This window comes from Aphelocoma coerulescens, chromosome 18 (genome assembly GCF_041296385.1).
Source record: "Aphelocoma coerulescens isolate FSJ_1873_10779 chromosome 18, UR_Acoe_1.0, whole genome shotgun sequence".
NCBI classification, from domain to species: domain Eukaryota; kingdom Metazoa; phylum Chordata; class Aves; order Passeriformes; family Corvidae; genus Aphelocoma; species Aphelocoma coerulescens.
This window is the reverse complement of record NC_091031.1, coordinates 832,166-1,035,318: the sequence shown is the minus strand read 5'-3', so window position 1 is coordinate 1,035,318 and position 203,153 is coordinate 832,166. Positions and strand designations below refer to the sequence as shown.

General features: G+C 56.0%; 5 protein-coding genes across 18 annotated transcripts; 2 read left to right on the top strand and 3 right to left on the bottom strand.

Moving 5' to 3' along the window:
- The first annotated feature begins 13,401 nt into the window (after positions 1–13,401).
- AATK (apoptosis associated tyrosine kinase) lies at positions 13,402–22,695 on the top strand. The gene is made up of 13 exons (XM_069032692.1): positions 13,402–13,507; positions 14,442–14,583; positions 15,410–15,489; positions 15,604–15,722; positions 16,227–16,314; positions 16,419–16,552; positions 17,209–17,292; positions 17,945–18,085; positions 18,211–18,360; positions 18,441–21,525; positions 21,647–21,815; positions 22,014–22,250; positions 22,431–22,695. Exons 1-13 carry the CDS (start codon positions 13,463–13,465, stop codon positions 22,457–22,459), a joined length of 4,503 nt encoding a protein of 1,500 aa, XP_068888793.1. The 5' UTR covers positions 13,402–13,462; the 3' UTR covers positions 22,460–22,695.
- Positions 22,696–24,399: 1,704 nt separating this feature from the next.
- Positions 24,400–64,163, bottom strand: BAIAP2 (BAR/IMD domain containing adaptor protein 2). Of its 7 annotated transcripts, none has more exons than XM_069032699.1 (15): positions 64,044–64,163; positions 56,745–56,820; positions 54,772–54,858; positions 46,411–46,472; positions 46,057–46,128; positions 45,640–45,777; positions 35,944–36,096; positions 34,299–34,526; positions 33,473–33,674; positions 32,845–33,046; positions 32,685–32,753; positions 32,335–32,497; positions 32,053–32,151; positions 30,685–30,719; positions 24,400–26,411 (listed from the first exon to the last, which is right to left on the bottom strand). In XM_069032699.1, the coding sequence occupies exons 1-15, from the start codon at positions 64,113–64,115 to the stop codon at positions 26,342–26,344; spliced, it is 1,728 nt and encodes a 575-aa protein (XP_068888800.1). In that variant the 5' UTR covers positions 64,116–64,163; the 3' UTR covers positions 24,400–26,341. The 7 variants fall into 7 exon arrangements, with proteins under 7 accessions (XP_068888800.1, XP_068888796.1, XP_068888794.1 ...); XM_069032695.1 differs by lacking the exon at positions 32,053–32,151 and adding an exon at positions 28,332–28,379; XM_069032693.1 differs by lacking the exon at positions 32,053–32,151.
- A 10,935-nt stretch (positions 64,164–75,098) lies between these two features.
- CHMP6 (charged multivesicular body protein 6) lies at positions 75,099–79,139 on the bottom strand. Its single transcript, XM_069032658.1, has 8 exons — positions 79,051–79,139; positions 78,585–78,694; positions 78,014–78,101; positions 77,224–77,310; positions 77,067–77,132; positions 76,880–76,960; positions 76,640–76,694; positions 75,099–75,420 (listed from the first exon to the last, which is right to left on the bottom strand). Exons 1-8 carry the CDS (start codon positions 79,111–79,113, stop codon positions 75,368–75,370), a joined length of 603 nt encoding a protein of 200 aa, XP_068888759.1. The 5' UTR covers positions 79,114–79,139; the 3' UTR covers positions 75,099–75,367.
- Positions 79,140–80,918: 1,779 nt separating this feature from the next.
- RPTOR (regulatory associated protein of MTOR complex 1) lies at positions 80,919–182,359 on the bottom strand. Of its 8 annotated transcripts, XM_069032375.1 has the most exons (37): positions 172,720–172,956; positions 172,469–172,590; positions 171,421–171,523; positions 169,287–169,369; positions 155,060–155,218; positions 152,341–152,487; positions 149,947–150,122; positions 145,831–145,890; positions 140,052–140,152; positions 138,999–139,143; positions 132,630–132,705; positions 130,275–130,376; positions 127,221–127,304; positions 126,100–126,210; positions 124,107–124,181; positions 123,501–123,566; positions 122,733–122,924; positions 121,571–121,711; positions 120,414–120,531; positions 118,992–119,132; positions 118,410–118,568; positions 112,362–112,480; positions 111,956–112,024; positions 108,458–108,561; positions 107,434–107,614; positions 106,474–106,584; positions 101,778–101,883; positions 99,919–100,033; positions 99,380–99,504; positions 98,060–98,164; positions 94,498–94,545; positions 89,215–89,321; positions 87,251–87,378; positions 87,092–87,178; positions 85,618–85,734; positions 84,670–84,799; positions 80,919–83,203 (listed from the first exon to the last, which is right to left on the bottom strand). In XM_069032375.1, exons 3-37 carry the CDS (start codon positions 171,521–171,523, stop codon positions 83,135–83,137), a joined length of 3,960 nt encoding a protein of 1,319 aa, XP_068888476.1. In that variant the 5' UTR covers positions 172,469–172,590; positions 172,720–172,956; the 3' UTR covers positions 80,919–83,134. The 8 variants fall into 8 exon arrangements, with proteins under 8 accessions (XP_068888476.1, XP_068888472.1, XP_068888478.1 ...); XM_069032371.1 differs by lacking the exons at positions 172,469–172,590; positions 172,720–172,956 and adding an exon at positions 181,768–182,359; XM_069032377.1 differs by lacking the exon at positions 172,469–172,590 and having other exon boundaries at positions 172,682–172,956.
- A 12,369-nt stretch (positions 182,360–194,728) lies between these two features.
- NPTX1 (neuronal pentraxin 1) lies at positions 194,729–197,180 on the top strand. The gene is made up of 5 exons (XM_069032522.1): positions 194,729–195,175; positions 195,457–195,664; positions 196,108–196,352; positions 196,452–196,631; positions 196,734–197,180. Exons 1-5 carry the CDS (start codon positions 194,729–194,731, stop codon positions 196,953–196,955), a joined length of 1,302 nt encoding a protein of 433 aa, XP_068888623.1. The 3' UTR covers positions 196,956–197,180.
- The last annotated feature ends 5,973 nt before the right edge of the window (positions 197,181–203,153 follow it).

The following is a 203,153-nucleotide window of genomic DNA, read 5'->3' as shown; positions in this document are numbered from 1 at the left end:
TCCCAAGGCAGCCCATGGATGGCCCATATCCCTGCCCGTGCTTTGACACTTGATTTGGGTGTTGTGGGGCACGAGCAGTTCCTCCAGCTCCGGGGCAGGGACACAGAGGGTGGCTGGGGTCCTGCACAGCGGAGCCGTGCCCGTGCGGTCTCTGTTCCCAGGCTGGAGCGCTCATCCCGCTGTGCCGGGACAGGCCGGGCACGGCGCTTGTTCCGCTGCTGTTGCTTTTCCAAGGGGGGTCCTGAGCGCCGCTTCCGCCCCCGCCCTGCACAGCCCCGCACGGGCCACCCCGAGCCTGTGCCAGCGGCTGCGGCCCCTGGAGCTCTGGCGTGGCAGAAGGGGGCTCAGCCTGTGCCCTGTGGATCCGGGGTAGGAGCCAGAGCCCCGTCCGGCACCGCCGCTGCGGGGTGAGCACCCACCCCCGGTGCCCGGGGTGTGCCCGGCCCTGCTCCTGCCGCTCCCCGGGGCTCCGTCTGCTCCCGCATCTTCCCGGCCCCTCCCCGGCATCGCCCGGGCTAATTTCTAGGCCAGTGCCCGGCTCAGGCATGAATAAATCAGCGCCGTTGCATAACGAGCATGCCGATTTTCACCGGATGGCTGCGCCCGCGCCCACCGCCCGCACCCCGGGGGTCCCGCGTGCCACGAGCCGTGTCCCCGTCCCCGTCCCGGTCCCGGTCCCGTCCCTGCCGAGCCGCGGCACGGCGGGCGCTCAGCCAGGCTGGCGGCGACTGTGCGGCCGCTGCGGGCTCTGCCAGAGATCCCCAATTAAGGAGCCCCTCTCCCCCCGGCTCCCCCGGGATTAGCGGGACGAGCGGGGCCCGTTAGCCGCCCCGTGGCCGCGGGGCCGGGAAGGAGGGAATCGCGGCTCAATCTGCTGTCTGCCCGGAAGGGGATTAGCTGCAGCCCCAGACAAATCAGTCGGGAAGCCGGCGCAAGTGGCAGGATCCGAGCAGGGTAATCTCCCTTTGGGAAGGATCTGTAATCTCCCCTGCTAATTGGGGCGGCGGCAGCGGCACTGCCCGGACCGGGAGGGGATGTCAGGGGACCGGTGCCACCCTGTGCCTCTGCCTGGGGTTGGACCAGCCCTGCCACCCGCCCCGACCTCAGGGCTGGACCTGAAGGGCTCCCGGGGGCTTTGGGCCTCGATTCTCCTTTGGGATTTTCTCTTTTACAGCCACATTGGAAATCTGGTGGGAAGCAGGACAAGCGGCAGGGGGCACAGGGCGGGCGGTGGGTTTGAGTGACCGTGACAGAGCTCAACCCTCCTCCTGGATGTGTCAGGTGGGGCTACTGGGGGTGTCGCCTGGGCAAGGAGGGTGCTGGGGCATGAGGCTGCAGCACTCGGTGTCCCAGCTGAACTGGGGATTTCAGGTCTTCTCAAGGAGGGCAGGGTGGCACAGCAGGGCTAGGCAGGCACACGCTCCATCCTCATCCCCCCATCCCATCCCATCCCATCCCATCCCATCCCATCCCATCCCATCCCATCCCGTCCCATCCCATCCCATCCCATCCCATCCCTATCCCATCCCTATCCCATCCCTATCCCATCCCTATCCCATCCCTATCCCATCCCATCCCATCCCATCCCATCCCATCCCATCCCATCCCATCCCATCCCATCCCATCCCATCCCATCCCATCCCTATCCCACTGCCATTCCCAGGCCATCTCTGTCCTTTCCCATCTCATTCTCACTTCCATCCCCCCCAGTCCTCATTCTCATTCCCATTCCGTCCCATCCTCATCTTCCTCTCCATCCCACCCTCTCCCAGACACAGGAGGGAAGGAACACTGGGCACTGGAGCTGCCACCCCCAACACAACATCCGGGTGATTTCACCCCCTCCCACTCACCGAAGCCCCCCTGCCCCTTGCCAGTGCCAGGAAGGCCTCAGCTCATCCTTGTCCCACCCACATTGGGACCAGCTGAGCGTGCTTGGGATGCTGGGGATGGCTGGGCCCAGTGGGTGCCCGGTGCAGGCGGGTGGGTGCCCGGTGTGGGCTCAGCACAGCTACCCACCCCCGTCCTGCCTGGCCGTGACTCAGCCGGTGCCAGCTCAGCCACACGGGGAGCGAGGCTGGCCCTGCAAACCACCCCGGCGGCACGTGGCCACCCACTCGCACAGGACCACGGCCAGAGGGCAACAATGGCACCAAAGCTCCAAGAGACCCCAAATGCTCCTGACACACACAGACACAGTACCAGGTCAGTGCCACCTTTGCTTGGCTACTCTGATGCCCAGGAAGGCTCATGGAGGAGCTCAGGGTGTCCCACATGTGGGGTCATGGCCTTTGGGCATCCAGAAGGGACCACGGGCCCAGTGGGGAGGGGAGCACTGGGGTGCACCCCAGCCGGGGGTCTCTAAAACGAGTGATGGGGCATCAGCAGCCCCCTGCTACCCCTGGCAGAGGCACTGGGGAATTGTGTGGGACAGAGCTGCTCTGGAGCAGAGAAATGCGGAGGCAAGGGAGAAGGGAGAAGCTGGCTCCAGCGTGTTTATTCTCCCAGCAGCCGGTAATTTTTCCAGGCCTGTATCTATTTGTGGCGACGTGACATGTGCAGCGTGGTGCTGTTCTGTGCAGGCTTGAAGGCTTGTAAAAAATTAATCGTGTACGCAAAATTTGGCTTTAAATATTCAAACTGGTGGTGGGGATGTGCGGGCCCCGTGCTCAGAGCTGAGCCCAGCACGGGGTGGGACAAGGGCCTGGATGGGGGTTCCCAGGAACGGGACAGGACAGGATGGGACAGGACCGCCCTGCCATGACCCTGGAGGAAAGTCCAGCCTGGGTCCCAGGTGGACTCTGTGACCAGTGGCACCCACAGCTTCGCCAGGCTCTGGCTGGGAGCCGCCAGGGGTTGTGGGCGAAGCTGTGGGATGTTCCCTGCCAAGGAATTGGGACTCCCATGTGTCGGAGCATCCTGTGTTTGCAGGGCACACTCCCATGTGCCAGGGCTGTGGCGTCAAGCAGACGAGGCCGAGCCATGGCCCCACAAGGGGCAGCCCCCAGCCCAAAGGGGACCCCACACCACGGGCCTGGCTGGGGAGCTCTGCTACCCCTCGGGATGGGACTGGGGGGCTGCAGGCTGAGGCCGTGTTGGGGCATGGGGGCAGAGCTGGGGTGCAGGGTGTGTGGGAGGGGGGCTGGCGGGGGGTTGAGGGGAGTTGAGGGGCTGGCTGGGGGCAGAGGTGCTCATCCCGCCCCTGTTTCCCATCCCTGTCCCCATCCCTGGTCCCGGGAAGCTGGCGGTGCCCGGGATGGGTCAGCACCGGAGCAGTTCCTTACTTGGGGGGTCCCAGCCCCGCTCCCGGGGGATCCCGTCCCCACTCTGGGGGGTGGCTGCCCTTGAGTGGTCTCGGCCCTGCTCGGGGGGTCCCGGCCCCGCTCCAGGGTGGCGGCTGCCCCTCGGGGGTCCCGTCCCCGTCCTGGGTGTCCCTACGGACCCTATCCATCCCGGCGGGACCGCGCGGGGGCGGCGGCGGCGCATCCCTGGTGGGGGGGGAACGTGGGTCCCGGTGCGGTCCCGGGGCTGCGGCTCCGCCACCTGCCGCCCCCGCCCGCCCGGTCCCGCTGCTCGGCGGCGGCGCGGCCCCTCCCCGGGGCACGGGGCGCGGGGCCGCGGGGCCGCCATGGAGGAGGAGCCGCCGCCGCCGCCGCCGCCGCCGCCGCCGCCGTGCCCAGCGCGGGGCCAGCGGCAGCCGGCGGCCGTGGGGCTCCCGCCGCCGCCGCGCCATGGGCCGCTTCCCCGCCGCCGCCGCTGCCATGGCGGCCGCCTTCCTCAGTCCCAGCCTCGCCTTCAGCTCCCACTTCGACCCCGGTAAGTGCCGCAGCCCCGGGGCTGACGGACTCGCACCCCCTCCCGCGCGCCGAGCCTCCCCCGGTGCTCCGCCGTGTGCCCGGCTCGGCTCGGCTCAGCCCCGCACCGGCTGCCCGCGCTGCCCTCCCGGTGCACCGGGAACGAGCATCCCCGCATCGCGCTGCAGCGCGGACAGAGCATCCCCTCGCCCTCATCACCGGGAATGTCACTGTACGGGCTCCCGGCTCTGACAGCCGGACCCGACCCGGTGTGGCACCCCTGTGTGCTGCTGGGACATCCCGGCGTGGCGGTGGCACATCCCGGCGTGGCGGTGGGACACCTCGGTGTGGCCGTGGGACACCCCGGTGTGGCCGTGGGACATCCCGGTGTGGCCGTGGGACACCCCGGTGTGGCGGTGGCACGTCCCGGTGTGGCCGTGGGACATCCCGGTGTGGCGGTGGCACGTCCCGGTGTGGCCGTGGGACATCCCGGTGTGGCGGTGCGGTGGGATCGCTGCCGCAGCCGGGCGGCATTTTGTTCCGCGGGCTGGAGCGCGGAGGAATCCCGGGGCTGCGCTGCCTCTGAAGGCATCTCCGGGATTGAAACGGAATAATAACAACAGGGAGGATGGTGATGGTGAGAGGGAGGAAGACGGAGCCGGGGCTGAGCCCCCGCCGCCTGAGACACGCGCCGGTCGGGGAGCCGGGGGCTGAGGGTCCCCGGTCGGGCTGGGGGAGCCGGCGGGGCTCGGTGGGGTGCCGGGGCAAGGCAGCGGCGTTTTGGGGCGCAGGCGTTATGTAAGCGCCGTGTTCCGGCCGCGGCGCAGCTGCAGGAAGATGCTGCAGCCGCGGAGCAGCGCGGGGCTGGCGACTGCGGTGCGTGTTTGGGGCTGCGGCCGCCGCAGCCGCCCCTCACCGCCGCCCCTCGCAGCCTCCTCGGGTCCCTCCCGGTGCGGGGCTGGCACCGCGCGGGCACCGGGACCCCTCGTGGGAGCGTCCGGCGGGCCCGGCGGGCGCTCGGCTCCGGCCCTTTGTTTACCAGCTCGGGATAACGCGTGTCGGGTCTGGCAGCCGAGCGGCGGTGCCGCGGCTCCCGCCGCTGCCGGCGCCTCGTCCGGCACCGCGAAGGCGGCGAAACGGTGCCCGTGCCGGGGGCGGTGGTGCCGGAGGCTCCGGCTGTCGGTGCCGGGCTCCCGCATCCCTCCCCGCTGCCTTCCCGGTCCCTCCTTCCTCCGCTGCTCCCGCTCCCCCGGCTGCGCACGGTCGGAATCCGTGGGGGGATTTGGAAATGAGCCGCACCAGGACTCACCGAACGGGGACTTTGTCCCCAGCCGCTCGTTATTTGCTTCTAAAATCTCGTTATTTGCATCCAAAATGCGGCAGTGCCGGGACGGAGCCGTTTGCCCGGCTCAGCCCTTGAGGGGATTTTGCTTTGGTTTTTGGTGTGGCTCCCGCTCCACGCGAATCCTGCCAGCCTGGGGGTTCTCAATGCGGGTTTGGTTTAAAAACCCTTCAGCCCTGTTCCCAGCCCTGCCTGTCGCTGTGCTGCCAGGCCCAGGGCTCGGCGCTGCCGTGCAGCTGCCACCCACCAGCTCCGGGAGAGGAATTAGAGGGGGGAACAAACCAGATTCCGGATTTCACGGCTTCGTGGATTTAGTCCATGTGGCAGCAGCTCCTGCCTGTGTGGCATCGTGGCTGCCTGTGCCAGCCTGGCTCCCTTGTTGGGGTTGGCTTGTGCCGGTGAGGAAGAGAGGGAAGCAGTTTGTAGGGCACGACGGCACCTCAGCTGGGACAGGACAGGAGAGGCCCAGGGGCTCTGTTCTGCTGCGGGGAGCATCTCCTCCTGGGCCCACATTCCCTGGAAATGCACGGTTGGAAGGAACTGCTGTTGAAGCTGGGCCATAGGTGGCCCGGTGGCATGGAACAGTGACAGCGGTGTCACCTGGGGTGGAGGTGGCACAGGAATATGCCAGTGCAGCTGCCCGTGTTCCAGCCTCACCTTCTGCTTTTGCCTTGTCCCAACACCTGTGAGAGGCTGTGCCAGCTCTGCCAGGGATTCATTCCCTTCCAGGTGCTGGGGGCTCTGGGGGAGGGGCCCAGCCCCGCAGCCTCGTGGTTCCCATCTTGCTTTCCCCATGCCCGAGCCAGGCCTGGAGCTGGTCCCACACGGAGCACTGGAGCCACCAGCAGAGCACGACCAGCGAGAGGCACAGCCACGCTGCCTGCCCCAATGCATATCCCACATCTCCTGGGCTTCCCATGGGAATTGGGTGCCCACTCTCCACCCTGGGGAGTCGAGGAAAAGGGAGGGCAGGGGGTCCCCCCAGCCCTGTGGTTTTGGGCCCACCTGGCACCCACTGCCCCAGGCCTCCCAGTGACAACAGCGTGGTGAGTGCTGGTGCTCCGTGTGCAGCACCACCGACTGCTCCTGGCACAAGGATGGGAAAGGACTTGGGGGACTGCAGTGGCAAAGGGGCCACAGCAGCCAGAAGGGCCCTGGCAACCCAAATTGGGGCCAGGCACCCCCTGGCACCAACCAGGCCATGCAGGGGGAAAGGTGCCTTTAGGACTGGACACGCAAAGGGGGTTTGGGGCAGGGCAGTGGGAGCTCCTCAGGTGGGAGGTGACAGTGGTGGCAGCACCTCGCCCATCTGGCCCCGTGTTTCCCACTGGGGGATGGCGCTCCGGGCTGGAGGGCAGCAGAAGCTGGGCACACAGGCAGGGGATGTGTGGCACTCCCGGTGCCCACAGGGATGCCCGGATCAGGCAGCAGTGGGGTGGCATGTGGCAAACCCCCTGTCCTGGCACAGGAAATGACGCTGGCCCAGCAGAACAGGGCAGCCAGGCCCCACCTTGCTCAGTGAGGGGACAGAGCCAGGATCCTCTTCCCTGAGGGTGCCACTTTGCTCCCTCCTCCTTGCTCTCCCTCCTGCCCCACGCACATGGGCGGGTGTGTTCTGGAACGTTGACACCGATCCCTGTCAAAGGCAATTAGGAGAAATTAATAAGCCAGGGTTGAAAGGGCCCCGTGCTGCCGGGGGGAGCGGGGCTGTGACTCACGGGCTCCCTGCCCGCACTCCTGGCCCTGCCTGGGACACCCTGTGCCAGGGCAGCCCGTGGCTCTGCCCTCCCTGGCGCCGCGTCCTCCCAGCCAGAGCAGGGCTCCGGTGCCCCCCTTGCCGTGCGCCTTCAGCCCAGCCTTGGCACCCCGGTGACAGAGGGGATGTGGGCAGGAAGGGCACTTCCAGCGTGGGGCCAGGTGTGGGTTAAGCCAAGGGGTCCACATCCAGCAGGGGTCTGTGTTTAGTGGGGTCTTGCCTGGTACTTGCTATCTGTAGTCAGGCAGCATCCCAGGTTTTGCCTTGTTGGTGTGACGTCATCTCCATCCCACTGCTGGGCTGGAAAATCCCAGGATTTGGGTCAAAGGGGCAGCTGGGCTGCTCTGGTGCCATGGCTGAGCCTGTTCCCACCCTGTGCTGCACCGATCTGGCAAGTGAAGAGGTGCTGGGGGCCACTGCCTGGGATGGTGGGATGAAGGGATGGTGGGCTGCAGGGATGGTGGGGTGGTGGGCTGCAGGGATGGTGGGATGCAGGGATGGTGGGGTGGTGGGCTGCAGGGATGGTGGGATGCAGGGATGGTGGTCCTGGCCATGCGCTGATGCTGCTCCAGGGCTGGGCTTGGCTCCAGATGCTCTCCTGCCCCAGCAAGTGCCCCCTCACATCCCTAGTGGGAATTTGCTCCCGGGGCTGGGCTGAACCAGAGGGACCCCACGGGGCTGTGTCGTGGGGCTGGAGAGTGACAGGGCTGGCCTGGAGAGGAGCTGCTCTGTGCTGACTCAGCATGCCCACTGGCAGGAAAATAAATCTCCTGTGGGCATTAATCCCCCTGACAGCCCGGGAAGCACCATTGGAGCGTGGCGCAGCCGTCTCGGGGCGGCCACTGCCATCGTTGCTGTCGGCCAAGCTCTGAGAGCTGCTCCAGGCCCTGATGGCCGGAGATGCTGGGGGGACACGGAGCATCCTGGGATGCCCCAGGGCTGGTGCCAAGCTCATGGTGGATCTCAGAACTGGCCAAGGGACAGTGAGGATGTGGGGATGGCGGGTTTGGGAGGGCTGAGCACTGAAGGAATGGGAACAGGTCCAGGATTTCCCACAGAGCCACTGTCCCGCAGCCCAGACTGTTGGGGGGATCCCGATTCCCATCCCTTCCCCTCTGCCAGGAATGTCCACGTCCTCCCTGCAGCCTGGTGCCAGCAGCGGGGTTGATGCCGTTTGTTTTAATTACTGGAGCGAGGGAAAATTCCAGTGTGGGCAAACACAGTAAGTGGAACAGCACTGCCCGCCCGGCTGGGCAGGGGGTCCATGAGCTCCCAGGCTCCCGTCCCAGCTGTACCAGGGTGTCCTGCTGTCGGGCCACCACAGCCCTTCACCTTTCCAAAATACCCGTGGGCTTGTGTGCTGCTCACCCGTGCCCTGTGCCCGCCCTCAGCCGTCCTTGTTGCCATCTCTATGGCAAAGGAGGGATTTTCCAGTCACCCTGGTCTGTGCGTTCCGTGCCTGAGGGTGACAGGTGATTTGGGCACCACGGACTGACCTGAGGGTCGACATGGGGCAGGGAGGTGCCAGGCATCCCCTAACTCAGTGCCCTCAGCATCCTTGATGTCGAGCCCCGCTCCCTGCGGCCCCAGGGGCTGGGGCAGTGGGATCTGGGCTGTGCCAGCTTTTCGGGGCTGTGCTGCTGGGCAGAGCCAGACCCTGAGCCTGGCTTCCTGCCTGTCCCATGGGGCACCCCCCGCCCGTTCGCCCCGAGGCCGTCTCCTGCTCGGGCCCTGCTCCTCCCCGGCCCCGCTCCTGAGCCAGAGCTCCTCGTTTCATAACGCGCTGAGCATTTTGGATATAAATAGGCCGCCCCGCTCGCGCTGCCGCTCCCGCTGTTACGTAAACGCTGCTGGGCTCTGCGAGAGCCTCGGCGTGGCCAGTGCCATGTGCCCGGCACTGCCCCTGGCATGGCACTGCCCCTGGCATGGCACTGCCCCCGGCACGGCGTTCCCGGGGTCCGGGGAGGGATCCCTGTCACGGCAGGGCTGGATGCTCCCCCCGGACACCGAAATCCCTCCCTGTCCCTCAGGACAGTGGGTTTGCCTGGACAGTGTGGGATGGGCCTCACAGCCCCCACTCAGTGCTCAGTTAAAATACCAAGCATGAGAATTCAGTTTAAATAATCGATTTGAGCTTGATTTGCATGTCTTTCATATTATTCCTTTTTAAATTACAATGTATTATTATAATTCTAATCATTCTATAATCTGGATAGACTATATAATTACATATAAAAATACAATATATGCAATTCCATGTATAATTCTATATATCATTCCATACAGAATACTAATATGCTATATGTAATAATAGTATATTATTACTATATATTATTATAATATAGAGTATTATTAGAATTGCATAATAATAATTCTATTATCCTAATAACATTAGTATTATTTTTCGTGGAAACAGAGGGAATTGTTGGCTCTTGGCTCTGCATCAGGGCAGGCTTTGATGGAGGAACTTGATTTTTTGTCCCTAATCAGGCTGACACGCATGGTGTGTGCGCAGCAACGCCGGAGCCCGGCCTGTCCCTAGCACAATCCTTGTTTTTATTTCGTTGCTTTAGAAAATGATGGATGATTTTCTGTTATTTTCCACCTATTTATTTTTTGCTGCTGTTTCAGCCCAAGATGGTAAAACCAGAATTGAAGGCCAGAATCCATCCTTTTGGTGAAATACGCCACGTTAAAAGATACAGAAGGAGAAGGGATTAGCCAGGCGTGCCTGGCATTCACAATTAACTGATCTATTAATCACCAAAGAGGCTGCCCGGACGGCTCCGGCCCTTCCTGGGGGGAAAAGGTCTCCAGCGATGGGGATAAAGGGTGCTGCTCCCTGCTCCTGCTTTTGGTGAGGGGATGCCTGGATCCTACTGCAGCCTGGTGGAGGAGGCTCTGGGTACCACTGCGAGGGGCGCCAGGATCCTGTGACATCCCAGGGGAGGATGCTGTGGGTACCGGCTCTGTGCCAGCTCCTGGCTGGCACCAGTGGGTACTGCCGGCCCCCAGCCTGCTCCGTGGCTGCTTTCATGGCAGGGGGATCCGGGCTCAGGGGCGCAGCTCAGCGGGGCCGTCCTGGTTCTTGCTGGTGCCTCAGTTTCCCCGGAGCTGCGCAGTCCCCAGGCCCAGCCTGCGCTCACACTGCAAATGGCAGCGGGGGTTTTGTGCCGCCTGGGCGCGTGTGGGTGAGCAGAGCGCGTCCTGTGGGCTGTGAAATTGCTTCCCTGGAAGCTGCCCATAGACACAGGGATTAACATGATGCCAGGGCCGTGCCTGCACCGGGAGAGCGGATGGGGCTGGGAGTGAGCAGCCTGTGGCCAGAGGGGCCGAGGGACGTGAATGGTTGATGCTGTCCAAATCCCATCCCAATCCTGCCCCAATCTTGCCCTGCTCCCTGTCCAAATCCTGCCCATTCCCTGCCCCAATCCTGCCTGAATCCTGCCCATTCCCTGCCCCAATCTTGCGTTGTTCCCTGCCCATATCCTGCCCTTCTCCCTGCCCAAATCCAACCTCTCCCAGCAGGATCTGGCATGTTTCCAGCCTGGAATCTGCGGTGGGCGGCGAGAGGGCAGGGGGGATGTATGGACCATGCTCCCAAGGCGCCAGATCATCCCTCTCCTCCTGGATGACCCTGCGAGCCCTCCCAGGGCAGCTGGGAATCACCTGTGGGGAAACTGAGGCACGGGCTGTCTTGCGGCAGGTCCTGCGGCGAGGGCCGCGGTGGGAGCGGGCTCCGGGTGCGCCGTGCCCTGTGCCCCGGAGCTGGGGCAGTGCCTGTGCCCGTGGCCTCGCCCGGGCAGGGAGCCCCGAGCTGCCGCCGGCTCTGCGGGAGCCCCGGCTCGGCCCTTCCGCACACGTCAGCCGCCGCCGGCCGGGCGGGCTCCGCCGGGATCGCCGGGATCGCCGGGCGGCCGCAGCATCGCCCCGCCGGCGGCCGGAGGCAGCGGGGCCATGGCCGGCCCGGCGGCCGCGGCCGCCCCGGGGACGTGAGTCAGCACAGGCGGGGAGGGACGGGCACGCTCCGGGCGGAGCAGGACCGGCACCGCACCGGGACACTCCGGCCTTTCCCCGTCCCTGCTCGGAGCCGGCGGTGGGGCCGCGACCTGCGCTGGGTGGGCGAGCAACAGGCGGGGGGGGGCAGCGCGGGCGGGGCCGCGCCGGCTGCGGGTGCGCGGCGGCTGTCGTGGGGTGGGAGGGCGACCGCTGCACCCCATTGCACCCCGCTGCACCCCACTGCACCCCGCTGCACCCCACTGCACCCCACTGCACCCCACTGCACCCCGCTGCATCCCATTACACCCCACTGCACCCCACTGCATCCCACTGCACCCCGCTGCATCCGGCGTCCCCCCTCTTCCTCCGTTGCCCTTCTGCTCCCGTCTGCCAGGGCTGGGTGTGAGGCTGGTGCGGGTGCCCCTGGAGCTGCGGCCTGTCTGCTGCCCCCAGCCCCATCGCCACCACCCCCCAGCAGTCCCCTCCCGCTGGGCTGGCCGGGGGAGGGCGGGTGGTCCCTGACTCGACAGGCGACCACAGCCGGGGTCGCTGGGTGCTGGGTGGCGCTGGGTGGCGGGGGCTGCGAGTGATGCAGCAGTGCTGGGGGATGCACCGAGCTGGCCGTTCTCAGCCTGACCCCTGTGGTGAGGAAGGCCAGGGGAGGGAATGGCTTCGGTGCCAGGGGACCTTGCTCCTGCTGGGAGAGTGGGAGGCAGAGCCTGGGAATGGAGGGCAGGATGTGCTGGGGGCCCTGGTTTCTCTTGAGAGTCCTGGGGTACTTCAGGCTGCACTCAGCCAGCCCTGTGCCCTGGTGCCCCTTGTGTCCTGGTGCTCCCTGCACTCCAGTGCTCCAGCAGCTGCTGCTGCGGGTGCATCTGACCTGGTTTTGGGATAATTTGGCATCTGAGATGATGCTACACTTCCCATCACTGCACCCAACGCTGTTGTTTTGGGTACAGAGAGGGAAGGTGCCAGTGGGTCATGGCAGTGGTGGTGCTGGTCACAGCTCCCGGGTCACTGGTTGTGCAGGTGGGGAAACAGAGGCAGGAGCAGCCGAGTCTCACTGGCCCGTTGTCTTCTTTGGGAACCTCCAGTTCCCGAGCTGAGGGGCAGCTCAGCTGACGGTCCCGTCGGACAGGCTCCTGTCCCCGTGCTCTGCTCCCCGTTGCCGTTCAAAGGCTCTTTTCAGTGAGTCATTTTCTCTTTTGCTGTCCCACTATCCAGGGAAAATGGTGACGTTGGCGGTACAAAGTGTGTTCACCATGGAAACCAGCTGGAAGGGGGGGCACGCCGCCCCCCGCTCCTCCCAGGTTCGGCTTTGCATCCTGAGCCTCAGAAGATGGCTCTGGAGCTCCTTCCCTGCTCCCTGGCACGGCTGGGCTGTGGGGCCGTGGGCCGCTCCCCGCTGTGCCAGAAGATGGGGTGCTCTGTGCCCACTCCGTGTGGTACCGGGCAGTGCCTGGGAGCAGCGGGTGCTGCCAGTGCCCCCCGGGGCAGCAGAACCTTCCCCAGCCCCCGGTGCCCTTCAGGTGCTGGTCTCAAGGACACACGGGAGCCCGTGGTGGAGCTCTGCAGCAGGGCAGCATGGCCAGGGCACAGGGACAGGGATGCTCCGTGGTCCACGTGCTGGAGCCATGTGTGTGCCACGAGCATCCCCGAGGGGCTCGGCACGGGCTTGGTGACCCAGGGAGGGACCACAGCCCCTGTGGGGCTCTGTGCCTGGGTCACGGTTGAGCACAGGGCACCTGTCCCAGCCGGGCACCGCGGGGCTGTGGGGGTCTCCGGTGACCGGCTCTGCTGGCAGAGCCACGACCTTCTGGCTGCTCCCACCACAACGGCGCTGGTTGTTTGGGCAGGCTCCGGGCGGAATAGTAATGTGGCAGCTGCAGCTGGCAGCGGGGCCTGCTGGGGATGGGCAGCTGCGACGCGGCCACCACCACTGCCACCATGGCCACCGTGTGCCCTGCCGCCCCACGGGACACCGCACAGCTGGAGTGGGGTGGCGGGTGCTGGGATTTGGGGTGTGCTGGTGCCCAGAGGATGCGGTGCCCAGCCAGAGCAGCCATGTCCCTTCCCCATGCCCAGTGGCCCAGTGTGGGGCTCATGGGACTAAATTCCCGTCTTTCCAGCTCCCACAGGTGCAGTGTCCCGCCAGCCTTGGGATGCCACCACGCCGTGGCCAAACCCACTGAGGGGCAAACGCAAGGGCTGGCGCTCAGCTGGGTGGGGGTGCCTGGGACCCTTGAGCTGGTACAGCCCCTCTCCACGGGGTGTCATTGCCCCCCTGCATCCATGGAGACCATGGGGGGGGCACGCAGACACTGGGACCTCCGCCCGCACCGAGTGCTCCCTGCCAAAGCCTCTGTGAGCCCTGGTGTGCCCCCACATCCCAGGACCCCCACCGAGGCAGGACCCCCTGGCACAGCCTGACCCCTCCCTGGTGCCCCCAGCCCCCTGCCCTGACCACCTCGTGTCCCCACAGACGGCACCCCCCTTAGTGAGCTCTCCTGGTCCTCCTCGCTGGCCGTTGTGGCAGTTTCCTTCTCGGGGCTCTTCACCTTCATCTTCCTCATGTTGGCCTGTCTGTGCTGCAAGAAGGGGGACATTGGCTTCAAGGTGAGCTGAGGGGCTGGGGGTGGGTTCTCCAGACCAGGGCGGGGGGTTCTTCCCAGGGACCTGTCAAGGGATGGAGGTGTCCGGAGGTTCCCGGGGCAGAATGTCCCGGCTCAGGACAGCAGTGCTTGGAGGGAGTGGTTCAGCCCCTCACTGCCGGCCAGGGGCTGCGGGGCTCAGCACACTGGGGGTTGTATCCTGGATGCCAGCTCCTCAGAGCAGGGATCTGTGGGGTTCAGGATCACTGGGGGTCGTATCCTGACCCATCCATGCTCCCGGCTCCGTGCCGGGCCAGGCCACGCCATGGTTAAGGGCCCGGTCCCACCCGCACACCCCCGAGGGTGGGAGGCACCCTGACCTCACAGGCACAGAATGTGCCGAGAAAACGCTTTTTCCCTAATTGCTGAGATTTTTGTGGAGGCTTGTGGCGCCCGCGGCGGGAGGGGGTCAGGCTGGGGGGACACGCCGGGTGTTGTGCAACGTCCCACACCGCTGGAGCACCTCGCCGTGCCGGGGGGGACAGTGACCCCCTGGTGCCCCCGCACTGGGTATTTAGGGGCGCGCGGCCCGGCCGGTGTCCGGCAGGACGCGGCGCATGGCACGCGGTGGCACATGGCACACGGTGCGGTGCTGGGGGTGGCGGCAGCGCCATGAGGCACAGCTTGCCAGGGCGAGATGTTCACCGTCGCCTACCTGCTCGCCCGGGCAGCTTTTGGGAGCCGGGGGCTGCCGGGGTGGTACAGACAGGTAACGGGATGGGTGGTGGGGAGCGGGTGCCTTCCCCTGTGGGGGAAGGGTGCTTTGTAGGGCGGGTGGGATTTCGGGGCCCCCATGAGCCCATGGGGGCAGAGGGGTGTGTGGGGCACTGCCAGCAGCGGGGAACCCACGGGGTCAGCTGTCTCCGCTCGGTGTGTCACCCCCTGCACCCCTGAACCAGGAGTTTGAGAACGCTGAGGGGGACGACTACGTGACAGAGCTGTCGGCCCAGGGCTCGCCGGCCCCCCAGCATGGCCCCGAGGTCTATGTCCTGCCTCTCACCAAGGTGTCCCTGCCCATGGCCAAGCAGCCGGGGCGCTCAGGTAAGCCAGGGTGAGGGCAGGTCCCCTGTGTGCCGCCATTGGGGGTCTCTCGTCACAGGGCACGGGGTGAGGTGGGGATGCTGGGTCTCCCCTGCTGTGGAGGGACAGCTCCAGCAGAGCCCTGGCAAAGGACAGGCAGCCGAGGTCCCTGGGAAGTGCTGCAGGGTCCCCCTGTGCAAGGGTCCCTTGTCCCTGTCCCCAGGCACGTGTGTGTCCCAGTCCCAGCCCAGGGGAGCAGCGCTGGGGTGGGACAGGACACAGGCACCCTCAACGGTGACATCCACCAGTCCTGGTCCCGTGTAAACAAGCCCGTGAGTGGGAGAGGAATGTGGGGGGTGCCTGGTTGTGCCCCCTCCGTCCCCTTGTCACTCCCTGCCCAAAGAATGACCACAGTGGGGAGGGCAGAGAGGACCAACAATGGCCCCATTGCTGCCTGCCCTTGGCACGGGCTCCAGAGGGGCCGGACTGTGCCGGGGGGGGGGCTGGGAAGGGGCTAAATGCCAGCACTGTGCCGGGCTCGGCTCTGCACATCCTGCGGAGGAGAAGGGGCAGGGAGCCAGCTCTGCTGCCATCCCATTTGGGGACACTGATACCCCACGTCCCCTGCTTGTGGGAGGATGCATGGAGAAGAGGATGCCTGGGATGCAGGATTCCTGGGGATGGATGCTCTGGAGCATCCTGGGGCAGCAGAGGGCCTGGCACCAGGTGGCACGGTGAGGACAGCTGGGCTCGGCTGGGACTGGTGGGGAACATAGGCAGGTGGGCAGGGGGATGTGTGGCAGGGGGGCAGGGGGACATGCGGGCAGCTGGATGGGCTCTGTTACAGTGCAGCTCCTCAAGTCGGCGGACCTGGGGCGGCAGAGCCTGCTCTACCTGAAGGAGATCGGGCATGGCTGGTTTGGCAAGGTGAGCCCAGGGCCAGAGACCCCCGGACACCCCACCCCGGTGGGATGCGGGGCCCCGGCTGTGCCAGGGGGGCTCGGGGTGTGGATGGAGGGACGAGCCTGTCCCTCGCCCCAGGTGTTCCTGGGGGAGGTGAACTCGGGCATCAGCAGCACCCAGGTGGTGGTGAAGGAGCTGAAGGCGAGTGCCAGCGTGCAGGACCAGATGCAGTTCCTGGAGGAAGCGCAGCCCTACAGGTACCTCTGGGGTCACTCCACAGTGCTGGGAGCGGGGATGCTGTGGGGTGGGGGCACATCCACTCTGTGCCACCTTCAGCTGCTGAGCAGAGCTGTGGCTGCCCCTTGGAGGTGCCACCTGAGCTCTGGGGCAGCACAGCTCTGTCCCTACATCGTGGCAGGACCGGGGCCGTGTGGAGCCGCTGGCTGTGGCATGGGGCAGCAGTGAGGTCATGGGCAGAGCTGGGCCAAGGGTGAGGCACGGGGCTGCTCCTGCCCCAGCACAGCTGAACAAATGTCCCTTTGTGACACATCCCGGGCGCTGGGACGTGCTGGTACCCGCTCCCGGCAGCCCCTGTGTCAGCCCCGGTGCAGGCAGAACGATGGTTCCTGGGGGACTGGTGCCATGCCCCTGGCACAGGAAGGGCGATGGTTCCCGGGGTGCTGCCACCAACCCTCCCACCCCAGTCCCAGCACAGGCAGGGCGATGGTGCCCACACGCCCCCGTTGCTGTGCCCCACACAGAGCCCTCCAGCACACCAACCTGCTGCAGTGCCTGGCCCAGTGCGCCGAGGTCACCCCGTACCTGCTGGTGATGGAGTTCTGCCCGCTGGTGAGTGCCTGTGCCCCCGTTCCCCCAGTGCCCCCGGGGGTGCTGGGCACGGCCGAGCCCCCGCAGCCCAGTGCCGCGGAGGGTGACAGTGGCACTGCCCGCAGGGTGACCTGAAGGGGTACCTGCGGAGCTGCCGGGGGGCCGAGGCCATGACCCCGGACCTGCTGACCCTGCAGAGGATGGCGTGCGAGGTGGCCTGCGGTGTCCTGCACCTGCACAGGAACAACTACATCCACAGGTAGGCTGGCCTGGCGCTCCGGGGAGAGCTGGGGAGGAATGCGGGGTCTGGATGGGAGGGTTCCCAAGGTGCCGATGTTCCTGCCCCACCACTGCTCCTCCTGCCCAACAATATCCTGGTGCTGAGTGAGTTGCAGACAGAGACTCCAGCATCAGTGATTTTGTTGAGGAGGGGGTGCGCTGCCATGGGGGGCCACCGGAGTGTCCCCACCCGAGCCTGGCTCTGCAGGTGAGTCCCCACGAGGGTGCCCGAGTTGTGGGAGTGGGACATGGGGCCCCCAGCTGTGCTGGAGAGGGACTCCCTTAGGGCAGCCCGGCCTCGGTGGTCCCTGCAGCAGCGGGGGTCTCGCCCGTGCCCCGGCTGCATGACCCGCCCAGTGCCGGAGCAGCCGCCCGGGAGCCCGGCCCCGTCCCAGGGCTCGCGTTGCCCGGGAACAGCCGCCTTCTGCTTGGCTCGGCGTGTGACGGATGGACGGACGGACAGCGGCGCAGCTGGGGCCGCGCAGGCATTCCTGCTGTGCACTGGCAGCCGCGTTATCGGCACGCCCGGAGCCGGGCAGGGAACGGCCCCACCGCCGCACGGTCGCCCCAGCCGGGTCCCCGGCGGGTGCCCCCCGAGCTCTCGGTGCCCGTGACAGCTCCGGGTTTGCTTGGCAGCGACCTGGCCCTGCGGAACTGCCTCCTGACCGCCGACCTCACCGTGAAGATCGGGGACTACGGGCTCTCACACTGCAAGTACAAAGTAAGGCTGGTCGGAGGGAGGAGGGGGCTGGGGGCCGCGTGTCGGGACCCCGCAGTATCCCCACGTACGCCCACCCTGGCACAGACTGTAATGAGCCTTACCCCCAGCCCACATCCTTCCTCCCCAGCCGTGTCGGGGCACCCCTGCGTTTGCTGGTGTGCAGGGGGGTTCAGACCACCCTGTGAGGGACCCTTGGTGCCACCCGGTGCCCCCCTCTAGGACGAAAGAGGGTTTTTTCCCCCTTGAGTGCCCCAGCCCCCACCCAATGGGGTGACACTGCCTGGGCTGGTCTGGACGTGCCCCTCTGCCAGCGACAGCTCCCTGCAGGCAGCTGCCAGCACAGCCTGGGGTTCCCCACCCGTCCATTTGTGTCTCTGCCCTGCTCCAGTTTGCCCACAGCTCCTGGCAGAGCTGGGATTGCCAAACTGGAGGTCTGGAGGGGCTCGGATGGGGCAGCAGAGGGGCAGAGGTGGGAAGGAGGGGAGGAAACAAGGGACAGTGGGTGCCAGGAGAAGAGCAGGACAGGCTGGGGACAGACCTGGGGAACTAAGGGGCATGGGGGGCAGCGATGGAGAGTGGGGATGCAGGGGGGGGTGGTGCCGCGGCATGGCCGGTCCCTGACGCCATGGATTGACGTTCTCTTCTCGTACTGACCCTGCACACTTGGCAGGACGACTACTTCGTGACGGCCGACCAGCTGTGGGTGCCGCTGCGCTGGATCGCGCCCGAGCTCATCGATGAGGTGCACGGCAACCTGCTTGTGGTGGACCAGACCAAGGCCAGCAACGTCTGGTGAGCAACTCTGGGGGGCACAGGGGCCTGCAGCCTCATGGGATACATCAGGGTGGTTTTGGGGCCAATGGTTGGGGGCGGGGTGGGGGTCTCCCTGCACCCCCAGCATGGCGCCGTGCCCGCAGGTCGCTGGGCGTCACCATCTGGGAGCTGTTTGAGCTGGGCAGCCAGCCCTACGACCACTACTCCGACCGCCAAGTGCTGGCCTACGCCATCAAGGAGCAGCAGCTGAAGCTGCCCAAGCCCCAGCTGAAGCTGTCGCTGTCGGAGCGCTGGTGAGGAGCCCGAGCCACCCCTCCCCTGCCCCGCGGCGCGGGCGGGGGGCCGGGCTGACGCTGGCCGCTCCCCACGGCAGGTACGAGGTGATGCAGTTCTGCTGGCTGCAGCCTGAGCAGCGCCCCACAGCCGAGGAGGTGCACCTGCTGCTGTCCTACCTGTGCGCCAAGGGGGCCACAGAGGCGGAGGAGGACTTCGAGAAGCGCTGGAATTCCATGAAGCCCAACGGCAGCGCCAGCGGCAGCCACCACGGCCCCGAGCTCTCGTCCTTCCCGCTGCTGGAGCAGTTCTCAGCCGACGGGTTCCCCTCAGACGGGGACGACATCCTCACTGTCATGGAGACCAGCCATGGCCTCAACTTCGAGTACAAGTGGGAGCACACCAAGACCGAGCACTTCCAGGCCCCCCTGGGGTCCCTGAGCCCCAGCAGTGCCGCCCGCTACCACGACCTCTATTACCCGGCCACGACGGCAGGGCTCAGCCTGGGGGTGTCCCCGTCCTGCTACGAGTGCAAGGCGTCCGGCTGCCCCGGGGTGCCGGTGCCCGGCGTGGTGCCCATACTGGGCGCCCACAGCCCCTCGCTGGGCAGCGAGTACTACATCCGCATCGAGGGCCCCGGCGAGGGCAGCGCCGAGCTGGACTACGCCATGTGCACCTACAGCCCGGCGGGCGAGCGCGGGGCCCTGCGCGCCCCGGCCTGCTGGAGAGCCCAGGGCGGCCGCAGCGGCGGCACCTACGACTCCGACGGCAGCCCCACCGTGTCCCTGAGCATGGAGCCGCTGCTGGGCCACGCGCCCGCGGGCGAGGGCTCCTGGGAGTGCGCCGAGTACTACCCCTACCCCTGCCCCGGGCAGGAGCCGCGGGGCTACGAGCCGACCCCCAGCCACGGGGCCGAGGGCTATCTGCTGGCGGAGGAGCCCCCCCAGCCGGGCAGCCAGGACTGGCCCGTCCCCGCCTTCCAGCCCGGTGTCTTTGCCGACCCGCTGGGCGTCTCGCCGTCGGGGAACTGCGCCTACAGCCCCCCGGGGTACGGGGGGACTCCGGGCCCGAGCGGGGTCCCGCCGGACTGCGTGGCGCTGGAGCTGGGCGAGGACAGCCCCCCCAGCGCCCCCCACCCGCCCGGTGCCAGCCCCCCGCCTCAGCGCCATCCCTGGGCCTCCAACAGCTCCTCCAACAACAACATCGGCAGCGGCAGCCCCCGCGAGCCCCCGGCCGGCGACAGCTGGTGCTACCGCCGCATGATCACCTTCCGCGGGCTCATGGCCAAGCCGCTGGGCACAGTGCCCCGCGGGCAGCCCCAGCTCGGGGGGTCCCCGCCGGGACACGACTTCCTCCGCCCGCGGCAGGATCAGCCCCCCGCCATGGCCGGCGGCTCCTCCTCTCCGTGCCGCTCGCCCTCCCCGCGGCGGCAGGCCTGGCACGGCCGTGACTCATCACCGCCCTGCGGCCCCGCGCAGCCCGGCACGCTGGCGGGCAGCCCCGCCGCGCCCTGGGGCCCCGCCGCGGCCCCGCCACCTGCGCCGGGGGCCCCGCGCGATGCCCAGCCTGAGGGGAGCTCGGCGGCGGGAAGCCCTGCCCGCAGCCCGCTGGCCCCCGCCGCGCCGGGGCCGGGGGAGGCCGCCCCCACCATGGCTGGCACGGCCGCCCCGAACCCCGGCCCCCCCGGCGAGCCCGGCGCAGATGGCGCCCAGCCCACACCGGAGCCCGCCGAGGCGCCCGCGCCGGTGCCCGCGGAGGCCGTGGCCGAGAGCGGCGCCTGTGCCGCCGGCGACGCCGACCGGACGCCGGACAAGACGTTCTCCAGCAGCAGCTTCCCCAGCGTGGACGAGGGCAGCGACGAGGACACGGCCGAGCTGACCTCCGGCGTCTTCACCGACTTCTCCGGGGAATACACGGAGCGGGCGGAGGCGGCCCCGGCGCTCAGGTCCCTGCAGAAGCAGGTGGGGACGCCGGACTCGCTGGAGTCGCTGGACATCCCCTCCACGGCCAGCTCCTGCGAGGTGCTCAGCCCCGGCGCCTTCGCGCCCGCCGGCCAAGCCCGCGCCCTCGACAGCGGCTACGACACCGAGAACAACGAGTCCCCCGAGTTCGTCCTTAAGGAGCCCCACGAGCCCCGAGAGCCCGAAGCCTTCAGCCAGCTGGGGAAGCCGCCCCCGGGGCTGCCGGGGGGCGAGGGCGAGGCTCCGGGCCCTGAAACGCGGCTGCCCAGTGCCCCGGGGGCCGAGCTGCCCGGCCTGGCCGAGAAGAGCCCCTACCGCGACTCTGCCTATTTCTCCGACTGCGACGCCGAGGCCGAGCGCGGCCACAAGGACGAGGGGGACAGCGATGGGTCCCGCACGCCGGAGGCAGAGGAGGGTCCTCGCTCCCCTACGCAGGACATAGGACGAGGAGATGACCCGCTGCACCCGCCGGGGGCACCCGGCAGCCCCCCGGCAGCGCCTGGCGTCGCGGTGGCAGTGCCCACACCAGCGGCGGTGGCTTTGGAGGGGGACTGGGTGGGGACAGAGGCCGGGAGCGCACCGGAGCAGGCACCTGGCACCGAGCAGAGCCCCGCTGGCACGGGGCTGGTGCCGGGCAGCCCCCCGCGCCCTGACACAGACACCTGTCCCCCGGGCTCTGTGACCCCCAAGACTTTCCTCTTGACCCCGGTGCCAGTGAGCCCTGGGGAGCCATCGGCTGTCGGAGGGACCTGCATGCCCGAGGGCGTCCCTGGACTTGGGGGAGCCACAGTGGGGGACAAACAGACTGCGACCCCCACGCTGGGGCTTGGGGACCTGGGCCTGCCCCTGGAGGGGACTGGGGCGGGTGATGCACCAGGGGGTCCCAGCACGCTGCTGCCTGGGGGCAAATCCCCCCCGGGTCTCTCCCCGCCCCCGGCTGCCCCCGAGCGCCGTGAGGAGCCAGAGGAGGAGGAGGAGGACACAGAAGACAGCGACGAGTCGGACGAGGAGCTGCGCTGCTACAACATCCAGGAGCAGAGCGAGGAGAGCGAGGAGGAGCCTGCAGCTGTGCCCATCGTGGTGGCCGAGAGCCAGAGTGGCCGGAACCTGCGCAGCCTCCTCAAGATGCCCAGCCTGCTGTCCGAGGCCTTCTGTGAGGACCTGGAGCGCAAGAAAAAGGCTGTCTCCTTCTATGACGACGTGACCATCTACCTCTTCGACCAGGTGGGTGCCCTGTGGGGGACAGAGCCGGGTGCTGGGTACGGTCCCACGGCATTTTGGTGGTGAGAGCCATCTCTAGCTGTGCCCCCAGTGAGGTTCCTTCCTGCTGTTTCCCCATCCTCAGGAAAGCCCCACGAGGGAGCTGGCTGAGCAGAGCTTCCCGGAGCCCACCCTGCCTTCAGGGCAGCCCCCCTCACCTTCGGGGCAGCCCCCTGCCAGTGGCAGCCCCCCCAGCCCCACGGACAGGCTTGGAGCCTCTGACGACTCCTCAGATGGCAACGCCTCGGAAGAGAGTAAGAAACCAGGAGCTCATGGGGCTCCCACAACTGTGGGGTGGTGGGAGAATAGCGGTTATGGGATGATGGGGAGGCAGTTATCGGGTCATGGGGACAGTGGTTATGGGATGATGGGGGGCCAGTTATGGGGTGATAGGGTCAGAGGTTATGGTGGAACCCTCGCAGTGGGCTCAGCCCCCTCACTCTGTATCCCAGGTGGTGGCTTTGAGTGGGATGACGACTTCCCGCTGATGCCAGTGAAGCCGTCCTTGGTGGCCTCGCTGCCGGGGACGCCGGCGGAGCCCCCCGCGGCCGTGCCCGCCCTGCCCGCCCTGGTGCCGGCGCAGAAACAGGTGCTGCCCATCCAGTTCTCCCGGTTCACGGTCTCACCCGCCCCGGTGTCCCGGTTCTCCATCACCCACGTCTCCGACTCGGACATGGACTCCATAGGAGGTGAGTCCCCCTCGGGATGCTGCCCTGTGGGTGCCCAGGACTGTCCCTGCTGGGAGCTGCCATGTCCCAGAGCCATGGGACACCCTGTCCTTGTGCCCCGTGGGGACAGTGACCCCTGCGAAGGGCCGGGTGTCCCGAGGGGGGCCGGGACCCTCTCATGGCTCTCTCTGCTCGTTGCAGGCAGCAGCGAAGACGGCGACCGGGAGTGAGCCCGCCGGGACACAGCCGGCATTGCCCCGGCACCAGGGCGGCGCAGGACGGCGGGGCTGGCGCGGGGGCCGCCCGTGGGCTCCCAGACCCCGCTGGGCAGTTTTTAGGCAGATTTTATCGGAAGGAACTCGTTTGCTGCTTCGAGTGGGAGCGGGGCCGGCACGGCCCCCGCGGGGCCAGGCGGTGGGTGACGGTGGCGGCCGTGCGCGTGTGCGGGTGGCTGTGAGCGTGCGTGTAAAATAGACACTTATATATATATATATATACATATATATATATAAATTATAGCGTTTCAAGGGTAGTGCCCTGACCTTGCTAACATTTGCCGAGTGTCCCCCCCAGTGAAGTTCCCCCTTGGCTTCTTGCCCACATGTGCTCCCCGAGGCGGTTTGTCCCCACACCCCTTCTCCCCCGGGCTGTCCCCTCCCTGTGCCATGTGCTCAGTCTTGCACCTTGTGGCGGCTTGGCTGTCCCACAGCTGTCCCACAGCTGCCCCACAGCTGCCCCACGGCTGCCCCAGAGGCACTCCATGACATTCCTGACCGAGGGGCCACTGGCTGCTGCCACTCTGGATGTCACTCCCCGTGCCAGGGGTGCCACTGGCTCGCCAGAGTGGTCCCCATGGCTTTGGAGCTCCCCTCCCTTGGTTTGCAGGGATCAGTCCCAGCTGGGGACCCTGGGGACTGGCGGAACCCTTGTCCATTGTAGCGGGGATCCACATGTGGAGGGCTGGTTGTGGGGGGAATATCCCCCACCAGGACCCGCCATCCTGACTATTTTTGTATTTAAACAAAATGATTAAAAGACCCCAACCCCAACCCCACCCCAAAACCAAAACTTGCTGTTGACTGAACTCACATTGACGCGATTTTAAGTTATTGCTGCCAAAGAGACATATGGGGGAGGGGGGGGGAGGGGGGCGCGCTCATGGTTCTTTGTTCCTTTTTTTTTTGTTTGTTTGTTTTTTTATTTTTTTAATTCATTCGAGGCTTAGGATAATTGTGCAATTCCAGCTTCCGGAAGGAAATAGAAGTAAGCGGAGCTGAGCGAAACCTTGAATTCAGGGCTGATTCCTTTTGGGGTCTATAGACCAAACCCTGAGGTGAGAAATGTCCCCCCTGAGCCCCCACCCCTGTCCTGGCTCCTGTGTAGGGGGATGAGGGCACACGGGTGTCCCCGTGCAGGGACACGTGCACAGACAGCGCCCATGTAGGATGGGGCTGGTGCCAGGGGTTCTGCTCCATGCCAGAGGATGATCCCACCCTGGGCTGGACACAGCTCTGGCACCAGGACCCACGGGATGAGTGTGTCCCCACCCCAGCCTGGCACTGCGATGGCCCCCAGCCTGGTGCTGGTAGACTTGTCCCCACACTTGCCCACCCTTCTCCCACCCACTCCCACGGCCAGCCCAGCCCAGCCTGGAGCTGTATCCCAGCTGGAGCGCCCTCGGTGCTCAGGAGGCTGCTGTGGGGGGCCAGGGGCTGTTCCTCCATCCAGGGCACAGCCATGGCCCAAGGAGACCCCAACTCCAGCCCCAGGGTGGCCATGCCACCCCATACCCCCCACTGCTGGTTCCTCCCCCTACTAAGCAATTAGGGCTTTATTTAAGTGTTTTATTTAAGCCCCCACCCCAATTCTCCGAAGCTCTTTTCTTACCCTTAACAACAGGGGGGCCACCCCTGCACTGACCTGGGGTGCAGCACCCAGGGGTGCTGCCCATGCAGGACTGGGATGCTCCCGGGATTCCATTCCCGCAGCACCCACCCTCCTACCCCGATCCCCCCTTCCCTGCACCCCCCAACACCACGGGGGGGTTTGCTCACCCCCCGCTCCCCCTCGCACCCAGGGGTGCTGGCCCAGCCCCCACCCCACACCCCGGGTTTGGTCTATGGCGCCGCAGGTCCCGGCTCCGGAGGGTGGATGAGGACAGAGCTGTGGCTTGGGTAACTTTTTTAATAGAAAGGCTCTTCTTACATGGTCTATTTTCTCAATACGGGTCATAATTGCTGTATTTTTTATCAGTGCTGATTTCCATACAGCTCCCAGCATGTGTGTCAAATCTCATCGGGCCAATAATAAAGTTTTTAAAATATCTTAAGCCGTTTCCTGCCCCGATCATTGCCCAGCACCCAGGATGGAGCCAGCTCGGGAGGGCCCCGGCCACGCTCCGGGGCCAGGCGGGAGCCTCTGGCCAGGGAAAACGCTGCAGGAGGGAGGGCTGGGGGAGGCTGAATCGCTCATAAATTACGTTTTCTCATAAAAAATTATTTCAGGTTACGTCTTGCAGGTGCCACCGAGCCAGGAGGTGCAGCGAAGCCCCCGGGGGCTGGCTGGAGCCAGGGTGGCAGCTTGGGGGGCCCAGGGGGACAGCCCCTGGCACGGGGGTGGAAGAGGACACCGCAGTGGCCAAGGGGACCCCAGGCCTGTCCCCACCCTGGGCTGTGACCACCAGCCCTCTCCCACCCACTGCCCCACACCCCAGCAGAGCTCTTTCCCTCGCCCCTGCCCTGTGTGGCCCCCACCCATCTGCTCCAGCCGTGGGAGAGGAAGAGGAGGCACGGGAGAGGAAAAGGAAGCACATCGTGGAGCAGGGAACCCTCGTGCAGAGCTGGAGCCTGGGCGGTCACAGGAGAAGCTGTTCCTGCAGTGGAGCTGGAAAATCCATTGGAGGGGACACGGGAGAGATGAGCCACCACATCCAGCTGGGACCAAGCCCCCTGGGCTGGGGACACTCTGTGCCTGGCCAGGTGCCCAGCCAAGCACCACTGCCCGGGCTGTGGGGACCAGGACGTGCTGCACCAGTGATCAGAAAGTGCAAAATCAGAAATACAACGGAAAAAGCAAAAACTCTGGGTTCAACCCCTCACCCATGGGAGACACAGTTCCTGCCTGGAAACCCTCTTCTCCCAGTTTTTGGAGCAAGGATGTGACCCTGGTCACTCAGGAGCTGCGGGAAGCGCTGCGGGAGCCACTTTGCTCGTGGGCACCCCCAGCACTAAGCTTAGCAAGTGTGTATATATATATTTTTATATATTTATCTCTATCTATCTCTCTCTCTCATGCAGCCCTAGGAATGGAGGAAGAGCAAACAGCCAAGCAAGAGGTCCGGATGGGAGCTCCCATCTGCAGGGAGCAGGGGCACCCCGGCCCCAGGCACCCCAAGGCTCGCTCACACACTGCCCTCACCTCCACAAGTGGTTTTTTCCTAGCTTATATTTTACAGCAGTACCGTACTTCCCTACCATATCCCGAGCCCTGGCGCAGCAGGAGCTCTGGGACCCGAGCTGACCCCGTCCCAGCGGGGGCTGCAGTGCTGGCACCCACTGCCCTGTCCCAGCCCGGAGCACAGGCTGGGCAGCTGGGGTCTGGTGGGAGCCTGGGAGCTGCCTACAGCTCCCACCATCCCCTGGCTTGCACAGGGTATCCTGGTGTCCTGCCTGGCCTCGGGGTCCCTCCCGTCTGGGCAGGGAGAGCAGGGGGACCGTGTCCCCTCTGCCATTGCTGCCCCACTGGAGCACTGTGAGCCCACGGAGAGTTGTTCTCCAGCTGAGCCCGTTTCTCCACCCACAGCAAGCTGCTGCTCAGCCTGGGAGCCACCCCAGCTCTGGGACATGCTGCTCTGACTCCGGGAAGTGCTGCCCCTGCGCTTGTTAGCACAGGCAAAGGACAGGTGACATGGCAGCGCTGTGACCCTCTGCCACCGAGGGAGTCTAGAGAAGAGAGAACTAGGGCACTAGCTTGAGCCTTTGGCTTTCAAAGCAGCAGGATTAATAAATTCCGCCTAAAAATTGAGTCCTGGGAAGCTGGACATGCAGTGGCGAGGATGAGGATGAGGAGGATGAGGAGGTGGCGAGTACCACATGGGCGCCAGCGCTCCCGGATCAGCTGATGAGCGGAGCTGAGCGGTCGTTCGTCACCGTTGGCTTCAGCTGGACGTTGGCAAAGGGGTTCCTGTGGAGGGAGAGGAAGAGGAAGGAAGAGTTAACGGGGGGTGGAGGCCTGGAGAGGACAGGGCACCGGCACAGCGAGCGGCGACTGGCGAGACCCTGGGACCAGCAGCGTTTGGGAAGGGGTTAAACTGGAAATGCTCTGCCTTGTGGAGTCCCCCAGCCGAGCTGCCCCCACTCCCTGAGCTGCCCCCACTCCTCGGCTCCTCTCCCAGCTAAGCCGTGGTGGGTCAGAGATGGGCCGAGCTGCAGTGGGATGTTCTCCTACCTCGCTCTCCTTCAGCCTAAAGCTGGGCATGCCACTGGGGGCCAGGGCTGCTGAGGCTGCTCCAGCCTCCTCCAAGGCTGGACTCAAACAGTTCCCATGGATGGGAGCACTGCGGGATCACCCAGCTCTGCACCGCGCTGCTCTGGGGAGCAGGGGGTTATGGCTTCACCTCCTGGCCACGGGCAGAGCTGGCGGCTCCCTGCAGAGCCCTGTGCTGCCTCTGGAGAAGTTAATATCCAAGAGGAAGAGTGTGGGACACTAAGGACACCTGGATGAGCTCGTCAGAGCCCAGAGAGGCTGACCTTGGGTTTCACCTACCTGGGGTGTCCCCAGCACCCTCCCGCTGCCATTGTCTCTTGGCCAGGATGGGGTACAAGGACTGCCTTGGCACGGGGAGCGGTCACAGGAGAAGGAGCCTTACCCCTCTCCAGGTCATCCTCTCTGTCCTCTCCCAGCAGGAGTTAATTCCAGGAGGGTGTGGGCAGCTCTGGGGGTCCCTCTGGCTGCCTGGGGCCATTGGGTCTGAACATGCACCAGGCAAGGAGCCACCAAGGAGCCCCCTGTCCTCCCTGCAGCCCCTTGGTCTTGTCTGCTCCCTCCCCAGGGAGCCACAGAATCCTTCTCCTGTCCCCAGTGGAAGCAATGGCCACAGCCCCCCACATCAGGCCCCCACAGCTTGGCTGCTGGCCGGTCACCCACCATTGGGGGCACAGCCCTGCTCCCCCTGACGTGGGTTCAGGTAAAGTGCTATGGTTACCATGTGCACCTGGACCGAGCAGCTTTGGGATGTCCCCAGAAGCTTTGGAATGTCCTCCCAGAGGAGAAGGAAGATGCTGGGACCTCCACCCCTCTGGGACAGGCACTCACTGTCAGCCCCTGGCCCTCTCTCTGCCACCCCTCACCTCTCCACGTTCACTTTTTCTTTCCTTAAAAGATAAATGACTTTTGCTTAAAAATAGGGTAATTAATTTCACACCTAATTAATGCAGATGCTTAGATCACTTTCCCTCCCAGGAAGCCAAAATAGATTTTCAGGACTGGAGGGAGAGGAAAAGTTGCTTTGATGAGTCACCCGGGGCTCATTTAACTATTTCTGTACTGGCAGAGAAGAGCCACTGGGATGGAGCCTGCAGCTCCAGGGAAACCAGCTCATGGATCAAAGAGAAACGGGGAAGGGGCTCTCCAGGCTCTGCAGTGCCAGCGAGGAGGGTCTCGACTCCTGGGGAGGCTCCTGCATCCCGTCCCTGGGGCCAGGACGAGGAGGCTCCTGGGACGAGTCTACAACAAAAAAAGCTGCTCAAAAAACCTGCGGTTAGTGCGGACGTGCTCCGCCCCGCTGGAGCGGGCTGGGGACAGCGACGGACACCGGACACCTACAACCAAAGAGCTGGTTACGGAGAGCGGGGGAAGCGCAGGAGCAGCTCAGCATCCCGGGAAGCGCAGCCGCGGCAGCGGGGCGAGCAGCCGAGCAGCAGAGGCAGCCGGGGAGCCCCGGAGCTCCCGCCAGCGGGACGGGGACAAGCGGTGACTGAGGGAGGGGACGCGCTCGGCCGGGTGCAGCGGGAAGCAGAGCGGTGGCACCGTCCCCGCGCAGCCCCGCGGCGGCACCCGCTGCCCAGCGCACCCAGGGCTCGGCCCCGCGACACCGTCACTTACTAACTACGGGCAGGGGCACCTCAAAACCTGGCCACTTCAACATCGGGGCTGCAAGGGAAACAGAAGGCAGGTTGGAGGACACCGGGACGCTTGCTGGGAACAGAAGGTCGTGGTTAAGGAGAGACTTAAGGCCACGAGCCGGTGGCCACCCGGCTCGAGAGCCCGCTGGCCACCCCGCACGCAGCGCCGGCGGGCAGAGGAAACAGGAGGAAAAAGAAGAAAAAGGAGGAAAAGTCGTGTTTATTGAGTCGCTGGTGCTGTGAGGAAGGGAAGGAAGGGCACGGCCAGCCGGGAGCTGTGGGAGTGCAGTGGCCGGGCACGGCGGGGGCTACGGAAGGGAGGGGGCGGCTTCCTTCCCCCCGTGCCGGCCATCGCCGCTTTCCCACCGCCGGGAAAGCGCAGCCGGAGCCTTGGCATGCGGGAGCAGTAGCAGCATCACCCCCTCAGATGCTCAGGGACAGGGGACCCGGCCCTAAACCAGCTGTCGCTGCTCCCGTTCAGCGAAGCTGTTTAGAGCCGGCGGGGCTGGGCGCGCACAGGCAGCACCCGGCGTCCCCAGGGATGGAGCAGGGAACAAAAACATGGCCTGGGAATGCGCGGTGGGCGATGCAGGCGGTGAAGGCAGCACGCAGGCACGGCAGCCGAAAAAGACACCGAGGCCCAGCTCAATGCAATAAATAAAACTTTTATTCAAACAATAACTCAGTACAGGGCACAATTCTCTCTGGCTTTTAAAAAAAGGTTTTTCAGCACTTTACAATCTCCACACAGGCTTTGCTAGGCTGGGTTTGTGGTTTTTTTCCCCCTCTACATTCAGTCATTCATCGTGAAATATCCTGGGTTAAAAATCCTTAGCAAAATTCGGACATCGATGCAGGAGGGGCTCAGAACAGTGTGCCCGTAGGCGAGGAGATAACCCAAAAACTGGTCCGGGGGGGGTCTATTGCCAGCAATGTCCCAGTAAACAGGCAATGTCAGAGGTCTTAAAAATCACATCAGAAAAAAGCGTGAACAGCTTTGCAGTGGAGACGGCCACGGGCACTGGGAGGGCTACGGCCGGGCTAGTGCGGGAGCGGGACCCCCAGTGCGGGGTGGGAGCCCCCCGGGCACTGCCGAGCCCCCCACGGGGGCACAACACTCGCTCAAGCCCGGTTTGGGGATGCGAGCACGTCCTCGGAGCCCCAGCCCTAACGTGAGGTAACAATACCTTGCTACAAAAAATATATATATATATTTATAAAACAACCAGGAGTAACCCTTCCGGGGGGGTTCCCACGGCCGGCGGGACCCCAGCCCAGAAGCAGCCCTTTCCCCGGGGCGGGAGCTCTGTGCCATCCGCTTCTCCCAAAGCCACCGCGGTGGGATGGAAGCGGATCGGGCCGAGGGGGAGGCGCGGGGACGCTGCCCCCTCTCCGGGAACGGCATCCCGGGCGCGGGCATCCCGGATGCTCAGTAACAGTACGGACACCAGAGGCCATGCATATGTGATCCAGTCTGGGAGTTTGGTCCAGGCTCGTGCGGGGCGGCCGGCGCGGCCCCGGGGGGGACAGTGCATCGCTAACATCACACGGGAGGACAAACACCGGGTCCCACTAAGTGACAACTGCACCTGGGCTGTGAGCACAGACCTGGCAGCAGTTTCTGCTCCAAAAAGGCTTCAGAAACAAGGGCACTGTGAACACCAGGGAGGGGTGAGAAGCACCATGGTTTCCTTGAAGATCACAAGAGTTTCAAATCCAAAAGAAGTAGAGAAAGAGAAACGAAAAGGAAGGAAAAAAAAGGGGGGAAAGAAGCAGAAAGCTCTTCCAAGCAGCAAGGGGCCGCCGCGAGCCCAGGTGTCCTCACACCGTTGATACCAAACTGCCACTGCCGCTGCGGAACAAAGCACAGAGATGCCAGAGTGGCCGCGGGCAGCACCGAGCCGGGAGCCCAGCTCCCCTCACGGCACTGCGGGACCCACCACGGACAGGCGGCGAGCTCCGCCCAGCCACACGCCTGAGCTTAGCCCCAAGAGCGAGACGGGGCAGCTCCGAGGCAGAGGGGATGGAGAAGGTGCCAGGGACAGACCCTGGAGTGTGGGCTCTCCATGGCTTCACTATCCAGGCGTGAGCCCGGAGGAGGTCGGGAGACGCAACTCTCTGGAGGAGCACGAGGTTGGGGACACCAGGGCTGGCCCTGGGACCTGCCCTCCCTGGCTCCCCCCACTCTCACAGGTGAGACCTGGCCCCAACCCAGTCACTGCCAGTCCCCGGGGAGCCTGTGCAGGGACCCCTGTGGGGACACAGCCCCACGGCTTCGCCCACAGCCAACACCAACAGTTCGCAGGGAATGTGACAGGAAGGTGACATCTTACCTGCTGACGGACCTCGTCCCATAGTCATCGAGACCCTGTGGAGAGGAGGGAGGAAGCAGAGTGAGGGATGTGTGGGCTGTGCCTGCTCAGGTGCCACCGGAGGGTCACATGAACAAACCAAAGTGCATCAGGACCCAGGGCCAAGAGCTGATGCATTTGGAGAGGAAAGGGAGATATGGAGATGGTTGGAGTGGGATTCAGACAGCAGGGAGTGAAGGTCACCACTCTCTGTGGAATTTATCTGGTCAGACATGGAAAAGCGACAGCTGGGAGAGCCCTGCTCTGCCCTGCCCCTCCATGGAACAGAGCTCTGGCTGCTGCTGAGATGCTGAGACTGTTGGAAAGGGACTGCACAACTGAGAGACACCAGTGAAATGTTCTGTGGAAAGAGGGGTTGTCTGTATTCACTCCCACCAGAAACCCACAGGGTTTTGGACCATTTTCTCCGTTAGCCGGTGCTGAGCAGGCTTTGCAGGGAGGGACCGAGGGGCAGATGGGACCAGGCCTAGAGAACACCCCTCAAGGACATCCCTCCTTGAGCAAGGGCCTGCCCTGGGATATGACTGGAGCAGCTCTGCTCTCCATAACAAACATGGGACCACTCCAGGAAAGAGGGGCAGTCTCTGGCCTTGGAGCTGGCCATGCACCAGGGATCAGAGACCCACATTCCCACCTGCCCAGGAATGCTCCCAGTCACAAAATACCAACCCCAGCAGCAAATCCTGCTGGAAAATCCCAGCAAAACAGCAAGAAGTGGGGCTGTGCTTCCACCCCGCTCCCTGCATAGAGGACAGATCCCAGCTGACAAGCCCTGTCAAAGGGTCGGTGCTGACTGGCCGTTTCTCTCCTTCCTCATCCTCTTCCCGTCTGCCAGCACGTGATGCCAACGCAGCTCACCCCACTGAGCTCATTCTGGTGGGGAGAGCTCCACTACACCAGCAGCTCCTGGCTTACACTGATCCCATCTCCTTGTACATCCTCCCTGGCTTGTTATCCAAGAAGCCCTGGGCTTGCTTTGGACACTCTGGAATCCTGTCCAGGATCTGCCCCAGTGTCCCCACGGGACCGTCACCGGCTTGAATTGGCATGTGCCAGAGAAAACACTTCCAGCTGCCTGTGAGCAGCCTGTTTCTGGTGGGAGACTCCCATGGAGTCGGCAAGTGTTGTCCTTTGGGGGTTTACGGGGCCATTTTGTGCCACTGGCCCCGCGCCTTGCCTGTTCCTCCCCATCCATCGGCTCCCTGCATCCCTTCACCCCAGGACAGGTGCTCGGCAGGAGCAGGGCCCAGGCAAGGCACGTGGTCACCAGGCACAAAACAGCCAAATTTCCGTAAATCCCAAGGGAAACATTGCGAGCGTCGGACTTACAGCTGTCGACCTAGTGTAAGGCTTGTAGTGAGCGGAGGGTGCTTGGCAGAGGCCACTGGAATAGTCTTTAATTGCACACCCATAGGGCATTAGGTAGTCCTAAAACAACGAACAGAGGTTGGAGAGCCGCCCTCGGCACCCCCACGCATCCGCAGCATGGGAGCGCTCCCACTCATCCCATCCCAGCCACCGCAGCAGGCACTGTGCCCAGGGATTTGCTCCGGCATCCCCCATTCCTGAATCGTCCCCCCGGAGTGGGAGAAGCCGGCGGGAGACGCTCACCTGGGAGAAGGCGGGCACGGCCACGCTGTACGGCCGCTGCTTGAAGGTGTTGCCGCCCTGTGCCGGGAAGGCCTGGGAGGCCATGCCATAGTCCGGCGGCGGGATGGAGATGTCGTCCTTGTCCAGGAGGTTGCCGGTGCTGCTGCTCTTCCCCTGCTGCAGGCTGGGGGTCCCAGAGCAGAGGCGTCAGCTCCATGCAGAGACCCCCAGGCCACCCATCCACTCATTGCAAAAGCCACCCAGAGCCAGCAACCTGTCCACCCCCCCGTGCTGTGAGTTATTCCTCACAAGAATTCCTAATTCTCATCCCAAGCACACAGACTCCCCATCACCCAGCACGATGCTCCTACCTGGTGTGGACCCGCTCGCTGCCATCGTTGTCAAGGACCCGTGTGTAGGAGAAAGGAAACCAGCCCCTCCTGAAAGGCAAAGGTGGCGATGAAGCCAAACCCAGGTTTGTCCAGGGAGGATCCAGACGAGGCTGCTCCCGAGGACACCCAGCACACTCACATTTTGGTTTTCTCGCTCTCTCCGTAGTGCCAGCCGTCCCGGGCCTCGGGCACCAGCAGCGTGATGAGGTCGCCCTCCTTGAAGCTCAGGAGGGTGCTGTTATCCCCAGCAGCGTGCGAGAAAATCGCCTGCACCCTCGTCCGGCCGTTCCTCTCGAGCCCGGCAGCCATGGAGCTGGAGCGTGGCAGTGTCTTGTTTTCAGCTGGGGGAACAGAGACCAGTGGGTGCCCCAAGTTCTTGACCCCAGGGCCATCCCCAGGCACAGGACAGGCCCCCACTCCTCCTTATTTCAGCCCAGGTCGCATTAAAACCTTCAGTGTGACTCACACCTTCCCCCTGAACAAGCAGGATCAGACTTTGGCATCACCCACCAGCCACAGCAAAGGGAGCAGGTTCCCTGTGCCAGATTCCACATGATTTTCCTCCTGGAAATCCTGTGAAACCCCAGGGCAGAGCCCAGCTCCAGCATTTCCTAATGCCCAGGTCAAGAGGCACGAGCAGCGCTTGGCACTGAAGGGATGCTGTCGGTCACGGTCCCCTTCCCACCAGCACCCCCAATGACCATCCCCACACGGTCCCCTGGAGCAGAGCCAGCTCCGGGACCCCGGCAGCGAGGCCGGGGCCTCACCTGAGGCGTAGCTGTTTTTCGCTGGCACGTTTTTGCGAACTGGGAGTGTATTGGAGTAAGAGTCACTCAGCTGCTTCTGAGGCTGGGGAGGAGATAAAGATTTGGGCTGTGCTGGCTTCATCTCAGACCAGTGGTTGTACCCGTCGCTGTCAGGGCCTGAGACTCCGTTCATCACTGGCATGGCCTCCTGAGCCGACATGCGCTACGGAGAGAGGAGGGGAGGGGGACACGGGAGCGGCGTCATTAGGGCATCCCACTGCAGCTCCCCAGTGGGACACAGCCCCAGGGAGAGAGGCAGATCGGAGCTTCATCCTGTTGGGTTTAGTTCCCACCCAAACCAAACTGCTCTGGGAGGAGCAGTGGGGTCACCTCTATGGCATTTTACTGCTCTGAGCTCCCCTGCTGAGCTCCCCTGCTCAGCTCGTGCCCCCACATCAGGGGGACACTCTCTTCTGAAGGGTCCTTCATCCCATGGGTCACTCCAGGCCTTTCTCCCGCAGTTACTGGGGTACCTGGGTTCAGTCCCACAGTTCAGGGGCCAGCCTGGACAGGTGAGTCCAGCTTGTGGGTTCCCCAAACAGCCCCTGGGAGCCCCTGCTCTGCCAGAGCTCAGTGACTCCGGTGGGATGAGGCGGGACAGGCTGCCCGTCCCCACGTCAGGCTCCTTCCCACATCCCAGGATGGCACAGCACGGAGCTGCCCATCCCTGCATCAGTGACAGTCCATCCAAGGGCAACCTGCCGAGGACAGCGGTGACACCGGCCCGGGCTCGTCCCTCCGGCTTTGCTCAGAAGGGCAGGACAGCTTCCACCACAGAGATACTTACTCCTACAAAAGGTGCCAGCTCCGGGGGGACAGGGAGAGGTTTGGCACCAGGGATGGGGTCAGAGATGATGAGGTTGGACTTGGATGTGGACAGAGGGCTGGGCATAATGGTGCCATTGCTGCTGGCAGCCATCTGCTGCATCAGCTGTATGGCGCGGTCCGGGATCTTGTTGGGATCCGAGCAGGATTGCTGCCACAGCGGCAGCTTCTGCGTCAGCATCTCCTTCCCCTGCAAGAGGAAAATGAGGCATGAGGGCACAGGGTGCTCTACCCCCCTCCCTGGGCAGCACCACGTGGATCCAGGGCTGAACTGATCTGGGGTTGATCAATGACTCTGCATGGCACGGGCAAGATAACACACAGGGACATCCTGCTTCAGGATCTGATGGCAGCAGAGCCAGGAAGGTGTCATGAAGAATGGGAAGGAGGGAAGGAAAAGGTAATCCATCTCCCTGTCTTATTGCAAGATTTCCTGTGTGCAGCATCTCCAGGCTGCTGGGAGCTGGGCAGGGAGCCGGGCTCCACGTGGAGCAGGGAAATAAAACCTGCCCAAAAGGTTGGCAGGGCACAGCTGTGCTCCAGGCTGTCCCCACATCCCCAGGGGTCAGCTGCTTCTTTTGAGTGCTCAGCCCCAACAGCCTCCAGGCCCCTGTGCTGCATCCCAGCTCCACTGCTCCCTGCCTGCAGGACTGGCAGCCACCTGCTGCCATGCTCCAAGGGGGAAACAGATGGAGACAAACTTGTCTTTGTTCACTCAGAATGTACAAGCATCCCGCTGTGTGACTCAGAGGGGGAAGATGTCCCAACCTCCCCGAGGTCACTCCCCAGTGCAGCAAAGGGTGACCCCATGTCTCTGCTCTGCCTCACCTGGAGACAAAACGTGGTCCCGCCTACCAAAACCCCTCCAAATCCCATTTCAAAGTCCCTGCACGTTTCCCCAACATCAGCCATTGGGTCCAGCCTCATGATCCTGCGGAGCATCCTGCAGGCACCACGGGCAGCAGCAGGCTGGATACCCACCACGTTCTGGACAAGCCATCTCCAAAGTCTCTCCTGCAAAATCCCCCTCCGTGTGCTGCTGCAGCAAGTTTTTGGTTCGTTCTGCTGACCACCAGCCCTGGGGGGTATTTCCCCCTCCTGCACTACGCTCGCCAAGCCAAGCGTGGATCCAGCCTGTGGATGCGCCAGGACAGAGCTGACTAATCCCAACTCCCTCTGCTGCTCCAGTGCCAAGCACGGCGGTGACAGATGGCTGCTGTGAGCCACGGAGGGCGGTGGCGGGGAACAACCAGAACGGAGCACGAGGCTGCGGGAGCAGCACCGGCGCTCCCAGCCCTCGTCTGGATGGATTCTGCTCCAGACCGATGCGGGTGCTGCCGCTTCCCAGGCGGGCAGGGGGCAGCTCCAGCCCTGGTCCAGGAGATGTGGGCAGCCATGGGCAGGAGGGATTTGGAGCAGCTGCTCCTGCTGGGGCATCTTCCCCGGGGTCACCTGCTGGTCCATCACCCCCTCGGTCCCTCGGGCTGCAGGGGCTGCTCCAGCCGTGGCTTTTGGGATATCAGTCTGTTCTATGGGATGCAGCTTGAGCCGGGAGCATCCACCCAGCGATGGGGCAGCCAGGACCGGCTCCGGCGGGTCCGACTCACCTTGGCGTGGTAGGTGATGGCGCTCTTGGCCACCGCGCACTGTTTCTCCACCAGGAAGCAGAACCGTCTCCTCTCTTCCGTCAGGGCTGTCTTGTAGCCATCGGAGACGTAGTTTTCCAGCTCCCCTTGCTTGTTGCTGATGGCTTCGATGTACTGGAACAGGGAGAGGAGCAGGGAGGGGGCTGCCAGCACCGCTGCCCACCGAGCGCGGGGCAGGGCGCAGGCGGGGACCCCGGCACGGGACACACACGTGTGCCTGCTCAGCCCCCCCAGCCCGCCCTTACTCATCGGAGCCCCCCACGCAGAGGCGCTGACTCAGCCCGTGGGCTGCACGGGACGAGCTGTACCCAGCGGCCGCCCGCTCACCACCCGGGCTCGGAGGCGCTGGCGGGGGCCGGGGGCTGCCCCGATGGCCCGGGACTGGCAGCGGCCCCCGCAGCCCCCGGCTCGTCCCTGCCAGCGCATGAACCAGTGGCTCCCGGCCCAGGCTGAACGCCTCCGGCACCTCCCCTGCTGCCCGGGCTGTGCCGATCCCTGCCTGCTGCCGGGAAGGGGGGGCTGCAGCGGGGTGGCAAGCGGACCCCTCCAACACAGCCACCAGCGCCTCGAAAACTACCGGCAGTGCCTTCAGTCTGTATTTACCACAGGGGACACAGAGATGGTGCCAGGGCAGTGCCACACACTGGCACAGGACCCCCTGGCTGTTCCCTGGTGCCACACCCTGGACTGGCAGACACTGTGGCCCTGCCAGTGCCAGCAGCCGGAGGCTCCTCCACTGGCTCCTGCTCTCCCGACGTGATGGGTGCCAGCACGGCTGTGCCACGCTGGGCTCTGCCAGCACCACACCTGGCCCAGCAGCAGCACCCGGGCTGGGCTGGGGGAACCCGGCTGCTTCGCCCTGTGTGATGGAAAGGTGGCACAGGGGACTCCAGGGACCACAGGGCAGCACCAGCATCCCTGAACACAGAACACACAAGGGGCCCCCAGCTCCCTGACCGGGCCACTTCCTCCTCCCTTCATCCCTTTGGACACTCTCAGCTTCCACCTGCAATGTGGCACCAGGAGAGCAGCTCTGAGAGCAGCATCTCTCACCCCTCGCTGTCCTGCACTGTGACACCTCCTTGCCACCATCTCTTCCCTAGGACAGCGGCACCACAATGCTGGAAAGCCACAACACCCCCAGCCCAGGCAGGGCTGGACCTGCTTCAGGCAGCCCAAACTTCTCTGAGATGGGAATTAAACTGGAAATTCAGGGCCCAAAGCAGCTTTGCTGCTTCTTCACAGTTATCAGTTATTTTTAGCATGCTACAATATTTATTAGCAGACACATAAAATGGAGCAAACCAACAAAAGCAGCAAGATTCAGTGACATCCCAGACTTCAAAGGGGGATTATTTTGGGGCTCCCACCCTGCTCTGAGCACCCCCTGAGAGCAAACCCTGTGCAGGGCTCGTGCCGGAGCCAGAAGGTTTTGAGTCTCCCCACATGCACCAACCTGGGTGAGGGAAAGGGGGTCAGTGAGAAACAGATTAAAAACCCAGTTTGCAACCAACAACCCTGTCTCAAGGAGAATTCTTCCCTCCAGAATGAGAAAATCCAGTGCAAATGCCTGTGGTCAGGAAGAGAAATAAGCGGAGGCAACTGAGCTGATGCCACTGGGCACAGAAATGGAAGTGATGGAGGTTTTGGCATCACCCTGAAGCAAAGAGACAGGGCGCAGCACTTGGAAAGCCGGGCAGCAGCCGGGCTGGGGCCAGCACGGCGCAGGAAGAGGCACAGCAGCGCGGGCACACAAAGCCCCCGGAGGAGTGATGCAGGCGGCCGGAGGAGGATGCGCTCGGGAAGGCACCGCTCCCGCAGCGGGCTCGGGACGGCAGCACGCCGCCTCCTCCCGGGTATTATTAGCCTGGGAACAGCACAGGGACAGAGCCCAGAGGCACCAGCCCGGCAGCAGTGGTGGGAGCTGGGGGATGGATGCCCCAGTGCCAGCCTGGAGAGCCCCCGGCCCCTCCAGCACAGCCCTGCTACGCCCGGGATGGACCAAGCCCCGCTGCCCACACAGCTCCACAAGTTCCTATCCCAGGGGAAGGGGCAGGACAACGCTCCCCCTCCTGCAGAGCCCCATTTCTGGAAGGAAAGCGCAACCCTGACAGCACCTGAAATAGCAGGAGCACAGGAGCACACACAGACCCCGATGCCCAGAACTCATCCTGCTTAATTTACTAACTGGGCCATCAAGAACGAGAAGGTGAGGAGTGAAAAGAGCTCAGCTCCAGCTAATTTGGTTCAGCAGCACGAGGCCCATCCCGCCGCGGTTCCCTGCAGGATCAGCATGCCTGGGTCAGGCAGTGCCGTGCCCCGGCACGGCGGGCGGGCACGGCTCCAGCCCAGACACACCACAACACAGGGAGAAACCCTGATCTTAGCAACGTGAGAGCTCCGGCTTTCACCAGGATTTAAATACGCAGGTACAAGCCTTATTTACATCCCTGCTCTCAGGCTGGTTTTGCAAGGCTCCTGCTAATTCCTGTGCTCAGGAAAGGCTTGTCTCAGCCAGTCGGAACACGCCGCTCCGCGAGCGCAGAGCCCACGCTCCAAACTTAGTACTCAGAGCTTTATATACTTTATGTAAATATGCTCCGTGTGCCATTGATTTACCCAGAGCCTTGATTTTACACGTTGTTCCATCACAAAATGGCGAGCGACACTCCTTGTTCACGAGGTGGTTTTCAGTTTGGGTTTGCTCAGAATGACAGCGGGCTTTCAGATAACGCCCAGAAAGGCAAATTTAAATAAAAAAGCCTGTTAAATACGCCAGATGCACGGGGGGAAAGTAACACACAAAGCACAGTGTAAGATCTCGGGACTGCACTCCAAGGAGAAGGAAGCTCTGTCTTACCCAGGTGTGAGGCTTCACCTGCAGCCAGGTGCCCACCAGGACCTCAGGGCTGCTGCTCAGGTCCCCCTTCCCCAGGAATGGGGGAAATCGCAGCCACCCCACACTCTGAACCACTGCCAAACACCCTTCTCAGCTTGGCATGACCTGATGCCCTGAAAGGGCTGGGGGAAGGGGCCTCCCTGCCAGGCTCCATGTGCTTGGGCTCAGCAGCCTCCCCAAGACCCCACTGACAAGCACGAACCATTCAAGCATGGCAGTGTAATTTGAGACCTTGATTGAGGCTGTCAGTTTCAAATTCACATTTTAAGAATCGTCTAAATAGAATTCCCAGTTTGAAGGAGGTAAAAAACAAACCCATTTGTGACCCGAGCAGGCAGGGAGGCAGCCAGCGCGGTGGTCGCGCCCAGAGCCAGAGCACACACCAGAGCCACCCAACAGCTCCAGAAAATCTTTTCTGGGTTTCTAGGTTGGAGAGGCCTCAAATAACTCCCCCGTGCCGCCCCCCCCCGCCTCCCGCAGCCACTTCCAATTCACCGGGAGCCGCTGACCTAATTAGCAGTGTCAGCACACAGCGGCGGCTTTGGCACAGGATGCTGCCGCGGGCCGGGCCGGCGGAGCCGCGGCTCCTGCCCGCTCCTGGGGCACCCCGGACCCCCAGAGCCGGGCACACGAGCGCTGCTGCAGGCACGCCGGGCAGTCCCCGCTGCCAAGCCGAACCGAGTGACCCCCGCGGGTCAGACGGAGAGGCAGGAACGCGAGCAGATGAAAAGGGAGCGGGGCTGCTGCCAAGCCCCAGCTCGAGCGGCCGCTGCCGTCCCGCACAGAAAGCCAGGGCACACAGCCCTGCCGCCTCCCCAGCGCCGCAGCGACAGCTCGGGGGGTGGAGATCAAAGAGCAGCTGAGAGGTGCCAAGCCCCGAGTTGTGTGGAGCACACGCTGCTGTCAGCGCAGGTGGAGCCGCACCGAGCTCCAGCCGCGCCTTTGATAAGCACAGCCTCGCTGGGAAATCAGTTCAGACCTTCCCTCCCAGCCAGGGACGTGCAAACACAGGGAACACGAGCCAAGGGCAACGCTGAGCTCTGCCATAGACATCATCACTACAGATCCTTCTTGGTGTGCTTGGCACTGACCAGCCCGAGCAAAGGACCAGCGCCAGGGACAAGAGGAGCTGCCTTGGGGTCACCAGCACACCACAGCCGTGAGTTTTGGGACCAGAAAGCCAAGGGGAGCACGTGGCAGGCACCTTCTATCCAGCAGCGGGAGGGATGCAGAGCAGGCAGGGGCTGTGCCACCACGCCAGCTCCAGCTCTCATCCCAAGGACGGATTGGCCAGGACCAGCAGCACAGAGCAGGGGGAAAAGACAAAGGAAAGGTCAGGGAAGAGAGAGGACTGTGCTGGATCGATGCAGCAGGCTGAAATACCTGGAAGGGGTAAACATGGAGAGAAGGGAGGATTTGTTTAGGGAACCACGAGGGAGAAAAGCTAGAAAGTAATGGGATAAAATAAAAAAAGAAGTTAGGCTGATCAGCAGGGGAAAGAGCATCTGAGCTGGGGAACAGACTCAAGGCAAAGCTGCTGAAACCCCACCACAGCACAGAGGCAAAATGAGCGGAACAAGCAGCCAGGGATCCTCAGCCCTGACAGCTTTTCCTCATTCCCAGAAATTGCTCCTTGCGAGGCAGCTGGCAGGCCCTGGAGCAGCCTCGGGGGAGGCTCTGTCCCCTCCTGGCTCCTGCAGCCCCCACACACGACCCAAGTGTGTCACAGAGGGAGGGAGGTTGGTGTGTCCAGCCAGGCACAGCAATGCTGGATCTGAGCCCGGGGATATCAGAGGCTCTTCCACAGCCGGGAAGGAGAGCAGAGCTCGGGATGAGCCCTCACCCAACCTCTCCTGTAATATGGCAAATAAAGCACTAGCCCCACAGCAAGGAATGGCCACCGCTGGTCACCACGGGAGCCCAAACACATTTCCCTGCCTTCTGCAGGGACACGCACCCTGCAAAACCACAGGAGCCCCCCAGGACCACACAGGCACAGCAGAGCCCTGCACCTTTCCCAGGGAGGGGACAACCCCCCCTGCCCGGGACAGCACCAGCATCCCCAGCCAGGAGAAGGGACGGCCCCGGCCCCTGATGGGCTGCCCACCAGCCTCCCCCGCTTGGCTGCAGCCAGAGCTCCGTGGGGATGCTGGGACACAGCTGCTGATGGTTATCCAAGGTGATGGCAAACGCAGAGCAGATCCTGGGGAGCCAACCCCAAGAGCCAGGGTACTCCAGGGATGCTGGGCTGCCTTCCTCCCCCGGGAAGGGCTGTCTCCCCTCGTTATGGTCACATCTGCAGCAGCCACAGCCCTGCCCTGCTCCTGCCCGGCCCCAGCCACACTCACATGTGATGTTACATAAAATTCAGAGAGCAAAGCAGCAGGGACTGGCTCCAGCCAGCTCTGCAGGCGCTTCACCTTCTCCTGCCTAAGTACGGGAACAGCCCGGATCAGCAGCTCAGTGCACAGGTTTGGTACCCAAACGCTCATGACACAGCCCTGAGCTGCACAGGCACTTCCAGGGAACACTTCCAGGGATGGGGCAGCCACAGCATCTCTGGGCACCCTGTGCCAGGGCCTCACCCTCCTCACAGGGAATAACTTCTCCCCAGTATCCCATCTAACCCTGCCCTCTGGCAGTGGAAGCCATTCCACCCTGTCCTGTCACTCCAGGCCTTGTCCAAAGTCCCTCTCCAGCTCTCTTGGAGCCCCTTTAGATACTGGAAGGGGCTTTTCTTCTATTGCTGGGTTGAGCACATGTCCCCCTTCAGCCTAAATCCCAGCCAAACCTGGAGAGAGTCACCTGGAGCTGCTGAGTCCTTCCCTGTTTGACTTTCACATAAACCTCGTAACCCGGTTTGTGCAAACTCCGTGTCATTTGGAGCTTCCTGACCTACACCTAAAATTATTTCTCCTGATGGGAATATCCCAATGAGGTTTCAATGACAAAAGTTTATAAAACCCCCCAGGTTATTTGGCACAGTGGTACTTAATGCTTAAAACGTTCCCATGGGAGCAGGGGTAGGTGTGGGCAGAGGCTGAGCTTGGCCCCCACTGCCCACCCAGGGTCACCCACTGTCACCTGGGCCAGGCACAGCCTCTCAGGGCAAACACCCAGCCCCAGCACTGCTGAATTACAGCCAGTTTCGTCTCAGCACGATGCAGAAATCCAATTGCTCACAGTGCTAATATGATTTGATAAATACTTTGAACCAACATAACTTCATTGCCGAGCTGCTGATTCAATCCAGGTCCCAAACCCATCATGACCTTGATTTCATGGCCTGATCACAACCAGCCTTTAATGAAATTACAGCACTTGAGCTTCCTTGGTGATTGTTTAATCTTAATATTGTTTTCATTCTTCTTCATCAGAGATGTGAAGTGAATGGAATTGGTTTGTTCTCCTGGTTTTCAAAACAGGTCAAGCCCCATCTCAGTCACTCCACGAGGAGGATGAGCCACGTGAGGCAGGCGGCTCTCAGCCCTCACTCCTCGTGTGGAACAGCAGCTCGGGACTGATCCATAAGGAATAAAAGCCTGGCTTATTGTGACATTCAGCAGCAACAACCCCCAACCACAGCATCACTCCTGACCAGGACAGACAGGGCTTGGGAGCTGCAAAATCACTGATGGCACTTGGAGCTGATGGTTTAGAGCTACGTGAGTTGTCTGGGCTGCAAACCACGAGGTGTTTTAACTCCTCAGCCACTTAATGCTGCAACACTCGTCCTCATCTGGGAAACTCCATAAAACCAGCACGAGACAGTGGCCAGGTGATGTGGGACTTGCAGACACGCCTGGACCAGCTCTCTCCATGCAACGAGGGGCTGATGGAGCTCAGAAGAAGCCTCCTGCAAGAGTCTGTGAGCATCACCTCCTCAACCCCTTGCTGCAGAGCTGCTGCTCCCCAGCCACTGCTGTGTGCAGCCCCTGCTGAACTCCAGTATTTATTTCTGCTCTATAAAGGGGGAACATCTGAATGGAACAGGTGAGATGTGTGGGCTGCTGCCCCGGGCTCTCTGATTGATTTAGCAGAGTGTGGAGACACAGCCACGCTGGTGCCCTTGCCCAGACAAGGGCTGTCCTCTGCCAAAACCAGAGCCTGGATGGCCCCAAACCCGCTCTCACTTTGACAAATGTTACATAAACCTGGAGGTCCCTGCAGGACAGTCCTGCTGCTTCTACCAGGCATCTCACCCACCCATCTCACTGGCAGGTGATGACAAGATGTGGTCACTCCACAAGTGGTGAAGAGGCAGAAAGGAGCAGCTCTGCTTCCTGGAGCATTAAATATGAAGGAAGATGATGACAGAGCATCAGACTCCTGGCTGGCGGCTGCTCCAGCAGCTTCACAGGGATGAGCCTTCAGAAGAGCAAGATGTTATTGCTGCCTTGGAGGAGGTGACACTTCCACCAACAGCAGCTTCTCCCACAGGGAGAGAAGGAACCAGCCACAGCCCATTAGGAGACTCCAGCCAGCCCTGGCTGATGGGTCTGTGGTCCCCAGGCACCAGCCTGGTGCAGCCGTCAGCATCCCAAAGCCATCCCCAGGTGCTGGAGCAGCTCTGAGGAGACCACCAGGGGTTTGGCAAGTGGCCACAGGGGTGGCTTTGGGCCAGCTCAGCAAACCAGGCTGCTCTGCTTTAACCGGGCTGAGAAAAGCAAAGCCCCACAAAGCTCTGTAGATGCGCCCGATCCACTCAAACCTGGTTTCAGTTCCTCAAAGCCCCAAACAAGGCTCTCTCCTCACGCCAGCACCAACACCCACACACTTCCAGGCTGGGCCCCACTTGCTGCAATTCCCCCCCTCTCCAATGCCCAGGCAGAAGTAACAGCAGCGTCGGGGGTGGCCCCAAACACTCTTTTTCTGCTGAGGAAACACCAGCTCTGCAGTCAGCGGAGAAGAGAGGGGAACTGCCCTCCCAGCCGCATTCAGCAATTTTAACTTTGTATTTAGATCTAAGGCACAGCAAACCCCCGCCGAGCGCAGCAGAGCAGCCACGGAGTCACGGCATATTCTGACTTGGAAGGGGCTCATAGCTCTGTAAGCTCAAAAGCCATCATAAGGCTTTTTCGGAGATAAGCACTTCCTAAATACTTACTGCTGAAAGATTAAAGGGAATGAGCGTCTGATCCCGTTTCCCTGCCCGGAGAGCTGTGCTAACAGGGCTGCCCCACGGATTCCCTCCTCCTCCCGCTCGGGGTGTGGGATGGGGATCCCTGCCCCAGGGTTTGGCAGGACAGGGCTGGCTCTGGCAGCAATTCCCTTCTGTTGTCCCTGTCAGCAGCTCTCACAGGTGGGGGGAAGAGAGGTTTGATCCCCGTGTCCCCCCACACCGAGCTCGGGGCCTGACAGGGCTTTTCTTGCTCAGCAGGAATTTCAAAGCTGGGACTTGTGGAGATGCCATGCTCAGAAGTGGTTTCAGCTGCCCAGCCCTGGAGAACACAGCAGAGCCCCCGCCACAGCAGGCTGGACACAGAGGAGTGTGTGCTGGCACCTTCCAGCCCTGCTCCGGCACCTCCCAGCCCCGCTCCGGCTGTGCCACCCTGGCACCTCCCAGAGCTCTGGCTCCACGCAGAACCCACAGGCCAAGCCACAGCAGATGACAGCGGCTGCATTCTTCTCCTTCAGTGCTTGTTCTGATCCTCAGCACCATTTCCCAAATTTCAACGCAATTAAGGATGTCACTTCCCCAGCACAAACCTCACTGTAACTCTCTGCTGGAGACTAAATGCCACTAAATGCCATTAAATTCACCCCCACGAGCAAAGTGCCACCAGTGTGCAGATCTCCTTCAGCAGACACAGATCTCTGACGTGTGAAGAAACAACACACACCCCCTGCCCTGGAGACAAGACGAATTCCTGGCTTCACGAATTCATCTTCCCCTTTCCAAGCACCACTTGTGCCTCCATTGTTCCGTGGCAGCAGCACTCGACTGTCAGCCAGGGCATGTTGGTGCATCAATTACCCCTGCAAGTCTGCCTGGATCAGCCATGCTCGGGGCAAAGCTCAAAGTGAAGTCTGCAGAGTGCAGAGGACACAAACTCCTGCTGCGGATCCATCGGGGACCCGAGTGGGATCCGCCAGGGACCCGAGTGGGATCCGCCGGGGACCCGAGTGGGATCCATCAGGGACCCGAGTGCCACAGCCCCTCGGCACTGCCAGGACGTGCCCTGCATGCTCCTCAGTGAGACCCCACCCTGCCTCTCCCTTTGTGGGGAGCTCTGACTCCCCGCCGTGCCCACCCCTCAGCGCAGCCCCCGGAGGGACCCCGGCCCCCGAGCGCGGTGCCCACACGCATCACACCGCGCTGATTCACCGCAGCCGCCCCCAGCGCCGCCCCCGCGGGCGGGGGAAGGGGCACAGGCACGGAAAACACACAAGAAAACAGCCTCCCGGGGACGGTAGATGAGGCACGGCAGGAATTAATGATCCGCTGGGGTCATTCGTGAAGGCAAAGGGGAAAAGCAGCGGGAGCGGTGGATGGAGCAGGGTCAGAGAGGGCAGCTCCAGCCCCACTCTGCAGCGTGGCCACGGGAACAGCCCGTTCCCACCGCTGGCTGCCACCCCCTGCCACCCACACCTCCCCAGCCCAGCGGCACCCCCAAAGCTGCCGCGCCCCTTCCTCTAAAGAGAGCAGCAAATCCTTCCCCAGGTGTTTGCCACAGCCCAGCCACCCCCACGGGCAGCACCGAACACCCACCCGTGTCCCCCCACCCGCTGCTCGTGCCCCCAGCCCGGGCTCCTACCTGCAGCTCCTTGTCCGAGTACTTCTGCGGGTTCTTGCTGCCCTGGCTCTTCTTGCGAAGTTTCTTCAGCTCTGCCTGGCACTTGTCAAGGGAGTCCCCCTTGCTCCTCTGCTCCGTCTGGTATTTCTTCAGCGCAGCCTGGATGTGACAGGAGAAAGTTCTGAGCTTTGGCCACAGCTCCTGCTGCCAAGGGGTTACAGAAACAAGCAGAGCCCCTGGAAAAGGGGGATCCCCAAGGCCCAGAGAGCAAACAGGGAACAATGCTGTCCTGTGCGTGGTGACATGTGTGACAGTCTGTAACCAGGGGCAGGAGCCGTGGCAGGACATAACGTCCCCGAGCAGGGAGCAGGTGAGGGGGGACACCCAGGGACACCCGAGCCCAGGGTTGTGCCAGACTCACACACACACATAACTCACACTCAGGTACCGGGAGTCCAGCTCCACCTTCTGCTCCAGCTGCGTCAGGAGCTCGTTGTGGAAGGACTTGAGCTGCAGGGAGAAAGAAAACACACGGTGCTTGTGGAGGGCTGGCAGAGCCTGCCTGGGGAGCAGCAGATGGCACCAGGGATGGCACTGGAGCGGGGCTGCACAGGCTGAGAGCAGCAAGGGACAGACTCAGAGAGGGCCCAGCAGGGCAGAAGAGGATGCCCAAGCAATGCAGACCCTTCGGAGCTCAGCAAATCCATGTCAGAGGGGCTGGTGTCATCTGGACACGGCATGGAAAAGCACTTGCACCGACAGAGACCCCGGCACGCCAGGCTGGGCACTCACCATCTCCTCCAGCTGGTTCTGGATCTGCCTGTGCACCTCTGCCATCTGGAAGAGCACGTCCCCTGCAGAGGCAAGACACAGGAGGGGTTTGAGGCACTGAGCTCAGGGGACATCCCGGGGCTGGGGCAGGCAGCACTCTGCTGGCAAGGAGGGGTCCCCAGCCAGACCCAGGGGGCTCCTGGAGTGCCCCCCGTGCCCACCTTTGGGGAGCTGCAGTGAGACAATGCTCACCTGAGACACTTGGACAAACAGGGAAACCCTGTGCAGCAGGAAGGGGAGCAAGGACGAGCAGCAGCAGGACCCCAGCACCAGGGGCAGCCCTTGTTCCCCAGGCGCAGCACAGGGACAGGGACAGCCCTGGCACTCGGTGCAGGTCACAGGACACAGGGCTAAGCCCTGGGGTGCTGCTTGCCTCAAAACCACCAGACCTGTTTGGCCCCAGGGGCTGAGCCAGGGCTGCCACTGCCGCCAGTGCCGTGGGCCAAGGGATCCCCACTGCAGCCAAGGAATCCCAGCTCTGTTCTGCCACTTCCTTCAATTTTTCTTTTCCAGTGCAGGACTCCAGCCCCACACCCAGTGCTGTTCTGGAGGAAGGACCGTGTCCTGGCTCAGCAGAAGCCCCAGCGTGGCTGGAGCCAGACACACACACGGGAGCATCTTTTAGGAATGCAGCCAGCACTAAGAGCCCTGTCCTGGATCAGAGTGCGCCTTGGGGACAGCTCAGCTGTGTCAGCTCTTTTCAGGGCTGAGTTTGGAAGCTTTTCCTTCTAGCATGGCAGGTTGCAGCTTCCCAAGAGGCTCCCAACCTCTGTGGAGCTATTTGCAAATGAAAGCCGGCATCTCACTGGGGCAAGGGAACAAGTGGGACCCTCACCCAGCACAGCTGGCGCCAGCCCCAGCTCCAGCCTGGCCCCCCATGTCCCCCCACACCCCTGGGCACATGGGCCAAGAGCCAGCCGAGGGTCAACACCCCCAGCTGACCAGGAACAACCTGCCTCAACATTTCTTTGGTCTCCTGGCTGGAGCAATTCGTACTTTGCACCATACCCCGTGTCTCAAGCCCTTCTGCAAACATTAAAATCCGATCCCTTGGCAGGCACCGGCCCCTCTGCCGCAGTGACAGAACCGGCTGTGGCACCGGCTGCTGGCAGGGCCACTGTCCCTCTGTGCCCCCTGAGAGAGCAGCGATGCCCAGGGCACCCCCACAAAGAGAGAGGTGACCAGATGGCAGAGCCAACAGCTCTGCTCCTTCCCCACAAGGAAACCGCGTGCTGAGATTTCCACCGAGCTGGCCGTGACTTTTCCAGCCGGTTCTCCAGGTGCTGAGCCAAGGGGAACACTCACACCCAGCCACCACACACGTCTGCAGCGTCACACGAGAGCAGAGAGGTCCAGGCAAGGGGTCACCACCACAGGAGTGCCAGGAAATCGCTCTGGCTTGGGCTGTGACAGCTCAATGGTGGGAAGTGCCTGAATTCCCACTGTAAGGAGGCCCTGACGTCACACCGAGCTGGCTTTTTCAGGGCTATCAATGCAAGAGTGGCTCTCTCATTATTCCCAAAGCTTGCACCACCCCCCTGTCCCTCTCCCTTCCCGTTTGGCTGGAGTGGGAATCCCTGGAGTGCCAGCATGGGGCTGGCCGGGAGCTCTGGTCACTGTCCCTGAGCTCCTGACCCACCCGAGAGTGGGGACTGGGGCACCCAGAAATAACATCCATATCCCCAAACCCAGCCCTGGGTACCCCTGCCCTGGGACAAGAGGCCTCTGCCCTCCTCCCACATTCCTCTCCCAGGGAACTGGCCCATTCCCAGCAGCCGGGGTGGCTCGTGGTGCGTCTCTCAGCACCGATATCCATCTTTGGGTTCGATTTCTCCTCCACCACCACCCCCTCGGCTCCTATCGGGGCGTTCCAGCCCCACATCAAAGCCAGCAGCGCACCGAGCCTTTCCCGCAGCACAGCCTCGCTGTGTGCCAGCCTGGAGAGGGGACACTGCTGTCCCCCCGTGCTCAGCCCAGCACCACGAGCCCAAGTCGAGCCCCCAGAGCAGCAGGGATGGTGCAGGAAGGCAGCTGGACGGCCGCCCAGAGCCTCATGAGCTTCCTCTGGAGCCTCTCCCCAGCCTCTGCCAGCACTGGAAGCCCAGCTGGGTGGCAGGATTTGAACTAAATCCCCTAAAACCAGCAGCAGCACGGTGTGAATTCCCACAGAGCCCCTCTGACACCCCGACACCCGCACGCCGTGAGCTGCTTCACAAAAACCTACACACCATGTGAGACTTCGACAGACACCTCGCCCCAAAGCCAACCCAGAGCTGCAGGGATGAAGTTAAACTGTGACTAAGGGATACCACGGCAGCTGGAAAGGCTCGATATCCCAAAACCTGGCTCGGAAAAGAATCCGTGGCACTGTGCCAGGGGTACCACCGTGAAATGCTGGGGGGAGCAGCGCACGGAGCTCAGCGGCAGGGCTGGCACCGCGGCGCGGGGCACACGCCCTGGCAGCAGCACGGCCGCCCACGCCACGGGCGTTCCGCATCGGCTGCCAGAGGGATTTGCGAGTTGAACACCTCAACTCCCACTGCGCAGCGGGACAGGAGCTCAGGTCACCCCGTGAGCTGCACCGAGCTGCCAAAACACACATCCTGCAGGTGAAGAACCCCCGGGTGAAGCATCTCACCCACACCCAGAGGTACTAAGAGAGCCGGGGAAGGGCAGGAGGCAGAGCCGGGGTTTCTCCCCTCCCCGCAGGCTGCCGAGCACGCGGGGAGGAGGAGCTGCTGTTTGCGGCTGACTCACAGTATCGTTCTGGGAGCAGAACTATAGGAGCTATTGTGGGCCCTTCCCTTCCACACCCAGCCCACAACAGGCAAACAGGTTGTTCCACATCCCTCCCATCCCTGCTGGCACCACGGGAGCCAGCTGCCCCTCCAGAAGGTGTAGCAGTGGGAACCCAGCTCTCAGGGGTTTGCTCTGGAGTTGCCTGAGACTCAAGGCTGGTTTTTGACCCTCCTCTAAAACAGCATACAGGCCATTTTAAATTAAAATACCAACTATGCATTAATCAAGGAGCCAGATTGCTCAGAGACAGAACATGCTGATGCTGGTGCAGGGCTGGAGCAACCCAGGCTGTCCTGCAAGGGCAGCAGGAGATGGTGGCCAGTGGCCAGGGGACCATCTCCCACCAACCACACCATCACCCACCAACAGCACCGTGGCTGCCCCAGCTCCCAGGGTCAGGGCTTGGGCACGTCCCCTAAAAAACAGCCAGCAATAACCTTGCTCACACAACACCTCGGTGCTGAAGATCTGATGCAGCCAGATTTAAGGCAAAACCAAGTGTAGGGAGAGGTGGCACTCAGGGACACGGTTAATGGTGGACTCGGTCAGCAGCTGGGCTCAGTGATCTCGAGGGCTTTTCCAACCTAAACAATTCCACTGAAAGCTTCTGCAGTGTTTTTGGCTCTTCCCCTCACACCAGCACATCGTGACCCGGGCTCACAGACCCAGCCCAAGCAGCTCCCAGGTGCCAGGGAGAAGCAATTCCAGCCCCGCGCCTCACCCGGCCGAGGCTCTGATCCGCGAGTGCCGACGTTCCGTGTGACAGCTGGGAAGATCCCTGTGCTGGGAAGATCCGCGTGCAGGGGAAGGAGACGAGTGTGGGGAAACAATCAGCTTCTCCACGCTGACTCATCTCTTTCCTCTCCACAACGGTTTCACTCCTGCCAGCCCCAGAGCACCGGGCGATGTGCTGATAATTCATCAGCGACTCGTCAGCGCTTCGAGCTCAGCGCCGCTCCAGCCCCGCCTGGCACAGCTTAAGGCGTCTTTCATTTGTTTATTAAGAGACCAGGTAAAGGGAAAAGCAGAAGCTTCCCAAGGCACCCCGGCTTGGGTTCCCAGTTCCCAGTAACTGGCTCCCTCAGGCTGGGCAGTTGCCACTGACACTTTCACCAGGGGTACATCAGAGACCGGGATGTTCCGTGCCCCCCACGCTCCCCCTGGCTGAGGGCCAGTCCTGGATCTGTACCAGGATGCACAGACCAGTGAGTGCCCAGTGCCCAGCTGCTCTGGCAGGAGCTATACTGGTGGCACTGGGTTAATTAGCAGAGAACACACCCTCACACAGCCCACCTGGCCCCACGTGATCCGATCCCTCCGGCACGCCGGCGGCTCCAGAGGGGAAGCAAACACCTCCAGGACCTGGAGCTGGCCATACACCCCGCCAAAACCGCTCCTCAAACCTGCCAAACTCCCCCCATTGCTGATGGATGGCAGAAACCAGCCCATGGACACACACAGGACACCTCCATTCCCCCAGAAGGAGGGAGCATCCCTGCAGGATCCTTCCCAGGCACAGTGCCGGGGCACACGGCAGGTGGGAATCCTGGAAGTTGTCACCATCACCAGGGAAGGTGAAACCCAGACGTTACACACATCTGCCACACGTTGGGAGCCCTAGCCAGGCCACATGGTCCTCACAGATGCTCATTTACAACCCTCCACCACCACGTACCAAACACAGGTTGGTGAGAACGAGCCTTGGCCGTCTGCTCCTCATGGGAGGGATGGAGGCAGTGGAAAAGCCCCATCCCAAAGCAGCAGAAGGCTGTGAGAGGACTGTCTTCTATTTCTGCACCCTTAGCAAGCCCATTCCTGCAGCTTCCTTTCTTCCACTGGCACAAAGCTGTTACCCACAAGGTGTTAAGTGCATTGTTAAACCCAAATTTAAAGGATCGAGCAAAAAGATCTCGGCTCCCAGCCAGGAGCTCACCTGCACAGCAGAGGGGCCTCACTGCAGGGACACTCCGCCACAAATCACAGGACAATATTTTCTGGAGTTCTGTGTCATCCTGGGCACTGCTCTGACTGGTTCCCAGTGGACACCAGCAGCTCCGCTGGTCCCAAACCACACTCAGCCACCACCAGCTCCAGCAGTCCCCGATCCCCCTTGGAGCTCCACACTGACCTTTGGCACCTGTGGGATCTATATCTGCACCTCTGCTGCTGCAGGAAGCATCGACCCAAAACAACCACAAATCCAATTAACAGATTAATCCCTGTTCCCAGAGGAGCCGGCGCAGCACAAAGCTCCGGGACAGACCCGGAGCTGCAGGGCAGAGCCTGAGCTCAGGGATGCCCCTGGATCCCTGGAAGTGTCCAAGGCCAGGCTGGACAGGGCTTGGAGCACCCTGGGATAGTGGAAGGTGTCCCTGCCCATGGCAGGTGGTGGCACTGGATGAGCTGTAAAGTCCCTTCCCATCCAAGCCATGACGGTGCCACCTCTGATTTTATTGTGGAAATAAAAAGCCATTATGTGCCAGGGGCTCCTTTCAGCTCAACAATGGCTGAGTAATTGCTGCCTGTGCTGCCCTTTCACAGCCTGTGTGTCACCCAGAGCAGCTTCACCCATCCAAGGGGCATTCCAGAAACAACTGCTGAGCACAATCCACCTCCAGCCCTGGAGGTGTTTCCTGCAGGTGCTGCTCAGCCCCAGCATCCCGGGAGAAACGTCTCCAGCTCTGCTCACCAGGAGAAGAAAACCCCTTTCCCTGACTTTGTCATGGCCTAGTTTTCAAGGACAAAAGAAACTACATTTTGAGCAGCATCCAAGGGACCTAAGCAGGAGCTGGACAAGGGCCAAAGTCACCTGAGGACTCGTGCATGAGGCTGGAGCTTCTTGGAAGGGGCTACAAACCACTCCAGGACTGAGCTGGGAACAAGCCTTCCCTGGTCAGACACACACTCCTCACACCAGCTCATCTGCCCTAGAGTCACTGCCACAACCATCAAGGGGGTGAAGAACAGCCCAAGGAGCCTCTGTCAAGGACCTGTGGGCACAGACCTAATCCCAACCACCAGGGACTGGCCAGCAGGGAACTGCACAGAGCAAAGCGACTCCTCTGCTGCTCCCGGACAACAACAGCTCCACCCTGGACCTGCTCAGAGCAGCACTGGGGTTAAGAACACCCCAAAGCCCCGACTCTGCACACCCCAAACCTCAGCAGTGGGGTTCAGACAGCCCCACCAGACACTTGCACCCAAAACCTCAGCCCCCAGAGCCGATTACCGCTCAAGCGCGTGGTTATCGCCACTTCTCCGTTCCCACACGGGATTATCCCGTCTACGCACGGTTCCTAAAATCTGATGGGGAATTCAGGAAAAATGCACAGTGCTAAGCAGCCCCGTGGGCAGCCAGCAGCTGAGCCCAGAGCAGTGCTCCAGAGGGCTCCGTGTTCCATGGGACAAATGGGCAGCACCATCAGAGGGCTGGGACACCTCCTGCCCCAGAAAGGCACCAGGAAAGCACCCAGGTTAGGAAAGAGAGGGTTTTGGAGGAAAAACAAGGATCTCCGGTTTTTGTCCATGGAGGCTGGAAACACAAGCTGCAATCCTGACCAGAGCATCCCATGGTCCTGGCTGACATCTTGAAGCAGTTTTCCCTATAAACTCATGGAAGGAAATCCCACTCAGGGAGGGAGCTGGGGGGCACAACATTAATGGAAGCAGCAATTAAGAGAATTCCTATTTACTGTTCTAAAACGAATTCCCCATCCCTGGCAGTGTCCAAGGCCAGGCTGGATGGGGCTTGGAGCACCCTGGGACAGTGGAATGTGTCCCTGTCCATGGCAGGGGTGGGACTGGAGGGGCTTTAAGGTCCCTTCCAGCCCAAACCGTTTCGGGATCCTATGAAATAACCCAGAGCTCCTTTCCGGCACTATTGGCATTCCCAGCCCAGGGAGCGATAAGGCAAAGGTGTTCCCAGGAAAAGCTGCACCTCTGGCGAGCACAGCCCCCACACAGAACATTTCTCAGCCCCTGTTTACACATCTGCTGGGAGGGGGCTGTGTCCCAGCTGTTATCAGCTCCACCGAGCTGCAGCCAGAAATTTTATCTCAACTTTCTCCTGCTCAGAGCAGCTGCCACAGCAAATATCAGCAGGATCAACAGAGCACGGGGCTGAGGAGCAGCTGGAGCCGCCAGGAGCCTGCCTGAGGTGTGTCCACACCAAGAGGGGAAGGAGCAGTGATCTGGAAACATTTTAAACCCCAAAATACTCGAGCCACACATGGGGAGACGGCACTAAGGACATCAAACCCTTGTCCTTTGGTGAGGAGCCAGGGCCAGAAGTCCCCAAATCCAGGTTTGAAGTGCGAGCAAACCTGGAGCTGCTCTGGAGAGCCAGCCCCCTGATAAGGCTGCCCCAAAGTTCCCTTCCTGGAGGGCAGAGCTGGGTGTCCCTCAGCCCAGAGAGGCAGCAGCAGCTCCCTGCAGGCTCTGCACAGCCCTCGCGGCGCACACAGGGCTCTTTGTTTTATTTATTAAACAGGAGCAGATTGCTCCAGGCAGCTTTAATCCACGACTCGGTTTCCATAGACACTTACTGCTTTCCCAGCACAACTCCGAGGCAGCAGCAGGGCTGGGGGGAGCGAGGTCTGACACCAAATCCAGAGCCCAGGGGCTGCTCCCCGACTCCTTCAGCCTTTAGAGTCGTTCCAGCTCAACCTCCCTGCTAATTGCCTGCCCCAGAGAGACGCTTTAATGAGCACTTTGCCATCGCCGCTGAGCCAGAGCTGCGGGAGGGAGAAGGAGGAGGAGGAGGGGGGGGGTAGGAAGGGTTCACCTGGGACTGCACAGACACGAGAGCAAAGCCCATCTCACTCTGTGAGAGCCTTAACAAAGTGCAGCATCCCAAGGGGAGCGGGAGAATCACCTCGAACCATGGGGGGAGCCGGGAGGGTCACCTCGAACCCTGTGGCTGGAGGTGGGAGAACACAGGAGTCATGTCCGGGCAATAGGGAGACTGGGAAAGCAGCTCCCAAAGGATTTACTGGAGAAATAAGTGTGAGAAAGGGGAGGGAGGCACCGAGCGTCACAGCTCGTGACGTTTGCTGTCGATTGAGCAAACACAAGTCCCTGGCAGTGGCACAGGGAGGCTCCAGCTGCACGCAGGGTACAGTCCCAGCCCCACCCACACGGGCTGACCTCCACCAGCACAGCCCCTGCCCAGTGCAGCCAACCTGCCCCCTCCAGATTCCTCCCTCTCCCTTTCCCCTCCAGAGGCTCCTGATGGGCAGCACAGCCCCAGCTCCCGGGTCGAAATCTGCTGCTTCTCCTTTGCAAAGGAAGACAAAACCACCCCAAAAGCTGCTCTCCAAAAACGCCACAAGCCAAACCCCTGACACCGAGAGTACCAGGGGGTTTTCCAAACTGCATTTACAGTAAATACAGAGACACTTCCACCACTGAGACGAGGCAGGAGCAGCTCCACACTGAGCTTGTTCTCCCCGGCAGCACCAAAGATCCATTTCATTGCTGGGCTGGGAATCTGCAACTCCGTTTAGCAGCAAACTGGGGACTTACCCAATTCTTTTGATCCTTGGCTTTCACTGGCCAACTCTCCCATCTTCACCAGAGCATCAAAGTACCCTTTTGCTGCATATGTCATGCCTAAAAAGCACCAAGAAATGGAGGTTACGTTCTCCTTAATGGCTGTTAGAACTTCTGGGGCACTCAGGAGATGCTAGACACTAGAATAGGTATTACCTCAAGGGCCTTAACCCCACAGGGAAGGATCACACAACAAACAGAGGAAAAGTGAGCAAAGAAAGCTGGAGCAGTGAGATTACAGGGTAATTTAGGATTAAAAAAAGGTACGTGCAGGACTGTGGTGGTTTTCACTGCAGTGCAAGCATCAGGCTGCTACTGCTGCTCAGAGAAATCACTGCGGAGTAATTGAATATCACAGACTTTCATTATAGTTCAGCCTTGTTTGTTGACATTCCAGCTACACACTTGACTCTAATCAGATAAGCAGGGGGTTTCCTCTAATCACAGAACACGCTGTACAGCCCCAGCTCCAGCCTTCCAACGCTGCCTCTGCTCTGGCTCCTGGGTTCAGCACTTCCTCCAGCTGCCCCCCAGCTCAGGGATCCGAGGGGAAAGGATGACCCAAGCCAAGTTAAAAATTACAGGAAGATCCTTGGCTCCAAAGCGTTTTCACAGCAGGGATGTGAGAAAAACACAAACCCAGTGATCACACTGGGAATCCTAAATGCCATGGCTGGGGGGAGAGGGCAGCACGGGGTAAACAGATCCACCTCCCAGGTAATTAAGGCTGAGTTATCAGTAGAGTATTTCAGAAGAATAAATAAAAAACATAGTCCCAAGGGTAACCCATTCCCCCATCAGACCCTGCCTCTGCTCCCTTCCCTGCAGGAACCAGCAGGGAAAGCACCCCCAAATCATGAACCCCACTCGGCTGGCACCCCTGGGAGTTGCTGGGAAAGGCTGCTGCTTGTGGGGGTGCCCTGTGCCCCTTCCCCGGGGAGCAGAGTGCAGCGGGCCGGGGTGGACGGGCACTTCCCCGTCACAGCTGGGTGATCCATTAAATCCCAGTTCAAACCAGTGCCCAGCGCTGGCAGGACACAGCGCCCGGGGCAGCGCCGGCACCCGGGAACAGGGGGAGGGCTGAAAGAATCCTCACGGAAACAGCCGGGAGCCTCACCTGGCTCGTGGGAAAGAAAACGCGCTGCAGGCAGGGAGCAGGAGCAGCGATCCTTTCCCAAAGGTTGGATCCCAAACCCTGGATCCCAAACCCTGGCTCGTAAGAGCATGAGACACCAAAGTGGTTTTCCCCCCGCTGGGTGAAGATGATGAGAGACTCTCCCCCACAGGCATTTTCACTGGATTATTAAAAAATAAAATCCAAGAGGCACGTGCAACTCTGAAGGGAGCAGAGCCCTCCCTGGAAAAACACAGCTCTGGGTCGAGCAAAGCTTAAACCTCCTCAAAACCCAGCTGAGGAGGGCCCAGGCAGTGCACAAAGCCAGTTTAAGTCAAAATAGTCCATTTTGGGGTTTAATCAATTCCTAGCTTCCTTTTGATCACTTAAATCTACACCTCCCTAATGGCTCCCAATAGGATCCTGCATTCCCAGTCAAGAGCTGCCATCAAGATTTTTAGGCTTTTTCCTTCGTTCTTCTGGGCAACTTAAACATTTCAATAACACCTCTTTAAACAGAGCTTAAAATCTCAATTCTCAGTATTTTAAACAAACATTTAAAGACGAACTGTTTGGAGACGTGTTTCGTTACCCTGCTGCCTCCCAACGTTTTCTCCCTGGAATCCCTCCCATATCCACAGCCTTGCACATCCCACCGTAGTCCAAGAACCATCCTCCCCGTTCCCTCCCCACAGGAACAAAGAACTTTTCAACAAAAACCTGAAAATTTTCAACAAAAAACAAAGGTTTCCCAGATTTCCCCCCTCTGCAGCCTGGCAGCCCCCGTCACTCACTCCAGCACCAACCATGCCAACAGTGCAGTGTCACTTACTTGCTAAGGCTTTTTCATAGGTCTTCCCCATAGAAATGAAATTCCTGAGGCTGGGATTGAACTGCTCCATGATCGTCTAAAGGGAAGAGAACATGGCTGGGATTAGCAGGGATGATGGGAAGTGGAGTGAACAGCTCCATGCTCAGCTCTGTGCTGATAGGCATAAAGAGAGAGCAAAAAATCCTCCCAGCTCCCCAGAAGATGCCCCAGAACCCTCCCTCATCCTGCAGCTTCACTGAGGAGGACCAAGCTGGGTTTGAGCACCACGAGGGACAAGAATGAGGGGGCTCTGCAGTGCCTCAGCACAAGATGCTTCCCCAGGAGAGGAAAGTGAATGCCCCAACCAGAAAAGTATCAGATATGGCAAAAATAACCATAACAACGACTATAAGTGGCTGTTTGGGGCAGACCCAGCCCTCAGACCAACCAGGGAGGTGACCCAAGCTCTGGGGGATGGTGGCAGGTGATGTCCCACTCCCGGGATGGCCACGGAGAGCAGCACCAGCCCAGCCCATCATGGACGAGCAGGAAGGGCTGAAGAGCAGAATTCCAAATGTGCAGCCAGGAGTGAGCCAGAGGGAAGCCACCAGCACCCCTTGAGCTGTGCCAGCCCCGCTGAGGCCACACGCCAGGAGTTACACCTGGGTCCCTCAGCCCTCGGGGGCTCTGCCCACCTGCCCAGAGGGTGGGGTGAACACGGGCAGCGCTGTCTGAGCTTTTCCTGCCTCGCTCCGAGGCCCTCAGTTAAGATGGGGGAAGGAATAATCGGATCAGGGAGAAGAAGAAGGGCTCTTTGTGTGCTTGGCCCCGCAGCCACAGCCCTCCCTGCCCAGGCCCTCACCCCGACACCAATCCCAGCCAGCCTGGAAGAGGCACAACCTCCACTCTCTCCTGGGAATCCCCCGGATCAAGTCCAGTTCCAGCCCCAGAGCTGGTCCCAATTCCCTGCCCCACCTTGGCGACACCCTCCCACCAAGGTGCCACCCGAAAATGGGAGTTCAGAGCCTGAATGCCCCAGAGCAGGGATGCACCATGGGCATTCCTGCTGGGAACGGGGGCTCTGCACCCACAGGCTGCTGGCAGAGTCCCACCCCGGGCAGGGGAGGGAAGACAGGCAGACACTTACGGGGAATAAGCTGATTAAGCATCTGTCACCTCATCTGAGGCTGGCCGAACACTATAAAGCTCATTTTCTGCCTGAGGCATTTTTATCCCAGTTCCTGCTGCCCGGCCCTTGAGTCTGACAGCTGAATTCTCTCCACACGTGTGCAGGGCTCAGCCAGAGCCTCCTTGGCTCCAAACAGCCCTTCCTGGGTCTCTGGGCAGGACCCTGTGTGGGGCACCCGTCAGAGGAGTGGCATCAGCCCAGTGCTGGTATTTCAGGAGAAATCCTGTTTATCCTGCCAGGAGCACGAGGCTGGTGGGAGCAGCAGGCTGAGGATGGCTGCAATGTCCCCAGAGCCTGTCCCCAGCAGCTCCCAGGTCCTCACAGCACCAGCCACAATTGCAAAGGGCAGAATATGATTGACGAGGCTAATGAGGAGCTGCCCCCCTAATTAAGGCTGCAGGCCAACAACTCAGGGCCCTTGGAAGCTGTTTTGGGGCAGCTCAGAGCAGTTTGGTGGATGTGCTCAGCGTGAAAGGAGAAAATGAATCTGTAGCAACAAGCCAGGAGTTCTCCAGCGTGTAGGAGCCAATTGCACAGGAGTTAATTACCACCGGCGAGGATTGCTCCATCCTGCCCACATCACATTTAACTCCAGTTGAAAATCTACCTGGGTTATCCCACAGAGCGGCTGGAGGTGTGGGATCACTGCCCACGGCAGGGACAGGGACACGGACACATCCCCGCTTCTGGCAGATCCCCAGCTGCAGCCTCGACCACACTCCAGCTCAGCCTGAGCTCTCTGAGGCTGAACAATACCTAAGCAGCAGAAATGTTGGCAGAATTTCTGCAGGGAGGAGATTTTTCGGTGGTTTGCAGGTTCAGAGCAGTGTTTGTGTACGTGGATGTGCACAGGGATATGTAAATAGTGTGATTTTCTCAGCAGTGCCCGTGTAAACACATCGTCCTGAGCATGAAAACGAGGGAATTAATGATGGAACAGGATCCCCAGACAAAGCATCATCCAGAATTCAGCACATCTTTCCCAAACCAGAGGGAATCAAAGCACAACCCAGCCCTGGCACTGCTCAGGGCAGGTCCTGCTCCCCACCGAGCCACAAGAGGCGTTTTAAAGCAACAAATAGATAAAAGCCCCCAAAGGGTCTCATGGACTGGCTGAAGGAGCGGGAAGGTGACTCTGGGTTGGCCAAATAAAATTCACCAACCCCCAGGAGGAAGTTTGCTGAAAGTGAATGTTTTTAAAACACTGTCTGGAGCCTCCAACAAAAACAGCCAGGCAGGATGAGAGCAGTGAAAAGGGCTCCTCACTCCAGAGACAAAAATAGCCTTTTCCAAGCCTTCCTCTCACTCCCAGGGTGGGAAGGGAAGGTGACTCCAGAGCCTTCACACCCCCCTCCAGGTGAGAGCCCGAGACCTGCCAAGGAGAAACAGTGGAAAACCAACAGATTTGTGCCATGGAATGGCTCCACAGCATCACCCCTCACACCCTGGGATGTGCTGGAGCTGCTGCCCTGGCAACACGGGGTTCATCCCCCTCCATGGGGGGACGGGGGGCTCTGGCAGGGCTGTCCCGCAGAGGAGAGGTGAATCCAAGTTTGCAGGACACCACCAGCAAAGCAAATATTCAGCAACATTGTGGCAATGAAAGCAAATCTCATTCTCCCCAGATTTTGCCCCCTCAGCAGCACCCACAAGTTGTTTGCCTTCCACGGGCTGCCTGGGCAGAGTTCAGAAAAACACAGACACAAAACCTGGCAGCCAAGGGTTGAAAGGGCTTTGCTTTGTTCCACTGTGCTGAATTCCCTGGGTAATACCACTCAGCTCTCCGGGATTGGCACGGCTTTATTCAGCTGCCAGAAATGAAACTAATGCAAAGCACAAGGTCTCCAGGACACGGCCCTGCTCCGCTCGGTGGGGGAAGAGGCATCAGAAACAAGGTCCCTTTGCTCCCCTCTGAGCACACTCCAGCTGCAGCCAGGATGCTCCAGTCCCACTGGCTAGCTCGTAAGGGAAAGTTTAGAATCATGGAAAAGAATAAAAAATCCCAAGTTGGAAGGAGCCCGCAAGGATCACGGAAGTCCAGCTCCTAAATCCTAAGTTTAAGTCCTACTCAAGCTGGGAGTGGACGTGGCTCAGGCTTCTCCTGCAAAACAGCTGAAGGGCGGCTTTCCGAACACATCCCTGGAAGTGCTCAAAAACCACATGGATGTGGCACCTGGGGGATGTGGCTCAGTGGTGGCCTTGGCAGTGCTGAGGGAATGGTTGGATCTCATGGTCTCAGAGGGCTTTTCCAACCTTCTTAAGGATTTTATGGCTCCCTGCAGGACTGACACTGCACAGGGATCTGGGCCCACCCACGGCTTCCCTGGGTGACCGTGAGGAGCAGGACGGAGGGGCAGCACCTGGGGACTCTCCACTGCCACACTGCAGAAGCAGCTCAGCTCTAAGGAAGTTTTGTGCCTAAATGGGTCAGCCCTGCTCCAGGAGCACCTTCATCATTTCAGTATCAATATTTAATGCCCAGCAAAGCCCAGCACTGCCTGCTCCATCACAGCTTGTCCTGCCCAGCGCCATCAGGAGCAGCCCTGAGGGTTTCAAGAGCCAAGTTTCTGTCAAGAAGGAGCCCATCTGGACAGGCAAAACCAGGGAAAGAAACAGTCCCCATCTAAAGGCATTTAGATTCTCCTGGCTGTCATGCCAGAGGATGAGGGGACCCAAGTTTCAGGGCAAGAGCTCCAAACATCTTTATTTTGGGGTCTGGGTTTGAAGAGAACTGGGATGAGGATCCACACAGGGCACAGAGCACCCCAGCACTCCAGGAACACCTGTCAGTACCCTCCAGTGGCCACCCCTGCTAGGCAGGGCCATCCTCAAGTCCTCAGCATTGGGATCTCCACTGAGGAGCCAGAAGGGTCCCCCAGTCCCCTCCCCACAGATGTGGCACCGAGGGGCTCGGCTCGGCCCCGGGCTGCGGCCGAAGGAGCTGGAGCAGGAGCTGTTTGCCCTGTGCCCTCCCTTGCAACACAAGCAGCAGCACTGAAACCTTAACCACGAGCAGGCTCAGCACAACAAAGCACTGAGGGCAAAGCCCCATCCCAGGGAGCAGCATCCAGCTGCGGCAGCGCAGGGAGCGGTTTGGGACACCTCCGGCAAGACAGGAGCTGCTGCTTTCTAACACCTTGTAATCCACGTGTCTGCAGGTGTCCCATCTCCAGGGAGGCCGGGAATGCTCTCCCAGTCTGCAGGCAAAGGGAATGGAGCAGCATTCCCACCTCAGAGCCCCTGGCAGTGCTGGAGCCGAGCCCACCATGGAGCCCTGGTACCACGGATGGGAGCGGGGCCACCGATCCCTGGAATGCTCAGAGCCCCCGGGGTCAAGGCAGGGAGCAGAGACAGCAAGGAGCAGAGGGCATGGAACTCGGGGTGGCACAGGCTGGCTCCTGCCTCCTCTGCCGCACACATCATCCCTCCACTGCCAACGCACCAAACCAGCCACACTTTACCTCCTGAACCACTTGAGGAAGAATTGCTCCCATCCCTCTGGACCTGGAGATAAGGAGCCTGTGATACCACAGTAACATTGATTACAGCCGATGGGGAGCAAAGGACCCTCAGGAATGCGGCCCATGTTTCTGCACGACAATTCAGCTTTGAGTTCGGGGTGTTGTTGAGCAAACACCTCTTCAAATGCAGAGCTACTCGCACACCACTGCCAACCCATCTTCTGCATGAAAAAATGGCTTTAAAATGAAATGGAGGTTGTGCTGTAAATGGCAATAATCTCATCTGGCAGGAGGAGACAGCTCTGTCTTCGGGGGAAGGAAGAATTGCCAGTCCCTGCTTTCTGCAAAAAGACAATCCGGAGCAAGGGATGAGCGGGGAACAGGGAGGGAGCAGAGGGAGCTGCCCGTCCTCGCACCCCAGCCGGCACCCCAAGCCCCGGGGCTCGCAGCAGAGCCCAGCCCGGCAGCTGTGCCGCTACGCCGGGGTCCTGGGAGTGAATCAGCACCAGGGAAGGTGGGATTACGTTGGCGGAAGGTGCCAGCAGCCTCCGTCTCCCTCTGTAATTACTCCCCGTGTGTAGGCAGCTGCCTGTAGTGGCAGCATCGGCTCGGGGGCGGCTGACAGCTCCTCCACCAGCTCATTAGCACAGTCACTCCGAGGGTGAGCGCTGCTTCTGGAGAACGATGACAATGGGCTTCCCGAGCAGAACGCCTCGGGAAAGCCTGCGCGGGAGCGGGTGCCTGGCATGGGGAGCTGCTGCTCCCGCTCCAGCCCCGGCCCTGCTGCTGCCAAACCCCGGGGAGACGGCGGCCGCAGAAGGAGGCAAAGCAAGGGTCAGTCACCCGTCCTGGGTCCCCACGGACTGGGGATCAGCGGCATCGTGCCCTTCCTGGGGGTTGTCTCCTCCTGCCCATGGCAGTGTTCAGGCTCCTGCACGGGCCAGGAAAGCACAGGGCAAAAAAATACCTGGGTAACGGGGATTGAAGCACTGGGACTGGTTTTGGATTCAGAGACTCCAAAGCTTAAGGAGATCCAGAAGACCCCACTACGTGAGCCCCCAGCTGTCACGCTGGGCTCAGGGGTGCCTGAAGTCCTCAGTGGAACAGGGACACACCGGGTTCTTGCAGGCACCACATGCCACACATCTCCAGAGGCCAAGAAAAGCATCGCGGGCTTCAGAGGAGACTTTGTTCTCACAAAGGAACACAGAGTCAGGACCATCCTCCTCCAGCTCCCAGCACCAAGACACCGACTTTGGGTGAATCCATGAGATCTTCACCAGTTCCATCTTCTCATTCTCTGCATCTGGCTGCTCGCACTGACATCCCAAGGAACTGAAGCGTTCATTAACTGCTGGGGACCTGTGGACTCTTCCCAAGCCCATCTCTGGCTGTTGGGGCCAAGGCACCCCGTGCACCTCCGCCCTTGGGTCAGCCAGGCGCCGACGGAGCCGGCGCTGCCGCTCGCTCCGGGCCGAGGGCTCCGCTCCGGCTCCAGCAAGGGAAGAGCCCAGCCAGCACTCGCCCCTCAGCCCTCGTTTCTTGGGGGGATGGGCTTCACCCAAGCGCAGGTGCTGGGACGGCACAAACTGCCCCATGCGCTCCTGAAGGGCCGTGCCCGGGAGACGGTGACCTGCTCCCCAAACCCGTCATTAGCCCCGTGCTTCGAGGACAACACACCTCAAACAACAACTGAGTCACTGCTGAGGCTGTTCCCAGCCCCTGGCCCCGGCCCCTCTCGCCCTGTTTGCCCAGGTGGCTCCGGGCCCAGCGGTGCTGATGCACAAACACTGGGAGCACCCTCGGTGCCAGCCCGAAATCAAGGACAGCCTGCATGGTGGCAAGTCCGGGTACATGAGCTGCCTGGGATGCCACCAAGATTCCGAGTAGCCAAGATTCTGGGTGCCATGGCACTGCCTGAACAGCTGTTACACCCTAGAATCTCCAAAAACAAGACTTCAGAACTTCACTGCCTTGGTACTTTTTGTACTACATTCTTCTGACTTTTTTTTTTCCTGCTCTGTGCTCCCAGGTAACTCAATCCAAGCCCTTAAATCACAGGAAATCGTGCAAGCTTCCCAGTTTAACAAACGACATCCTGCGTTACACGTTAGGCTACAGCAGTTTTATTAGTCTTGGTCTCAAGACCCAGCAGAGCAGAAACCGCTTCCTTCGGAGGGAAATTAAACCACATAAATTACTGTATTTTCTCAGGACACCGGGAGCAGAGCAGAAAGGAAAAACTGAGAGATCCGCGAACTCCGAGAGAGATGGGGAAGGCTCTGACGGCTCTGGCTTGTGGCAGAGCAGCGAGCGACGGCGGCGCGGGGCTGCCCCGCTCCGGGGTGATGCGGGGACAGCGCTGCCCACCCCGCCATCGGACACCCCCACGCGGGCCCCGGTGCCCGGGGAAGGCTGGGGGTGCCCGGGGAAGGCTCGGGGGTGCCCCCCGCCCCGTGCCCCGGGCTGGCGGGGCCCCTGCGGCCGCTGCCGCCCCGGCCGGCTCCGGGCACACCCCAGGGGCGGCCCCGACGGCGCCGCCGCCCGCGCCCGCTCTGCCCCCGCGCGTCCCGGGGAGCGGAGCGAGGGAAGGGGAAATTCGACAATTAAAATAACTCAGATAACAGGAAAACGCCGAGACGCGGCGCCGGGCACCTGTTGCGGACCCACCTTGTAGACATTCTCGGTGAGGCGGTGCACCTCCTCGGAGCGGGCCATGCCGGGCGGGCCGGGCAGCACCATGGGCGGCGGCGCGGGGTGCGGGGCGAGCGGGGCGGGCGGGCGGAGCCGGGCGCGGGCGCGGGGAAAGCGCGGAGCGGCGGCCGCGCTGCCTTTTATCAGCTCCCGGCGGCCGTGCCCGCCCCGCACCGCCCCGGTCCGCCCCGCACCGCCCCGCACCGCCCCGCACCGCCCCGCACCGCCCCGCGGGGAGGAGCCGCCCCGGGCCGGGCTGTGCCGCGCTCCGCGCCCCGGCCCGCCAGGGACGGGAGGGCTGCGAACCCTGCGGGGGCAGGGGGGCTGCATCCCCCGTGCCCCATCCCATACCCCGTTCCCCATCCCTGTTTCCCGCGCCGTACCCCATCCCACAGCCCATTCACATCCCATGCCCCTCCTCCACCCCATTCCCCATCCCACACCCCACAACCTACCCCTACGCTCCTGCCGTGCCTCACCCCACAGCCCACGGCCCCACACTATCCTCATACTTTACCCCACCCCGTGTCTCTCGCTGTGCCCCACATCCCTGAGTTGTCCCACACTCCAGCCCCTGCTGTACCCCCACCCTTGTTGTACCCCCCACTCCTGGGGCTGTGCTCCATCCCCAGCTGTGCAGTGGGGAGTGGATGGGTGAGGAGCAGTCGGAAAGGGAAGAGCAGCTGGCGGTTTATGGGGTGTTGGGAAAGAGGGTGCACATTGTCCAGGGAGGCTGAGAGAGCAGGGTTGGGATGAGCCGTCACCACAAGGTACAACTTGGGATTCTCGGGCCAAGGGAGACCAGCCCAGGCAGGAGAAGAGGCAGCCCCTGCCTGCCACTTCGCTGTCCCCAGGCTGTCCAACCACCACCCGGTCAGCCAGGAGAACCAGGATTCCCATGGGAGGCTCTTGCCAGAGCTCCCGGCTGTCAGCAAAGCCATGGATCCCTGTCCTTCGCATCCCTTGGGTCAATGGCAGCGACTTTTGCCCAGGTCCTGAGGGACATGAGGAGCAGGACCATGCCCTAGAGCCTGTGCCCCCATCCCTGTCCCTCACAGCCCTCCGTGCCGGGACAGCCGCTCTCCACACGGCGATCCGTGGTTAAACGGAGCCTCACGGCTGGCCCGTTCCCATGGGCCAAGCCTTCCTCTCCCTCCTCTCTGCTGTGAGAAGCAGTGAAACAGTTAAGCAGCTGAGCATGTTATTTTCCATCCTCCCGATCAATTCCGAGAACAAGGAGCCCAGGTCGATACCTTGGTCTCAAGCCTCTCGCTGCTGTTCCCCTTCCCGCTCTCCCTCCCAGCCCCGGTGACGACCAGGAGGGAACCGAGAGCAGCTGCTCCCTCTGGCTGCATTTGGGTCCCATTTTGGCTTCTCCCTCAGAGGTTCCGCACTCCAAAGCACAGCAAAGAATTTACAGCCCCTGAGAAGGATTTTTCTTGTGTTTCTGGAGTGACCAGTTAACCCTTTCCCACTGGGGCTAAGGAAAGGGAGCAGCTGTGGGAGCAGGACTGCCTGGGAGATGTTCCCAGGGGAATGCCTGGCTGCCTGCATCACTGCTGGGACATCACGGTGCCACTTTCCCTGTCCATCCCTCTCCATCCCACGTGGCCAGACCGTGGTCGGCTCTGTCGGGATGCCGCTCCCCCAGCCAGACACCAGCACCTCGCTGGCTTTCCAGTGTCGGTGAAAGATTCAGGATCAAGCATCCAGGAGTAGAGTGCCTCTCCCTGCATCTCGATCACCTTATTTTTAGTTACGTTATGTAAGTTCTTCGCTACGTCATGGATGTGGGGGGTTCTTGCATCTAATTCCAGTGTGACAGCCCAGCAATTCAAACTAGCTGTTCCTCTGGCGAGGAAGATAAAAGGATTTGTAATTTCTGATAATAAAAGAGGCCTTCTGGGACGACCCTCAGAGAATCTCTTGCATCTAGGCCTGCTCTCAGACAGCCGCTCCACTTTCTTCCCATGCTCTGCTTCTCCTTATCCCCTGGAATCTGAGTGCCGAAAACCTTTCTCCCTCATACCTCCCTGCTCCCAGAGAGGCTCCATGCCTGGAAGCAGCCAGGGAGTTCATTTCCCCACAGTCAGAGCCACATGGAGCAAATCATCCTTGTCCCTGGCTCTTGCCGTGTCACCACCCCTTGGCTGGCAGCGCCGCCGGGCTGCCCGTGCTGCCCACGGCCCGGAGCTGTGCCCGAGCCCCAGGCAGCGCAGCCGCCCGCAGCTCCCTGGGAATTCTCAGCAGGAAAAACCTGCCGCTGCCTCGTGCCGTAGCATTTGCTATGATTGCCTTTTTTTTTTTTTTTCCTGGTTGCTGCTCGCTGCCTTTTTGCCAGGGTGATTCACTCCCCGGGGCTCGGCGGCAGCTGGAGCGTGCCCAGGGTAACCATGGTGCCAGAGTCCCCGTGGGTTACCTGAATCCCCGCGGCGCCTTCTCCATGTGTCCTTTTGAAGGCGGGACCATCCAGCACGGGGGCAAAACCCCGTGGGTGCCGTGTGGGGAACCACCACGCCAGACTGGGAACAGCGGTGGGATGAGCAGGCAGCAGCCCCGGGGCTGGCAGCGGCCCCATCCCCGGAGCGATCCCTCCCCGGGGTGACGGCACAGCGGCACACGCGGCACCGGCCACCTCCAGCCCCGGGTGGAGTGAAGTTGCTGTGGCAACAATAACTTATGTAATCCACCCCGCTCGGCTGCAGGTGTGGGGAGGAAATTGTGCTATTTTCGAAGTTTCATTAGGTTCCTTCTTAATTACCAGCGTGGCATCACGCCAGCGCTCCCGGCCGGGCACAGGACCGAGGGTGGGGACGGGGCAGCGATGGCCGGGACGGTGACAACCGAGGGCAGTGACAACCGAGGGCAGTGACAACCGAGGGCAGTGATGGCCAGGGCAGCAATGGCTGGAGCAGTGGTGTCCGAGGGCAGTGACAACAGCTGTACCGAGGGACAGTTCGGGCCACCAGCCCCTCCGTGTTCCCAGCCTGTGGACACTCTCCCTGCTCCCGAAATGCCTCCCCAGTGGGTGCTGTGGCTGCCAGGGAGGGACACGGGAGGGAGGTGCTGCAGGGCAGCATAACTGCCCAGGGAGGGGAACGTGGCTCTGCAGGGTCACCGAGAGCTGCCACATCCTCAGCGACTCAGGAAGCCTCTGGTGACACGGAGAGAGGAGAAACAAAGGTGGCTTAGAAGCCCTGGTGCATTTGAGTGGGCTGTGTCACTGGCCAGCACAGAGAGGAGGAAGCAGAGGGACCATCATGGTACCAGTGCTGGCTTTTGTCACAGTCCCTGGGAATATGCCTGGAGTTTCCTAAGGAAGATCCAGCTCCAGCTGCTCCAGGTGGTCACTGGGTTCTCCTGGCACTGCCAGAGCAGGAGAGACCAGGCAGGGAGCAGGACCAGGCTGAAGAAGCCGTCTCCATCTCCATCTCACCTGTTTGTCCACTCAGTCCCACTGGCTCCCCGGCAGCCCTTGGCTCTCTGTTCCTCCTCTTTGGTATGTGCTGAAGGGGAAGGCTGAGCCCACCCACCCCTCGGTGCCCTGCACAGCCCGAGTGGGGCAGGTGTGTACCTGAGTGTCACCGTGTTAATGAGATTCCCAGGAACTGCCTGTCCTGTGGTCCCAGGCAGATGGCTTCTCCATCGGAGCCCTGACATCACTGAGAGCACTCCCTGTGCTGTGTCAGGAAGTTTTTATTTCTAAAATAATCTAAATTTTCCTAACATCTGGGGGTCACTGGGGAATCAGCCAGGTGGGTTTGAGCCAAACTAAGCCCCTGCGAGCACAGGACGTGTTTTCCCTGAACACCTCACTCAGTTCCGTCTCCTGCCCTCCTCGGGGGGCCCTCCTCAACCCAAGGCTGTCTCCCCACTTCCTTTTGAGCACCTCATTAAGGAGCTGGGCCAGCAAACCCCACACGAGTACCCAGGTCCTGGAGCATCCTCCCAAACTCAGCCTCAGCCTCCCCTTTGCAGCGTGGCTGTCGCTCACCAGGATTCCAGCAGGTGCCTCGAACTGACAGTGAGTAGGTTTAGGTTAAATATTGGGAATAAATTCCTCCCCGTGAGGGTGGTGAGACTCTGGCACAGGTTTCCCAGAGAAGCTGTGGCTGCCGCATCCCTGGAAGTGTTCCAGGCCAGGTTGGATGGGGCTTGGAGCAACCTGGGCTAGCAGAATGTGTCCCATGAGCTTTAAGGTCCCTTCTAACCCAGCCCACTCCACAATTCTGTCGCTGTTGGCGCTGGTGGAAGCTGGTCCCTGAATCTTCAGAGGGTCAGGACTTAGAAGCTGTCCTTGGGCTGGAGACGTCCCACGTGTGCCAGCAGCTCCCAGCAGTGAAATCCCCCCGAGCGCCACCGGCAAACCGAGCAAAGCCATCTCTTGGGGATTAGTCAAGGATGAACAATTCGGGCCCTGATTCTGCAGGGTGGAAGCTGCAGTGCTGGATCCAGCAATTCCCAGCTCCCACCTCACGCCTGGGTGAGTGGGACTCACAAAGTGGGATGGGATGATTCCACTGAGGGGGAAACTGAGGCATGACAAAGTACCTGGCCTCTCATCATCTCAGGGTTTCCCTGATCCCATTGGAAGCAGCATCTGAGCAAGACTCCCAGCAGTACAAGCTGCTGTTCCCAGGGATTTGCCGACAGTTCTGCTCCCTGATGTGACACCTGGGCTACTCTGCCTCGGAGCACCCGGCCCTGCCCACGCTGAGGGCCGCAGAGCCTGGGGACGGGGTCTCATCCCTGGGGGCACTGATGGCAATCCCTAGAGGGACCCCAGGACCTCTCTGCTCCCACTCCCGCATCCGCCGTGGCCGTGGGATGCAGGCGGCAGGGAGGGGCTGTTGGTCGGTGTCCGGGACACTCCTGCTGCCAGCAGCGCTCCTGGAGCTCGGCCCTGGCAACCTCTGGCTCCGTCCCGGCTGGGGGGACAGGCCCTGCCACATGTCCCCTGCGTGTCCCCCGTGCCCTGCCCTGCCCTGCCGGACGCCAAGGGCCGGGCTCGGCCGGCACGGCGGCCGCGCCCGGAGGAGCCTCGGCTCTCCCGGGAGGCTCCCGGGGAGCGCAGGCACAGGGAGGAGCCGGAATGACGGAGGAAACAAGGAGTGGGTGGGAGAACAAAGCGCTGCGGATGCAGAGCTGTGGTGGGGCCTGGGAAGATGGAGGCACCGAGTGGGAATGAGGGATGCAGGGAGGCTGTGGCTGCTGGACGAGGGCAAGGGGCGGCGGGGCTGGCACCGGCCGTGGGACAGTCGGACACATCCGTGCTGCCATCCCTGGGGACTGGGGAGGCTTGGGAGGGCTCCACAGCAAACCCAACCTCTGCCATGCCCCGCTGGGGGCTGGGGGAGCAGAGCTGGGGGAGCCCCAAAACGCGGCGGGTCCCCCTCGCTGCCGGCCCGAGCCCCTGTCCCTCCTCACCTGCCCCGGCGCCTGTTCCACGAGTGAGTAATGCTGAATTACGGCGCTAAGGAGCTCTCTGGGGATCCTTCGGAATAACAGGAATAGTTTATGCGATTTGCATAATTGGCATGATGGGATTTTGCATCACGTTGCTGAGCTCGGGGAAGCGTCCGGGGCAGAGCCGAGGTGCTGCTGGGGGCTCTGGGCACCTTAGGGGGCTCTGGGCACCTCCCCTTCGTGGGGCTGCCTCCCCCCTGCCCAGCCCTGCCTGGGAAGGACCGGCCAGTCAGAGAGGGGTGGCAGAAGGGACAGGATCAGGTCCCACTGCCATCCCCAGCCCGTGTCCCCCTTCTTTCCCTCAAGGTGACCCTGGGCTGGTCGCAGCCCCACAGCCCCCTCGGGCACGTTTGCCTGTCCCATGGCCACCTCTGATGGCTGTGGCTACCCAGGCCAGCTCCCAGGAAGCAGCGAAACGCTGGATCTCGGGCCTGAAGGACGCGGTGCCAAATTCCTACTGCTCCTGTTCCAGCCCCAAGACCTCCCAGCTCCCTGCACGGCATCTCCAGCCTTCCCACAGGGACGTGGCTCCTCCTGATTCCAAGCGCAGCACAGCCCTGGGACTGGTCTCCACTCGTTTCCTCTCTCTGATTAATCACGGAGCGTTGGGCTGTGGCTCCCGCAGCCCCGGAGCAGCCTGGCATCGCTCTGCTGTGCGGGCTGAGTGGCAGCACAGGCAGGGACACAGGCTGGGGACACCCATCACGCAGCAGCGCTGGCCCTCGGGGACACCCGGCGTGGCCACGGCTTCACCCACAACTTGGGGAGCCACATTCCAGCGCAGGGCAGGGCAGCCAGGGCCGTTTGGGGCTGCAAAAGTGGCGACACAGGGACAACTGCCACCTCCCAGTGCTGCTTGCACCCATCTGCCATGGGTCCCATGGCCCCCAGGAGGGGGAATTTTGGCCCCTACGTCAGAGCAGGCCCTGCTGAGGCATTTCAGCCCCTGCCAAGCACCACCGTTCACCGGCAGCTCCCGTCTGGCACCACGAGCCAGCAAAGGTCACATTCCCGGCTGCGGCCGCGCTGCGCTCGGACAGACCCGCTTTGTTCCCAGAGCTGCTCTAATTAGGAAATTGCACTGATTTTTTTTTCCCACAGTTGAACTATCAAAACTTGGGCTTGTTCCCTGCCAAAGCCTCTCCTATTGCTCTGCTGGTGACTCAGCGTGACACCAGGGCACTGAAAATATGGAAGAGGGAAAGGGAGGGAGCCAGTGGTTGGTTCCCAGTGTGTCTGAGTGGGCAGTTGGGATGGGGGGGTTGGCACAGCGAGGTTTGGGTGCAGAATGCAGCACCCCAGTGGTGCCCCCAAGTGTGGGCAGCACCCAGACCCCTGGGACGCCCATGTGGGGCAGGGCAAGCTCAGGGTGTGGATGATGAAGAGGAGGAAGAGGAGGAAGAGGAGGAAGAGGAGGAAGAGGAGGAAGAGGAAAGATCCTGACCAAACTGTGCCTGGTCCTGAGCCAGGGTTTGCCAGGGAGGGTGCGGGACAAGGGACACGGTGAGTTCATTCCCCAGGGGTGGGAGCTGAGGGGGGACAGGGAGAGCCCCCAGGGCCTCCGAGCCCCTCGTGCCAAGAAGCAGCAGGGCCCAGAGGAAAGGCCCACAGATCCAACACCTCCGGGGTTCTCAGCTCCTTGTTTTGCTTTTCCATGGGTGTTCCAGGAAACATCGGAGGCAGCGGAGCATGACAACGCGTCAGGGGGTGCAGCCGTGTCAGGGGGTGCAGCTGTGTTAGAATGTGCAGCTGTTTGGGGCTGTGCAGCTGTTTGGGGATGTGCTGGCATCCCCCCTCCCCCAGCACTGCCATCCAGCTGTGTTGGCATAGAAACTGCCAGGGCTCTGCCACCGCCTCCCGTTACACAATTCCCTCAAAGCCCAGGGAAGAGGCTGCTGAGGAGGGGAGGCAGCTCCCGGCCTTTGCCCTGAACCAGCTTCGTGTCAGCTCCCGGCACACGGACGGAGCGTGGGGGGCCAGGGAGGATCCAGCACAGCCCCAGGGAACGGTGCTGGAGCCCAGCGGCTCCGCTGCCTCCTGGACACCAGGGAGTAAGGGTCTATTTAAAGGCATTGCTGCTTGCATGAAGCTGGCTGGAATTCCCAGTCTCATCCCTCGGTCCCAGGGGTGTGGGATGTTGGACAAAGGCTCTGTGCGGGGCAGCGGTCCTGGCTGGGCAGATCCCATGGGATGGGGCAGTGGCCCCATGGAACAGGGACCATCCCTGTGGGGGCAGTAGGGAATGGGCAGCAACATCTCCCAGCAGAGCTCCTCGTTTCCCCCTTCCCCTGCACCGGGCCGGGATCCCACATTGCCACACAAACCACGTTAAGGGCCACAGAGCTGGATCCGGCACTGAGCAGCGTGTTGGGAATAGCAGAGATCCAGGAGGAGTGAGGGCTCCGGGAACGCTGAGATTCCCTGTCACTGTCACACGTGCTGTGCCTGCACAGGCAGGTTTGCCCTGGGCATTGTCCGGTGGCCAGAACCTCTCCAGAACCTCTGGAGAGGGGCCCGGGGCTCCAGGGAGGGCTCCGGGCGCTGCGGGGGCAGCCGAGGCAGGAGCACGAGGTTTGTTCCTGTTCTCCAGGGTTTCATTAACAACGAGCAGCGCTGCCTCCACACTCCTCTAACTCAACATCTGGCCAACTCAAACACAGCTGGAAGAGCTCCGTGTGCAGCCCTCCCGGTGGGAGCTGGCTCCCACCCCGCTGCCACAGCTGAGGGGCACGGGGAGTGCTAATTACACACTGCAAACTCGGCACAGCTGCTTTCCCAGGGCCCCGGCAGGGCGGCCCGGAGGGGCTGAGCTGCTGTCGAGGGCCCGCCTGGCACAGGCAGGGGGGAGCCTGGGGCATCCCGCTGCTCCCAGCAGCAGGAGAGACGTAAATCCAGAGTAACAAGGGAGCGGCTGGTGTCCCAGCACGGCCGGAGGCTCAGGAACACCGCAGGTGGGGCCTCCCCCTGCACCGGGGCTGAGCGTGGGGCTGGTGCTGTGCTGCTCCTGCCAACCGCGTCCCCTGTCCCGGTGCCCATTCCAGTGGGTCGGTCACGCACCGGGGCTCGGTGGTTGGGGATGGAAGCACCAAGTCCTATAGAGGGAGGCAAAATAGGACGGGCCAGTGTGGTCCCTCAGGAGGGAGCCACACGTCCATGTGAGCCCTGAGTCTGGGCACGGACTGGTTGTGGATCAGTTTGACAGTTCCAGAGTAATTCTTACAAAAACCCCTCACGTGGCCTCGCTGTAAACCCAAGGAGGGGAGGGCACAGGCTCTCAGAAATCTCAGCCACAGCTGGTTCGGGGCTGTGCCAGGACTGTCCCAGCGCTGTCGGCTCCATCTGAGCCTCCCGGGGCCATCCAGGCACACAGGACTGAACCCGAACGGGATTGTTTGTGCCACACACGGAGCCTGCTCTGAAATTTCCTGCCCACATCTCTCCCAGGGGCAGGAGCAGGGAGGGGAGGGAGGAGGAAGGCAACTCCTGCTCATCCAAAACACTCCCTGTGAAAACACGAGGCTGAAGAGGAGTCGGTGGAACCACTGGAACCAGTTTATTGTCACAGCACAGAGGGCACGGCCCACTCCCGGCTCTTCCTCCCAAGGAGACCCGGCCCAAGCTGCTGGGGCAGGGATTGGCAGAGGAAGCTATGGCCGATCTGCTCCAAACTTTCCTGCTGGATCAGTAAATGGCCTCTCCACTGTGGCAACGAATGGAAGGGGCTGCATTAACCCCTTCAGCACCAAACCCCCCTCCCTCTCCCACCCACTTCCACCGGGAGCGCAGGCTTGTCTCTCCCGCTGCCAGGGCATTCAGCAGAAAAGAAAACCGGAGCAGAGAGACTGTGGCACACCCTCCTCATCCCTCTGCCCCCTCCCGCGGCGATGCCCATCCCAGGGAACAGGGTTTTCCCAAAGCACCAGCAGCAGAAGCTGCGTTCCCAGGACAGATCCCTTCCAGACCCTCCTGGGAGCGCCCAGTGCTGCTTCCCGTGGATCCACGTTAGTCAGGGGCACGTTAAACAACCCGGCACCCGGCTGGCAACGGGCTGAAGGAGCCTTGAAGGAAAAACGCTGCCCAGAAATGCTCCTGCCAGCGCGGCACTGGTGAATCCAAGGCTCTCTCTGGTGGGAATGGGCTGCGTTGCAGCACAGCCAGGACTGAGCAGAAAGAACAAACCACTGGGAGCAGAGCACGATCCTGTCCCTGGGAGGGCTGGGAGCAGGAGCTGGCTGTCCCAGCAGCGGCGGGGCTGACCAGACACAGCCTTGGGACCATCCACTGCCCCGGCCAGCTCCAGAGGCAGCAGCTGCTTTGCCAGCACTGTGCCTGGGTTTGCTGCTGTGGGCCTGGGTTTGTTACAGAACATCACTTAGGAGAAGCAGCAGGATTGCAAATGGGGCGGCTCCAGGGCACTCACTGCCTTGGGGACACACGAGGAGGACGAGGGTGCCCTGGCCAGTCTTTGGAACACAACGGAGAGGACACGGAGAGCGTGACTCCACCCAGAGCTGCCGCTGGCCCAGCACCACGGGGGAGCATCCCAGTCCCTGGGATCACTTCTTGTCTAGCACCAGATCCCACAGCCCCAGCAACAGCCTCCCAAAGTCTCCAAGGACCCTCTGGTCCTTCTGCTGTCACAGAAATGCAGATTAAGGGTTGTGGCTTCAAGAATGTAATAAATAAAGATCTGCAGTGTCCTGAAGAGCATCTGCAAGCTGGCAGGTGAGCTCCTTCCAAGAGCAGCCAAATCTGCCACCACCTGGCTGCCCAGGCAGCGTTCCAGACCTCCAGCATCCGAGAGAGCTGGCACTGCTCCGACTGTCCTCAGAGGGGATGGGGCTCCCTCGAGCTGCTCCCGGAGCACTTTGGAGTGGTGATTTCTGGAGCTTCGGGCCCCGTGTCTGGCAGAGCACAAGCCCGAGGAAACGTGTCCGAGTCCCCGAGGAAACGTCCGGCAGGAGCAGCTGGAGCTGAGTCCATGTGATCCATCAGTCCATCCCGGCCAAAGGTGAACTCTGACGCTGGAGCAGAGCCAACGAGGGAGGGATCCTGGCTGCTGACACAGGCAGAAGCTCCTTGCTGGCATTGCAGGTGATTTCTGCCGGCCCAGGGCTGCTCAGCCCCGCAGGGTTCCAGAGCTGGGGCTGAACCGTGGCCGGGGCCAACTCCTCAGCTCACAGCAGATCAGGCTTTGCCCACCAGAGCCGCTGCAGCAGGAGCAGAGCCGAGCACTCAGGCTGAGCTTGGCCCAAATCAAAGCCCCTTGGGCTGGTTCTGTGTGAGCCAGAGCCGAGCCCAGCCCAGAGCTCGTGTGGGAGCTCCGCACTCCCGGCTCCGGCGCTGCCCAACGTGCAGCAGGACAGGGACACGGCAGCCCCTCCACAGATGGAACCAGGAGAGAGGAGGGACAGAGGGACACAGACACCAGAGTGCTCCACAGGGCTCGTGCTCGCCCAGCCCATGCCCAGCACAAACACTGTCGCTCCGAGCGTGGCATTTCCTGGGATTTGGCCAAAGGCACACTGACCTCACCAGAATCAAACCTACAGAGAAAAATTTGGCTTTGGATGTTTTAGAGTTGCTGTTTAATCCCGAGACAGCGCAGCTGAGTGAGTTTGGAATTTAAGTTACAAAAAAAGAAAGCACTAGAAAATAATCTTGATACAAGAGCGATAATCAGCTGAGGTTCCCCACCCTGCGCAGGGAATCCTGCTCCACAATCCACCCAGCACAGCTGGGATGCTGCCAAGGCATTCCCTGTTCCCAGCACACGCTGGGAGGGCAAACTGTCCAGGGTGAAAGTTTCGTGGGGGAATCCCCAGCACTGGGAGTTAAGATGCTGCCACCAGCTCTGGCTTTGGCCTGTTCTTGATGGGCGACACCTCTGTGGAAGGAAAAGAAACTTGTTATAAAATCAGGGAACGCAAATATCCCGCAGCCATCTCCTGAGGAGGATCCAGGGCTCAGAGTCCACTCTGCAGAGCAGCAAACGCTTGCACAGCACCTGAACTAAGAGAAGTTTGTTATAATCCCACATTCCCACGTGGAAATGCCCCTTTTGCAGAGCACTGAAGAATTACAGACTTTCAGAACATGCCCAGCCCAGCAAAGCCACCAGCCCAGGGACAGATCCTGGGCAGGAGCAGGGCCAGCCCTGCCCTCACCCCTGTGACCCCACAGCCCTGGGCCGTGTTTTGTTTGGCCTCTGTGCTGACATCTGAGCCCTGTTTAGGAGTAAACAAGCTCCAAGGAAACCAACCCCATTCCCCACATCCCAGATTGCTCCTGGGCAAATTCCACACAGCGAAATGGCTTCTTCCAGCTCCTCTCTGCACAAGCACTGAGGTCCAGCTCCTGTGAGCGACCGCTCAGGGCTCTGCTGTCCCAGAAGAGTCTTCACCAGTCTGAGTTTTCAGGTCCTCAGCACCTGATAAACCCCAGTGAGCTCCCTCCCTGCTGGGCAGGGCCACCAGGGCCTGTTGGGTCACCTTCTTGGTGAGCTCTCCCACTTCCCAACTGGATTCTCACACAAGTCCATCCACTGAGGTTCTGGATTGCTCAGGAACACTCAGGGACCATCAGCTGTGTGGAGCTCGTGGTCTGACATTCCTGGAGCTGTGGGACCCCAGTGATCCTCATCCAGCTGGTTCCAAATCGCTGTGAAGTGAGGTGGGAAGAGCTCCAAGTCATCCCAAGCCTCAGGGAGATCCAGTGCTGTGCAAGGTGAATCCAACATCCACAAAATCCCCGCTGCGATGGCAGGACCAGACCAGGGCTGTGGGAGGAAGCCTTGCCTGGCTCAAGCAAGGAAAGAATTCCTTCTGGAGCCTCCTGATGGAACGAGGTGTCTCAGGGCAGGTACAGGATGTGACAAGAACAGCAGATGTCACACAGGGAGCTCCCCAAGGGAATGACCAGATGCCGACGGAACGGAGAGCGGAGCCTCAGGTGCTTCTGGAGCAGGGGCTCGGCTGGGCCTGTCCCCACGCCAGGAGCTGCTATTCCTTCCCATTTTCCAGGACAACACTTACACTGGGAGAGGGTCCCAGAGCATTGCACGGGACAGCAGCATGAGAAGCCAAAGCTGAGCAAGGAGAACATACCTGGGATCTTCTCCGGGAGTGGCTCTGAAGGAACTTCTGGAAGCTCCAACTGTTCCTGCAAGGACATTTAAGACAACGTGTCACACGTGCCACAGACCACGGCTGTGGGCAAAGACTGGGGTGGCAATGTCCCAGATTTCCCCCCAGACTGAGCTCTGAGAGCACAAAAAGGTACTTTATCTGCTGTTACAAACAGCTTCCTGAAAACGTGGATTTCAATCACAACACCACCAACCTCACCTGAGTAATAGCATTTAATTCTTCTAGAATGGCATCCTCATCCTCCTCCGTCAGGCTGCCAGCCAGGAGCTCGTCTATTTGCTGTGGAAGAGAGGGAAGGACATGGCATGCCCGGCCTTTGGCACGCTGCACGTGCAAGCAGCTCTGTGCAGAGGCAGAGGCTGCTCCCAGCTCCCCCTGCACGCACCCTCTGGTACTCCACAGCATCCTGGGTTTCTCCTATTATCCTTTCCACTTCTTCTATGGACATAACCTGAAGGGAAGAGCCAAAATCCAGGTGTGGGAGGGGCCTGCAGGGAGGCAGCTCCAGCCAGGCCCCTCTGACCTGCCCCAGCCACACGCACCTGGTGCATTTTGTTCAGACACTCATTGCCTATTTTCAGGCCCTCGATGACCTTCATTTCAATCTGGGTGAATTCAATGTCCTGGACCTGGAACAGGAAGGAGAAAGGGAAGAGCCTGTCAGACTTTGGTCAGGCACTGGCACAGGCTGCCCAGGGAATCTCGAAGGGATTTAACAGATGTGTGGATGTGGCAGCTGGGGACAGTGGTGGCCCTGGCAGTGCTTGAGAGCACGGGCTCCATGGGCTCAGAGGGCTCTTCCCACCAAAATAAGTCCCTGATTGCTATTCTTAGGCAGACACAGGCTGCCAGGACCACCAGAGAAGCTGCAAGGAAGAATCAGTTGAGCCCTTTCTGTCCTGTCAATGGCACCAGCAGCAGGAAACATCCACACAAAAAGCTCAGCACAGGCGGCTGCACCAGCAGGTCCAACAGCCCTCAAAGTGATTTCACCAGATTTTCCAGCTGTCAGTCCCAGCTGAGACCTCCCCAAACCCAAACACATCCAATTCTGAGATGACAGTGCCAAGACAAGCCCAGGAAGTCCCCAGTGCAGCCATCCCCACTGTGAGTAACGTTTCAGCAATTTCCAAAACACACATTTAACACGGAGCCTGCAGATTCCAAACACACCACCCCGTGTCTCCAGGGAAAAGTCGTGGCACACGTACAATTTTGGACATTTGCCCTTGGACAGAGGGCTAAACACCTGCCAGGACCTGCCAGTTGGAATGGAATTCCTCGGGATCCAAGGGGAGCCCCACCCCGGAACACCCCAAGGCCCTCGCTCACCATCCGCTCCAGGTTGCTGATCTGGTTCTCTGTTTTGTCCAGAAGCTGCTCCTGGTACCGTTTCTTCTTCAGCAGCAGCATGGCTTTCCTGAGGGACACACAGCGAGGGAAACTCAGCTTGGATGAAGCAAATAAAGCCTAAAAGAACCCCATCAGAGCCACGCTTGTTCTGTGCTTCTGCTAAGAGGGGACAACTTGTGTGCAGCTGAACTGGCAACCCTGAGCTGCTCCTGGGAAGAGCAAGGATGAGCAAATCGGATATTGGGAATAAATCTTTCCCTGTGAGGGTGGGCAGGCCCTGGCACAGGGTGCCCAGAGCAGCTGGGGCTGCCCCTGGATCCCTGGCAGTGCCCAAGGCCAGGCTGGACATTGGGGCTGGAGCAGCCTGGGACAGTGGAAGGTGTCCCTGCCATGGCAGGGGGTGGCATGAGATGAACTTTAAGGCCCCTCTCAACCCAAACCATTCCGAGACTCTGATTCCTCCGACCCAGCGGTGTTTCCTTCCCAGGGACACCCCGGCGGTGCCACTGGCGCTCCCCCCCTCGCCCCCCGGGGACCCCTTTCCCCTCACTCTTTCTTGCCGTCCCGGAGCAGCTGCCGGGCCAGCGCCCGCTCCCGCTCCAGGCCCAGGCTCAGCCGCTTCTGGTACTGCCGGAGCTTGTCCCGCTGCTGCTTCAGTTGCTGCGGGAGAGAGGGACACAGAGGGAGCGCGGGAGGGACGGACAGAGGGACGGACAGAGGGACGGACAGAGGGACGGACAGAGGGACGGACAGAGGGACGGACAGAGGGACGGACAGAGGCCACCGCTCAGCCCTGGCAGCTCCAGCGCCCGCTCCAGCCGCGCCGCTCCCCCGCCCGGTCTCTCCCCGCCGCCTCACCGACGGCACCGGGGGCCGCTCAGCCCCAGCCGGGCGCCTCCACCGCCGCGGGGACCCGGCAAACCGCAGGGGCGCGCCCGGAGCCAGGCCAGGCCGGCGCGGTCCATCCCTCCCGCTCAGCAGCACGGCCCGGCCCGGCCCGGCGCCCCCCCGCTCACCAGCACGGCCCGGTCCTGCTCCGTGACGCGGCTCCGCCGTTTCCGCCCGAACAGGTTCCCCATGGCCGCTCCTGCCCGGCCCGGCCCGGCCCGCCCCCGACGGCGGCCGCGAGGGGCCCGGCCCCGCACAACGCGCAGCGAGCGCCGCAGAGGCGGGAGCGCGCCGCTGGGGGGCGCTGTGGGGGCGCGCTGGGGCCGGGAATATCGGGAATTATACAGGGAATGGGATATAGGGAATGGGATACAGGGAATGGGATATAGGGAATGGGGATAGGGAATGGGATAGGGAATGGGATATAGGGAATGGGATACAGGGAATGGGATATAGGGAATGGGATATAGGAAATGGGATATAGGGAATGGGATAGGGAATGGGATACAGGGAATGGGGATAGGGAATGGGGATAGGGAATGGGATATAGGGAATGGGATAGGGAATGGGATACAGGGAATGGGATACAGGGAATGGGGATAATCACATAGGGAATGGAATACGGGGAATGGGATATTGGGAATGGGGATATCGGGAATGGGGATAATAACATAGGGAATGGGATATAGGGAATGGGATACAGGGAATGGGATACAGGGAATGGGGATAGGGAATGGGATATAGGGAATGGGATACAGGGAATGGGATACAGGGAATGGGATAGGGAATGGCATATAGGGAATGGGATATAGGGAATGGGATATAGGGAATGGGATACAGGGAATGGCATATAGGGAATGGGATAGGGAATGGGATATAGGGAATGGGATAGGGAATGGGGTACAGGGAATGGGACAGGGAATGGCATATAGGGAATGGGACATAGGGAATGGGATATAGGGAATGGCATATAGGGAATGGGGATAGGGAATGGGATAGGGAGTGGGGATAGGGAATGGGATACAGGGAATGGGGATAATCACATAGGGAATGGGATATAGGGAATGGGATACAGGGAATGGGGATAATCACATAGGGAATGGGATACAGGGAATGGGATACAGGGAATGGGATATAAGGAATGGGATAGGGAATGGGATATATACAGAATGGGATATAGGGAATGGGATAGGGAATGGGATACAGGGAATGGGGATAACATAGGATATGGGATACAGGGAATGGGATACAGGGAATGGGATAGGGAATGGGATATAGGGAATGGGATAGGGAATGGGATACAGGGAATGGGGATAATCACATAGGGAATGGAATATGGGGAATGGGATATTGGGAATGGGGATATCGGGAATGGGGATAATAACATAGGGAATGGGGATAGGGAATGGGATATAGGGAATGGGGATAATAATCTTGGGAATGGGGATAATAACATAGGGAATGGGGATAATAATCTTGGGAATGGGATACAGGGAATGGGATATAGGGAATGGGGATAATAATATCAGGAATGGGGATAATAATATCGGGAATAGGATACAGGGAATGGGGATAATAACATAGGGAATGGGAGGTATGGGATGGAGGCTGTAGGGGTTGGGGGATACAGGGACAACACCGGTTCTTTCAGAGTCATGGAATTGTTCAGGTTGGCAAAGCCCTCTGAGCCCACCGAGCCCAACCATTCCCCGGCCCTGCCAGGACATCCATTTATCCAACCCAGCTCATTCCTCGGAGCGAGCCGCGCTGCAGCCAGCGCTCCAGAGCTGGATTTGCACCCTGGGATCGCGGCCTTCCCGCTGCTCCTCGGAGCAGCCACCGGGGCTGGGGCACGCATCTGTCCCCAACACCTCCCCCTGTGACCGGCCTCTTCCCTGGGACACCGACCACACCCAGAGCCCGGCATCCCAAATCCCACCTGGCTCCTTCCAGGGCCACAGCTGCCCTGGCCCCACAAAAGGATCCTCACACCAGGAAGTGTTTCTGCATTTATTTTTTATTAACCATTTATTTGTCTGTAATCATTTTACTCTCACATTACAATCGTGTAGGGGTTTTTATATATTTTTTAAACTTTATTTTTGTAAAATAAATAGAGATAAGTGAACTTTTAAGGTAGGACGCTCTCCAGATCCTTGGTTAAACTCTGTGATTCCATGATTGAATCTCTGCATCAGACCTGTGGAAGCACAGCCCACACATGCTCAGGTAAAAGCCCAACAGCCCCAATTCCTTAAAATCCCACGTCCTGGACGCAGGGCTGCACCAGAGCCTGGCGGGAGCAGCCGGGCAGGAGCAGCGGCTCCCACCATGCCCCTTCCCCTCTCGCCAGGTATGTCCTGTTCCTTTCACAAATGCACTGATACGAGTTAAAATTCTATTGTTTTTGAAGCTGTGAATGTTAACAGGTTACGTGAGATCCCAAATGCTGGCCCCACCCTCGCAGACAGCCCAGGAGTGGATCGGGAAGAGGCACAGCTCTGTTAGACCATAATTAACTTTGGGTAACGTAGAAGTGGATTTTTAGGTAGTTTTTAGGTTTAAAGCCTTTGATTCATTATCCTGTGACGTGGCCCTCGGCCTCCCTGACAGGGACGGTGCTTGGGGGGACCCGACATCGGCTCCACCGCCGTGGTTTGGGGACCCTCTCCCAAGCCAGAGTCCCGACGTGCCTGTGGCACCTTGGGGTGGCCACGGGGCCCCTGCCCGGCGTGGCTCGGGTGCCTCAGCACGCACGGACACGGCGACGAGGGGCAGCAGCAGCAGCAGCGACGGGCCGGACGCTCCGTGGGCAGAGGTGCGGCCGCCGTCAGCACAGGGCCAGAAGGGTTCTGACCCCTTCCCTCACCATATTCCCTTCAGCACGGCTGGCAGTTTGCTGGGAGCCCGCAGATCCTGTGGGACTGGCTGGAAGAATCAGCAGGAATTCCGGGCCCTCGCAGTGAGCTCTGCACAGAGCGAGTTCTGCCCCTGGCTGCACCTCTGGGAGGGGACCTGTCCTTCAGCTGTGCTCTCCCTTCCCACACCCGTCTCCAGACCCAGCACGGATCCCAAGGGACAAAACATTCATTATTCCGACGTGGAGGGTGCGGAAGATGGAGCAGGCTTTGCCTGGACAGTGACCTGCTGCCTTCCTCCTCCTGGGTGATTCTCTGTGCCCGGGTGCTTCCGTGCCTGGTTCCAAAGGGGCAGATGAGCCACAGCCGTGGCACACGGCGTCTGCAGCTCCGAGCGCCCGAATTCCGGCCTCACCTCGTGCACAGCAGCTGTGGGGAGCACACGGAGCCCAGGGTGGGCCCTGGAGCCCCCCTGGCTGGGCAGAGCTCCCAGGGCCCAGGCGTGGGTGGGGAGTTCCGTGTGGCACAGGGACATTGGCAGCAGGAGGGGCAGTGCTTGAGGTGCCCCGGCTCCCCAGCAGCGCCATGGGCTTGGCTGGAACGTGGTGACACCAGTGACTTGCTCCAGGCTCGTTGGGACGTTGGAGATCTTCGTTCTCTTCCTTCCCTCGTCTTCCTCACATGCAGCTTTACGGAGTGGGACATCTTGCCCTGCTCTTGTCATCTCCCTGAGCCCCTTCCTGCAGGATCTCTGCCTGCCCAGGCCACCAGGTCCCCGTCTGTCCTTGCTTCCAGCAGAGAGGACACTGCAGGGAGGGAGGAGGAGGAGGTTCATGCAGAGGAGACACTTCCCTGCTTCCCCGGCCCTGCTCAGCAGAGCAGGAGCAGGTACATCCCATGCTCGGGTCGCACTGCCCTGTCCCAGGAATTGGGTTTGGCACAGGGTTGGCAGCAGCTGGAGGGTCCCGTGGAGCTGTAGGTGAGTCCTGATAGTCCTTGAAGAACCCACACTCCAGCAAAACAAGGAACAAAGACTAAAACAAGACCCTTTTCAAGGGCGTTGCCTCATCCAAGTCCTTTCAAGCTCAGGAGCCGTGTTTCTGACAGAGAAGCCAACCACTGGAAACAAAAATAAATGTTCCTTTTCTGTAGCTTTTAGAGGATATAGCTGGAAAACAAAACAAAACCAGGAGACTGTCTCTTCCCCTTGTCAAATCCATCAGTAGCTAAGTCAGAAGAACAAATGTTCAAGTTATGGGGTGCAGCAGCAGCCAACACGAAACATTCAAGTCGATGATTTCTCTATGTACAGGGAGGCCCTGCCCTGGAGCCGCTCTGGCCGCGCCGGGCGCCGTCATCTGATCCTCTTCTCCACCGAGTACACCGAGATGTAGAAGTCATTGCTGCCGACGGCCAGGTGGGGCTGCGGGAGAGGACAGGGACAAACAGGAACAGTCACAGCGTCACCCGCCTGGGAAAGCCCCCTGAGGCCACCGAGGCCACCCTGTGACCGATCCCCACCCTGTCAGGCCCCGGTTGCTCCTCAGACACCTCCAGGGATGGGCACTCCAAGCCTCCCTGGACAGTTCCAAGGCCTGAGCACCATTTTCCTTGACAAATTCCTGCTGCTGTCTACCCTGAGCCTCCCCTGGCCCAGCCTGAGGCCGCTCCCTCTCCTCCTGTCCCTGTTCCCTGGGAGCAGAGCCCGACCCCCCCGGCTGCCCCCTCCTGTCAGGGACTTGTGCAGAGCCACAAGGTCCCCCCTGAGCCTCCTTTGCTCCAGGCTCAGCTCCTTTCCCAGCTCCCTCAGCCGCTCCTGGGGCTCCAGCCCCTTCCCAGCTCCCTCAGCCGCTGCTCCAGGTCCAGGTGTGGAGCAGTGACAGGCACAGATAGCAGTGACATTCCAGCAGGGACACCCAGCTGCTCCACAGCTCTGCAGGAGTTATGGGCCCATTTCAGCCACAGGGAAAAATTATGGGCATTATTAGTTGCCAACTGCCAACATAATTTCTCTAAATGACTGCAAATCTGCTCGTTAGGAGCTGATGCCTGGGCTGAAAATGAGCATTTCCTGCAGTGAGGGGACCTGGCCCGGCCGGACACGGCTTTGCTTTGCATGTTTAAAGAGCAAACTGCTCTTCCTATTACATATTAAATATTTGTGAGCTGATCTGCAGGTTTCCAAAATAACTCTTGCAACTCCCTCCTGTTTTCCCATCCATTCATTCTTTTCTCAGGTTTTCCAGCTCCTCCATTTATTCTCCTCCCTGGGTGAGCAAAGTCCACCAGGCAGATGGGACCTCCCTCCTCCCTGAGCAGAGACCAGATTCTCTCTATAACTACTGCAGAGCCCCTCAGCTCTGAATACTCAAAAATCTCCTTTTGTTCTGCCTCATTCCAGCCTTTATCAGCTCAATCCTTTAATTTCTGCAGCTCTCCTGTTTTCCTGACGTGCAGTTTTCCCCTGCACAGCACCAGCCTTACGTAAGGTGGTGTGAGAGCAGCCCCAGTGAGACACGGCTGCAGAGCCCAGGCAGGGAGTAAACGAGCACATGGAATTTGGGAGTGTGATCCTGCATTTCTCCTGTCACCTCGGACAATTCCTGTGGCCAAGGAGTCCGAGCTGAGCCAGGCTGCAGAGCCGGGATGGGAACTGCACCTCAGCTGGAAGGGCTCAGGTGTCGGAGCCCTGTGCAGCTGCAGGTGTCCCCCACAGACCAGCAGCACCAGTGGCACCACCGGTGTGCTTGTCTGGAGCTGGGCTGGGGGTCGGCTCCGAGCACCAGACTGGGGCAGCTCCCCTTCCCACTGGGGGGGTCTCTGTGCCATCCCCTCCTCCCACAGGGACACTGGGACATGCCAACCCCAAATGCCAGCAGGGATACAGACCCAGTGAGGATGGAAGGCCAGGCAGCTGATGGCTCCCACTCTCTGTCCCATGAACCCATCGTAGTACTTGATGTTGTTGATCAGCTCCCCGTTCCCGTTGTAGATCGCAGTGAACTGGTTCATGGAGCCACTGGAAGGGAAGGGACAGAACACGGAGTCACTGGCAGTGCTGGGAGGGGACAACACTGCTGCTGCAGCCCCCGGCTGAGCTGTGTGCCAGACCTGAGTGTGGCCACTTCTCTAAGCAGGAGACCATTAAGTGGTGGCCAGAACCACAGTGACCCATGGTCACCTGGGACAGGAAAACACGGAGAGCTGATGCCAAAACACACCCAGGGCATCCCCAACAGGCTCCAGGCCATGGGGCTGTGGAGCAGCTTCTGGTTTTCACTCAGAGCCCAGAAATACAGACACTGAACAGGGGCGTCCAGGGTTTCAGTGATGGGTAAAGGGATAAAGTTCCTGAGCAGCAAGCATGGGAAAGAAGCTGCACTGTTGTGGTGAGGTTAAAAACAGTAAAGTCAACACCACCCCATGAATGATGCCTTTGGAGAGAAACCATCCTCTCCAGGGATCATGGAATCATGGAATGGTTGGGGTTGAGAGAGACCTTAAAGCCCACCTTGTTCCACCCCCTGCCATGGGCAGGGACACCTTCCCCTATCCCAGGTGGCTCCAAGCCCTGCCCAACCAGGCCTTGGATACTGCCACGGATCCAGGGGCAGTCACAGCTCCTCTGGGCACTCTGTGCCAGGGCTTCCCCACCCTCTCAGGGAAGAATTTCTCCCCAGTACCCCATCTAACCCTGCCCTCTGGCACTGGGAAGCCATTCCCCCTTGTCCTGGCACTCCAGGCCCTGCTCTGTCCCTCTGATCAGCCTGGTGCCTCCTCTGGACTCCCTCCAGCAGCTCCCCATGCTGGGGGTGCAGGAATGGCAGCAGCACTTACCATGCAAAGAGGTTGGCCTGGGGGTGGATGTCGAGGGCCGTGAGCCCCTTGACGATCTGCAGCACCTTCATGGACTCGGGCATGCGCGGGTCGAAGAACCGCACGTCGCCGTTGACGCTGCCAACACAGTGCCACAGGGTCAGGCTGTGCCCAGCCCGATCCCAAACCCAGGAACTGGAGCCACAGGGCTGCCCATGAGCCAACCACCTCCACGGGGCACTGGGACAGGGAACGCACACGGCCGAGTTCCCACCGGTGCCATGGTTTGATCCCATCCGCAGCACGTTCTGTGCTGAAATAGCAGCTCAGGATGGATCCCACACTGCTGATCCCTCACCGCCTCTGTCGCTCCCAGCCCATCGCTGAGTGTGTCCTCCCTGTCCTGTCACACCCAATACACCCAGCTCCGTGCCAGCCCCGAATTCCTGTGCTTTGCACAGCAGGAAACTGCCTCAGAAACCTCCAGGCAGAGGGGATGTGCTGGTGCCATCCTTTACTCCAAGCGTCTGGACACCAGGACCTCACTCTGCCCTAACATTTGCTTCCCTTGGATTTTGCTGTCAGCTGAAGCAGAGGGAACTGGGAGGAACTGGAAGTGAGGTGGCTCAGCTCCACAACCTGAGCTCCTCTGGGAAGAGCCCAGACGTGCCTTTTGAAGCCCGACATTCCCTCACAGCTCTGAAGCCCCGGGAGCAGCTCCCAGGCTGGAAGGGCTCTGAGGAGAGGGGACCTCAGCCCTGGGCACAGGGACCTGACCCCAGAGCTGCTGGAGGAGCTTATGGAGAGGAAGATTAAAAACTCCAATATGGGAGCTTGACAAATCTGGCGGCTGCATCACATAATCCCCTTTCTGAAAATCTTAATACATTTTTGCTGGCCCATCCCCCGCCTCAGGAATGTTCTGAATCCCAGAAAATTATGTTTTGTTTCCATTTTCTCATCAAGAAAAAGAGGCTCTTTGTGTGCAAATGGTGGCTTTGTAACAATAAATTCTGGTCTGCTGTTCCTTAATGGCCAAATCAGTACCTGCTGCTCTGGCCGCAGTATTTACCAGGCAGCAGGAATGGATTTAGGGAATTGCACAGGAATCCTGCCCAGGAACGTGCCTGACAGAGGCACCATCCACCTTCCTCCTCTTGTTCTCTCCCAAACGACCCCACAGAGATGTTGGCAGTAAAGGCCCCCCACCACAACATATTCTACACCCAGCTCCTGCTTCCCTCTCCTCCTCCCCACACACCTTGTGATTCCAGCACCTTGTTTACTCCCAAACCACACCAACAGCCTCCCAAGGAAAGCTCCACATCCCTTTTTGCCTCCTCTCCACCGGGTTTGGAGCAGGAGTTAATTACTGAAGCAAACGTCAAACTCAGGAGCTTTGCCCTCTCAGCTACTGGAATACCAGGGACAGGATTTAAAGGGAAAACCAAACTGTGTGTAAGGGAGAACAGCTCAGGAGTGCAATCCCGTGTACCTGACGCTCATGATGTTGCCCTCGGGGTGCTTCTGCAGGTAGGCCTTCACCACCCAGGCCGTGTGCTCTCGGTAGGTCATCACCCGGCTGGGGACAGAGGGACACGTGTCAGGTGAGGAGGACACAGGAGGCCCCGAGCGCGGGGAGGACGGGCGTTACCATTCACTGAGGGCCATCCTCCTGTCGAACACGCGGATGGAGCCGTCCCCCAGCCCCGCCACGATCAGGGAGCGGTGGGAGTCACAGGACAGGCTGGTGACACAGCTGTCAGCCCCTGTGGGAATGTCCTGCCGAGAGAGCACACAGACACCACGGCGTGGCTGCGGGGCGCTTCGCTCGGGGCCCTAAACCAAGGTCCTCGTCCCCGTCCTCACACCCAGCAGCGTGAGGCAGCTCTGGTGCCCCCGAGCCCCACCAGTGACCCTTTGGCTCCTGGCAGCTCTGGAGCCCCGGCGCAGCCCCAGAGAAGCCAGGCAGTGCTGTGCCCCCTCCCGTCCCTGCTGTGGCACGGGTGACAGGGACATCCAGCATATCTCATTAGAGACGCCAGACACGGTCTGTGTTGGGAAAGTGACACGGAAAAAGGCAGCTGGAGCTGCAGGGACAGCTGTGCTGGGAACACGCCGGGCACCCATGCTGCCACTTCCCCTTTTTTGCTTCTGGAGGCAAAAGAATTGCTCCAAATAATCCCTGTGCCTGCTGGGAGAAAAAGCACTTTCAATTAAAACTAGTAAAAAAAGCTGAGCAGCTCTGCAAAAGCAGAAATGACAATCCTGGAATCATGGAAGCGGTTTGGGTCGGGAGGGACCTTAAAGCTCCTCTCATTCCACCCCCTGCCATGGGAACACCTTCCACAGCCCAGGCCCGTGTGCAGGAGCCCCGCCGGAGCTGCAGGAGCTCATTCCACACTTCAGTGCTGTTTGTGCCTCTGTGCAGATTCACCTCTGGAGCTGCTGCAGCCTGGGCTGAGTGGGGAGAGGCAGCAGGCCTGGGGCTGCTCCAGCCTCTGCCCACCCCCAGCTCCTCCTTTGAAGCAGCAACACTCAGCAGAAGTGCAAATGAAGCACTTGTTCCTCCAGCTCCAGCCCGAGTGCTTCCAGAGGTGTGGGATTTTGTAGTTCAAGGAGGGAAGCACCTTTATCCGCCTCGATTATTCCTGCTCTGTGTGCTGATTCTCACTTTCCCAGTTACTGAGTCAGGAAGTTCCAATCACTTGAATTTCAACACCCAATCTTTGCAATTAAAAAAAGAAACAACATGTTTTTAGATACTTTCGGTGCAATCATTAATCATCATCATTTAAAAGATTTTCACCTCCTCAATTTTGCTGCTCCCTAATTTGCATAGAAAAAATAATATGTGAAAGTAATTAAGATGAACAGAGGCTTAATTATCCTGCATCGCAGGGTCAAAGTGTCGCAATTAATGTTCATCCAAGGGTAATTAATTTCAAGAAGCTTTGAAAACTCTACTTCCTTTTAATTCCAGCATGGTGCCTCCAGCTGCTTCTCCTTGGAATTTCTGAGAAACTTCCGTGTGACTGTGGCTGACACGAACTGTGGCAGGGCCTTTTCCCCGTTACACGGCACAGAAAGCTGTGTGTGCTTCCACAGGCTTTTACACTATTTCAGTTCCATGTTAATGTGAAATCCAGCCTGCATCCCAGTGCCCGCCTCTGCATCCCAGTGCCCATCTCTGCATCCCAGTGCCCGCCTCTGGATTCCAGTGCCCATCTCTGCATTCCAGTGCCCGCCTCTGCATCCCAGTGCCCGCCTCTGCATTCCAGTGCCCGCCTCTGCATTCCAGTGCCCACCTCTGCATCCCAGTGCCTGCCTCTGGACTGCACAGCCTCACCTTCCCGAGCATTGCTGCCCACCCAGAACAGCACAGCAGCTTCCAGGAGAGCCCTGACATACTCCCTGAGTATCTGTGTGGTTTTACTGATCTTGGAATGTGGCCCTGGGGGAAGGGGGCAGGGAGGACGGGGGGGGGGGGGGGCAGGGCAGCAGGAGCTCCAGGACCTGGCAGCTCCTCACAGAGCAGGCTCAGGCGCTCTGGGGCACTGGGCCCATGGGAGGTGCTCCGGGAGGGAGAAGGTGCTGGGACAAGCACGCAGGTGTTACCTGTACTTTCATTTCCCGATCCGTGTCCCAGATCCGGATTATCCTCACGTCTCCCGAGGTCATCAGGAGCCCGGTTTCTTGTTCCCAGTCCACCACCATCCCTGCTCCTGAGACACAACAAGGCAGGGATGCAAATCAGCGCCAGCACGGGCAGAGCTGCCCTCCTTGGAGCATCAGCTCTCCTGACCTCGTGTTCCAGACACCGTCATGTCAGAGGAAATGTAAATTACACACACAGACACCCCACACATCCTCCAGACGGGACTGAATCAGCTGCTCCCAGACTGGAGTCCAAACTGCCTCTGCCCCCCGGTCTGAGCGAGCGCTGAGAGAAGCGGAGCACGGCCGGTCCCTGTGGGAGGGGAGCACAACTTCCAGGAACTGCTGGGGCTGCCAGGGGTCAGCGCAGTGCCCAGCACTCCAGGAGAACATTAAATGCTGATCGAAGAGACTCAGCTGGTGCCACCTCACACAGCACGACCTGAGAGCTCCTGGACTGACTCCTTGTTCTGTCAGAAAAGATGTGGGAGACGTTCCTGAAAAAGGAACAGCCAAATCAGGGCTGCAGTAGAGTGAATTTAACAGCTGGTGGGAGCACAAACCAGTTTGCTGCACAGACTGGTAAGGAGGGGGACACCCTGCAGTGACAACAGCTCAAACACCCTCACAAGGAGCTTTTGCTCCTCATCCCTGAGGGGACAGATCAATCTCCAGGGGAAGTCCAGGACAGCATCCCATCCACGCTGCATTAAAAACACAAACAAAAAACTCCGGGAGCACCACAGGAGGGAATCAGAGAAGAACTCCAGGCTTGGTGTCTGTTTCCAGCCCCTCGAGCAGGGCAGAGGCAGCAGCAGCATCCCTGCCTTTCCTTGCAGCATTCCTGCTTCTCAGAGCAGAATTCCTGTCTCAACAGCAGCATCCCTGCCTCCCAGAGCAGTTGTCCACCCTCTCCTCTGTGCCAAAGAGAGTCTCTGGTGCTGAGCAGTGTTTCATAACCACACAACTGGAGTCAGAACCCTCTGCAATGCATCAGGACTGCAGCTCCTGCCCCGAGCATTCAGTGCCTTCAGCACCATCCCTGTGTCTCCGCTCCACAATGTGCTTGTCCACAAGGTAAAAACGTGCATTTGTCTGGATTTACTGCCAAGAATTATCCCCAGCAGGAAATTTAAGCCTGCCCCAACATGCTCTTTTGTCACCAAAGTGCCACAAGTACCTTGTACCAGAACATCCATGGTTACAAAGCACAAAGGAAGCAGCAGACATGTCTATGAACACCGAGTTCTCCTCCAGCACGACAGAATGACCTTGTTTTGCACAGCTTCAGAGAAAACATCCTGCCCCTCTCCCCTTCCTAAGCATCACATCTGAGCTGACTCCTGATCTTGCCACATCCATGGAGGAAGTCGCTGATGTTCATTGACAGTCCCTCATCTCACCGCAGGAAATTCGGGACTCTGGGCTGATCTGGGAGCTTGGATCTTTGTCTTTAGGCAAATGGATTGTTCCTTCAGATTGCCTGGCAGCTCGCAGGGCTGGAGAGCCCAGGCAAGCAAGCAGGCAGTGATGGAGATGACAAACACCACTCAAGTGTTTGCATTTGTCATCTGTTTATGGCCCATGTGACAGGAGAAACCCGGCAGAGCTCAGATGGATCTGGCCATTACCACCCCGATGGAGCTCAACAGGCAAAGAGATCCGAGGCAGATCCAAAGCTCCCAATTTCCCAGGAACATTCCCCAGTTTGAAGACAAGGTTTCTGTCTGATCAGCACCAAATCCCACCCAGCTGCGGTTCCAGGGGCTGCTCTGTGCAGGGGGACAGAGGTGGCAGGGAAGTGAAATTTGGGGACAGAGGTGGCATTTTTGGTGCCTCTCTTGGTGTGCCAAGTCTGTCACTGAGGATATTCAGCAATGCCATCTAGAAGGGCAGGGAAAGTCTCATTGAGGGGAGAGGTGCCAGAGGGATTGCAGAGATTCCCATGAGAGACAAGCAGATGGAAAGGACAAGGGTTCACCCCCAACCAGGCTGGAGAGAAAGGAGGGAGATGGTCATGGAATCCTGGAATGGTTTGAGTTGGGAGGGACCTTAAAGCTCATCTCATTCCACCCCTGCCATGGGCAGGGACACCTTCCACTACCCCAACCTGGCCCTGGACACTTCCAGGGATGATGCTGGGTATGATGCGGCTCGAGATCCTGCACTTCCTGCCTTTCTTATTAAAACCTAAATAGTCCAGCTCACTGATAACTGCTGCTCCCTGGAAGAGAGAAGAGCAGGATCATCCCAAAGCAAGGATCTGCCTGGAGGTGGTGGGTCCTGGCTGCAGAGGTGCCCATGCTGAGCCCTGGGCTGGGGCTCTGCCCCCACTGCACCCCAGTCATGCCCTGACCAAAAAGGGAACACAACTGGGAACGCTGAACCAGAACTCCAACCTGTCTGAAGAGAAGAAAAGCCCTTGTACATAAATGTCAGTCACTTGGAAGTGTGTGAGGGGAAGGAAAGCTTCCTCCGACTGTGAAATGTTCCATCCAGAGCTGGCACTCACAGTATGGAACGAGACAGAAATAGCTGAACTATTTCTATGTATAAGCAAAGGTTTGCATGGCAGAGATGATACAGGACTGGCTCATGTTTCCATGCTCAATTCATAGTATTTTGGGATGAGGAGCGAACGTGGGATTGAATACTAATGATCATTTCCTTTTTAATTAACAGAGGTCCTACTCCAGGATGTTACAACTGAGCTTGCAGCCCACCCACCGGGCCTTGGCTCCTGGGCTTGGCACCTGAGCTGCTCCTCAGCCTCTCCTGCCCACAGGTGCTGCTCTGAGCACCTGCACAGCCCCGGAGCTGGCTCTGAGCTGTCACCCTCACACCTCCTTACAGGACCAAACAGGGCCAGTGCTGTCGCAGCCCCTGACACAGGCCACTGGTGGAATCCTGGTGCTCCCAGAACCCACGAGCTGCAGAAACCAGCCCTGCACTGCTGCAATGCATCAGGAGCTACGAGCACAATCTTCCCCATAGGAATATTATGTTCTTAGATAATGAGCAACAAATCTTCCACAGCTCAGGGAAAGGAATTTTTTAAATGTCTGTGGTGAAGATGTTGTTGTTTCTTGGTTTGGGGTTTTTTGTTTGCTTCTGAGTCTTTTAAAGCCAGCACTGGCAGTTGTGTATGGCTGAGTTTACACACACCAACAGCTGTTCCTGAAGGTGGAACTTCCCATGGCTGTTCCCCCAGGACTGCCCCTGAGCCAGAGATATTTGCCTGGATGGGACAGTTCCATGGATAAATTCCAGAACTAATGTGGTGAAAGCAGCTGCGCTCCCCTGTAACGTCACGGGAACGTGGCCGCTCTGTCCTTGGCAATTCAGTGGAATCAGGAATACCTACATGGAACAAAGTATAAAAGCATCCTGGGTTCTGACTGATCATTTTTTAATCAGGGGCCCCCCTGGTTGAGCAGTGAAGCACATCCCTGCTTTAATTTCCAGGAAGCAGTGGGAGGGTTGGATGACCTCACTCATCATTAATTTCTACAACATCCTCTCAAAAAGTGTCACCCTCCTCCTGCCAAGGACTCTGCAGTGAGGGACAGCAGGAGCTGGGATGCTGGGAATTCAATTAAAAGAACACAAACCCCTGGAGCTGCGAATTCTCCGATGATTTTATTGCCATAAAATAATCTGCCCAGAACTGCGTCGCTCCCCCCGAAATCCCCACTCCTGAAAGGCACAATGTGGACTCCTGGGAGATGTGGGAAGCTTCCCTGCCATTCCCTCTGCCCCTTGGTCTCCAGGATGAGCCTGAGTCTGATCCCTTGACCAGCTCCTGGTGCAGATTGGAGCTGTCCCCCTGCTCCAGGCCCCCTCCAACCTGGCCTGGGACACTTCCAGGGGCAGGGCAATATCTAAACATTGCTGAGGTACTTTGGTGTCAGGAGAGCACTAATTACATACATTTTTACAGTTCCTCAGAGGGAAGGGGGAATGCTTGTGCTGCCTGTGCCACCAGAAGCAGCTGGAGAAGGCTTTTATCGACCTGCCCTGCCCGTGAGCCGGGGCTGCCATGGCCTGGCAGCAGCGGCATGGATCTGGCTCCGGCATTCCCTCAAACTGCTCCCTGCCCGGCTCACTGAGCGGGAGATTCCCTGCAGCCAAGTCCTGCTAATTTTAGCCTTTGCTGGGGGATTTCGGAGCCAGCCACACATCAGCTCTGCTCAGTCCTGCCCCAGCCCCCACAGCTGCAGAGATTTGCTGAACTCCACTAACGAGCTCTGAATCAGCCCCCGCCAAGAGCCGGGGTGATTAATCAATACAGACACAGCCAGCTCTGATCAGTCAGCAAATATCAATAATTGAGGAACATCCTGAGCTGATGACGTCACCACGAGCAGCCCCAGATGGACCCCCGGGATGCCCTGACACATCAACCACCTGCTCCCTTGGGAAAGGGGGTCAGGATCCAGAGCCACGCAGACCTTGCACAGCCTCTGTGGGTGAAGGCTGGGGACTTCCTTCACCTTCCCTCCACGTGACAGAGTGGAATTTGTGACATTATTAGAGTCCCAGAATCCCAGAGGGGTTTGGGTTGGGCACAGCTCATCCCATTCTACCCCTGCCATGGGCAGGGACACCTTCCACTGTCCCAGGCTGCTCCAAGCCCATGTCCAGCCTGGCCTTGGACACTGCCAGGGATCCAGGGGCAGCCACAGCTGCTCTGGGCACCCTGTGCCAGGGCCTGCCCACCCTCATAGGGAAGGATTTCTTCCACAGATCCAACCTAAATTTCCCCTCTTTCCTTTTTGGCTGATCTCTGCCAAGTGTCCACAGTTCTGAGGCTCCTGAGAAAGACTCCTCAGCACCTCCTTTCCACAGGACCTTTACAGCCCAGGTGTGTTCCAAATAAACCCCAGCCAAACCCACAACAGCTTTATGGTGGTTCCCATCTCAAACACTTCTGTCCAGGGATGCTTTGAAACCTCCATGGAAAAGAGAGACTCCCAAATCCCCCCACACCTCCTGTGGCTGAGGGAGCTCAGAGAGGCTGACATGAAGATTCCCTTATCCCAGAAGGGCCTGTGCCTGCCCAGAGAGCACAGATTCCTCCCTGCCTCCCCTAAGGGCTATCCCGGACACAGACACAAGGCATGGCAGAGGTGGAAGCGAAGCTTCCTGGGAACCATCCAGCCATGCCAAAACTCCAAGCAACCCCCCGAGGCGGCCGAGGAGCTCCTGCCCACCCCCCCAGCAGGGAACAGGAACAGCACTCACCTCCCTGCTTGCTTCTGTCCAGATAGATGGACACCCTTCGGGCCAGACCTGTGAGGAGACAGGGAGCAGGGGTTGGTGCTCGGGGTGAGTGGTCAGCCAGAGCAAAAACCAGCTTAAAACAAGGACTAGAAAATTGAAGAAAATTGTTCTCAGACTGAAGAACATGAACGAGAAGCAGCAGCACCCAGAGCAGCACAGGCCTCCCTCACCCACTCCAGCACAGCATTCCCGGGAAGCCAGCAGCCTGTGTGTGGAGCCAGGCTCTGGCTGGCTGACAGCAGCACAGAGCTGACAGCTCGGCAGGAACAAGGAGCCATCCTCTGCCTCAGCTGGGCCCTGCTCTCCAGCACATCGAGGAGAGACAGATGGAAATGCGAGTAGCTCCTGGGATCTGCACAAACCCCTGGGAGCAGGGGGCTCCTGCCATGGGAGGTCAGGGTTTCTGGGAGGGCAGACAGGGAACCAGCACCCCCAGAGTGCAGACAGTTCATGGAGGCTCCCTTTGCAGAGCTCCTGAACGTGGAGTTCCCCTCAGACATGGATTGGCTTTGCCATGAAACCCCCAGACAATGGGAGCAGAGCAGCAAAGGGGTAAGAGGCACCACAGGTCACCCTGGAGAATCACACAATCATGAAATGCAATCCCAGAGAGGTTTGGGTTGGAAGGGACCCTAAAGCCCCTCCAGTGCCACCCCTGCCATGGGCAGGGACACATTCCACTGTCCCAGGCTGCTCCAAGCCCCAATGTCCAGCCTGGCCTGGGACACTGCCAGGGATCCAGGGGCAGCCCCAGCTGCTCTGGGCACCCTGTGCCAGGGCCTGCCCACCCTCTCCTGCACAGAGAGCTCCAGGTGCTCAAGAAGGGACCCAGGCAAGCCCTTCAGAAATCATCTCCTGGGTCCCTTCACTGGCTGGAGAAGGAAAACCCTGCAGGAATCTGCTGGGAGCACTCCAGGAGCTGGGGGGGAACAGCTGGCACTTGGTCATCCTGAGCCAGCTGGGCACACTTGGGCATTTTCCCAAATTCCAGAACCGTGCTGCTTTCAAGGACAAAGCCACTCTGCCCGTGGAGCTGTGGCTGTTCCCTTGTCCCAGAGACACCACACTGCTGTGGCGCATCTGCTCGTGCTGCTGTGCGAGAGCTCGCACCAGGCCACGGTCCCTGTGCTGCTCCACAGCCTGCAAACACCCTTTTCTATGGAAATTGCCTGAATTCCCAAAGTCTCCTGCTGCGAAAGCACAGCTCCAGAGCACGTCAGGACAATGTTCTTCCTACGCTGCTCAAGAGAAAATGCTGCGTTTCCCCCTCCTGGAAACCCCAGGAGGCTCAGGAGCTGTGCCTTTCCCTTGGCTCCCTCCACCTCTCACGCTGGAGGTTCCCAGCCCCCACCTCACACAGGGACCAATCCTGCTTTCAACACACTGATTCTCATTGCAAGGGAATTTCTTCTTGGTGCGACAGTTCTAAACAAGATCAGAAGCAAAACACCTCACACAGAACAAAGAGGGGGCCCAGTGCTGAAATCCAGACCCACCTACCCCGAGTCAGCTCCTCAGAGCAACGAGCTGGGGCCAAGCTGAGCCCCAACCCGGCTGTGCCAGCCCAGCTCTGACCTCCCAGTGGAAATGCATCAAAGTTCTGTGCCTGCCCTGGGCTGCTCGGCCTCTCAGGCAGCCCCTGGGTGCGTCACTGTCCATCTGCCATCGCTCGGACAACCCAGGGCTGCTTTTCAAGCTTCCAAAGGATGTATTTAGGTGTTACATCTTCCCCTCCCCTTTTCCAAGTGGGAAAATGTCCCAGGAAAGTCATGTTCTGGCTGCTCTCGAGAGCAATTCAGAGGTGAGTGTGACATTGTGACACAGGGGAAAAGCTGGGAGAGGAGGGAAGGAAATCAATAGTGGGAGCAAACAAACTCCAGTAAAACTCCTGAGCTCTGCAGCTTCAAAGATGCATCCTCAGTTTCCTGAGCCAGTGCTGGACCACAGCTGTGGTCTTGGCAGCAGATGACTCTGAAGACTCTCATCTCCATGGGGACTTGCTCCACTTAGCTCTTTTGAAGTGGCTACATTTATTTCTCTCTCCACAAACAGATCTGTCCTTCTCTTCTGCCCAATCTGCTGGGAAGGTGGACACCAAAGAAAACGGGCCCCAGACTGCTTCAGTCCATAAGGGAAAGAAAAAGCCAAGGAAAAAAAACAATCCTAAAGAGAACAGATTTAAAAGTTTCCCCAGTCCTGTTTTGGCAGGTGCAACCATGCAGCTCTCAGAGCTCTCTCATCTGAGCCTGTTCTGCAGTATCAGACCCTGACAATCCTTTCTGGGTGTTAAATCCTGTCCAGAGCAAGGCACAACCAGCACAGGCTCTGCCCTGGCACAGTGCACATGGAAGGGAAGGCAGGACAATGGGACTGGGCTGAGGGAGTTCCAGGGTCAACATCCTCCCTGCCCAGGATCAGAGGCACAGCCAGGGCAGCCCGGGGGCATTCCCAGCATCAAAAAACAAGACCCTGAATCCAAGGATGGGAAGCATCAGCCAGCAGCCAGGACAGCTGGTGTTTGTCGGCACAGAACTACAGAATGACACCACAAAGGGCAACTTGTCACGACTCCTGGGCATGTTGTGCCCGAGCAGAGCTGCTCACAGCAGCCCCTCCTGCTCCTGCTGCCACCGTGAAAGGGCAGGTTCTGCCATTTGCACAGCAGGCTCTGAACTTGCAGCAGCTCCTCATCAGCTCTGGGCACTGCCCTCAGCGAGGCAGAGCCTTGAGTGCCTCAAACACAGCTCCTCTTCCCTGAGAGAAAACGGGGAGGTGTTAAGGGAAAAACAACACACGCAAGGCAGCCCCAGGAAAATCCAATGAATAGCTGAAAGAGCTGTGTCAGGCTCCTGGGATGAACCACATCAGCTCAGAAATGAGAACTGTCAGCTTTTAAGGTCAGGATGAATGATGATGGTCATCTCATCTGACCTCCTGCACAGCACAGGCCAGGCAGCCTCATCCAGCACTTCCTCCATCAATCCCACAAAGTGCTGATTGAACCACAGCACACACAGAAAAACCTGGAGCCTTGATTAAAAATATTCAAGTGATGGAGAATTGCCGTTAGAGCATTAGTACCTGATGGGGTCTGGGAAGTATGGAACATCCACCTCCTGGAACATTGTAAAATCTCCTTTAATATCCTAAAACCTCCTGTAAAGTCCTAAAACCTCCCGTAAAGTCCTAAAACCTCCCGTAATGTCCTGGAACAGATTTCAGGGTTACACAAACTGGTTTTCTGGCTTCATCCCATGTGTGGCTGGATGCCAAGGCTCCTTTTTACACCCTTTTCTGCCCAGTTTTCCTAACACTCCAAGCAGGCCAATGTCTCACTGTGCTGTCCTTCTGCATGTGCCAGATTTAGACCACACGTTCCTTTGCCACCTCCTGACCCACAATAAACAGGGAAGAAAAGTGCCAAAACTGGAGCTGGGGCTAAAGGAGGTCACGGGTGCTACATGCAAAGCTGCACAAAGGCTGATTTTCACCTTCCCCCCTCAGAAACCTCAGTGGGACCCACCTCGTGTGGTTGGCAGCATGTCTGACAGCCCCTGCCAGGCTGTCACCATCTCTGGGTTCTTCTCCAGGTCTGCAAAGTTCTTCCACACTCTGATGGCACCATCGTCTTGGGGAGCACAGAGAAAGAACACAAAGCAAAGTCACTGCTGCTGCAGCTCCCACAGTTCCTTTTGCAGGAGGAACAAGAGGAGAAGCAGAACTGAAGTCACACAGACCCCAAAACTCAGGTTATCGCTTTGAACACTTTTTGCTGGGAGTTGTTTTTCCCCTCTAATTTACATCCAAGAAACCTAAAGCTTTGTTCTACTGGAGCTGTTCTGGAAGAGTTTTTCTCCTCCCCTGAATAACACCTGACATTCAATGTCTCTCCATTTCCCTGACATTCATTTTCTCCAGGATTCATCTCTGTCCTCCTCACGATTGGTGCCGAGAGCCACACAAGTACCTACTCAACACAAAACAGCCCCACAGAAGCAGCAGCAGCAGCGAAGCCCAGCCCATCAGCAGCAAATCTTTCAAGAACATTGTGTATTTTTTTCAATTTGCTTCCCATCTGTGAAACTTCTGTGCTAGGAATCAATAAATTGAAAGAAATATGTCCTAAAGGCCCTCTCAGCTGCCCTTCCCCCTCCCTTAATTACACCCAACCTGTACAGTTGAGCAGGAAGTTGGAGAAGCTGTTGAAAACACTCTGAGTGCCAGGTTTGGAATGGTTCCTTGGGAGAGCAGCAGATCTGACTCACAGCTTTACAGACCAAAGACTGGGCAAGATCTCCTCACGCAACCCCCTCGATGCAGCTGGAGAGCTGCTCAGGTGAGATATGGGCTAGAGAGAAACTCAGAACCACCTGAGAAGTTTGGTGCTGAAGCTGAGCCCTGCCTGCTCCATGTGGACACAGCACAAGGAACAGAACTGGAGTTGTATTTTGGTTGCTGCACAGTTTCAGCTCTGGCCAGCAGCTTGAACCAACTAAAATCACCTTCCTCCAGGTGTGCCGCAGGAGGAGGTGACCACGACCTCACAATGACAAGCAAAGACTCAGCTGGGAAGGGCTTCAGCAAGAGTTGGACTGGTCAGACCTTGGAAAGTCTTTGCAGGCCCTACTCCAGAGATTTCAGTACTGCCAGGAACAATTTGCAAGTTGATCCTGGAAATGGCCTCCTGAGCTGAGACTAAGCAGGGAGGGGCAGGGAGGGAAGAGTCAGGCTGGGACCAATCCGTGGAGGGGACAGAACGAGGTCCAGAAGGCTCACTTGGACTGGAATTCTGCCAAGACCCCCCCCCATCCTGGCCCCACTGGTGGGACAATGTGTCCTTTACCTGTGGCAGTGAGCAACAGGGAGCAGTCCTGGCCATTCAGGTACTCCATGGCTGTGATCCGAGTGTACCGAGGGTTCCCGTTGTGGAAATAGTCCAGCTTTTCCCCTTTCTCCCAGTCCCAAAAACTGTGGGAGGAAGAAATAGCAAGTGAGTTTTCAGTTCTCTGTGCAAGATGTAAAGAGAGGCACTCGTTACCCCATTGTACCTCATGGATATCGGCTCAGCCTGGGTTTCTCCTTTGGAGTTTGGCATCATTTGATTAATGACATGTCAGGGAATCATGGAATGGTTTGGATTGGAAGGACCCTAAAGCCCATCCAGTGCCACCCCCTGCCATGGGCAGGGACACCTCCCACTGTCCCAGGCTGATCCAAGCCCCAATGTCCAGCCTGGCCTTGGGCACTGCCAGGGATCCAGGGGCAGCCACAGCTGCTCTGGGCACCCTCCCAGGGAAGGATTTCAACACCTCCACCTTCTGAGAGAGAACCAGGACAAAGGCCCAGCTGTCCCTGCTGTGACCCCGGGTCCCCAGCCCTCACCAGATGCTGTCCTTGTCGGCCACAGCGATGCAGGGGGTGAAGGGGTGGAACTTCACCACGGACGGGACGCCCGGGTTCCTGTTGAGGAAGATCTGATCGTCCAGCCGGGAAATGCCTGCAGGACAGGAGGGAGCTCAGCTCACACCTGGGATGTCCCCCAGGGACGGGGCTTGGACAGCCCCAGCTTCCCAGTGCCACGAGTCACCTCCCGCTCATCCTGCCCCAGTTCTCACCAGGACACCCCCAGCACTTCTCTCCTTCCAGGAGCTTCTCAAGCCCCCCAACTGTCCCAGGTCTTGAGGTACAAACCAAGAACTGTGGTGACAAATCCTTCACCCTTCACGCAAGCACAGCCAACAAGCACAGCCAAACCCAGGGAAATGCCAGTTTGTGTTGAGGGAAAAACCAAGACTATTTCTTCAAAATATAAAATATGAAAATGCCTTTTTTTTTCCAATTTAAAATCCAGCATTTCACTGTAGCTTGTGGATTATTTATTTAACCTTCCATTTCACTTCCCTTAAATTTTAGGTTAATTTTCAAATGAAAAATGTATTTTCCACGGAGACCTTAAAATAATGGGTAAAGACTTTTCCCATCTTGTCTTCTGAGGAGTTTGCTATTCACAAACAGTGTTGGGACCCCTGACACTGCTGGGTTTTGGCACTCTCTGAATTCATCACACAAACCCCTAAACCCAGGAGACATCCATTCAGCTCGAGTTTGTTTTAGAATGCATCCATTGAATCTAATTTTCATTAAAAGCTTGTAAGTCTATTTTAATTCTTTTTAATATTTTACATTTTCATTATTTTTTTAATGAATAGTGGCATTTTAGTCACTCAGGTTAAGCAACCAAATATGAACACTGCCTAGAAAGAGATTTAACTTCTCCAGGCAAGCATGAAAAATCCCCTTCTTTGTATTCCAACAGATCTCCCAGGCCATCTCCTGGGCTCCAGGATCATTTCTCTGTTTCTCTGGTTGATGATATTCCGCAGTTTCCCAGCATGAAGCTCCACACTGCACTCACAGGAGCAGCCTCCCAATGGCAGGGCTGAGCCCTGGGCACTTCTCCTTCAGCACACTGCGATTTCCAGCTCTGTGTGCCTCGAAAAGCATCCCTGGGGAGGAGCAGCCCCCATCCCCAGACCTGCTCCCGGGAATGCTGCCAGGAGCTCCTGGAATTGTGACTCCCCAGCCTCTGCTGATCAGGGCACACGGGCAGGGATAATTGAGGAATGCAAATTCCTCAGGAAGCTTCATTAGGTTCCACTTTATTCTAATAAATTCCTGTGCTGAGAGAATTCCAGCCCAAAGCTGCCTCAGAGAGCCCTAAAAAGATGCAATCCCAGGTTCCTGGGGAGCTCCCACTGACGCAGCACAGACCCGAGGCACGCTGGGAGCAGCACACACACCACGCACACAAATATTCCAAATAAATGGGATATAAGGAGTGAACAGTCATTTACAGAGCGCAGCAGAGCAGGGAACGTGAGAGACATCCCTGAGGTGTCTCCTGAGCTGGGGGGACAGGTCCAGCAGCCCCAGGGCTGGTCTGCCATGACCATGTCTGTCCCACATCAAACCCTGAGCTTGCAGCTCTGGAGTTTATCCTGCAGCATTCCACCTTCCATCCCTTTAAAAGCAGAACCTGAGCTGGTGACCAGGCCCAGCAGCTGAGAACAGAAAGGTGGGGGAGCACCAGTGACACACCTGCAGCAGCAGGAGCAGCATCGCCTGCCCTGCACTGGGAGGGAACAGGCACCAGTGGGAGTGGCTGCACGGGGTCATCACTAATTGGGATCATCACTAATTGGGGTTTTACAGTTCAGTGTCCTGAAAAAGGAACCACTCACCCTTCTGGATGATCTTCTGGGCCTGTTTCCTGACGCGGGCGTTGCGCAGGAAGCGCCACTCCCGCTCCTTGCGGATCTGGCTCTCCAGGTCGTGCTCCTCAGGGATCTGCCAGGACAGGAACCCACACAAACAGAACCAGTGACTACCAGAACTCCAGGAATTAGCTGGGTGCCACAGTGTCCGTGGCTCCTGTCCCCTCTGAACACTGCAGGTCTGATCTCGGTACAACACACGTTTCTCTCCTAACTCTCCTCAGCAGAGAAGCATCACGTAGCAACCCTGAGATCAAAGAGGGAGCACAGCCCTGGTACAGCCAGCTCAGAACACACTGAAATCTTTCTTTCCTTGCTAATCAAGGGCTGCTGGCTGAGCAGGGCACAGCTACATTCCCAAACCCCTGGGATGTGCAGGTTCCCACCATTTACCAGGAACAGCCCGTTTTGGTTCCCTGTTCTGGAAAACGATGCCCCCGTGTCACCTGGCTTTGATTATACACAAAATTCTCCCCAAAACTGGAGTGTCACCCTGCAGTCACAGCCACTCTGAACCATTTGATGATATTTATTCACACCCCACAGCTCCAGGTTTCAGCACTCCATGGCTTCCCTACAAAACCTGTGCTCCAGGCACGAGGCCAGGTCGGGACTCAGCAGCTCCAGCCCGGGATAGAGCAGCCCCAGTGCTACTCCCACCATGGGTATATTCCCACCCTTGGTCACAGCACAGGATCAAAAGGAATAAACTCCTAAGATCTCACCCCAAACCATGGCAGGAGCTACATATGAGGTATTTTTCATACTTAAAAAATTATCCAAGACTCCCCCGCTCCAGAACCATCCTTGGATCAGTTAAGGAGCTGAGCTACAGGATTCTGATCCAGCTACCTTTGATGCCGGGTGAAGGAGAAAGGAGAAACTCTTGGAGAAGGAAGACAAATGCCCCACAAACAAACCCTATCTTCCCTGAATAAGAAAGTCCTTAAATCATCTGACACTATTACAAACACTGCCTTCAAACCATGCCATCCTTTGGAAAACAGCTGTTACTGAGCTGGACTTCTGCTTCTTTAAAACAAATAAAAAATAAGAAGCCCACCCTCCACCTCTTCTCCTGGCAAAAAAAGCAGCACTTTATTTCAGCACAACACCTATTAGAAAGGCAATGACAAACGACCCCTAATGAAAAGCAATAAACAAACCTGAGCTAAAATACATCAAAGGAGTTTGAGAGGGGAGAGATGACACCTACACCTTAATGAAAATCCAGCTTCGCTGGGAATAAATTAAAGCAAGCGCAGGGAAGAGCCCTTGGAGCACCAGTGCAGAGTTAGACCACGCAGGTGAAGGCTGTCCTGGCCCCCACACCCACCCCTGTGGGGCTCTGGGGATCATCCTGCCAGGAGGGTCAATGAAAACTGAAGCCCAGCTCTGCTCCCTGCCCCGGACATGCTCCAGCTGCAGGATGGGGACCATGACAAGCCAGCACTTCCCAGGGCTCCAGCTCCCACCAGACAGGAACCAGTGAGCACCTGAGCCCTCCCAGCAGAGGTTTCCTTCTCTGCCCTGTGTTTCTCCCTCTCCCCGTGGCAGTGGGTGCCAGGAGGGGAGCAGGGAGGACTTGGCACTTGGCTCCAGAGGTAAATCCAGTTTTCCCTGGTTACCACTCCTGCAGCAGTTGCAGGATCTCACTCCTCTCCCAGGACTTGGACCAAGGGCCAAGGCATAGTGCAGCAGCTCCAGTAGGGATTTATCAGGAAGGGCTCCTTATGTAATTCTCACCTTCCAGGATCCTTCCCAGCTCCTGCCTGCATGTTCTGCCAGCCCTGGCAGTAACAGATGCTGGCTCCCGCTCTCCTTGACTCAGGACTTCCTGACAGCTGGCACCGAGGCTTTCCTGCGCCCCGTGGCTCCCAGAACAGCCCTGTGCCACGAGGGACTGCAGGAAGAGGAAAAGCTTTTGCAGAGATCAGAGCCGGGGTAGGGACCTGCTTTTCCTGGCACACGGAAAATTTACAATGCAGCGTTTTCTTTCTCCATTTATTTGATTAGATAATCAATAAATCAAACCTGGAATGATGGCTTGAAACGGAGCCCCTGATTTACACTGGAAATTAATCCCTCAGTCTTTCCAGTGAAAGCATTCTCAGGGCAAGGTCCATGAAGCAAAACTAAATTCATAAATTAAATATGACTAAGATGTACTCACAGCCATTTTATGTTTATTCATTACAGGAACAGTTGTCTTGTCTTTCCCTGTTTATGAAGGCAGGCAACAGCTCCGAAAGAACGACTGGAATTAAGCATCAATGTCATCTTTTTCCGTCAGTACTTGGTACACTTTACTCTGCCTTTTTCATGAGGCTGAAGCTCCCAAAAGGCAGCAGCCACCAGCCAGGACTGTTCCTGTCACTGCAGGAACAGGGACTGCAGGAACAGGGACTCCATGGAAACTCAGGCAGCACCCGAGCTGTCAGCCCTGATTTCCAGCCAAGAAACCTCAGAGAAAGTTCTCACAGAGGGATTTCTCCCTGGGCCTTCCACACACACCAGCCAGTCTAATCCCAGTTACCTGTAATTCCCTGTTAGGACAGGATAACCCCTGCAGAAAACTCCCTCTCCTTGGCCTTTCAAAGCTGCTCTGCAGAAGTAACAGGGAAATCAATTCTCTCCCTTGTTTGATCAGAAAACACAGATTTGGTTCTGTTCAGGCTTCACCCATGGCTGGTGAGGACAGCTCATGGTCAGAAGCTCAGCCCCAGGCAAGGGCAATCCCCAGCCCAAGACACTCAGGGAGCTCCTGCCAGAGCCAGGGCTGTGCCCTGCTCCCTGGGACACACGGAGCACTCTGGGGCTCCAGGAAACCCCCATTTCCATGCCTCCCCTCCCTGGCTCCTGTGAATTAGCACAGGAATGCTCTGCGTTTTTTACTGCCTCCCCTAAAGCAACTTAGTCTATTTTATGTGCAGGAAGTAGTAGTAAAGCCACCCCCCCAGAGCTCCCCATGTCCCCACTGCCCCTGCCCGTGCCTGGCTGCCTACTCTGATTTATTTTATTAATAAAGACACCCCTCTTCCCTAGGAAGAGCTTTCCTTAAGGAGCAGACAAATGTTTTTAATAAGAACTAAGAGCTCAAACATCTTCCTCCTCTTGTGCTCTGGTCTGGAATCAAGACACTGAAACTCATCTTGAGGAGAAAAAGCCCTGCTTCAAGCTTGGCCAGGCAGCCCAGCCCCACATCCCAGATGTGTCCTAAGGAATTACTTGGTGCTTTCAGCAGAAAGGGAATTTCACAGCAGCTGAGGAAGTGTCAGGCAAACACTTCACTGCTGATTCCCTCTGGAAATCAAGAGCCTGCCCTGCTCTGATATCCTTAAACTTGGGCAATTACCTCACCCCAACACTTGCACATTCCAGGAGAGTGGTGGTGATGGCTCAGTCCCAACTCCCGGATGAGGCAGCACTAAAACCACACAATTTCCTCATTCTCACGATCTCAGCAGCGGTGCTTGGACACAAACATCCGCTGTGGAGAGGCATTAATGGAGCCTGGGCATCGTCCCTGCCGGGCACGGCAATCCCTCCAAGAGATGGAGCTCCAAGTCCTGACACCGTTTGGGCTCCCAGAGCACCTGAAGGTTTCCTTTAATGAGGGAGATTTACTGCTTGTCCTGTTTCATACTTAAACGTGAAACCTGAGCTTTGGCTAAAACATTCTGGGAATCTAACAGCTAAAACATTCTGGGAATTTAGCAGCTTCTCTTTCCAGTCACTGATGATCTTTGCCCACCTCTTAAGAGCTCTGGTTTGAGTTTTTCCTGGAACAAGGCTTCAGTTTCTCTCTCCCTTCAGGAGATAATTTAGTTACCCAAACAAGTCACTTCTGAAGAGACCTGGATGCAGATTTGTCATTAGAACACTTATTCTCTGCTATAGCACAACTTCTTACATTTTTTAAAAACGTTAAAACCCAACAACGATGCTCCCCAAGCTTCCCCCAGGCACTCGTGGGCATCCAGCCACTCTCACTTTGTCCTCTGTAAGTCAAAGGTGTCTGCACTGGAAGCAGAGCACAGCTCCCAAATCCCACCTGAGGACAGTGAGGCAGAGGGTCTGTCCTGCTGCCTCTGGGACACCGTGGCCTCCCCCAGGGCAGCCTCCCTCCACCATTTCTCTGCCTCTTTTACCACAGCCAGGAGATTCAGCGGGAATGTCAGAATGAAAACAGCATCTCTCTTTCTCCAGCCTCCCACTGCCCTTTCTGGAAAAAAGGGCCTTCCTTATTCCATTTATTTATTTTAAAAACCAATTAATTTTAGCTATAATGAAATTTTCCACAGGCAGAGAAGCACAGCATTTCAGATGGAACAACTCTACAGTGCAGCCAGGCAAAACTGGGGGATCTGGATACAGAACCTCTCCTCACGCCTACGCTCTTTGTGGACCGTGCTCCATAGGGAGCAGAGCTCCTGCCCTGGGCTCTGTCCCTGGCCATACCCCACTGTCCCACCCTCACTGACCCTTCTGCTCCCTCTGGTCACTTCTTCCCTCTCCCTGACAGGCAGTCCCACAGCTCCGCAGAGCAGCATGATCTAAGGAAATCCATCCCTTTGCCTCCCCAGACTGCAGGAAAGGGAAGGGGGAAAGGGCAGGGAGGGCAGGGCCGAGCCCAGGGGCCAGCACAGGCCCCCAGAGTTACCTTCATGACGGGCTGGGCGAAGTACTTGGCGCTCCAGTCACAGAACCCCGTCTGCACCGCGGCCGAGATGAAGCTCTTGTGTCCCACGGCATCGTCAGCGTCATCGGCTGTCTGTGGGGAGGGGACAGGGCTTACCCACCTGCAGGGGCCAGGGACACCCCCAGGACACCCATGCTGACCCAGCCAGGCAGAAAAAACCTCCAACACACTGCCCAGGACAGGAAACTCCGTGCACCCTGCTTTGGGATCAGGTGTTACAGTCACTCTTGGAAAGGTGCATGTTCCCTCAAGGTGCAGGGATCAGGGCTGGAGCAGCCCCATGGCACCACAGGGAGGTCCCAGGAGGAGTTTTGTCACAGTGTCTCAAGGATGTGGCGTGGGGAGCAGCGAGGATGAGTCGGGATGCAGACACAGCTCGTGCCAAGGTGCACGTGGATGAGTGTCTGTCACACAGCACAGGACACCCCACGGGAAAAGGGAAAGCTGCTCCATTCCCTCAGGTTTCAGCCAGCCTTTCAGAAATACGATCCAGGCTGGTGCTGCCAAAGCCATGAGAAGGGAAGGCGTTGCTGCTGCGGCTGCAGCACTTTCTCCTTGTGGTCACAGCCGTCCCTTGTCCCTGCTCTGCTGAGGCTGGAGAGCAGCCCCCGAGGGTCAGGGACTGGCTCTGGGTTATCGCTCAGGCAGACAAATGTTTACAGAAGAGTAAGCCATGGACTCTGATTAGACACATTGCTTAGTGGCAGCAGTGAATAATGCCCTATCAAAAGCTATAAAACACGATTTATCCTGAATAAAATAAATAAATCAATTTTTATTTGGCTGGTTAGAGGAAGCCAATCTGGATTAGCAGCAGCTGGAAGCAAACGAGGGATGCACAGAAATAAACCACAACCAACAGAATGCGGGACAAACCCCAGTGGGGAGAAGCTGTCAGAGCTGACAGGGAAGTCTCCTTACCTGTTCTGGGCCTTTGTCAAACATTTTCCTTGTCCTGGGGAACTGGTGGGAGTGGGGGGTGTACTGGACGCCCACGTTGGTGACGTTGGGGCGCACGGACGCCAGGTCCCGGCTCACCGGCTGCTTGGGCACCTCGTTGGTCAGGCTGGAGCTGCTCGTGCTCGTGGTTGGAGGGGACCCTCTGAGGGACAAAACAGAGGGACAGGATTTGGGTATCGCTGGACAGGAAACCTTTGCATGTGAATTATGTTATTTTTACTTTGTTTCTTTCTCACAAGATTTGTGTTTCACTGCAGTGCCTCCTCTACAGAAACATCACAGTTCCCACGTCCCCCTCCAAAGGCCAAACCAACCCCAAACCAAGAGTGAGCCCTGACTGTGCCAACTCCAGGCTGAGGGGATGGACCTTAACGTTCTGGGAATCTGTGACGCCTGACTTAAGTCACCCTGACCAGGCACTGCATTTCCATGGGGGGACTGAAGCTTCAAACCATTTGAATTTAAACTGGGCCCTCTGCTCCCACGTGGAATTTTACTGGTGCACACTGGTTATGGGACCAGCAGATCTAACGTGTGGTGTTTTCTCTTGGAGAGGAGCTTTGGGAAATAATCCCATTTTCAGCCCCCAGCTTTGCCCACGCCACTCTCAGTCTGCCTGCAGTTTAGGCAGGGTGTGTTTGCCTAATCAGTTAACCCTGGCTTTTATCAGCTCCAAGTGCAGCAGACCCAGCTCAGACGTCAATGGGAATTTGGGCACCACAGCTCAGGGAAGGCAAAAGCAGCCAAAGCCAGCCCTTCCTTTCAGCTCACCTTTACATACCCAGTGGGGCTTGTTACTCTCTGCCCTAAAGGAAAACAGGAGGAAACTTCCCCCCTATTCCCAGAGCTTTCCTTCCTGGACTCCTCACCCCTGCTGACACCAGGAGCCACGTTCCCTGTCCCTGGCGCAGTTCCCCGGGATGGGGCCGGGCAGGGAGCACCCACCCTGCCCACAGAAGGTGCTGGAAGGCTGGGCTGGACTTACCCCACTTGGTGGATGTGCATCCCCTTGTTGGTGGGGCTGGCGGGGGCCGACTGGGTCAGCGAGGAGGTGTCCAGGATGCGCTGGGGGCGGGCGTTGACCGTGGCCTGGGGAGAACACACAGAGCCTGAGCAGCCGGACACGGCCCCGGCACGGCCAGCCCGGGGCAGGGAGGGAGCTCTCTATGGGGTCAAACAAAGCCCCTGTGCTGCTCCCAACACACGAGGTGCTCTCACTGCTTGGTCAGGCAGAAACACTTACCCAGGAGTGCGTTTGCTGCCTGCAGGGAAATGGCTCTGAGCAACAACCAGCCCTTTCCCGAGCCAGCTGCAGCCAGGACCTGCCCCAGCACCCCAAACACAGGACAGGGGGACAGGCTGGGGTCCCCTCAGCTGTCCAGGGCTCCCCACAGCCACCAGCCTTTCCCTCACACACATTCTGAGCTTGGAGCAAAGGAGGCTCAGGGGGGACCCTGTGGCTCTGCACAACTCCCTGACAGGAGGGGGCAGCCAGGGGGGGTCGGGCTCTGCTCCCAGGGAACAATAGGACAAGAGGAAATGGCCTCAAGTTGTGCCAGGGGAGGTTTAGGTTGGGTATTGGGGAAAATTTCTTACACCAAAAGGATTGTCCAGCCCTGGCACAGCTGCACAAGGCAGTGGTGGAGTCCCCATCCCTGGAGGGATTTCAAAGCCATGTGGATGTGGCACTTGGGGACATGGGCCAGTGGTGGCCTTGGCAGTGCTGGGGGAATGGCTGGACTGGATGGGCTCAGAGGGCTTTTCCAGCCTAAAGGATTCCGCGATTCTGTGATTCAGCCTCCATCCTTCCATTAAAAACACCTGGACAAAGCAACCTGGGCTGAAGCAAACTTTCCTTTTAAGACTTTTTGATTTCAGAAAGTCTCTAGAGGCCAACACTGAACACTGGGTCCTTGCTGTTTGTTTTGGTGCTCACAAAAAGCAGGTTTGGGCATTTTCCAAGGCTCAGGCCGGGAAGGAGAACTGCACCATCCCCATCTGCATCATAAACATAAATCCCAAGCCAGCCGCAGCCTGGGTGAGGCCCAGCAGTGCCTAATGAGCCCGGGGAATGAAGCAGCAGCAGATTCCTTGCAGGAAGGCTGCACGCCTGGGCAGCCCACACACCGGCTGCTCACACCCAGCACAGCCCCAGAGCCAGGAGCCCTTCCGGAGAAACAGATCCACAGCCCTGGCTCGGTGAAAAACCTGAGCAGGACGGTCTGGTCTCGTTTGATAACAACAATCACAGAATCACAGAACACTGGGGGTGGAAGGGACCTCTGGAGATCATCCAGGTCAACCCCCCTGGCACAGCAGGGCCACTTGGAGCAAGTGACACAGGAACGTGTCCAGGGGGAGTTGGAATGGCTCCAGAGGGCAGGGTTGGATGGGACATTGAGTAGAAATTCTTCCCTGGGAGGGCAGTGCGGCCCTGGCACAGGGTGCCCAGAGAAGCTGTGGCTGCCCCTGGATCCCTGGAAGTGTCCCAGGCCAGGCTGGACACTGGGCTTGGAGCAGCCTGGGACAGTGGAAGGTGTCCCTGCCATGGCAGGGGTGGCACTGGAGGGGGTTTCATGTCCCAAACCATTCCATGGTTCTGCACTATTTAGTCTCCCACTGCTCTCCAGAGGTGGAAGCCCATGGACAGTTTGCCCAGCTGTTCTCACTGAAGCCCCCAGTCCCAGCCAGGTTCCCCAGACTGCAGCATTCTGCTCAGCTGTGCCAATGGAAGAAAACCTCAGCTGGTCCAGCTCCAAAATAAGGCCCCTCCGTCCCTGAATTTTACAGTAATTAAACCAAAATATTAAACCCCTGGAACATTCAAGTGTTTTACATCACCTGAAGCAGTATTTTTGTTTAAGCAAGAGAAACAATTTTTGTTTGCGTTCACTGATAAAATTCAACCCCCACAGTGGGCAGTGCTTGCACACACTGGGGAGGAGCAGCGCCCACAGCAGCGTCCAGCACTCCCTCCTCCATCCAACAAAGCTGCATCAGCACCAAGGAAAGGTCTCAGGACACAGCTAGCAAAGATTTAATTGTCACTGATTTACATTAGACACCGGCCAGCTCCTGCCTGAGCTCCCAGCAGAGCCTCGAGCTCGGCTGTGGTCCTGCAGCACCGCTCACAGCATGGCCATAACGGGACCAGTAAAGGCCAGGCCAGGATCTGAGCCTTAAAGCCCACTGTGGTGGGCAGTTAAGAGCTTGGCTGGTTTGTGTTTTGGGGCTTTTTGTTTCTGTTAGAAAGCCTTGTTAGAAGCCACCCAAGGCAGGTGGTCCTGGCCAAAGCAAAGCCCCCAGCGTGCGCAGCAGCGCCTGAGCCGCGGCACGAGTCCGGGACTGAACACTTTCCTCATGGATCTCACGGCTAAGGCAAAGAAGAACAAATCAGTTTTGTTCACTGAAGCATCCCCAGATAAAAATCCTTGTAAATGGGAATGCTTCCTGTTTTCCAAGCCCGCTGGAAGAGCCGTTGCCTTAGGAAGCAGGGGCAGAGCAGCTGGCCCGGCCGCACAGCGTGAGATGCATGAGACCCATCACGTGAGCTCTGGGACTCGGGTCAGCACCAGCACAGCCAGGCCCCAATTTGTCAGAGTCAACACAGAATTCCTCCCACCAGTCACAACATTCCCTAGGGATATGACAATGGAATGATCACAGTTCCTGCTGGCACAGCAGCATCGATACCAGTATCGATACCGATCCACCTCTCTGCTGGCCAGGGAGCAACTCCTGAAAACACATTTAAGGCAGGAAACCAGATCTGGTTCCTCTTTATATCCCTTTTAACAGTAAGAGCAACATTCCATTTTGCAAAGAGCCTTCTGAACACATAACTGAAACAGTTTCATGCATCTAGAGCAGAGAGAGGGAAATCTTCCACCTTTTCCTTTCCTTCTTCCCCTCATTTGCCATCTCCAGCCTGTCATTTGTTGTACCCCTGTCTCACCAGGGAAGGGCTGAGCTTGCTGCCCCCACTGCCAGGAGAATTCTCTGTCCCAAACCCAGCCCTTACCACTCACTGGCACGTGCACGTCAAACAAATCAGAGCTCCAGTCAGTCACTATTGTCTCACGAGAAGATGTGGTTTCGAAGCAGAGATCTCTAAGGCATTAAGATGGCAGTGCACAATGCTGGCATCTCTTACTGCAGCCTCAGCTCCGCAGCCCCAGGCTGAGGATCTGGGACTATCCCCTGGAAAGGCCCAGTAAGAGAGTTCCCACTGCAATGGCTCATGGTCTGGATGCTTGAGTGGCCAGAAAGGTTCACACAGAGCTTTCTGTGCCCAGCCAGGGGACGCGCGGGGTGAGAAGATGTCCTGGCGTGGCCTTGCCCGGGCGGGGGGAAGGGGCTGCCCCAGGGGCGGCACCTCCAGGGACATCTTGTCACCCCCAGGATGAGATGGGATGAGGATGGAGGTTTAGGCACCCAGCCTGGGCTGGGGTGAGGAGTGGCAGGGGTCTGCATGCTGACTCACATGTACTAGTTCACCTGGGTTGGAGAGCCGTTGTGGCTTCAGTCTGCAGGCCAGTCCCACTTGCATTATCTAAATCAGTTTGCAAACGGATAATTTAATGAAGGATCCTTAAGGTTTATCCCAGGGACTGATCTAGACAAGTAGACTTCTAAACCAGACCTATTGTCCGAGGTCTGCACCTAATTTATACCGTAAAACAACCCCAGGCCCTCCCCCATTTATTCATTTTACCTGATCAAGATTTCAGAGCAGAGTTTATCATCGTGAAGCATTAAAAGCTCCTTCTGCAAAAGGCAGAGCCCTCCAACGGACCCATCCAGGTCAGTCTGCCTAAGCCTTGCCTAAGCATGAAAAAATCCACATCCAAACACCTGGCAGGCACAGGTGAGCAGGGACAGGCACCTACCTTGTAGGCAATGCTGTTGAGAACCTTCATAGCCAGGTCGGACACGTCGGGATAGGGGTCGGCAGCCAGGTGAAGGAGCACTCTCCAAATTTGGGTATAAACACTGTTGAAGCTCACACCTAAAATAATAAAAAACACAACAAACCCCAAAGCCCTGCAGCACATGACAATCCATCAACTCCAATTCTTTGATCTGATGTGAGAAAATTCATTAGAACTCCAAACAACCTGATGACATCGCAGGGAACATCAAGAGAGGAGCTCAAAAACACCCCACGTGGGCATTTTGTCTCCCTTTTGCCTGTCTGTGAACTCTGCAAGGGCTTGTGAAATCAAAGTGGGAGGAAGCAAAATAAATTAAAGACTCCCTAAATCATCTCCAGTCAAGCCCCTGCATTTCCAGGCTCCTGAAGCAAATCGCCTGGAAAGGCCAAGTGGATAATGTCTGGGTTTCCTGAGCTGAAGTACTTAATGGTATAAACCCACAGTTACTGCATCACATTGTTGTGGTTATTTTTATTGAATTGTTCAGGGCTTTGTACACTCTACAAGTTTACTGAATGTTTCAAGCAAAGCTTTAGGAGTTGAGCCTTTGGGAAGCAGCAAGTCCAGCTCAGTCTTTCCTATTGACATTTGTATCAATTCCTCCAATTTGTTATTTAATGAGCATATCAGCTGTTCGGTATTTCAGCAGAAGGGACTGACAGATTCAAAGTACAAATCAAATTAATAAGCATTTGCAACAACTGACAAAATTCTGTGAACATTTTATTTTGCTGCTTTTGGGCAAGAATTTGTTATTCTGCCTCCGAACCCTGCCGGTGTCTGATCGTGCAACGCCCCGGCTGGGAGTGCAGCCATTTGGACAATGTTAAAGTGGTTGCACTAACAAAAAAAAGGAGCTAAAACAGAGATTTCAGATGAGTCACAATCAGTGGTAAATGACAGATCAAGCTGTTACTGCTTTTCCTCTCGTGTTTCTGGAGGCATCTAAATATAAAGTTGGGAGGAAAGGGCTCCTTGGTCACCAAGCAGCTCCTCACCTGGCAGAGCCAAACCTGATCCCTAAACCAGAGCAGACTGGGACAGCGCAGTTCTGAGCACTGGCTGAGGGCTGCAACAGGCTGCAGGAGCCCACAGGCAGCCCTTGGGATTCCTGTCTGAAAGGGGAACCTTCCTGTGCCCCAAGTGCCCAGACTGGGACAAATCACTCTGCAAAGGGCCAAGGCAACACCCATAACCCAGCTCCTCCCTCTCACCCCACTGCAAAGGGTCTCTCTCACTCTCTCCCTCTCTCACCTGGCATCCAAAGGATGTTCCAAGTGACATCTGCTTAAATTTGCACCTGGAAATCTCACAAGTGTTTATGAAGGGACCACCTGGACCGTGCTGTTCACGTGCCGGGGGTGACCCACACAGACTCCTGTGGCTGATCCCAACCTTCCCCAGGCAGGCCAGAGCCAGGGCCTGACAAACCAGAGAATCCCACAATGGTTGGGGTTGGGGGGGGACACCTTAAAGCCCATCCAGTTCCACCCCCTGCCACGGGCAGGGACACCTTCCACTATCCCAGGTTATTCCAGCCTGGCCTTGGATGCTTCCAGGGATCCAGGGGCAGCCACAGCCTCCAGGGCCTCCCCACCCTCACAGGGGGAGAATTTCTTCCCCAGTATCCCATCTAACTCTGCCCTCTGGCAGTGGGAAGCCATTTCTCCCTGTCCTGGCACTCCAGGCCCTTGTGCAAATCCCCCCTCCAGTTCTCCTGGAGCCCCTTTAGGCACTGGCAAGGCTGTAAAACCTCTAACAATGTAAATGGTTATAAGGCTGTAAATTGTAAAGGCTGTAAACATATATTTATGTAATATTGTATAATATTTATATAATACTGTAAAATTGCAAAGGCTGTAAATATATAACAATGTTAAATCCTGGAAGCTTCTATTACCAAGGAGAGAAAAACTGGAGGGGGGAAGGATAAAGAACAAGAAGGGAGAGAGGCAAAGTGCTACAAGGTGTGGGAGGAAAAAAGGCTCAGCTCGTGAAGCAGCAGCCAGGTAATGTCTGAGGTGTGCCCAGAGCCGTGCCCAGAGCTCTGCCTCCCACACTCCAGCCTGTTACATAAGGACCAGAGGGAAATCTGGATGCCTTCAATTCTTTAAAGCCCTCAAAAGAGAGTAAAAGGAGAGGGAGAGGAGGAAGAGCGAGGGGGGCACCCAGCAGATTTCCCAGGGGCTCTGATAACCACCTCGTTCACGGAGAAAGAAAACCAACAGCATTTTTTATACATCTAAGTGTCAGGGAAAAACCAAATTTTAAGCAGAACCATGCCAGTGCAATTCCCCCTTCACCTGGCAGCCTTTGAGGAGAACACAGGGAATTTCTACAAAGGCACCTGGGGCTCAGGGCTGGTGCTCCCAAGGCTGCTCCTTCCCACTGCCACCGCCCCACTGTCAGTGCTGGTCACGCAGCAGTGACACACCTGACACAGCTCCCTGTCAGAGCCTGAGCTCCAGTCCCCGGGATAAGGGGGGCAGCAGAGGTGGCAGGAGGAGCAGCAGCTCAGTTTCACGTTTAGGACTCCAATGCCCAAACTGTCCCCGAGATGCAAACCAGGAGCTGAGCAGGGGCCGGGCGTTAATCGAAGCAGACAGCTCTGTAATTAGTCACACCGACTCCCAGCCAGTTCAGGGCCCCGTGCAGTGTGGACTCATGTTTACAAAATGATCCCTCTCTGCTAAGAATGTCAAAAATAAATTGCCTGCCTTTGCCCCGAGTTTGATTTTCCCTGCACACGTGGGGCTCAATTCACCTGCGAGCCCCGAGGACGGGCTGGGCTCCAGCAGCTCCAGGGAGAGCCTCAGTGGATGCAAACCCAACTGCTGATGGCTTTATTTATTCACTTTGATTTGCCAGGCTGGGACAGGGTTTCTTTCCAATCCCCTGTAAAAATCACTGCAGTGATTTCAAGGCCCGACCTCCACAGATGGGGCAGTTCCACTTCCCACCGGCACCGCAGCAAAAACAGACCAATGGCTGCTCCAGGGCTGCTGCTCACCTGGCCCCGAGTCAGCTCCTGGGGAGGGCCTGCAACCTGGGATGGGCACGGAGGGACAGGGAATGAAACCTTCAGACAGGCACATGGGGACAGGAACGGAGCCTTCGGCTGCAGGGAAATGCAGCTGAAATATTTCAGGCTGAACAGCCCGAAGGACTCAGGGAGCTGCCTCCCCATCAGTGCCAACCACACCTGCTCCGTAAATGTGCATCCCACAAATCCCCCCTCTTCCCAGGAGGGACACGGAGGGACCCTGGGTGAAGGGAACACCCGAAATCCCCACAGCTCCCTGAGCTCTGCTGGGTGGACAGCCTGGTCCCGGCAGGCACAGCTCAGTCCCTGCACACCTGACCCGTCCCGGGGCCCTGCAGGGGTTCACTCCAACCCCTCAGCAATTCCAGCAGCAGAGCTGGAGCTTTCTGTGCTTCCACACAAGCCAGAAGCAGCTCTTTAGAAGGAAGTTCCTCAGAGCAGGTACCCCTGGGCCAGAGCTGGCATCACCAGCAGGGAGACACCCCCTCCGAGCAGCCTGTGCAGCAGGTTTCCACTTCCAAACCACTTCCAAACCCCACCCAAATCCCTGTGCCTTGCTGCCGTGCCTGTTACCAGTCACAAACACTGCTGGCTGACCGGCTCCTTCTCGTTATCTCCGTGCATCTAAACACGGAGAGAGTAGGAGGCTCCCCTGCCCCAACACTCTCTGTTTCCTGCACCTCACTGTCCACCTCCACCTCTACTCTCCCCGTCCTCGCTGCAGCAACCTCCGCCCTCTCTGGTACTTTGATGCAGATCCTGGGAAATGGCAAACAGTTCTCCACCCCCAGCCTCTCCTGCTGGAAGAGACAACTATTCCCCAGCATTTCATTGCTCCAAGACTTATTTTCCTCCTTCTTTGATCACTCCTTAAGATAATCTTTCCAGCGCAGCTCTCTGTAGGACAAAGGCTTTCATCGTGCAGTTTGGATATGAATAATCAGCCTCGAGGTATGCTAAACCCCATCCCTTTTCCTATCTTAAAACGGAACATTTCCAGGACACCAAGATTAATGAGTGGCTGTATGGAAAAGCAGCAAGGCTCAGCTTCCCTTCCAAAATGATGTCTTTGTTGACTAACCACAAACTGCCTCTTGCCAGCTGGAAAACTGGGCCAGAAATAAATGTCTCTCCTGGTACTGGCCTGTCTGGCCAAGGAGCAGCTGCCAGAGAACACAGAGCTCGGCTGAGAGCGTGTGTTGTTGCATTTGGGGAGCAATAATGGGGACATTTGGCCCACAGTTAGCCAAGGAACTGTTTGTAAAATGGACAAGGAGGAATGGAGAGGTTTTCCTCAAGTTTTTTGGAAGAAGTACGTTGTATGATGCCTCAGTGCCAGTAGAGACTGATCCAGAACAATCCCTCACATGCCAAGTTTCTAAGACTGCCAAGAGGAACAAAGACCTGAGCATCAGCAGGTTGTGACTGCCCCCTCCCTGGCAGTGTCCAAGGCCAGCTTGGACAGAGCTTGGAGCAGCCTGGGACAGTGGAAGGTGTCCCTGCCATGGCAGGGGTGGCACTGGATGGGCTTTAGGGTCCCTCCCAACCCAAACCATTCTGGAATTCTGTGATCAGTGAATCAGCTTAGGGAATGCAGAGCACAGAACACACACTGTGGCCAAAAATTTCTCCTTCCCTCTCACAGACTAGATTTCTGCTTCACTTGGAGTCTCCTCATGTGCCCCAAACATCCTTTTCACTGCTCTGGCTGTCTCAGACACGCAGCAGAGGCGTTACTGCAGAGCCAAAGCCCCATTTCCTCTTTCAGAAGACCCAGAGTAGAGCACAACACTCCATCAGTCCCAAGTCTCTGCCCCAGGTGGGCTCTCCCAGCTCCCCTTGCTGGCTGTGAAGCAGCAGCTTGAGGCACGTCAGGACATGAAGGAATGGGGTTAACCCGGGCTGCAGAGCTGTGGGGGTGGCTGGGGCTGGTGGCATCTCTCTTTGGGGAGCAGGAGACAGGGCTGGAGGATGGTGATGCTTCAGAAGGAATGAGAAAAGCCTGGCTTGCAGCAGGCAAATGGGAAGGTAATGGGATTCTGTGCGAGTCATGAATTTTAAACACTTCTCTAAGCTCTGCGTTTCCAGCTGGGTCTGAGCTCTTTGATGGAACAGGAATGAGGGAGGCCTTGGAGAGCTGCTCTCTCTTTCCAAGGTTCCCCTCACCATCTCCAGCTCCTCTCCAGAGCCTTTTCCAGCTGTGCTGCACAGCTCTTGTGAGACACACACAGCCATCAAGCAGCCACCAGTGGGAATGGGAAAACTCAAGTCCTACCTCAAGATGGAGAGACATTTCCTAACATCCCTGCCATGCCTCAGAAGATCCAATGTCATTACTGATAATCAAAAGCAAATTAACTGATCAAGTTCCTAATGAACTCATGATTTTAAACTGCCACAGGGGCTCTATAATTACAATCCCTGAATCTTTCAACTTGGGAGAGCCAAATCACCATTAATTCTCCTAGAAAACAGAGCAGAGAAAATGTTTCTTTGGTCAAGGTAGTTCTATCACCGAGGTGATTCCTCCCTGAGTTATTCTCCTTGCACTGGTTTGTGAAAACATGGCCCATTTACTGATTACAGAGGAAATATAGAGACCTCCCCCAGCCCTTCCCTGTGCATGCTGCTTTCCCTGGAAGGAGGCCATTCCAAAAGCCAGGTCCTTCTGCATGGTGCCTGTGATGTCGTGCCAAAATGGCTCAGACTGTTCGAAAGGCTACAGGTAGTTTAAAGCAAAGCTGTTGTGGGACCCCACATTTTTGTGCCTGAATTCCTAACAGGATTGTAGCGAGGCTTAGAACTGGAGCCAACAGCTCCCATCCCTCCACCGGAGTGACCCAGCCACACACAACAGCAAGAGAAATTTTGTTGGGGTAAGATCAGGCAGGAGCCAGGATCCCAACCTTCCCCACAGGCCAGAGGGGGCCCCAGGGAAGGGCAGGGGGGGCTGAGCTCACCTATGAGGGAGTTGAGCGAGGAGTAGGAGCTGACTCGTCTCATCTTGTCGATGGTCTCAAAGGACAGGATGTACTCCTCGTTCTCGGGGCTGCCCAGCGTGCTGCTGGCACTGCTGCTCGTGCTCAGGTTCCCAGGGGAAAATGCAACAGAGCTTCCAGCTGCCGGGACAAAACAGCAGATGCTGGAAGGAGGACTGGCCAGAGAACAATTTTCACCCAGACATAACAGCCCTTTCCTAAATCCTGCCACATTCAGGGAAGGAAACCCCTTACCCAGGGGGCAAAGCCACAATTCCCCTTTTTAATACTGAATGATTAAACACAGAATAGGCAAAAGACTGAATTAAAAATCCACTTATGCTTGGAAGCTGGAAGGAACATTTTTGGTCCCCAAACACTCAGAAAAATCAATACTAATGACCATAAAATTGCAACTAATTATGAGGGGGCTCCTCATCCAAGCCCTTGGAGCTGGATAACTTGGGTTGAAGTGCCAGTTCCAGCCTGTGCTGTCCTGCACGTGGTGTTTCCTGGCTGGCACAAGGGGCATGGAAAATGGAAGAACTGTGAAGTGTCTCTTACACTCCTCGTTGAGGCTGAGGTTCTGCAGGGACTTGTTGAGGTTCCTGGCCGTGGTGACAGCGCGGATGTTCCCGTAGGAGCTGACGGAGCGCAGCCGTGGCGTGCAGGGCCCGTCCCGCACCGGGGTCAGGCTCCCGCCCTCTGTGAGGCAAAATGAGCAATTATGGCTGTAACCAAGCCCAGCCACAGCACCGTGGTTATTTCCCAGCAAATAAGTAACTAAAACACCACCAACGTGAACAGAATTTGTAATTCTCTGTCAGGCTAAAAGGGAACAAGGTATAGCAGCGGATCCAGCATGGACCCCATGTCTCTGCTGTCCAGGCTGGGAGTCTGGGACATCCAACAAGGCCAGGTGAGCTCAGCCTTGCCAGTGCCTCCCAGGGGCTCTGGTGACTCTTCTCTGCAGGTGGTGCTGGGCCACTGCCCAGCCCCTGTGCCAGGACAGTCTGAGGCAGCGTTGGCCGGCTCCTCTCTGCTGCTGCTCGTCAGACTCCCCCTGGATTTCCTCATCATCAGGAGCAGTGAAAATTCTGCTTTCCTGACCAAATTTCAGGCCTGATTTCAAGTCATATTTCACCCTGAGCATACACAGTCCCACAGCCTCAGAAGAGCTGCTCTGCTCCCCCACAGAGTGGCTGCACTGTGGTGGGGGGCCAAAGCAGAGCATCCTGCTTCAGGATTCTTTTGGATAAGGAAAAGCACTGTATAAACTGCACAGTGTTTACTTCCTGCAGCAAATGGGGAGGAGCTCATTTTCCAGTATGATTCAGTTATTCAGAGAACAGGGAGACTAAACCACTCTGTGCAGAGACAGCACGTGGTCTTGTCTCCAAGATTCTGCAACAGTCCTGCTATCCTTCAGGACTTCCACTTCAGCTTAAATCTGAAGAAAAGGTGAGGTTAGTGACAGACATTTCATTGCTCACATGAAGCCACAGACACAACAAAAGGGATGGGGCCACAGGCTCAGAGCAGAGAGTTCTTCCCTTCCTTGTCTGGCTCTCACAGCAGCAGGGCTGGCTCATGGTGTGCTGGAGCTCTCACCAGGTCAACATGACCCAACTGAACTTTCAGGTGTGATTTGAGAGGGGAAAAAGAAAACAAGCCTGTGTGCTGCCTTGACCAATATCCTTCAGCCTTGAGATGAAGGGAACCTCTTTGAATGGGGAAGGAGTTTCCTGGTGAGCTACAGCCATGGCTTACGTGGAGACTCAGGGGAGGATGGATTTCTTCCAGTGCAACACCTCACAGGGCTGAACAGACACCAGATCTCACCACCTTGTCACTCATCATGTCACAACAGGGCTCTTTAATAAATCCCCACCAGCAAGAAGCTCACTGTGTTGGGAGAACTCCTTAAATAATTCTCAAGTACTTTCAGGCCCTACATCTCCTGCCCACCCAAAGCCAAGCCCCCACCTGGAGCAGCTGGGGAAGGGAGAGGGTAATTCTTCTCCTCTTCTATGAACTGCAAGGCCACGGTGCAGAAATTGCTCTCGTACTGAACCACCAGGTGACTCAGGGCCACCACCAGCTCCTGGGGAAAGAGCACAGGAAACATCTCAAGGTTACACAGGTGAGAAGCAAGGGACTGAAGGCAAACACAGACCAGTATCGTTGGTATTACTGGGGGGCCACCCAGGGTGATAATTCTCCCTTAATTCACAAGGATGAACTGCAGAAAGCCAGAGGACTCTGTCTCACACTTAATTCTCCACAAGCCTTTCCTACCCGGACAGGCTTCCCCCACTTTTGAGCAGCCTGCTCTAGTGGGAGGCGTTCCTGCCCACGGACAGCAGCGGTTGGGATGAGATGATCTTTAAGGTCCTTTCCAACCCAAACCATCCTGGGGTCCTGTGACTGATTCTGCCCAACGTTGTCAAGCTGATGCAGTGTCACAGACAGCCCTGACCTGGCCCCAGCCCCCAGGACACGGGTGGCTCCCTCAGAGCAGGGGCTGTGCCAGGGCTGGGAGCCCTCAGCCCCCGTGGCACAGCCGGACCCTCCCGGCACTGCCCAGCCCCGCACAGAGCTCAGCCCCTCCAGAAGGCACCTCCTGCCTGGCCCCCAGGAACAGCAGACAGGAGACAGAGCTGGCTTTGGCTGATGTCTCTGCACAGGGATGATCTCCCAAGGAGAGATTTATGAATCTCACCGAGCATTCAGTGTGACACACAGCTCTCTCTTGAATTAAACTGATTAAATGCTGGAACGAGACAACAGAAATGAATCTTTGCCATGCTGGTGACAACTGCCAGGGTGTTGATGTTCCAGTAAAGTAAACACAAGCATGAGGACACTTCAGAACAGCCCTCAAAAACAATCCAGAATGTCAAAAACCATTTAATGTACTATTGATGTACGATGGTGCATCCGAAACTGTAACTCTCCAAAAGCTGGAGAGCTGCTCTGGAACAGTCTCTGATCCATCCCTGGGGCTCTAAAGGCAGGGAGACTTTTCCCAGAGCTCTCACATTCTCTCCACAGCCAAACTCCCCGAAGTCTGTTGGCTCAGGCCAGCAGTGGGAGGCACAGAGCAGAGCCTGAGCACACCCAGCCCCTCACCCTGCCCGTACCTTGCGGACCATGGGGCTGCCATCGTTGATGAGCTGGGCCAGCATCATGGCCACGTTGTGGTCGATGGTGGTCGAGTGGTCCGTCCTCTCCGCTGAGTTGCCCACAAAAGTGCCCAGAGCAAAGACTGCGGCACAGCGAACCTGGGGACACAAACAGCCCTGGGTGCTCCCCTCTGCTGCCAGGGGATTTCATTCATCCCCACAAAGGGGAGCTCTGGAAGCCTGAACTCCTGTGTCAGGTGAGCAGGGAACCCGTGGGGAGCAACAACCCCAGCAGCCTCAGCAAATCGAGTTTTAAGCATTCACACGTGCAGGATATGTTTAATTTCCCAGAATACTCAGTGACCTTCCCATGGGTGACTCTTCCAGTCAGTGTTGCCTTGAATATTAATTAACAGGAATAAGGTGCACACAGCTCCTGTTGGGATGTGGATCCCTCACAGGAGTGCTGACTACAGTCTTCAGGTACAGGCTCATAGGAAGGTAGATGACGGAAAAAAGGAGAAAAATCAGGGAAAACTTTGGAAAGCCACCCCACCTCTGCAGAAACACTGCTCAGAAAGTGGGGAGAACGGGGCCAGGGACGAGAGGAGGAGGATGCAGGACAGAGACTGGATGTGGAGGGGAATCTCATCTCTAATCTCTGCACGTTATCAGAGCCGTTTATCTCAGCTCCCTTCTCCCAGGTGTGTGCACCGGGTCTGATGGGCTCCGTCAGTCACTGCCAGGCCCAGCACAGTCCCTCCTCCTCTGGGAGTGTCACAAAGGTAACACACAGCCAATTAAAGATGCATTTTCACAGTGAGCAGGGGGAGGAGAGTTTTCATACTTGGACAAAAGGACTAGAGGGTTTTTTGCAACACACAGTGAGTTTTGGGACCACATTTTTAACAATTTCTGATATGCAAGGAAGCAAAAACCATGGCATTTCCTAACTGCAGTGCCCAGACCCCAGGGGTTTGGGGCTCTGTGAACTCCCTCTGCATTTCTTTGGAAGTTCCTCTTGTAGGGCTTGTTTGATTTTCATCACCTTGAAGAAAAAGCAGCAAGATCCTTCTCTGAACCAGACACAAAACACAAAGCTCTGGAAGGCCCTGCTTTGTAGGAACTTCTGTCCTTCAGCCAATTCAAGGAGCATTTACCAAAAGAGCTGGATTTTTACCTCTGGGATTGGATCTGAGAGGAGGCTGTAGAGCTTCTCATGGGCGCTGTCTCTCACTCCACACCACCTGGCTGAGTCGAAGTTCTGCCAGATCCTCCCCAGACAAATGGCCACCCACTGCCTCAGGAGCGGGTGGGGATCGTTCAGCTGCTCCAGGCAGATTGCTATCAGGTTCCCTTGCAGGCAGGCTTCCTGCAACACAAACCAAGCTTTTGTTTGGGATGACAGCTTCCCACCTCATCCCCACAGAAGGAGACTATTTCTGAAGGAGTCAGGAAGCCAAGAGAAAATAATCATTCAGTGGTTCCAGACTGATTTTGTTACAGAATACCAGCAGCATGAAGGGAAAGGCAGCTAGAGCTGATTAAGTAGTTGAGCATTAAAATGGTTTATGTGATGCATAAAGCTTGGTTTTTCCTCTTTGGAAACATTCCTGGCACCTGCCAGAGCCCCAAGGTTTATGGCTCATTCCACAGACCATTCCCAGCCATCCTGGGACCAGGAACTCTTTCCTTCCCAATCTGCCAGTGGCTGGGGAGGGACTCTTGTCTTTGTCCCCCACTGCCAGGTGCTGGGTACAGAATGTCTTTGTCACATCTCCAGGCCAACTCTTCTGTTAATCCACATAGAAATAACAAAAACTAATGCCCCAGTTCTGTTTCCAAGTTCAGGTTTGGGCTTTAATGCAAGCCAGGACACTTTATCAAAGCAAAGGCACGAGGCAGAGAGAGGTGGAGAGGATGAAGGGAAGAGGCTGCTGGGACTCACCTGCCCAGTGTTGTAGTTGTTGACAATCACAGCCAGGATGAACGCTGTCATCGTCCTGTGCTCAGCCTGAAAACAACACAGACTGAGGGTTCCCCAGAGAACAGGGCAGGGAACAGCTGCAGCCCACCCTGGAACGTGGCATTATCCTAAGTGCAGCTTGTGCCATGTTAAAAGAATGAGAAAATTCCAGCTTTCTTTTCCCTTTCTTGGCATCAGCCCTGTTACACCCCAGACACCTCCCCAGCTGCCCACAGGATCCTCCCAACCAGCCTGGCCCTGCTGTGGGGAGACTCCCCAACACCCCCTATGGGAACCCAGCTGCTGCAGAGGGAATTGCCAAAGCTGGGGGGCAATTCCCTGCTCCTGCAGCCATCCTGGAGCCCCCAGCTCCCACCCTCACAGGGACTCTGCTTACAGAACTCCAGGTGAGTTTGTAAAGCCTCGGATGGTTTGGCTGCCTCTGTCACACAGCCCAGCAGTGACTCCCCCAGTACACCACTGGTGCCACTGGAGGGGGAGGCAGCCCCACATGGCACCAGAACAGCAGCACATCAGCTAAAACAAGGGAAGCAGCTAAAGAGCTGAATAATTGTGACTTGTCCTTACTGGCATGTAAGGATCCGCCAGGACCGAGAGGAAATACTTGTGTCCATTGTCCTTCACCAGGTCAGCCTGGCACGACTGAAAAAGAGACCAAGAAAACCACAATGAGAACCACAACACACACATTTGTTCCTCCAACGATGTACAAACGTTTCGTTTCTTAACCATTTTCCCCCAATCTTGTTTTCATTTGAGAAGCCAAATAAAGCTCAAGCCCTTCCTGGGGGCTGCCACCAAACAGCCCCACAGGGACGGAGCAGGGAAGCCTCTGCCAGCCCCACAGTGCCACAAACAGCAGCTGGAAATGGGAGCTCCTGCTGTCGGGAAGAGTCAAAGGAGCCATCTCTGTGCCACATTAAACCTCCCCAGTACATTTACATCTCCCACTACACCCAGCCCAGACTGCAGAGCAGCTCCGGGGCCTCGCCCAGCCCCTGGGGAGCACAAGGCAGGTTCCTGGGCTGGGCTCAGAGGAAAGCACAGGGCTTTGCTGACACGCCAGCTCAGGCTCCAGGCTGACGTTTTGGGGTCACTCCGAGAGGATACACGCGGAGAAAGTGAAAACGGAAGGGAGGAAACCCTGACTTGGCACCAGCTCCCTGTGACACGGCTCTGCCAGAGGCGGGATCATGCATTTTTCATCAGGAGGAGAAGGTGAAGGAGGGAACTAATTGCTGAAAGGGGAGGGGATGGCAAGGCAGAGATGCAAGAGAATATTTTAGTGCTGAAGAGAGTGAGGCTGCTGGTTTTGGCAGACCCAGGAGCAGAGGGCCTGGATTGCTGCCAGGCTGCAGCTACGAGAGGCTTCCCCGACTCCTGTGCCCCTGCACGCTCCAGGCTCCCTCTCCCCTCTGCCTTCCCGGTGGCAACACTTCCTGCTCCTCACACAGAACCACTGCTCGGCTTTAACGCAGGCACAGGGACACCAGCAGAGGGGAGGCTGCCCAGCTCCACGCTCGCTGTGCTGCCTCTGCTGCCCAGTCCCTGGGGCCCACAGAGGGAGGCCATGGCCACAAAGCCAGAGCCGAACCCTCCCTACGGAGATCCTGGGAACAACGTGGGAATCCAGCACCACTGACACCTCCTCCTCACGGAATAAGCAGCTCCACTGTGAATAATAACACAACACGACCACACCAGGCTGCAGGTTTGGTGTGCAGTTCAGAACTTACAGAAAATACTCTGTTTGCAAGGAGCTGCTGCCTGTCCCCTCCCTCAGCAGTGTCCACGGCACTGCCCTGTGGAAGCTGCCCCCTCCTCCCTTCCCACTCCCACCATGTGCTGGTGGAATGAGTGATGAAACAGCACAAAGAAACCCAAACTCACCATTGAAGAGTATTTTTGTGCGTTTTGCTGTAAAGCAGAGCCTGCAAACAAGTGAGGCAATGCCAGAGCATGGGAAGGGAATGTGTGAGAGGCAGGGGGGGTGAGAGCCCTCTTGGAGTGGAGGAGGGCAGGACACCACACGGGAATCACACCTGAGCCCCTGACACACACCTGGGGCTGAGGCACCAGCCTCGGCTGCACCACAGATGAGCTGTTCCAGGAGAGCTCCAAGATGAATAGTTTTCATTTTCTCTGCTTTCCCAAATCCTCTTAGGATGTTAATGAAAATATTGTTATAAAACTAAACCTGACAATGCTGGATCAACACCAGGAAAAACTTCACAAATTCAGTGCTATTCTCCATCTTGAAATGGAGGAGAGGTACAAAAATAACCCCCAAAGAGGAAAGATCCGACATCCAGAGCAGTTCAGACATCCTACGTGGACTTGCAATTGTGCCTGAATTAATGTGTGCACCTCTCCTAATAATTTATAATTTAGTGCTCAACTAATTGCACCCACAAACCACTGAGTCAGAGATACGACTCTACAAATTCATCTGCAATTACTTACCAGCTTAATTACTTATTTGAAACCCCAGCAAGCAGAGCCCTGGCTGAGGCAGTGCACTGCTGAGCCCCACAAGCCGGGCAGGGGCAGGAATACTCACACTGTCCACTGCCAGGATCTTGGCCCAGATGAAGACAAGGAGAGGTCTCAGCTCACGGGCTGAGCTCTGGAGGAGCTTCAGCACGTACGGGAAAATGCCAACAGAGAGGGCCTGGGAGGCAGAGAGCAAATCCCTGTCAGTAAAACCCTGTGAGCAAAACCCTGTGAGCAGCCCCCCCGCTGGCAGCTCAGCCCCCCAGCAGGGCCCAGGCTTTACAGACACAGCTGAGAAATCTGGTAGAAAATAATTTCACACGTTCCCAGTAAACAGGGGATCCCTGTGTGTTTGTCTCTTGCTCATTTTGATCTCGAGTGTCACCAGGTACTTTCAGACTCATTTGGTCCATGGAGACTCTGAGTTAATCCAGCACCAGCTTTCTCTCCTCACAGCCTGGGCTGTTCTATGCTCCATGTCCTCACTTCCCTCAGCTGGGGCCGTTGGCTCTCCCAGGTAAACACGCGACTAAGTTCAGGAATTCCAGCCTTCCCACTGGAAATTAACTCCAGGAGGGAGATGAAGCAAACCACTAAAATGCCCCATCACTGAGCTGCTCCACGACCAGCTGATGCTTCATCTTCATCACTTTTATCAACAAACAGCTCCATTTACGGGAGTGCTTTAAACTGCTCCTCTGTTTAATTCTTATTTATGCTCCACACTGTGCTGCCACTTTCCAAACTGCAGAATGCAGCTGCTGCCTGCTCAGAAGAGCTTGTAAAATCCAGACACCAAACAAATAAAGGAGGAGAAGAAAATGATGCAGCCAGTAAGCTGAAAGAACACATAATAAATGTATATGCTTTTTTGGTTATTTGTTTTATATGACAAACCTCCTTACTTGCCCCAGATATTTCCTCCTGCTTTGTCCCTTCCATTATTTTACAATAAACTGTTCCCAAGGAACTCCTCTTTGCTGTACTGGAAATGAACACGGGAATGAATCTGATTAACACAAACCTCTGTTCTTGTAGGGACACTCGCTCCATTTCCCACACAAACCTGGTCATCTGTCAGCTCTGTGGATTATCCTCCCCACCTCCCTTCCCTAGCTCACCAGCTGTATTCATCACCCCTGCTGAGACAAACGGGAGTGTTCGAGCCCACGTGCAGCTCCCACGCACCAAACTGACAGCCCAGGGCCCCAGGTCCAGGAACCTCCCCAGCAGATCCAGAGCTCGCAGCCGGTGCACCTGGCTCAGCAGAACCTGCAGGGCAGAGGGATGGGGGTTACTGTCCAGGGAAAACACATCCCCAGGCCTGCAGAGCACAGGGAAGGGCCACTGACAAACCCCGAGTGTGAGGGCTCTGCCAGCAAGGGGTCACACCCCGGGAACGCTCCTTTGTGGAGCTGCTCCCAACACCAGGGAAGCAATCCCTAAGGATTCCAACTGCCCTTCCCAGCTAAGCTCGTGACGGTCCCTGCAGCAGGACCCAAAGGACAGCAAGAGCCCAGCCTCCCACTGCCCCCAACAGCTCAGGAGCACAAGAAGAGGCTTTGCTTTCCTTGGCAAATCAATACCAGAGACTTAAGAGGGAGCAAAAGGTCATGTTGGTCGTTAATAAAAATCTCATTAAAATGGAGTCTGACAACGCTAATGAGGTGGTGCTTTACTGGCTTATACCTACCCTGGTGTGAAATATTAACAGATAGACTTGCAGTTCTTAATCTCTTTAACAGATGTAAGATATTGGAATGCAACGTTTAATCCTCAGTTTAAATTGAGGAACATCCTTCAGCACGGATGTCAGGGAAAGAGACTCCTTGATTTACCTCCCCAACTCCATCCCCTTCTCAGTGTTTTTGCATGCTGCATATTGAAATTAGATTATTTTTCATGTTTAATACGGAAGAATAACTAAATTACTTGGCTCATATCTCACACTCTGGATGACTGGTACTGGATACTGAGGTGGTGCAGGAAAAGTCCAGAAGAAAGCAGGGGGATGTGATAGCTACTCCTGTGGTTTCATTCTGCATAGCAGAGCTCAGATCTCAGGACAGGTCACACGAGAAAGGATTTTGGTCATCCTGCCCTAGTTGGCACCAGACTATTCCATAAACCAGCCCAGGAATAACAGGGGCAGCTGTTTGGGATTAAAGCAGGAGCAGAGAGCAGGGCAAGTGAGGCTGGGGCAGGGCTGGGACAGCAGCAGGGGCAGGAGGCACAGACGTGGCACAGCTGGGACCCTCCGACCTGCAGAGAAACCAAGGAACTCCAAACTCTGTCAAGAAATGGAACTAACTGAAAAGGCTGTCTGGGTGAAGATACAAACCCCAGCTCCACACTGCTGCCATCCCACAGGACATTCCCCCAGAGCAATCCGTGTCTGACTCGAAAAGCTGCCTTTTGTCATTGTCCAGCTCAAACAAAGCCCTCGGTCTTGCACAATCTCCCTTCCCACCTCCCCAGCAGATCTGCACAATAACCTGAGCCCAAGATGACACACATTCCAGATCCCTGGATGGGGATGGGGGGATCAGTGCACAATTCACGGCCTTCTGGTGGATAATGGAAGTGCTCGTGTGCCACCCCACGCACACAGCCCTGCGTCACCGGCATTCGTCCGTCGCCATTCCCAGACCGAAAACGGGGAGTTAATTACATCCACACACGCAAATTAGGGATGAAGCAGGACACAGGGGGATCATTTACATGTAACAGTCCATATTTTAGCAGGCAGCTCCTCACAAAGGCAGGGTGAAGTCAGGGACTGCAGTGATCTCCACAAGACCTCTGCGCACAGGAGATCCCACAGAGAGGGAACCTCCCCAGGGATCGAGGCCCAGCCAGGCTGTGTGTGCTGCCTGCTCTCTGATGGCTTCTCTCCCTGGGGTCTGAGCACTCCCATGGGCTCAAAGCAAGAGATACCCAAAATGGGTCTGAAACTCCCTCCTGTCCTGGCCTGGATCAGCTGAGCTTGGATTCTAAGTATCCTCAGACCTGTTACCAACCAATCCTATTCCACTGTACAGTTAATATGCTATAATTGTAACAACAATTACACTGTCCCAGCTCGGTTTTGCTCCAGGCAGGAACACGGGTTCCTTTGCCAGGTGACCTCTCAGTTCCACTGCAGTCACGCTCCTGCAGAGCCTGCTGGTGCCAAACAACCCATTGGAAAGCAGCAAAGTTGGAGCTGGAGCAAATCCTGCCCACTTCCATTGCAGTGACAGAGACAAACCACACATCTGCTTATCCACCTCATCTCTCAAGGCTTGGGAGACTCAGGAAATTAAAATTTGGTCTTGCAGAGATGGATGGTGCTGTCAGTCACAGACCTCACAGATCCCTGTACAAGGGACTGGGACCACATTCCTTTAAAAGAAAGGCTTTAAACTGCACTGCTGGTAGAGCAGAGCCCACAGGTACCTGGGCCAGGGTTTGTATTTCTGTCAGCACAAACTCCAGGGGAGGGGAGGCCAGAGCAGGTTGACAGATGACAGCTGCAGTCCTGGCCCTGCCATCAAACATCGGCTGAAACGCCGCGTTCTGCTTTTCCTGGATTTACCTCTCCTTTAAACACGTGACCTCTGTCTCGCCTGAGCAGTGCCCACAGAACCCCACATTCCCCAGGCACGCTCTGCAGAGCTGTTTCTGTGTTCCTGCAGCAAGGCTTCAGCCCCACATTAAAGGGAACACTTCCCAGGCTGTACCAGGCGGATGAAAGAGCCATTTCCAAACCATTTATGCTGTAGTAACTTCCACCTTCTGAAAACAGGGAAGATAAAAGTCTCTGCCTGACAGAGCTGGGATACAGAGGAGATGCCAGAGAGACAATGAAGATGTGCTACTCTGAGAGAGGCGGCGACTCCCGAGGCAGCAGAGCCGGACATAGACCAGAGCAGGGGCTTGGCTCAACCAGAGGAAAGGGCAGGGCAGGAAAAGCACTTTGGCTTCATCCACATGGGTCTGGTGAACACACAGCCAGCTCTCATTCACCCTGGAGAAGCCCATGGAATTTATGCTCCCGAAGGCCATCGGGTTGGCAGCTCGAGGCTGAGCAGGCAGGGGAGACATGGACACATGGCATGGGCAGGGAGAGACAGGGACACCCCTGGCACGGGCAGGGAGATACACAGACAGCCCTGGCACGGGCAGGGACACCCCTGGCATGGGCAGGGAGAGACAGGGACACCCCTGGCATGGGCAGGGACACCCAGCCCCAGGACTCACCTGCAGGACGATGGGCAGCTGCTCCGGGGGGTTGCGGTTCTCCACGCCCATGGTCAGCCACACCTGGAAGGCCGTGAGCTGCTCGGCGAAGAAGGGGCTGTGCTGGGGGAGCAAAGTGGGAATGCAGGCATGGGTTAACCAACAAGGAGTGAAGCCAAGAGTTTTGACACCTATGGACTTCACTGTTTCCTAAAGCTGTGATTTGTAACTGATGCATGTTTGCTTGGGGTTTTCTAAATGCAGAAAAACTTCCCAAAGACTGAGCAGACACATGTACCTTTAAATATGCTAGGAAAAAAGGAGAAGGAAAGAGTAGAGAAACAGGAAAAGTGACCACGAAAGGTCTTAGGGAAGCATGGCTGCTCTGTCCCCAGGAGCAGCAGATGGAGCAGCAGTGGATTTATCTGCTCTGCAGAGGCCATTCCGCTCCCGTGGCAGCACTCGGAGCTGCCTCTGCCCAGTCCAGAGACACAATCCAAGAGCAATGAAAATAAATTCCCCATGTCATCCATCACTCTGAGGACGTGGTACAAGCTCGAGGTGAGAATGCACTGACCAAAGCACACAGCGGCTTCCAGGTAGGAATCCCCAGAGAAACAGAAATCAATGGGGAAGGAGGGAGGGAAGAGATGGAGGAGGGAGAGAAAACCAGCCCAAGCCCATCCCTGTATGAGCACTGGGAGCCCCCAGGCCCTTCTCCACCAGGTTATTGTATTTTCCAGGTTTGAGCAGGCAAGAACACCCTGGGAATATCCAGGAGTGCTTTTTGATGTGCTGCTGACACACACCAGCCCTGAGAGGGCTGTCCAGGGCTGCACCCAGGGCAGGCTGCACTGCCAGCCCCCAGCAGGTCCCTGTGCCTCATCCAGGTGTTCCCAGCCCTGATACCCAGCCCAGCCCTGCCAGGCAGGGAGGAACAGGCTGGCAGTGGCCACAGGGACTGTCCCCTTCCCCCCTCCCCTTCCCTGCTCCCTGGCCAGCACCAGCCAACCTCCCACCAGGCTGGAATCTCGCCTCACTCTGGCTCCCAGCCCCAGCTGCACACTGATGGCTCAACCTGCCTCCATTCCAGCCAAAACACACAATAAACCACATTTGTCAGGCTTGAAAACCAGCTTGTAAATTGTTCCCAGCCTACCCTGAATCGATCTCCAGCTGAGAATGACCACTCGTCTTTGCTGACCTCCTGTCTGATCCCCAGCAAGTCTGTGCCTCTTCCCACCCCAAAACACTCAGAAATCTCCTGAATTTCAGCTCACTTGACAGAGAATGCCCAGCTGAGGGTTAACATTAATAAAAAGGCCTCCAATGATATTGTTAGAGAGTGAAAGTAAAAATGAACGTAAGCCAGGAGAAGAAAAACCGTATTTTTCATGTTCTAAACCAGAGCACAGAGTGAGGAAGGCAAGGGGTGGGAGGATAAAGGCCTCAGGGCATCCTGATCAACCCCCAGCCTGGCAGGAGCCCACAGTTCTCCTCCTGCACTCAGGGCTTTGGAGACAACCTGCAATTACAGCCAGAAAACCTTTGGAAGTTTGGTAACACAAAGAAACTGCAAAAATGTCACTGAAAATTAGAGAGACATCAGGGTGGAACAGAGACCTGAGCTTATACAGTAATTATTATTTAAAGTTTTCACTTCATGAAATATCAAAGGAGTATCAAGAAAAATCTACTCTGAATAAAGGAATTTAAGGTAAATATATTAAAATTTTTACTTTTCTGCTTTCTGAGATTAAATAAAGCAGAGAAAACCCCCAGTGACTCCTGTTAACGGCACTGAGCTTAAGAGAATTCTCTGGACATACCCTCAAACTCTATTTTATATTTGAAAAGAACTCCAATAAAGAGATAATTTTCACATTTAGGCCTTTAATTTCAAAAATTGTGCTGCATGTTGGGACCTTTTGGGTAACAACACCTGGTCAGGTTTGAGCACTGTGGAATGCTCCAAGTCAGGTCTGAGGCACTGCTTTTACTGGCAGCAGTTTCCTGCTCACCCCCTCGTGTGGGCTGGATCATGCAGCAAGGAAGAGTTTGAACTTGATTTCTGTCTGTTCCTCTAAGGGAGAATCACAGAATTCCATACTGGTTTGGGTTGGAGGGACCTTAAAGCCCATCCAGTGCCACCCCTGCCATGGGCAGGGACACCTCCCACAGTCCCAGGCTGTTCCAAGCCCTGTCCAACTTCCAGGGATGGGGCAGCCACAGCTTCTCCAGGCAACCTGTGCCGAACATTTACAATTCTTCAAAAACATAAACCCTTAAACTGCACCAGCAGAAGTGATGAGCTGAATTGAGGTGTCAGAGAATGGATGAAACCTGGCCCACGTTTGAGGACACTCCCCAACTTACCCTGAACGCAGTTCCTTCCTCGATAATTGTGGGTAACTGGGAAAGGCAAATGTCAACAGCAAGGTCCCAGGCTTGCCTGCAGGGAGGGGAGAGAAGAAAGAGAAGGCACTAAGAAGTTATTCATAAGGAATAGCAAGGGAAATTGAAATTCTGACCACACAAGAATGTGGACAGTGTTGTCTGACTGGCTTAGAAGTGCTTGATATTCCCTGTTTTCGGGGAGGAATGGGAAAAACACCTGAAGAAATTTTCTGCAGCACTGGAGAATGTCAACCCACATTTGGGCTTTTGAGGTAAGTTTTACTACACAGAAGGAAAATGGTTTAGAGATCAGAGACAACTGCTCTGATCACAAAAGGATTCTGAGGGTCACTCACTGCAGCAGCACATGGAGAAGATGCTGAGCTCGTCACTGTCATTTTAGGTAAGCAGCACTAATACTGCTGCAAAAATGCCCAAAGCAGCCCTGCGAGGTCAGATCTCAAAGGGTTTAAGTGTTATCAGAAAGAACAAACAAAAAATTTGAAAAGAGATTTGAGTAGATTAAAATAAAATCACTTTTTTATGCTTCTAACAACAGGCTGTTGGAAACCAGTGGAGCCACACAGCCAATGTTACTCAAACCATTCAAACCTCTGCCAACGTTACTTGAGCCCTTCAAACCTCTGCCAGCCTTCTCAACTCAAACCTACTCAACCTTCCAAGGGCTGTTGATTAATGTCAACTGGTGGAAGAGACTCTGCTCAAGTCAAATACTTCAAATGCTTCTCCACCCACTCCAAACCAGCCCTGAAACGACTCTCCAGCCCTTCCAAACCACCCAGCATGCTGCTTCTGCTCTGTCTGTGGAAAACACAAATCCTCCCAGCCAATGGGACACCAACAAACAGGTTTGCCCAAAGTAAAACTTCTCCATTTCTAACCACTGGAACAGCTGCTCCCTCCTCAGAGCCTCAGGGTTACACCCAGGTTGCACACAGGGAACTCACTGTGCTGGCTGAACAGACAATGGCATTAAACACATGTTACAATAATTACAAGATTCAAACCAAGCCACAAATGAATGGGAAAGGACTAAACCCCAGAGGATGGGGAGAGGAAGAGAAGGGAGAACACTGCCACAGTGCCGGTGACAGTGATGGCTGGGGGGAGGAGGAGCACTGACTGACAGCTCTAATATCCCACAGGGAACGGGAAAGGTGGATGTGCTGCCTGAACTCCTATCACACAAGCAAGAGATAAATTTGGGAGCAGCAGGGAACCAGGATGGGAGGTGCTGCATCCCACAAGTGATTTGTGAGAGCCAAGCCAGAGATGAGTGCACCCCCTCGGCAGAGACTGCTGTCTGCAAAGTGCCCTGCAAGATTTGTTTTCACTGCATTTGGGACAAAAAGGGCTCAGCATTCCGTCCTCCCTCCTCACTGCTCTCTCCCAGGAACTCCAGGCCCTCCACCCTGACAGGGTGACACAGCAATGTATCCATGGGGTGACAACCCTGTGAAACACCCCGGTGCTTTAACTGAGTTATGCTATGAAAGAAGGTGTTAAAGAGGGGATTTTTTAATACTACCTTGAGCTAATTGCTCTGTAGGCACAAAGTTAAAATCTCTCCTTAGCAGGAAGATTGGCTCAGTTAAAATAAGTGATTTTGCTTATCCCAAAGCCAAGGCAGCACCACAACAGGAATGATCTGTGGAGGGAACCCCAGCTCAGTCCAATACCCTTTCACTACACTAGGACTGTTTAAATGTTTAATAATTTAACATGAACTCCTCAGCTGCCTCTTTGTTTCCCAGAGGTGCTGCAAAGTTTGGACTTCAAGCAAAGAACAGAAGGCAGAGTCCCAGCCCTGCTCAGGGACTGGTTTATTGCCCAAACCCACCAACTGCCAGGCAATGGAAACCCCCAGAAACACTGAGAGAGCAGCAAGTGAGCGCAGTTAGAGCCTGTGTCTGTCTGCACCCACGGGTACCCATTAGCTGCCAGCTCGTGGAGGCTGATTTTCTTACGCTCAAATTTTCGGGGCTGACTCAATGTCTAATGCTTTTAACTCTCATGTCCCGTTGTTAATAATGTATTCTTGACGTCTTTCAGCGTTCTCTTTTCCCCTTGGAATGGTGTGCATTACCTGGCACCACACAGGTACCAGGGAACAGGAGTGTTCCTGCCTGGAGGGGCAGCTGAAGGGAGGCTGAGGCCACGTGCAGTCCTGGGGCTCGCGGCAGCTCCTCCTTCTGAACCTCATTTCTGGAGCCATTAAATATTTCCGAGCCCCTCAAGTCTGTCGGACAAGACACCCCACATTTGTTCTGCCAGCCCAGGGCCAGCCATGCCCTGGTGTGATTGAATCCCAGATCCCAGCCCAGATCCCACCTGTGTCGCAGTGATCCCATCACCTCCCTAAGCTGCTTTGGGCACAGCTGGGAAGCTGCTCAGACACAGCTATTTTTAAAACCCAGTTATTGCTATGAATATTTGGAACACGTCTGAAATCCTTTTCTTCTCCCAGCACATCCCCCTGCTCCAGCCACAACTTAGAGCACAGGCTTTGCTATTTCCATCCTACATCAAAGTCTCCGTAGTCCGATAATGGGACTTGGAGATGTTAAGACTAACACATAGACACAAAAAATATCTGGTTACAGTGTAATCTGAACTAATCTAATCCTTCAAACGTCAAACAGCCCCAAATACCTCTTCAAACAATCACTTTCTTCTTGCAGAGCCACCGAGTGTTTCGGCACAGCTCCACGAGCCTCGTTTCCCTGAGGGATGGCTGAGCAGCCCCGATCCATCCTGCACCCTCCCGTGCTGCTCCACCTGGAATTGGGCTGCTGCATTATGGTTTTGTTTTCAGCCAGAATCTCCAGCTCGCTGTATTTGCAGTACATTATGACTCCTTTCAACCCGAATTTCATGGCCTGCAAACACACCACGGTGTTTCTATTAGGGATGGGCTGTAGCTCTTCCAAAGCATAATTAAGGTACTTGGGGTTTAATATATGACCTGTGTCAGGAAATATTTCCAAACACATTATTAGGTCTTTTCAAAGGCCATGAATAAAAGCAGCTGGCAACAGCAGTAATGCATAAACCCTAATCCATCACAGCAGAGATCAAGGTGCTGACAGAGCTCTGTTCTCATGCACAATAGACAGAGCGACCCGAGCTGAACAGCACAGCCAGCCAATCAATGGGTATTAATATTAATGTTAATATTAATCCTGTACTAGAGTACTGCCTGCAGCAGCCAAGACCCTGCAGTGAGAGGCACCACACAAACACAGGCAGCCTGTGCCCCACGGGAAGGGGCTGAGCAGGGAAAACTCAAGAAAGCCAATAAAAGTAGGAAAAACAGAAATAACATGTCAGATTCTGTCCAAGAGGGCACAGCCCCAGAGATCAGCTCTCCTGACTCCAAAGCACACTGCCCTTCTTGGTGAAGAGAAGGAACTGACAGCTCGTGGGTCAAATATTCCCTCCAAAAATGGGAATTCTCACTTTTCCTCAAGTTCCGGCTAGAAAGGATACTGTGATCTCCCAAATGAATTGGCCAGAACACCAACTTGAAAGGATAACACTTTAAAAAGCTGTTTTCAAGAGGGCTAAAGCCAAAGGCAGAGCAGCCTTGGCACCTGTTACACCTGTGCCACATCCCCAACTCAGGAGCCACCCCAGTGTGACCTGGGGAAAACTCTCCCCAGGCAGGGACAGGGGTAGGTGAAGGAGACAGAGAGCAGAGGGGGATTTTATGCCCAAAGGGGCAGCGGGAACCATTCAGGAGATAAAAATCAATGCTCAAATGACTGTTCGCAGTGTCGCTCCCATCACGTTCACCCCTTGTGATGGCAGCCAGACTTGCTCCCCAAAACACTGCCTGGGGATCAAAACTCTGGGAAAAGTCTGGATAAAACTCCCACCAGAAAACTCTGCTGGATCAGCCCCCCCCCCCCCCCAGAGCCACAGGCCTTGGTTCCACAGGATCCCCACAAGCCCCTGGCTGGAATTTCATCCTTTCCAGCACCCTGTGGCCAACTCCCCTGCCCTCATCTCAACACTGAGCTCATCCAAACTGTAAAATGGGTCGGCAGGTTTCAGATGAGGGATCCATTAGAAAATTCCTGAGTGAAAGGTGATAGACAAGTGATTATTTTTAGAAAATTTTTAAACGAGCCCTAAATTAGTTTCTAAATCCGTCCTTTCTAGAAGTTCCTAATAACGCACTGAGCCACCTCGGACAAAAGTGGAATTTTCCCCTTTGCTGGATTTGCTGCAAACTGCACATTTTTTGGAGGGCACTGAATAAAGTGTGTCAATTCCCTGCTCCCTTGCTCTCTACTTCACCAGTGTTTGGGATTGACAAGGAAAAGAGCCCTCTGTGTGACTGTTCTCAAGGAAGTTCTTCTGGTAAATCCTAAAAAGCAGCACCAACGTGCTCTGCTCTGAGGGGCCTCACGAAGGTGTCTCCAGCACCATCCCGCAGCTTCCCAAAGGAATTTCCAGCACCATTCTGCTCCAGAACCACAATATGAGCAAAGAAAATGTGTTTCTAGACCCCATTGTGCTGCCATGCAAGTTTGAGAGAAATAAAAAATGGGATCCAGGAGTTCCCAGTTTCATTCCTGTGGTTCAACGCATGGATGGCAACACCAGCTCCAAGTCAAATCATATTCCCATAGGAAGCCAGAAACACAGGCTTTTAATAGGCTGGCAATAAGAATGAATTACATCCCTATAAGGAACAGAAAATATAGATTTTTAATATGCTGACAAAAAGCAAGCTATAAATAACGCCAGAAATTTACTGGTTTAATTTTGAAACTCCTGCAACACTGTGTCCTACCCTCCTGCACTTGCAAACTGCAGCTGATGGCTGGAGCTCTGCCACATCCAGCAGCAGCTCAGAGTCACCACAGGTGCTCGGGTGGCTTTTCCTGCTCTGCCCTTCCAAGTGTCCCAGCCCCTCAGGTGACACCGACAGCACAGCTCATCCCATTCACAAATGACTGAAGCAGTTTTCCTCAGAAGCTGCTGACCCAAAGCACTCAGGGACATTGTTTGCCACGTCCCAGCATTCAGATTGTTCAGCTGCCCAACTGCTGACAACTCCAGCCAAAGGCTCCCCAATTTCCTCCAGGATTTTCAATAATTAAAGCAGCTTTGTGGTACCAGCAAATGCCTTCTCAGTGTCTGCCTGCACCTGCAAAGGTTCCTGGGGCTCCCTGCTGCCAGCCTGGCTCCAGCCCCTGCAGAAACCATGCCATGGAATCATGGAATGCTTGGGTTGGAAGGGACCTTAAAGCTCATCTCATCCCACCCCCTGCCACGGGCAGGGACACCTCCCACTGTCCCAGGCTGCTCTGAGAATCTGAGCTCCTCAGTGCTGCTGTCAGTGCTACATTCATTCATCATCACCCTCTACATTCGCCTTCCTCCACATTTTTATGGAGGAAACCTATTAAAAGGCTTCTGGAAATGCAGGCAGGTTGAGCCCCCTCAGCTGCCTTTACCTGTCACTCCCTCAGCCCGCAGCAAGGCTCAGTTCTGTCCCCCAGGAGCCCCCTCTGCACCACTCTGCACTTGGCCCAGTTTGGTGCTGCTCTATTAATCACAATGAGTAAGAAAATAAAAGCCAGCATTTTTGTTATTACTGCTATTATTATTATTATTTTTACTATAATTGTTCATGGGACATTGGTTTGATAGGCAGAACTACATTTAAGAGCTTTTTGATAACTGTGCCACCTCCATTTCCATTAATCATCTTAAAAGCAACAGTAAAAGTAGAGGAAGTCCACAGCAGGAATTCCTTCTACTTCAGCAGCACAAGTTAAGGACCTTTCCCTCAGGCCTCGGCTCTTCCCACCCTGCACAATCGCAGGGGAGCAGCTTCACTTTGGGAAAATAAAGGCAGCAGATGACCCATTTCTTTGGTATTTGGAGTGAAAGATGGCAGGGCTGGACTGAAGCTTCTGCACCACAGAATTACAGGATAATTATGAATGACCAGAGCAGAAGCAGCTTTGGAGATGGGTATTAGGCTGCCACAAGCTGTTCCACTCCTGATCCACTGACTGAACCAGGGAAGCACTGCAGAGATTTAAGTGGAATCATGGAATGGTTTGGGTTGGAAGGCACCCTGAAGTGTCACCCCTGCCATGGGCAGGGACACCTCCCACTGTCCCAGGCTGCTCCAAGCCCCAATGTCCAGCCTGGCCTTGGGCACTGCCAGGGATCCAGGGGCAGCCACAGCTGCTCTGGGCACCCTGTGCCAGGGCCTGCCCACCCTCCCAGGGGGAATTCCTTCCCAATATCCCAAGTAACCCCGAGCAGTGCCAGCCCTGGAGGCTCCCAGAGCCCAGAACTCACCACATGGCGTGCATGTACGTGGGGGGCAGCCGGGGGCTGCTCACGGGGGTGCAGTTGTAGGACCTCATGATCCTCTCTGCCAGGAGGAAGTTACGGAACAAACTGGCCACGAGCAGGTCCTGCCGGAAGAGCTTCTGGAAAAGATCTGCCAAGAGATTGCAGGAGTCACTACATGCACGTTTCAGCACCTCAGGTAATATGCAAAAAGGGTTTAGGATGTAAAACCATGCTAACACTTCGTTCCAGTAGCAAGGAATCTCCAGCAGTTCTGCAGGGACATGATGACAACCACGAAAGGGAAATTCTGCCTTCAGAGCTCCCTCAAAGCACCACAGCTACTCCATTCTACGCTAGCACAATTAAACACTTTCTACCTCGGGTTCTTTTCTGCCTTTTCTGGATCAAATCCCCCTTTTGGTGTTTCATTTCAGCTCAGCCTGACTAAGTTTTTGGAAAATTACTGAGGGAGAACAGGACCTCTGTGTACTGTTTAATCAAGAACTATCCATCTGTTAAGTGGCAGTTTGATGTGCTTATGAGAAGCCAAAATGAATCCTAAACGATAGCAAATGTGCTCTCTTCTACAGGGCAGAGAAGAATTGATGCTGTGTGAGCATTAGGAAGAGCAGGGTTGGAGAACTGTTTACAAATTTGGCTGCTTGTGCTCCAGAAGTACCAATTCAGAGCAGAACAGGGGTAGAGAAATGAGGGATGAAGTTACTCATGGGAAACAAAACTGCCTTACCAACAAAGAGGAAAGAAAAAGCCTTTATTCACATTACTAACCAAGGCTGGAAGAAAACAGATTGCTGTGTGCAAATACAGTAAGAAAAAGAATTATTCAAGCTACGACAATTGTGTTAGCACAGAAAAACCCTTTCTGGGTTCTAATGATCAGGTCTCTGCAACGCTCTGGGAAAAAGAACAAATAAAAAACAAACTAGCTTTCAGATCCATCCTGATCTGTTCTTCCAGTTGCAGGGTTTAATTTTCTCCTCATTTCAGTGTCTCTTTGATCTGACTCCTCATGCCCCTCCCCTGCCCCAGCCTCACCTCTGGGCAGGACGTTCCAGGCAATGGTGTCTGTGATGGCTGTGAAGATCCAGTTCAGCTCTCCCAGGGGAGTTCTCCTGTCATTCAGCCTCCCAGGAATCCTAAAAGTGGGGGAAATAAAACCCTTAATAAACCCCCCATTGTTCTGGGATACACACATGCACAGCTCTGAGGCTTTGGATCGAGATCTGGAGAGAAAGGGACTCTTTGCTGTAACATTTCCATGTCACGTGGAGACTCTTCAAGGGGTAAATACAGGAACAACAGCCAACACACTCCAAAGAAACACCAGTTTAGCTGGGAGAGTCCTGGGCGTCCAGGGATGGTTATGGACAGGGAACTGGGCATGGATCCACACCACAAGGAGCAGTGGGCAGAGGGGATTGGGCCTCGTATGCTGAGACTGAACTAGAATGTTCTGCCAAGTATTCTCACTTTGGCATTCATTTAAACAGCCTAAAACCAGGAGATACAGAACATAAAGGATGCAGAAAAAGCTTTGAAAACTGAATCAGTGCAACAGAACAAGAGATTTAAGGTCATTCTATTCACCCCAGCAAGGAACAATGTTTACATTGGGATAAACACCTAGAAGAGAGAAATCTTGGTGACAACAAATACTTCTCACAAATGGAGGAAGAAAGAAAGAAGAGCACTTCACCACTAGAAGAAAGAGAAGTGATTCAACCCTCATCTCTCCGAGGGTCGAGGCACAGCCAGCTCAGAGGAGCAGGAGCTGCGTGACTCCTCTGAGGAGCAGCCTGAGGACATTCTGCAGTCTGAGACATGCACGGGGTCAGAGAGGACAAACCAATGGTCCCCTCTGGGGTTCACATTTGTTCCTCTCAGTACCAACACCCCTGAGCCAACAGCCTGGCTGAAGCACATTCAGTGAAGGAGGAACAGCATTGTTCCACCAGGCTCTCCAGAGCCCAGTGTCTTGTTTTTGTACACTGAAAAAAAGTCCTTCAAATTGTTTTCATCCTGAAGCTGAACAAACTTCTCACATGAGAACAAACCAGAGGACCATTAGGCAACCTGGTTCCAGTGATGGAAGAGCCCAGGTGACAGCCCTGAGACCCAGGATCAACACCCCCCATCCCTCAGGGAAGACAAGGGCTGTGAGCAGCTCTTCACTCTCCTCAGCTCCTGCCTCCATCCTGATCAGCTTCTCTAAACACGCTTTTGAATGTTTATTTGTTCCTCATAAAAACAAAGACAAGGAAAAAAGAGGGAAAAAACCCACCCAAGAAACCAAGGCCTGGGCTGCCTTGTTAATAATCAGACATACAATATAAAATATACAGCCTGGCACCCCTGAGCACTGCTCTTCTCCTCGTGAGAAAGTATCAGCAATAGCATGAGGAAGTTTCAGAAATATGCACCAACCTGAGACATCCTATGGATTTAATCCTAATTTAACCCAATTTCCTTTCTGTGACAAGTTTTTAAATATTAGAAGTATCAGGACCAACACAGGAAGCCTTTCTATGGCCACTCACTCTGTGACACATGCAGCAGCACCATTCCCATGCAGATTCAGAGGCAGCACATTCCCCTGTATAAATACAGTTTTAAACCAGCTAGAAATTAACATCTTATAAAAAATTCCTGTCTGTCTTGGTATCAGAGGAAAAATACACATCTCTGAAGCAGTGTTTGCTAATGGATCCCCCGGAGCGCGCGCAGGGAACACGAGGCCACAGAGGCTCTGGTGAGGATTCCCCGTCAATATTTGCATTGCAGAACACCCTCTGCAGCAGAGCACAGCTCCCCAAGCCAGAGGGGGCTTACTCGGGAACCAAAGGGATCCTTGCTGAGCTTCCCCAGCAAGCCAGACACTCGGCTCACACCACATGCTGGCAACTTTCACAGCAGTTTTTAGTCAGCAGGAGTTTCTTCATGGAAAGGGTGGTCAGGCACTGGAAGGGGCGGCCTGGGCAGGTTTGGAGTCCCCATCCCTGGAGGTGTCCAAGGAAGGCCTGGACGTGGCACTCAGTGCTCTGGGCTGGTGGCAAGGTGGGGATTGGGCACAGCTTGGACTCGATCTTGGAGGTCTCTTCCGACCTGAGTGGTTCTGTGTGAAACCTCCTGACCTGGCAAGAGCTGGGCAGACAGGACCCACACAGCTCCTGTGCTCAGAGACGTGCGCCCACCACCAAATCCAGGGCTGATCCAGGTGTGCCGTGCCCGGGCTGTGAAACCTTGGCCAAGTCTGAGGACGACAAAGGGCTGGAGGAGCTGCAGCGGCAGCTCCGGAGCGAGGATGTGAGCGCAGCGTTGCCATGAAAACCATCCCTGGGAGCAGGATCCCCGCTCTGCATTCACAACAGGCTGTGCCTGCACTGCCTGAGACCCCGTGACAGCGGTGACAAAGGAGCCACTCCAGCACAGCAAACCTGAGTGAGCACAGAAGGGAACTCCTCACGATCCCATCCTGCAGGGCCCGGCGCTGCCTCAGCTCCAGCAGCGCTGCGGGAGGTTCCAGGGCGCTGGGGCACAGCAGCCCCGTGACACCGGGGCCAGGAGCACCCACTGAGACACAGAAATCACCTCTGACATCTTCTACTGAGTTTTCTAGACGAAAATCAAGGGGCTGGAAGCTGCCTAACCCAGGTGCAAAGGCAAAACATGAATTATCGTCTTCCACTATAAATAATAAATACTAAATTTAAAAAAGGCTGCAGTATTTCTGAGTTTGGACTAGCACAGGCTTGATTAAGTATCTGCAAAGACACCTCCAAGATGTGGCCCCAGCGCTGCTGCAGGGAGGTCCTGCACAGCACAAGTGTCACTCTGCCTCCCACCACCATCAGTCACTAGTCCAAGAGGCCCCAGGATCGGCCCTGTCTGATCCTGCTGCAAACACCAGCTCTGTTCCTGTAGCCCAATGCCTTTCTCCATTTGTTAGGAGCCTTGGTGGGCTCTGTCAAGCTGGAATTGCAGCAGCTCTGGCAGCACCAGGCAGGTTGGGTACTTCAGCAGCAATGTTGCACCTTACTGCAAAGGGAACCTTAACAAGCATTGGGCCTTGTCTGCTTACAGAGCAACAATAATTTTATTTAACCCCAAACCCAGTCAGATCATCACCACATGGGGACACCTTTTGTCCTCCTGACTTTTGCAAACCAATCATCACTTCCAGTGACTTTGACACAACAAACTCCTCTGAGACTGTGTGCTTGACTTCAAAAAGTCAGCCAAGAGCTACTGTTTGTGTTAAATTTTGAGGTGGAAGTGCCAAAGGGACACTTACTCAGCCCCACTCACCCCAACCTGCAGCTCCTGGTCCCCCCAGGCCAGTGCCAGTGATGTCCCCTGAGCCCCTTGGCCACAACAGGCAGCAGGACAGCCTGGCAGAGGAAATCACTGGAAGGGGCTGGAGTAGCTTGTATTTGATACTGGGATCACCTGGGGAAATGAATTATGCTCCCAATCAGCTGCTCACCTGCGCTCCAACCTCCCATCCTGAAAGAGAGGGCACCAAAGGATTTGTTACAGATTAATTCCTACAGTTTCTCCAGTTCCATCACTTTTGCTGTCTGATCTCTTGGGATTTTCTTTTTCTTCCTCCATCTTTAAACTGGCTCTGACTGAACCATCACCCATCAATACCCAACAGACATGAAAACATTAGCAATTTCCAACCCCTGACATTTGATAATGCTTCAAGTGGAAACAAACATTAATTTTAGCGTCACATTTGTTATTTCTGGTGACTTTTATGGATGTGGTGCTGGTGCATGACAGCCTGGAGCAGGCTCTGCTCCAGATCAGCCCCACCAGGACCTTCCCCACGTTGTGGCATTCAGAGGGCTCCTTTGTCATCAGCCCCAACAGCGAGGGGCCAGAGGAACCAGGCTCCTCCCCAGGGGCAGAGACACTGAGCTGGGGGCCCAGACACAGCCATTTCCTCAGACTGTCACAGGATCTTTTCCAAGAGGCCCCACCACAAGCAGGAACAGCTCTCAAGGCTTTTTTCATTTTCCCCTTCTCGTGGGATTTTTGTTTAGAATTCCCTCCTTCTGCACAATGGGCCCAAGTTAAAGGTCCCAGGAATGCCATACACCATTCCTGGTCCCCTGAGAGTGGGATTTTGGGAGAGGGAGCCCAATGCAGCAACAGAGGTTAAAGCATCCTTGTACATCCCAGATTCTTGGCACCCAGTTTTGTATTCCCACTACCACAGGTTTATTCCCATAAACCATTCCTTAGGGTTTTTCCCAAACTTTTAAAAAAGCAGAACAAAGCCCAGTTCACACCACTCAGCAGCCATACCTCCAGCACAGATGACTTGAAGCCTTGGGATCAAACAGAAAAGTCCCCCCAAGGCAGGAGGAACATGGCCAGAGATGCTACCAACAAAAGGTCTCATGAGGTGGCAGCCAGAAGTTCCCAAATTCCCAATACTCCACCAAAATTCCTTTATACTTCGCTGTCTGGCTCCAGCAAAGATCTTTATTTCTAAGCTAGGGGATTGTTTTGGCTTTATCTCAGAAGATCTGTGATGTAAATGCACATCAGGATCCACCACACGTTCCCTCACCAGGACGTGGGCTGAGCCCGGATAATTGGAAATCGGAGCCCTCTGGAGAAGGTGCAGCTTCATTTAGCCTCAAAGTCTGCAGCTTAATTGCAATAGAAACTCCTTCCCCAATTTTAAAGACAACTGAATTAGAAATTACAATATACACATAGGCAATCCAGGAATTATTCCAGGTCGATCTCGAGACTGTAATAAAAATCTGTGTTTTCTATAATTGATATAAGGAACAGCTTAAGATGATGAGGTTTAAACATTTGATATCCACAGGAAGCTGCTGCTGGCACCCTTCCTCTGAAGAAGCCTGTAACACACACACACATGTGTGCTGTGGCACAGCACAGACCAAGAGCACTGAACAAAAACCTATTTCTGCCAGGAAACCTTTGTTCAAGGAGGATTTAACACTCAGCAGCACATCCAAGTGCTGTGAGGCTGAGGCTGAGCTGCCTGGCTCAGACCTTCAGCGACCTCACCACTCTTTGATTAGAGACACTCTTGTAGCAATCATTAATCAATTAACATACCACAGCCATTGTTTCTGCAGCAGCCTGAGGTGGCCTCAGTCTCCTCCTCATCCCCAAATCTGTGCACACCTCTGGCACTCAGGCACAGCGAGGTCAGCCCCAGGAAGGCTTCCTTCCTGCTTCCCATCTCCTCGAGGCCACAAGAAACCCAAACCCCAGCACATTTTCCCCAGAGCCTTCAGAGAAAGCAACACCCAGTGGTGAATCCTTTCCCTGAAAACCACTCTGACACCTCTGAGAGACAGGGTCTGCCTCTACTCTGTCAGTTGTAAGCTGTATTTTTTTTTTTTTTCGGCCCAATGAGTATCTCTGAAAGACAGCTTTAAACAAACTATCTCTTACCCTCCCCAGCTGAGAGTAGATAATTTTTTCCCATCTAAAATTAGCATAATTAAAAACCTTAACACTGCTGATGAACCTGGCTGGCCCAACACACCTGTGTGGAAGGGCTGGCAGCACTGAGGGGCTTTTTGAACCTCAGCTGACTGAAAACATGCACAAATTGCACAGGGAATTGGAGCTGATGTGATCTCACCCCATTACTGAGAAGGTGCCATCAGCAGCTCCAGTTCCCCACACCATGCAACGCCCCACCAAATATCAGGGAAGTCTGGGAACACTTTCAAATTAAGAATTTACACTTCTTATCCAGACTTCTGCTCTCCTAACCCCTTTCAGGACACCCCAATACATATAAAATTTTACTTACTTCTCTATTAAATCCAATGTGACTCCTGGCACCAGCCTGACACTCTTCTGCATGCAGAACCTGGGGAGAGACAGCAAAATAGAACACACTAATTGAGTGTTTAATGACAAGGCTCTGTGGAGAGGATGCAGAAGGAGGGCTCTTTATTGCACTGTTTCTGCTTTAAAATGGTGTTTGGGTAGGAAATTTGGGCATGGCATGATCAGAGCCAAACGAGGCCCTCAGCATTTGTCACCCTCGTGATTCTGTGGCGATTTCAATTGTCAGGTGTCAAAACTGGGCCATTGTAACTGTCAGGGTGACAAGTGTTCCAACACACAGCGGGGGAAAAGGGCTCCCAGGCATCCAGCACAGCCTCCCGGGAGCAGCAGAGCTGGGGAGGATTACGCTACAGGAATAATGATCAGCGTTGGCCGGGCGTCCCTGAGAGATCTGGCACTGCAAGCAGGAAAGGGAGAAGGCAGGGAAGGGAGAAGGCAGGGAAGGGGAGAAGGCAGGGAAGGGGAGAAGGCAGGGAAGGGGAGGAATGCGTCAGGTTCAGACACCTCCGTTATTTAATTAAAAAAACTGCTGACTCCATTTCCTCAGCCTTACAAATCCCACTACTCCAGGAACAGCAGCCCTGGAAACCGCCGAGCCCTGTCAGCAGCGCCTGGAAAATCCCCAAAGCTTCTAAAGCCGGGAGCATGTGGGAAGGGGGGACGCTGCCGGCCGGATTCCGAGCGCTGCCTCCCTCTTCCAACCCTCCCGGGAACACAGGGCAGCAGTGGGAACACAGCTCCGGGATGGAAACCCAGCAAATCCAACCTGCAATGACTTCCTCTGACAGCGCCGCATTCCCAGCCCGTTGCCCCAGTCCCTCAGGAATCCACTCTCTGCTGTTTAAGGAGGAATTTACCCCTCAGTGTAATCTCAGCTGACATTTGCGCCAACACTGCCCAGTTCTGTGGGACCAGAAGGGCTCCAACAATCCCATCTCCCACATCTCTCCTCACCAGAGGCACATTATCCATGTCCAAAAGGTTTTTCCCCAGGTAAAGGAGAGAACAATTACTTATTAAAGACAAGACATGCAGAGCTCATTTCTGAAATCTTGAGGACCACTCCAGTTTTCCTGTGGCATCCCCTGCCTGAAGGGCATCCATTGGAGCCCAGGAGTGGGACAGGCTCTGGAAAGCTCACGGTCCCCAGGCTGCTTTCCTGACGCGTGCGTCATCCAGTGTAAAAAGCAGCGAGAAAGAACCCAGGAACCTGCAGTGGGATCCCTGTGCAATCTGCTGGAATATAAAATTCTTACGACAGCGCATTATGGAACCACGCAGGGAAATTCCCTCCTAAACAGCCACAGGCAGACTCAGCCTGGCAGAGCCGGGTGCCTGGGATGAGGCTGCAGAGTTTAACCCTTCTGACGAGAGCAGCACAGCTCTGCACAGTGACATCTGCTGCCTCTAAAGAGGTGTCCCTGGAAGTGTCCCAGGCCAGGCTGGACACTGGGGCTTGGAGCACCCTGGGATAGCAGAAGGTGTCCCTGCACATGGCAGGGGGTGGCACTGGATGGGCTTTAAGGTCCTCCCAACCCAAACCCAGAAATGCAGGAAATGGCGCTCAGTATCACGGGAATATTTTGAAACTCAGTGTAGTTTGTTTAAACCAATGTGGGGCAGAGCACTGGATTTGAGTTAACCTCAAAATCTCAAGCAGAAATGCAAAATAAATACATTAGGGAAAAAGCCCACAAAAGACTTGAAACAGAACATCAGCAGCCACAGCTCCAGTCCTTTCCTGTGCCCTCTCAGTGCTGGCCGGGCCTTCTGGAGAACAAACTGCACACCTCTAACTCCCGAGGCTCCCCAGTGTTTTGTTCCTTGCCGTTTGGGGGTTTTCCAGCACTTTTCAGGATCCCTACCCCTCTTTATGGATGGGACTTCACAGCTCCAAGCCACAAGGGCCTGAAGTCAGCTCAGGCCAGCGCAGCCTTCGCCGGACCTGCGGAACTCTGGATGTGTAGCTGCAGCTGGTTTGCACCTCCCAGGAGCGATGGAAAGGCAGGCACATGAGTCACCCTGAGCTTCCAGTGGAGCTGCCCGTGCCTTGGACACCGTGAGCCACCGGGATCTGCGTAAACACCCCGAGCCCCAAACACCCCGAGCGCTGCCCGTTTCCTCACCGGCCGCGCCCGCCTCCCGACAGCGCGATCCGTCAGGATTAACAATCCGTGCAGCTTAGCTCCCAATTTGCCTCACACGGAGCTTTATATAGTTACAGGATCTATTTGGAACACGTCAGCTCACAGCAGTCACTACACACAAGGACAATCAGCGTCCACACAGCCAAGTCACACTCCAGGCTCCCGGAATTGCAGGCTGGCATCAGGAGTTCCATGCCCCACATCCCAAGGGCTTGGCTGACCTGTGCTTCTCTTCCCAGCATCAATTTTACTTCCCCTGAAATTAGACAGAAGTGGCTGCAGCTGCAGCCCCAATTGATGAGGGATTCTGTCCTCCAGAACAATATGGGATAGATAAATGTTTATTCAAACCTTCATTTGCCCATAAATTCCATATATGAAACCTCATTAGAGTGCCAGGCTGGAGCTGCACAAATGTCACATTTCAAAAGCAGTTCCACAGGGTTCTGGGTCAGCTCTAGGAAAAGGGCTGAGATGAAGCAAAAGGGAGGTTTTAATGGCAAAGGTATCCGTGTTTACTTTTGGTTCCCAGCTTTAGGACATCAACACATAGCTTGGCTCAAACTCTTAGAATGCAGCAGAGGGTCTGGTTTTGCATTTGTTGTGTTTATTAACATCAGTGAAAACCAATGATCCACAGCAGCACTTACTATTTACAGGATTGCATGGATAAACCCACACCTGCGATAATGCCAATCAACTGGGAACACAAAAGGAGCATAACCTTCATCAGAATAACATTTCTGAGACTGAACACCACACAATCATTGGATTGGAGGTGGGAAGGAATTCTTCACTGTCCAGGAGTTCCCATGGCACCTTCCAGCATTAGCCAGCTGAGGTTGAGGTGTTTAAACCCTTCTCCTGAGCAGTTTTACAAACACCTTTCCTGTCAAACACCCCGAGACACAACTCGGAGAATCTCTCGTGCAGGTGTAGCCTGTGGAGAACCTGCCCTGCTCACCCCCTCAGCCACGTTCCCATGGAGATGAGGAACAGAAAATTCCTGAACAGATCACAGTATCCAAAAAAAACCATTTCTTAGCATATCTAACAAACAAAACCCACCAAAAAACCTCTCTTACAGAACTTCACATACCCAAACCAGAGCCTGGCCAAAGGAACTCGCTCAGTTTGCTGCTAATGTGAAACAGAAAGAGTTTAAAGAATTGTAATTTATTACAAATATCTCCAAAGGGCAGTGAGTAACTCTTGGAGCTGTGGTGGCAATTTCTCACCACCTCCTGCAGTGTCTGTGGGCTTCTGCCTGTTCAAACCCCGTCCAACAAATGCCCCAAAGTTTTTCCATTCTGGATCAGGCACAAACTTGAGAGGAGCAGCTGGAAGAGCCCCTGGGAATGGACCCTCTGAGCTCTGGGGGCTCCAGACTCCTCCCCAGGCACAGGTGCCTGGTGTTGGGTAGAACACTGCTCTTGGAAAGCTCCTGCTCTCTGGAGCAGCCTTCTCTAACTTTCTGCCTAATTAACTCGGTCTGTCATTCCAGAACATCTTTCCCTGGTTTATCACTCCCTTCCTCTCACTCCAGCACTGTTTAAAGCTCCTGCATTATTTACAGCAACCGCAATATTTGGAATGTGATTTGTGCAAAGGACAGTTTACAGAAAGTTGCATTGCACTGTGTACCATTCCTGCTCTCTGGGGAAGCAGATATTTAATTCCCAGAACAGTAAATCCCTTAATCTGAGCAAGCCTAGGTACTGAGCTGGAAACTAAAATGCAGTAAGTAGAAGATAACAATATTTTCACCTTTCTAGCTCTCATTAATAAGCCGCTGTCCCCAGCACACAGTTCAAACCCTGCTATTCAGCACTGCAGGGGAGCTCTGGGTCAGGTGAAGCTGCTGGATTTCCAAAGCCCTGCTGTGCCCCAGGCAGGCCCCAGGGTGTGCAGGAGGGACTGGCACTCACCAGCGCAGCGCGATCTTGATGGGGGTGGTGAGGCAGGAGGTGAAGAGGTCGGCAGGCAGGTCCGGGATCATGGGCAGCAGCTCGTTGGCCTCACACGCTGCCAGCTGGATGCAGTTCTTCATGGAGGGGGGCAGAGGCATCTGGGCAAGGGGGTGGTTGGGGTTAATGGCAGCCACCTGTGGAGAAGAAGGGAATTCCCCGGGGGGAGTCAGGGAAGGTCAGGAAGTAACCCAGGAAGAGCTGCCAGCATTCCCTGGAGCTCTGGGTTTGGAGCTCTTTGTGACTGTGGAAGCACCAGCCACAGCTTTAACTTGTACTCAACTGCTAACACCAAAGTCACTCTAGAAATACCCTGTAGACCAAACCTCAGTCCATAAAGTAAAATACCCTATAGGAACATTCCCGTTTTCCAAAAGTACGGGGATTCTCCTATTTAAGATTTTGACTATGAATATGACCTTTGAGACTAATAATTCAGGGAATAAAAACATAAATAATCTTTCCAGCACCTTTCTGAACCAGGTAAACAAAGTAAACTTCAGCCACCAAAATTTTTTTCCAACATTTTGCATTTTTTTATTAGCACAATATATGGAATCAGAAGATCACAATCCCTCTGGCAGATTAAGGGAACAGCAAACTCCTCTGATCTCCTTGCAGGGAGAAGGGGAACAATTATCCTGATCACTCTGGCAGCCCCTCTGGAGCACCCGTTCCAGCTTTGCTTCACTTTTCATGAATTTGTACAATTGGATAATTTATAATTTTCCAAATGAATTCCCCTCCACGCTCTCATGATGCCGTGAGCACTCTGCTCTCTCCGTTACCAAGGCTTTGCTTTCAATTCCCCACGAGCAGGAACCTCCGTCAGGCACCAGGAGTTAATGAATCTAAGGGCAGAATGAAAAGCTGACACATAACCCCTGCAAGTATTTCCATACCTGAATTAACTGGTAGTGTTAACCTGTGCTGCAAGAGCAGCGGTACTAAAGCAGCTGTCCCATGTAACCTCACATATTCCACAAGATGAAAAATCCCAGGGAAGATGGAATTTAATGTTTGTTGAAATAAAGACTGACATCATCACTTGTGCTCATCCCTCTCACTTGGCCAGACTTGCAGAGATTTTCCTGCACAAGCTCCACCAGAGCAGTGGATCTGCCTCACGGCAGAGTCCCTGGGGCTGCTCCCTCCCAAACCAGCCTCCAAGGCCTCCTGGAGCTCAGCATGAGCCAAGGGGAAAAGGAAATTGGTGAAGAAAGCAGGGAAAGGGAAGGTGAAGTCAGACTTGTTCAACCTGCTTGGGAACAGAATGAGAAACCAAAACCAAAATGCTGAAGAGAGCATCGTATAAACAAAGGATAAAGGCCCCAAAAATACCCCAGTGGAAGTCACAGGCTGATAGGGAAACTTGGAAAAGGATATTCAGACCACGTTTCTTTGACTTCAAAAGGCATCTATTACCAATTCTATTGATCCCTGTCTTGCAGTTTGATGTTCTTCCCAAGCCACAGACTTGGGAAGTTTCTTATTGTTACAAAATGTGGAATTATTTTATGGAAAAGAAGGAATAATGAAATGATCTGCAGATCCCAGGCTACCAGACTGTCTTCTTCAGTACAATGGAATTTCCACCTGTCAAAGAGTCCCCACTAAAGCATCTCCAGAAACCAGAATTCAGAAGGAAAGGAGTGGCAGGCAGGGACACTTAGCATCTGTTTGGAGGTTGTATTTGTGACAGTCACTTGCCTGATTAATTAATATTCCTTCCTTGAAGTTTTGGGGTTTCTAATCCAGTGTCTTAGAAGTGTGACAAGTGAACCTTTACAAATGTCCTCTCCCTGTGAGCTGCAGGCAGCATGGGGGAGGCTGCACAGAACATTCCAACTTCTTCCCTTCCACTTTGCATTTCAGACTTGCTTCGATAAATTTATTGCTAATTCCATTTGCAACCAAAGACAGCTTTTCATTGGGAACACATTCCACACTCTGCAGAACTGGAACCACCAGGACAATCCCTCTGTGGATCAGGTTTTTGTTGTTTCACACTTTCTCATTCACTTCAACAGCACAAAACAGCCCCAGATACCAGAGTTTTGCAACCAAAATAATGATGTCCTGTTCACCTCAGCATTCATCTCAGCAGAAAAGACCATTAAGGCCCAAATTGATTCTATTAACATTAACATTTAATTAGTGCTTGTATTAAAAATCATTCCAAGTTTAATGAGATAGCAAACTGAACCAGAAAGATCGGAGTGGCAAAGTTATTTGCAAATTAATTTGCCTTCCAACATGGTTTTAAACACATTTTTCAGTGTATACAGCAAAGCAAGCTTAAACCTCATTTGTGTTCAGTAAGCCCCAGCAGAGCTGGGCAGCCTGAGCTCTCACCTCCAGCTCCTGCTCTCTCTGTAGTGCAAATTGCTTGAAGGACTTGACAATCAGGCCAGCGTTGGAGCAGTCGTAGACGAAGATGGAAGGACTCCCCATCCAGGTCTGCAGGTCGTAGATGGACAGGGGGATGTACTGGGTGTAGTTCTGCCAGGGGAAAAGCACCACTCCTGTTACCGTGGGGCACAGAAGCACCAGAACCCCAGCTGGGTGAGGTAATAAAATACACCCACAAAACGAAACCCCAAAATAAAACCTAGATTGAATTTATTAATGAATACAAATATCAGTCAGTGTCTATCAATAATGAGGGCATGAACCCAAGTCAACACAAATGACAAGCAGATTTTACTGCGGCATTATTTGAAACACCCAACTCTAAAAAAAAAAAAACCCAAAACTCCGCCAAGAGTTTTCAGTATCAGATATTTAGAGTTTTGATATATGCTAACAACTCCAAGCAGCATTTAATAGTCCAATTTTATCCCAAATTTCTGCAACACTGATAAAGGATGCAAAGCAGCTGTCTTTAATTTAACATCAAACATCTTAAACTGAAAACCCCATCAATAAATCAGGATGGATAATTAAGCCCCTGCAGCCCATCAGCGCTACCCCGCCTGAGCCTAACGAGATGCTTCATAATTTTATTACAGCTTTAGCTTCTGTGCAACTTTCCAAATTATCCATTAAAATTAAAACCAACAAAGCTGCCTTCAACAGAGTGAAGTACCCACAGTTCCTTTTCTGTAAATAGGAAGGATCTTGTTCCTTGTCTTCCATCTTAACGCCCCCAAATAACTGGAGGCAAGAGGATAAAAATCAGCCATTTAAAACCAGCTATGAGGAGCCAATCCTGAACTAAGTGAGCTGAAAATATAAACCACAGATCTCTGCCTGCGAAGAGTCACCACCAAATACCCAGTGGCTGCCAGCAAGATCCTTCTCAGCTGCAGGCAGAGGGCAACCTGGTGTTCCTCCAGTCCTGAGCTCGGCCCAAAATCCTCAGGAAAAGCTGTGATGTTCCTATTAACATCAGCAGGATGATGGATGGGATCATAACTCTCATTTAAATTCAAGAGACTTAAAATAGCTGTAATAAAACCAGTAAACTTTTTACAAAAATCCAATTTTCAAGGACACGTATCAGCGTCGATAAAGACAGGAGGGATCATAAACCATGTGTTACATAAGGTAGGGAGGGGTAAGGCATTTCCAAACCCAGCTTTGCCCATATATAACAGTTTGGGTTGTTCCATTAAAATTAATAGGAAAAACTGTTGATAAAAGCCAAAGTTTTAGGGAGGTGGGTGCAGTTTAGGGAGCTGCAAATCACTGCAGGGTGGAATGAGGCACGAACAGCTCGTCCTCAGCACAGCCCTTTCTTAAGGTCACCACTCACGTGAAGCACATTCCAACCCCAGGAAGTTCCACATAAAAAACCTGCTCTGACACATCTCATCACTGACATTTTATGGGCAGGCATTGTTTTACCTTTATATTTCTACTGCATCTTGCTCCAGCTAAGATTGGATTATAGCTCTGATTAATATTGTGGTATTTGCAACCAGAAGAACTTTATGTTCCAACTCTACTGGGGGGGTCACATAAAACATCACATTTGCTAATGATATGTAAATGAGGCAGTTTGAAGCAAGAAGGGGTGTTAAAGCAGAGTTCTGCAGCACACTTGCTCAGGGTGATGCTTTGATGCAGCTGCCATGCTGGGCTGGACGCACGGTTTGTTCCCTGACTTGGGCTTGGAGGAGAAGTCCCTGCTCCAGCACCGCTCCCACCACCCCTCTGTGCCTCCTCAGGGAAATGACACAAAGCTCAACTGGAGACTGCTTGTGAGCACATTTCATCCCCAATTGTTTAGTGAACAACTCAGAGGTATTTAAAAAAAAAACAGGCCTTCAGAATTTGCAGAGAAGCTCCTTAAAATGCCAGAATAAACATGTCTGAAGTTGGGGGATGTTGATTTTTATGCTTTTGAAACCACATTGAGATTTTCTCCGGAAACAGTAACTTAACTAGAACATTGCTCCTTACTAATACAGCAGCACTTACAATAAATACATGAAAAATGTTATTGCAGCCTCAACATGTGGCAAAAGGCCAGAAAATGCCAAATGAACCAGTTCCCTGGGACTGTCTCAATTCTCTCTTGGTATGGCCACACTGGACAGTGAGTCAGGGCAGGAACCTACAGTAAATCAGGCACAATTCCGAGTTTAAATGTTCCCCTTCCATCTCTGTGCCAGTAATTTATCGCTTCAGTGCACTGGAGAGAAGCCCCTCGTGCTCCACAGGGCAGGGACAGCCTGTGTGGCCACACAGCCTCAAGAATACAAAGAAAGCAAACTGGGAACCAAACACCTGTGAACACATCCTAAACCTGGAAAAGTGATGGGACAATGCGTTCAAACTGAGAGGTACATATCGGGAAGGAATTCTTCCTGGGAGGGTGGGCAGGCCCTGGCACAGGGTGCCCAGGGAAGCTGTGGTTGCCCCTGGATCCCTGGCATGTCCAAGGCCAGGTTGGACATTGGGGCTTGGAGCAGGCTGGGACAGTGGGAGGTGTCCCTGCCCATGGCAGGGGTGGCACTGGATGGGCTTTAAGGTCCCTCCAACCCAAACCAGCCTGTGACTCCACAACTCTAAAACCCAGCTGTGCTCTACCAGAAGCTTTTGGTGCCGAGCTGAGCTGCAGACCCACCTTGTTGAAGACCCAGATCTCGCCGTTGACGGTGGGCCGGGGCACGCCGTGCCCGTTGTAGTGGAACAGCACGCGCTCCTCCTTGGCGTTGCGGCGCAGGGACGTGCACAGCTTCTTCACCTCGTCCACCGTGGGGTCCAGGCTCTGCTTGTACCTGGCCTGGGACACAGCACGGGACAGAGTCATTGCACACAGCCTGTCCCACGGGCAGCAGCCGCTGGTGCTGGATGGAAACTGGCTGCTTTGGGAAAAGGGAACACCAAACGTCGACAGTGGGGCTGAATAGACAAAGCGTGTCTGTGGTGCTGTGTGGGACTGTCACACACACACCAACAGCACAGCTCCCAGCTCCCACCCAGCTCACTCACTTCTAAATTATTAATATTCAAAAAGCCTTAGGAAGGTGGACTCTGTTTAAACATTAGCCAGCCTCAAAAGTGACCCCTAATTTAATCCTCCAATTCAGACCCTCTACACCTCCAACTGAACAAATTCCCTCTTTCAAAGAGAGAAAATTGTATAGGTCGACACCATTCTTGAGACAAAAGGACACAAAAGGCCCAGGAATTGGACAGTCACACAGTTGGGTACAAAGGGGGGAAAGTGATGGAGAGCCCTTGGAAACTGCACATCGCCTTGGGAAAAACTGATGCATTCCCCCAGCTGTGGCTATGGACACCCCGTTACCCTTCCCCCGAGCACCGAACTCAGAGTACATTGGAGGATGGAGGAAAAATCAAACTGGCAAAAACCCCAATGATTCAAACCCGTTTTAACTTGGCTGAGTTCAAGACACCCAGGTAGGAGCTGGTTTGTCACGCTCAAAAGTGCATTTTTTTGAAGTAAGGCCAAATAATAACAGAAAGTCTTTCAACTGTCCTTTGAAAGACAAAAGCCTGGTTCTTTCTCTCTTCTCCAGAGCTGCAGAGACTGAAACCCCAGAATCACAATAAAAACCTTCAATGTGATGTACTGAAACGAAGACCCAAGTTTAAGAGCAGGACAAACACACCTCTACAAAACCTGCCATTGGGAGCCTGTTTACAAACCAAACCAGGGCCGAAGTTTGGGATTTTTAGGTTTTTCTCTATGACAGCCAAAGATAAAAAAGTATTAAAATGTCACAGTAAAAGAGGATGAAGGACTTAAATTGTTTATCTGAGAAGCCTGAAGAGCAGATACAGTGCTGCTCAATTAACAATCAGAGTCTCCAGCCAGCAGGAGAGGGAACAATGAACGGCAGCATTTAGTGATGGCAACACCCAAGAAAAGCAAGCAAAAGGAGGAAAAATATGAAGCAAGAAGCGGTGATGTGACACCCTCATCCTTTCTGGGAACCTCAGCACTCAGGAAAGCCAAGAGGCTGCATTAATCTTCCCACGGATCCCCCACCTCCTCCTCTCTCCACTCAGGGTAGTGATGAAGACACTGATTTGCAAAAATGTGCCCCTTAAATCCCAGCCTGGCTGCTGGCAGCCTCACCAGCCACCCAAACCAGAGTGCTGGGGAATTTCAGCTTTTTTCCACAGGAGAACAGGCTCATTCCATCCCTCCTCACGTCCCTGGAGCATCAATATTAAACACAGCTTGCAGTTAATGGAGGTGGATTCAGACTCTAAAACTGAAGTCTGTAGATCTCAATTTCCAAACTGCAAACAGATCATTTGGGCCTGGAGAAACACGAGGACAAGGAGCATGGAAAGGAGGGGAGGGAGCCTGTGAATAAGCACAGTCTGAGCCCTCCTGCCAGCTCAGGACTCAGGTGGGTTTTAGGTATGACAAGAACCAGGTATGTGAGTAACACCCCAGCCCAGGCGGTGCTTTTTTTGTCTTTTTCTTTCCTCCCATCGTTATTCCCTTACCTTCCCTGTCAAGGTGCTGATTCCTTCCCCTCCAGTTCCCAGCAGCTTTCCAGCACTAATGAGTGCAAAAGGTAACAGAGCCCAACCAAAACCCAACAGCTCTGTGGGGCTTAACCTCAGCAGCTCCCGTTGTACCACAGACACAGGCCCAGACTTTGGGCTGTTTTCCCCGTTTTTATGAGCCACTGCCCAGTTCCCGAGCGCTGCTGGCCCTGACCACCACGCTGCCCTCCCTGCCTTCCATCAGGTGCTGGTGACAGGTATTTCCTGCCGTTTGGCAAGGAGCCTGTGCTTCCTGATGCAATTACAGACAGGACACTCCAGTCTTCAGCTGGGTGGTGCATCTGGAGCAGCAGAGCTGTCAGAGCCCGGCCGGAGCGCCCTGACGGGCAGGCAGGGAAGTGCTGACAGGGATGGCAGCTGCCCTTCCGTGGGAATGTGATTTCCTGATCACCTCCTGTCTCACTGAACAGCTCCTGTCAAACACAATAACGTGGTGGCCTGATCCAGGACATTCTCATTATTCTGCTCACAGAGGCAAAGTTAAAAGTTTTGCTTGTTTATTGCCACACTTCTGTGGAACACTCACTGGTTTATCCAAGCTTGTCCCTGCTCACTTGTGACAGTTAGGGTGTTAATTTTCAAGACATTTCACCGTTCAGTGTTGAAACTTCAGGACTGATAAAACACTATATTGACAAATTTGCGTGAGTTTCAGTAGAAAGAAGTTCTAGCACCCAAACCAGGAAAAGAAACCAGTTTGGGGGTGGCACAAAGTGGCTTTATGTGGACATTACCCCTGTTTAATGCTGAAATGGGAAGTGAGATGGTGCCACTCCAAAGCCCTGGTGCTGATCATCCCCTGACGTCCCCACACAGAACCACCTCCCAAATTACTGTCCATTTGTTTCACAAGGGATTTACTTCTTTCAAAGGAAAAATGAACCATCCAGGCATTCCCTGCTTAGCAGGGCACAGCAGTGACCTCTCCAACACGAGTCTGTCCAGAGGGGAAAAACCCCTTCGGTGGATTCATCAGCTCCTACCCCACTGGAACATCAGGATGCACTGGCTGCAGAAATTCCCACAGTCCTTGGATTTTGAGCTTAAATTAACGGCTCTGCTTTGGAAACTTCACCTAATTACAGGTTTTCCTTTAATTTTTAACGGGGCCAAGACACACACCCAACCCTGAGGAGGAGCCCCAGGCAGAGGCCCCTCTCCTGAGGAGCCGGGGCTGCAGCAGCTCTGTGGCTGTGCCAAAGGGCTTTGCTGTCACCTGAGACACCAGAACTGGCTCGTCATCACCTCCCAAACTCGGCTCTGCTCACCCTGCCAGCTGCTGAGTCCAGGAAACTCAGCTCAGGATCAGGTCCCGTGAAAAGGAAGGACTGCAGAGTGCCAGAGGTGACAGTGTGAGAACAGGGGATTGAAGTTGCTGATGTTGCTCAACTCTCAGTGGCAACGGAAAGTTCTGGAAGCCAGGCCAGGCTGCCATCGACACTGGCACGGCCCAGCCCAGCAGGCAAGAGGCTCTTTCGTCAGGGAGATGGATTTCTTCCCCTTGAGACAATACGAGGATAAACCTATTTTCTCATCAAAGCTATAAAACTCCAGTCTTCCTCTTTCATTTTCCTGCAGCCCAAGACCTCAGTCTTTGTTCCAGAAAGACTCCACAAGACTCAGACCACAGCGTGTGTGTGATTCCACGCCAAAACCCCAAGCCCCGGCGCAGCAGATACAAAGTGCATGAAAAATGTATGACAAATGTCTCTGCTGGCATCCAGAGCCTGTGCTCTTCACAAGGTATAACATCATCCTCTTCTCATTCAGCAGAACAAATCCTGAAGTCACTCCCCTTTTATCCCTAAGATACCTTACTGAATGTGTTCCAAATTTATCCACAGAAGAAACTACTCCAACATTCAGTATTTTATACTGAAACTGCCTTTTACACCTCCTTGCAGAAGAAGGATGCTCCTACCCAGAATCTATAATGAGATACAAAAGCTTTATTTGGCTGAAGATAGGGTTTTTTTAAACAGCTTCTGGGTGACAAAGAATCCCAAATGCAAATGGCACACACAAGGCACTGCATGTGGTGAGTTTCTGCGGTGGGTACAATAAATAAAATAGAGTCACTACAGCTCGCAGTGCTTGAGGTTCGAATGTTCCCTCTTGAACTGCCCATTACTGCAGCTGGGGCTGCCCCATCCCTGGAAGTGTCCAAGGCCAGGTTGGAGCACCCTGGTTCACTGGAAGGGGCTGGGACCAGATGGTCTGTAAGGTCCCCTCCAACCCAAACCATTCCATGATTCCATACCTGCAGGACATGGACAATGCACTGGACTGGAAGGTTTCCTGTCCTGCAGAACCTCAGAAAGCAGGGCTGGGCAGGATTTCCTGGAGGAACCCAGTCCCACCCCAGTTATCCCAATGCAGAATCCATCACCTCCACATCCTGGGCCGTCCAGCCCGTGGCAAAGCCTCCCCACGTTGGATCCCAAGTGCTGAGAGGCAGCGAGTGCTGCTTTGCCCTCATCCTTAGCAACACTTTATCCTCACGCAGCCAAATTCCAAGGACCATTCCAGGGTGCGGCTGCCACTTGGAGCAGATTTGAATCCCAGTTTCCAAATGCAGAGAAGACGCTAAACCTGTGACTCTGCCATGCACACAGCCAGCCTACTTCACATGATTTAATTAAAAGGAATCAAAGCAAGCTAATTATTCCAAGAGAGGGGTTTTGGAACAATGCCCAAATTGGAAAAACTGAAATATAAGAAGCCTGACAAAGAAGTAAGTGGCTAAAACCCAAGGGGAATGACACCAGCAGCTTCCAGGGCCAGGGGTGGGCAGGTTCCACACCATCTCTCCTGTCTGTGTGTCTGGAGCCCAGCACACAAACCCATCCCTGCTGCTCAGAGCTCCAGCTCACTGCTCACCATCCCTGGTGCTCCACGTGCCACACTAAGGCCATGGATAAAACCACCCCAGACAGAGATGTTTCTCAGATGCCTGGAACACTAAAAAATCCTGGATTAAGTTCTCCTTTAAGAGAAGAGCATAAAATTGAATTAATTCATATTCCACTTTTCTGGAGGCAGCTGCCAGTTTGATGCAACGTGTTCCTGAGAGTGTCTGGAACAAACGGGGGCTCAGACGCATAAAACAGGCACATGTATGTCAAAAATTCACAGCCAGGGTGAACATGTGGTGCCACACAGCAAAGCAACACCATTGTATTTTACTTTTTAAATCTCCTGAACACACTGGAGCATCTAAACAACAAACAGGAACATGGCCAAAAAAAAAAAGGAAAATCAAGAATAGGATCAGACAATTTCAGCAAGCTGAGAAGCCCAGAGCTGGTGCAGCCATCCCCAGCCCCTGTGGGTGACACAGAGCGAGACCCCCCCCCCAGTTCCCACAGCCCCATCCCATCTCCAGGAACCAAAAAGTATAAACTAAATTAAGTATTGAATTACTGAACATCACCTGTAGATGTTAAATCCCTTTGAAACCACCTGGGTACCAGGAAAGGGGAAAGCAGGAAGAATGACATCAGTTTTTAAAGGAATCCAGAGGAAATCCAGGCTGAGCTCTGTGCTGGGCACGTTGGTGGACTAATAATAAACAAACAGAACCATGAACATCCACTTTGGGGAAGAGCCCATTCAGCATCTCTAATGAGAAGCCAAACTTCTCAAATCAAACTCTTATCTTGTAGAGTTTTCTAAAGAAATCAAAGAGCACAGAGATGAGAGGAAGTATCTTTTTGATATAAGCCCATTTGGATTCCCAGAGGATATTCAGCAAGATCTCAACACAGATTTGGAGGAAAGCCCATATACAAAGACTTGCTGATAAAACAGGCAGGTGGGGGAGAATCCCTAATTGTGTCCATGGAGGGAAGTCTCTGGGAAGCTCCAAGAGGATCCGTTATGCAGCCTGGCTCATCCAGCACATTAACAGACACTCCTGACAGGAAGGGGGCAGGAACACTCTGCCTGCTGCTGGCAGAGGCGATCCAGAGGCACTGCAGGCAGACCTTGCCACGGGCAGGGCTCAGCAGAGCTCTGGAAGAGGATTTTCACCACCAGTTGTTTTATACTCACTGATTTCTTTTCCATAACTCCATTACTACAGACTTCTCCCAGTGTTCTGTCTCCATGTGATGCCAGGCTGGCCTGTTTCCAGGCCTGCTGAGGGGGAAGCTGTTCTAGTGAAAAACTACAGACTTCACTCACAAACAAAAATACTTTGTTCTTTGGTTCATCCAAAACGGTGATTAATAACCCAACCCTGCAATTCACTGTGATTTCATTTTAATACTGACTAAACCACAGCTCTTTTCTTGCATCAAAGGAAGATTTAGGATCCTGCATTTACACTGGCTTTGGAGACACATCAAAGGACAGACAGATTTAGAACTGCACATGAACATTTTTGGGTTTGCACAATTCCACAATAAACATCCCCCCCCCCAGGACACAGCGGTGCCAGGACAGGGCTGTCCCTCTCCAGGACACAGCAGTGCCAGGACAGGGCTGTCCCCCCCCTCAGGGAGCAGAGGCACAAGGTGCAGCACGAGCCTGCTGTGTGATAAGCCCAGAGATAACTGAGCACTGCAAGAAGTGACTGCAGTTCATCCCCACTGTCCATCAATCACAAACCCAATCACCTCAAGCCCAAGCTGATATGGCTACAATAACTCTCAGGTTGGACACATCATTCAAATACAAATTATTCTGAACCATATCCACAGACTCCAAGCTTCTTAATTTCATATTAAAAAAACCCCACTACCTCCTTTTAGGTGTTTTAATTTTAGGCTGCGGGCACATGAAATTACCCTGATGCAAATTCATGAGGATTAGGCCAAGATAATAAAAACTGCATATTTAAGTACAAGGGAGTGTGCTGGAAATCCCAAATTGACGTTGCAGGCAGCAGCTTAACCTGGTTAACACAGGCCAGGAGAAAACATTACTGATAAAATTATTAGTCACGGCTAACTTGAAAAATATTAATTACAGTGAAGACAAACTATAACTTAGAGATGCTTTAATTTAAATACTAAACTAGGCCAAAGGGAGACTCTTGCCAGTCTGAGGCAAGTCCTCTGCAGGTATCTGGGTGCATTTCAAACCCCTCTCCATCTCCCCTGTGCTAATTCCCTCTGGAGCAGCCCAAGGCTCCTGGGCCAGCTGATGCCAGGACAGGATGGTGGCTGGAGCCAGCTCTGAGCGTGGCACATCCCCTCCCCTGCCTGGAGCCAGCAGAGTGGGGACTTTACCTTTCCTCTGCAGAGTCTCTGACCTTGCTTTCAAGTCCAATGTGAAATGAATTCCAAAGTACCTAATCCTCACTGTGCAGACTCAGGATCCAATAACACTTCCAAAAAAAACGCCTTTGAGCAGTTTGTTCATGAGAACTGATGTTGACAGGGAAGACAAAAATCAGGACAACCAACCTTGAGTTGCTGCTACAATACATCCACGAGACAGGTGTGTTCCTCAGCAGTTACAAGCTGCTTCACACTGCAGGTTTGTGCCTAAGTTCACAGAAATTCCACCCACCAGCCTCCCCTGTTTGGTACAAATCCTTCCCTCTCTGCTCAAATAACCATTCTGAGAGGGCTGTGTAAATAATTGCTTACTTTTAAACAAAGGGAATTGTAAAAGAACTCAAATCTGCTTCTCATATGGCAGATCTGCACCCTCAGCCTGGTGACAGCTCCACAGGTCACATCACAAGGTGCCCTGACAGGATTTTAAGTACACCCCAGGTCACATCTTTCAAACCTGCTTAGTCAAACAAGGTAACTCCTAAGCATCAGTGTCAGTTTAGTTCCATTCCTTCTCTAGAACCTCAGTTTTAAGAGCTCTTTGAAGTTTCAGGCTGTGCATCTTCTTGTTTCTCAAATATAAACTTGGATATTACTGGGAGCCCAGTTGAGGCTGCAGGATCACAAACTGGTGAATTCTCAGACTGGGTGTCTTTATACCCTGGCCTGAGTGCATCGTGCTCCAGGGAGGAGCTGCAAGGCTGGGGCCCTGCAGGGCAAGAACTTCATCTTCTCAATACTAAATAATTGCTTCGTAATTTCAGTTCTCCTCTGATTGCAAAGTAATTGCTTAATGAAGCAATTTTCTGATTAGAAACACCTTAACGAGTCAGGAGAAGGAAAACCAATCATTCCAAGGTTTATGCTTTGCTAATCTCCACAGGAAAGGAGTTAAAACCAAAGTATCTCGGGCTTTTCTCACTCTGCCTTAGAGGGAAGCAGGAATATAAATAAAAATGTCAATCGTTTCCTCTGTTAATCTCCAAGTTTTGCACAAAACTGCTGGTGTCTGTTAGCAAGAAGCTCCCAATGCAGCATCCTTTGCATATCCCAGTCTCCAACCACTGAATCCCCTCCAGTGGATCCAGGTGCTATTTAGTGGATACAGAGCAGGATGCTGCCAATGGATCTGCAGGAGGCTCCTCTCTGTCCCCCATGCCAGGGATTCACCACTCCCCACCCAACACAAAGACAAGGTGTTTCTAAATAGGTCACCCAGAGCTGGGTGGTAATTACAGAATCACATTAATCAGCTTTGCCAGGCAGAGCTGCTTTTCTCTTCAAGAGCCTTTTCATATCAGCTCTTTCTTCCCATCTCAGACAATCCGACATCAATGGTCACAGGAAAATACCCTCGAAAACACAAATCTTGCTCCCTGCCAATTCTGGCCCCATTTTGATGACAAAGCACAAACCAAAACAGACATGAAGTATAAAAGATGTGAAATGATGTTACTGTCAGAAGTGTGCCGAGGAAGTGTGGAAGGCAAGGCTCTGAACACAGGAGTTCAAAATTAGCAGGAGTTCAGATGCTGGGTGATCTCCTTCATTCGAGCACATCCTGCAAACAGAGCTCCTGGCTTGCAGCAGGATGCCAAGACCCACAGGATTTTCCCACTAAACTGACTTTGCAAGTTTGCTGACTTAGTTCCAGAATGCCAGACCCTGCTATCTGCAGTGCATGAACAGCTCAGCTCACAGAACAGCTTAATGCCACTTCCTGGTCTCTGCAGCTTCTGAACACGCTTCCACACAGCAGTTCACGCCTGCAACTATTTTTTTTCCTTTTTGTGACTCATTTTTCCAGGAGAATCTCCGAGAAATCAGTATTAAGTACACTACTGCTGCAATATCACAGTTTCCACTTTCAGTGGTGTGTTAAAGATTTCTCAGGGTTTTCTTCTCACTATCAAAAGCATTCAAACACGAGTTGTACGCAGAGCTGCAGCGGGGTACACAGCCGATTCCCAAACCCTCACTTATCCCTGCTCTAGGAGCCCTTCCATGGCCAGCTGCTCCCAGCGCAGGCAGGCACGGCAGCAGCGCCTCCAGGGGTGCTGCTGCAGCTCCGGCTGCAGAGCTCCAGGGATCCCGGCTGCGGTCCAGGAGCTCAGGACCGGCCGCTCCCCGTGCTCGCTCCCGGCAGCAGCAGCACCAAAGAGGTGCCCCAGTTCAGGGGCTTCAGCTCAGAAGAGCAGCTGCACTGCAAAGCGTTCTTGGGGCTGCTCTGAACCCAGCCCTGGGCTCGTGCTCTCCCCAGCCAGGCCTTGGGTGAGGGAGGGCTGGGATGCAGATCACCTGGAGAGCCACCAAAGGGAAAGCTACAACCACTGACCTCATTTTCTCCATATTCCCAAGGCATTAAAAGTGAGTTTCATCCTTCACCACAGCTGAAATCTGTGTGATTCTGGCCAAATGACCGGTGCTCCCAGAGGGGTATTTAGTGAAACAGCCCCTGGCTGACAGTGACACTCTCACCACGACAGGTTTTCAGACAGAAGAACAGGAATAACTGAGTTTCACAATTAGACTTGTTGACTGCACTTTTTTTTTCCCTGAAAAAAACCCTGCTGGTTTATGCTGAAGACAGTTGATCTTTAACAAGACAGCAAAGGATTGATACAGCAGAATTTTGCAGAGCCTGAAATAGCTGCCAAATTCAAGAGGCTGTTGGGAAATGAAAACCAACAAACATAGTCCTCTACGGAAAACCTGGTTTTGTTAAACAAGGTCACACTGTCTTTTTGTTGTTTTTTTCCTTCTTAGTCATTTTTTCTTACATGTTCCTCCATCTGCAGCTATCTCCTACTGGAGACCAAGTACCAGTTTTCCCACGTTCCCCTTTGGAATTCTACAGTATTTCTTCTGCAGGAGCCATTAGTATTTGCTGTTGTTTCAAAAGAAAAACCCTACAGAAATAAAGGAAAAGTATGACTCACTGAGAGACCAATAATTAGGTCATGTGTTCAATTAGTTTTCATGCTTAAGTAGTTACTCTTTAGGAAATGCTCCCCCTTTGATGTGCAGCAGCAACTTCCCAATTAATTAGGCAGAAAAAAGCAATGAAGGAATGAAACCTCAGACACCGAATCAAAGCCCAGAGATCTCTAATGAGGAGAACAACAGCATCAACAACCGACAACATGCACTAAAAGGTAGAGGCTTTCAGTGATCCATTTCAAGTATCTTGGCTGTACTTCCTTTGAAATTAGGAGAAAACTGTTGGGAAGCAGACTAGAAGAGAGGGAGAAGCAGCCTGTTTGATCAGAAAATCACTGTTTCCTTGAAGGCCTGCTACAAAAGAGATAATCTATCCATATTGTAGGAGATGTCTCCTCAGAGACCATCACTCACTGGTGCAGGCAAGAGGCATCACACAACGGGTGAGACTGGATCAGAGAGAAATGGGAAACCCCTTTCTTCAAAACCTGCACAAGGAACAGAAGCAGAACTACCGTGTGCCCATGCCACCCTCAGCAGGGATGCTCCAGCTGCAGGCATTCCCAAACACCAGTACTTGCTTTCAAGCCACCCTTCCCAAAGGCTTTCTAAAAGTTTATTTAATCTTGTCTTCTAGATTTCCCCAGTCCTTTCCCCATCCAGGATTTTCATCCCCATTCACAGCTCACAGTTCTCCTTCACCCCAGGGATGCCTGCTCAGGTATAATCCATTCAGCTATAATGAAATCAACTCATTCCAGGAGAGAATTAAAACAGCCCAAATGACTCTTAGCAAAAACGGAGGAAATTAAGAGAAGAAAAAGGGAGGAAAAATTGTAGCACTTGAATTTAAAAATCAATCCTGTAATTGACTTTGTTTTATTCAGGCAAATGGGTGTAAGGGGCAAGATTCTTTGGGATGTGATGTCTCAAGCCCTTGGCCTCGCTGGTGTTGGTTGGTGCACAGAGGGTGCAGGAGCCCTGGAGCTCCTGGTCTGGAAGGGCAGGAGGGGAGTGGTGATGGTAAATCACTGCCTTGCTGGGGGTCAATCCTACAGAGGCACAAACCTCTCACACTCCATGAAGCTTCTTCTCAGAGGATGTAAAAAACCCCAAATTCCACAGAAGAAGGAAGGCAAAAGATCCCAGTGAAACAGCTCAGCAGGACCTCAGAACAGCTGGGAGCCACGGAGGAGTTGTGTGTCTGCATCCTTCCCACCTCTCCTAGGAATGGTTATGAACTGCAGATTTTGGCCTTCCTGGCAGGACTGGGAAAGTTCACCAGTGAATAAAGGACAGGACTGCAAAGAGCACCTGGTGCAGGAGTGCCACAGGGATCTGTGCACCAGTAAAATGCCAACAGAAGCATCAAAATGGGAAGCAAAGGAGGAAAAACTCCTGTGGGTGTTCTGGTCAGTTTAAAGGGAGAACCTGGTCAAACGCCAGAGCTAACAAAGAGGAAAAAAAATCTGTGATTTCATGTATATTTAACAAGCATATACTCCAGACTACTTCATACCAGGTCCTGAGTTATGTAAACTCTGCCTCACCCAAGCCAGGCCTTTGGCTCTGCAGCCCCTTCTCCACAGCACAGCCACAGGGATGGAGGCACAGGGCACTGCGTGGCCCAGGGAGGGCTGGGAGCCAGGGGAGGAGATGTCCATCAGGAGAACCAGGGGGAACAAAACCTGGCACCCTTCTAAGAAGGCAGGCAGCAATTCCATTCCGAGCTCATCCCACAGGTTCTGTACAGGGATCAGTGCACACGGGGTGCTTCCACACACAGTGCTGGGGCTCAGCTCTGACAATTCCAGCCTGGAGGGTGCAGAGAACTCACTCCTTCCAAGTAGTCCCTCAGCAGCAGAACACCTTCATCCTCCCCACCCAGCTCTGCAGGGCTGCAGCACAGGGCCCAGGGCCCAGCTCCACTGATAAACCAGGACTTGCAGAGCAGTAACTCCTGCTCATAAAAATCCCCACGAGCTCCTGCATCTCCATAAACCATCCCACTGCAGCAGCACTTGGAGTTCGCAGTTCATTAGCCCTGTTTTCAAAGGCTCTTGACTCTTAAGCTAAGGCAAGTCCCTGCCTTTGCAATGGCACAACGTGCAGGGCTGCCAAGAAACAGAATTTACACCCCAACAACAGGGAAGTATTTGCTGCTCCCTGCCAGCACAGCAAAGGCGTGCTCTGGCTGGGCACCTGCTACAGGGCTGCACCTCACACAGGCAGGGTTCTGCAGGGGGTACTGAATGGGGGTCAGCAGCAGAGAAATCCCATTTCAATGTGATCAATTCCTTATCTAAATATTTTAAATACAGAGCATGCGAGGAGCCTCCAACAGAAACTCCAAGTATTTTATTCTGGGCAATTCCATCTCAGCCAAAGGCTCCCCGTTCCCGGTGCTCCCCGGTGATCCAGGCCCTGCCACCAGCCAGCCCCAGTTCCACTCAGCTCCTCCAGGCATTCCCAACCTGCCACCCGAAGATTCCCAGACCAGAGGAGCAGTCCCAGGGCAGGTTTTCCCCTCCAGTCAGGCATTACCGGGTCCTGTGCTCTTCACTTTCACTCCCTTTTCTCCTTCCGTTCTCAGCTGCTTAAGCAGCCCCTCTGATCCCTGTATTTGAGTCTCTTTCCTGATTACCCTGAGGTTTAACCCCTTCCCCGCCCAGTGAAACTCAAGCCCCAAACCCAAGGGAGTGTTAGTGTAGAGCTGTCTTGGTTTTCCTTCCACTTTTTCACCAGCATCTCAATTATCTCCGCAGTGAATTGCAAGAACTCTTTACTCGTTCAGAGAACTCTTTATCAAGACAGATCGAGCCTACAGCTCTGTCATCTCCTACCCTCTCCCCAGTACGATCTTCATTGGAGAACTGCATGAAATGACTGAATATTGCTTAACTGCAGGATTTTGCAGAGGAAACAACAGCTGAAGTGGTTTTTACTCCCGCAGCACACAAATTTATGTAGCTACACAACAATAAAGCAAAGTCTTAAATTTAATCAGAACAAATACTTCAAGCAGCGGCAAGCTGATAAATTATTTAGAAAGGGGCTCAATAAGACCTGGAAGGAAATATCCATCAGCTGTGCAGCCTGGGAGCTTCCAGAAACAAGGAATTTTCATGCTTTACCCCTTTTACAGTTTTCTTTCAGCTAAGGTGTTTGTATTGAGCAAAAAAGAAGCAGCCAAGGGCTGGCTGGCAGCAATGCTCAGGACTGGTCACACAGGGGTCATCACTGCCACCACCCACTGCCAGCAATTAGCACCACTTGTGATTTCCCAAGGAGGTACTGATGAGGGGCAGCTCCTGTGGAAGGAACTGACAGCCAGGGAATATCAGCTATTTCAGAAGATTTTCATGATTTGCTCTTTTTTCAGACTGCCTGGTTTTCCCCAAATTGTCTTCCTTCCATCCACTCCTCAACCATTCCAAGCCCCCAAGAAACAGACAAAACTGGATGTATCAGTATTTATATGAAAGCTCTAGGAAATTCAATAACGTTCCTATTGTTCTATTGCAGACAGCACACCAACTTCTCTTTATTACTGCAGAAAGCTCCAGAGCCCTGTGGAGTGCAATAAACCAGGACGTGTTTGCCTTTGCAATATGTCAGGGGCTGTGATTTCCTGCAGGAACCAGGGAATCATCCCAGCTCTGGGATTGCCTCCACCAGGCCCACGCAGGGAACCTGCTGCTCCTGACCTGTCCCCCCTCCCCAGTACCAGGGACTCTGATACAGAGCACAGGAAAGGGCTTGTTTTCACCTCTGCTCCAGGATGCTTTACTCTCCTGTTTGATTTCAGGCACTTTTTGAATTCTCTGCTAAATTCTTGGGCTGTTGAGATTTAAAAGTTGTCAATGTGCCATGAGGAAAAACGCAGAAGGAAATTCTCTTGTCTTAGCTGTACACTAGTACCTGCCATAAATGCTCCAAGACATAAATACACTTAGAAACACTTCAGAAAAAAGCCAACCAGGAGCCTGAAGCTCAGAGGAGCAAAGGCTCCAGCAGTGGAGCAGTGACTGCCCAGGTTCCACAGCAGGGAAGCCCCAGGAACAGCCAAACACTCACCCTGGGCTGCCAGTTCTCGTACTGCTTCTGCAGGTTGGCCCCGATGGTCTCCAGCGCTTTCTGAGGCCCCATGGACAGAGGATCTGGGAACAGAACACACAGGAGCATTTCTCACCCCAGCTGCATCACTCAGGTCACTGAGGGATATTTTCATGCAGGTTCCTTTCATTATCAACTTCAAACCCATAAACACCTTGTTCCTCATGGAATTTACTCAGGGGCAACGCCCAAAAATTCTCCCCAAATTCTTCAGTCCAACAAAAACCCCGTTCCATTACAGACTGTCAAATGTGGAAGATTTCTCCCACTGAGATGCTAAACACAATTTTGTTTTGAAAGACAGTAGAGGCATTACATTTGTTTCTTTTAATAACGAAATCAGGTTTCTATTGTAAATAATGACAAGAACTCAAATTGGTTAAATATTTGATGACAAACATTTTCTGTTGAGGAATGCAAAATCCTGCTCCATTTGCTTCCCCTGCTTCAGAGATTGTGTGCCATTTGTAATATTTAAGAAGTTAATTTCATTGCTAGATAATTACCACAATCCATACATAGCAGTACAATTCCAGCCCATGTGCTTTATTCAAACACCATGGACATATAATTAAACAATTAACAAGTTTTTTTTAAAAAAAACCCTACAAGCTAATATTTTGCTATTTAATATCAATTATTTCAAAAGCACTAAACCAGATCAATGAAGGGTTTTTTTAACAATTTTTGCAAATATACTTCTGTTAGAAACAAAATGTAATAAAGTAGGATGAAAGCAGGATTTTGAGAGTTATTTTTCCTTAAGGAACAAGAGCACATGGAAGGTGCAGCATGACCTGCACACGGCTCTGCTCAGTGGCCATTTGTCACCAGGGGTGACCCCAGCTCAGGTGTGAACAGCAGCAAATGCACCCCAGAGAGCTCCCCAGACCCTGCCCATGTGACACAGACATTACTGCACCCCCTACTCCCTGCTCCTGAGACTGATGGGAGGAAAAACACCAGATATTTCCCCAATTATCTTTTTCAGAAATTTCAAGTTGGCTGGAAGTGGAAGGAGCACTTGTGTACACAAACACACTGAAAATTTAATTACAAAGCTGCATTCAAAATTCTCTTTGCTAATGATAGGCACTAATGACTTTATTTAAATGACTCTGCAACACTGCTCAGCTCGTGTACCAATGAGACATCAGGGCTGTTCTCTGCACTGCTCTCAGGTACCTGTTTGTGCCTGCTCAGGGCTTTCAGCTGCTTCAAAGTCATCAGCGTTTCTGGGTTAAAAACCTGAGATGCTCTGATTCACAAAGCAGGTAAGGAAAGGTTAGAAAATCTTCGGAAAGTTTTTTAAGAAATGCTGTTTGTGCAGTGATTAATTTGCTCCTGGGGCCTGTCTAAGCCCCAAGCTGAGGATTACAGTGCCCAGTGTGGGACGTGCTGCAGGCTGAACATTCCCAATTCCTAGATAAAAAACAAATCTCTCTGAGAAAGCTTCTGTGCACAAGATAGTTCCTTCTAATATTACTTCAGATTTGTCTCATCTTGATAATTAGATTTTTTTCTCCAAAACCAAGGGAACTTTTAATTTCTTCACAAAAAAAACCCCTAGGAATTTAGTGCAATGCTGCATGGAAGTAGCAAACCCAGGTGTTGGAACTGCTGGCAAGACATCCTTGGGAATAATTCCAGGTCTTCTGAATGATTCCAGTTAAAACAGCCCTGGAGCAGCTACCTCAAAACACAGCAAGGTGTTTCACAAACGTCACTGCTCTGCTGGGTGAGGCAGAGAAGGGGGATTGAAAGCTTTGCAGAGCCCAGCACTCTGAAGGTGCCTCTGCTCAGAGATTTCCTCAGATATTTATAAATCTAAAATAATTACAGGAAAGCAAAGCAGCTCATTAACAGCTGCTTTTCTCCATGGTATCTCATTTCAGAACACAGCAGGTGAGGGGACCCATGGCAGCTGTCAGAGCTGGACTCTTCATTAGCCCAGATAAAAATCAGATCCCAGGTTTCCTCCTGCTCAGCCCAGTTTCAAGCCCTGGGAATGCACAACTTTAGGATGAACCCTATGCTGTGACTCGGTGCTTGTGAGACTCAGGGGAGCGGGAGCCTGGAGGCTCTGGGCACTCACCAATCCAGCATTCCAGGCGGGCACAGGGAGTTGTTTTCACCACGTCCGGGGGGTCCACACCGACATTGAGGCACAAAACTAAGGCAACACTTACAGTCTTCATCTGCAAAGACAGGCAACAACACAGCTCCTGAGGGCAGGAACAGCAGCAACTTCCACTGGGCTCAAACTTCACCCCTCCCTGAACTTCTGCAGGGTTTTAACCAACCTCTCTTACCTGCTCTTTTATGTGGACTATTTTAAGCGAGGCCTGACTGATTAAATTTTTCATATTTTTTATTAGAACAGTACTTAGACTCTATGTTACTATTTTTGTTATTATTTCCAGAGCCCATTCTTCTCTTTCTGAGCATGGAAATAGACACCAGTGAACTTCTGCTACTCAAATTAGCCATTGTCCATCTGAAACACATTATTAAAACATGAGGCAATGCTATTCAGAGGCCCTGACCAATATTATAATGCAGTGTGTGATCTCTAATATTGAAACTAAAAGAATTACAATGGAAAAACCCCCAAGTGCCAAACAAAACCATTAAAAAAATAAACAAATGAACACACACCAAAACAAAGACATTTAGTGCATTTTTTATTTTGTTTTCTTCACACGTTAGTTTTCCTGGAGAGCCCTGTGAGGAAGAATCCTGGAGTGGCTCCAGCTGCTGCTCCACTTCCCCCTGGCACTGCCCAGGCAGCACTTGGGGTTCTCCCACCTGGGCACCACAAATGTACCCAACCCAAGCACACCCAGCCTCACCTGGGACCCCAAACCTGCATTAAATCAATGACAAACCACCTTGGCCAGCTACAAACACTGCTCAGAAATTACCACATTGCATCTTTATGGGTTTTTTTCTAGACTCCCCCATGCCAAGAGGATGGGGGAGTCTAGAAAACCAGAGGAGGAAAACAAAACCAGTGATGAGGCTCTCAGTGATTCCAGGCATTCAGGGCTTGCCTGAAGCAAGGCCACCCACATCCCCACCTTCCCAGGGTGCTCCGTGCAATCCCCAACAGTAGGGGAAAAAGTCCCAAATTTCACACTTACAGAAAACCCTAGAGCCACATCAATGTGTAATTTATACAGAAACTGGAGCAGCCAGACACCACTCACACCGCAGAGGGGGGACAGGCTCTACACCAGGACAGAAATCCTGCAGCGTTTCCTCACTCCCATGGCCACGACGGGGAACATGGAATAAAAAATCAGCAAGAACTGTGGTTTATGGCTTCATCCCAAACCATGTTGCTGCTAACAAACCCTGCAATCCTGTAGGAGTTCCTCACACCAGGAATTACCACGGACTAAGCAGCACTCCCCAGCACAGAGATGAGAACAGGAGCCTGAACAGGAATTCCCTGATCAGGATTTCACAGGGGCTCCCAGGGAGTGCCCATGGATGGGGTGGAGATGCCCACGGCTGCAGTTCAGCACTAGGGACACGTGCTCTAGAGCACTTTATCAGCCTTAAGGACAACCCACAGTAAAAGCAGAGCCACTGGCAGGACCAGGGGCAGCTGCAAGGTGTGGCTCAGTCCTGCAGACCCTTCACCACCCCGAGCAGCTCAGAGTGTAAGAGCACCCAAAAACACCACCCAGAACCACCTGAGCACTGCACCGCCCCCGGCACTGCCCTGCCCACAGGGACACCTTCCCAGCCACCCCAGGCACTGCCAGCTCCCAGGGCCTCGGGAAAGCCAGGGAGCTGCAGGGTGTGCAAGGGCACGGACGCTGCCAGGACCATCACACACTGCCACACACGCACTGAACACCCCCAGGGAAACACAGAAAACTACACACAAAACGACTTATTAGACATGGAAACACATAAATCATTCTTCCAAGAGAAAGCATCCTGCCAAGCAATCTTCTCCGTCTCATTTATTTATTGTTTCCCATTTGCAGTCTAATACTGACTTATTTTTCAGTATTTTGCTGGTAACATCTGATTGGTGGCTTATGCTGAACAGGCTGATATTTATTTTCCATTCCCAGGTTCAGGGTTTTAAATAAGTGCTTCTCCTGGAAAACTGTCAGCAAACCCATGAGAGGCACAGGAACTGATCCCAGAGACAAATGGGGTGATTTCCCCTCTGCCTCCTCCCCCAAAGAATGTAAAGCATCACACTCCACACCATTTCTAACTGCTAGCAGGGAGCACATCCTGAGACCTACAGTTCATTCCTCTCTCCTCTGACTGCCTCTCCACATCCACATCCATCCTGAGGGTGAATCAGAGAGTGGCCTGGGTGGGCAGGGACCTTAAGGCCCATCCTCTTCCACACCCTGCCATGGGCAGGGACATCTTCCTCCATTCCAGGTGGCTCCAAGCCCCGTCCAGCCTGGCCTGGAACAATTCCACAGATGGGGCAGCCACAGCTTCCCTGGGCACCCTGTGCCAGGGCCTCACTGCCCTCCCAGGGAGGATTTTTTCCCCAATATCCCACCTAACTCTACCCTCTGGCAGTCTGAAGCCAATCCCCCTTGTCCTGGCACTCCATCCCTTGTAAAAAGTCTCTCTCCATGTTTCTTGTCAGCTCCTTCAGGCCCTGCAAGGCCACACTGAGGTCACCCCAAAGCTTCTCCTCTCCAGGCTGAACATTCCCAGCTCTCCCAGCCTTTCCTCCCAGCAGAGCTGCTCCATCCCTCTGCTCATCCTGGTGCTTCCTCTGGATTCCCTCCAACAGCTCCAGCTCCTCCCTGTGCTGGGCCCCAGGGCTGGGGCAGCTCTGCAGGTGGGGCCTCACCTGAGCACAGGGGCAGAACCCCCCCTGCCCTGCTGCCCACGCTGGGCTCAGCCCAGCTCAGGGGGGCTCTGGGGGCCAGTGCATATGACAGATCAAAAAAAAAACAACAAACCCTGAGCCCAAAAACCCAATAATGCCATTTCTAAACTCTTTTGGAACACACCAGCAGAAACTTCACAGCATATTTAAAGCTTCTTAATACAAGCAATATGAGGACATTCTCATCTGTCATTAAGACAGTGGAAATTTTCTTTTCCCCATTTCAGGAGTATATCCATCAGAATACATGTCCATGGATTTTTGTTAGAATTAAAAAATGAAGCAGAAGGACATTTGGTAAGTTTGTAAGAAAACCAATATCCAAAATGCTCTGTCAGCATAAGGCTCAAGATCAAACCACAGCAGCTCCTACTGTGGGCTCTGCACTTTGGAGTGTCATTTGTATGTTAAAAAATGGGATACAACTCCCAAGCTTGTACTGCATCCGATTTAAAGTGATTTAATAACTCTGGGTCAGAACCTGCAATACTTAAATGGCAAAATCCACTTGGTCAAGATGCTCTTCCTGAGACGTGATGGCACTGAATTCATCCCAAAGCCCTCAGAAATGGGACTCAGGGCGCAGAGGGAGTTCTGTGTCTGCTCGGAAGAGAAGGTGCTTATTAAAGCATTTGACACTAAAATTTACATCTTATGCTAAAGACCTTTTAAAATATTCCTAATTCACCTCTTATTTCATTTAGAGGCCAAACAGATCTGCAGGTGAGTACAGTGCAGTATCTGCAGGTATTTTCAACTAGGAAAGAACCATTATGTTCGGGGTTTGATGGAAAACGTGAAGCTTATCATCCCAGGGAGCCCACCTGATCCCACTGAAGCATCCCTGAAAGTGATTCCAGGCCAGGCTGAGACAGAGACACCCATTTCAGCCTGAGTGAGAAGAGGTCTGTAACTCAGTCATAGAACTGCTTTATATTCTAGTGCAAGTAATACCAAGAACAAGTCAGTGCATTTATGAGGAATTCTGCATTTTGTGGTACATTTCAGGCTGGACGTTTTAGACCCCATTAATATTTGATTTTTACACTGCAATTTGCAAGCTGAAAACTTTCTGCTTAAACATTACCCAGATGAGCATTCAAGTGTTAGAAACCTGCCTGGGTTTATGCCAGTGAGTTCAAATTGCTTCTGGGAGTTAATACAAACACAAGATTAAGTCAGCATTAAACATGAAATATATGCGGCTACATTATTTTACAGAGATGAGGATGAAGTTACCAACATTAAATATAGACACTGGGACAAATTTCCAAATTCCAAATCCTCATAAGAGTCTCATTTGAAAACCCTCACTGGCCAGGAGGCCCAATCTCCTGCTTGTGCAGGAAATTCATTCCCTTCTTGAAGCCTTTTTGCGACATTTTTCTCTACACACGTTCACAGATTTAATACAAATCTCTTCACCACCGGGCAAACCCAGTGAGGTGTTCCTCAGGTACCTCCTGACTGTTGGCTCCTTTGGAGATGTGCCACGAAATGTTTCAACAAGGACATCTCCAAAGAGAGCAGGAGCAGCAACATTTAACAAGAGGAAACACTGTTCTCCCTTGAGTTCAGTTCCCTCTGCAACACCAGAAGTTCCTGTTGGCTCTTTGCCAACCTTCCCACTTGGGCTCCCAGCTGAGAGGTGACAGGTGGTGACATCTGTCCAGGCATCATCCCCAAGGCTCCGGCACCACATTCTGCTGAGGAATGCAGGTCTGAAATCAGCCAGAGAAAAGGCTGAAGGTATTGAACAGGCAAACAAACCTTGACCTTCCACTCAATCACACAACTGCACACAAAACCAGTGTAAGGCTCCTGAGGGAATGATTCCCAACATATCCCACATGGACACGACTTTCCCCCATGCAGGGGAACAGAGCTCCCTGCTGCCTCTTCAGCTCCTGTACCACTTGCAAGGTAAAGCATCTAAAAAGAAGAGCTTTCCGTTTCAAGGAATTTTTTTTAATGTAAAGTTTAAGATAAACAAACTGTTATGTAAAAAAAAAAAATCCCTGTGTGCTTCTCCACAGCAATAAAAGCAGCAGAATGCAAAGAACTCCTTCAAGTTAACATTAATAATTCAACAGCTCTGCAGGTTGTCTCCAGCCATCTGTAGCCCAGAGTGGGTTCCTGGTGTGCCAGCCTGCTCTAGATTCCTCGATCAACTCCGCCTGAGGGCTTGTTTTCCTGCTCTAACCTCTGAATTCAGCACTAATACTCTGAACTTTCTTCAGAGGTTTATTGTGCCCAGCGTGTTCGTTTGCCCAGCGAAGGCAGCTCCTACACACAGCTCCAGCTCCTCACAAAGCACACTCTGAACTGCTGCCCTTGGTGTTCACTTCAGAAGCACTTTCCCAAGCTCGTGGCTGAGTTACTGCTGTCAGTCACTGCCCCAGCTATCCACAGCCACTTCCTATTCACCTGCTCTGGGAACAGTGAGCAGCTCCTCTGTGTGACAGCAGTGACATCCACAGACACGCTGTGGCCCTCAGAGATCCGAGGTGACCGTGTGTGACCCACTGGGTTAAAAACGCCAGACTGGGGCAGGCTGATCCTCTCTGTCACAGCGCAGCAGCCCAGCAGTGCCTCCCAACCACTCTGGGATGCTTAGAACCAAAATGGTGTTTCCTTCCATGTCAATCACTTCTCAAAAAAATGAAAATAACAGAAAGCAAACATTTTACTCCTATGCTCTTTGCTTTCTTTATACAACCTGCAAAAGAACCGACAAGAGGCATCTTCCAGATGTCATTCCCATTTATCTGTGACAAGGGGTTTCCTCCTCACTCTGCATTCCTGCAGGCTTCTCCTCATCGCTCCACGGCATTCCCACTCCTGTCTAGCGCTGGCTTTAAAAGGTGTCCGTCTTCCCAGGCACTGACTGAGGCAGCTTCAGATCTTCCTTACAAACCGTTCCTTCAAACCATTCCTAGACGGCCCTCTCAGAGCCTCCAGGAGTCAATAACTTGGGATGCACACGGAGCGTTTGATCAGGAGCCGCCGCCTCCTTTGAGGAATCCCCAGCCACAGCCAACTGCTCCACGTGCAGGTGACTTCCTCGAACAGGAACTTTCCCCGGCTTACAGGAGAGAGCAGCAGAAAACGATCAGGACAATCCCAAGCCCATAAATTCAAGTGAAGTGTCAGGCTGTGTTTGAAGGCAGCCGGAACAGAACGCTGGCCCTGCTTCACAAGGCTCACCCACCCCATCCCTCCGAGGGCTTTCAGTTCCTTCTTGTGGCTGTGCCACAGAGAGGAGAGGGCACAAACCTCGCTGCAGCCTGTGCTCCTGCTGGAGGCTCTGCCAGGCTACAGGAAACCAGGCAGAGGGACAGCCACAAACACAGGGCTCCATCCAGACCTGGCTGCTCCCACAGCCTCCTCCTCTGGGCACTACTCCTGCTCTCCACTCTGCACAGCACTAATTACACTAATTACACCTCCACTCCATCCCTACCCAACAAGAGCTGGAGGTCACCCTGTCCCAGTTCAGCAAGGATCAATCAATAAATACAAATACAGAAATAACAACACTAGTGAGGGTGCCGCTGGCAGAGCCTCTGGGACAAGGAGGTGAAAAGGAACCCTTCAGCCCCCGGGCCTGTCACCCACCACACCCCACACCACAGCCTCGAACTGAAGGATGTCATTAACACAAACCCAGCCTTCAGTTCTTCATTAGGTAATTCGTTGACAGAGGCACCAACAGAGCGTTCTTTAGAGAGGAAGAGAGGGACAAGACAAACATCAAATGTACTGGTTTAACAAATCTGGCAGTGCCAGGCAAAGCTCCGAGCCCCAGAGGGATCAATAACCCCTCAGTCACCCAGGCCACGCTCTGCCAACAGTCACCTCTGGACAGGCCAGGGGGAGAAGGTCAGCACAGCAACGAGCTGCTGAGCACCAGATCTGAGAGAAAACCACAGCCAAACTCCCCAGAAAACCCACCCAGCCCACGGGCCCTGGACACTTCCATGGATTTCCTGGGCAGGCAGGTAAACTCTGCTTGTCTGAATTAAGCACATTTGTATGCAGTCCTGCTTTAATCTGCATTTCCAGAGAAACCTAATTGTGGATTCCTCTTCTCATAAAAACAGGATTTAATTCTCACTCAGCAAGTTATGAGGCAGCAGGAAAAAAAAATGTTGAGGTAAAACTATTACAATCAGCTTTGTTGCTCTCTGCTTATCTTAGAAATCAATATAAATACAGCAAATCTTAATTTAAATATTCTGAATTTAATAGCAACTTGTCAGTAAAACCTGGTGTACTTGGAGTCTTTTTCTTTAAATCAAGTTATATGCTTTGGTTGCTACCGAGGCTGGGAGATTTAATTCAATACACAAAGCATAATTCCAACCCTCTTGTGTTAAAAATATTCTTTAAATAAATAATAGATCAAAGCAGTGTCACTTTGATGGCATATGCAGTCCATGGAAGGGGGAGAGGAAGGATTAAATGTTTTCAGAGCAGCCCTCTTGGAGGAAGGGGAGGGGGACACCAGTGAATTCTCACTTATTTTCTCTAGATTTACCACTCATTACTCTGCTGATTTGATTCTCCCCTTATCAGAGCTCTGCCTTCTAAAGAACCTTCAACTTCATATAAACTCTGGGGTTTTTAGAGCAACAAAGCAAGATGAAAAGAAGAGTCATTCCACTCCCAAATCTGTGAATCACTTCCCCTAACTGTAGTAGAGCTCGGATCACTCCCCATGACTCCTCGATGAATAAGGCAAAATCTGCCACTGCCTGGGGCTTTCATGATTCACAGGGGAAAATGCCACAGATTTGCCTGCACTGGGACTGACAGAGCCTTGCTTGGGTCGACCTTGGAGAACTTCTTCATTTAGAGACAGGCTGGGGTGTCTAATGACAGGTAATGGTCCCCAGCCTAGGCTGTGACAAGTTCGTTTATCAAATTCAAGGTAATGAGATGTTTTCCACACTCAGCTCACAGCCAGAGGCACATCCCCTCCAGCCCTCAGGGAACTCCTGCAGCAGCATCCCAAAGGTAAGAGCACACCTGAAGTCCATCAGCCCTGGCTTGTGGAAAAGGGAGGCAAGAGACAAAGGGAGCTGCAGAGAATTGGGGAGGGGGACACAGCCTCACACAGTGGGACTGCAGGGAAGGAGGGGCTGGGCCGGGGGCTGGGCTGGAGGAGCAGATGGACACCAGGGGCCGTGGGCACCGACAGCGCTGCAGCAGCACTCGGGTCACCGGGGGACAGTGCTGGAAGGCAAGGAAAGAGGAGGAGAGGAAACTTCCTGAAGACAGCTAAAACAAGAAGTAATTAATTTATGATGCCAGAGAGCAAAACAAAGCAGTTCAAGGAACAAAAAGGGGAAAAAATCAACAGCCCACCAGGTTCCACCCTGATGGCACAGGCTGCCAGGTCACCGCCCTCACACCACCACTCCACACTGCTTCATGGGAAAACCCCACAAACCCCAAGTTCCTGGGTTTTTCTCCAGGTGCTCGATTCACTGGACAAACCTGTCACACCCCAGCTGCCACTTCCAGCCAGGCCATGGGAAAACAGCAGCATGAGTGAGCTGCCCTCCACCCTCTGCTCACGGACACCAGGTCAAAGCAGATTAGATTTTATGAACTATTTTGCAGGATTAGCCGAACTCAAGCTCACTGGGTGGAAATATTTAACAGGCATCACCCATGCAGCATTCCAAACCCCATCCTCACCTCCTTCCCTCCCCAGCTGAGGTTCTACATTTGTTATCTCACATTAAGCACTCAGGAGACAGCCAATGACAGCTCGAAAGGGGAATAAAATACAAGACATGAAAAACCACTGCTGAGATTTAAAAGTAATGAGCTTGAATCAGCTGCTCTTCCTCTCTCAGGTGTCTTTACGTGCTTTTGGTACCTTCCTATGCAGCTGTTCTTAAACAAAAAGTAATTATATACAACAGCAAGTCTGTCCCAAGGATCCCTGATCCAGCTGCTCAGACACAAGCGACACCTGAGCTGCACCACTGGCCCTGGTATGAAGTTATTTGGCTCAAGCTGACAGTGAAAGCAGAAGGACTAAACTGAAAATTCTAGATTTGTTTCTATTTTCTCATTTTACAAGAGTCAGACTCAGTATCTTGGAGAGTGACCCAGGGCCCAACCCCACTGAGCTCGTTCCCAGAGAGCAGCAGCAACAACCACAACGCTCATGGCACAGGAGAGTCCCAGAGGAGGGAACTGCAGCTCCACAGGGGTCAGGGAGCAGGAGCTGGGCTGTGATGTTCAGTAATGATAACAAGCACCTGAAACATTCAACACCAACCACAGAGAACCCCCGATCACTCCCCTGAACTCGAGCTGCTGCTGCACAAGCTATTGATCAGCCCACCCGAGGCAAAGTCATTCCCGAATTAGAAACAGACAACTCTGCAGATCAGGAAATAAGGGAATAGGAAGCATCCCAGAGAGGCAGAGGCAACTAAAATAAACAAGCAAGCTCATCACACCTCCACAGTCTACTGGAGAGAGTCTCCTCCTTGCCAGAACCCTTTGGAGCAGAGCACCCAACGTGGCGTCTGTGCTGCCTTTAAATCACACCCAAAACGCCCAGTACAACCCAGCAGTGATCTGCCAAGTCCCATTTTCAGTGCACGAGTCTCCTCGTGGGTCAGAACTTCTGAGAAATACAATCCCCACTCTGGGAACACTGAGACTCAGGGACAGCCTGGTCACACTGCCTCTGCAAAGAAATTACAGCCTGGAGTTTCGGAAAGTTACTCCATCCTATCACAAGGGGATCACAAACATAACGGAAATCTGGTCACCAGAAAAATTCGTAAATATCTATAAACATAAAGGTATGGGTGACACAAGAACTGTGAGACCCAGGGAAGGCTGGAACCCAAAGCAGGTTCCAGGAACAGAACGAGTGGAAATGGTTGTCTAGGACACTTCTTAGGTGCTTTGTTTGCTCTTTACTGAAACCTTTCGGTCGGCACACACATGCAACAGAGGATCCCAGACTCCCAGCTGGGATGTTCCTCCGTCACTCTCAGCACTGTCAGTTTAACACACACCACGTCTCCAAACACAGGAGAAGCTCCTGCTGTAACACAAGAGTTTCATCTGAAAACTATTTCCCACCTCCCAAATCCCACAGTCTCCGTTTCTCCACACGCAAGGACACCTTCATTCCAAATTCCACATGTAGACAGCTCCAGACAGCTGCAATTCCTGCACCTATTGACCTGGTGCCTGTCCCGTGCACCTGCTGGGCTCCAGGGGGCTCCTCTTGACCTCGTTCATCTTATTGTCTTGCCTAAAACACACCAAGTGCCCAAGTTTCATTTAAAGAGCTTAAATGAGGGAGCTGCTCAAAGAGCCCAGTGCCGTGAGCATCGAATCAGTACTTCTGACCCATCTGCAGGTTTGCTTCCCTAACTCCACATGACTGGGACACAAACTATCGGATCAACACCCAGTGTTTCATCTGACAACAGCTCAGCGCCCTCTGAGCTCTGACTCCCTTTTCACCTGTCTCCCGACTGCTCCTCCTCCAAACCCCATCCTGCCCTGGAGCATTACCCGGTCCTTCATCCTCCAGCTCTGAGCCAAAGACTTGGAGCCTTCGATCTTCTCGCAGTGCCTTTTCTTCATAAAGGCCAGGGGCAAGTTCCAGTCCGTCAGGTCGGACTCATCCTCCTCCCCGAGCCCCAGGAGAGGGGACTGCAGCATCTCAGACTCCATGGGCGGGGAAGCGCCGGACAACACGTGAGCAGCGATGTCCAGCCCGGCACCCAGCGGGGCCGGGGGTCCCTCCGGCCGGAGGGGGGGAGGACGGGGCAAGGGCAGCGGGGGGCGGCGCTCCCCGGTGCGCGGGTAAGGACGGACCCGGGGCACGCAGCGCCTTCACCTGGCGCAGGCAGCGGCCCCGGCCGGGCTCGGTGGCGCGGCCCGGGGAGGACCGAGGGGCCGGCGGGGACCGGGCCCGGGGCCTCCCTCGCACCTCTACCCCCGCGGGCCCCGCGCTCCTTGCGGCGGGCACCGCGCCCGGCCCATCGCGGCTCCCTCGCACACCGGCGGGCCGAGGGCGGCTCGGCGAGCCGCGCTCCGGGGGCGGGCGGCAGCGGACGGGACGCGCGTCCCGGGGCGCCGGCGAGCGCGGCTCGGCTCAGCACCGCGGCACGGGGGCGGCCATCTTGCCCGGCCCACAATGCCTCGCGGTACGGGCCGCCGCGCGGGACACGCCGCGCCGCGCGCTCCGCCGCGTTGCCCCGGTGACAGCGCGTTGCCATGGGGACAGCGCGTTGCCATGGGGACAGCGCGGGAATCCAGAATCCCAGGATCACCGAGGTTGGAAAAGACCTCCTAGAGCATCGAGTCCAGGCTGTGCCCCATCCCCACCTTGCCACCAGCCCAGAGCACCGAGTGCCACGTGCGGGCCTTGCCCGGACGCCAGCAGGGAGCAGCCCCACACACGGCGCCCGGCCCGGCTGCCCGCGCCCACAGACCCGGTGAGATTCACCTCACATAAAGCTCACAATCGATCCCTGACGCCGAGCTGCTGGCCCGGAGCAGTGGGAGCCTCACACTGGCGTGTCCTGGTGTTCCAAACGCACCCAGGCACAGGTACCAATCCGGCCATGCCTGTTCCTGGTCCTCACTTCGATTTGTATCGTGTGGTCATTTATTCCGGGGCAAAAAAGCAGGAGAGTGGTGAAATTGGGCCAGCAGCTGTCTCATTCATGTTCACTCCACGCATGAGGAAAGGCAGGTGAGGTATTTCAGGCATAGATCCTCCTTGCTGTTAAATGGAAGGTTAATGAATATCAAATATTGCTGCTAATGAAGTTCCTCAGTGTTTGCTCCTGGCAGTAATCGAGCCCCACCACATTCATATTTGTAATACTTGAACATATAAAAATGATTTCAAAGTAGAAATGAAAGAATACACGTGTAATTTGATTTACAGACCCATTAATTTTCATAAACACTTTCCGTGTGTTTACACTCCTGGAATATTTTAAATGCGAAGACCTTTCTTTGCAGTAGATTGGAAGATTGGCAAGTAATGTTTCTTGGGGTGGCCAACATTTGCTTTTGCTCCTTCCCTTTCCTGCGGAGCCGATTCATTGCCTCGTGGTGCTTTGTGCTGATGGCTGATCATAACTGCATGATTGTTATCAGAATGAGCTGCCAGGCTGCAGAAAATGCTTATGGCTGTGTTTCTGCTAACCTTTAATGAATTCCTCAACAGCAGGCACACAAAATCAGAGAATTACAGAATTCTGGAAGGCTTTGGGTTGGAAGGGACCTTAAAGATCTTTTTCCAACCTCCTGCTGTGGCAGGGTCAGAAGTACCAATCCCAACACTCCACCTGAAAAAATCCCAGTCCCTGGAGCGCCCAGGGCGGCAAATCCAGCGCCCGGGGCTGCACAGATGGACCCTAATCCCAGCTCCTGCAGCCCTGGGCAGCGTGTGCCAGGCCCGGCGCCAGCCCTGCCCGAACGTGCTGCGGAGCTGCCGCCAGAAATCCCCGTGAAGGACACAGCTGGCAGCGGGCACAGCGCATCTGCCTCAGTCCCTGCCCAGGCAGGGCGGCTCAGGAGCCTGTTCCCCGCCAGCCAGGCCTGCGAGAGCCGTGTGTTCCCTCATCCCCTCACCACCACGTCCTTCCCGTCACTTCAGGGGCTTCTCTGAGGTGCCTCCACCCTGCCCAGCACCGCTGCTGGGCTCACCTGCCCGGGCTCCAGGGGACAGGGAGGGCTCAGCTGAGCAGGGGGGCCTTGGCTGTGGGATGGGAACCATCAGCCCTGCCCTGCTCCATGGGCACAGACAGCACTTCCCACAGGATCTCACTCTGGCCTCTCCACTCCACTGTTCCCGTGGGATCCACCCTCTCCTGTTTATTGCTCCCTTTCCCAGCACTGCTGGCCAGGATTCCCTGCAGGGCAGATGTGGTGCCAGTGCTGCCTTCAGGAGCCCCCTTTCCATGCAAAGTCAACCCTGCAGCCCCAGGTTCTGGGCAGAATATGAAATTGCCCCCTTGTTCCCAGGGAATCCGGGGACTGGAAACAGCATGTCAGGTAAGGCACAGTGAGTTATGCCCTAAACCCACACTGCAGGGTTATCTTCCAGAAACACACTTGGACACATTCTCCCACCTGTCACTCTTTTTAATGAAAAATCCTCCTATCTCAAGCTCCGTCAATGTCCTTTGTTTTGCCTTATTCAGCCACCTAATTCTAATTCCACTTTTGGGCAGGAAGAAATAAAGATATGGCAAGAAGAATGTTACTCATAAATATCATGAGAGATCTTATCTTCTGCTTTCATTAGTCAAACTCACAGGTCACCAAATGAGTCAGTTGGATGCAAAGGTCTGTTCTTGGAGCCCAAAGGTGCCCAGGCCACCTTTCCTGAGGCTCTGAGGGCAGGTGCTTGTGTCCCCGTGTGTGCAGGTGACCGCGCTCCTTCCCCACAGCAGCCCTTCAGCCCAGCACTGCTGGCACAGCCACAGCCGGGGGTGTTTTAGGCATTTAGGGGCCAACAACAAGATTTGTTTTAACACTTCAGTCGGGGGAGCTTTACAGCCTAAAGACAGTAGGTAAAATATTTATTAGGAAGAATATCTATTTTTAACTAAGTCTGACTTCAGCTGTATTATTTATGCATGTGCAGCACACAGACTTCCTTCCTTCCTTCCTTCACAGCAAATGTGAGTCGGAGACTCGGGGCTGGGAACGGGAATGGGAGCCTGGGGAGGACGGGATCGGGAGGCAGGTGAGAAGGGGGCGGGTGCTGTTATGTGCCAAATCCAATACACATCAAAACATGATTCACAAAATTGACTCCCCGTCTCGTGAAAGCCTCCCAGTGACCTCCTCTGCGAGACAGAACAGACGCGACTATTCCTGGCTCTCCCAACGCGCTGCCTGCTCACTGCAGGGGAGGAATCGTGTCCTCACACAGGCACCGGCGCTTCCCCGAGCCGGGAGCAGCAGCAATTGGAGCACCGAACCTGTCAGGTGGGGTTTGCTGCAGCGCCTGGTCCCCACCTGCCACAGGTGCTCCCGGAGCAGGGCAGCAGCTCCTGCTGCAGCTCCGGCTTTCCAAGCACAGGGACCGGGGCAGTGGCTGCGGGGAACAGAAAAGTGAGGCTGTCCCTGCCCAGACAAGAACCAGGTTGAGAATCACACGATCTTTTGGGCTGGAGAAGCCCTCAGAGACCATCAAGTCCAACCATTCCCCAGCACTGACCATGTCCCCAGGTGCCACAAGGCCTTTAAATCCCTCCAGGGATGGGGACTCCACCACTGCCTTGCACAGCTGTGCCAGAGCTGGACAATCCTTTTGGTGTAAGAAATTTTCCCCAATACCCAACCTAAACCTCCCCTGGCACAACTTGAGGCCATTTCCTCTTGGCCCTGTTGTTCCCTGGGAGCAGAGCCCGACCCACCCTGGCTGCCCCCTCCTGTCAGGGAGTTCTAGGGAGTGAGAAGGTCCCCCCTGAGCCTCCTCTTCCCACCCCAGTTGTTCTGCAGTGCTCCAGCCCCTGATGTGATGGGATGTGCTCTTCTGAGCACAGTCAAACTGCCTTAAAAATATGGGAGACATAAAATGGGTGTAAAGTGGCATCTTAGTTAGCAGCATCCAGTGGGAAGATGACAGGGATTCATGTTCTCTATTCACGTTGAAAAGGCCAGAATAAATACTAGGTCAAAAATCTCTCCTTGCTTTTTTAATGGAAGAAGCACTTCGGCGTCAGGGGGAGTTTTTCACCAAGGACAAAAAGAGAGGGAGAAAAGAGAGGTGATGAAGCTTTTGGAAGCAGAAAATTTGGGAGTTTTATCTGTTCGCTTTGCCTCCACTGAACTACAAAAGGGCAAGTTTCCGGATGACTCAGAAGCTGTAGAGTTTAGTTAATGAGTGTATTTGACACCCTGGGATTCCAGGTAGTACACAAGTTAGAAGTCATTTAGACCGTGAAGCAGCCGCCGCGTTTGACCCCAAAGGCGACTTCAGTTCACAACAAACGTAAAGATTTCTGTGCTCCCGCCGGCACGGGGGAGACTTAAATGACCCCTCCGCAGACTGACAAAAATTGGCTGCTTAATGGAGCTGTTTTCTCATAAAGCCTGAGCGAAGCTGCGCTCAATACGGCGGGGACGCGATGGATTGGAGAGTTTGGAGGAGCTGTTAATAGAGTTCTCAAAGCGCCCGGCCATCCATCTCCGCAACGCTGCAGCCCCGCAGCTCATCCGTTATCCTTATCTCCCTTTGTCTCCTCGCAGGCCGGGTAATTTGCGAGGTGATCGGGCTATGTGTGTTTAACAACACGTGATCGATGTCACCTCGGCAGATATTCTCTGCTTTCCTCATTATTAAGCGCAGAAATGTTTCCTTGAACACCATGTCGCTGTCGCAGATCGGTATCGCCTCTGACTCAGCGACAAAACCACCCCAATGCTCCGGGAATGGGAGCCAGGGAATTCTGCTGGCCTGGCAAAAGCATTCAGCCCAAAAGTCCTGGTTTCTTTTTGCAGCACCTTGCCAAGCCCACCTTCCCACCGGCCAGACAGGACTTGACACTTCCTTCAGGCTGGGTGGAACGGGCTGGTAAGAAATAATTCGGTATTTTACAGGGATTTCTCATACTGTTTTCACTTGGGGCTTGGGAATCTGGAAGCTGTTTCATGGAGCTACCTTTGGAAATGCCAGCCCAGTGATGCAGAGACTGCTTTGGAATCGGAACCAGAATCAAAACGGGTTTGGTTTGATGATCTGTGACAAGAGAGGCAACCACCAAGAGATTGGGATCCCACCAGAAGGATCCCAGAATGGAGAAATCCAGCCTGGGTCGCTTATGGAGCATTAACCAGTAATGTTGTTTTTGATGGAGGAACCCAAAAATCTCTTCCTACATTAGGGAAATGCAATTACCTGTGGAATCAGCATGAATAGACCATTCCCATTAAATCCATCAGTTGAAACCTTTTCCTCATGCGTGGGATATCTCAAACCCGGATTCCTGATGCAGAGTGACACCCTGATCAACATCTGTTCCCTAAGTCTTGGTGGGTTTCATGGCTCGTGTGCTTGCTGCTGGGATCCAGCGGGTTGATGAGGCACCGTGTGACCAGTCTGATTACAATTAACGGCAGAGGGATGAACACCCACACAAACTTCTGTCACTTTCGCTGGGGAGTATCCGCCCAGCAGGGAGGCAAAGGCTCTACATGGCCAAACACACACTGTATAAATCTAAATATGAGTTTATAGCAGACTGAGGACTCCTATTCCCCTGCTGATGGAACAGTCAGGCTGTGGCACGGACAACACGCTTACTCCACTTCCCCAAGAGTTCCTGTCCCTGGAAACACTGCAGCAGGGCCAGCAGGCTCTGGATTCACAACTAATTTATTTTGCATTTCCCAAGCAGAAGAGCCTTAAGAAGGCACAGCACGAGGCAATTTCCCCCCAGAGCACTCCTGACAATGTCACCACTGCACAGCCCCCTCAGGAGCGGGGATGGAATTGCAATTCCAGCACAAAAAACCACGAACCAAATGTGCTCCTGCCAGGTGTGCAGGAGCCCAGAGTTCTGCCAGCCCATCTCTCACCCTAACAAGATCCGTGTTGAGGCTCCCACTGCCATCCCGGGGGGTCAGAGCTGGCTGGACCCCTGCCATCCCCTGCATCTCCAGCTCAGGAAGTGCCAGCTGCACGCAGCAGCCAAAGCGTCTCCAGCTTCACTCAGTGCCTGGAAGCAGCTCCTGGGCCTTTCCAGTCACACTCAGTCCCTCTGCAGCTTCTGGAGCCTCCGACCTTGTACAAGAATCGATGCCCCCCCAGCCCTAATGGAGGCTCTCTGCAAAGAATCTCCGTGTCCTGAGAGCCCTTTCCCCACTAAAAGCTGCACACGAGCTCGGGGTCAGCCCTCACAGCAGCAAACACAGGGAATCCCTGTTGCCTTGGAGTGGTTTTCTCCATCCTGGCTTTAAAACCTTCTGTGCTTTAACTCTGAACCTTCACAGGCACAAACACGAATTGACCCTGGCACAATCAGATCCCTCACCCAGCATGCAGGACCAGAGCTCTGGGCAGTGCTGCCTCCCCAGACCTCACTGTCCCTGCCCCAGCTTCCCCTTGTTTGGGAGCAGAGATCAGCCCAGCTCCCTGATCCCTGTCCCTGTGCTTGCACACCCACCTGTCTGACCCAGGCTGGGCATCCGTGTGCCCCACGTGCACTTGGAACTCCTTCTGGACTTGTCCTGCCACACATCCATCTCCTCCATCCCAAAGCTGGGCATGGAAGCATTCCCAGTCTCCACAGATGTATTTGGGGTTTATGTGACAAGGTTTTGGTAGGAGGGGGCTACAGGGGTGACTTATGTGACCCTAGAGGAGCCCAGGCTGGAGCAGGGGCAGAGTGAGAGGAGGAAGGAGCAGCAGAGACATCACGGCATGAACTGCCCAGAGCCCCTGCTCCTCACCCCTCTGTGTCGCTGCGGGAGAGGAGGGAGATGATTCAGGAGTGAAGGTGAGTCCAGGAAGAAGGGAGGGGTGAGGAGAAGCTGTTTTAAATTTAGTTTTTATTTCTCATTATCCTACTCTGATTTGATTGGTAACAAACTAATTTCCCCAAGTCCAGTCTGTTTGCCCGTGGTGGTGATTACTGAGGGATTTCTCCCTGCCCTTATCTTGCCCCACGAGCTTTTTGCTCTATTTTCTCTCCCCCTCAGCTGAGCAGGGAGTGATGGAGCAGCTTTGGGGGCACCCAGTGTCCAGCCCGGGTCACCCCACCACAGCACATTAACAGAACACAACAGAGGGCGTGGGAGAAAAGGAGCAAGAGATTGCAAAATAATAAATAATCATGGAAAAAACTAGGGCACAGCAGTGTCACCGGCTTTTGATGTTTCCTCCTCATCATGCCCTGCCTCTTCTGCCACGAAAAGGGAACACTGCAAGGTGGGAAGAAGCTCCAGAGCAACAGGGACACAGAGCTGTTTCTGTTCAGAAGCACCAGCAGGATTACAGATAAATATTGAAGCTATCAAAGAAGCTTAAGGGATTTAGGAACCCACTCCCCATTATTATCCTCACTGGGGGAGGGGAAGTGATCTCTGCAGACCAACAGCAAACACCAGCACGGTGCTGACTTCTGAAACCCCCCACCCTGGCTGCAAATTCCTCCTCGTTTGCTGGACAGGGGGGAAAATGACAAAGGTGGGGTTTGTAACACACGGAGCTCCCATTTGTCACCTGTGGGTGCTGCAGAGAGCCCGAGCTCTGCGAGACCCCACAGGCAATACTCCCGGCCAGAGCATCCCTGTGCCAGGGCCAGGAGCAGCAGGGCCAGTCCCAGCACCGGGGCAGGACTGGGAGGGCCCTGTCCTGCAGGGGGGCTGGGTTCCATCCCAGAGCCAGGGATCCATCCCACAGCCGGGATCCATCCCACAGCCAGGATCCATCCCACAGCCAGGGATCCATCCCACAGCCGAGATCCATCCCACAGCTGGGATCCACTCCACAGCCAGGGATCCATCCCACAGCCAGGATCCACTCCACAGCCAGGGATCCATCCCACAGCCAGGGATCCATCCCACAGCCAGGATCCATCCCACAGCCGGGGATCCATCCCAGAGCCGGGATCCATCCCACAGCCAGGATCCATCCCATAGCCGGGATCCATCCCACAGCCAGGGATCCATCCCACAGCCGGGATCCATCCCACAGCCGGCACCTCGCTTTCTCCTACTGCAGGAAAATCCAGACAGAGCTGAAAAACGACTTGAGGGATGGTCTGGGAGGAAAAGCTGCTGGCTTCTCTGACGTGTGTGTGTGCAGACAGGGGGGAATTCCTGCACAAATCAATTCTGAGCCGGCGAGGCGGATGTGGGATGTGGGAAGCTGCCTCCATTCAGCTCCGCTGCCGAGGCGTCACAGCGAACCCTCATTAACTAAACATGACACGGGCCCTGCTCCCGCGCCGCTGCCGGGAAGGAGACGCTCCATCCTCACCGGAGAGGGATGGCTGCGATGGACACGGGCAGCGTCCTCCGTCCCGCGGCTCTCAGCCCCCCCCCCACAGCCCCGGCACACATCCCGCTCGTTCCCTGCTCCTCAGGCTTCACCGTCCTCACCCAAAAACCACCCCCAGATGGGCACACGTGGGGCACAGCGAGGACGGGCTGAGGCCTCTCCTGTGCAGACTCAGGCACAGGTTAAAGCTTCACTCCCTACTCAAAAGGCACCTCAGGGGGCAGGAGCCCAACGGGACCCGGCGCAGCCCAGTGCCAAGCCCGAGCTCCCTCCCGCTCCAGTCCAACCCTGGATTCCTGTGCAGGGAATATCAGCACCATCCCAGGCTCCTTCTGCAGCTCTCCCTTGCAATTTTGGCTGATGCCAGCCCGGTCCTCCAGCAGCCAGAATGGTTTCTCTGCTACACTTTTAAGGGGATGCTGCAGTTTTAAACCACAAATTAAATTTTTAATGAAACTTCATAACTGTTGTACCCAAATGTAATGTAATATTGATGGGAACTGTGCATCCAGCTAGCATGAGACTGCCCTAGAAAGCTTTTTAGGATGTTATGCAATATAGAGCTAAATTAATTATTTGTAATGAAAGGATCTGTGTCCCTATAGCATCACAGAGACCTACTGGTACAGAGACCACACTCCCCAGTCTCACTGAGTGTAAATGTCAGGCAATTTAGGCAGAAACTGGCTTGTGAGATGGGAACAATGAAAGCAAGGGAAGGGAGAAAGGGAAGAGAGTGAATGTGCGAGAGAGGGAGAGAGAGAGAGGGAGAGAAACAGAGAGGGAGAGATCTGCAAAGAAAGACTGCAGCAAAATGCAGCAAAATTCCCAACTCCTGTCCAAAGTGTGTCTGTCACAGAAGGGAATACTCCATCTCACACTGCACTGGCTGCACCCTGTGCCTGAGCTGCTCTAGTGACAGCTGTACCCTTTAGAAGGCACCAAAGAAAAATACATTTTGCATTTACAGTATTCTCAAACAGAACCATGGAGCAGCTGGGGGCTGGGGGCTGCTTCCCTGTGCCTGCTCCAGCTGCAGAAGGAAAAGGCTTTGGAGATGATGTTGCCCCCCCCCCACATCTGGGTTCTGCACAGCCACTGGTGCGATGACCAGAGACCCTGTCCTTGCTGCAGTTTCCCTAAGAACAATTCCTTGTATTAAAAAAAAGACAAAACAACCTGGTAGTCTCTGCCCTGTCCTGCTTTGAGCCTGCTGGGGATGGGGTGTGTGGCTGGGGATGGGCTGGAGGGGACAATCCCTGAGGAACCTCAGTGACAACACGGGCACAACCGGCAGCTCCGTGCACAGACAAAGGGAGCTGAGCTTCCTGAAGTGCAGCCATCGATGGTACCCATTTAAAGCTGCCTTCATCCCATAATGGATCGCATCGTTCCCACTCCGCAGAGGAGACTTAAATGCGGAATCAGCATCACCCCACAGGAGATGGTTTATGTACAGCAGACTGCACAAGCAGGAGGGAAAGCTTCCACTGCCTGCTCCCTGGGGCTCCAGCTCCTGGGATTAGAGAGATTTGTCCACTTTAAAAAACTGTCCTTTCTGCATTCGTGATTCTGCTGCTCACGCACAAAGGTTAGTGTGGAGCAGACGGGGATTCACACCCCTCACCTCTGCACGGGCAGAGGCCACGGGCGGCCGGGGCTGCCAGGAGCACCCTGGGCTGTCAAAACCATCTTCATCCATCACAAATACAAATGTGCCTGCTGGCTCCTGTTCAGAGCTAAATCATCTGCGAGGGTCCTTGAGAGCTGCGCTCAGCTCTTTTCAGCTACAGAGCCATAAATCAGCTGCTACTGAGGGCTTGGGAAGAGGCAAGAGAAGAGTTAAAAATAATGGGGGCTCCATTACTCCATTACAGCCACACAGCTCCTAAATCTACAGAAGCAATAACAGATCCTACTGCATGATTCAGTGATTCTGGGCTGGAATCTTGATCATATCTTCTGGTTCTTTCTTTGCATTAGGAGCCACGGGGGTTATTTTGCTTATCTCTTGTAGCGAAGCTTTGTTGTTTTTTCCTATCCAGGCATTTCCTGGTCTCCATCACCATAGTATCCGAGTGTTTATTTTATTGCATTTGTCACCTTGGTCTCATCTCCGCATAATGTGCTATGGATGACAAAAGCTTGCGAGGGAAATTGGTTCAGTGACACGCTCAGCTCTGTCAATACCATGCAGATGTGAGCAGGAGTGGGACCGACTCCGCTGCCTCTCACACTGGTTTGTACTGGTGTAATTCTATTGCCTGCAGTAACATTATTTTTGGGTTGTGCTCCTGCCTGTGGCAGAAGGATTAGACCTGCAGGCTTTTCAGCTTTTCCTTTCGCCAAAAAGCCTCGAACCAAACCAGCACAGAAGGGAGACTTCTCTGCCCAATAAACCCCATGGGGTCTGTCCCCTCCTTATCCCCCTCCTGCCCTGTTCCTGGTGCACTGAAATACTGCCCAGCACAGAGAGCCAACGGCAGGGACAGTAACCAGGGCAATAAAGCCAGAAGGAAGAGCCTACTGGAAATACAGATTTTCCCCCAAAATTTCCTGCAGCAAAGCAGACACTCCAGAGGGGAGCAGGGCCAGAGGTGTGGGCAGCCCCACAGGTGGCTCTGAACTGCACAGGCAGGATCAGCAGTGAGACCCAGGAGCCTCAGGAAGGCTCCAAGTGACACCCAGGTCTCTTCAGTCCCCACGAGCACTGGGACAGGTTGGATGGAGACGGCGATGAAGTCACTACAGGATGCCCATGAAGGTGCCCAGAGGTGCTGAGCACCCTGGCACAGCTCCTGCCCTCTCAGCCACTTCTGTCCCAGCACTGCCCTGGGTTCCCTGGGCTGGCATAAAGGGCCAGCAGAACATCAGAGAGTTTGCCAGCCTGCTGACAGCCCCAAGCCCCTGGGTTTGGCCATGAAATACTGCTTTAACTGTACCAGAGCAGAGGTGGATGGGGAAAGAGGCTCCCAAGGGCAGCTGAGCTGCCTTTGAGGAGGAAACACTCCGTGCCACATCAGTGTGTCACAAACCTCCCGGGGCTGGATAAAGACCTGCTACAGGAAAGGCATCAAACCAGTCACAGGTATCACTGAGAGCAGCTCAGGGAGCTCCAGCCCCAGCGAGGGCTCCTCAGGCCTGCTCCAGGCAGATCAAAGGGGAAAGGACCATGGAGTGGTTGTGTTTTATCTTTTGCAGATCCATGGACTGAAAGCCTTTGTATTTTACTGACCCACTTCACTAATCAAAATTAATTGCTTCATATTTCACAGGATAACTTGGCATTATGTAAATACTCCAGCCATATGTGCTGCTGCAGTGCTGAGCTGAGCTGAGGGGGCCACACTCCTCCATTTACCCCGGCAGGCTGCTTCCAGATCAGGAATTTCCTACCACAATACAATACCCCAGGGAGAAGACAAGGATAAAGTCAACAGGCAGGAGAGGCTCAGGGAGCTGGGACAGTTCCACTCGTGCTCGGGTGCCCCAGCCAAGGGCAGGACGTGGGGAACAAGGGCAGGGGACACCGCTCACTTGCTGCCCCGGGGCTGAAGGAGAATCGGCCTTGGCTGAGGGGCTGAAGATGACAAAAGTGACAGTTCCAACAGCCACAAGCTATTCCCACCAAGGACAGATCCAGATATTACCTGCAAGGCTCTTTCCCTGATTAATAAAGAAGCAAAGCTGCAACTGCTCCCCTGCACCCACACTGGAGCTGGGCACCGGCACCAGCGGGAGCAGCTGCTTCCCGGGGACACGTGGTGCCGGGGGTCCGTCCGTGCTCCAGGGGCTCCCCCGGGGCCGGCAGCCCCACGGCTCACCCGTGTCCTCCCCACGGAGCCCCGGCGGGTTCCCCTGCTCCGCGCGGCACCGACCCACGGGGCTGCCCCGGCCGCTGCTCCCGGAGCGCACCCGGGCACTCGCGGCCACACCCCCGGGACCGCGGGCACCCGCGGGCACCCACGGACGCGCGGGGAGGGCGGGGAGGCCCCTTCCACCCGCGACCCTGCACCGGCAACCCCGCACACCCCGCGCAGACGTGCACAAGCACAGCCTGCACACACACACGTGTACGCGCACACCCCCGCACACACACCGCACACACACCGCACGCTCATCCCCCGCACACACAGCCCTCACACCCGCACCCCGCACCTCCCCGCGCCGCTCCCGGCAGCCCCTCCCCGCACAGTCTCCTCTGCCCACGCGCGCCGCCCACGCGCGCTCCCGCCCACGGACACACGCGACCCCCGCACACACGGGCAGACGGACACACGCGGACACGCGGACACACGGACACCCTCTCAGGCTGACAGCATCACCACCGCACACTCTCACACGCACTCACGGCCCGCTCCCACGCGGGGCCCCCCCGCCGCGGGCCGGGATTCCGCGCTCCGTGACGCCCCGCGCGGCCCCGCCCGGGCGCGATAAAAGCGGCGGCGCCGCAGCGGAGCCGGAGCCGGCCCGGAGCGAGCGGAGCCGAGCGGAGCCATGGCCGCGGGGCCGCCCGGCAGCCGCCGCCTCCTGCCGCTGCTGCTGCTGCTCCTGGGGCCGGCGCTGGGGCCGGCGCTCGGCCAGGGCCTGGGACAGACGCGCTTCATCTGCACCTCGGTGCCGCTGGACGGGGACGTGTGCGCGGCCTCGGCGCTGGGCACCGGCTCGGCCGAGGAGCTGAAGGGCACCGTGCTGCAGCTGCGGGAGACGGTGCTGCAGCAGAAGGAGACCATCATGAACCAGAAGGAGACGATCCGCGAGCTCACGGCCAAGCTGGGCCGCTGCGAGAGCCAGAGCGTGCTGGAGCTGCCCGGCGAGGGAAAGGGCAGGAAGGGCTTCTCCAAGAACACCATGGGCGACCTGTCGCGGCCGGCCGCCGCCGAGACCCTCAGCCAGCTGGGGCAGACGCTGCAGTCCCTGAAAACCCGGCTGGAAAACCTGGAGGTACGCGAGGAGAGCCGGGGAGCCGCACAGCCGGGCACCGGGAGACACGGGGAGCCGGGGCACCCGCGCGTCCCAGCACGGGGAGCGCGGAGCCGGGCACCGGGAGCTGGGCGTCGGGGGAGCCGGGCAACCGGACATCGGACACCGGACACCGGGAGACCCGCGGAGCCCGGCACGGGCAGCCGCGGAGCAGGGCACCGGGCACCGGGGAACCCGCGGAGCCGGGCACCGGGAGCCGCTGCCCGGTGGTAACAGCCCGCTCCTCTGCTCGCCCCTTGCAGCAGTTCAGCAGGATGAACTCCTCCAGCCAGACCAACAACCTGAAGGACATCCTGCAGAACAAGATCGATGACCTGGAGAAGCAGGTGCTGTCGCGGGTGAACAGCCTGGAGGAGGGCAAGCTCAGCCCCCGCAACGAGTCCGAGGAGCGCGGCAAGATCGAGAGCACCCTCACCTCGCTGCACCAGCGCATCAGCGACCTGGAGAAAGGTACCGGGCGCTGCCCACCCCCGCCCGCCCGCGGGACCCCCGAGCCGGCTCCCGGAGCTCCCCCGCCGCTGGGGACCGGGCGCTGCCGGACGATGCGGAGCCGCTCCCGCGGGCGGATCTGCCGAGCCCGTCCCGGTGCCCACCCCGGCAGCGGTCCCTCTCCCCCAGCTCGGCTTTCCCCGTGGCAGGGGTTGGAGCTGGCTGATCGTTACGGTCCCTCCCAACCCAGACCCTTACTCGGTGACTCCTGAGGCAGCCGGTGCCCGCGGGCTCCGCAGCCGGGGATGCTCCGGCCGCTGCCCGCCCCGGGGATTAGGGAGCCGTACGGCGCCGGAGGGATTTGCTCCTCGCTGCCGTCTCAAGGCCCGTTACATAACGGGGTGGGGAGGGGGGAACCCCCAAAGGGGCAGAAAGGGGAGCCCACCGCCCCTGCGCTCCCACAGGCCAGAAGGACAACCGGCCCCCGGACAGGTTCCAGCTCACCTTCCCCCTGCGCACCAACTACATGTACGCCAAGGTGAAGAAGAGCCTGCCCGAGATGTACGCCTTCAGCATCTGCATGTGGATCAAATCCAGCGCCTCCCCCGGCATGGGCACCCCCTTCTCCTACGCTGTGCCCGGGCAGGCGAACGAGCTGGTGCTCATCGAGTGGGGCAACAACCCCATGGAGATCCTCATCAATGACAAGGTACAGCCCCGGGCCGTGGGGAGGGTGCTGGGCAGAGGGGACGGGCTGGGGGCAGCGTGGGAGACCCCCATGTGCACCACCCTGACCCGCTGCCTGCAGGTGGCCAAGCTGCCCTTTGCCATCAACGACGGCAAGTGGCACCACATCTGTGTCACCTGGACCACGCGGGACGGCGTGTGGGAAGCCTATCAGGATGGCACACAGACGGGCAATGGCGAGAATCTGGCCCCCTACCACCCCATCAAGCCCCAGGGCGTCCTGGTCCTGGGCCAGGAGCAGGTGAGGGCTGGGGACAGGTGCGGGGGTCCCTGCTGGGTCGCTCCGAGGGGACGGACGGGGCCACCCGGCCACGTGCCCCCGGTGACGGCGGCTCCTCCGCAGGACACGCTGGGCGGAGGGTTCGACGCCACGCAGGCCTTCGTGGGGGAGCTGGCCCACTTCAACGTGTGGGACCGCAAGCTGAGCCCGGGGGAGGTGTACGGCCTGGCCACCTGCAGCTCCAAGGCACTCGCGGGCAACGTCATCGCCTGGGCCGAGGCCAACATCGACATCTACGGCGGGGCCACCAAGTGGACTTTCGAGGCCTGTCGCCAGCTCAACTAGGGCCACGGACAAGCGAGAGAAACCTCCTCAGCGGGTTCCTTTATTTATTTTTTTTTTCTCCTCCTTTTTTTTGCGCAAAAACAACCGAGAACGAAGCCACCCAACTTGTCCCGGGAGCAGGGATGCCCCGGCAGCGGGGTGCCCGCCCCCGGAGCCCCACGACCCTCCGGTTTCTGTCTTGCCAACGTCCTTCAACGCCTGCGTGCCTTGGCCTGGCGCGGCTGCGCCCCCCCCGCCGCCCCCCGGCCCGGCCCCCGCTTCGCCGCCGCTTTCCTTGGGCACCGGCGCCTGAAAAGGCTGCGGGGCCCGACCCAGAGCCCCCTCGGGGCTCCTCTTGGTCCAGCCTGACCCCCGGGAGGGTGGTGCCCCCGGAGCCGGGGGAAGGTTGCAGCCTCCTCCCCAGCTGTGCTCCAACCCGGGCTGGCGACAGCAGCTGGGACCCCGAGGAGGGCCCGACCCCTCCGTTCCCAGCCCCGGGGAGGAGCCGCCCCCCCTTCCCAGGTGAGCCCCGCGCCCCCTCCCCGGCCGGCGCTGCTCCCGAGCACCACAGCCATAGCCCCGGGCTGCGGCGGGCACCGGGCGGGACCCGCGGCGGGACCGCCCCCGGCCCCGCTCCCCGACCTGCCGCACTCAGGTACCCCCGGCCCCGCCGCCTGCAGCCCCCCGAGGCCTCCTACGCGCCGTAGCTGGTGACAAATAGCCTTTACCGTCCCCTCCAGTCCGGCTCCCACTGACAGGTCTGAAGCCTTTCTGCTTTTGATAATACAGTCTCTTGTTTCTCTTACTGTAAAGGGAAGTTTATTACCAATAAAAAAAAAAGGGTATTTTTATGAAGATAAAAAAAAAAAAAAATAGAATTATTAGCGCTCCCTGAGAAAAAAACGTGCTTTGAGATTCTGTGGGATAAAAAGAGATAAAGAAGCATATTTTGAGATAACAGATGCATTTTGTATGGTTTCCTTTTCTAAACTCCTGGTTTGTACTACAGATTGCAGAAATCACTCCCCAGCCCCCCTCCTGCCCCCTCAGGGCAGCCCTGGGCGGCAGTGGAGGATGAGGCAGAGAATTCACCCGGGGCTCCAGAGCCTCACGACCAACTCCAAAGATGCGGCAAAGAGACGGGCGGAGCGGAGGAGTCCGTGCGGAGCCGGGAGCTCCTCCCGGCCGGGGCACAGAGCCGGCCCCGCCTCGGCTGCTCCGCGGACCCGGCACAGGCAGCAGCACCCCCAGAGCGAGACCCCGCACACGGCTCAGGGCAGCAGATCCTCAGCCGTGCTCTTGGTGCAAGAAAAATCCCCAAACCATCGAGAGTTAATTTCAGTTCCTCCCAAGCCCCTGTTCACATCGGCGAGCACAGGCAGAACCTGCTGAGAACAGCGAGACCATGGCACAGGTTTAACCTCCAGCCCCAGGTGCGTTGGATTTGCCAAAAAACCACGAAAGGGTGTGATGTCAACACAGTGTACATAGTGTACAGTAGGGGAGAGAATTAATGTATCTTAATTTGTCATTATTTTGCTAACCAAAGCTGTACATTTTTCCTACTCCTGGCTCTGTCTCCTTTGGGATTTGAAGGGGTTCCGACACCCCGCGCATCCGGCCCGCATCGGCAGTTCTGACAATGCACTGTTTCTACGGATTCTCATGCTTTTTCCATTTTATTGCTGGGATTACATGAATTGTTGACTTTATTTTTACACAATAAAGCGTGAAGAAAGACACTGGTTTCTCTCACATGTGTCTGTTCCCTGAGCAGCCAGTGCTCAGCAGCTTGTCTTTTTCCACAGGAAGGTTTCATGCCTGCATGAGGCAGGAATTTCTGCCCAGTTCCCCTCGGAGCTGGCTCAGGCACTCCCTGAGCCTCTCCGCCAGGCTGTCTCCTTCTCCTGTACCCTCAAACCACGTCTTTCCCTGGTTTATGTAACACATCACACGAACTGATGTATTTTTTCCTCAAGCCACTGGCTGGAAGTTCCCTCGGGGCCCTGCCAGGCTGGTGCAGGGGACAGTGGCACCCCCGGGGCTCTGCAGGAAATGCTCCCGGTGTGGGCACCACGACAAAGCCCCGGGACCGGCGGCCTTGGCTCCCTCCCCGCAGCCCCGCTGGTCCCTCGGGAGCCGGGCTGGGCTCCAGGCACGGTTCCTGGAAGGCAGCGCTCCCGGGGGAATCTGAGCAAGTGGCTCAGAGGGTGATGTGGCTGGAGGCCACCCGTGTGCCGCAGACACGGGACAGGCCAGCGCAGGGCCCCCAGCGCTGTCCCCGAGTGCTGCAGCTTCCCCCCTCCTGTCCCACACCAGCCACAGAGCAGCTGTGCCACATGGATTGCATCAAAGACACAAGGAGGAAAATCGACATTTACTCCTTGTGACCGGCCCAAACCAACCTCACACAACCGCCCCGTAACGCCCCCATCCCGCTGCAGCTGGGAGCGGGACTCGCGTGGATCCAGCCCGGGGCACGGGCAGGACACGGTGACAGCAGCACCCCCTTCCTTCCTCCAGCAGAGCAAGGACACGGTGACAGCCCCGAGGTGACAGCCCCGAGGGACGCGCTGGTGGAACTCAGCACAGCCCTTGCTGCTGCCATGTCTGTGGTCAGCGAGTCTCAGCTCCCAGGGGCTGGCCATGGTCACAGGGAGGGTCACAGCAATGGCCACGGTGAGGGTCAGTGAGGGTCCTGCGGCCACTTGTCCTGTATCTTCCCAAGAACATCTCCCGTCACTGCACAGTCTTCCCAAGAACACTCCAGTCACCCTGACTGGTCACCTGCCACCTCCCACACCTGCAGCTGCCAACAGCACCCCGGGGTCCCCGTCCTTCACCCAGCCCCTGACACCCCGTAAAGCCTCTTTTTTTCCAGAAGGGAGTGTTTGCTCCTGTGGCTGCTCCACGTCCTTTTCAGGATGCTTCAAGCCATAACCATTGGAATGCAGTGAACAGGGCAAGGCAAGGGAGATGCTTCGAGCCAAACTGCAGGGCTGGGAACCCGGCGTGTTTTCAACACCAAAAGCCACAGGCAGGAGCAGAGTGATGAGTGCTGGGAGGGGACAGTCGGCATCGGGAATCTTCTGGGGGCAAGAGGAAAGGTGAGACATCAGGATTGTCTCAGGGCAGTTCACTGAGCCCCACGGCGACAGCTGAGTGCGATGTGCCACCCATCCATTGCCCACAGTTAGAGAGGAGGCAGGGGGCTGCCATGGCTGAGGGGGCAAGACAGGGTGGGCAGCGACACGGGCACAGGGGCATGGAAGGGGTGTTGAGGAGAGTGGTGCAACCACGAGTTGCCCCCTCCCCGGTTCCCCAGACCCCCCCCAAGTGCAGTAGAGATTCAGAGCAGCATCTCTCCAGGCTCACAAAGGCAGCAGCACTGCAGAGCCACCAGAAGCCCCCCCCCGCCCACCCGTCCCCGGGCACCGCTGCTCCCCAGCCCTCGGAGCAGCTCAGCCCTCGCTGGCGACGCAGACGCCGTCCCCTCCCGCCCCCAAAAAGCAGCTGCTCCAAGGACAGGCTGTTGGGTTTCGTGTCACTGGGAACAGCCTACATCCTTGCAAGGGGATGCTATTTATACCCAGGGAACGGGTGGTAGCTCCTGCCTCGTTCTCAGCCCCCAGCCGGGCCCTGGCCCTGGGGCGCTGCCACAACACCCTCGGCCCTCCCAGTGCCAAGGTGAGACCCCAGTGCCCACCCGCTGCTGCAGGAGAGGGAATGATCCCCCGGCCAGAGCTTGTGCTGCTCTACAACCTGAGCTGCAGTAACAAAATGACACTGACAGGCGGTTTTGGTTTTTTCTGGGGTATCTGGCAAACGCTGCTGTGGTGCAAGTGGGGCTGTCCCCCACGCCAAGGCCGTGTGATGTGGGTGATGGCTGAGGGAGCTGCAGGAACCAGGACTCCAGCGGGTAACAAACCTCCCGGCTCGTCGCCTCCTGGGTTCCCCGGGGCTGCAAGGGACCCTCGAACTCCTCTCAGCCCCTCCAAAAGCCAGAGGGTATTAAACCCTCATGGGTGCAGTCAGCTCAGGCAGCGAGAAGAGAGGCAGAGCAGCCCCAGCCAGGGCCATCCCTGTCCCTCCCTGTCCACATCCCCATCCCAGCTCGGCAGTGCAGCAGCTCCAGGCACGACTCGCGTGTCCCAGCGCCGCGGCCGCAGCAGTGCCAGCTCCTGCGGGAAGGAGGGAGGATCCTGGGAGAGGTGAGGAGCAGCCCAGCCCATCAATCACACACCGTCCTGCCACCTCACGCTGCACCAGGAGCTGCTGCTCGGGGCCGGGAGCTGTTTGGTGGCACCAGTCCCTGCGGTGACAGCCAGCTCCGCGAGCGCTGGGATCAGGGAGCGCGTTCCCGCCCCGGCGCACTAAATCCAGGAGCTTTTAGAGCAGCAGAGCAGATGGAGATCTTGGGCTGCGTGAGGACAGGCCCCAGGACTCGGGAGATGGCTCAAAAATACCGACGGGGGCGAGGGAGAGTCCTTAAGGGCAGGACACAGCTGGGATTTACAGCGCTGATCCGGCTCCTCCGGAGACTCACACGGGAGGGAAACGCCGCTCCGGGCACTTTGCGTCCTGGTGCCTCCTCTGCGCCCCCCGCTCGGGACAGCTCCTCCGAGGGCTCCGAGGGGTGAGAGGAGGTGATGGGGAAATAAAAAATTAAATCCGCTGTGTTTTACAGCGAAACACCCCCGAAAAACGGAGACAGCGTGTCCTGAAAAGGCCTTTCCCACATCCCTGCCTGCACGGGAGCGCCTGGGGCCGCCTGCGAGCGGAGCTGCCTGCGGCACTGGGACCAGCACCGTCCCAGAGCATCATCACCACGCAGCGCCCGAGGCGTGCGAGGCACTTAATAAATGCCGTTGTTGGGTTAATTAGCAGTGAATGTGTCATGCCGTGCGCCCGGCCCGCGCCGGCGGCAGCGAGCACATGGCTCCAGGAGACCCGGATTAAATATGCATGAGACGGGGAGCGGTGGGAAGAGCCCCCTGAGCAGCGAGGGACGCTCAGCTCCCCGCCCGGGCAGGGCTGTGCCAGGGAAACCACAGCAACGTCGGGCACGTGGCTGCAGCAATCCCTCTGTGTTCACTCCAGAGCGGAGCTGATGGGGGGGTTGTACATCCCCCCCTCCCCAGCACGGACCCCAGACAGGGTGGGGCAGCAGCATCCTGAAGGATGACGCTCCTGGGGGCTCAGGCAGCAGCTCCAACCTGAATGCCCCGAGCAGGGGCCGAGGGGCGCTGGGGACCACGGGGAGGGTCCCGGCTGCCAAAGACCACCCGAGGCTCCCCAGGGACACCAAGCGGCTCCAAGAAGCCACGCTGAAGCTGGCACGGGAGGAGGAGGAGAGATGGGCGGCCAAACACTGCAGCCGGGCAGGGCTGGGGGAACATCCCGGCTCGGGGAGGGGAAGGATCAGATGGATCCCTGCGAGAGGGCAGGGGGGAGCACAGGGACCGGCCGGGGCACTGCAGGCAGCTGGACACCTACCCGGGCATCGAGTCAAGGCCGGCAGACCGTTCCGGTCACAGGCGTGAGTCACTGGCTGTGACAGTGTCCCTCAAATGCCACTCGGGAGCCTTTGCTGGCAGAGCATCGGTTCCTACACCCCGAGGCACTGCCCGGGCATCCCGGCCAGCACAGCCGGGAAGGGGCTTCCTCGAGCCCTTCCTCCCCCCGGGGAACCCAACCAGACCTGGCCAGGGCCACACGGAACCAGCAATTCCAGAGCAAACGCTGCTTTTCACACCCCGCAGCCTCTCCAAGGTGCTGCTCCCCCAGCCAGGGCTGACTCCAGGCAGCTCCCAGCAGCAGGGAGACCCCATCCCTCCCCCACGGGGGGCTGGGAGCTGCTGGGAACACGGGGCTGCCCCCCCTTTTTGATTCTTCTCAGAATCTTTTCACAGCCTTTTCCCGGGCTCCTCCTCCTGCGACTTTCCCAGCTGCTGTCGAACGTCACCTTGACAGCTGCTTCCTCCGTCCTCCCTTTTCATCCCGATGGATTATGGAGGGGCTCGGATCGCAGACTCCGCCAAGGAGTTCTGGGCGGATCCTCCTCTGGCTGGGGATCCCATGAGGGATCCTAACCACATCCCGGGGGCGCAGAGGGGAATAACAACTCCTCTCCCACCGGAGGGTCCCCGAGTAAGCCCTGCTCCGCCCTGGGGGAGCCTGTGGGTGAGCACGGAGCAGAGGAAGACTCTGTCTTCCAAA

Excerpts from the sequence above, each read along its gene's own strand:
- NPTX1 (XM_069032522.1), top strand. The coding sequence starts at position 194,729 with ATGGCCGCGGGGCCGCCCGGCAGCCGCCGCCTCCTGCCGCTGCTGCTG. Across the intron at positions 195,176-195,456 it reads CCCGGCTGGAAAACCTGGAG|CAGTTCAGCAGGATGAACTC; the intron begins GTACGCGAGGAG and ends CGCCCCTTGCAG. Across the intron at positions 195,665-196,107 it reads CATCAGCGACCTGGAGAAAG|GCCAGAAGGACAACCGGCCC; the intron begins GTACCGGGCGCT and ends GCGCTCCCACAG.
- AATK (XM_069032692.1), top strand. The coding sequence starts at position 13,463 with ATGTTGGCCTGTCTGTGCTGCAAGAAGGGGGACATTGGCTTCAAG. Across the intron at positions 15,723-16,226 it reads GAGGAAGCGCAGCCCTACAG|AGCCCTCCAGCACACCAACC; the intron begins GTACCTCTGGGG and ends TGCCCCACACAG. Across the intron at positions 16,315-16,418 it reads TGATGGAGTTCTGCCCGCTG|GGTGACCTGAAGGGGTACCT; the intron begins GTGAGTGCCTGT and ends CACTGCCCGCAG.
- RPTOR (XM_069032371.1), bottom strand. The coding sequence starts at position 181,929 with ATGGAGTCTGAGATGCTGCAGTCCCCTCTCCTGGGGCTCGGGGAGGAG. Across the intron at positions 150,123-152,340 it reads AGAGAGAGCAGGAGCTGGAG|GTGGCTGCCATTAACCCCAA; the intron begins GTGAGAGCTCAG and ends TCTTCTCCACAG. Across the intron at positions 100,034-101,777 it reads CCAGAAGATCATCCAGAAGG|GCATTTCCCGGCTGGACGAT; the intron begins GTGAGTGGTTCC and ends CCTGTCCTGCAG.
- BAIAP2 (XM_069032699.1), bottom strand. The coding sequence starts at position 64,115 with ATGGTGCTGCCCGGCCCGCCCGGCATGGCCCGCTCCGAGGAGGTGCAC. Across the intron at positions 45,778-46,056 it reads TGGACTCCCGGTACCTGAGT|GCTGCGCTGAAGAAATACCA; the intron begins GTGAGTTATGTG and ends TGTCACATCCAG. Across the intron at positions 32,498-32,684 it reads AGCGAGCGGGTCCACACCAG|CCTGCAGCAGGGGAAGAGCA; the intron begins GTAGGAGCATCG and ends TGGGACCCCCAG.
- CHMP6 (XM_069032658.1), bottom strand. The coding sequence starts at position 79,113 with ATGGGGAACCTGTTCGGGCGGAAACGGCGGAGCCGCGTCACGGAGCAG. Across the intron at positions 78,102-78,584 it reads CTCCGGGACGGCAAGAAAGA|GAAAGCCATGCTGCTGCTGA; the intron begins GTGAGGGGAAAG and ends TGTGTCCCTCAG. Across the intron at positions 76,695-76,879 it reads AATTAAATGCTATTACTCAG|GAACAGTTGGAGCTTCCAGA; the intron begins GTGAGGTTGGTG and ends ATGTCCTTGCAG.